Source organism: Strix aluco, chromosome 19 (assembly GCF_031877795.1).
Source record: "Strix aluco isolate bStrAlu1 chromosome 19, bStrAlu1.hap1, whole genome shotgun sequence".
Classification (NCBI taxonomy): domain Eukaryota; kingdom Metazoa; phylum Chordata; class Aves; order Strigiformes; family Strigidae; genus Strix; species Strix aluco.
This window is the reverse complement of record NC_133949.1, coordinates 10334083-10592490: the sequence shown is the minus strand read 5'-3', so window position 1 is coordinate 10592490 and position 258408 is coordinate 10334083. Positions and strand designations below refer to the sequence as shown.

Sequence of the window (258408 nt, the reverse complement as noted above, 5' to 3'; positions counted from 1 at the left end):
GAGCAACTTCTCGGAATCGGGGCTGTCACCGGCCCCAGCGTTGAAAGTCGCGGACGGCGGCGGCGCCGCCCGAGGGCGGGAGGGGGCGGCGGGGGCGGCCCCGCCACAGGGCCGCGCCCCGCCAGGGGCCCGTCGGGAGGGCCGGGCGCTTTAAGAGCCGCCCTCACCCCCCCCCCCCACCGCCTCCTTCACCCTCTTGAAAATGCCAACTCACAGCACGCGGGGCATGCCGGGAGCGCCGCGCCGCACTACACCTCCCGGCATGCCTCGCGTCGGGGCGGGGCCAGCCGTTTCCTAGGCGACCGCCGGCTGGCCGGGGGAGAGCTTAGCGCTCCCCCCTCGGGGTGGGCGGGGCAGAGCGCTGGTTTAGCCGTCCTATTGGCTGAGAGGCGGGCCGTGCTGGGTCGCCATTGGCTAAAGCGAGTAGCAATCGCGATGGGGGCGGGCGCCGTGAGTACCGCCCGTGCCGGGAGGTGATTGGTCGGGGGTGGGGCCGGTGGGTGGCTGCGTCATGACTCCGCCAGCTGATCCGAGACGGGAGCCGGCGCGCGCGGCGGCGGGGGGAGGCGGCGGCGGCGGTGGCACCGGGCCGGGCCGGGCCGGGCCCGGCCCAGCGGGGCGGTGGCGCTGGGCCGCGCCGCGCAGGTGGGTCCGGTGGGGCCGCGCTGGGGCGGGCGTTAAGGGCAGCCGAGCCCTGCGCGGGGCCGCCGGTGCACCGGGGGTTGAGGGGCCCGGTAGCCCCGCCGCACGCTCTGGAGTCCTGCCGGGGAAGGTCACCTTTCCCCGGGGCAGGGCGGTTGCGGGGGGGCTCGGCTCGACGCGACGCGACCCTCCCAGGGCTCTGCGGGCGCAGCCTGGGCCGGGCGGCCTCGCCCCCGGTGGCGGCGGGGCGGGGTGGAGGGGGGGGGTTGGGACCGGGGCGCGGTCCCCGGTCCGGGGGGTCCCCGGGGGGCGGGCGGGGCCACAGCCGAGGCCGCCCCGCGACGGGCGGGGGCCGCCCCGGGGGTGACCTTCACTCCGGGACCGGGCTGGGCAGACTTTGACCCAAGGCCGCTCCCCGCCGTGGGCACGGACCGGAGCATCCCGGGCAGCGGAGGGGGTGGGAGGTCGGCGGGGTGTCCCGGGGGGAAGTGAAGGGACCAGCTCTATCGTGGAGCGGCGGAGGGGAGCTGTCTCCGTTAGGGGGGGAGGGGGGAGTTGGTTTTACCGAGACGGGAGACGTTGTGGGGGGGGTGTGACTCGGTTAAACCGGGAGGGGGGCACCGGCTGGGGGCACAGCGGGTTTTATTAGCGGGGCGAGCTCCCGCCAGGACCCTTCCCAGTGCCGGTGGGGTCTGTCGGTGCTGAGAAGGGGTGGGGGAGAGCCCTGTTACCGGCAGGCCCCCCCCTCGTCAACCCCCGGTACCGGCAGGGCCCCCGGTGCTGGCGGGGCCAGTGGCTCAGCGGCGGGTGCTGATTCACGGGCCGGCGGGGGTGGAGCAGGGCCGGGACCCGCTCGCTGGAATCCGGACCAGATGTACCCGGCACGCCAGGAATGCTCGGCATCCCCGCCAGGCCCCGCCGCCGCCGCTGCTCCACGGCTGCCGCCACCGGCCCCGCACCGTGAGCCTCCCCGCAGCCCCCCGCCGCGACACCCACCGGGACTCCGGCCTTCCCCCGCCGCCTGCGAAGGCCTGGGGCCAGCCGGGCTCCCGAGTGCCTTTGGGGTGACGCTGGTGGGAGGATGCTGCAGGGAAGCCACTGTGGTGACTGGCTGGGGGGCTTCCTGGGGCCGTCTGTCCCCCCCCAGCAGGGTCGGACGCTTGGGGGGTTTCCCACAACTCAATCCCTGCAGCCAAAACACGGGGTGGTGTGGGAAGGGTTGTTTAGGTTTTTTTTTTCTGGGGTGGAGGGGGAAACAATGGGGTTCCACCCTGGGCCTGGGACTTGGCGTCCTTGTCCTCTGACAAAATGACACAGAAAAAGGCTGCGCTCCCCAAAATTCCTCTGGCGGAGGTTTGGCAGCAGCCGCCTGACAAAGTGTCTTCCCCGGCAGGCGGTGGCTGGCTCCCGGCCAGGTGGGACCCGGCCAGCGCGGATGCCCGAGGTGAGCAGCCGGGGAATGCCATAACCCTGACCTGCGGTAGCCTCCCTGCCACGGCCACTGGTCCCTGCTGGAGCAGGTTGCCTTATCTCTTATTTTCTGGCAGAAACAGCCTCGATTTCCCTGCCTGTCGCTCGTGTTTCGGGGCTGGCTGCAGGTGCCGGAGCCGATGCACCACCTGCTTTGGGAGAGGGGAGGGATGGGAAGAGTCGAGGTCGGAGTTACTTCTGGATCCTCTGTGACAGGGGAGCGATCCTGTGGGATCTCAGCCGTGTGGAGCTTCCTGGGGTGGATCAGGGCTTGGTGCTGGGGTGGGGGAGAGGAGCAGCTCTGCCGCCTCAGGTGGCTGCTCTGGGTGACGTCTCAGCTCAGCGCGGTTCAATCCTGGCTCTGACGTGTGCGTTCCCTTCCCAGGTGCTGCCCCGCCGCCCCGCTCCTGGCTAACCAGCACCAGTTCTTCAGTGGCAAGCTTTATGTCCTTTTCTAGTAGCTAAAGCTGCCAGTTGAAGAACTGTTGAATGTAGCCACTCTCTTCTCATCACCGGGACCTTGGACGTCAGCCAGACCTGTGCCTCGAGCAACCAGGATGAGCCAGTCTGCGAATTTGAGGGCTGAGGATGAGCCCGACCAGGATGAAGAAGTCTCCTCGCAGCCTCCAGACAGAGCTCGGCTGGGGGATTGCTGGGCAGCCCTGCCAGCGGGGCTGTCGAACGGAGTCCCACCGTTGGGGTGCCACTGAGCTGAGAGATGACTAGAGAAGACTAAAAGAGGCATTAAACTTTCTGTTTTGCTCAACAGTTCAGTTTTAGGAACTTTGTTGCCTGTGGGGTGCCCGGACCTGCCTGGTGGGAGGGTGGTGGGGGCTGTGATCCCCTCGGGGTGCTGGGGGGGTGCGTAGCACCGGAGCTCAGTCCCCAGCCAATGCTGCATTGGGGTCCACAGCTGGAGGCTTGGTTGTTCAGGTCTGTCCCGAGCAAAAGAGGTGACCCAAGGCTGGGTGCAGCTTGCAGGAATGACCTGCTGCTGAGCTCAGGAGCAGGATTAATCCTGCAACAGGCCGGGCAGTGGGATGGAGCCAGAGGAGAAGGGCCGGCTCCACACCCACGCTGCCCTGGTGTGGGTCAGGGCCGGGCGCGGTGGGGCTGGGCTGCCGGGAGCGGGTGACTCAGGGCCGAGTCACGCGTGGCCCCAGACGTCTGTTCTGGGAATCACCATCTCAGGCTGGGCAGCCCTGTCTGTGGCTGGCCCTGGGGCAGCACCAGGATTCCAGGTATTTGGAGCCAGCGGCGCTGAGAGGGGCCTGGGTGAACCTTGCTGGGCTCCTCATGGTCCAGGCTCTGCCTTGGTGGTGGACAGAAGCAGAAGACAGCCACGGAGGGGACTTGGAAGTGGCTCTCCAGAGATGGAGATCCCCCCCTTGCCTGGCAAGAGGGGAGCTGTATATCTCTCCTGTGGCTCAGTGCGGGGTGGAATATCTCTGTGTGGACCCAGCAAGGGTTCCTTGGTGCCTGTCCCATCAGACAGCCAGTTCCACCACCACCTTCCAGGCTGCCTTGGTGGCTGGGAAGCAGAGGAGCCTCTGGGTGCTGCTGCTCAGGGCCTGCCAGGAAGAGCACGACTCATCTCAGCTCTGAGGGTGGGCAGGGAGGTTTCATTCAGCACGCCGGTCACGCTGACCTTCTACTTTGCACAGGCTCCAGCTGCCCAAGGCAGGGCTGCTACCAAATTTTGGCACCCAGCGATGCGCAGGAAGTGGCCTGATGTCCGTGAAGTGGTAGAAGTGAAGCAAATCTGTTGTCCTGGGGTTTTTCCTTATATAAAGCTGCTCTGCTTGGTGTGTGCTTGCCGATGGCTCTAAGAAGCCAAGTTTCTTTGGAGTCACTGTCACCTCGGATTGCTCTCTGAGCAGAAAGGACAATGGATGAACACCTCCAGCTTGAGACAGAGTTGGCCTCTTCCACCACAGCTGCCCTGCTGCAAGTCCGTACAAAATAGCTGGTACCTGCTCAGTGCTCAACAAATCCTGGAGTGCGCTGAGGGGGCAAAAAGTCATGGTGGGGGGGGGGATGTGCAGGATGCCTGAGGGCAAGGAGGAGCAGCTCCGGGGCTGTGCTCCCCCTCCCACACATCACAGCACAGTGCTGTCGATGCTTGATACACGGAGGGGAGCTGTGTGCTCCGACCACCAGCATCTCTGCCCTTGTGTGCCTCGGCGTACAGGTAACGCTGAGATTTGCTGCTTCCTCCTGTCGTCACAAAGGACTGACCTCCTCTGCTGAAAACCGGCTCTTTTCCTGGTAAGATGTGGCTGTTTCAGAGCAGAGAGTTGTCCTGAGGAGCAGCACCAAGCCCCTAGGGCCAGGAAATGTAAAATAAATTTTAAAAAGTCATATTTCAGGTCAAATTGATAAGTGAGAAGGTGGCAGAGTGCAAGTTTGTGCGTTTAACACCAAACCAGCGTTGCAGTATCTTGCCTGCTGAGTGAACAGGCTCGGCCTCTGGCTAGCCTGCGTTTAATGTAAAACCAGAGCTGTTTTAGGCTGACAAAGTGCGTGTCCCTGCGGGAACTTGCCCAGCTCTCGAGGTTTACCCTTCCTCCTGCAAAGCCCCATGTGACCGGTGAGTAAGTGCAGTGTTTCCTGTAGAAAGCACAGCCTTGCTTGCTGTTGCCCTGCAGAAATCTAGTACCTCTTTCCTCAAGCATCGAGGCTGTGTTTCCTGCAGCATCTGGCCACCTCCTCAAAGCATCCAGCCTGCAGGGACATGGCAGGAGAGGAGACACCGACTGGGGCATGCAATATTTGGATGGCTGTGGCGATGCTGGCAGGTGCTGCTCGCTCAGAGGTCGGATGGCAGCCCTCTGTCCTTAGGGATAGGGTATTTGGTGCGAGTTCCTGCACACAGACCATCTAGTTCCCAGCTGGGAGAGCAGCTTGCCTTGGTCATAGCTACCCTCGCTGGGAAAATGTGCTTTTGCAAAGTAGAAGGTCAGCGTGACCGGCGTGCTGAATGAAACCTCCCTGCCAACAGCCAGCGAGAAGAGCAGGAGCGGTTGGTGGATCTGTGAATGTGTGGCTGCTTCTGCCTGCTCAGACCCTCAGCCGAGCTCCAGGACGTGGACATCCACCTCTTGCCCAACAGATTCCCAGTTTGGAAGAGAGGGGAAAGCTCTGCTTCGCTTTGCCCAAGCACACAAGCGAGCAGCCAAGGGCTGTCTGCAAAGGCAAAATGCAGGTGCTGGATTCGGCTTTGCTCATGATTTTATTTCTTTTGTGCTGGGATGGGAGGATGAGGAGCTGTTAATACTTAGTTGACTCCGTGCCCCTCGCAGCAGGACATGTACCGAGCTTCGTTTCTGCCAGCGAGGGTGTGTTGCAGATGTCGCAGGCCCTGCAAACAAGAGGTACGTTGGGGATTTGCAGTAACTCATCGTGACTTTGTGTGTCTCAGTGGCCTCTGCTGCCATGGGGACACAGCACAGAGCCACCCACCAGCTCGGTCAGGGTGTCACTTACTCTGCCTCTTCTTTAGAGATTTGTTTCCCTGAGTATAAAACTTCTGCGATCAGAGACACCATGGGGTCACAGTTCAGGCTGGCAGCTGCAGTCACGAAGCCGTCCCTGAAAGGGAAAGCGGAAGAATGTGGCTCTCTTCAGTGTACATAACTCAGCACGGCAGCATCCCTGTGGCACCCTGGCTGGAGGCCAGCTGTATTTTGGAGGGCTCGGGGCAGGGTGGCTGGCACCGCAGGCTGCACGGGGACTTGTGGCAGATTGCCTGGCGCTGCTGGGAGCTGGGCACCGAGCCTGGGAGCAGTGGGGCAGAGGGAGAGGAGATGTGTCCCCGGCTCCCTGCCCAGCTGGTGTCTTCATCAAAGCTCATTCTCTTCTCCTTCCCTCCTCTGCTTTGGTTTTCTCTGAAACCATCTCACCGCTGGTTCAACGGCCAGCAGCTGCCTGTGGTGCGCAGCCGTGGGAGGTGATGTGGAGCCTCTGCGGGAGCTCTGTGGGCCGCAAGGGAGAGGACTGGGCCCTGTTCCCAGGGTGCTGCCATGTCAGGGCACAGACTGGCCACAAATTCACTCACCTGATGTAAAAGACCAGGAATTTCTGTTCCTCCAAACTGCCCTTCACAACAGTGTCCGTGTAGCCCTTCCCACAGCCTGTGAGAGAGAGCATTGCAGCCTGCTCAGGGAGCCCGGGTAGAGCGGCTGCCACCCATCCCACCACAGCACCATCGCAGCAGGGGCAGAGGGGACAGCGACTGGCTGAAGAGCAGGCATGAAGGCCCTGGACAAGCAGAACTGACCCAGAGGTGCAAGACTGCGTCATGACCCTAAGCCTCTCCTTGGCTTGGAGAGGAAAGTTCTTCCTCCTTTGTGACCGCTAAGCCACTGGAGATCAGCAAAGAACAAGAGCTCTGGGTAACCTTCAAGCCCAGAGCTCAGAAACAGGGTTCACAAACTCGCCATGGCAGCCAGTCCAAAAGTTGAGCTGCTTCACGTAAACTCTGCGACCGCTGCGTGTTTACAAGGCCCAGACCCATCTGGTGGATGAGCAGATGGGTAGGAAGCAGTTCGGCTGTTCCCACTTCTCTGCCCCCTCCTACCTGTGTAGCGAATGCTTTTTCCAAACATCATGGTCCAGAAGAAGGGAACAGTGTGCAACTCCTTTTCCTTCTTCAGCATGTTTAAGGCAGCAATGTGACCTGTGATAAGCCAGCAGAGGAAATATTTTTCTTACAGGTCTTCAAAGAAGTTCCCCCCTGCCTCTTGCTATCCCGCTGTCCCCTCTGCCCCATTCCCTCCGTGCCCAGTTCCAAGGGGAGCTGGAAAACGAGGTGGCTGCACTGTCTCACCGTGGGCCTCAGCCACCTGTTGGTGATGGATGCTGGTCCGGGCCCCGCTGAGCAGCGCTACAGGAAAGGAGACCACATCCCCCGCAGCAAAGACATTTGGGATGTTGGTTTGCATGCGCTGATGGGACAAAAACCAATTAGTGGAACGATGAGAGGGAAGGGATTGGGTGTGGACCGGGGTTACTCAGCTGGCACTTACCAGATCAACGAGGATGGCACCGCTGTCATCTCTGGCGATGGAGGTGCCCTTCAGAAATGCTGAGTTGGGGAACACCCCTGCAGGGAGAGGAGCAAGGACAAATGCAGCAAAGCTCTGCAAAGACAGGGAGGAAACTTGGCCTCAGCCCTACAGCAAGCACGTGCCCGTGGTGCCTGTTCAGCCTGCTTGGAGCAGAGCAGCCCGCAGCAGTGACTGGTGCTTGGGCTGGTGCTGAGCTAATCCAGGGGCAATAAAACCAGGGCCCAGAACAAGGCATGCTCTGATAACGCAGCAGTGACCTACGGAGCTCAGCAAGCGTGCCAAAGTCATACTGAGAGCATAAGTAGCTCCTTTCCTCCTGCCAAGCATTCACTCATGGGCTGCTGAATTTCTCCAGGTCTTTGGGGCCAAGAGGAAGGGCTGGATGATAACAGAGTGGGAAAGAGACTGCAGGGAATGGTGTTCTGGGAAGGAACAGTGATGATCTGGGCTTGCTGGCTGTTCTCCCCACTCCCAACGCTGCCTCCCTCTCCCAACTGAGATCTCTTACCTATTCCCACCACTACCACATCTGCAGGTAGCTTCTCTCCACTGTCAAGAACAGCCTCTGCAACCTAGGAAGGAAGCAAGAATCGTTAACAAAGGGTTAAAAACTCTGTCCTAATTCCTGCAGCCTCCCTGCTGCCTCATTCTTTGCTGTCTTTTTTCTTCCCCAGGTTCAGATCACCTTGTCCAACTAATGTGTGTTGCCAGCAACTTAAGAGAAAATTACACTGTTGTCCCTCAGATACAAACACATACTGGTGCCCTTTGAGCCTGGAGTTGTGCTCAATGAAAAGAAACGTGAGGGTCTAGACATGGGAGAGGAAAGTCTCGATGTAGGCACTGGGTTATACTTCAGTTTGGGGTTTTCCCCCCTAAAATTAGCAGTTCAGGGATCATAATGGCATGACTGACCTTTCCATCCTTTCCTTTCAGCTCACAGAGTTCTGTTTTCATGTAAAACTTCACCCCTTTATTTTGCAGCATCTGAAAAGGAAGAGGAAGCTGGTTTGAGTATTCACTAGGAAATTCCAGGCTGTACTGCTGCAAAAACAGCTGTACCCAGCCAAAACCCAGGCAGGGAGCTCAGCTGCTGTTCCAGGCTGCAGAGAGGTTTCATTTGTGTCCCTGGCTGGTGCAGGGTGCCTGGAAGACTGGCTTTGCTCTGCTGTCCTGGTCAAATCTGGTGCGTGAGGTGGGTCTAGGATGAAGCAGGGCCTGGGGATGAAGCTGAGCTGGGGACCGTGACGTGTGTGTGAGGGAGGTTGGGACCAGCCGTGTGTGCAGAGCTCCTTCAGGGAGCTGTATGTGAGAAAGGTGGCTGGGCTCGCGGGGTTATGACTCAGCGCAGGGGCTGGATTTCCTGGGCTGTCGCAGATCACGGGGCTGCTTGGATAGCATGTGTCTGTCCTCTGTCCTAGAAACGAGCAGCGGTTTTTTCTGACCTTCATGGCGACACCTCCAACCTGAGGACCCAGCGCATTCTGGAAAGGGAATTCCTTTTTTTCGACCACTGAGATGGCACCAGCCTTGTCTGAGAGGAAGGCAGCTACCTCCATTCCTGCAAGGGAAAGGCATGCCCAAGGTAAGCCTGCTGCAAGCATGGACCTGCACCCTCCTCCTTGGAAATCTTTTCCACTTCCAGATGGGGAGAACAGATCTGATGTATTGCCATGCTTAACTGCTCTTCTATGCGTTTCTGGGCTGAGGTGTTTAGCTTCCCCCATTCTTTGTTCTGATGCACTACAGACCTGGATATTAGGAAATACAAAGAGCAGCTCCTGGTTGTGTACAAAATAGCTCCCTTTCTGTGCCTTACCCCCTCACTTTCCCAATGCTTCTGTGAAATCCAGCTCCTCTGAAGGACAGTGACCTTTTAATAAGGCACATTTCTCTCTGTCCGTGTCCAGGAACTGTTTATAGCTCTCAAAGTTTCTGGCTATCAGGGGAAAGAGTGAGTGCGTGCTGTGTAACGCACACCCCCACCAGCTATAGGGCTGCTGGGGGAACCCAGCCAGGTAGTGAATGAACATCCCTTCCCTGAGGGCCTCAGGTTAATCTGCACACACAACAGAAGTGGGCTTCAAGGCTGTCACTGGTGACTTAATACCCACTCCCGCTTGGTACCTACGAATGAAGCTCCTACGATCACCAGGTTCTTCCCAGTTGCCAGCTCTAAGATCTTGCTGGAGTATTCTGGGGTTTGGAGAATGCACACATTCTGCAGGTCTGCGCCTGGGACTTTGAGGAGGCTGGAGCTGAAAGAGAGAATTGAGATACATCTCATGATCAGAAATGAAACAGAAGGAATGAGGGGGAGCACAAACCCATGCAATCTCTTGGCTATGTCATCCCATCCCCTCCCTTTATCTCATCTCCTACCACCTCCCTCACACGCCTCTGGGAGACTTCCACATCCCAGTGTTGACCCATCTTGTCCTGCCTAAAACTTTGTATGTGTCAACTGCTTTGTGCACTCACTGGCTGCCTGTTGCAATGAGCAGCTGATTGTACTTCTGAGAGGACCCGTCCATAAAGCGGACCTTCTGCTTCTGGAAATCCACTGACACTGCCTGGAGGAGAAAGGAGGCAAAGATCATATGGGTACCTCTGGTCCACTGGTGTCCTGCCACATCGATCCATTCCACTTGCCTGTGACTGCACACCCTATTTCTGGACACTCAGGTGAGATGAGGAATGCTGGGGTCCTCTCTCTCACTTCCTACAGGTCTTAGGCTTTAGGAGCGCTAGGTATGATGGCACCAAGTCTAGGTTCCTCTACGGGGCGTGCAGAGGACTAGTTTCAGGGGTCACCCTCTTCACATGTGAGAGGCACATCTGTCCTTGGGTAGCACAGATCAGTGTTACACCCAAGGCATGCACACCGTCCCTAGCACTGGCCTTGGAATGCTGTCCCAGAATATAATGCATGTACTTAGGCAGAGCCCTAATTTCTATAACTGCAGCGCTTTGCCTGCAGGTGTGGGCATCCCCTCCCCATGGCAGGAACAGGACTACCCAACTAGGACTGAGCTCAGCTGCTCTTGTACCTCTTTCTCTGTCCAGACCTCTATGTCACGAGCATCGAGGAATTCAGGTTTCCTCAGGTAGATGTCCTCAGCTTTTAAGTCCATTTCCTGAAAACAAAACAGAAATATGAAATAAAGCACTTCTTACAGACAGCAATACTCTCGCAGTGTTTACAGGGAAGTGAGTTTGCAGGAGGTAAATTTTGCATTAGTAAATCACAGCTCCCCACACTGCCCCATCTCTATCATCTTCTTGTCCCCCCCTTAGAAAAACCCATCAATTCAAACTCTAGTGGGAAGAACTCCGTGAAAGGGGATAAAACCATTAGCTTATAGTGGACTCTGAACAAAGACTTTCTAGGAGGAAGAAGAGAGATGTCAGCTGGAAATTATACTCCTTTTTCCTCTGGGTGCCTCAGCCCTCCTTCTGCTTTGCCAGAAGGGCTCACTTAATTGCTCAGTCTGGTCCTGAGCGTGGGCCATGCCCCTAATTCACACGTGGTACCCAGGCACAGTCCCGCCCTTCTCACATACGAACCTTGCTCAGTTTGGACTTGTCATATGGAACATGTTTCTCTTTGGTGGCCATGATGATCCTGCCAGTAAAGCCCTCTTGGCGAAGTGTCTCTGCACATGCCAGGGCAGCCACACCTACAAGAGATGCTCATCTCAGTCCTCTTACACATCACTGAGGAGTAGGAGGAAGGCAGCAAGTCCTCCCCGGAGAAGAGTGGCAGCTCACAGCATATGTGGGGAGGGTACAGTACAGACCACTTTACTGACCTCCCCCCAGGAGCAGCATCGTGTCCCGGTTGAGAAGGCATCGCTTGCTTGCATCCTTCACCCTCAAGCTGCTTTCAAGATCCTAGAAGAAAATGAGAAATGCCAAAATCATACCTAGCTCAAGGTGCTGCTTGTGCTTAGTGACAGCAGGTGAGGTCAGTACCTTCTTTTTTGCAGTAACAAACACCTTTCCGTCTTCCACCGTTACCTAAAGGGGTGAAAGGAGAGTGCATTCAAGTGCTGCATTCATGAGGTTGTGGTAGGAGCTTTCCTGGGAGGTTCTGGTCCACTGGGCCATCTGTCTCTGACACACCGAGAGTGACTTGTAGGGATCTTGGATGTCAAATCATGCTGAGAAGCTCATGAGCTTTTCTCCTCATCCCAAGAGCACTCAGGAAATGGTGTAAATCCTTTTTTCTTTCCAAAAGAGCTGTGTTGGCTGTGAGGGATACCAGGATGTATGGGATTACCTTTGGTTGAAAGGAGCTTTAGGACAGGGAGTTACACGAGCCCAAGAAACCATCCCATGTGACCTGGACCATGGACCTGTGGCCAGGGCAAGGTGTTTTCAGATGGTGTCAGGGACATAGGGCTTGTGAGAGTGAATGAATGTGAGTGATATGGAGGACATGGCCCAAGCTGGGAGGAGGAAGACACAAGAAGTCACCTTAAAGCAGGGAAGACAGTCCAGAGCAGGGTATTCCTCGATGTCTCCAGTTTTGATGTTAAAGCAGGCACCATGCCAGGGGCAGCGCAGCCTCTGCCCTTTCAAGACTCCTACAATAGAAAAGCCCCCCACAACTGAGTGGTGAGAGCTGACCTCCCTGACATGGCTTCTCCCCGCTGCCCAGAGCCTGCGTTACCTTTGCTGAGCGGGGCACCATAGTGGGGGCACCTGCTGCCCAGGGCACTGAACTCCTTCCTGTTCCTCACCAGCAGCACTGGGTAACCAGCCACCATCACCTCACAGAGCCTGCGGGAGAGGTGGAGAGGTGGGCACCCTGGGGAGACAAGGCTCGGCCCCTTGCAGCCAATATGCCGCTCCTTCAACCAGCAACATGGCGGCCGCCAACATGGCAGCTGTTGCCATGGCGATGCCACCCCTGCTGCCTGCAGGACTCATGGCAGCAGGCCAGGCCCTGGGCTCCCTCCCTGCTGGGTACTCACTCTCCATCCCCAATGTCATCCTCCTTGCAGACCTCAGCGGTGACGGTGTCATCGTAATCCATGCCGGTGGCTGCGGGAGAGCAGAGGGCAGGGTCAGCTGCTATGGATGCTGTTGTCTGTAGGCACTGTCTTTTGCGCCTTTGCACACCTTTGTGCCGTTGCTGCAAAATCCCACCCCAAAATACAGGGCCACCACCACCCCATCTGGGAGCAGGTCAGCACTGTGCACTCAAGGGGTCCCAAACACAGAGTACAGCAGGAAAAAAACCTCAACTGGAGGAAAAAACACATTTCCCCCACTTTTTTAACTTTATGTCCAAACCTAAAGTTCATTCCTCTTCCCTTTTCTCCTCCAACTTAACCCACTTTTTGTTTTCAGCCTCGTGTCCCATTAAACTCAACTGCAGCACAGGGTGAGTGAGCAAATATGATTAATGACCATTGTAAATAAATACAATTATTTATGGTGAGGTGCTGCTACCATATCCTACAGCTCCCCCAAACTGGGGTCTGAAGAGCTGCTTCAGCCTCACCAAAACATCTCTAACATTTATGCAGAGATGTTATTCATGCTAATTGCCATGAAAACGTTGAAGATTAAACATTTAGAACAATGTAGCAATATTATGCTTCCGTCAAGAAAGATGTTCCTTGTCTATGTTAAAGCCAAAGCCATCCCCAATCAGAACAAGAAGTAGATAGTTTTCCTTGAGCAAGGACAGCCTGGAGCAATTAGACCTTGAAGAGGGCACATCACCAACTTGGCAAGCAAACTCAAGGTCCATGTATCCTTAGCTGAACTATATTATAATACTAAATGAGCTGAACTATATTATAATACTAATGAGTTGAACTCATTATAATACTAAAAATCATGCCTATAGGTCAGGAAGACCCTTGCCCAGGTGAAGACCCTTCCCCTGAGCATCCGTAGTAGTAGAAGTATCAGCAGTATTATAATTGAATGTAAATTACTAACCAATCATCATAGAGAAGATGGATTTAGAAAATTATTAACTCTGCAAGTTTTGTGTATAAATATAGCATGAAAAGTCCCACTGGTGTGCTTGATTTGTGGGAAAACACTGAGCACCTAGGCTTGTGCATCCCTAAAATAAATAAGCAGTGTCTCTCCTGAGTGTGATTATTGACCTGTTGCACACCAGGAGATGAATCTGCTTTTCAGACAACAAAAGCAGTAATCCCTGCCCAAAATGCCTCCTGGGCTAGAAAAGAGCCAAAAACCTTGATCCTTAGAACTGTCCCTGCCTTAGCAATCAACGGAGAGGCTGATCAGAACTCTCCCTCTCTGTTTTGGAGAAAAAAAAGTAGGGAATGGAGCAGAGGAGGGTTGTTCAAGGCAGGTTTCAGTGCAGAATGCTGACTTGCTCCTGCAAATCCCCTCTGTGCTGCTGACCCACTGCTGGGTCCCTCAGGAGAAGCATCGGTGGGTACTCACCCTGTCCTGCCGTGGGGGGCTCCAGTGACTATCTCCTGGGTCGGAAAGCCACCACCGCCGCCGTCTGCGAGCTTCTCCTCCGCCGAGGTGACACCCTCGCATCTTATCACAAGCGCCCTCCCCACCGCCAGCCCACATCTGGGTGATGCTCTCCCCGAGTTGCACAACGTCCCCATCCGTCAGGAGACACATCTCCTGGAAGCAGCTGCCTGCCAGCAAGTCTTATCTGATTTCTGCAACTGGTCTGCACCTAGTTAAGTGTATTTTGCTCCGGTTTAGAATTGCAAAAGAATTAAGGGCAGTTAGGAATTACGGCGCAGGTGTGGCCTAAAGACCAGGTGCGTTGTGTGCAATGTGAACAGAAACTGAGCGGATGCAGGGATACCCTGCTGCGGCTTCCCCTTGTCCCTTTTCTCGATGGAAAGCACTCTAGCTCAGTGCAATGTATTTTTGCAGAACTTTGGAATGATATTACTACTTTTTTTGTATTTCAATAACATTTAAAATTATTTAATTTGATTTTTTGGTAAGACCTCCATCGATTTTAAGGAACAGGAAGGGTTCAGCACCTCTGCCCGTGCCTTATGTCCCAGCTCTGCTTCTGGTTCAGTCCGCTGATGTCCAGACACGTGGTCCCATCATCATTTGGTCCCTGAAGGATGGCACAGAGCAGCGTGCTCCTTGCTGTACTATTTTTACAACAGAGTGGGAGTTGCAAAAAAACCGGGTGTAACGCCCACGCTGTTTGTGTCTACTCCAGTTCTTATCTCTATTTCAGAGTCAATATGTTTCACAACCTTAAAATATGCCTCAGAATTTAGGGGGGAAAGTTACTAGCAGTGTGCTTCCATCATCTACCTTGCAGGACTGCAGCTTTGCAGGGACTGGCTTTCTGCCACGCAGCACATTCCCAAATCCAGCTGGGGGGACACACAAAAATCCTTTGGTGGGCATGGCCTGGAGAAGAAGGCATGCACAGGGATGCTCGGTAAGTGCAAGCTGGCTAATTTTTGAAGCAGGTCTCTTCGCTGGACCCGCCAAGCAGTGAGCACACCGTCTTTCAGCACCCAGTGCCGGGGCGCTGCCGTGTAAGGAGTGATCTTAGCCCACGGGAGATGCACGCCCATGATGGGCGCAGGTGTGAGGTATTTTCTCACAGCGCCAACGAGCAGCTTTTGGGTTCTGCCTTCCTGGCCAGGAGCCTGAATGTGAAGCAATTTGGCTGCAAACATCTCTGTTTAAACTCTCTGTAATTATTCCCCAGAAGCGCGTTCCCACGTGGAGAAGCAGCAGCCCTCACAGAGGCGTTCTCTGACTCAGCAGAAATCGCTGGAAAACGTTTGCTTACGGATGAAAGCTGCAGCGCACCAGCAAAGCGGCAGGTACAAGGGAGTGCAGCTGTGGGACAAGCCAGGTGGAGCTCGGTCCTGTGTGGTGGCACTCACATTGCAGGGCTGAGCAGCTGATTCGGCTGCTGGATGCCGATGGATGCTGCTGGATGCAGCCGAGCAGCTGGGGAAGGGCTTTTGTAAAATGCAAAGGGATAAAGGCAAAACAAAACACCCATCTCTGATGGGGGCAAAGATGATGGCAAAGGATAGAAAGTTGAAAAGGGTATTAGACAGAAGAGGGAAGGTTTGGGTTAGCTGCAGGGATGCTGCGTTACTGCGTCTCTGAGAGCCAGCACCTAGAAACACACAATATGCCCTCGAGGGATTCGGGCAATAGGATGGTGTTGGAGGCAGATTTTTCGGAAAATGCTATGTAAGCATCTTTTGGCCCTTTGTTAGGTAACCCAAAGGTCGTTACTCAGAGTGATTAAGACCTTTGCTTGTAACACACAGCAGAATTAAACATAGGAAGGAAGAGAACAAAAGGAAGCAGTGCCCTCAAACTCGAACAGAGCCCAGGTAGGCATCGGAAATCTCTGACCAGACCTGCTGCCCACATTGGTGCTGACTCACACGAGCTGCTGAGCTGACCTCGTATTTTATTAGCTATCTTCATTTTTGCTGTGTCTCTCCAGTGTCGTCAGCACTCTGGAAAATTCAAGTTTAGTGGTGAAGATTTGAGGGGGGGTAGCTCTCCTCCCCTCAGTCCCTCCTCCCGTCCGCTGGTGTAGCCCATTTTTTCATGCTGTAATGCAGCCGTGGCCGTGTGGACGCACACTTGTCCCACCTTTGCTTGTCCCCAGCTTGCTCAGGTCAGGGACCTTCCCTGCCCTAGCAGACCTGCTGATTTTAACTGAGCATTACCCACAGAGTCGAATGTTACTGAAGACTGTTCAGGCGCAGGAAGAGGAAGCGAGGTGAAAACTGCAGCAGAGCTAACATGATTAATGGGACACCGCTCTCAGAACAGCTTGGTTTGTGATATTAATAACGAGAGAATTCAGGAGGGAACCTAACCTGTTCCAAGTTGCAGAGCCGGCAACAGCAGGAGACGCAGTTAGGAAGCTCCTGCACTTATATTTAACGCAGGAGGAATCAAGTGGGCTCAGCAACATGTGATGCTGCACAGAGGGGGTGTAGGGGCTGAGACATGCTTCCACCTTGCAGGCTCATTCTGAACCTGTCTGAATTGCACAAAAAAAAGCATGCGGTCATAAGTACATCATGATGTAACCAGAAAGCACATAGATACCCATCAAAAATTACTTAAGCTTGAGCATGGTGAACTTAACAGGGGAAAAAGTGTTTATCCCACAAGGGAAGAAGACATGGAAAAGGAAATATTTAGTGGGAATGAATTTGCTTATAGGGTAAGAATAATTATACGTGCTTCTTCGTAAGCATTCGTGTCTGGCGATGGTGAGAGATGGGATACAGGCTGGGCAGACACCTGGCCCCATGCTTCACTGCTCCCCATAAGGAAAGAAGGAACATGAAACCTTACTAATAGCAGCAGATAAATAATTCAGGAAGTAGACAAATTTGGGGCATGTCAGCTACTGAAAGGAGAGGAGAAATATAAGGAACTGCCCATGTTGCTGTGCTTGAAGGGGTTTTGCCAGTCAATGTGTCTGTCAGTGGAATTTTTTTTTATCCTGTGGCATACCTGTGCAACTGGAGTGAGAAGGAGAGAGCGCATCCCTTGCACAACCAAATCACGGCAGCTGATGAGCCCTTGAGAGACATCTGAGCCTGCAGCATCCTCAGGGACATTGTACTGTTGTCACAGGTTTCTCCTACAGGTCCCTTGTGCCAAATCCTGAGAAAAAAAAAAAAAAAGACTTCCAGTCCTAGGAAAAAGGAAGAAAGCCAAAATCAAGAGCATCCAGAGCAACCTGCCATGGAGTTGTTTATCACGTGGGCAAAGCTCTGCCTGGGTGGCTCTGGCTCTCGGGTAAGGGGGGCATTCCCGCAAGCAGAAGGCAGCGTGCTGTGCTGGCAGCTGGCCCCAGAGCATCCCGGTGCTGGGAAGCTCCCAGGAGACATCGCATTATTCAAGGAATGATCTCAGGAAGGACGGCCAACCTGGGCAGCAGAACACCTGCAGGGCTGGTCAGAACACTGGGGCAGGGAAGGGAAGAGTCTTTCCCGCAGGAGGCCGAGGTTGCAGGCTGGAGCAGGGTGAATGGAGGGGCTGCAGTGCAAAGCCAGATGATCTCCTCTGCCGGACAAGATGAAGTCCTGAGGTCAGTGGTTAAGTGACACACACTTTGGCATTTCTTTCGTTAAATCCTGGACCTGTGTGTGTGTTAAACGGAGCTAAGGGCTGGGGCAAAAGGCAGTAAAAACGCTCTGCGCTGCCTATGCCAGCAGAAACCCTTCTGCTCACCACCCTCGCAGAGACTGATGTGCCTTTCTCCTCTGGCTATGGTGAGTATATCCCCAGTTCCACCTGGAGAATATCCAGCTTCCACATCAGGAAGCTATTTCTGGCTGGAAGGGGTGGACACTCGAGTTTGCACTGATTTCAGCTCTCTTCACAGCTGCCTCTGCAATGCCTGGGCATGCTCTGCCACACATGGCGTGCATTTTGCACAGTAGATCCTTTAATTAGTGCGGAGTTACAGACTTTCTGAATGAAAATGTGGATATATAGAGTAAAGCACGCCTATATCATCTTACTCCCTATGGCCTCGCAGATAGAGCGGGGACACACTTTAGAGAGAGATGAAGACGACGGCTAATTAAAGTTTGGAAGCCAAGCTGATTTGTTTGAGAACTTGGAGTCCTCAAATGATTTTAGGTGTGAGCCAAGTCTGGCATTGGATGAGCAGATGGGCTTCATGCCTCCCTGGCTGGAGAGAGGGAGATTAAGAGAGCAAGGCTTTCCAAAAACAGGAGCATGATTTTTGCTAGAAGGACTTTGCCATGTCAGAAGCTCCCACATCTGTTGGCTATGGGGAGCCCTGGGTGGTGCTCGGGAGCAGAGTGGTCTCCTCCTTGTGTAAGGGATGGAGGAGCTGTGAAAGGACACCCAAACCCTCATCCAGGAGTAGTGGGGAGCATCTAGGGGAGGACATAATTTATCTGACAGAATTCATATGGGGGATTGTCAACAAACTGCCAGCTCTTTATTGTGGAAAATGGGTTATCTCTCGCAGGTGTGCTCAGAGGAACTCCAACCAGTGAGGGGGAGAAAAGAGCCAGTGTCCAGCTATTGACAAAAGTGCTCTACCCTCAGTTTACACCCGGGCTGCTGCTGTAAAGCCCCTGCTATGGGATTAGCTGTGGTCCCCACGGCGTTATGGGGTGGACCTAGTTATGTCCTTGCTGACATCTAGAAGGAGTCCCCTCCCTTGCTGGGAGCAGGCACCGGCAGCGACCCGTCACCAGGCTGAGCTGCCTCCCTGCAGAAAATGAGGCCGTTTGGGGCCTGTTGGAAAACTTCTCGAAATTTGGGTGAAAAAGGCAATATCTCCAAATAAGGTGTGAACGAAGAGTCCCATCAGCTCGGGCTGCTCTCTCCAGCGAGCGTGCAGGGACCTCTTGTGGCAGCTGTGCCCGAGAGCTCCTGTCCCCGCTCTTCTGTGTCCCAGGCTGCTTCTGGGACAAGTCTGGCCTCCCAGCCTGGGGGACGTGAGTATTTGGCCCGATGTGGTGTCAAGGGACCTGTTTGTAACTGGGCGTGGAAGTCTCCAGCTCTGAAACCAACCCCATCGCTGCAGAGGAAGGGAAAAAAGGAGAAAAGGCTGGAAAAAGAGCTTGTAAGAAGCCACTGCTTGATGGCAAATCCTGGTAAAATTAAGTAAAATCTGGTCTGAAAGTATCCAAAAAGTAGTATCTATATAGCTGTTGCTAGTGCTCAAGCAGTGGGATCAAAACCCCTGAACTGGAGGCTCAGTTAATCACAGCTTAAATTCCTCTGATGCGGAAGTGGTAGGTAAAAGCTCTCCAGTGTCCAGAAATATTTTAACTATTCCTGTCCCTGACCCAAGCCTGGCCAAATGTTCATCTTTAGAAGAATAAAACCACAAATGAAGGAGTCCCTGGGACAAATAGGGCCAGGCTTGCAGATGGTTCATGGTCTGGGACTTTACCTGCAGGCAGGTGAAGGGCAGGGCTGTCCCCGTGGAAAGGGGCAGCTGAGATTTCTGAGGCTAAAACACTGCAGACTCCTCATTGGGAATCATCTCTCTGCAATTTTATACTGCCATTAAATGATTTTTGTCCTCAGTGCTCTGAGCAGCCCGGCATGTCTCCAAGGCATCTCTCCCTTTCCTCAGCATATCTTATGCTAAACAGAAATGTCTGCATTTGGCCTTCTCAGTAGCAGATTAGCCGGTGTGATCCTTCAAGTCCTAATACATGAGATTATTTAAAATCCCTTGAGCGGTCAAGTCTGCCAATTACTTCAGGCAGCGTCTCCCTGCTACTTAACCGCTATGAAATTACATTGTCTTGTCCGGCTTTTAAGCAAATTTCTGCAGCACGAACAGATGCTTCTCATTCTGTTGGGACTATCTCACCCCTCTCCTTCAGATCTGACTTAATTGCTCTCCTCCTCAGTGTCCCTTCCATCAGCATATTACTTGTTGATGTTTTGGTGTCCATCACCCCAGCCAGGGCAGCAACTGAGAGCTCAGGCTCCACATGTTTCTGTTTCAGCAAAGGGAAAGTAGAATATTTCATCCAAAATTAATACCTCAGAGGAAAGGCAGAGTTTGACATTAATCAGTGCGTACACAGCGACTCATCCCATCTGCAGAAGAGAAGCGAGGTCTGAGCAGCAGCCACGTTTCTGGTGGAGACATCAAAAAGCAACAGGGGAGCGATCAAATTACGTGAAGCTGGAAAAGCAGCGTAGTTGTAGGATGGAACTAAAGAAGTCGTGGGTATGGGATCCTGAATTCCCACAAACCCAGGACAGCAGAGCTGGGGTATCCCAGACATCGGGGAGCTCCTCTCAGGACCAGACAGGGGACAGGGGATGGAGGACAACTGTTCTGTGGGCAAAGAATTTTTTTTGGCAGGGTAACTGGACCTTTTTGCTTGCTTGATGTGCAATCTGAGCCGGTGGTGAGTGTCTGTGTGGGTCCTTACCCAGGGTGGGGGGCGGCTCTTCAGCACAGTGCAACAGTGCAAGACCCTCACTGGCATCACATGCCGGGGATGCTTTGGGGGGAAGGACCACTGACCGCAGCACCTCACGGGTGAGGTGTTCAGCCACCCGGTGCTACCAAGGCGGAGGAGGAACCTCAGGGGAAGGAGGAAGATGTCCCCAGCTCCAGCACAGCAATGGGACACCCAGGCCTGCGCTCCGTGGCACGCTTACAGCTGGCTTTTGGGCTGGCCATTGTTTCTGCCGTGCAATGCACACCCGGGGTGCCCATTTCCCATTCCCCCCCTCTCCCTGAGTCACACGCTCGCAGGGAAGCACTGCCCCTGGGTGTCTGCATCTCTGCGTGGGGGCATGCGGGAAGTGCCAGTGCCAGCAGCGGGGCGGCTCCCGCAGCCCCCCTGGCCCTTCCCTGCGGGACGATGCTTGCTGTTCCCCAGCCCCGGGGGCCAGTGGATGCCCATGGCTTTCAGGGCCAGGGGTTGCTGTTGGTGGCCGGTTCTTTCGCCGCCTTCCGCCTGCTAAACCGGGGACTGGAGCGACTGGTGCCGCCGCCGCCCTCAGCCTGGCGCAACCGCTGGAAGTGGCGCAACATCTGGACATCGCTGGCACACAGCGTGCTCAGCGGCGGCGGGGCGCTGGCCGGGTGAGTGGCCCCGGGCACCGCGGAGCCCTGGAGGGCATCTGGGTCTGGGGGGAAGGAGACGGGGACACTGGACTGCTGGGGGGGGGGAATGGTGGCACTAGAAAGGAATGGGGGTGTCGAGGGACCCCGAAGGGAACCTGCAGTCAGGGGGGCACTGAGGGAGACTGAGTCCAGCCAGTGGGTAATGGGGGTGTTGGGGGACCCTGAGGAGCACTGAGAAGGGTGTGGACCTGGAAACTGGGGGGCACTGAGGGATGGAAGGGGGATCAAGGGGCACAGGGGGACCGAGGGACAGGGAGGCACTAAGGCAGCAGGGGATAGGGAGACTCTGGGGGAAATAGGAGGACAGGGGTGGGTGGTCATGGTGGGATCAGAGGGACGGGAGGGGTCCAGGAGGGGTCAGCAGCACCAGGTGGGCACCAAGGGCACTGGAAGGGAATTGGGGGACCAAAGGCACTGCTCAGCACTCACAAGCCCTCTCCCTGCAGGTTCTGCCTCCACCCTGGACTGTCTGAGGACCTGGTGGGCACGCACCCACCCGGGGCACACAGCCTGGTCGCTGTATCTGTAGGTGAGGGGGAGGAGTGGGCTGCCCCCTGTTCTGTCCCCCAGGGTGTCCCCAGGGGCTCATCGGTGCCTGACACCAGCCCCTTGAGCCATGTCGTGGGCAGCGACATCTCCAGCACCCCAGACAATCGCCCTATTCTTGGCAAAGGACAGTGACTCCTTTCTGTCCCACGCCACCCACAGCCAGGAGGTACTGGGCACCAGGCTCCCCACCACTGTCCTCATGGGGCAGCCAGGGCTTGGGGCACCCCAAACATGCCCATGATATGGGGTTCATGCAGGTCCCCCTCAAAGCCTTGAGCTAAACCTACCACTGTGGAGGCCAGGAGCTTTGAGTCCTCTGGCTATGTGAAGCTTTTCCCCGCCCCCCCCCCCCCCCACCTTGTCACCCTCTTGCAGATCTGTCACCAGCCCTGCGGTCAGTGCTAACCAGCTTCCTGGCATGGCTACAGCTCAGCAAGGAGGTTTGAGTATCTAAAATGCCAGCATGGGGTTGGTTTGGTGGCAGCGAATCCTGCAGCTCTTAAGGGCTCCAGGCTGAACAGGATCTGATTCTGGGAGGGTAACAAGGATGAGGGTCAGTGTGCTGCCTTCACTCTCACCCTTCTCTGGGAACAGATCCAAGTGATCAGTTAGTGCCTCTCCCTAGGAGCACATCTGACAGAGTGATTGCAGGAGGGACCCAAAACACACCAATTTCTTTCTCCTGCCATGTGTGATCCTACTCCCTGCGTGACTCACCACCCACACAGGGTTTGGGCTGAGCTGTGGCCATCATTCCCCCGGAGGGGCTGCCCAGGCACCAGTCAGGTGCAGAGACTGCTGGGGAGGTGGGGGGTGTCCCTTGGCACAGCCCTTCCCGGTCCCCTTCTTTGCTCATGTCCTCTCTGATCCCAGGTTATTTCCTTGAAGACTTTGTGGACATGTTGTGCCATCAGAAACTTCACCAGTCCTGGGAGCTGCTCTTCCATCACTCCGTGGTGAGTCCACCAGCCGCTCTCCGAGGGACAGACCCTGGCACTCGTACTGCCAGGGAGGCTGGGGGACAGGAGCAGGGCTCCTGCTGTTGCTGGTGTGTGTGTTTGCTGCCTGTTACAAAATCACTCTGATTTTTCTGCCTGGGGAGAGGAGCCCAGATGGCAGGGCCTGGAACTCCTCTTGGCCCAGCTCCTCTTCAAGGGCCTGCAGAAAGGCACCCAAAGATGAGGTAGGAAACAAAACATGTGGACAGAGTAGGGAGGAAGAGGGCTGGGGGGCTGATCCATAGTAGTGGCGTGGACAGGCAGTGACTCAGCTGTCCCCGCAGGCACGGGTGAGCAGCTCAGCTCCTGCTGGCTCTCAGTCACTTGAGCATCTCCCAGGAAGGGCTGCACGTCGCCTCCTTCCACCTCCTGCTCCCTGGGGTGCTCTCCTCTCATTCGGGTCAGAGCCATGGCCATGGGGCTGGTGTGGCTGGAGCAGCTGTGGTGCAGGAGCCCCACACCAGTGCCAGATGTTGGCTGTGCCCAGCGTGGGTTTCTCTTTGATTGCCTCCAATGTCTGGATGCAGGAGTGTTGAGGATGCTACAGGGCAGGGGGGTGGCACCGCCTGGAGCTGAGCAGCAGAGACGCTGCGGGGTACAGGGGAGGCACATGGGTCTGCAGGGCCTGGGGGTGGGGGGCAGGGACAGCACTGGGACCTACCTGGAATGAGACAGGGGAGGCGATGGTCAGACCTGCTGTCTCACAGACCCAGTGAGCCCTGTGGCTCTGCTGGCTGTGGCTTGTGAGTCAAAAGGTCATCTCCACAAGAGAGCTAATTTAGGCCAAGACAGTGACTTAATGAGCAGGGAGCAGATAATCTCATTAAAGAGCCAATACAGAGAACAGCATTAATGGTATAAACTGAAGGACGGAGTGTGCTAAAGCGTGGGCAGACAGAGCCTGTCCCCCCGCACAGCAGGGAGGGTGCAGGGCAGAATCGTGCCCACGCTGCCCCCAACAGCCCTGTCCTCTGCTACAGCATCCCACAGCCCCAGGGTGCTTCAACCCAGGCTCGGGGCATCCCGAGGGGCTCTCTGATGCACCAAAATCGCTTAATCCCTGCAGCGTGCCTGTTCTGGGGAGAATCCCTGAGCCAGCAGCAACCATAGCCCTCAGCTACACATCGCCCCTCCTGCCCCCTTCACTGTGTGCAGAAAACCTGCTGGGCCACAACCAACTGCATTCCCCAGGTCACAAAAGCAGGGTTAGGTCTGGCTGCTCTGTCTCCTCTGCCAACCTGGAGTTTATAGAAGTGTTTCCCTCTCCTCCCACTGGGAAAAAAACCCAGTTCAGGTTTCATGCAACAGTGGGGAGGCTTTATCTCATGCCTGAGGCTGCAATGCTGCAGAGGTATGTGTGGGGTGATGACCAGTGGTTTGGCACTGGCGTGATAACTATTTCCACCTCTGCTCCATGCTGTGCCCAAGCGTGGAGGGCTCCGGCTTGCAGCAGCTGAGAGCAACCAGGTCCCAGGCTCAGCCTCCCTTCTTTCTCCTTCCCAGGTGATTGTCTGCTTTGGTATCGCAGTGCTGCTCCATCAATATGTTGGGTTTGCCCTCGTGGCTTTACTGGTGGAGATTAACTCCATCTTCCTCCACCTGCGGCAGATCCTGCTCATGGCCAACCTGATGCACACCACCTGCTACCGCCTCAACAGCATCGTCAACCTGGGCACCTACGTGGTGTTTCGCATCGCCACGCTGGCCTGGATGACTCACTGGCTTTTCCTCAATCGGGAGAATGTGCCCCCGGCAACGTATGCTGTAGGCACAGTGGGCATGGCAATCATGACGCCCATGAACCTCATCCTCTTCTACCGCCTGCTGCGTAGTGACTTCTTCAAGTCCTGCCAGGACGTGCAGCGGGAGAAGGAGGAGTAGCCCCCTTCCCCGCAGGGTCACGAGGATGAGCAGCCCGTGGAGGAGGACAGCAAAGTTGGTGGAGAGTGAACGTGGCTGTTCCAGTACCTTGTGTGGAAGGTCCACGCTAACAGAGCTTTTGGGCCTTTCTTGTGGCTGCAGATCCTGGGCCCTGCGCAGCAGAGAAGGTGCTCACGGACCAGGCACTGGGGCTCTGCTCCCCCTGCACCTTTGGATGACGCGGTCAGATGAGCAGGAGCTGCTCAGAGAAGCCTCGACAGCTCTCGCAGCTCCCCGAGGCACCGCTGACATGAGGAGGGAGCAGAAGAGCACTGTTTCCCCTCTGCTCTTCTGGACATCCAAACACCACAGCAGTTCCAGCTGCTTCCTCGTGATTTCCCTCTCCATCTCCAGCTTTTGTGCAGGTGTGATGTTTCCAAGGTGGTGCTCTGGAATGACCTCCTGCAGTGTCCTGCCAATGCATCAATGTAACAAGACTTGTGTTCCTCTCAGCTCCAGTGCTGATATTTTACCTGTTTGTCTCAGCTTCAGCACTAATACTTAACACATCCCTTGCGATAAACAACTTCGTCTTTTCCATATGCTCTTTCAGTGGTCTGGATCTTTCTTCCCTCTGTGTTGTGTCTATGGTAACAATGGACGTCTCTGTGGCTTCAACCTTTACAATAAAATAAATCGGAATTAAAAAACCCAAACCCTCACTTCTAAGCCAGTTGACTGATTAATTGTCTAGATAGTAATTGCTCAATTTCAGTTTAATCTATATTGCTTTAGCTAAGAAAAAAAAAGACCAGCTATTTATTTTTCCATTGACTGTTTTGTGTAGTTCTCTTGTGAATATTGCTTGCATTGTATTATGAAAACACATGCATGTATTTTTTTCCATTTCAGACATTCACTTCATAATTTTTTTCCCCCTGTGTTTCTCCCTTTCCCTTTCTGAGGTGTTATCTGCCAATTGTTACAGTAAATGAGGCCTTTTTATGTAGGTTTTTAAGGGTCACTTTTCATTTTTGAGAATTAGTATTCATAATTGTATGTCTGCTGTGCATTTGGATGATCAAATCAGCTGGCAAAACGAAGCTGTGTTAATTGGTAAACTGACACAGCTTGGCAGACCAGCTGAGCTCCAGGACATAGAAACTGTTACGCTACTTTGGATGAAAAATACCAAATCACCGGAGTGCTGCAGCAAGAGAAAAGTGTGGAAATGCCCCGTGAGGCTCAGGACATGAACACAGACCAGCTTCCGTACTTCAGCATCGCAAGTCTTCTGTTCTTCTTCCATTACCCTGGACTGATTGCATTTCAGGCAGCTTGCTTTTAAATATTGTGAGAGCCCACCAAGTTCCCAAAGAAAGTGGATGCAGAATAGTGTTGAAGTTGCCTGCCTGCAGCTTTGGATGAACTTTGGACATACTGAATTATCTGAAATACTTCTTACTTTCCTTTAATCTCTAAAGGACAGTCAACACTGTAAGAGAACACACCAATGGGCCTTGCATGTGTGGCACTCTGTGAATTCTCTTCCCCACTCTTCAATGAAAATCAAGACGCGATTGGCAGATTTACTGAGAAACTTGCAGGGTACACATCCAAGCTAAAATAAGGCTGACATCCTATACAATTTAAGCTTGTGTTTTCAGTCAAGTCACCTCCTTTTTGCAAAATGTTACCATGCAAACATTTACATATGATTTCAGAATGCGTGCAGCTTTGTTCTATCTTTTTGAAAGCATGGGATACTGGGAAAAATGTTTTTATATGCTTTTGAACAATACATCTGTCACACTTTTATTCTAGGAAACAATATTCCATTGTGATGATTGGGTCCTGTTCTTTGATGTAGTAAGTTGTTATATGGAAAAAAAACCAAAACACAACAACCTGAAGTGGAATAATCTCTTTGCTGTTCTAAATTATGTCTACTTGTGTGTGGAAAAATTGCACCAAGTATGTTTAACTACAGAAATGCCTTCTAGCGTGATCTCATTCACATAAAGCAGTAACTCCTTGGGTTTTTAAGCAGTTGAAGTCTGTGAGAAAATGATGCTTCCCATATTCTCTCATTGTGAACTGCTGTAGCCCAGCCCATTTCTGTCAGTAAGTACCGTTCATTCTCTAAGGCTGAGTGCTGCCTCTTGCATTTCTCTGATGACAGCATGTCCTTCTCTAACCTAAAACCCTACAGCTATGACAGACCTGTCTCAGCAGCAGTGAAGACCACATCCCACTGACTGCCTTGCCCTTGCTGGCTGTTTCATCCCCTCAGTACCAGGATGCCATTGCCATGGTGATCAGTAAAGCCAATCAAGTTTACAAAGAATTTCTCAAATCTACAGATGGGGCTGATTTTAATGGACAGGTAGGACTACTTTCTCTTACATCAAAGTAAAATTCCTTCGGAGCAAGGCTATTTCTTTTTAAGCCATTGTGCTGAGGGTTTTGAGTTATGAGCATGGGACAATGCTGCCAATACGACCAATGAACGTTAGCATGGGATTAGCTGTGCAAAATGCCTTCTCAGTGCCCAGCATGAGAAAGGCACTTCTGAAATCCTGTACAGTATCTAACCTGGACTTGGTACTAAACCTTCTCCCACAAGCATTTTGACCCCTGAGCTCTTACTAAGTATTGCTACAAACTCTGGTAATGTGTAAGAGCCTTAGCTGTGCTGTAAGTGTGATATGCTAAGCAGTGAACAAACACACCAGCCCGAGACAAATGATAATCCATGTTACTGAGTTCCTCACACACCTGCTATAGCTGATAGAAAAGTTGGGACATCTCTGACTAAGACCATAAGGAATCCAACATTTAACTATTGCTATTTCCTTTTTGCCTCCATCACAGTAGTAATAAAACAATCAACAGTAAAGAAACTTAGAAGACAAATACTCAGTTGCCAGCACTGTAGCAGATTTCCTGTGAAATTGGGAAAGCCATGTAATTTTTCTAGTGTGACTCACTCCTCACAGCAGATTCCAGCAGATGTGTCACAGTTACTGTTCCTGCTTCTCCACCTTTAGACTACAAAACCCAGTACTTTGCTGCTTCACATAGAATAAATATGATACTGTTACACTGTGTGAGTTAGTGAAAATATTTTGTGATGGGGCCCTCTATGTAGCTAGAAACATGCACTCCCTTAAAGTACAGTGACCTCTAGACTTCAGAAAAAGAAAAAAAAAAAAAAAAAGACAGTATAGAATACAGTGTAATCCTTGAAGGAAAGCATGTGTCTTATTACACAAACAAATTCTTTTCCATAGCAGTAATAAGAGTATGCTGTGGCATATCAGTATTTTTAGACTAAAATTTGGTTTGGAGCCAGTTTTAATATCCATAGTAAACTGTTCTTGCTTGAAGCATAAAAACAGCCCAGCTGCAGTGACAGAACATTATGAAAGGTGAGATTATGTAAAGAAGAATTATATCAGTTACAGAAATAATGGTGAAAACAATTGTCTCAACAGAAATTGAGTGTTACAGGTTTTTTTCTTTGACAAAGCTACAAAGAAGTTTCCTTGGTGTGTTTTACAAATGATATATTTAACATTTCATGTGAAAAACTCTGCATGACCTCCGTATACTCCACAGAATTTTCACCATCAACAATTACCAGTACTGTTAAAATGGAAGTGACTTCTCTATGCTGTCCACAGTGCTTTGCTTTGGTCCTTAGATAGAAATCTCAGCTCTACCTCCGAATAAGTCCTGTACTTCTAAAATAACCTAAAATAACTCTTCATATAACCTGACCTCCACCTTGTGTGTACCTTTTCTTTCATATTTCATTCTCTTCTATCCATTTATACTGCAAGTTCATTAGATCAGAGATTGCCTTTTTGGTTTTATACAGTATCTGGAACAAGTTAATTCCATTACCTTAATGCCAGTAATAATGAGGATTAGAAATGGAATGGTAAATTGAAGGAGATACTATTAATCCCCCACAGAACGTGCTGTTAATTTTGTTAAGGTTACCTGTGTCATATAATTTTCAGTTCTTTGTGGACATCATTGTGTGGCGTAGGAATTTGAAAATCAGAGAGTCAATCAGCATGCTGTTCAATTCTATACAACTTTAGAACCAGAAATCTCTCAGGATAGATGTTACCTTAATGTACTTTGATTTGTTTGTTTGTTTGTTTCTATCCCAATAAATGCACTCAATTAAGAGAGTGTGACGTGGAAATGCACTAAGAGAAGTTTGAGGTTTTTCCCTATCTGCATCTTGAAGCACTTGCTTTTCCTAACATTTCTCCATTTTGAAAAAATTGCTAACATTTCTTCATTTTGAAGAAATTGTGCACATCCTGTTATCCAAAACTTGTAGTTTAGCATTGTAGCCAAGCTAAATTAAGGCTAGAAGCAAGTTAAGCTTTGTAAGGAGAGGTAATGTCTTCTGTTAAACTATCTGGAGTTGGGAACAGCAGACTAGATATTTGCTTCCGTTTGAGAATTGCAGAGAAAGTGTTGCTGGAACCCGTGGAACTGTGGGGTTGTTATCAAGGAGAAAGGTGATACAGCTATTATCATTCTCAGACACAGGCAGGGGGACAGGGAGAAAGAATCATCTGCCATGAGATGGGGAGGTGTTCAGTGGAATTGGCTTGTGAGGTAGATTCTAGTGGGCCATAAAATTACTCCAACTATTGAATTCCCAATTTTAGTACTCTATGTATTTTAATTCCCAGGTCCATACTTTGAAGGTAGTTTGTACGTTTATATTAAATGCGAAGCAAGAGTGAATCTCTCTGCTTAACACCTCATTTAAAAGTTCCATTCCCTTGTCCTGACAGGGGAATGCCAATCTGGTTTTAATCTGTTGAGATCCTCTTCCCTGCATGACTCTGAAGGAAATGTTAAGTGGCTTGAAATCTTTCTGAGACTGGATGCCTGGTGATCCAGACTTTTCAAGCTGGAATCTGGCTGCAAGCAACTAGAAGAATTATGGCCCATTTGGCAGAACTCCCAGGTGGTCAAAAAAAGTCCCTGAGACAGATATTTTTGGCATAGGTCATATCTCTGGAGATAAAAGGATGCGGCAGAAAGCGGCTGCGCATCTTCAGCTGCAATAGGAACCAAGGTGTAAAAAACCAGGAATGAGGGTATGGAGTAAGACAGCAACTCCTTTGCAGTGCTGTGATGCTTTTTCCTTCTTTTAAAACACTTGCTACAACTCCCCCAAACATATCTTTATTTCCTCAGGTGTGTCTCACTGCTGACTGCATTGGAAGAATTTTGGGCTTTGATGCCATCTGCTATAATTCTAAATACAGCTGACGAGAGTCGGAACAACAGCAAGAGAGGAAGCACCAGCAGCATCCAGGCGAAGAGAAAAAGATCCACACAGCTGAAACCCTCTACATTCATTCCCTGGGGGAAATCAGCTCCATGTAAACCAGAGAAAATTTAAGGATTTGGTACAGTGCCATGATAGCCCGGAACTTTGCTCATATATCCAAAAACTGCTGTTTGAAAATTAAGTCTGCAGCTTTCAGTTTTATGACGTACAGAAATCACTAGTGAAGGTTTTAGCTGTAAATCTTGTGGTTAAATGTGTGAATCTATGGGACTGGACTCTGTTGGGTTGGGACCTGCGGGCATACAAATGGCTGCCCCGCAGCGCCCCCTACAGGCAGCGCGGGCTGATCTGTGCCACACGCTGCCAATCAGAGCCGGCGCCGAGCTGTCAACGTTGCCTCTCTCAGCCAATCGAAAGCAGCGAAGGGCGGGACCGGAGAAAGCCGGCCTCCCACCGGAAGTGATTCTAGGCACAACTTCCTTTTCTCTTCCGTCCCTGGTCCCGCCTCTTTCCCCTCCTCCGCGTTCTGATGGGCTGCGCCTGCTGTCTGCAGGACTGCCCGAAAGCTGATTGGTCAGCCCTCCCGGCGGTGCGTCCTGCCCACATCCGGGCCTCTGAGGCGCGGTGGCGACGGCGCTGGGCCGCCATTGTGGTGGGGAAGCGCGGGGCGTCGCGGCAGCCGGTGAGGGCGGGCGGGGGGCGATGGGGACCCGGGGGTGGGCGGAGGGTGCTGGTGGGAATGGCGGGGGAGAGGCCGGGGGTGGCCCCGTCCCCGTCCCCGTCCTGAGCCCCTCTCGACCCCCGCAGGTGCGTCGCCATGGCCGCCGTCTTCCCGTACCGCGGCGGCTGCGCCCCGGTGCCCAGTCCGCTGGCGCCGCTGCCCGACTACATGTCTGAGGAGAAGCTGCAGGAGAAAGGTGGGTAGGACCGGCCCCTGCACCCCCCTCCTCCCAGGCGGGACCGGGCCTGACCTCGCTGCCTCTCCCTCCCTCCCCGCAGCCCGCAAGTGGCAGCAGCTGCAGGCCAAGCGCTATGCCGAGAAGAGGAAATTCGGCTTCGTGGACGCTCAGAAGGAGGACATGCCCCCCGAGCACGTCCGGAAGATCATCCGCGACCACGGCGACATGACCAACAGGAAGTTCCGTCACGACAAGCGCGTCTACCTGGGGTAAGGGAGCCCCCCGCTGTGTGACATGCTGGGAGGCGAGCTGAGCCCTCTGCTGCTGCCGTGTCACACCTCCTCGTCGATCGTTAAATAGGGAGCTCCTTCTCCAAAGGGCTTCCTGTGTCAGTTGTTCATAGAAGGTGGCATAGTAGCTCAAGGAGGATGGGATAATCAGTTGCACGAAGGCAGCAGTGCAGAAGAGATAAGTGAAGGAAGTTATTGCTTTGAATTTATGAGAAAAACATCACTCTGGATAACACATTGCTTAAAAGAAGTTAGGGGAGAGTGTGAAGTAGCCAGCGTATGTTTTTTGCAAGATTAAAAAAGCATTGTGAGTGCTTCTGTAACGTTTGGGTTCAGAGAGCCATCTCATGCACATCATGATCCGTTGCACAAACTTCCCATTGCCCATAAAAACTGCAGAAACATTTGAAATTTTCACCTGTAACATTCTTAACGTGTAACGATCTGTTGGAAGCCAAACCAGTAGAATACAATTTGGTAGTGTGATGTTTGAAGCACAAGGATAGAACAGGAAGTTTGTGGGTTTATTGCTGGAGGCCTTTATGAATGGGTTAGCTGAGCAGTTTTCAGGAGTAAAAGGTGTAGAGGTAATTGGGTTGTGTCTTTTGAGATCCCTTCCCACCCTGATTTTCCTTGATTTCTGTCTGCAGTGCTCTGAAGTACATGCCTCATGCAGTTCTGAAGCTCTTGGAGAACATGCCGATGCCCTGGGAGCAAATCAGAGATGTTCCAGTCTTGTACCATATCACAGGTGCCATCTCTTTTGTGAATGAGATTCCCTGGGTCATAGAGCCAGTGTACATTGCTCAGTGGGGGTAAGTGCCTTCTTCCTTCACCCTGGGTGGAAACTTGTGAGCAAACACTCGTGTGTCCACAATAAAAGCAACATTTAATGGTCTCTGGGTTTCTGTCAGGTCGATGTGGATTATGATGAGGCGAGAGAAGAGGGATAGGCGTCACTTCAAGAGGATGAGATTCCCCCCATTTGATGATGAAGAACCCCCTCTGGATTATGCTGATAACATCCTGGATGTGGAGCCCCTGGAAGCGATTCAGCTCGAGCTGGATCCAGAGGAGGATGCCCCTGTGCTGGACTGGTTCTATGACCACCAGCCGCTGAAAGACAACAGGAAGTATGTGCTCCTCTGGTAGCACAATTCACTGGGAGCGGGGAAAAACAAATGCACTACCTATAGATAGCAGTATATAACCTTCAGTTGAGTCATGCTGGGCTACATGTGATGTTGGTGGGGAGAGAAAAACCTTCCCTTGAGGATGGGAGGGAGAACCTGATTGTTGTAAAGCTATACCTCTTGTCTTCAGCATCCTGCGAGGGCAAACGGCTGCTCTGTCCAGGAGGGCTGCTGCCCAGTTAGCTGCTAAAACTCTGGTGTTTGTTATGCCATAAATGTGACAACCTGGATTGTCTGTTTGGAATTTGATATTTGCTAAAAGTGCACAGATGTTGTTTATCAGTTTGGATTCAGAGGAGGAGAGGAACTGGAGAAGTCAATATATTTTAGGCAGATGTAGTCCATAGTGGTCTTCAGCAGTCCTGCAGTCTTTCTTTCCATCTGGAGGGGCCCACGTGTTGGCTGTCTTTGATATTCTCTGCAGATGATGGGCAGTGACGGGTGTTTAATTATTTCTGGTCCTTTGGTAAAGGCCCAGTTGTCTTCTGGCTGTGTACTGAGTGTCTGTGCATTGTTCTTCTGCAGGTATGTAAATGGTTCAACGTACCAACGCTGGCAGTTCACTCTCCCCATGATGTCCACGCTGTACCGCCTGGCCAACCAGCTGCTCACCGACCTTGTGGATGACAACTACTTTTATTTGTTTGACCTGAAAGCGTTCTTTACCTCCAAGGCGCTGAACATGGCTATTCCTGGAGGTCCCAAGTTTGAGCCTCTTGTTAGAGACATCAATCTTCAGTAAGTGTTGGGTTTAGGAGGAAGGATAAGTGGTTATCTGGGAAAAGGGCTGGGAAGATTAATGTGTTATCGGGTGTCTTGCCTTGGGTGAGCTGTTGCTGGGTGTTTGCTCTCTTTACCATTAAGTCTGTGATCTGCTTGCTGCTTTGGAAACTGTGTGGTTGTTAGTGAAAGAGAAGTCTGAAGGAAAAGTGCTGATACCATGTCTTCAGTCAAAAATGTTTGCCTTTCTGTTCCCCTGAATGCTCATATAACAAATATTTTTTGTCTCATTTGAGGGATGAAGACTGGAATGAATTTAATGACATCAACAAAATTATCATCAGGCAGCCTATCAGGACAGAGTACAAAATTGCTTTCCCGTACCTGTACAATAACCTGCCACACCACGTCCACCTGACCTGGTAAGTGCGGCAACCTCAGGAGCAGAGAGAGGAGGGGAAAGCTGTCAGAGTGCTCTAATGCATGTTGTCTTTTGCAGGTATCATACTCCAAACGTTGTTTTCATTAAAACAGAAGATCCTGATCTCCCAGCCTTTTACTTCGATCCACTGATCAACCCCATTTCACACAGACATTCTGTCAAGGTGAGTCACTGTCCGAGAGAGCTTGTGATAAACCCTGCATGTGGAGGTGGTGGGGCTTTAGCATCTTGCTTGTAACCTTGCTTCTGATGCACACATAGATGTTTCAGGAGAAAGCAATAGCCCTTTCACAAAAAAAAACAGTTTTCATTTATAGTCTTTTTCTACTTCTGGAGTTGCACAAAGCTGTCTCCTTTGGTCTCTGTGGGATAAAGCTCGATGTGTAATTAACAGTGTTATTTTAGAGTCTTCTGGTAGGTTATTATCTTTTTGGTTGCCCTTGGTTTGTTCACAAAGCTGACATCTCCCTTAAGTTTCCACCATAACACCTACCTCGGGGTCTAGTAGCTAACATTAGTTCTCAGGCCCCCTGGGGCATTGTAGAGTGCTTTTTGCTTCTCTGATACTCAGCACTGTGACACCTCTACCATGAGAGCAAAGAAATGGTTTTTACTTGGTTAACTCTGAAAACTGAGCTAAAGCAACCAGGAGACAGACGTTGTGTGGTGTTTCTGCATTTCAGAGTCAGGAACCATTGCCTGATGATGATGAAGAGTTTGAGTTGCCAGAGTTTGTGGAACCTTTCCTGAAAGATACCCCGCTCTACACAGATAACACAGCCAACGGCATTGCCCTGCTTTGGGCCCCACGGCCCTTCAACTTGAGGTCTGGGAGGACTCGGAGAGCTCTTGATATCCCACTGGTCAAGAACTGGTGAGTTCTTTCCTCAGGGAAGGGGTGTTCTAGTGATTGTGACATTATTATCTTGTTACAACAAAAATAAAGACATCCTGTGGTGACTGGTTTCTGGAGATTTTAGAGGAGAGTTTCTGGAGACTTGTTCTCTAAGGAATGTGAGTTACCTGAAAATTTGAAATATGGTTTATCCCTAGGTACCGTGAGCACTGCCCAGCAGGCCAGCCAGTGAAAGTGCGAGTCTCCTATCAGAAGCTACTGAAATACTATGTTCTGAATGCGCTCAAGCACAGACCTCCCAAAGCCCAGAAGAAGAGGTAAGTGGGGTCTGCTCAGTGGGGAACTGCTGATCTCTGATGAGGATTCAGCTGATTACAGTCTTTGCTCTCTCCAGGTACCTGTTCCGCTCCTTCAAGGCTACAAAGTTTTTCCAGTCGACAAAGCTGGACTGGGTGGAAGTAGGCCTGCAGGTGTGTCGCCAGGGCTACAATATGCTGAACTTGCTGATCCACAGAAAGAACCTGAACTACCTTCACTTGGATTACAACTTCAACCTGAAGCCTGTGAAGACCCTCACCACTAAGGTAACGGTCCATGTGCTATTTTACTTGAGTAAAGTTCACCTGAAGATTGTTAAGTAGCTAGTGCAGTAAGACAGGCCACAGTGCCTCAGCTGTTCAGTTGTTGTACAGACTGACCACATTTGAGCTGTTTCACTCTTACATAACATTGTTACATAAATCCTAGATTTTTGTCTCTTCCAGGAAAGGAAAAAATCTCGTTTTGGTAATGCTTTCCATCTGTGCCGAGAGGTTCTACGGCTGACTAAGCTGGTGGTGGACAGCCACGTCCAGTACAGACTTGGAAATGTGGATGCGTTTCAGGTAGGCTCAATTTTTTTTTTTTTAAAGGTGAGGAGGAGAAGCGAGAGGAGAAGCAGAATATCTGGGCAGGCTTATATAGTATGCACAAAATGAATGTTGCCCTGTTGTTGGAGAAGAGGGGGAACAACAAAAGCATGCAACATTGCATGAAATTTTGCTTTTACCCTAGTTTATAAGAATCAGTCGTTGCATGAGTCAGTGTTAGGAGCTTTATATGCCCTAATACACTCTGCTCCTGGCTATAAAATAAACCTGGCTTCTTGAGGCCATGTGTGTGGTGTTTATTGTTGTCTCTGCTCCCCGTGTTTCAGCTGGCAGACGGCTTGCAGTACATCTTTGCCCACGTGGGTCAGCTGACAGGAATGTACCGGTACAAATACAAACTGATGAGGCAGATTCGTATGTGCAAGGACCTGAAACATCTCATCTACTACCGGTTTAACACAGTGAGTTCCACTTTTCCACATGATGGTGACCCCACATAAACTGAGCAGGGGGGGAGGGATTTGGGAGTGTCAGTAAGTGACCTGCTGTTACCATGTCTCTGTTCTTCCAGGGGCCTGTGGGCAAAGGTCCTGGCTGTGGTTTCTGGGCCCCAGGCTGGAGAGTATGGCTGTTCTTCATGAGGGGGATCACGCCGCTGCTGGAACGCTGGCTGGGGAATCTGCTGGCCAGGCAGTTTGAAGGTCAGTGCACTGCAAATCTTGGATGGGGGAGCAGTGTGTGGTAAAGATTAATGCTATTTACTTGCCAGCTGGAAATGCAGTTTTCTGTCCCATGTGGTGGTCTGTATCCATGCTCCGTGCCAATCCCAAGAGCTATTGACTGGTTTAGAGCTCTTAAGAGATCAGTGCTCCCAGCATAGATCCCAAATGGAAGTGGCATTCCCTGCTCCATAGCACTATGGGGTCCACAGCTTCCTTTCTAATCACCTACTTCAAACTCATCAGTGATGTTGTGGCAGTGTAATTTCTTCAGACATCTGTACCTCTGTGTATTAGGAGGAAGAGGAGCACTGCCCAGTAATGTCAGCACTGCTGAAGTACTTTGCTTTTTCCAGGCCGTCACTCCAAGGGTGTAGCAAAGACCGTCACGAAGCAGCGTGTGGAGTCTCACTTTGACCTGGAGCTGAGGGCGGCTGTTATGCATGACATTCTGGACATGATGCCAGAAGGAATCAAACAGAACAAAGCCAGAACCATCCTGCAGCATCTGAGCGAGGCTTGGCGGTGCTGGAAGGCCAATATCCCCTGGAAGGTAAGTCTTTCGCTTGGCCTTTTGGTTCAATTTTAACATCTCCCAGGCGGAACTGCTCTTGTGAAGGTTCCCACTCCTGCTTCCCTCAAGTTCCTGTCCCTCCCCAGGTGCCAGGGCTGCCAACTCCTATTGAGAACATGATCCTGAGGTATGTGAAGGCAAAAGCTGACTGGTGGACAAACACAGCTCACTACAACAGGGAGCGGATCCGTCGGGGCGCCACCGTAGACAAAACTGTCTGTAAGAAGAATCTGGGCCGGCTGACCAGACTCTACTTAAAAGCTGAGCAGGAACGGCAGCATAATTACTTGAAGGTACTTCTGTCCTGCCTAAGGTTGCCCAGATTGGTGCCATTTTCATGGGGAAGCTTTCGCTGACTAATGCTGGTGGTGTGGTTCTGCAGGATGGGCCGTACATCACTGCTGAAGAGGCTGTTGCTGTGTACACAACCACAGTGCACTGGCTGGAAAGCAGAAGGTTCTCACCCATTCCTTTCCCCCCACTGTCCTACAAGCATGACACCAAGTTGCTGATATTAGCCTTGGAGAGGCTGAAGGAAGCTTACAGGTAAGCAGTGGGAAGTGATTGTATTCTGCAGGCACAGGCATCTGCACTGGGAGAGGCGTCTGAAGCTATTTTGTTACCTGTTATTCCTGGAATTGAGTATGTTGTAAAATTTACCCTGGTGGACTGGTAAAAGCTGTAGGTTGTGGTACTGCCAGGGGTGACAGGGGGTTCTTCGTGGCCTCTGCTGCTTGGGGCAAAAACAATGCCATGCTTCTCAGACTGGGGATATGGATTGTGAAGAGCTACAGATCTTGTCCTGATCTGCTTGGCTGAACAGTATTTCATCAGTTTGATGTGGTGGACATTAGCTTGTTCATGCTTAGGTGCATGAGCTGTTCTTTCTCACTTTCAGTGTGAAATCTCGCCTGAATCAGTCGCAGAGAGAGGAGTTGGGTTTGATTGAACAGGCTTATGATAATCCTCATGAAGCTCTCTCCAGAATCAAACGACACCTTTTAACTCAGAGAGCCTTCAAGGAGGTAAGTGTCCTGGTGAAGGCCAGACCATACTAAAAATTAAGCTGCATTCAGGACCTGAACGGTGCTAAGACTTAATGTTATCTGTCAACTCTAAGGCTCGGTTTTGCCTCTTCTTTTTTAGGTGGGTATTGAGTTCATGGATCTCTACAGCCACTTAGTTCCTGTTTATGATGTTGAACCCTTGGAGAAAATCACAGACGCGTATCTGGATCAGTACTTATGGTATGAGGCCGATAAGCGAAGACTCTTCCCTCCATGGATCAAACCTGCTGACACTGAACCTCCTCCACTGTTGGTGTACAAGTGGTGCCAAGGTTAGCAGGGTCTTGTATTCCATACAAAAATGAGTTTTCTTACTGGGAGCTTGCTTCCTACAAAGTCCCCTTGGGAGCTGAGTTTTCATATTTGCAGCTTGCAGTCAATAGTCATTACAATCGGAGACTATATTTTATAGGTTCTCCTGAAGGAGGAGAACTTCCATAGCATTTTTGGTTGATTAGAAATTTCTGTTCCCATTTCTGGATAGATTGGAAGGACCAGAGGCTGAAAAATCACACATGACAGGAAATACATTGACTTCCTGTGCCCAGAAGTGTGCTGCGCTATTGTGTCAGATAACAGATGAGCTTGTTTGTCTCCTCAGGCATTAATAACCTGCAAGATGTTTGGGAAACAAGTGAAGGTGAATGCAACGTGATGCTGGAATCTCGATTTGAGAAGATGTATGAGAAGATTGACCTGACGTTGCTCAACAGGCTGTTGCGTCTTATTGTTGATCACAACATTGCTGACTACATGACAGCCAAGAACAACGTGGTGATCAACTACAAGGTGATGATTGCTATCAGGAAAGGGAGTATGTGGACTGGGAAATGGAGAGGTTTTGGACCCATGGGGGAGGAGGGGACACAAGACTTGCCAGAGAAAGAAGTGATAAGGAGTAAGAAAACCCTTCTGGGTCCTGCTAAAGAGCAACTGCTCAGCTAAAGGTCTGTGATGTATTGTGACAGGTTCTCACAATTCTCCTTCGTTTCCTCAGGACATGAATCACACAAACTCCTATGGGATTATTCGTGGGCTGCAGTTTGCTTCCTTTATTGTCCAGTATTATGGGCTTGTGATGGACCTGCTGGTGCTGGGTCTGCACCGTGCCAGTGAAATGGCTGGGCCTCCCCAGATGCCAAATGACTTCCTCAGCTTCCAGGACATCGCCACGGAGGTGGCCCATCCCATTCGCCTCTTCTGCAGATACATTGACCGTATTCACATCTTCTTCAGGTGAGACCTTCGGGCCCTGCTTTCCTCAGGTGAACTTCTGTTCTGGCATCTTGCAGCAGATGCTGTGGAAGTGAGAATTAGTACGCTCCTACTCCAGGCTTTACCCTTTGCTAAGAAAGGTCAGGAATATTTGAATTGACAGACTTCCCAGAAAAACTGTCCACATACCTCCTCTTGCTTTCTCAGTTCGCTTTTCTACAGCTTCACTGGATCTCTAGAAAAGCAAGAATATCAAAAGTTCAACTGTTACAGATTTTCCACTGGTAAAAGAAGCCTTTTCTGGCTTCCCAGCAAGTGGACATAAAATCTGATGTCTGTTCATGGAAAGATAACCCAAACAGTCATGGGTTGCTCTGTGCTAATGAAACAAGCCCCCTTCTTCAGCACGAGGATACAGAAATTGGATCGTTACCTTCAGACATGCTATGGGAAATAGCTGTGCATAAGCAAGTCCTTCTCTGTCGGGGCAGACTGGTGTTCTGAGAAGCTGGTCATCTAACTCCAGATCCTATTCTGTGTATTTCCAGGTTTACAGCAGATGAGGCAAGAGACTTGATTCAGCGGTACCTGACAGAGCATCCAGACCCCAACAATGAGAACATTGTAGGCTACAACAATAAGAAGTGCTGGCCCCGGGATGCTCGGATGCGCCTCATGAAACATGATGTGAACCTGTAAGGACTGCAACCTGGAAAAAAAAAGTGGTGGGAGAGTGGGCAAGTTAGTTGTAATAAATAGCTGTTGGAGACTGATAGGCAGGTGCTCAGGAAGAAAAGTAAGAAGAGGTGAGGGGTGTGTGCTGCGATTCTGGCAATGAATGATGGGTGTGAGAGACAGTGCTAGGAAAGCGTTGAAAACTTGCCCAGTTTCTATTTTGCTTCAGTAACAACCTGTCACTGTGAACATCTTGTTTTTCAGTGGCCGTGCTGTATTCTGGGATATCAAGAACCGTTTGCCTCGATCAGTCACCACAGTGCAGTGGGAGAACAGCTTCGTCTCTGTTTACAGCAAGGATAACCCCAACTTGCTGTTTAACATGTGTGGGTTCGAGTGCCGCATCTTGCCCAAGTGCCGCACCAGCTATGAGGAGTTCACCCACAAGGATGGTGTCTGGAACCTGCAGAACGAGGTAGGGAGAGGCTCTGACAGGGGGCAGAGCAGGCCCTGCTTGGCCCCTACCTGACACCAGAGCAGGGTTTGTACCTGCCGGGAGGACGTGCCCGACAGCGTCAGTTTGCCAGCTCTGTAACTGGGACCACTAGCAAGTAGAGTTACAGTGAACTGGGTATGAACTTTCCTTCCTGGGAGGGATGAGTGGGGCTCTGAAGCTGTAGAGCTGCTGTTCAGCCTCTTCCCTCCCCGTATTGCACAGATGCCTGATGGCAAGAGCTCACCTTATGGTCTGGACTGGAGAAAGGGGGCTCCCGGGAGGGAACTGATGTCCCTGTGCTCTTGTAGGTCACCAAGGAGCGCACGGCTCAGTGCTTCCTACGTGTGGATGATGAGTCTATGCAGAGATTTCACAACAGAGTGAGGCAGATCCTCATGGCATCTGGCTCCACAACCTTCACTAAGGTGAGGTGGGAGGAAGATATGGGGCAGAGCTTTCTGCAGGTGCTTGGGGAGCGGGCTGAGAACTGATCCTTGCTTTCCTTTCTAGATTGTCAATAAATGGAATACAGCTCTGATTGGCTTGATGACATATTTCCGGGAAGCTGTTGTAAATACTCAGGAGTTGCTTGATTTGCTGGTGAAGTGTGAGAATAAAATCCAGACTCGAATCAAAATTGGTCTGAATTCCAAAATGCCCAGCCGTTTTCCGCCGGTGGTGTTCTACACCCCTAAAGAGCTGGGGGGGCTGGGCATGCTCTCCATGGGCCACGTCCTCATCCCGCAGTCTGACCTGAGGTGAGTTGTGCTGCTTTAATGCTTGCGTGGCTTGAGTGTTCTGTTAGATGCTCTTTCCTATAAAAATATCTGAGAATGCCAAACTGTTCTATGTTAGAGATACGTTGCCTTTACAGTAGGTCATGGCAGTGTGACCTGTGAAGTCCTCTGTCACTCTGACCTCACTCTTGTGCCTCTCTGCTCCAGGTGGTCCAAGCAGACAGATGTTGGCATCACTCACTTCCGCTCAGGCATGAGTCACGAGGAGGACCAGCTCATCCCAAATTTGTATCGTTACATCCAGCCATGGGAAAGTGAATTCATCGACTCCCAGAGGGTATGGGCAGAGTATGCCCTTAAGCGACAAGAGGCTATAGCCCAAAACAGGTGCGTTTCTGTGTCTGTGTGAGGACAGGCAGTGTGTGAAGTCTCGCACTGTCTCAGGGTTCTGGAGGCGTTGCTGACCCCATGGTACGTGCTGCAGGCTGCTGCAGCGCTGCTGCCTCACCTCTGGTGGAGGTGTGAACTCTGCAAGCAGAAAGTGGGCCCTTGGCACAGGTTAAGGGAAATGATATGGCAAGTAAAAGCTGACATCAGACCCATTTATGCACTTAAAAGGGCAGGTGTTTTCTTTTGGCTGTTTGACATGAGCGTATTCATGACCGTTATAGACACTTTGAGCCTCTGAGTGCTTGGCATTTTAGAATGTCTCCTGCCAGAGCCCCAGGGTCTGTATTACTTCTGTGATTTCCTCATTTGAAATATTCATTAATGCTTTGCTGTAAAATTGAGACGTAACAAAGTGTGGGGATTTTTTTCTTCAGGCGTCTGACACTAGAGGATCTGGAGGACTCATGGGACAGGGGAATTCCTCGTATTAACACCCTTTTCCAGAAGGACCGGCATACCCTCGCTTATGATAAAGGATGGAGAGTCAGGACTGATTTCAAACAGTATCAGGTATTGACTGGGAATTTCTCTAGCTGGGTGTGAGGTTCAGATACCTGTTCCAGACAATGTCCTTTCACCTCGCGTTATTGCAGGTGCACTTCCTTGCCATGTGTTGGGACTGGTAGAGGTTGTTGAGAACCAAATGCTCCAAAACCTGTAGGTAGCCACTTCTGAAGCATTTGGATAGATTGCAGTGTCTTGGGGAACACCACACTTAGCACAATTGAATATTAAGAAATCAGTTCTGGGTAGGGGGAAAAAAGGTCCCAAAACGAACATTCCAAAACCTTAAGTTTTAATAACAGTGGAAAAATTTATTATTTAAAGCCTCTAATGGTAGCTCTGTAGAAGGTCAGTCTCTGAGAGATAAAAACACCATCTTAAATTCTACCCAGCCTGAATTGCATAGTGACACTGACTGAACTGTGTAGATGGGCTGTGTCCTCCAGAACTGAGGGCACGAGGCTTTTGTTCGCTGAGATCATCGTCATCATCTTGGTTCCTACAGTTGGTGCAGCCAGGTTCAATGACATGAATTGAAAGCTGCTCACTAGTGCACTGCTGTTTCCAGGTCCTGAAACAGAACCCGTTCTGGTGGACACATCAGCGCCACGATGGCAAACTGTGGAACCTGAACAACTACCGCACAGATATGATCCAGGCGCTTGGTGGAGTGGAGGGAATCCTGGAGCACACTCTCTTCAAGGGCACTTACTTCCCCACATGGGAGGGTCTCTTCTGGTAAGAGAAACCTTGATGAAGCCTCGTCTTGCAAACTGGAGCTTAGTGGTGCGCCAGGAGGAGTCCTCAGCTCAAGCTGTACTGATTCTGTTGAGCCATCTCTGTTTTTCAGTCATCCCTTGAGCACACTGTATAGTTCAGTTGTGAGGGCCCCTGGGACTGGGCTATAGCCAAGCTTCATGCAAATCCATAGAAATTTCTTTGCATGAAACAATCTTTCCCCACTCCCAGCGTGTGTTCCCTGCCTCTGTTCCATATGGCAGCCAGCAGAGCTGAGAGACATCTTATGCAATTGTCTGCCCTTTCTAGGGAGAAGGCCAGTGGCTTTGAGGAGTCCATGAAGTGGAAGAAGCTGACAAACGCCCAGAGATCGGGTTTGAACCAAATTCCAAACAGAAGATTCACCCTGTGGTGGTCTCCTACCATTAACAGAGCCAATGTAAGTACCTGGAGTTTGTACCTGAGTTCCACTGAAATGAGAGCAGTTAATCCATCTAACTAATTCTTCGGAACATCTCTTACAGATGAACTAATTCTCCTTATGAGTAGCTGTTCTGTTTTCTAAGCTCCATCAGTTGTGCTGTTGCACGTTCTCACAGCTGCTCTTCCTCTGCAGGTATATGTCGGGTTTCAGGTGCAGCTGGATTTGACAGGTATCTTTATGCACGGCAAGATCCCCACGCTGAAGATTTCTCTCATTCAGATTTTCCGAGCTCACTTGTGGCAAAAGATCCATGAGAGCATTGTAATGGATTTGTGTCAGGTGAGCAGTATGTTAAATTGATTTGTTTCTGTGCAGTGCACGCTCCTTGTGTACCAACAGCCTCCTGCCAGCAACAGAGATTGTCCCAGGGATTGTGGCAGGGCTAGCCCGTCCTTCTTCAGCAATTTGACAGCGAAGGGGAGGAAATGGGATTTTCCTGGGTGCCTGTTTTAGCTCTGTGTGGAGAATAGATTCTTTAACTAGGTTGCTTGAACACAACTCATCCTTGACTGCCTTTTCCCCAAGGTATTTGATCAAGAGCTGGATGCTCTGGAGATTGAGACAGTGCAGAAGGAGACAATCCATCCCAGGAAGTCATACAAGATGAATTCCTCATGTGCAGATATCCTTCTCTTTGCTTCCTATAAGTGGAATGTGTCACGTCCATCATTGCTCGCAGATTCCAAGTGAGTGTTTTCCCTCTCGGTCTTGCTGCAGAGCAGAGCTGCTGATGCTGCCGTCCCAAGCCAAAGCCTCTATCTCTTGGGCATTTAGGATTGGTTTTCTTTGGGGACACAGGAGGACACAGTCATGCCTGGCAGAGCACTGAACTAGTTTGGGTAGATGGTTGCTGCATCTGCTAGCGCTGCCTTCTGCAAAACACAAAGACTGTCGTTACTCCTGTTCTCTCCTCTAGTTGATCTTCCCCCAGAGCCAGAGCTCAGGAGGTTCTTCAGGAAACCCCCCCAAAGCTGTGCTACCCTAGGACTGCAATCTGGAGGGAACTGGACATTGTCTGCACCCGTGCTGTGTTCAGTTTGACTGAACCCTCACTGGACATTCTGTGGGGGACATGACCCTCATGACAACACAGTAGAGGGGTAACTCTGCTGCTTTATTTAAACCTGCAGCTGAACCCCTTAGGCTGAGGGTTTCTATTAACAGCTTCTGCATTCAGCTGCTGTGTGAAGAGAGCAGTAGAGTCCCTTTTCAGGGTGGTACGCAGACAGTAGCTGGCTTCAGTGATCGTGTTTGGTGGCAGTTACTCTCTGTCAAAGACGGGCAGCAACTACAGGAGAGTTTTGTGCAAGATTAAATTGTTCTGGCCTGCTTTCTCCTCAGAGATGTGATGGACAGCACCACCACTCAGAAGTACTGGATAGATATCCAGCTGCGCTGGGGAGATTACGATTCCCATGATATCGAGCGCTACGCAAGAGCCAAGTTCCTGGACTACACTACAGACAACATGAGTATCTATCCATCTCCCACCGGTGTGCTCATTGCCATTGATCTGGCCTATAACTTGCACAGGTGAGATCTGCACCTTCTGTATTTTAACTGTAATTGGTAGTTCCTGGCTGTGTCCTAGTGCCTCTCCAAACTGGCTTGTGTTCTGGGCGGGGGGATGAGGGGAGAAGGCAGAAGCTGGGGTGTGCAGTCAATGGCATCAAGCATCTAGGCAGTTCTTCCAGGTTGCCCGATTTGTGCTTAGTCAATGATTCAGTTCTCCCAGCTCACTAATAATTTGGGGTTTTTAGGAGATTTCTGTCAGACTCTTCTAAAGGAACAGGCTTTGTTTAAAGCCCCCCTGTAAGTGGGGCCAACTGTTCCTCACTGGAGAACTAGGGGGAAAATCCCAGCAAGCAGCTCTCTGCTCCAGTGTGCTTGTTAAAGAAGACGCAGCTTTTCTGGGAGTGCGGCATGTGTGTGCTGTGGCTTCCCACTGAGAGGAGGTGTAGGGAAGAGCTGTAGGTGAACAGCTCCCCAGAACATCGTGAGAGAAATCGTGCAGTGGTGTTCAGCAGGCAGAAAAGTGCCTGGCTGCTGCATGGAAAGGCTTGTGCGTAGCTGTTGTCCCTTTGTCTCGGAGCTGATGGCAACAACTCGCTCTTCTGTTTTTCTTCATCAGTGCTTATGGGAACTGGTTCCCTGGGAGCAAACCTCTGATCCAGCAAGCTATGGCCAAAATTATGAAAGCAAATCCTGCGCTGTATGTGTTGAGAGAACGAATCCGCAAGGGGTTGCAGCTGTACTCCTCGGAGCCCACGGAGCCGTACCTTTCCTCCCAGAACTATGGAGAGCTCTTCTCCAACCAGATCATCTGGTTTGTGGATGACACCAATGTGTACAGAGTGACCATTCACAAGGTGAGGCCAGAGGCGTATCTCGGGGGAAGGGACAGGGACTGTGAGGGTCCTGTGCTCAGGGTGGCTGTGGAGGCACACGTGACGGAAAACGAGGAATCAATGTGGTCCCAAATTTTGGCAGTGTGCACAGAGCAGCTCTTGCATTTCCCCTACAGTTCCTGCTCACAGCAGTTGGCTGTTCTGTAAAGGTGTGGACAGGCAGCATTTATCTCCATTTGCACTTTCGCTTGTTTTCTCAGACTTTTGAAGGGAATTTGACCACAAAACCCATCAATGGAGCGATTTTCATCTTCAACCCCAGAACTGGACAGCTCTTCCTGAAGATCATCCATACCTCTGTGTGGGCAGGACAGAAGCGTTTAGGACAGGTAGGGCCTGGCTGCCTATCATGCCTCGGGCTGCGAGCTGGGGGTGGGCTCTGCTTGGGGCGCTTGCTTGAGCAGAAAACATCGTGAGGGTCTTCATCTTCCTGCCTCTCAACAAGTCTGGAGCTCTGATTTCCAGTGTGTAACCTATGCTGAGGCAAGTGTCAGCACGGGATGGAAAAGTGAAAGAATGCAGGTGTTGATGTTGCAAGTTTTTTGTGGCTCTGACGTGTGAAGAGCTGACATCTTCAAGTAGGGCTTGAGAAACAGCGCGGTGCTCACGGCTACAGCAGATCACGTGCACTTGGCTGTACATCCAGTGCAGTGAGAAGCTTCTCAGGTGGCAAAGCCGATGAGCTGTTGTTTCTGAGCCAGTCAGGAGTAACTGAACTCCAGGAATGGGAACTGCTCTCTGATCAGTAAGAAGGAAATGCTGGGCCTTGTCACTGATCTGGAACAAGCCATAAATTCCAGTCGTATTTTTAGAATTTGGTTTGAGTCTCTCTAATTTCCAGAGACATGGAGACGCTGCTGTTGGCAGAGAGAGATTTCTCTAACCCTGCTGTCTTTCTGTAGCTGGCCAAGTGGAAGACTGCTGAAGAAGTGGCTGCCTTGATTCGGTCACTTCCTGTGGAGGAGCAGCCTAAGCAGATCATCGTGACTCGGAAGGGCATGTTGGACCCACTTGAGGTAACAATGCACATACTGCTCTGAGGACATAACAAAATCTTTGGGAGATTGCAGAACAGTCCTGCATTCCTGTGAAGGACTTGATCTGTTCTGCAGTAGTTGTGAGCTAATTCCTCTTCTCGATTAAACTCCAGGTACACTTGCTGGATTTCCCCAATATTGTGATCAAAGGCTCAGAGTTGCAGCTGCCCTTCCAGGCCTGTCTGAAAGTGGAAAAGTTTGGTGATCTCATCCTGAAGGCTACTGAACCCCAGATGGTTCTCTTCAATCTCTATGATGACTGGCTGAAAACCATCTCTTCCTACACGGTAAGCACAGCATGCCTAGTCTGCATTTTGCTTTGCCATCGGTAAATTAAGCAGGAGCCAAGAACGGCTCAGAAATCCATCCCAGTTCATTGCTTGGGAGCACATGGCTCTGGGTCTGCCTGAATTTTCCTTCAGGCTGATTTCAGTGGCACTCATGTGGAATATTGGTGTGCCCAGAGGAGTGCTGTACTAGGGCCTTATCTATTTGGTTTCCTTTTTCTGACTAGCTGTGTCTTTTTTTTTCTTCTCCAAGGCATTCTCTCGTCTGATCCTGATTCTCCGGGCGCTACATGTGAATAATGACCGAGCCAAAGTTATCCTGAAACCAGACAAGACAACCATAACGGAGCCTCACCACATCTGGCCAACCCTGACAGATGAGGAGTGGATCAAGGTGGAGGTGCAGCTGAAGGATCTCATCCTTGCTGACTATGGCAAGAAGAACAAGTAAGCCACTGTCCAGCTGCAGTCACCCTTCCTGCTCTGGCAGTGTGGCCAGAGTGCTCTTTGTGGAGAGTAGGAGATTTTTAAGGGCCTTTGGCAATGAACTGTCAGCTTTGTAAGGAAACTGGTTATTATTATTAATTGCTTTTAGTAAGGCAGATAAAAATGTCTGCACCAAGCCTTTCTGATCTGCACATCATGTGATTTGGTCCCTCCTCTTGTCTAAAAAGTTCTTTCATTTTTTCATAGCACCCCGCAAGTGGATGTTCTGAGCTTGTGCCTTGGGGAGAAGAGTCCAGAATGTATTTTGAAATGCCTGACTTGGGTGGATTTTCTCTTTCAGTGTGAACGTTGCGTCCCTCACACAGTCAGAGATCCGAGACATTATCCTGGGCATGGAGATCTCTGCCCCATCTCAGCAGAGACAGCAGATTGCAGAAATTGAGAAGCAAACCAAGGAGCAGTCCCAGCTGACAGCCACACAGACCCGCACTGTTAACAAACACGGGGATGAAATCATCACCTCCACAACCAGCAACTATGAAACCCAGACTTTCTCCTCCAAGACTGAGTGGCGAGTCAGGTAGGGAAGCCAGCAGGGCTGTGGCATGGTGGAAAAGGTCAGAGTGCTCGGGAAGGGATCTGTGCACCCTCTAATAATCGTCTCCTCTTCACAGAGCAATTTCTGCTGCCAACCTCCACCTGCGAACAAACCACATTTACGTTTCATCAGACGATATAAAGGAAACAGGCTACACCTACATTCTGCCCAAGAATGTGTTGAAGAAATTCATCTGCATTTCGGATCTGCGGGCCCAGGTGAGCGTGTGACGAGCCTGTGGCAGTTGTAGCCCGCTGCTGGGGCATGTGCCATGTGTCCAGTCTTGGGCACCTCAATACGAGAGAGATCTCGAGATGCTGGAGCGAGTGCAGAGGAGGGGAACGAAACTGGGCAAGGGCCTGGAGAATAAATCCAGTGAGGAGCGATTGAAGGAGCTGGGACTGTTGAGTGTGAGGAGGAGAAGGCTGAGGGGAGACCTCATCACTCTCTACAGCTCCCTGAAAGGACGTTGTAGAGAGGTTGGTGCTGGTCTCTTCTCACAGGTGATTAGTGACAGAACAAGAGGGAACAGCTTTAAACTGCAACAGGGGAGGTTCAGACTGGACATTAGGAAAAAAATTTTCACAGCAAGAGTGGTCAGACAGTGGAATAGGCTGCCCGGGGAGGGGGTGGAGTCATCATCCCTGGGTGTGTTTAAGGGTCGTTTAGATGAGATGTTGGAGGATGTGGTGTAGGGGAGAACTTTGTAGAGGGGGGCTGAGGGTTGGACTCGATGATCCCAAGGGTCTTTTCCAACCTGAATGATTCTGTGATTCTGTGACCATGTGGCGGAGGGCTGGGAGCTCGCCCCTGTCCCTGCAAAGCCCTCTGTGCTCCAGACAGACACTGGCACTACGGCTGAGCACACAAGTTCTAGCCAGGTCCTGATGGCTCCTTGTAGCCCAGACCTGGCAGAGGGAAACTCAGCGCTGAACAAAACTACACTGTTCTCCTCTAGTGAGAACCTGCTGGCTGAGAGCTACTCTCCTTACACACCCAGGGCAGGGCCCACCCACCCTCACACGGTTACAGGGAGGTTTCTTCGAGGCTTCTGAGGCAGGTGTTTGTGTTCCTAGATTGCAGGTTACCTGTATGGTGTGAGCCCTCCCGATAACCCCCAAGTGAAGGAGATCCGGTGCATTGTGATGGTGCCCCAGTGGGGAACACACCAGACTGTGCATCTCCCAGGGCAGCTGCCCCAGCACGAGTATCTTAAGGTGAGTTGCGCGTCTGCCCCCGCTGTGGGTGCAAGATCACTGCCTCCCGTAACAGGGACCTGAGGTGGTGGGGTGGCTTCTGTGGCCTGTTGCAGATGTGAGGCTTTTGAAGGGCTCAGCCTGATCTGGGATCAAGTGAAGGGGAAGACTTTGGTCCCTGTCTGCTTTTTGCCGTGTGCGAAACAATTCGGTTTTAAACGCCTTTTGTTTCTCTCTGAAACTTTTTGTCAGGAAATGGAACCTCTGGGGTGGATTCACACCCAACCAAACGAGTCCCCTCAGCTCTCGCCGCAGGATGTCACCACCCATGCCAAGGTCATGGCTGACAACCCCTCCTGGGACGGGGAGAAGACCATCATCATCACCTGCAGGTGCGAGGCAGGGAGGCTTCTGCCGTGGGAGGCCTGGGGGTGCAGTGCTTGGGAACACATTGAGGTCTCAAAACTAAAAATCTGGCAGAAAGGGAGCGTTTGCTCATTTCTGGTTTCCCTCCTTCACTCCAGACAATTATTATTTACCCCTCTCTCTGCTCTCCTTTCCCTCAGTTTTACACCAGGCTCCTGCACACTGACCGCCTACAAGCTGACCCCGAGCGGCTACGAGTGGGGCAGGCAGAACACGGACAAAGGGAACAACCCCAAGGGCTACCTGCCCTCCCATTACGAGCGGGTGCAGATGCTGCTCTCGGATCGTTTCCTCGGCTTCTTCATGGTCCCGGCGCAAGGGTCCTGGAACTACAACTTCATGGGTGAGCTGCCCCGGGCAGGGGCCGGGAGGGGAGGCAGTGTGAGTAGGGTGGGGAGGAGGAGGAAACAGCTCCTCGAGGACGTGTTCCTTACCCGTTTCGCAGTGGCTGGCAGGGCTACCAGCATTATGGTGTCCCCTTTCCGTGGTACCAGCACTAGGATGTCAGTTCTTGATGATTTTTCAGTGGCAAGAGAGCAAACTCTGATAGAGGGGAGAAATAGTCGTCTTTGTGGGTTGTAGTGGCTGGTCTATTGCTGCTGAATAATTAATCCCTGTCAGGCAGCAGAGGTGATAATGGAAAATGCAAGAGAAAAGCTGTGCTGGTACGATGAACCACAGACAGCGGCAGAAGGGATCAGGAATGGAGGAGAGGGGCAGACAGAACCCTTGGCTGGCTGAGCAGGACTGGGGGGATGTTGTTCTGTAAATCTTTAGGGGCAGGAACTCAAAGGGTGATGAATTTATGCCTTTAGAATTCTCTCGTTTTTGCTTAAAAATTACCTTGTGAGGGTAGAGGGCTCCTGAGGAGGGCTGGAGGCAGGGGGGGTGCAGGGGGGTGATGGCTTCTCTCTTCCAGGTGTTCGCCACGACCCCAACATGAAGTACGAGCTGCAGCTCGCCAACCCCAAGGAGTTCTACCACGAGGTCCATCGCCCTTCTCACTTCCTCAACTTTGCCCTGCTGCAGGAGGGGGAGGTTTACTCCGCCGACCGGGAGGATCTCTACGCTTAGTCCTCGCCCTCGCCGCCCCCCTCTTAGTGTTGTTGATATTCAACAGCGTGTGTGTGTCCCCCGCTGCCCCTCGCCCCCTTTTCCCCCCCGTGTTCTTGTACCGTATCCAAGTGGCTCAATAAATTTTTTACGAACGGGAGCGCTGCTGCTGAGGTCCCGCCTCGGGACGGGGGGGCGGCCCCGGACGGGGCGGGCGGAGCCTGAGCGGGGCTGCGGCGGCGGATGGCGGGGCCGTGGCGGGGAGCGGAGCCGCCGTGGCGGGGAGCGGAGCCGCTGTGGCGGACCCCCCCGGCCCGCCTGGCCCCGCCGCACGTTTACCGCATGGCGGGGGCGCTGGGGGCCGAGCTGCGCCGCCTCTCCGGCCGCTTCGGGCCCGAGGCCGTGGCCGGGCTGGTGCCGCCCGTCGTGCGGCTGCTGGAGCTGCTGGAGGCGCTGGTGGCCCCGGCGGGCGCCGAGGGGGAGGCGCCGGCACCGGCGGGCGGGCGGCAGGACACGGAGGTGAGCGGGTGGGCGGGGGGGCTCGTGCGACCCTTCTGCCTTCGGGGGTCCCCTCCGCGGTGGCTCTGACCCGGCTGTTCCCGTCCCCCTTGGGATGGCTCTGACCCAGCTGTCCCTACCGCCTGAGGTGGCTCTGACCCGGCTGTCCCTATCCGTGGGGGTGGCTCTGACCCGGCTGTCCCCATCCCCTGCGATGGCTCTGACCCGGCTGTCCCCATCCCCGGGGGTAGCTCTGGCCCAGCTGTCCCCATCCCCCCTGCGATGGCTGTGACCCGGCTGTCCCTGTTGGCCCGGGGGTGGCTGTGACCCGGCTGTCCCTGTTGCCCCGGGGGTGGCTGTGACCCGGCTGTCCCCATTCCCCAGGACCCGGAGCAGAGGCTGTGGGAGGCCGAGCGCCGGGAGCGAGCCCTGCATGGCCGCCTGGCCCGCCTGGAGGAGCAGAACCGGCAGCTCCTGGGGCAGCTTGCGGAGAGTCAGTCCCAGGAAGGTGGGTGTCCCGGTGGGTTTGGGGTCCCCTGCCACCCTGGGGTGTTCTCGTGAGGGATGGCAGGCTGGGTGCAGGTCTGAACCTGCTCTCTGTGCTGCCCAGCCCTGGAGTCTTACTGGGGAGCACAAACGCTCTTGTTCTGCAAACCACAGGAACCCCAAACCCCCGGAGCACCCCGCGAGCCCCCAGGAGTGTGGTGGGGGCACAAGGGTGCGTCAGGCACAGCCTAAAGCTCTCAGCTTCCCTCGTTCCACTGTTCCTACTCTGCCATCTGCCAGGAGCGATGCTAGAATGATGCTTTGCAGAAGCATCAAGAAACCCCGTAGTGTTGTGGGGTCGGGGGTGTCCTTGGGTCCCGGGGGCCGCTCACGCCTGTCCCCCCCCGTGTCTGGGCTCAGATAGCACAGCACGGAAGGAGCGGGAGGTGATGCTGCGGCTGAAGGAGGTGGTGGACAAGCAGAGGGATGAGCTCCGTGCCCAGGCCCACGAGATCGTCTGCAAGAGTCGAGACACGGAGGCGGTGAGGGTGTGGGAGCTGCTGGGTGTGGTGTGTGAAGGGCCTGGGGACCTGCTTTCATGTCGCTTCCCCTTGGGGCTGTCGTCGGGGCTGGTGAGCCTGCTGGGGCAGGTGCCTTTCCCGGGGCTCTCTACGCGCCGGTGATGGCCCTGGGTCGGCCAGGAGCAGCCGCTGTGCCTCACTCTCCTGCCCCGGCCCTCCAGCTGCAGGAGCAACTGCATCGCTTCATGGCCATGAACGAGGACCTGCGTCACAAGGTGGCCGTGGTGCAGGCGCAGCTCAAGAGCGCGCTGGAGAAGAAGTCGGACCTGGAGGCCGCAATGCTGCAAACCCAGAGGGAAACGAGCAGGAGGAACAGGACCACCTCTGAGATCCAGCGGCCAAAGCCCAGCCTGGTGAGTCCCAGTCCGTGGTCCCGCTGCTGCAGGGCATCGCTGACACCCACCCGGCCTTCCCGGCCCTGCGTGGGGCTTCTGGCACGCTCGGACCCGCCGGCTGCCAGCAGGATACAGCTGCTCGAGTGAGCCCCACTGCTGAATTTTTGAACAATTGAAACAATTTTGAACAATTTGAACAGTGCAGTGTCTGAGATGCAGGTAATGCCTTGTCTGTAAAAACCGATAGAGGTGGAGACAGGAGTGAGCGAGGCGAGGTGCTGGGAGGAAAAGCCAGGCGGGTCTCAGAGGATGAGGAGGGTTTGTCACGTGTAGCAATGGATGGGAGGTGCTGGCTGAGCTGGGAAACCACCATGGTCTGTGGTCTGCAGCGACTCCAGACAAGCAAACTCATTCCTGAGACTTTTCTATCTCTGCCTGCACGTGGCACCCAGCCTTTGGGTGGGGGCTTCAGGGTCTCCGCTTGCCTGCTGACTGTCCTTCCCTCCCCCCAGGAAGGAGCACCGTCACCCACGGAGGAGCCGCAGCGTCAGGATGTGGGCAGGAGCACGGCTCACTGCTGCTTCTCCAAGGAAGAGCTGCAGCAGATCCTGCAGGAGCGGAACGAGCTCAAGACCAACCTGTTCCTGGTGCAGGAGGAACTGGCCTATTACCAGCGGTGAGTCCTGCCGCGGCGGCGTGGGGCAGCCAGCCAGGTCCCTCCTGTCCCTGCAGCCGCCCATCAGAGGCTGCTGCTGGTGCATTCGGGGTGGATTTCTTTGCCAGGCTCTTGGTTAACCAGCTGGCTGCTTTTTGCCAGGGAGCTGCTGAATGAAGAGAGAGTTCCCAGCTTCTTCTTGGATGCGATGAAGTCGACTATCAAAAGACAGAGAAAAAAAATCAGAGCCAAAATGCTGGGAACGGTGGAGGAATCGGCGAGCAGGTGAGTCCTCCTCACCGGGAGGACAGACTGGGAGCCTCCCGTGCAGGGTGGATGCCAGCCAGCGGGCTCTGGTGTTTCCATGTGACGCTCTGGAAGGGATTTACCCCAGGCCAAGAGCTGCCTCCTCCCTGCCTCCCTCCAGAGATCAAAGGTTTAATGTCTGCAGTTGATGTCTTGCTCTGGCTTAGCCCTGGGAGCGCCACAGGGGCTGGGCTCTTCGCTGCAACTCGTATGTCCCTGTCACCAGTCACACGTGGCCTGGCCAGATGCCACTTGTCCCCGCGTGGATGTGGGAAGGGGAGGCAAGGTGGTGGCCCTGAGACCACTGGACACAGCAGGCTGGTCCCTGTGCTGTACGGTTGGAGGCTGTCCAGTGGAGAGCCTTTGAAGGTGACAGTAGAGATGGTCCCTGGAGGCTCTGCAAGATGTTGGTGGGCAGCACTGGCTCCAAGAGACGTCTCACGATGGGGAGGGGAGGATGCTGCCGGGCACCAGCCCCAGCTCTGTCTGTCTGCTGATGGCAGGGAGCAAAGCCTGTGCTAAAGCTGCTGTATGGCATGGGGGAAGCTGGATCTCACTGGTTTTTAGGGGCTTTAATAAAGGTCTGAAGGAGGCTTGAGCTCTTGTGATACTGAGACCTGCTGCTTGCTTGTGTTGGGGGCTCTGCTGGCAGCAGGGAGGTCTGGGGTGTTGACTCCTGCCTGCTCACCTCCCTGACTGGCAAGGAGACCCACTGCCACAAGAATGCTGCCCTGCAGTCACCTCTCATGTGCTCCCCGCTTCCCTGCGAGGCCTGGCTGTCACTAGCCTTGGTGTCAGGATGTCACCCGTCTTGGCCCAGAGCCGTGGCCGGTGGTGCCGATTGTCGGGCTGTTCCCCCACAGTACCATGTACTTGCCATGTGGGGTGAGATGCCTAAAGACTTTACAGCAGGTTGTGGCTTCTGCTGTTGTGGCAAGCGGGGACACACCATCCGCTGACCAAGCGCTGGGGGTTTGAAGCCGATGTCTGGAGAGCCTTGTGGCTCAAGATCACCGAGTCAGGGCTGGGCTTGCCATGAAACACAGCTGTATCTGGGACACCAGCATCGCTGTGGCCTTGTGGCACGTCACAGCCCGCCGGTGCTTCAGGGAACAGTGGCTCCAGTCCCCACGTCCCTGGCTCTGCGGCCACCTCTGCACATGTGGCTCTGTGGGGGACACTGCTCAGCTCAGGATGGAGCCCCAGGGTGGCTCTGACACGCTGCTGTGGTGAGCCTGTGACTCAGCGCAGGTTTTTCCCCCACTTCTTTGTGCTGCAGCGATGAAGATGAGGGCTCCTGGCTCCCAGCTCACGGCACAGACTCTGTGGATGCTCAGCCTCCCGAATCCAAAATTAGGAGTTTGTAAGTTTGCTCCCGTGCTCGGGTGTTGGTGGGAACGGGCGGCTCTGCCAGCAGAGAGGTTTGGGGCTTTGCTGTGGACCCAGCGCCTGCTGAGCTTGGTGCCTGCCCTGCAGGGTGTGACGGGGACGGAGGTGGACTGCCCAGTGCGGGGCTGGCTGGGATGCTGCCAAAGGGGGGGCCACTTGGTTCAGGGGGGATCTGCCTCGTCCTGGGCAGGGGCAGGTACAGGGCAAGCCTTGCTGCTGCCCCTGGGGTGCCACACGCTCGCAGGGGATTGCAGCCGGGCTGCGTCCCGCTGCCACCACCAAACACAGAGGGAGGTTGGGATCCGGCTGCTTCCCTGGGAAAGCTCTTCTCCCCCACGGCCGTTATCTGCTCTCTGTGCAGTTTTGGGCTGTGGTATCAGGGCAGCAGCAAAGACCCCCCCACATCCAGCTGCTCCGGAGCCTGGGAAATCATCGACTCACTGGACACGCAGCTGGAGCCGAAGGGAGAGAGCGAGCCGGCAGCCAGCTCCCCCGACAGAGCCACGCCAGCCCTCTGACCCCACCTGAACGGAGCTGGATCTGGCCTCACAGCAGCACTTCCCAGCTCCTCTTCTTCCAGACGGCAGCTCTGGCCACTTCCCCGTCCAGTGACGGCGAAGCTGCAGCATGGGCAGCCTTCCTCCACACCCCCCCGGGACGCTTCGGCTGCAGGGTGTTGGCCTGGCACAGGCCAGCTCGGCACCTCCAGGCATCTCTGCCCGTTGGCCACCCTTTTGTTATGCCCATGGGCTTAACTACAGGGGTCCTGCACAGCTGTGGCCCCGCTCCCCACCTCCCCGTGCCGCTCAGCGTGGTGGGGGTCTGCACCATCTTCACGCTGCTGCACCCCAAAGGGCTTTTCCCGTCTGCTGGTGACTCTTTCCGCCAAGCACCTCTGCTCACAGCCCGGGATCCCATCACCCAATCCTGCCCTGTGGGGGTATTTTGCTTCACCTCTTTCTGTTCATACCTCCCCCCATCCCTGCAATGTGAAGGTCAAATTGGGGTGCCTGGGCTGGGTGGCTGGGTGCTGTCCCGGGGTCACCGCATGGCTGGGAGGGGCTGAGCACACTGCACCGGGTGTCCAGGCGCTCCCGTGTCTGGGAGCAGTCGGGATCAGCACCACGAGTGCCACTTCTGCACTCTTCAGGCATGGGGTGAATTGTTTTTGTACTGGAACCTCTTCCTTCTAATACTGGGAACTGGAAGACTGGAATAATCCTCGTGTTCTCGGGGGCAAGTTGGGCCCCTTGGTCAGGTACTTTCTAGCTCTAGAAGTGGAGTTGGAAATAAACCAATCTCTCGTTTCTCCTCCAAGGTATCCACTAGAGCCTCCGCTTTCTCCTTGCTTGAGAAGGGCTGAGTGATGCTGCCGGGCTTTGGTCACACTTCTCCAGCCTAGCCATTGCTTTTTGTGTGCCGATGTGATGGGCTCTGGCCAACTGCGCTGTGTGACGGACCCCGGAACCCCTTTCAGGGCTCAGCTATGATGGGGAGTGGGGCTGTAGGGGCTGCAGCGCTGGGCGCGATGGAGTTAAGTCCTGCATGGTCGGGGGAGCAGCGTGCTTCCAGCCCAGGGCCCCCCCAGCTGAGCCAGCCTTGGGTAGGAAAAAGGTGTTTCCTGTGCATCTGCTGACACAAAGCTCCTGGGGAGACTGCGAGGTGGGACGGCAGCCAGCAGCGCTTCAAAGGCCAGCCTGGGGCAGGCCGTGTCCCCATGGGGAGCGTGGGGACCCCATCTCTCAGCCCCTGCCAGGGGTTGGCAGTGCCGTGGGGTGGCTCACGGGGGTTAGGGCAGTGGGAGGCAGCAGATGCCTCATGTGGGTTGGGGGGATATTGGCTAAAACAGCTTTGGGGGTGCTGGAGGGTGGCACAGGGGGAGCGGGACGACCGCAGGTGAGATGTTCAGGCAGGCACCAGCCCCTGCGTGGCTGGGCCGAGCCCCTGGATGCCCGTTTCTGCTGCTAGGGTGGCAGCAAGGGCCAAAACTAGCCTGTGCGGTGGCATTCCCTGCCTTCCCCTCCCCACCGCACCCCTGACGTCTGAATCGGGGCGCCTCCTCCCGCGTTTCCTCAGGAAGAAACCCAAGGCTGGTGGGAGGAAGAGGCCGCACTGCGGGAGGGACGGGACAGACGGGAGACGCCGGCGCAGGGCTGGGGAGCCGCTGAGACTTGGGCCCTTGCGCCCCGCCGGGATGGGGAGCGCCCGGCCCATCCTCTGCCTCCAGCTGTGGCTGTGGGTGCAGAGCTCTGCCCAGGAGCTCGACTCCAACGGCAGGAACGTCTGCAGGTAGGTGCCATGGGGGTCCCCACTCGTGCCCCATCTCCTGAGGCCTCTCAGCAGCCCCAGGGGGTCATCGCCCGTTTGTCCTTCCACGGACAGAGCTCTGCAGCCTGGCGTTGTGGGGGTGCAGAGACTGGGGTGATGCTGGGGACCGTGGCTGGGGCACGTATGGGCATGTCAGGCACCCAGACCCTTTCTCCAGGAGTTATTTCTGACGCACCCCCAACACGCAGGACAACGGGGGGATGTGGGAGCATTGGCAAAACTTTCATCATGCACCAGGTGGGAAAGAAAGGTGTCGCAAAACCCAAAGGGCTTTTGGAGCTGATGTCCCCTCCACTTTGCTGCTACGTTGCTGCTTCTGTTGGCCTCGCCATGGATGGCTACGCCTTTCGTTGCCTTCACTTTGATGCCTTTGTGCTGGGTCACTGGCAAAACTTTTGAGCCACTCCCGGAGCATCAGGGACCCGGTTTGGGCTCCGTAGCGGCTGAGCGGAGCAGGCCTGCCCCAGCACCCAGCCCCGCTGCCCGCTCGGGCTGCAGCCTCTTAAATTTCCTTCTATTTTGCTGGTTTCCTTCCGGAGCGATGCCCCCGGGGCCGCACCGCCTCCTGCCCGCTGGGCCCAGCCAGGGCAAGTGTTTGCTTCGCCTTAGCCGAAGCTGTGAAGCCACATGTGAACCCACGCCGGTCCCAGCACCCCCTGTCCAGGCTGATGGCCCCCGGGTCTCTCCCACAGGCTCCCTACCGGCCCGGAGTGCTGCCCTGGCTGGAAGCAGGAAGGGCGGGAGTGCACGGCCGGTGAGTGATGGATGGTGACAAAGCTTGGTCCTCACGCTCGGCCGGGTGGCTCCTCCGTGGCACTGGGTGTTGGGGGGAAGCCCTACAGCTCTCCTCAAGCGGTGGTGTTGGGGTGCTGCACCGTGGGGACCCCCAAACACCCACTGAGTGAGGTGCTAATGGTGCTGCAGCTCGGCCAGAGGGATGGAGCGGGAGGTGGGATAGTGGTTTTCCTGGGAATTCTGCCTCGGCGGGAGGTGGTAGGGCAGAGGGGTGCGAGCCCGGGGGGTGCCATCGTGTGCTGATGTGCCTGCCCTGCTGCCAACAGCACTGTGCGAGGGGGAGGATGCCTGCGGGGTGGACGAGGTGTGCGTGAAACCTGGGGTTTGCCTCTGCAAACCTGGCTTCTTCGGAGCAGACTGCAGTTCCCGTGAGTGCTTCCACAGGGCTCAGCCCTCGCTATCCCCTTTGCCAGCCTGGATGCTCAGGGGGGCAGTTGGGTGACCCCATCACCCCCCATCCTTGCTATCTCCTTCCCTCCGCAGGCTGCCCCGAGCAGTACTGGGGCCCCGATTGCAAGCGGAGCTGCCCGTGCCACCCCAACGGGCGCTGCGACCCGGCAAGCGGGCGCTGCACCTGCGACCAAAACCACTGGGGAGATCATTGCCAGTTCCCCTGCCCATGTGGCCCCCATGGCCGCTGCGACCCCCTCACTGGCACCTGCCACTGCGAGCCGGGCTGGTGGGCACCCACCTGCAAGAAGCAATGTCAGTGCAACCCCGCCAGCTCCCGCTGCGACCCCCTCACCGGCCACTGCCGCTGCCTGCCGGGCTGGTGGGGCAGGAGGTGCAGCTTCAAATGCTCCTGCAACCTCTCGCCCTGCGCCCAGGAGACGGGCAAGTGCGAATGCAAAGCTGGGTTCTGGGGGCCAGCATGCCAGCGGCGCTGCGACTGCTTGCACGGCTCCTGCAGCCCCCTCAGTGGGCATTGCAGCTGCAGCCCCGGCTACCAGGGCAGGAGCTGCCGGGACCCCTGTCCGGTGGGGAAATATGGGTCTCAGTGCGTGCACAGGTGAGCTGGGGGCAGCGGGGGGATCCAGAGGGTATCCAGGGGCTGCAGCCAGTCATCACGGTTGTGTCTGTCCCTTTGGCTGGGCAGGGAGACCCATCCTGGGGGGTTTGAGCATCTCTGGTTGGATGCAGCATCAGTGTTGCCCCAAAAGTATTGTTCAGTGTTTAAAGGGTGGCTGCAAAGAAGTTGGAGACTCTCTTTTTACAATGAGTCACACGGAAAAGACGAGGGGTAGCGGGTACAAGTTGCTCCTGGGGAGATTCTGATTGGACACAAGAGGAAAATTTTTCAAAGTGAGAACAATTGGAATAATCTCCCCAGGAAAGTGGTGGATTCCCCAGCATTGGACAGTTTTAAAATTCAGCTGGACAGGGGGCTGGGCCATGTTGTCTAGATTGTGTTCTTGTGAAGGAAGGTTGGACCAGATGATCCTTGAGGTCCCTTCCCACCTGGTCTTCTATGATTCTCTGAAAAGAAACATCTCACTAACACCAGCAGAAAGCACCGGTGTCATCCTAAAATCTGGTCGTCCTTGGTCCTGCTCCCCAAGGGTGATAAAGCAGCATCTCTCCCTGCTTGCCTCCTGCTCTCTTGCTACTACAGGGCATTAGGCACTATGGGGTATCTCCCCGTGGTCCAAACCGATGTTCAGTGCTGGTGTGGGATGAAAACTGTGTTTTGGAGGGGCCAGGGGTGGGTGTTGAGGCCTCATTGCCCCTCTGCCCACGCAGCTGTGGGAGCTGCAAGCGCAGCCAGCCCTGCTCACCCGTGGACGGCTTCTGCCTGGCCTGCCAGCCCGGCTGGAATGGGACCCTCTGCAAGGAACCCTGCGCACCCGGCTTCCACGGCGAGGGCTGCCTCCAGCCATGTCCCCGCTGCCGGCGTGGGGAGGCCTGTGACCCAGAGACCGGGTCCTGTCTGCACTGTGATCCCGGCTGGATGGGACCCAGGTACGCCCAGGATCGCGCCACCAGTGCTCGTAGTGGGGGTCCCTGCTCCGGGGTGCCGTGGGCTGATGCTTTGCTCTCTGTCTGGGCAGCTGCAACAGCTCCTGCCCTGTGGGCACCTTCGGAGATGGATGCCAGCTCCTCTGCCCAGAGTGTGTTTCGGGGAGCTGCGACCCCGTGTCGGGAGCTTGCATCTGCCAGGCGGGCTACTGGGGAGCCAGGTAACACCAGGAGCAGGGCAGGGCCGGGACCCCGCTCTCCCCGGGAGCATTTCCCTCCTTTTTTTCTCTCTTCCAGCTGCAACGATACCTGTCTAGAGGGGTATTTTGGAGTGAACTGTTCCTCACCCTGCCAGTGCTCCCGGGGGACCTGCCACCCTGTGCGGGGTGACTGTGTGTTGAGTAAGAGCAACCTCAAATTTACTCCTCGGCACTAGGCAAGGGACTGGAACATCCCTGCTGGGGAAGGTGCCGGGAGGCTGCAATGCAGCCCGGTGCCACCCGGTGCCTCCTGGCCCCACCACCAGTTGCCAGCTCCTGCGCTCTCCTTGCGGGGCAGCTCTATGGGTTTGGCAGCCACAAGACATGCCAGACTCAACCCATCCTCTCCGCACAGGTTTTAAGGACCACGGGGCCCTTGCGGCTGCCATCCTCGTCCCTCTCCTGCTGCTGCTGCTCTGTGTTGCCTGCTGTTGCTGCGGAGCTGGTCCTGCAGATGCTAGAGACAGGTATTTTTTTATATTTTGCAAGCTTCAATGCAAACCCCCCTCTTCCATGTCCCTTGACATTCATCTCCCCTGTGCAGGGCGGCTGTGCCGGACGATGACGTGCTGGCCAGGATGAAGCACCACGTGCGGGGGGTGCTGGCAAACCTCAGTGCTATGATGCCTTGCTTTTCCCTTGGTGGCTACAAACTTCCCAAAGTCACAGGTGAAAAAAGCAGAGCTGCCAACAGGCCTTCCAGGGTGTCACCCCCACCCCACGCTCTCTGCATCATCACCATTTTGGGGGGGAGCCTGCAGCCCCCCTCGCCCCACTGCATAGCTCAGGGCAGGTGTTGCTGTCTCACCTCAGCCCAGAGCACCCCAGGGTGCCCCAACTCAGCTGAGTGTTTTCTCCTCCCCAGTTTCCCACCACGACACGGAAATCCCCTTCAACCCCAGCTTCATCGAGCCACCGTCGGCTGCGTGGGTTTCAGACAGCTCCTTCTCCTCCTCCTTCGAGACCGACAATGAGGGACCCGAGTACTCCGTCCCTCCCAGAGAAGGTGAGATCCATGACTGCTCCTCCTCTCCCTGGCCACCCACAGCCTTTCTGGGCTGCCCAGGGTCAATCCTGCCCTGTGACCGACCTTGGGCATCTCAGGGACGGGTGCTGGGCACAGGCAGCGTTTATTTTCATACCGTCATTTTTCAGTCTGCAAGGACACACCGGGGCCGTGCTTGGCCTTGTGTGATAGGACATGCCCAGTGTGGGCAGCCCCATTTCACAACCTCCTCCTGGGGAAACACTCCCAGGGACAATCCTATTGCATCAGCCCCTGTCCCGATGTCCCTGAGTGCGTCCCTGGACAGAGGGGTAGCTCTGGCAGCCCTCACTCTCTTCCTCTTCTCCCACAGGCATCCCACTGCTGGGGGGGGCTGAGCTACAGGATGGGGCATCCCCCCCTGCAGAGGCACTCCTGGACCCATCCGCCTTCGACTCCGAGGATGTCTCGCAGCCCTTTGCCATCCCTCGCACCTCCAGCATCGCCAAAGCCAAGCGGCCCTCTGTATCCTTTGCTGAGGGAACAAAATTTGGGGCGGCAGAGACCCCCAGCCCTGGCCGGAAGCCCAAGACCCCGTGGGTCCCATCCAAGCTGTCCTCAGCACCAGGGGACACAGCAGCTGAGCCCCCCACTGAACGACCAGCCAGCGATTGCTACGAGAGCCCCGAGCCCCTCAGCAAGGGGGAGGAAAGCCACCGGCCATCGCCCCGGGCCACCCCGGGGGGACGCCGGCGGGTGGTCTCCAGCACCAGGCACGTGGCCCAGAGAGTGGAGGCGCTTGAAGCGGCTGCAAAATCTGGCAGCTGGGAGGCAAAGGGGAAGGAGACCAATGTCACCACCATCTACATGATGGTGGGAACGGCTGGGCAGGACCCCAAGGCGGAGGGGGGTGGCGAGGGACCAGTCCAGGCCGTGCTCAAGCGGCTGGGCAGCTTGCAGAAGGGCAAGTGGGCTGCAAAGGAGGAGCCCAAGGTGAGGAGGAGCGTCGAGGCCATCCAGAAACCACCACGCCGGGCCTTGGCGCAGTGCAGAGACTCGGTGAATAGCTGCAAGCAGAGGGAGAGTGTCCCAGGGGCTCCCGCTGAGCCATCCCCTGGCAAACATCTCCCTGGGAAGAGACTGTCCTTCCTTCTTGCATCTCCCTCGCCGAAAAGCACCGAGGCCCAGGATGGAGCCAGTGATGCTGCAGGTGCCACGGAGAGGGGCAAAAGCCCAGAGTTAGTCCTCAGCCTTGAAATGAAGGGACAGGCTACCCCGGAGGAAGAGCCACAATATGAAAACGTGATCAGCAGCAGTGCTGATTCGCCCCCCAGCCCAGCCAAGGAGCTGCCGGCCGCCCCTGCGGCCACCTGAGCCACCACCGCCTGGGCTGGGGCAGCGGGAGCCCAGGAGACCCCCCCTGACCCCAGCGTGGGGGGAACGGAGGTCCCCCGCTGAGCTGTGAACTGGAGAAGCATCAAGACTTCCCGTTGACCCCTGTTCCTCCGTGCCACGTTGCCATCACTGTGGCCGGCACAGACAGGTGATGCTGAGAGCCGCAGCGGTGGCAGCCCTATGGGGGTGTGGTGCATCAGGGCTGTTTTCTGCTCCCCCCTGCCCTATGTGCCCCATTTTGTGTCTGCCACAACCCGGAGGGACAGCGACGCTCTGGACACAGCGGTGGCACCTTCTGGTCCCTGTCAGCACTAGGTCTGGGGACACGCGTCCTCCTTGTAAAAGGGACTGGGGCTGCTGGGAGCTCTGCTGGGAAACGCACGGGAAAAAAACAGTTTCATCCCATCAGCTTTTACCTTTCCCTGCTCCAACTCCAGTAATGCTGCTCGGAGCCTCTTGCTGTAAAGGTGCTTCTCTCTGTAGGGGATTATTTTGTGGAGCTGGGCTGGGGAGAGATGATGGGCTGTCACAAGCAGCTTCAGCAAAAATTAATTTTAGCCGCTTAACTCGCAGGGTATCTGGGTCTGCAGGGGTTTATCTGTGTGGCTCTGGCTTTCATGGCAGGCTCTGGCTGCCTTCGTTTCTGTGTACACATGTAGCACATGAAAAGGCTCATGGCACAGCGTGGCGTTTATCGACGGCCTTTTAAAGTCCACATAATACCAAGCTGCAATTGTGCAAGAGCAAACGTGGCAGCGGGGCCGTGACCATCAACCTGTGTACCTGGCGCCGTGCTGGCCCTGATAAGGACAAAAGGTGTGTGGAAAATGGCATTTCCACGGGCACCCTAAGCTCCTGCCATCTCCCACATGTCATTCCTGCTGCAGCGACATGTCACTATGGGTGGCTGAGATGTGATGAAGGTGCTGCAGCATGTCCAGCACAGCCGAAGGACCTCGGGCAGCCCGGGCGAGATGGGCACGAGGGCTCTGCTGCTCGTGCAAGGCGGTCGAGACACCAAAGAGGATTTGCAGCGTGAACTGGTTTTAGATGTATCGAAGTGGTAGAAGTTTCTTGTATACTTTTCTGTTATTTTGCGTGGCATGAAAGCCTCTGAATGAAAATTAAATGTTACCAAAGCCCTTTGGGAGCTGGGTTTTCCAGCCACCCTCTGAATCAAAGACACGGCCAGAAATACTCTCCGAAGTGTGGAAACTGTCAGCAGCCTTAGGCTTTCAGGTTTTCTTTTTTTTCATTTTCTGGTTCTGTCAAATTCTGAACTCTCACTTACGGAGCTGAGCCCAGAGCAGTGCTAGAGACCAGAGGGCAGAGGGAACGCGAGTGGGCCGTGAGTGTCCAGAGCACCTACACTGCAGGCTGCGTCTCACGCATCGTGTGTGGAGCTCTGTGTGAATCCTCCTTCTGGTCTGGCACTGCTGAGTTGGGGTTCAGGGTTCAGGGTGTTTTGGAAAACAGAGTGGGTTTTGCTTTTTCCATTTTGTTTTTTGTGGGTGCTTTTCTGCAGCACAAAGCACTGAATCTCCACGGTCCCAGGTGGGTGAGGCTGCCAGTTTTGCAGACAGCATGCAGCACTCTTTCCTGCAGTGGTATCACCCACTGCCGTGATTATAACACCAAATATTCTGGTACAGAAATAAAAAAGCTCATCCTGGCAAGACTTGAGCAGCAGCCTGGCCAGACCTCTGTTCTGCACAGGCTTGTTTTTGTTTTGACACTATTTTATTACAGTGACAGGAACAGTCCCACATTTTATTTATAAGCAGCCATTTTTTCCTAATCATTTGGATATTTTCAGCCTGTGAGCTGAGCAGTGTTGTGCCAGAAGTGAACGTCACGTGAGTCAGTTCGCCCTGGGTACAGCATGTAAATAGCTGACAACAACCTGACAGCCCTTCCTGACGTTGAAACATGCATCCAGCTTTGAGAAAACGCTGCTGCTGCGAGAACCTTTCATGTTCATGGGCTGAATGCGAGGCAGGATGTTTCCCCTGCTTGAAGACAAAGCATCTTCACCCTGTCTGGGCAGTGCAAGAAAAACAAGCGGTGGATTTTCAGTGCCTGCAGCGTGGTCACGCTGGTGTCTTCTTGCTAGGGATGCTTCGGTCCGGCTTTGCCGTGGTTTTAATTCTGGATGTGGGAGGTCTGCAGAGCTGTTGGGTGAGGGAGGGGTTAATGTCTTCCCGTGCTGGATCTCTGACTTTCCAAAGCCGGCTGCAGTGGTTTGAAGCCAGCCTGTGGGAAGCTGTTCCAGTGTGCTGGTCCTGTCTGTAAGCAAAGAGGCATCCGTGCTCTCTGCTGGGGCAGCTCTTGGCCTCACGGAGGTAGGAACAGCGGCTCGAACCATCCCCCATGGCCACAGGGGTCTGTCCCCTGTCACTTCAGCTTTATCATCTCCTTTCCCAAACTGCCCGAGCTCTGCCTTTGAAGAGGACCACGTCGTTTACCCAGTGGCTCTGTCCAAGCCTGCTGAGGACCTCCCTGCGTGGCCAGGCAGGAGCTGTCCCCTCCCTTCCAGCCTAAACTCATGTCTGGCCAGTTCTATAAATGTGTCTTTGTGCCAGTGCTGTTCTTCAGCTTCACTTTATTTTTTTTCTCCCCATGATGTTTACTCAGTCCCTGGGGTGTATTTATAGATGGCAGCGGATCACCTGATAGCTTCTTTTCTCCCTCTAGGATAGGAAAACCGAGCCCCTGCCATGCTCTTGCTGTAGCGAAGGGTTCCTGTGTCCCCAGACAGCCTCCGAGTCCTCCTTGTGCTCCTTCTCGTCACAGTTCATGTTTCTTGGACACAGCGACCAGGTCTGGGTGCTGAGGTCTCCCGGGGCCTCGTGCTGTCTCAGCCTTCCTCTACCTCTGCTAAAAACACAGCACAGATCCAGGCTGCCTTATTTTCTTTGGGCTTTTGGGTTTGTTTGCTTTGGCTTAAATCCACTTTCCAGCTGTTGCAATGTTTGACCCTTATCCCACAGCCAAGGCCAGAGTTTCCTCTCCCCACCCGCCGCAGCCTGCCCCTTTCTCAGGGGTGCAGCGGTGGGTGCATGTCCGTCTGTCCAGGCCTGCAGCTGCCGCTGAGCAAATCAGAGATGTTTACCTGGCCACAAGCACTGTTTCCATCTCCTTCAGCCAAGAAAAAAAAACCCTGTTGTGATTTCCAGGGGCATACAGACACCTTCTCTGGCCCAGGACCTTGCTGATGAGTGATGGCTTTATGGCAGGACTAGAAATGCCGCAGAGGAATCGTCTGAAAAATAATTTAATATAACAAGAGGGCAGAGCTCTGGCCAGCTCGGATGCAAAGCCGCTCTTGTGCCTTGCAACGATTTTACTTTTATTTCCTGAAACAGCTGACCGTGCTCGTGGGCCAGGGGGTCTCGGGGGCTCGTTGCCCCCATCCCGTCGTGCCGTGAGGGTGCTCAGCCCCGGCGGCCGGTCCCCAAAAGGGCCTTTAAACGGGGAGCGGGGGGCAGCTTCTCCGCTCCCTCCTCGGGCGGGGCGGGTGGGTTTCTCAGGAGTGATCCGATGCCCGTAACGGCGGCGGAGGAGGAGCGATAACGCGGGTGCTGTTACCGACACGATGCGGCTCCCCCGGCTGCCGCCCGGGGCCGGCGCAGACCGGCAGCAGCCGGTACCAAACCCCGCAGAGAATTTCCCGCTGGCCCTGCGGGGCCGCCCCGTACCGGGGGGTGGAGCGGGCGGGCGCCTCATCCCGCTCCGCCGCCGTCCCGTTTTCCTCCCTTTTCCCTATTTTTTTTTTTTTTTTTTTCCCCTGAAAGACGGCGACTGCCCATCACCGGAGGGGGGGGGAGCGCAGGGGGGGGTACCGGGGGGGGGGGGGTGGGCGCGCGGCCCGGCACGTGCCCCGGCGGCGGCGGCGCGCGCGGTCATTGGCTGAGGCGGCGGCCAATCAGCGGCGGCGGCTGTTTGCCTCGGAGGACGGATAAAAACCCCGGGTGGGCGCGCGGCGGCGGCGGCGGCGCGCGGCGGCGGGTGAGCCCGGGGGGGGGGAATTGTGTGGGGAGCGAGGTGCACGGAGGGGTTTTGTGGGGGGGAAGAGCGGGGTGGGGTTGGCATCGGGGAGGGGTGGCAGGGTGCGTGATGGGGCTTGCGGGGGGAGAACGGGGTGTGTTGGGGGGTCAGGGGGAGAGGAGGGTGCACGGGGAGGGGTTCGCGCGTTTGGAGGAAGAAGAGGGGTTGGTGAGGAAGAGCCGGGTGCAGGGGAGGGATGTGTGGGTAGGGAGTGGGGTGCGCGGGGGACTGGTGGGGGAAGAGGAGGGCGGCTCGGGGAGAGCTGGGTGCGCGGGGGATTCATGAGGGGAGCGCAGCACGCGTGGGGGGGTTGTGGGTAGGGAGCGGGGTGTGCTGGGCTAGAATGGGGTGTATGGGAGGGGAAGGAGCTGGCTGCACCGCTTGCCACACAGAGGATCTCTGTGCTAAGGGCGTGTGGGACTGGGGAGGGGGTGTGGGTGCAGGGCTGAGGAAGAGGAGGCGGCGGAGGAAATGGGGGAGTGTGGTGGGTGGGTGTGCGTGGAGGGGCACGGCTGCAGGCTGGCTTCCTGGGGCAGGGGTCTCTGCATCAGCTTCTGTGGCTGGAGGGTGGCCCTGTCCTCCTGGCAGCCTTGCAGGGAGCTGGGCCAGACCCCTACCCCTCCCCCAAAGCAGCCCAGGGCTGACGCTTCTGCCCTGTAGAAAGCCCTGAGAAACTGTCTTGGGCTGTGGTGTGTAGCCAGCTGATTTCCCCAGAGTGCCTGGGCGTGCTCTGGGCTTGGGAAAGGCTCAGCTTGTCTAAAATGGCCACCTGCCTTATGACCCACCTCTGGGCTGCCCAGAGCAGCCCCTTGGCCAGCCAGGTCCGCTCCCAAACCCACTGCTCACTCTTGTGAGCCCCAGGGACTGGGACAGTGGAACTGGAGACAGTTAATGTGGCTGTAGCATCTGTGGGGCAGCTCGGGGATGTCAGTGTGCTGAGGTGGAGCAGCGTGGGCCAGGCTGTCTGCACAGCTAGGATGGGGCAGGATGCGGCCCGCCTTGTCTCTCAGCTGAGTGGTCCGGCAGTTAGCAAAGTGCTCCTCGATGAGTCTTCTGTGGTATAAACTACTTATATAGGACCCATGCTCACCTTCCAGAGCAGATCTGTGCTCCTGCGTGGGGCAGAGCAGAGCTGGTGGGTCACTAAAGTCAAGATTAGGGCTGTAGGGCTGCCTTCCCTTGTCCCAGCCTCTGCCTGCAAGCAGCCGGGAGATTGGGGTGCTGGCTGAAGCCCCCTGCTTTGGTACATGTTTCCTCGCTGCCTTACAAATGGGCCGCCTGCCCCGTACAGGTGATGGAGGAGTGGGCTCCGGGCAGTTGATATTTGCTGCATTTTCATACCTGTTGCTCGAGAAGTGGAACGGAGTCCTTGAACGCTCCTCTGTCGCATGGTGTGTGCACTGGAGGGGCTGCTCCAAGGGCACCTGTGCTCCCCCATCCCTCCAGGTAACTTGGCAAGCTGGTACCTGCAAAGACGAGTTTTACACCTGGGTGCCTTACATTCAGCAGGCAGGTTTGCTTGCGTTCCAATAAACAGATCTCTTAAACCATGCTTTTTTGCGCTCTTTGAGCAGCGTATGCTGTGTCTGTGGACTCACTGGACGTTGTTCTGGTCCCTGCAGGTTGAGACTCTGAACGAGGCCACCTTCCCACACAGCAATGGCACCCACACTTGCTACTGCCCATCGCCGGCGCTGGTGGATGGCATTCACAGCCATCATTGAGAACCTGCTCTTCTCTGCTGTCCTGCTGGGCTGGGGGTCCCTCCTCATCATGCTGAAAGCAGAAGGGTTTTATTCCTACCTGTGCCATGAGACAGGTAAGAATGCTCTGGAGACTTGCGTGAATAAGTTGCTGCTGAGGTTTGATGGTGTGGTTCCCTGTCCTAGGGTGGCGTGGAACTGGCTAGAGTAGGGCTGAGCTTCAGGTCAGTCCTGGGGTAGAAGAAAGGGATGTGTGCTCTGTTCCAAAGCTGATGGCATCCTTCTGATGGTGTAATGTGTCTGTAGTTGCTGTTGCTTTGCAGAGCGATTGGAAAAGAAGCCTTAAAGATTACATAAAGCTTTTCTGGACAGTCTTTTCCACTTGGCCGTGAGTGGAAAACTTTTGCATGGTGGCCCGGCTGATGTCTGCAAGGGAAGGTCTGATGGGTTCTGGAAGGTGATGATTTGTGGGGATGGTGTCCTGAGTTTGTAGGAGGAAACTGTAGGCACTCGTTCCTTAGTGGTAGGAAAGAAGAGAGTGTGGTTGACAACAGGATTAGGGGAGTCCAGTGCTGCTGTTGAAGAGAAGTTGCAGAAGTAAATGCTCCTGATGTTTTCCTCCTCTGACACCCAGGATGTGCTCAAACCAGTCTGTGTTCTATGGGGGCTTGAGATCCACCTTCTGGCCCAGCCAGAGGAAGCGGTTGTCCATGTTGCAGATACAGCCTTGCAGGGAAGGAGGCAATTTTGTGGTGTGGGAAGAATAACCCTGGGAAAAACAACATGTAGGTGGATGTATAACCCCACTTGGGCACAGAGAGAATTGTGGTCTGGGGAATCCCACAGCGTGGTAGGGTGGACAGCGGGGTTAAAAGGCACCTGAGGGTAAAGGTGTGGTATGGATTTGGAAAGCTGCTTTAGTGACAAGGTTTGCATGTGCTCAGAGAAGGGAATAACAGAGTGAGGAGAGGTAGGAGCTAGGTGTTTGGGCTCTGTGATGGTGGATGAGATGAGAAGGTGGATCAGCCCGTTCAGGGCTGGTGAGTATCAGGATGGAGGAGGAAGCAGTAGGGGAAGAAAAGGAGTTGGAAACAAGTGCATGGACCCTCAGTGGGTAATGGTAGGGAATAGTGGGGGAAATCTGAGATGTGGGGAAACAAAGTCCAAGCAAAAAGTCACTGTGAACAGTTGTGATGATACTTTGGGTTTTTTCCTCATCCATTGACTGCTTGTTACAGTCTTCCGTTTTGTGTGCCTGTGAACAGCTGCCTCAGTCTTGTAGAGCCTGGGTTGGTGCACTGGCAAACGTGCACATGTTTTGAGTCTTCTACCAGCCCTAGCTTAGTTGCTTAATCTCCATCCTATGCTCTGCTCATAGTGTGATGCTTCCAAGTGTGTCCATGTCACCTGAGTCTCCAGTAGTGCTCCAGATGGCGTGAGGGAGAGTCCTCAGTGGCTGGAGGCAATTTAGGATTTCTGTTCAAGGCTGCTCTGTTCTTGCCAAGCCATGGTGACTTTGTCACAGCCATGTGTAAGAGATCTCGTTAAACCTATCAGGTGGGGCTTTCTGCCACTGAGATAAAACTCATGAGAGTTAACAGGCAAATGCTGACTGTCTCTGAAAGCAGCCATTTTCCTATCTGCTTCCTGAGATGTGCCCTGCTGACAAGAGCCCTGCTTCACTTGGAGCCCACCTCCTACTCTTTGCTTTGATTGCTTTCAATTCATCTGCCTTTGCCCTAAATCAGCGAGATTCTCCTTGGCTTCCCACCCATGTTTGCCAATCTGTGGTTTGTCTGGCTCTCCCCGTGGGAGTGCCCATGCCACAGACCTCGGGGAAGATACAAATGTTTGGACAGTGGTGAAATTGCTGTCCTGAGGGTAAATTCTTCCTCCCAGTGACCAACCTGTGCCCTGAGGCAGCGAACTTAATCCCTGAAAATAAATTTATGTAGTCAAATGGTCTCATTGTCCTCAAATATCTGGCTATCACTGCTGAACTCAGTGATTGCTTGTGATGAGCATCAAGGACCAGTTACTCCGGTTTCCTTGTTCATCCATGCTTACTCATTTTCCTTTTTCTGTTTTTGTCCTCACTGTAATAATCTCAGCCATTTGGTGGGGAAGAGCCCTAGCTCCAAGTGTGGGGAGAGCAGACTCCCTTGCAGCTGCCCTGCAGCGGTCACTGAGTGACTGGTACTGAGCTGAGTTTGACCTCTGCTGGCATTAGGATGGCCCAGTGGTTGCCTTTCTCAGCATAACCTATTGAATCTTACAGCCTGAGTGGATACTTGGCTGGAAGGTTGGTGCAAACAAATTGTAACTAATAGCCTTTGGGCACTTGTTGTTCCTAATGCTGCTGTGTGCATGTAAGTATTGCGAAAAAAAAAAAAAGACTTTTCCTAATGAGCCAAAGGTTCTTTGCAGGGCTTTGCATTTGTCAGCAAAAGCTCTTGCACTTTGTGATGCCTTCCAACAAAAGAGAAAACTAGACCTTGGCCCTTCTGCAGGATCTTCTCTGAAGGTAGCAGCAGCTGCCCAGAAAATGACTGCAATTCGTGAAGTGTTCCTTGTCTTCCTGTTGAATCCCTCCTCCTTCCCTGCCTGCCCTTGGCTTCTGGTATTGGATTTTACTCTGCCACCATGCAAACACATGAGGTCTGCCAGACTCTGAACTCAGTTGTGTGACAGTGGATGGACACCTAGGAAAAAAATCCACATAAAAATAACAAATATTTTTAAAGCAGTTGTGCAACAGGGTTTGAGTGGGGGGTTGTACCCGTTCTGGGCAGCAGGTTTGGCCACATCCTGAGAGGTATGTTTGAAATTTGCTGACAAGGAGTCTGGTAGTGGCACTTTGTTCCCATTTTAATTTTACTACACTACTACTTGGCCTTTAACCAACTGAAGCAGCATCTTTTATTTGGTGCAAATGCTGATTTTGCATTTTTTATCAGGATTTGGGCCTTATCAGCTGTTGGGGAACTTGATCTGTTCAGGGTCTTGTGTTGCTGCAATGTTACTGGGATTGGGAAGCTCAAGGCTTGGGTCTGAGACGTTCAAAAAAAAAAAATAGATCTTGAACTTGGTAATCTGTTCACAAAGAGCAGAGTTAAGGAGGCAGTTGGACAGAGGGCCTTCCTCTAGAACAGGGCTGCAGAAAACCAAATAGACGATAAGCTAATTCTCTTAGGGCAGGTTAACATGCCTTAACACGGGCATAGGAGGAAGGTGCTGTCTTACAGCTCTTTGCTCTAATTTATTTGGGGTCTGTGGTGGGAAACTTGCAGTCTGAAGGTCCCTTCTAAAGCTGGTAAGATGTGACGATGGCTTGTGGAAGGGCTGCACACGTGACCCTGTAAACAGGAAAAGAGTAAATGTGGTAAATGTTCATTTTCTACAGGAAACATGCTGTGTTGGTTAGCAGCTGTCAGTGGTATCGGAGAGCTGCATTGGGAAGGTGCCGGCCCTGGGTGAGAATTGCTGCAAAATGGAACTGCAGCTGGGGGGAGAATGGAAGTTTAACTGGAGCCTGTGCCTCAGTTAGATGAGGCTTTCAGCTGGGTGCCTAGAGGGGAGGTCTGAAGTGCAAGTGGATGGACAGGCAGGGAGGGAAACCCGAATAAATTGCATTTGCAGTGGTATAAAGCAAGAACATCTCCTCCCAGTTCCCAGAAGTATGACACCATCCTGAAAGGAGAAAACATGTTCTTATGTGGGCAGACTGCAGAGATCAGTTGTTTGCACATGTCTTTCACTGTGATTTTTTTTTTTTTTCCACAATGCTCACAGACTCTTTGGCCCTGATTTCTCTGTCTTTTTTTTTTCTGCCCCCCTCTTCTTTTTTTTAAAAAAAAGAAAAAGGAAGGTGAGGCTGTGCAGTCTGTCCCACAGAGCTATCACCAGGGTGGCTGGGGGTGTCTTGCCTGCTTGGCTCAGTCTGATCCATGAAACAAGATGAAAGGAAACCTCCTCTCTGCTGTCTGAGATGGCAGCCACTCTTGAAAAAGCCAGACTCATTCCTCTGGTAATGTGGTGTGTGCCTGGGATTTGAAGAGGTCAGCAAAGAGTAGTTAATGATTGACCCTCTCATGAAACCTACAGCACTTAATTTGGGAGAAAGGATGACTTTAAATGTTCCAGTAACAGCCTGAACAAATCCCAGCGATGAGCTTGACATAAATGATTACCAAGGCAGCCTTCCTCTCACCTAAGCTGTCATTCTTTAAATAGTAACTTGAACTACTAATTGGGCAGTAGAAATCCTGCTGCTTGTAGGGGAAGTGCTGTAAAAATAGGCAGTATGTTCTTGTAATTGCTGATAAAGACTTGCAGCTTCTAGTTTGACAGCGAGGCAGCGGTGAGCGTACATGGGCTGAGCCTGTGCTCCTGGCTTACGCGGGTGGCACTCCTGCGTGTCAGACCTGGCATGCTTGCATGCAGGTGGACTTGGCAGGAGAATTTGGGGAGGGCACCACTGTCGACACAGAGACAGCCCTTCCCCAAAGCACTGTTGTAGATAGAGCCAGGCACGTAGGAGACTTTCCTCAGCAGTGTGGCGTGTACTGATCTGGAACAGGATCTGAGCTGTGATTGAGGGAAACTGGTGTTTGCTGTAACCAGGTGCATTAGGTAGGTGAGTTGTTAGGCAGGTTCTCTGCCCATTAATCTCCTCCTAGCTGCATGTCATATGCTGCCACTCGCTCTCCCGTGCTGGTGACCTGCTGGCACGTGAATCTGTGCTCCCCAGTGAGACAGCTCTTGGCTGGACCTTGTGCATGCTGCACGCACCTGCAGCCCCTCCAAAATGTTCTATTTATGGAGGTGACTCAAAGGATCAGAGGATGTCAGGGGCTGCTTGAATCATTTCCATTATGCCTCAGTGGATCTTCTCTTGTTGCTCAGGGGCTGCTTCTATTTTCACAAGCAATTTGTATTTCTACATAGTGCTGTTGCCTGGCCCCTCCTTGGAGCTGGTGATGAGCTGCTGTAAACAAGGTGGCTGGTACAAGCAGGGACTGAAGTTTGGTGCCCTGTTCCCAGCCTTCCTTCAGAGAGGGACAAGTTTCTTTGATGTTTGAGCTGTGTCCTCATCACCTCCTGGTGTTGTTGCTCATCGTGCGTGCCATCGGAGGGTCTGCTAGCAGGCCTATGCTGTGGGAGCTCCTTGGGGTCATGCTGCAAATGTACATGTCTATATTAACAGTAATTTGTCTACTCTGGCTTTAAATGTTGAATATATCTGTTTTGAGATCTTTGTGGGGAGGGTTGACAGGCTCTTTACCACGTGCAGCCAGAAGTTACAAGGTCACTGCACTGTCCACATCCCTCCACCCTTCCACTCCCCAGCTGAGCTATCTCTGTAGAGTGCTGACACAGCTAAACTGCTACTACTTTGTCACACTTTTTTTTTTTTTTCACACCTCCCCCCCCCCCCTCCTTTGTTTTCCCAAGTTTAACCTCTCCCCCACATCTGTTTCCTATGAATTTATCTTTGTGGAGAGCCCAAAAAGCCTTGATGCTGTGGGTGAAGCTGTGTGCCTGTGCCTGCCTCATGGAGATGCTGTCAGTGTTTAAGATCCTGGGCTACACCGAGAGGAGATTGTGGGAAAGATGGATGAAAAAGATTGAGATGTAGTGTGAAAACTGCAGAGAGCCTCCCAAGTTTGTCCAGGACTGATTTCTAAGGATGTGACTTGGGACCCTCAGGCTGGAGTGCTGTCCTCCCTGCAGAAGGGATGCTGATGGGACGTGTGGCCTTTTGGGGATATCTCTTGTTGTTTACTCTGGCTATCCATGACTAGCAGGGCAAGAGAAGGGACAGATTAAGTTATCAATCAGGAGCACATGTCAAAGGGAAGGAACAAATAGTCATCACTCTCCACAGACAGTTTGAGACCATCTTAAAGGTGTTGGTGAGAGCAATGTAAATGGAGAGAAATACCGTGGGCCTTCCCTGGAGTGCTGGGTGGGGACAGAAGACAGTTTGTGGGCAGCTCATAAACCTCAGATATCAGCACCTGAATTCCTGCTAATCCCCAATGTCTGGAAGGTGGAGCATGATTTGTTTGCAATGGACACAAAGCTGGGAGGGTGGTTTTGGCCAGCTAGGAGAACCAGGGTGAAACCAGTAACTGTAATGGTGCTGAGGCTTGGGTAGAAGGGAAGGAGTTGCAGTATGCAGCAGCGTGATCTCTGGTGACACAGGGAGGGTGAGATCAGCCAAGGGGATCTCCTCCATGAGTCGCACCAAGCAGTGAATGTGAAGTCACTTGTACGTGAGGGATTCCTGCAAATTAACTAACTAACCAGGGCTCGCTGGGAATCTCTAGTCTTGCTTCATGCGGATGGTTATGTAGGTGACTTCTCTCTATTCCTCCTTTAATATTGAACTCTGTCAGATCAATTATTAAATATGGAGGAGAGGGTTTTATGTCACTGGCTTGCGGCAGCAGTTAGAAAGCAAGTGCTTTGTCATACCAGCAAAGGTTACTTAGTCAGATAAGCATTGGGAGGAGAGGTGGAGTGCACTAGAGCTCTGGGTTAATGAAAGTCTAAAGGCACACATGCTTGCTTGAGGAGCTGTAAACCTTGGGATGGGCTTGTCACAGGAGCAGAGTTGACATGAGGCAGAAAACTGCTGCTGCAAAGAAAAGGGAACTTCTTTACTTTTTTTTTTTCCCGAACTGTCCTGTTTCTCTCTTACACAACGTGGGTTCTGTTCAGCATGGGAGTTCACATGCAGAGTTCCTCATGTAAGGGCAAGAACAGAAAGCTGGAGATAGAATTGATCTGTATGGCCTGAGCCCACTTGGAGAGAATAGAAAATGCTAATTATGGGGCAGAAGTTAAAGATGCAATCAATCCTTCAACAAATGGAGAAGGCAGATGAGCTGCCAGCCCTCCTAGGAACAAGGTAGTTAAATCCAGGATGGATTTTTCAGAGCCAGGGCAGTCAGGAAGCAGGGTGGCTACTGCAAAGCCATTCCTCATCCCGATGCTCACAGTGAGGGTAGGAAGCTTTTTAAGTAGGCTGTTGCTCTGTGCCAGGCTTTGTCAGCTCAGTGTCTGAACCCAAAATAACTGATTTGGCTGTAGTTATTGCTTCCAGTTTAGGGAAGAGATCTGTGAGAACCTGCCAGTTGTAGTTTAGGAGGATCTTATTTTTGTATTAGGCCCTTCAGGTTCTTCTGGGTTTAGTCCCCTGTAATTGCCAGGGCCTTGCTGTATGGTTGTTTTCATAAATTAATGAATCTCTGTCCTTAGGTTGTAACCATGCTGCTGCTTGGGATACTTGCCCCCTGGGTGCCTGCGCATCCTCTTCCAGCTCCCAGCTGAGCTCATCAGGTTTCCCTTGTCCTTCTGCTGCTCTTCTTTCCTTTCTCCATTCCTCATGGATTATAATAAAAAATGGAGTGTGGAGGGCGTGTGCCCAGTGCGTTGTGGCACCCTGCGTGCAGGGCTTTTCTCTTCCCTCCTTCCTGCAACGCTGCAAGCCTCATCCTAACACACTGCAATGATGATCCTCTATCATCCTGTGTAGGAAACGCCACCAGCAGCCCTGAACACGAGAACAGCACAGCTTCAGAGGACAAATGGCCTTCTTGCAATGCCCAGGATGAAATGCTGAACTTGGCCTTCACCATTGGGTCCTTCTTGCTCAGTGCGATCACACTCCCCCTGGGAATTGTTATGGACAAGTACGGTCCCCGCAAGCTGCGGCTGCTTGGCAGGTTGGTGTCCTGGGCTCTCCATGTGGGCTGAGGGGTGAATTCATGCATTGTCTGGGGCAGATGGGTGCTGTGTGGGTGCTGTGCCTGTTGCGGAGTCCCTGCAGCCTTGAGAACTGTCTGAGAGATGGGGCTGAGAGCTGCTGGCCATGCACAGGGCTCACCGGAGCAGCTCTGGGATGATTTCAGCCAGCACAATGAATTCTTCCGTAAGAGAAGGGCCTGGGACTCCATGTCCGCACATTTCAGCTCTCCAGTGTTGATCTGCTCCCTGGCCAGATGGAGCCTGGAGGAAGAGCGGAGTCATTTATGAGTCACGGAGGGTAGCTTTTTCCTTGAGCTGGGAGCTATGTCCTGAGAGGCACAAACCCAAAATGTTACATCATCGTTTGCAAGCTGGGGAGTTAACTTGGGAATAAACACATCCTGCCTGCCTTTTCTAGGGCCCTTCTCTGCCATGTGGTGTGTTGCTTTCTGCCTCAAATAGCAAGGTCGCTAGCTGCTTCCATCATGGCATGTAGGGATTAGTGACTTGTTGGGCACAGTGGACCCCAGCACTGCTGAATTTTAATGCACCGAACAATACCAGAAACCAAACTGGCCTGTAGGCAGAGTGGGAAAAACAGGGCAAGTCTCTGACTCAGACCCTACCAGAGAGGAGCAGGTAAAGACTGTGAGTGATGTGACCACAACTGGGTCTTGGAACGAAGGCTGCTGCTGTCTTTGGTCACCTCGAGGTACGGGTTGGCAAAGCTCTGTGCTGCAAAACCAGAAGGGAAGTTGAATCCAGCAAGAGCTGCGTCAGTACTGGGAGGAAAGGTTGTTGCCTCAGGCCTTGTGCAAGGCTTGTCTGTAATATTTGGGTATTTCCCTGGATTTTCTTTTTCCAAATCACTAGCTTCCCTCCCTCTTACAGAAATTATACTGTGCTTGCTTAACAAAGTGCTGAGGAGGTAGAAACATCTGTAATTTACTGTGTGTAAGTGCGTCTGTAAGAAACTTGTGGTTTTGGTTCCCTTTCAGCGCCTGCTTTGCTGTGTCCTGTGTGCTGATCGCGTATGGTGCCAGTAACCCAGACTGTAAGTAGGCATTTCTCTGCTGAGCTGGGAGGGCTTTGGGGCTGTGGCTTGCGTTTTTTTGGGGAAGCAGGCAAGCATGCACGGCACTGCGTGCTTTGTCTGTCACACCTCCAGACTGTCGCACGTCCAGTGCTGTGCTGGGGTCTTGCTGAGGACACAAGCCAAGCGTCTGCTGGCCTGTGGGAGCAAAGTGGCTCTGGGGAGAGCTGGTGTTTCACAACTCTAAGTGGAGAGCGTCGCAAGGGCCAAATGTCTGAGATAGTCAGGTCTTTCGGCTTTGCATTTGAGCAGGGCTGGGTCCTGTAAAGAAGCAGTTCCAAACAAGTTCATGGCTTTTTCGGGGTTGGGAAATAGGTAACAGCACACAAGGTGTAATCGGTTTTCTCACCAGGGGTAGAGGGAGCGTGGTCGTCAAGACCAGATAGTGAGATGACACTTTGAATCCAATTCTTTCAAGTAAATCTTTCTGTTAAGGCTCATTCAGACAAGCTGCATCAGCAAGTCAGTTCATTAGAGAAAAGAAACACTTCCATCCTGAACAGAGATGATCCCATCCTGAATTCTGTCTTGGAGGAGAGCCCTGGTCGTCGTCCTCTGTGTGGCTGGGGAGATGGGTGGTGGGTCAGGAACAGCGTGTCATGTCCTGAGGGTGTTGATCCACTGAGGTTTTTAGTGTCAGGACCAAAGCCCTCAGGACTTGGGTCTCCTTTCCTTCTCCACCCCAGTAAAGGCTAAGAGCGTTTTTTTATTGTTGCAGCTTTGTCTGTGCTGATATTCATTGCTCTGGCTCTGAATGGCTTTGGTGGGATGTGCATGACCTTCACATCGCTTACGGTAAGTGAAGAGTTATTACCCGACTCTATTTTATTCCTTACTATGGCCATGAGCTGGGCTAGCAGGAAAGAACAAAGTGGATCTTTTGCTTGTGGCTTGAATAGCACCTGGTTTTTGTTTGGTACAAAGGGTCACTCACGTTTACCTGAAAGGCTGAGTACTAGGTGGTTATTCTAAGGCTTTTTTTCCCCTGGTCCTTTTTTTTTTTACCTGCCCCTTGCACCTCAAGTGAAGGTGGGGGAAAAAAAGGAAGTGTTTTTGTCTAGAACTCAAACTGTCTGTATATGCAGTGCTCAGCTACCTGGCACAGGCTGGACGTGTGTTTGCACTGGATTTAGCATTGACATACTGCGGGAAGAATCAGCAGGGTACAAACCCTTGCAGCTGCATATGACCAACTTTCTGCAAGCGTGGTTTGTATCTCGCCCCAGGAAGACGGCTGTTCTTGAGCACAAGACCTTTTGCTCTCAGAAGGTCCCTTCCATGCGCCCTTAGAAAAGCTGTGCTGTTGAATGTACCCAGCTCCATCTGTGCAGCCCACTTCAATCTGTTTAGTCCGTGGATTGTATTGCAAGCATTTGTCAACAACTGTCAGCTGGATCTCTACATTTTGGGGTTCTTTTTGCCTGGAGACAGAACCAGTATCATTCTCCAAGTAGTTGCTTTATTTTCTACCTCATTACCCTGATCCTTCTCAGTGTGGCTGAAACAGGGCTGGGTGGAAAGTCTCTCAGAAGACAGTCTGGGAAGCAGTGATGTTTCTTGAGCTGTGGTTGAAAACTGCAGATTTGGACTGCGTTAACTTGCTGTTGAAGTAAAACTTTCTGTTAAGGTTACCTCTGATTTAACAAGGCTTAGATGCTGGCTGAACAAGTCGCAGGCACTGGCTGAACTCCTTGAGACCTAAATTTGGCAGAGGCTGGGTTTACAGATCACTGTGTGTACTGTGATGTTGCTGCTGCTGTTGCTTTCATATATTCAAAGCTTTTAGAAGTCTGTGCAGATGTTGGCCTCTCCTTTGTATGTAGTGTTCTTCCCTGGAAGCCTTGGCCATGGTCCCAAAGAACTATGGGGCAAATGTCATCCTGCCACGCTTCAAATAAAAGCAAGGAAGAGAGGAGCACATCAGTGCTGCTGTGGGAGAGGATTCCCATCCTGCTGCTGCCAGCATTGGTTATTGTCTCTCTGGGTGGTTATTAAGGGGTCACAGATTATTTTAGAGCCACTGGTGATGACAGAAGTGAGGGCAAGGATAGGGCAGAAATATATTAGATGTGCTGTACTGTGACTTTTAGCACCAGTAGTAGTAAGCAAAGCCACTTATTAGTGCCCTCATTAGTGAGCCAGTTCCGCAGCACTAAGGAAGTACAGCAGCAGAAAAAGGTCAAGTCTTCCAGGAAGAGATCCAAGCCTTGAGGAGGTCTGAAGCAAGTAGCGATGCTGTGAGTTCACACAGGGAGACCTCAGGTGGAGCCCAGCCCCTCCTGACAGCAGTGTGTTTTGTAAAGAGCTGAGGTGGCTTCAGGCCTGCCTTCTCAAATCCAGATTCAGATGTAGCTGCTCGTGCCTCCCTGCAGAGCCGCACAGAGGCATTTCAGTACCTGAGGCATGAGAATGTGATTAAAAATAATCTGTAGTGGAAGGGAAGCGCTTCTTCACCTGCATCGCAGCGTAGCTGTGGTGGTGACTGTTAAAAGCAGCTGTATTTTGCTCGTTGGTGGCTTACTGTTTTGTGTGGTTCTGCCCGCAAGCTGGGGTGCTCACAGCTGTGTCAGGAGCCATCTTCTGTGGTGACATGGTGATCTCTTGTGGGTCCCTTCCACCTGTGGCCCATGGAGACAGGATGACAGGTCCATGGCTTGCAGGCTCTGGGTGATGTGGCTTGCACGTGCTGCGCTCTGCGTTGTGCCCGGGAGAGGCTGAAGTGAGCGCTGAAAGGGGGGACTCGAAGACCTTTTTAAAGACGTTCATTACGCAGAGGCAGCGAGCACAAATCAACTTGTGGTGCCAAGTAAGCTTGTTCTGGCTGACACAGGCACGGGCTGCCGAGCACGCACGTGCATGCACAAGTCAAAGCAAGGTGACTTCCTTCTGCTGCCAGCTGCAAGTGACCTGAAGCGCTCCAGGAAATGGGTCAGACCCGCTGGTGCATGAGCTGCTCCTCGGTGGGTTACAGTCGCTGCTTTGTAGCAGGGTGGCTGTGAAGGGAGGCCCAGCAGCGTGTGGGGTTGGGATGCTCCCGGGGTGCTGCGGCTTGTGGGGCTTCATTAGGTGTTGGGACACCTGCGTGCGTGGGCATGGTGTGATCTGATGACAGGGCAGGAGATGGGATCCTCAGTGCTTGTGCAAGGGGTAAACCGGATCTCTGAGGATTACAGCCTGGGACAGTATTCCACGCAGCTTTGCCTCTTGGTTTTAAAGCCTTTTTCAGTAACAAGTCCCCAGGGTATCATGAAAGCACATGGCAAGCTGCAGAGCCAAAGCAAGCTGCCGTTGCTGGGTGCCTTGCATGGTGGCTTGGGGAGGAGGGAGAGCGAGCGAGCGGGGCTGTTTCCAGTTCTGGGAACAAGGTCAGACTGTGCCTGTTGTTAAAATGCAGAGGGGAGATTTCTGCCTCGTGACTCGGTCTTGGCCAATATAAGTGAAGATTGGAAATGGAAACAGATCTGTGTTGGTGGCTCTGACAGCAACACAGGAATCTGGCGCTGGTTCTGCTCTGAAGCTATTTCATGCAAAGAAATAAACATGTGTGATAAATTACCACAAAGAGCCTTTTATAGATTGTTTTCTGTCCTGTTTTCCTTTCAAAGAATTACAGCTGTTTTGCTCTTATTTTCTGCTACAAACAGCGTCCTTTAATTGGGGGGAGGGGGGGCATCTCTGTGTAGAGGATCTTCTCTGCTCGGAAATATTAGGAAAACTTGGGGCTCTGTGTTCTTTTGTTTGCTGGAGAATGGGAACAGGAGTTTCCATCTGCTTTGGACAAAGTGGGCAGTTTGAGGCTTTCCTGAAGAACATATTTTTAGTGTCTGTATAACTTCTAAATATACTCCTGATAGGGAAAACAAAGTTTTGCTTGAACAAAAATACCATTCTCCAGTAGCCTAGTTCTCAATCCCTTGACTTTTTGCACTGTTCTTTCAAATGGTCCTTGCGAGAGGAGGGAAGCTGGGTCTGGTAATACTGCTGTGGTACCTTTTGTATATGGATTGTCCCCAGGAAAAGGCTGAAAAAATTATAGAAAATGATTGAAGGCCTTAAGCTTACTATAGGGCAGATGAGAAAGTAATCTGCAAGAGGAAATTTTATCAGTTTAGGATTGCATACCTGTAATAAAGGACTCCAGGAAAAAGTTATGGTACAGCAAAATTAAGTTGGTACCTTTCAGACAGAGCATAAAATTAATAATACATTGAGTATTATTGACCTTTAAACAGAAGGCGTAAGAGTTTCTGTCATTATGTCTTGCGTGATTGGGGCTGTCATACCAGAATGGGCAGAAGTTAGTGGAGGAGTCCCCTCTGGCCAGCAGGGATAAGATCAGAATGAGGAGCAGAGCTTTTTGATGGCAGGAAAATGAAGAGCCCACTTGCTCTGTGGCTGTTGTTTTTCTCTCTATGGTTCATTTTTTCCAATGCTTGCTGCTATAAAGACAGCATGAAAAATGGCTTAGTAAGTATTGTGTGTTATTTTAGTAGCTGGTCTTTAGATGAGACCTGCACAGGCATTGCCAGTGCTGGCACTTGCAGTCTGAGAGGTTTTCTGTCTGGGTATGAATTACTTTTTCCCTGCCTTCCCTCTGCCTCTCCAGGAGTCCCGGATTTATTTTCCTCCCAGGTGCTCAGTGTTAGCAGTTTCTGCTTTGACTGGGTTGGATAAAACCTTAAATCTCCTATGTCCAATTTTTAACCTGGCTGCTTGTTTGGTGCCAAATAGGATTTTAGGAAATCTCTAGCCTTTGTAGGACTTCTGTCCCCATTGCGGCAGAAGCAGACTTGGGTTTTCCTGGATGCAACTGCTTGCTTTCAGGCCTGCTCTATGTCTCCAGTAGCCCTCAAGAGCAGGAGAATCCACCTAGGAGTTGCTTGTCTGCTGTATGAAAAAGGCTTTTTGTGATCTCTGGGGAAAACCAGCCTGAGCCAAGAAGCAGCTGTGTTTGTGGAGCTCTTGCCCTGCTCTGAGCTCCCCAGCAGGAGCAGCTGTTTGCTGTAATTTCTGGAGATTATTTTAGGTTTGGGGTATTTGAGATGAAATCAGTGCCCTGCCTGGTGACAGTGACTAGCCTTTTTGCACCCTGCCGACACTGTATTCTGCAGATGCTGTTTTCTGGGGTGTATATTTAGGCCACTGCTTCCAAGAAGAGATTTTTTTGTGCTTGGTAACAGACCTTTGGATCCTTTGCCGTTTCCTGTCTGCAGCTCCTGAAAGCAGCCTGCTGGCAGCTCTCCCGCATGCAGGGATCTGGGGATGGGTGTGGGGATCCTCGCTGCGGAGGAGCGCAGCGTTTTCTGCCTCTGCCGTGCGTGTCTGCTCGGGGTTCACCAGCAGCATCAGGCCGGGCACACCATCGCCGCAGTTCCTGAGCTGAGGTTATCTGAGGACCTGGAGACCGCACTGCATAGGAAGCTCTGCAGTGAGACAGAGGATGATAAACAGTCAGATGGATCCTAGAGTGTTCCTGCACAGAAATACTTGTGTTGTAAACACGCTGGTCCTGCTGTGACACAAGCCAGGTTTGCTTGCCTTATATGCTACTCCTGGGAAAGATGGATTTGTTTTTCAGCAGTGGAAGGGGAATGTGATGACAGCATTTGCTTGCTCAGGCTCGGTCTAATATTCCCTGAATCATGTTGTTCAGCAACATCTTTAAACAGGTAAAATGCTGGTTATGCTTTCAGTCCTAGAAGGCACCTGCAGTGTCCTGCTTTGAGGCCCTCTGAGGCTGACGTGGTAGTGATGCCCAAGTGAATCTGGGGAGTAAGTGACCCAAAAAAGGAGGTGGGAGGGAAATCTGCCTGCCTGCAGCACAATCTCTGCCTGTTGACCAGCTTCAGGAGATACTGGCTGAGCTCTCTGTAGCCTACAACTTCAAAGCTTCTCCCTGTAATTTCCAGTTTGCAGGCCAGCATTAGTTAGTGACAGAAACTTGCTTATTTCTGGTTGTTTAGAAAAACAGGGAGTTCCTCCTTTCCCAGGAGAGTGGGAAGGTCTCACAGCTCTTTCTGCCTGCACCACTCTGCTTTTGGGTCCTGAGTGGAAGCAGGGGCTGGAGAGCCTGCCTGCAAGTGCTTCTGCTGTTGAGGTGGCAGAAGGGGCTACTGTGAACTGCTTCTAGCTGTCCCTGCTGAGAGCTTTGCTTTCCGAACAGATCCTTGCAGAACCAGCCTGGTCTGCTCTTGGCAATGCCATCACACCTGATAGGAGCCCAAGCGGAGAAGTGGAGTGGGTGGCAGGAATAGCAACGTGAGGTGCTGTTGCCTGCTTCTTGCTGCAGAGTTCAGCAGCTTTATAGCTGCACCAGACAGTAAAGCCGTGGATATCTAGTGTTTGCAATTGCCTTTCTGCACCAAGCTCCAAGCTAGTGTGCTTGGGCATCTGAACCATCCATCCAACTGATGGAGACACGACCAGCTTTAGCCCCCCTGGTAGAGGGAGTCTGCTTTCACAGAAGGAGCCAGGGACAGAGCTAGAAGTGGAAATGCAAACAGCAACACAAGTTTGTTTGTCTCTGTTCTTCTTGTTATAACACGAACTTTCTGCTCTACTGCAAAGATTTGTTTATGCACCCTGGTTCTGCACCCAAACCTGGCAGTTCAAGGTGTTGCAGGGTGTTAAAGACTGTGCAGCTGTCACAACCTGTGTCTAACAACTCTTGACTAAGAAGAGGGTGATATGCAGAGAACTTGGGCACATACTTTTTTGAAGAGGAAAGGAGGTGGTGGCTACAGACTTGGTGTAATGAATTCTTAAAGAAATCACAAGGGCTGGAGCAAGCACTCCCATGCTAAAGGTAACCAATGCAAAGTATGCTGTCAGTCTGGATAGAAGCAGTGTCACTAAGCACATAAATCTTGGACTGTAGATAATCCCTGACACTGGAAACACCAATGCAACCTGCAGAGCAATATCCTAAAGAGCTAAGTTATTCTTAAGTAAAACTGACTGCTTCAGATTCTGGTATCCAGGAGGCTTAATCCTAAAGGTCAATATCTTCTGAAGAAAGCCTCCTTCCCTTTTCTTCCCTTCCCTTGGCAGCAGCCTGTTTCAACCAATTTTTCTTTCCCCAGCTGCCCAACATGTTTGGTGACCTTCGTTCCACGTTCATTGCTCTGATGATTGGCTCCTATGCTTCCTCTGCTGTGACTTTTCCAGGAATCAAGGTGAGGCTGTGGGATCATGACTCATGACTGGTGGTGTTGTGCTGGAGTCTTGCACCATTTAGCAATAATGTGGAAAGAAAGAGGGATTATTTGTTAAATCACTCTTCTAAGGATGTGCCGTTGCAAGACTCAAGTTCCTGTCAAAGACTTTCCAAGTGACTGCCTCAAAAACTCAACAAATATTGCAAAGCAAACAGACTGTTTGCTAATAGACAGTAAAATTTTAAAGGTGTTAAGTAAAAGTGAAGAAGGGAAGAACTTTTTTTATGAAAGGTTGCTTTTTTAAACTTTTAAGGAGAATATATATGTATTTTAATACACATGTATATTTAATGTGTGTGATTGTCACGGGTAGCTGGCTTTGAACACAGTTCAGAGCTAGCAAATGGCACTGAAGGGACAGAAGAGATGGTCACTGGGGCTGCCTTGGTAGATCGCTTAGTGGTTCTGAACCAGAGAGTTTTGTTGCAGAGTTAGCGTAAGGGGGATATAATAAGAATAAGCCAGTCTCAAGTGTGCAGGGAAGTTCCTACTGGCTTTCCAAGGAGAAGGTCCTAGATGAAAACCTTTGACAGTTATCTGCAATACTGCATGCTTTTCCAGCTGGAGGTCCTGTTGTTGTTTCTGTAGCTGCTGTTAAAGATGTATACATCTCTTTCTAAGCCTGGATGTCACAAAACTGCTTTTTGTTACCACTTGAATTAAACCCGTTTTAAACGTAGCATGTTCTTTCTCACAGCTCCCTCTCAGACCTCATTCAAAGGGTGTTGAAGTATCTTGCTGTTCTGATAGCCAAAACCATATTCCCTTGTGATTTCCAGGTTATATATGACTTTGGGGTCTCCTTCATCCTTATTCTGCTTGTCTGGGCAAGCTGTGCAGGACTAGTTTTCCTCAACTGTTTCTTCAACTGGCCACTGGAGCCCTTCCCAGGACCAGAAGACATGGACTATTCGTAAGTGTCCTCTAGTCTGGCCTTGAGGGCTAATCCCATTCTTAATCCTCTAGAAAGTGCTGGCACAACTAGTTTAGAGGAGTGGACAGGAAACTCCCTTGCATGTTGTTTATTGCCACCACTTCTGAAGTTGAGGATTTATGTCTGCCATTAGTGTTATGTCTTGACTGGTGAATATCTGTGGAAAGTGGAACTTTCCAAAGCATAGGAATTATGAAGGAAAAATGATCTGTCAGTAGTCATAAGTATTTCTGTATTGACCTGTGCTAGATTGGCCTGGAGGAAGTACCTCTCTGCGCTCTGGATGCAGACTGTTTGTGGGTTTGTAGATGGAAGCTAGTGCCCTAAATCCACACAAAGCCTTTCTGACTCCTGCAACTTTGCTGCCTCTGATTCCTCACCCTGTGTTGCAGCTCTCTTGCTCTTTACTGCCCAACAGGGTGAAAATAAAGTTCAGCTGGCTGGGATTTGACCACAAAATTACTGGGAAACAGTTTTACAAGCAAGTCACGACTGTGGGGCGCCGTCTCAGTGTGGGGAGCTCCATGAAGGGCCCCAAGGAGCCAGCAGCCTTGCAAGAGAACAACAAGCTCTGTCTGTCTACGGTGGACTTAGAAGTGAAGTGCCAGCCCGACAATGCAGGTGTGGTTCCATGAGTGCCCCAGGGGTGCTTGTGCCGGCACAAGGCTGTCGGCCTCTCTGCTCTGCTCCAGACCTGTTTATAAAACAGGTGATACACGATCCATAGTTGCCAGGGCCACATGCTAGCCACCATTATTTAAATAGAAGTTCAGTTGTATAAGGAATCCTGTCCTTGTATACTTGCCTAAAGACACCATATGGTGTTGCCAGTCGTGGGGACGACATGGGTAACTGGTGGGGCTGCAGAAGGACAGTGCAGTTGGTCACTGCTGTCTCTTAAGTAGACTGTTGCCGTCATGACCAAGCCTTCCTTACTCAGGCAGTGGTATGGCAAAAGCGAACAGTTTAAAGCTTTGTTTTGCTCTTAATCCATAGAATTAGGTGAGTCTTCCTTCCTGCTTCCTTGCCCCAGTTACTGGGAGCCAAACTCCGAGCATCTATAGCTGTTCATTATGGACGTCTGTAAAGCACCAGGTAGTTGTGAACTCCTTGGAGCTGCCGCTGGCACATGGTGTTGGAATGACTAGCTAGGAGAAGACCTGTTAACCTGGAGGCGAAAGCCTCATCTGAAATTTTACGTGTTTATGAAGGTATGTTGCCTTCTTCAGAGACTCTGTTATTCCTTCTGCAGCTTCTCCCTCCTTTATGAAGAGTGTCTTCAGTCCTATCTTGTTGCTCAGCCTTATCACCATGTGCGTCACTCAGCTGCGGCTCATCTTCTACATGGGAGCCATGAATACCATCCTTGAGTTTCTGTCTGGAGATGAAGATCAAGGTAGGGTAACCTGAAGACTTTTATCGGCTTCCTTGGAACTGGGACCTGACCCAGACTTGGTCCTTGCAGCCTGATTACTCAGCAGATACACCGTGTATGGCAATTAGTGGTGTCAGAGTGCAGCTGACAGCTGCTGGTAGGGTCTGGCAGAGGGCTGGAACTAGCCCAGGACAAAGGGGCAGCGAGGTAGACGCTTGAATGTCAAGCTAATTTTAGCCCAGTGTCTGTTAAATACTATTCCATGTTATTTCCCCAGATGGATTGTTGAAAGTAGCTTCTCAGGATGGACTGTGGGTTTTTTTTGTTTTTTTTTTTTAAATTGGAAAACCTATTTCATCAGGTATTTGCTTTGCTTATCCTAAGCAAGCACAAAGTACAGAGCAGCTGACTCATGACTGGTGGTTGGACTAGGTGTCTCAGCCCAGCAACCGGGGGTGGGAGAAGTGAAGTCATAGCTGTTTTGTGCAGCTTGGTGTGTGCCGGGGAGGCTCAGGGGCGCTCGCTGCACTGGACTCGTATTTATAGCTCTGATTCAGTACATGGAGCAAACAGGAAAGAGTACATTAGTTTACTGTTGTTGAAAATACCCAGGATTGCAAAACAAGACTTGGCCTTTTTTTTTTGTCCTTTGTAGTAAGATCCAGTTTGAACTTGTTAAATCTGGATTGCATGAAGCTGATAAATCAAGAGGCACTCCTCTGAAAACAGGAGTGAGCTCTGGGGGAGGGAAGGAAACTCGGGAAACTCCAAGTGCCCTGGCATTCCCTGAATTGCTTTGTTTCTTGAGCCTTTGACAGCCCGCAGCATTCAGCTCCTTATCTCCTGGCTCAAGAGCCAATTTAGACATTAAACAGTAAACAGGACAAACTTCACACTGCCTACCTTTCCCAACACAGCTTAGTTTTCTGCTTACCTTGTAACTCTTTCACATTGATTTTTTTCTTTCTTTCTTTTTACCCTGGCTTGCTCTACTTATCTTTCATTTTTTTCCCTCTCCTCCCCTCCTTGGTATTTTAGAATTAATATTAACTATAATATGCTGCCACTTCTGTTTAGATCAAGCTCCATGTTAAATAAGGGATTGTGCCCGTTGGGTGCATTGCATTTTTTGCTGTGCCACCTTTAAAATTCCTTCCCATTTTCCCCCTCCTCCCCCTGAATGTAGCCTGGGCTCTCAGTGCAGTAGCTGTCTTGGTGTTTCCATGGCATCAGCAAAACAGTGGTATTGTCTAGTCGCAGCAGTGTCAGGCTGCAAGAGTCGTTCCAAGAAGTGTGCAGCTCTCTAGAAATGTAATCTGTGCAGATCACAAGAGGATGGGACACTGCTCCCTTGGACTTCTCATTCTTCTTCCAGTTATTTACTTGAAAGTGGTTTGTTTAGAGAGCTCCTGAGAGCAGTTGCAGGTGGAGGGAGCATTCAGCAAGGGAAGAAGAGAGTTGAGTCAATCCTGCAAGTGTTATGATCAAAGAAAACTTAAATATTCCCTGGACTAGAACAGGAGAGAAGGATGTGGGGAAAATCATTCAAATAGGTAGTAAAGTCCTTAAGTTGCAGTGAGGCAATGTGTCCTTGAAAGTCCTGTTTCCTATGCAGATTACGGTGACTTAGACCTGTCATGAAATCTGGAGGTGGAAAAAGCAGTCAGCCTGTGGCTACTTATCTTCTGCAAAGCCCCCAAAGATGGGGGAGAAGCTAGGGAGTGCAGTAGCTCTGTAAATGACTGTATCATTGTGTTGTAGGAAGTCAGGAGAGAGTAGGCCTGTTGTGTCTAGAACATGAAATTTGGCTGCATCTTTCATAAATTGCCACCTTGTTTTCAAATCTGGTAATACTTGGAGACCTTGGGTAGAATCAGGGTGGGCTGGAAGACTCAGCTGTATGAGGTGCTTGCTCAGGATAGCTTTGAGGGAAAGACGTGTAGAACGGTGGATGTAAAGGGTTGTGCCCATGTGTGTACACTTTGTTTGCTCTATCCAGGCTTCTACTTCTGCCATATCTACTTCTGCTGGTACTTGCTAGGTACTGTTCTCCCCCCCCTCCACAGGAAAGAATGTTTGCCCTATTTTGTAGCAGCTACTGTCTGTCCTTCTCTTGCTGACCCCATAAATTTCATTCCCTGCTTCAAGTTGGCTTCTGCTCTTGGTGTTTAGAGCCCAAGATTAAGTGTTCAGAATAGCATGAAGAGGCAAAACATGACAGCGTGGCTTGCTTCTTACCCTCTATTAAAAAATAACCAGACAACAGCAAATCAGCTCCAGGAGTGTTTGTAGAGGGTGATGCCACCTGTCTCTCTTGGCTACAGCAGTTGCTATAATGAGATGGGATGTGGGGCCACTTCGGGGCTTGCCTTTGCGGAGGTAATGGGGGCATGAATGTGAGGTTGGAGTTGGAAGTTCCTCTTGGTTCCCCTGCCAGCGACTGGAGCCAGGAAAGTATCATCAGGTGCCGTGCCCGGGCACAGCAAGGCAGCCGTGCTGGGGTTTGATACTACTGTATAGGAGAGAAAGGCTTGTTGGAAACTTCTCTCCATTACCAAGTTGATTTTGGTATAAATTCTGGCTGTACTGCTTTGGCTAGATCTCTAGAAATGTGTTGTGAGGGATGAACTAAAATTCTCTTTGGTTGTTTTGCTTACAGTGCTGTAACTTGTAAGTACTCTGTGCTGAAATGGGCAGTTTCAGAATTACATCCTTCTTTCAGAGCTGTGGTACACCATGACTCGCCCTTCTGTGTGATGCCTACAAATCCATCACGTGGGCTGCAGAGAGGAAGTGGAAAAAGTATTGCAGGGTGGAGGAACTGTTCAGTAACAGGAGGGGACAGTTTTTTTTTCTAGCATCAGCTTTCCCTTAGCAAGCCATGTAGACACTTCTCCCATCTTTAACACATGGGGAGTTTTCATCAATTTGAGTTTTTAATGATTGCTCTCAGATGCTGTGCTTTTTGCTGCTCATCTCCACTCCCCCTGTCTCCAAACCTCTCCATTCAGCACAAAATATGTTAGTCCTCACCTTCTCAGCCTGGCTTGTCCTTGCTGGACTTCCTGGCTGGAGAAGATGTAGCTGCAGCTCCTGGGAAGGCAGGAAAAGAGATGACTAAGGCAGGGCTGGCTGTGCAGGACATACTGCTTGTAAGAACTTTCCCTGTTGGTCGTAGCCAGAATAAACCTCACTGACACTAAGCAGTTGCTGGGCCCCATTTCTGGAGCCCTACCTGCAGTTGGGCTGATGCTGCTCAGAGAATAGTAGTGCAGGATCAGAATGGTTGAAGCAAGTGCGCCCAGTATGTCCACCCTGATGTCATCTCTGGGAGGCTAAATGATGAAGCAGGGCTTTGGTGTCCCAGCTCCTTCAGCCCTGCCTGTTAGCCTGTCAGTACCTGGGCTCTCAATGGGGAGGAACAGCTTCTTTTCTCTCATCTTTTTTTTTCTGTTGCTGCTACAGTATCACTTGGACTTAAAACTTTTTAAATTTTTTTTAAAATTTTTTTTGCCCTGCAGTGGCTCTCTACACTTCCATTTTTGGGGTATTGCAACTGCTGTGCTTGCTGACGGCGCCTGTGATCGGGTACATCATGGACTGGCGGCTGAAAGAATGCGATGATGGCTCGGAAGAGAATGAGGAGAGCAACGCTGAGCAGTGCGTAGTGTGCGCCACACGGGACATGCAGCCACGTAGCAGGCCTCCTCTGCTCTGCATAATGTGTTTTGTGATGAAAGACTGAAAAGAATATTGGTTCTTCAGTATAGAAAAGAAAGCCTGAAGGAAGACTTGATAATTGCAGAGGAAAGGACCAAACTATCTTCCATGTCTGCTAAGATCAGTCAAGAAGAGCAAGTCTAAATTGTAGTAGGGGAAGCTCAGACTGCCCTTCTAGCCTAACAGTAAGAGTAACAGCACTGAAATAATTGCCCAGATGTTCCTCAGCTTTCACTGATGGAGACCCTACCACCTCATTAGGCAGACCTCTAGCCAAACTGGTTTAGACAGAGTTGATGTGATATGTGGAGAATCTTGCTGTGAGTTCCAGTAGCTGCTGAAAGTGCTTTTTGTAACATAGGTTTTGCTATCCTTCCAGAAGTGACAAGAAAAAGAAAAAGCGTGATCGTCAGATCCAGAAAATCACCAATGCCACCAATGCCTTTGCATTCACAAACGTCCTGCTGGTTGGATTTGGAATCACCTGTCTTATTCCTAATCTACCGTTGCAGGTGAATAGGTGAAATGGGTGGGTGTCCTGGAGGGGCTGGCAGTGTGGGTCCTGGCAAAATGACGGGCAGGATGGTGCCAGGAGGTCCTGCAGGCCAGCAGAACCAGCTTGTGGCAGGGCGGATTTCTGGCATTGCTGGGAGACTCCTAGACTGCTTTGGGAAGCCCAGTCTTAGATATGAAACAAATAATACTACGCAGCTGACATCTCTTGAGAGAACCTAAAGAAACAGCTACAGTTAAAATATCAAGAGTTGATCTACAATTTATTCACACTTAGAAGTTTCTGCAGCTGAGCTCTGTAACAACAAATGCTTTCTACCAAGATCCTCTCAGCAGTGCCTGTGCATTTAACCTGGGCTCTTTAAGCTGCTGAGGTTCAGAAAATTTGCTGTAAGAAGCATGACACTGATATATACAGGAGGTTATTTCTGCATCAAATGCTATGCACAGTGGTACCTGTGGGATTATAAACCTGTTAAAATATTTATTTTGTGGCACCACCTGTTTTTGGCAGAGGAGTTTAGTGATTTTATGCTATACTTAAACATGCCTTGATGACATAAGCAAACAGATATAGTTTGCTCATACTTGCGTATTGTCTGCAATAACTTGTGGAAAATTAACTAAATTGGCCACAAGTGCAGTAAAAACAGCATTGTGACCCTGGCCACAGGTTGCTGGGGACATGTCCTTGCAGCAGTTCCATCTGCAGATGAGATGGGTCTTGCGTGTGGTTAACCTCAGGGGTCACTACGTGTTAGCTGTTGCAAAGTAAGGGAAAGCAGTGCTTTTAGAGACAAGTACAAATTTCTTCCCTTGTGCTGATCTTTCAGGTTTTGGTTCTGGGTTTTCAAGCCCAGCTGTGTACTGGAAAGGAGAATAGCTTTAGGAATAGTTGTATGTTGGGGTCTGGAATACCTAGGTGGTAACTATGGTGTGACACTTTTCTGCTTCTCTTTCCAGATTCTTTCCTTCATTTTGCACACAATTGTGAGAGGATTCATCCACTCAGCTGTGGGAGGCCTCTATGCAGCTGTGTAAGTCTCTGCTTACCTATAATACATGGCTGGACAAATAAACTGACTTGGGATGATAAGCTCTCCAGGTGAGAGGGAGATCAGGAAGTGAAGTCTTCATGATCAGAGGGGAAAAATGTTGCAACTTGTTTCCGTGGTCACCACTGGATATGACAGTAGCTGGACTGAAGTCCTAGCTGAGACTTTCCTTGTTTAGAAGCAGCTCACCCATTTGGCATAGCTACTGCAATGAGAGGCACAGCTATGAATGGGCCTCAGCTGAGACTAGGCTATTGACACTAAGGTTATATAGTAAGAACTCAAGGCTTTTTTTGTCTTGTAATGAGTAGCTATGTGTATGTGTCCAGGTAAAACATTAACATAATTGAATACATTGCTACTGGTCTGCTCTGAAATTACATTGGTAAAGCATTGCTCAAGATACCATTTGTGATGCCTACTCCCTTTCCCAGGACAGGTCATCCATCCTGTTTCCAACTTACCAAATTATCAATAGCTGAATCTGAATGCTCTTCCTTATTAAGCAACGCTTTTGGTTTTGAAAACAGATCTTCCCCTCTGTCCTGAGCTTGTTGGACAGAGGAACAGAAAGAAGCTGTTATCACTGAGGTGGGAAGGACCTCTTGAGACCATGTAGTCCAACCCTCATGTCAAGCAGGGTCAGCTAGAGCAGGTTGCCTGGGACTCCATCCAGTTGGGTTTTGAATATCTCCACAGATGGAGACTCCACAACTCTACAGACTCCTGTCAAAGGTTTTGGTCCCAGTGTCTGGGGAATCCAGACTAGAAAATCCATCTAAGACTCTACTTCAAAAATGCATAAACTTTTGGTTCCCTGGCATCTCGAAGCAAAAGATTTTTGTCTTAGGCAAGGTAAATACCTATTGCTGTACATATCAGCTTGCTTGTGAACTAATGCTGTTTGACCGTAGCAACTCCTGGAACTTCCTGGAGTTGAGGTATTTTTGCTTTGAATGTGACTTCTTTGAATATTTGAAAGTTTTGATCTCCTATTTTCTTTCCAAGCTTAGTTTAACCTGACCCTTTTTAAACACAGCTCAGTCAGGGTAAGAGAGATGTTAGACTGTTCCTGAAATTTATTTTTTCCATTAGTAGTATCTGATATTCAGCACTTTCCAATCAACAGTATTGAAACAGTTTGACATAGGATCAGACTTGTCCTCTAACAAGGAAAACACATACTAACCTGTTGTGCAGGTTTCACTCACTTCTAAAGGGAGCAAATTGTTATGACCAGATGAAAATGATTGCTCAGCTGCAAATGCTGTCATCTGGATAAAGAGGCCCTGCTTTTAACTTGTAAATACCAACACTTCTCCCTTTGCAATAGGAACAGTAGTTGTATAAGCACTTCCATCTGGCTATGGTACAGCTGCAAAACAAGAGCTGGATCTGATACTTCTTCAGTTTGAGAGCTCAGGATGAGGATAGTTTGGAGAGGAAGGCTCCAGCCTTGTCACCAGCTGCATTCTGCTCTAGAGAGCACTGCGCACACCGTCGGGTATAACTAAATACTCTATAAAAAGAGGTAGTTATACATAAGTCCAGGAGAGAGAAGTTCTTCATAGTGTGCCTGATTGGGACTGTGCTCTGTTGTTAGTCGACTGGGAATGTAATCTGATCTGGGTGACGTGCACCAGTCAAGGTGACACATAATAATGCTGTTGCTTTCTCTGTTGACAGATACCCCTCTACTCAGTTTGGCAGCTTGACAGGGTTGCAGTCGTTGATCAGTGCCCTTTTCGCCCTCCTACAGCAGCCTCTTTTTATGGCATTGACGGGACCTTTGGAAGGAGACCCTCTCTGGGCAAGTTCTTCTCAAATTTAATGTGAAAGCTTGGTGGATAAGATGATTTTGGCTCATTTTGACTCCTGTGCATGGACCAAGGTTAAAAACAGCTGGAATTTTACATGCCCCTTAGTCTGCTGTTACCTTGGTGCTGTCCAGGAGACGCTTTCCCATTCTCTGGGAAGGAAAAACCATTAACCCTTGTGCTGGTGTATGGAAAAGGAGGAAGGGAGATGGCTGCAGGAGTGCTTTCTGCTAAGTTTCTGTGGCGAGTCAAAATCTGTCAGGTAAAAGTGAGTCAATCTATGTGGACCTCAAAATGCAGTAGAAATACTGTTTCCTTGAGAGCTATTAGCTCCAATTACCTGTCAATTTTGGGTTGCTGATGCTACTGTCCAGAAAGCCAAGTGGCTATTGAGGATTGGCCTAATGTGGTGTCTTAATGAGAGTCTGTCTGGGCAGCTCAATAAAATCATGGCATGGGTGGTCTTGGGAAGAGTCCTGGTCTCTGGGCTACATGTGCCCACCTCAGCAGCCTGTTGCTTTACAGTCAGCAAACTTGCTGTAAAAGAATTGTAACTTAAACAGCCCTGCCTGTTCTGTGGAACAAGACTCCTGCAGCCATGATCCAGAGTGACAACCTTGCAGCATTCAGCTTATACATGTGGTGCTCTGGGCACAGGAGTGTAAATATAAATACAGTGGAGGTTGTTGCCAATACACTGAGCAGGGCGTCTCCTGGTTTGCCCACAGCTGAGTGACGTGGGCTGGGTTCTGACTCTTCAGCACGCGTGACTGGGTTGTTATCTTCCTAGCCTGCCTGATTTTTGTTTTGTCGTTCTTCCTCCAGGTGAACGTTGGCTTGCTTGGTGTGAGCTTACTGGGTTTCTGCCTTCCAATCTACCTGGTCTGCTACAGACGCAGGCTAGAGAGAGAAAAGAAACAGAAGATGGATGATGCCAAACTTTTCTTCAAAATCAATGGCACTCCCAATGAGGAAGCCTTTGTTTAAACTGGTGCTTCTCAAGTACAGCCTCCCCTGTACAGGTTCCTACCACATCCGTGGGTTCTACCTGTGGTGTAAGCCAGGCTTTTTCTCTCCTGGCTCTGCCAGTCTTTGCTCATCACTGGAGTGAGGGCCGGACATCATGACTGAGCTTTCCTCAGATACGTGGCAGGAGGAGACTTCCCACTCCTTACTCCAGAACACGGGACACTTTTCCTTTTTATAAAGGCCATGCAGATACTGTGTCTTAAATTATCCCCTGATCACACTCTCCAGTGGCAGTCTCTGCATAGGAAACTGGGGGGAGAGAAGGAATAAAGGGATGGGGGAAGAGGGAAGAAAGACCATAATTTGAGTTTGCAAATGTAGCACACCGAAGTCTGCTTTCTCCCCTTCTTCCCCCAACCTTGGCTGACATTGTCTCAGATGTGAGCTGCACTCTCTTCCCTCCCTCCCTGAGGTTTCATAATGGTCTTTCTGCTTGATATGTAGCTGGACCCAGTGGTTTTAATGTCTATCCAGACATACCCCAGACTGTTTCTGCGGCAGGGAAGGGGATTTTATTCCTATGTGTATGAGCACAGCTTCAGTGTACTGCTAAATGTTGGCTGCTAGCACTGACAGCTCCCAAACCTTTTATTACTGCAAATGACACAGACTGAGCAATGGATCTGCCTTCCACACCGAAATGAAGAGCCTAGTGGACTGCTTGGTCCTAGACCAAGCCTTCAAAGGCCTGGAATTCCTCTTCTTCCCGGCCTGCAAACCACCTGTACGTGTTTTTAAACTGTCTGCAGTCCTGGAACCTTTGAGCTAGGAATTGGATCTTGTTTACCGATGAAGTGCTTTGAGACTTGTTGCCTTTTGCTGCCTCTTCCCGCCAACATGACCCTGGGAGGGGAGCAGCAGTGCGTAAAGTGGAGAAGCTTCTTGAAGCTGAGTTCTGGGGCTCCCAAATAACTTGGTGTTCACGTGTCGTGAACTGACTTTCTGTTGAAACGAATTGTGCAGAACACTCCTTTGTGTCTGGTAACTGGATCCTGTGGACATATGGCAGGGTGATGTGGTGATGTAATTCTTCCTCTAGCCATAGCTTATTTACATTGTCATGATAATAGCCCCCAAGCTGCTGAACACCAGGTTACTGTGACTGACCAAAAAGCTGCCGGTTTGGCTGTATTAAGAGCCTTCTGCAACGTTGATGCTCTGTCTGGACAGAGTATGTGGTGATTGTATGGTGACACTGACTTACAGAGCAATAGATGTGCGTAAAGGTGCCCCAGGCCTGTTCACCATGGAGGGAATACAAAGGGAATTCTTAACCTGCTTATTTTTATAGAGGTTTTCCTAAGTCTTGTTTAAAGTCAACTTTTCAGCCCTTAACCTTGTTGAGGTCGGTAGCTCAGCCTCTGTAGCTGTGTGACTAAACCACTGCACTGTGTGGACCTGCTGGGAGCAGGAACTGCGCAGCGTTGAGGATGAACGTACAGGCTGGGCTGGGCTGAGCTAGTGGCTGCAGGAAGGTTGGGGGCAGAAATAAAACAGTTATGAAGATGGTAGTGGTGGTGCTTTCTGAACCGCCAACTCCTGCATTACTGTGAAGCCTGGCAGGGGGTGAGTCATTCAACTTCTTTATGTCTGGTCGGAAAAGTGCAAGACTCAGTCACTGCCCTGTTAGCTCTAAGCTGGGGATTAGAAACAACAGTGCACACAGATCTTCCTTTGAGAAATTACCTGGAAACTGGGCGTCAGCTCCCTTGCTGATGGTTTGAAGCGTGCAGACGCCCAGCCCTGCCAGGCCTTCACCTTCCCAGAAAAGCCAGCTCGGTGACCTGTTGCGTGGCCTGGGCAGGAGGAGTCCGGGCAGGAGGGGCTAGCAGCCCGCGGGTCCCTGGCTGGTGGCCGCGCCAGCACCGGGCAGCTCTGTGGGACAGCAGCGCCATCTCGAGTCGCCGCCTGCGGCGGGCAGTTCAGATGCCACTCCGCTCCACGGTACCTTCTAGTCTTCAGACACTCGTTTGGAAATGACTTGCCACTTGAGTATTTTACACATTGTGGATTTTTTTTTAATGTGTTGCCTTTATTAAATGTGTTTGTTCCAAGACAGCCTTATCGCCTGCTGTCAACACTTTATTCTTCTAGAATTTTTTATCTTTTGTTGGCTTCTAGCTTTGGTGATGATTTCATGACCTTCCCAGGTTTTCTTTCTTTTGTGTCGAGCAATAATTAAGGGGGCAGAGTTTTGATTTACTTTTGTGTTCACCTGGCATTGTCTCAAGTACATGTTCAGAGACCCACCAGCAGTAGTAGAGCTTGCCTAGGTTTCCAGAGGGCTTTCTGCAGGATTCTGCATTTTGTATTACTATACTTGCTCCTAAATATTTTAAGAAGATTCCTACTCTTGCTCTGAGATATTTGTGACATGACAATGACAGATTAAGTATCTTTTTTTAGTAAGAGCTCAGACAGGTGAGTGTCTGAGCCACAGTCCTCAGGCTCAGTGTCTTTAAAAATAGAGACAGCTGTTGGAAGGTGTCAGTGTGCTAACTCAGCATTGCTTCCACCTCAGTTTCAGAATACTGCATGTGATAGCTTCCACTCTTATGTCGCTCAAATTCCTGATATAAATGGCTTTGCAAAATGGTGGAATACAGAGTGGCAGATTTTCATGAAGTCGTCGCAGTGGAGGTGATGCTGCCTTTGCAGTATGTGCAGCTAAATTAAAGAACACCCTTTCATTCCTGCCATCTACCTACTGCAGTTCCCCGTTCCTGCCCTTTATTAGGAATATCCTCTAACCCAGTTTCATCTGATAAAACGGTGAATATATGTGGTCAGTGTCTCTGCTGATGTGCCATGGTGTTTAGAAGCTGCTGGTCAGCTGTGGGGAATAGAGCTCATGCCTTCGATTCAGCTTCAAGCTCTGCAGACTGAGAATAAAGTGTGCCTTTGGCTTGCAGGCACCAGGACTAGGGGGTACACAACAGTTTTAGATGTTCAGAGTTGAACAGACAAACGGGAATGCTTTCTCGTGCAGTGCAAAGTCAAAGTGGAATTCACTGCTGCAGAACCTAGTGGGGAACAGAAGTGTAACTGTTTTTAAAAAGGGGCTGGTTAAACAATGGTCTGATGCATCCGCTAACTCAGGGAGATTTTAAGTTGCTGTAAATAAGAAAGTTATGCCAAGGAAAGATTACTGTTCTACATGCTCTGTCTCTTAAGAATTGGTCAAAGATGGGAGAAAATACATGCTGGGCTAGGCAAAACACTGCACTGATGTTGTGGGGTTTAATTTACTCTGACAGTTGTAAACCAAATTATTTTCAAAAGCAGTCTCAAATTTATCTAGCAAAAAAACTGCATCTGCGTGCAAGATGTGCAAATACTCTACTGATTGTGGCATAACTGCTTAAATACCGCACCTCCTGCAGGGGTGAGCCCCCGGGAGGACAGGCTGTTCGGGCTTCAGCCTCTTCTAAATGTTGTCTTGCATGGTGCAAAAACAAACACTTGGGATGGTCCTGTTAGGTGTGATTGTTCATGGGCTGTTTGCCTCGATGCTTTGGGGATGTAAGTGTGGATTAGTTATGTTTGGAGTGGGAAAACAGCATTGCTGCTTTCTAGCCAAGGGATGCAGGACCAAGGAGATTCCTCATGCGCTCTTCTGTGTGCATGAGCCACCTTGTGGAAAAAATCAACGGGCTACCAAAGACCAAAGAGACACATCGATTTAAATCAATAATGCATTTACCTGTATAGCTCAAATATAGGTCAGTGTGTTTAACTTACTTTTGTAATTCTTAAATGCTAGAATTTGTAGGGGTGTGTTTTATGCCTGTTGTACCGCCTTACCCTCATCCATGTGAGAAGTACAAGGAGGCTGGTCATGGGAGAGACCTCATCTCCACAGAAGCATCCCCAGCTGAATGTCATGAAGCAGAAACCCGATCTGTGAGTACTTGCTGTTTGGAGGAGCCCTCAGTCAAGGATGTTGCTATGTAGAGGTGATTGCACCTTCTGGAAACACTGCTGCTGGCTTCTACTGACTCTTGCATGCATTTAATGTGCATCCATGTTTTTTAAAAAATTATAAAAAAAATAGTGGGGAAGGGAAGGATGACAGCTTCTTTCTTTTCACTAATCTGTCAGTACCTAAGCCTCATCAATACAATCTTTATATCACCAATGCAATGATGCTATCGAGTAGCATAGAAAATCTGTGCTGTTTTGCTTAACAGGACACTTACAACTTTATTCAGTTACTGTTATAGAGCATCTGGATCCTTGAGATGAAACTGGACATGGATGCCTGGAAAAAAAAAAAAAGAGTAAATCTTGCTGAGACTCCAACTTAACTGCAATGCTGCTACAGCAATCAAAATGTTCAACTCCCACAACAAAGCCTGGCCTCTTCATGCTATGCCTACAGTGGAAAATTGTAGGATAATGAGATTTTAACTAAGTAAATCACTAAAATGTTTTAAAGTAGGGGATTTCCCTCTTGACAAGCCAAGGAATTTGGAAAATATGCCACAAAATATAAAGCAAATACTGCAGGGTAAAGGATGAAATAATAATGGAAACTAATATTACAGTAGGATTCCTGATGAGAATGGACTGTTGGTTTGTTTTTTTTTTTTTTAAAGCTATGTCTGATTTGTATTTCACACTGTTATCTTCTCTGAAATAGCTCTGGAACAATGATGTGTTATGTAGATGCATTCTTACATGTTAATTATAAACCCTCCAGGTCCTTGTTTCTCTACCAGTGCTGCCCAGCCTGTCTCTGCGCAATCTGTTTTTATCAAGTGTCCTATGCTCCGCGTTGTCATCGTTCCTACTGCTGCTTGTCACTTCCTTGTGCCTGACCCTGTCACTTGCTTTTTACTCCGGGGACAATCCCCTTTTTCAGAAAGCCCCCTCTTCTTACTCTGACAGCATTAGGGGGTCCTGTTCACAACATTTTTTGTAGTGTTTGTCAAAGTTGAATCGTAAGCTCCTTGCGCCAGGCCTGTGTCATCTTTTCTGTGTTTGTAAGGTGATGTGTGTTCTTGCAGTACTATCTAAAAATAAATGTGGTATTAAGTTAATCATTAGTTTTCCTTTTGAGGCTGAACGTAATAAAGGTATTGCTTGGTTCCTAATGAGGCTATGTAAGCATGAATGCTGTACATGGTGTCATCTGCCAAATTGCTTGGCTGCACGTTGACTGTTTCCTTGCCTCTTTCATCTCTAGGCTAGGAGCAAACAGATTTTAATGGATCTCTATCTGAGAAAATTTTGATCTGTTGTTTTTTCTAATGTAGACAGCAGGCTAAGAGATCAAGGTGAATTATACAAAGTGAACAGGTATCAAATAATGAAAGATGAACAACTCTGGCCTTAACTGGGAATGCTAGAGAAGAGGTACAGGGTGTCAGTAGGAAAGCTGCACATTTTGGTTATCCATGCTTGAGCTTGGTGACGCTAAATGTATGGCATTTCATTTTACCCATCTAATAAAGACAGTCCTTGATCTGTGATTCCAGTGACCAAGTAGTAAAACTAGTGCTTTTAGCTGTTTTTTTAATGAGTAGGTGTTCCATAAAAGGGCTTTTTGCAACTGTCTTCTGACAACTATCTGGGGCTACTCTCAGTTCGGGGGGCCGCTGCTCAGTAGTATTGAAAAAGGACTTGCAAACGCTGTAAACCGTGACCTGCTGTCGAGGTGGAGCCCCAGCCCCCCTCACCCTGACAGCCGCCCCGACCTCCCCGCTCGCTCTCCCCGTCGTTTGCCAGCCCTCCTCCTCCTCCTCCCCAAGCGTGTCCCAGACCCCGTGGAGCGGGGGCGGTGGTGGGTGTCCCTCAGGCCGGGCTGGGTGGCGGGGGAAGGGGGAGTCGCGCTGAGGGAAACGCTCGTTCCCGCCGCCGCGGAGGGCGGGAAGGTCTCGCGCCCCCTTTCCCCCCCGGCCTCACCCCGCGGCCGCCGTGCGCGCGCGCGCCGCTGAGGGCAGGACGCCTGCGTGGCGCCGTGACGCAGCCGTTGCCGCAGAAACGCCCCGCCCCTGTTCCCGCCGCCTCGGCTCCCCCCCCCCCCCCCCTTTCCCCCGCCCGCCCCGTCCCGGTGCGGTGCGGTCCAGCGGAGCGGCCGGGAGGCGCCTGTCACCTTCAGCGGGGCCGGCCCGGGCGGGAGGCGCCGCCATGGTGCTCATCAAGGAATAGTGAGTGCGGGGAGCTTCCTCCCCACCCCTCGGTCCCCTTCACCCCTCCGGCTGTGCCCCGGTCACCCCCCCCCGGCGGCGCTCGCCCGGGCCTGGCGCCGTAACCGGCCGGGGGCGGGGGGGCGGCCCGGGCCGGCCTTGCCCTGCACTGCGGCCGGCGTCGGGCCGCGGTGAGGGAGCGGGAGGAGGGGGGGTGAAGCGCTGTGTGAGGGCCGCGGCGCCGGTGGGGGCGGGAGTGAAGGTCACGGTGGCGGCGGCGGCGGCGGCGGGGTGGGGGCGCCCCGGGAGCCGGCGGCTGCCAGCGGCACCCTCCGCTTGGGCAACCGGCGGGCACCGGCCTCCCGCTGCCCCCTCCGCGCACCGCCGCTGCGGCTCTCCGCTGCCTAGCCGGGCGGCTTGGGGAACCCTACGGCGATGCCCCCCCCCCCCCCTCCGCGGCCTCCGCGGCCACTTGTCCTCGCCGCCGGCTCCGCACTGGTGGGGGGGCGGGGAGGGATGTTCCCGGTGGCCCGGGGAGGGACTGATGGCGCCAAGGGCCCTGCCGGAGCGGGGAGCTGGGCTCGCACCCCGGCCGGGAGCCGCCGGGGCAAGGCACAGGGGTTTCTGTGCGGGGCAGTGGCTTTTCGGCCCCTTCTCGTTGTAATAGGGCTAATGGCGAGCCTGGTTTTGCCCCCCCCTCCTCTCCTTCAGCTGGGTCATTTCTAACTAGAGACTCCCAACAAGACTGAATGTGCCAGATATAAGATAGCTCCAAAATATTTTTTTGATGTGGAAACCTCACCTTGGAGTTCCTCGCCATCCCTGAGGCAGCTGCGGTTGTTGTGCCCCGTGATGGGAAAGAAGGGGTGGAAAACAGGCTGGACGATCTGTCGCGAGTGTGTGGAACTATTAGTCACGTCGCTTTTTGAGGTCTTGCGTTCACCTGCTTTGTGCTTGCTGCCGTGGTCTGCTCGTTTGCACTTTGGCTAGGTGTTTTCGAGCTCTTCATACTACTGCACGTATTTGCTGAATTCTTAAGGTAGACTTGAGTCCATTCTTAAGTGCATTCTATTCTTTTACACTTCATTTGACTGATGGAAGAGGCTTTTTTTTTTTCCCCCTTATAGAAGATTGCTGTGATCCCAATGATAAAGTGGGTTTTCAGGTCTTCTCTTAGACACGTTTACCTGGGTGATGGTGGCCTCTTTATAGCAATTACTTTGCCGGATCATGGACGATGGTGTGGATTTAAATATTAAAACTGTGTTGAGGGTTGTACTGATCCTTGTAGTTGTCTTTAAACTTGATTAACTTTTTTTTTTTTCCCACCAATCCTTAAACTCTTGCTATTTTTATCCAACAATAGGGGTGCAGAGTGTAAGAGCAGCAGAGCTGGTCTTTGTCACATAGAGACACCGTTACCTTCTGTGGTGTTAAACTGGGTAGCAGACAGAAACCTGGACTAAGTGCTTAGTTTCAGGTGCATGAAGAGATAATTAACTGCTTCCTCTATAACATCTGTTTCATTGATTTTTTTCCTATGAATTTAGTTGGTTAGTGTACTTTTCCTCTTATAGCACCAGCCTGGTTTATTTCTATTGGCATTCATGTATCTTTTTCATGCTTCTGCTTACAATCTCATCCCCTGTACTGCAGTAGAGCTCACTTGCCAGTGAGCTATGTTACCCACAGGGCATCTCGTAGGTAGGAACATAGGTACTTGGAATTTTCAGATTTCTGAGAGTATGAAAAGTTCATTTTGATGAGCATCACTTCCAAAAGTCATTTCACTTGATATTGTCATTTACCTCACCAAATCAACATATCTACCAGTCTTTCACACAGCCTGTTTCAGAAACAAATGTGAAGTGTAAATGTTAAGACTAAAGGTTAAAAGACCAGAATTACGAAATTTGTTTCTTTTTAGAGGCTTCCATTTCTATTTTCAGAAGGGTCACTAAGCTTTTTAATTCTTGTCATTAGCTATATTGTCCTGTTTCTTTTCTTCCCTTCTTTGTGTCTTTGTTAAGACATAGGTGGCTCTAAGGACAGTCAAGGTTGCTACTGTACTTTAGAAATGAGCATTTTCTTTTGACTTCTTGGGATTCCCAACTAGCTCTAACAGTTGCACTCTGTGAGTTGTGTCACTCTACTAGTTCTGGTATAAATGTTCCTTGATGTTGTATGTGGAAGTTGCCAATTTTACATGCTATTTGAGATGGTTTTTGACTAAATCTCATGTTCCAGGAAGCAGTTGTTTAAGGCATATAGAAACTATTTGTTTTGGATACTTTGCTGTTATTGTTTGATTAATTCTGGTTGCCCCAACAATGCATACAGGTACCTTACTGCCTACCTAGTGTAGGTGATAAAATATAAGTGAGCTGTAACTGCATGTCATCTGAGCAGATTATTCTTTCATCTTTGTGACCTCTTGTCACATCCTCCCTACTAAATCAAATGGGTATTCCTATATGCTCCATAGGTATTTTAGGAGATGTTATAGTAATAGAACAATATTACAAAAACTTGATGTCACATCTTTTATTGTCAGACAGTCAATCTTTTCTGTACAGGTTCTTGTACTGATGGTTATGCAGCGATAGCTTTAATGTTTTCATATGATGTCCTATCAGTCTTTCAGACTTAGCTTTCATTTCTACCTATCCATCCTACAGATAAGCTGCATGGGTTTTGTTCATTTGTTTGATTGGGGTTTTTTTGGTTTCAGGGTTTGTAAATGCTGGTTCAGGTCTTGCTTGCTCTCCTTATTTTGATTTAAACTGCATCGGAAGACCTTGAGGAGAATCAGAGTGTAGAGACTCACTTCCCTTTCCTGTGAAGTGACGATGATGACACTGACCTTCTCTGCAGCTGTACTTCCCTTTGCTGTCATTTGAGGCAAATTTTGATCTAGGAGGGATCTTAAATGTGTTCATCATTTCAGGCCTTTGATATGGCAGGCAACCGCATCATATAATTTCTCATAAGTTGATCAAGTTCTGTCCCAAAGTTAGGAGTCTTTGTTTCTGTTGCTGTTCCTGCAAAGCTTTTCCTCTGGATCCTCCCGAGTAGTCTTCCCTCTTCCTTTACCACTTGACTACCTGTAAGTGTTAGTCATCCCCCTCATTCTTGGTTTGCTAGGCTAAACGAATTGTAAACTATTTAGCCTTGTGTTTCTGTTTCTCCATTCATAAACAGTGAACTCTTAAGATAATATTCAGATCTAGTGTCCTCCAGTTTTCTAAATGGAATTTCATTAGCTTACATCAATCTTTTTACACCAGGTTTTCTAAAGAAAAATATTTGAACTCTTCCAAAGACGTTGTTTCTTCCCTGTTTCTTAGTCTTTTCCTTTACTTACCATCCTGTCCCTCTTTTCATTCTTACTGCAGTTTTGTCCAGTTAATTAACCTAATGTCATGCTTGATGGCATGGTCTACCTGTGGAAATCCTTTTTTTTTTTTTTCCTCTCCCTTATGTAAGAAATAACATATTGAGCTGGACCAAAGGTCCTCTTCCATCTTGCCTTCTAGCAGATATCTTTAGGAAGCAATATATAGTGAGCAGAATGATTGTTGTTCAGTATATCCTACCAGTAAGTGGCATATGGACTTCCATGAATTGATCAAATCCCATTTTAAAATTGCTTATACTTCTTGTGTTTGGCAAGGAATCCCATAACTTCAGTATGTATGATGTAAAGAAGTACACTCAATTGGTCTTAAATTTGTTGCCTAGTGATTTCTATTATTTCCTGAGTTGTTCTCTCTAAGACATAGTCATTGTTCCTTCTCCATTCACTTTTTCACACCATTCATGACTCTCTAATTCTCTACCATATCTTAACCCTTTAAGTGTTCTTTCTTCCAAGCTGAAAAACCTAGTCTAACTACTTTCTTCTCCCTCAGAAGCTTTTTCCCATCTCCAATCATCTTTTCTGCCTTCCTTCACTTGTTCTGTATCCTCTTTGAGATGAGGTGACCAGAATTATATGCATTATATTCAAGATGTTGAAGCATGAGAGATTATAGTGGCATAACTGCCTTTTCTTGCGTGTATGTATGATGTTCCAGTTTCTGGTGTTGTGTCTACTTTTGAACTGCCACTGAGCTGTTTCCAGATGCTTTGCCATAAGGACACCAAGATATTTGTTGTCGATAGCTAATGTGGGGCTCATTAACCCCATGTGTTTGGGGAAAACGAGTGCCTATAGCACATTATTCTTCTTATTGACAGTGAACTTCATCTGCAGTTCTCAGTAGCTCTTTCTGCACTACTTTGCAGCCAGCATAAAGCATTGCTGTCATAAGTAATCTTGCATAATCTCAAAACTTTTGCCCCTCTTACTTCTTGTGGTGTTTTGCTGGTAACGTTCCTCTAGCGTAGAAAAAAATTTGATTTTTGCCAGTATTGCTTTTCAAAAATCAGTTTATGAATAAACATGACTTTTTCCTGATCCCATTATACCTTCATTTCTTTGACACTAATTCCCAAAGATATGGGAATTCTTCCACCATAGCCGTATCCATTTCATATCTGTATCTTACTTTGGTTCCTTGTTTCAACATCATCCTTACTGAAAGCAGAGGTCAACTACAAATCTAGCTTTGGAGATAGATATAATATTTTTAAAGGCCCTAACATGCACGCATTTTTATCAGCTTTAAATTTAGTTTTATTCTTGTCTTTTTCAAAAAATCTCAGTGTGACTTCTGGCAGTTTTTGCTTTGTAGTCCAGTCAGTTGATTCTAAGAGGCATTCAGGAAACCGCAACGGGAAAAAAAGTGACTCATGAATAGAAATGGCAACACCTTGCTTTGCAGTCAGCTCTGAGACAGCCTTCCATATAGTTCTCTATTTAGTGGTCTTTCCTGCTGGATAGAACATACAAGCAAGTCGTGTAATGGCTTGTGACTATCACAGATCTCTGCAAAATTGTTGAAGCACATAGCAACGCTCTACAACAACTTGATGAGAAATAAGATGTGACTATTGAAAGGCTGTAGCGAGAAGGAACGTGCAACTGTTCTGATGCTGTGTCGATGTGTAGGCTGGTAAGGCATTACCAGTAAGGGTCTGTGAGAATTATATGGTTCTAGTGTAGGACTGCAATTATGCTCTACCATGTATTGATTCTCTTTGAGGCTATTATATAACTAGTCCTGGGACTAAAGATAAGCGCTCGGGATGCTCGCACTAGGTGGATGCTGGAATACTGGGGGGAGAGGAGAGCTGTGTGGCTGTTGTTGGGAGGAATGTGTCACGTAAGTTTTGCAGCTGCAGGGATGTTTGTTAACTTTCTGTTTCTGTATTCCCTTTCAGCCGCGTTATCCTGCCTGTGTCTGTGGAGGAGGTAAGTCTTTTTCTTCTTGCTTCCTTTCTTTAGGACTGTAAATAAACTTGATCAAAGCAGTTTGTATGAACAAAAACTGGAAAATGCAGGAGGATATAGCTGTCTTCAGGACCTCTGTGAGCTGTTACTCATTCACCATCATTCTGACCGATTAATTGAGTTTCTTTAAGCCTGAGGGTACTGATTATCTCTCCTATAAAGTACTTTCAGATGTGTTGATTACAAATCTTAACTTGTCAGACTGTTCTGAAGTGCAGTTTCCTTTTGATTAATACTATTGTTCTTTTTTTGTATTTATTTAACGTGAAGAGGAAGCTTCAGTACAAATTTAAATTACCCTTTAAACTGTGTTTTGCTGGAACTCTTTTGTTTTGAACTCTTAGACAAACTATTTCTTCTGATTTGTGAGGCTGGTATGGCAAAAGAAAGATTGTGTGTATCTTTCCAAGGACTCTTTAAGACCTGTCTTCTCTAGCTCTTACAGAAAGAAAGCTTTATTTTTAGTTTAGGTAAAGCTCTAATTGAGAGAAGAAATGTAGTTTTTAATGGACATGGTGATTTTGATCACCAAACTGGCTGTGAAATAGCTGTGCAGAATCTGAGGCTGATTCCCTGCTGTTTTCTCTGAGAGTTGCAGCTTGCCTTTCCTTCCTCCCTTCTGCTTTGAACACCACTCTTGCAGAGAATCTGAACATATAAATGTTTTCAATTTTTTAATGTTCATACTACCAAGGTAGGTGAGAAATTGAAATGACTGAGTCACCAAGTCTATAGCACTTCTGCAGTAGATTCCTTATTCCGGATGTATTTTTTTTTCTTGTGATCCTTGGCTGTAAGCCTTAAGTTTGTGAGCTCTGATCGAGAGCTTGTTCTGACTCTTAGGGAGAGCTGTGATAACAGCACTCTTGTTCATTTTTCTTTCCCCTGAATATAGCAGCTACCGTGACAGAGACAGTGGTGAGCTGGATCATGGTGGCACTGTTCTAAGCATATCCCTTTTATAAGTCTCTACTCTTTTGACAGAACACAGTTTAGAACTTGATGTAGTGTATTCCTGCAGCCAGGAGGCTGGCTAGTGAAAGAAAAGCAATGGCTAAGCCGAGTTCCTTGTTCCTATGGATCAGTCTGCTGTGACAGGCATCACATACTGACGGAAAGCCCAGACCTCTGATCAGAGTGGTTATAGGTTTGTGTTGTATGTTGGTGCAAGAATGAGGCTGTTCATGCCAAAAGTCTGTCTGTTGCTTACTCCTTACCTGTAGCTTATGTGCTTTCTGCATGAATCTGTTTCAAGCAGTTTCAGCAGAAGTCCAACTGAAGTATTAGAGTAGCTATGTCTGGATCTTTTATTGTGCCTGAGTGCTACTTGTGTGGAGAACTCCTTGTCAAAGAAAGGACTAACATGATAAGCTTTATCAAGTAAGCAAAGGATGCAAACTTGCAAGTTAGAGAAAGGTATGGGTAGATGGTAAGGTACTCCAGAGCTTAATAAACAGAACACTTTAGCCTGAATAACAGGAGCCCTGCCTCATAATGGCATGCCTGCTAGGTATCAAGCTGTGTGAAGAGAAAGTCAAAGCATCCGTATACAGATTGTTTCTTTGAGGGGGTTAGACTGGATGGAACTCAGCACAGGGTTTTTCTGAGTTCTCTGATACTAGGATTAACCTTCATCCAATTAAAGCGAGTCCCTCGCTATGCTCTTTTCCCTCCCTGGCTGGCTGTTCAGTGCCAGGCATGTTTGAGCCTTGTGTGTAGGCTGCCTGTGTGGAAAATTGAGGTTTCAGGCAGTATGTAAATCTGTTGGTCTCTAGCAGCCTCCTTGTCTGAGGATGCCTTGGGGTCATCTGTTTCAGAAGATGTATTCCTCTCCTGGATCAGAGGAGTTCCAGAGAGTTGAGTAACCTCCTGAAAAGTCTATAAAGTGAAGCGAAATAAACATCATTAGAAGAGAAGGGATAAAAATACTAGAGAGAACACCTTAATGTGCTTGGATTGTGGATAGACTGCCAACTCGACCAAACTTAATTCTCCCCAAACTTGGATATTGCCACCGTGTCCCCTGAGTGATACCCCTTTTTCAAGGTCTGGTGGTTCTCATGTGATAGGCCAAATTTCAGGAACCAGTTCCCTAAGCAGAAGGAGTTCTAAAGTTTTCTTAGCTTTGCATATGTACTTATGTGATATGTAGTTTTAAAGGTATGCTTAAGAAGAAGGGTCATTTCCCGTATTGACTCAAAGGATGACTTTGGGTTTGTGTATTGCTTCATCCCCCTTCCTGTGTGGAAAGATGCTGACACATCTGTGCATCACTTGGTCACTACACTGCTGTATTGCAAAGCAGCTGTTAAAACTTCATTGCTTTCAAGGATTTCCTTGTGCACAAAACTCTGAAATAGGGCTCTGGAGACATGTTGTGGCTCTTGACTGTGTAGCTGCTCATTAAGCATCTCTGGCTAGCAAGAGAATTTCTGATTTCACTTTAATGCGGGCTATTTCTGCTCAAAAGATCTAAGAGTTAATGCCTTCTGCATGCATATTGTTGCCAGACACGTCTGATGCCAATGTGTAAGATGGGGAATGAAATTAATTATGACCTTGAGTCATTGTAATAGGGCTAAGGGAGTCTTCTGTGTCATTCTGTGGTATGCCAAGGATTCTGTGTTCAGTCCCCTCACCCCTAGCAAATGGAGTTTAACCAATAGTAAAGAACTCAAGTGAAAACTAGTTCTCAGGAAGGCATTGGGAAGATGTGGCTTAATGAATAAAGGGATCAATGCTGAATAATTAGCCAAGTGACTGCTAAGGTGGGAACAAAACGGTGGAAGAGAAGCCCTGGTGATGACTAAAACTTGAAGGCTGGGATGTAGGAGTTAGACTGTAGCAGACCGTCTTCTACTAGGAAACTCTGCCAAGATGTGGTCCTGCTTAAGTGCAGGCTGCGAGCTGCACTCCGGTGTTGTTTTATACACTGTCACGCTGCAGGGAGCAAAAAGAAAAAAAACCTTGTTGTATCTTAGGTGCTAACCTTTATGCTTGTACTCTGACCAACATCACATTGCACGGTGCCAACTTTGAGAGCGTGGACTTGAGCGGCTGTGTGGGTGTCTTGCCAGCTGCCACTTTGAAATGCTGGTATGGATTAGAGCTGTGTGTACACATTCTGTGCTGCCTCTTTGTTCCTCTCACATGGGAAGGAGCTTGCCAAACACAAAGGACTCATTAATTGTGTTCAAAGCTGCTTTCAGGAAAATAACTGTTCTTGAAGATGGCTACACTGAGATCAGACCTTCTGAAAGAAATTTGGTGTAATGAAGATCTGTTGTCAGCTGCATAAGAGGTGTTGTGACACAGATCAAGAGGGATGACTTCTTGCAGAAGAGAGGGAGGGTTTTTTGGAGCTCTCAGGTCTGCAAGGATAGGTCTGTCTGACACTTTGGGCTTCATGGAGCCAGAATCTGTTGTTCTGTTAACTTTTGCAGGCAGATGCTGTGGGATTTGTTCATTGGGACAGTTTTATTTGGGCCTTTTCCTCTTTTATCAATGCGATTAAAGGATCAGAAATAACAGGGAAGATTAAATGGTGAAGATGCCAAACCAAAGGGCTTATCCTCTTAGTGTCTGAACTTTGACCCACGTATTTAAAACGGAGAAGAAATGAATGAGAGACTGTTAGTAAGAGGAATTAGTTTGTGGAGACCTGTCCTGAGACTTGCTGCAAAGTGGTCAAAGCCATTCAGTCCTCCCCTCTAATGCTCCAGTTGCCAAACTCACGATAAGTTCTCTTCTCTATGAGTGTACCTGTGCCTCTTTACTAAATCAACTTGCTCCTGAGGTTTCACAACTCTCATGTTTTGCTCTTCTGGAGGGAGGTGAGTATTCTGTTTTGTTTGGGTCATCTGCAGGGAGTCATGAGGAAAGCAGTGTAGTGTATGAAATGTCAGAAGGCAGAGAGTTGTATTGCAGCCCAAAATCCAGACTGAAACCCAATCTGCTGGTGACGGTGCAGGAACTGTCCAGCCAAGTGAGGGGTGTTTGTGTAACCTGGGCCAGCACCTTCTGGAGAGATATAGCAGAGCTCTTGCTCTTAGCTCAAAAGCGGTCTGTAGAATGCTTTTCTTAGAGATTACTTTTACTGGATGGCTGTTTGTTTTGTTATATTTTCAGGGATAGTCTAACAGGTACTCAGACTTACAACACATCAGCACATGAAGTATTTGAGACTGTCTAGAACACTTGTCTAAATCCTTTGGTATGCTTTTTGCCCTGCCCCAGGTTAACTGAGCCCAGGACATCTAGCCTTACTCTTTGGTTTACCATCTACTACTCTTCCAGTAAGAACAGATGTTTTCTTGGTCTTTGTTCGCACCAGATGGTACAAAACACCGTAGAGCTTGAGTACTGAAATTTAACCACTGTAGAAATCTTCCTTCGTTGCTGAGGATGTACTAGCCCAGCGAAGTATTTCTGGGTTGTCAGCTCAGAGCAGTATTCCACTTCTCCAGCCCAGGTTTCAGTGTAGGGAGTGGTAAGTGCTACTCCTGATTCTGATGCACAGCCCTATGCTGGGGAAAAGGAAGAAGACCTAATCAGTGTTCCATTGCTTTGTAGTTACGTTTTGGAGTTTTTTGGTTTGTTTGGGGTTTTTTTTTTTGTTTTGTTTGTTTAATCATTGCACTTCTGATGCCTAAGACTTTGTTGGATTACCCTTTCAGACTGCCTCTCTCTACTGCCTTTGGCAACAGTAGCTGTTTGGCTTGCTTGCAGTTCTGAAAACTTAACTCTGTTAAGTTTGAACACTTCCTTTTGAACTTAGTGCTTTAGCTTCTTCATCCTCAAACCTTGACTGCTCATCTAACTTCACCTCAGAGACCTGCCTGAATTTTCTTCATTTGATCATGTTTCTTTTGAGCTCTGCATCCCCTTTTTTAGCTACCAGAGGCAAGAGTGTATTAGTCTTTACATCTTCTGCAGACAAGAATGTTCTCTTTTGCTCATATTCTTGATTTTTCCTCTGCTCTTCCCTGTGAAACATTTGGGCATGCTTCTTATCAAAGAGGTTGTATAGTATCAAGTAGTTTGAGGGATTCTTGGGAAATAACACTGCCAAGTGAGTGTCTGTAAGAGACTAAAAAAATGATCTTAAGAATTTTACTGTATGTTGAAATTCTGTGCTCTCCCTGTTAATGGTTTAGTGCTCGTGGCTAAGAGGAAGTGTGATACAGAAAAAAACCCAACCCAAAACAAAGATAATAGGAAAAATAGTAGGGGGAGCAGTGACAGCATGGATCAACCAGTCATACTGGATGTTAGTGGGTTCAGTTATTTCATTAGATAAAGTTTTCGGAATGGATTTAGTTACATGGAAGTAAAACATCATTTGAGGTTGGATTAAGACAGTTGAGAAGGAAGGAAAAGGATTGGTTGTAGAGAGCCTGACAGAACGGAGTTTGAAGTAGGTTCAGAAGGGAAATGGTGTTCACTGAAGAGAATGACCTGATCTGATCATAGTGTCAGTTTTGGCAAGAGAGATTTAAGCATGTTAGTATGTTAGTAGGCCTTGTCGTAAAGGCCCAGAAGGGGGATGCTCATCTTTGACTCTAATGGGCTCCTAAGCTGTGCGCATCTAACAAGTGTGTTTCTCAGACCACTTAAATTAGGTGGTGCAAGTACCTGTTATCTTCTGTCTCCCTTCTGCAGTTCTTCCCTCCCTTCCCTCCTACCCCCCATTTTGTCAAAAAACTTCATGTGAAGTTCTTTGGGACTCTTCTGGATAAAGTACTGTATGCCTATTAATTTAGGACTGGCAGTGTGTTGTTATCCATTTGACCTGAACAATTGCAACACCTGTGTGCCAAAAACTGAAAACCAGTGGATTTTGCTACAGTATACCTGAAGTCACCTGCATGTTTTTTTAAATGTTGACCTGATGCTCCTTTAATCTGTTTTACTTTCTCCTGAATTTGTGTTGGTTTGGAGCTTGAGATTTAAGGGTTAAAGGTAACCATCCTATTGGCAGCAATTTCCTCATAACTACCACTCAAGCTTTATATCAAAATGAAATTAAATGAGCTGCTTATCTGGACACACAAGTGGATGTCCTTTTCTCTGCCTTCTCCCCAGATAATACATTTATCCTTGACTTCTTCTGGTAAAGTTATTACTTCTGCTAAATTATAGCTATCACAATAATGTGTCTTTAACTTCTTTAGTATCAAGTGGGACAGCTGTATTCTGTGGCAGAAGCCAGTAAAAATGAAACTGGTGGAGGTGAAGGAGTGGAGGTCCTGGTGAACGAACCCTACGAGAGAGATGGAGAGCGTGGGCAGTACACACACAAGATCTACCATTTACAGAGGTATGTGAAACATTTTATTTCTAGAGTTGGGCAAGGTTCTTCGGGCAAGAGGAACTGGTAGAAGGTGCAGTAGGGTTGCAGGAACTGTGTAAATCAGATTATGTAAAGATAGGGAGGGAAGATAGGAGCGTAATGGCAGCTGGGACGTGGTACTGCTGGAAGCAAGCATCACTGGTACACCTATCCACCCCCAAGAAAATCTGGCTCTCAGCTTTTCAAAGCAAATATGATCCTGTTACCCAGTATTTTCATACTTGAATTTGGCTAAAGAGCAAAATGCCTCCTAGATTTCAACCTGTTTTCAGCCTCCTTTTTTTTCCCTCCCTTCTTTTTTTCTTTCCTTTCATTATCTAAAGAAGGTTTAGATTAACCTGTCCAATTCAGCAGTCTCTGGAAATCATCGTACTGTGGGTGGGGAGAACCCCACCAGTTCCACCGATGCGCACATGTGCGAGTCTCTAGCGTCTGCGTTTCAGGTGATGTTCTGCCTGTCTCAGTGTCTGGGCCATAGCTCTTGTTACACGTAGTTCTGATCAATGCCTTTCTACCTATTTCCAAATTCTGCAGCAAAGTGCCAACATTTGTGAGAATGCTGGCCCCTGAAGGAGCTCTCAATATACATGAAAAAGCATGGAATGCCTATCCCTACTGCAGAACTGGTGAGTGCGTGGGGAAGGACTGTGGATTGCTGGCTTTTTGGTTTCCTGGGGAGGGGTTAGGAGGGGATAAGGAAGGAGACAACCAGTAGGGAAGCTGTTTCAGCTCTTAAATCTTAGATTTTTTTTTTTCTCTGAGCCCTTTCTGTGGTCAGGAGAAGCAAAATATAGTGCTGTGGAGTTACAAGAAATGCCCTTGTCTGATGTGCTGCTCATGAATGACAGTGGGGAAAAAAGATGAAGAAATGGACATTAGTCCTACTAAAGGAACAGATGTGCAACACCAGTGAAATGAATATATGAGGGATGATTTTATGTACTCAAGTGCAGCAGAGCATGGTGGGAAAAACAGTGCAAGATGCAGGAAGGGAACAGGGAAGATTTTGGTTGGGGTGAGCTCTGGAAGCTGTGGGAAGTGGTGGAATAACGTCAAACTCATTTTCTACAGGAGTGTTTATTATTTTATTTACTCATTGAAGTTATCAGCCACAATATTTAACCACTACTGGTTTTGTGGTCTTTGTTGCTGTAGGAGCTGCAAATTTGACTTTGCCTCCAAACTTACGTAATATTTTTGGCTGTGTTTTATGCTGTTTGTATCCTTGAAGGATACATTTTATGGTATTTGGTAGTTGTACAGTTGCTATGGGAACTGTAAACTTAAAAATTCCAGCTGTTCTCAAAACTCAATGCAGAAAAATTTATTTTTCAACTATTTCCTTAAGAGAATTTAAAATGAAGTGTTTTAAAAGAAGGAAAAAGCTTTGCAGTGGGGGAGGATAATGTTAATTCAGTATGTGAAATCGCATGCAGCAGTGTAGTGGAATGGATGTTTCAAATACAAAATTCAGATAGTGTCATCATCAACTGCAGAATAAGTTTCTAATACGTCACATAATACAAGATGCTGAAACAAAGTTATTTACAACTTACGTTTCTCATTTTTATGCAGTTTTCTTGCTGCGTATTACTTAAATTAGCAAGTAAATGTCTAGTTTATTTCCATGTTAAGTACACTGAACTGGTTTAAACACAAAGAGTTCTTTCATTAATTCTTTAAATTGTGGAAACAAATCTAAGCTGACTCCAGTAGATTTTGTTAGACATAATGCCTTGCTATATCCTCCTCCTCCTCTTTTTCTTCTCCACCAATTTCTGAGACAAAGGTATGGAGTTAGCTTGTTTTGTCGCTCTTAGCTGCTTATCCTTCAATTACACTCTGCTAGAACTCTACTTAAGTGGCAAAAATGTGATACTAAAATCAAGTACAAGACTTTCCAACAGAGTCGAAGAAATTTCAGACTTTGGTATGCTAGAAATGATAACGTAACAAAAAAAAAATCCTCAACTGTAATAAACATCAATATAATATGAGATAGAAAGTGCTTTGTTGTGGGGGTTGGAGCAGAAGGCAGTTTTTATGCGGAGGCTGACAAATCTGTTTAGAGAATCTGCCAGCCTGACGTGACTCAAGAAAAGCTCAGAAAAGTTGCTGAAACCTTCACTTGCTAGTATTGGGCAGGAGGGAAGAACCCATGTATGTGGTGTAGGCTGCCTCGTGCGTTACCGTTTTACTTTGGGACGCGGTGGGGTATTTTGGTCGTGCGTGAGAAGACTTGGATGGCCTCACATGAATCTTTGCGCAACATAGAATGCCGTGCTGGCTTACGGCTTTCAGCCCTCTCACTAGAGTTTGAAATTCAAGAGCCAGGGACAGCGTAAGAACTAAACCTGGTTTGACTGTGTAGGAGTTAGTGGTACTTCTGCCTGTGCCCTCCTGTACCAAGGTGATACTACCGTGCTGCTCCGGAGCAATGCTTACTTGCACAGCAGGTATTACATAGAGCCTTTTAAATTTGAATAAAGCTGTACTTTTAGTTAATTGTGCCTCCTGGTATTTTCTTTAATTACACGAGATCATCCTTCTTACATTTCCCTGTATCTCCTCTGAAAAGCTCAATTATTACTTTAATATGCATATTATATACCATTATCAAAGTAGTACTCCAGACTGAGGGAATTTAAATGCCTAGCTTATAACTTCCTGCAATTCTGCACACTCGTTTGTGCTGTAATATGTTGGTTTTATGTACTTCAAATGGAAGCCTTGCTTTGCGCCTTTGAGAGTATGAACTGTAAATGAGATTGTCGTTGTATGTATTTACCACTTCTACAGTAAAAATGAAGTGAGGATTGCCTAATAGTTATAACTGTGGGCTGGTGCCAAGGAGAACAGTGTTCTTGGTTCTCTTCTGCAGTCTGACTTAAATATGAATGCTGCTTGAATGTTTTTAGAACAGCAGTTTGATGTGTGTTCCACTCTTCTGAGTGTCAGCATGGCCTGTGGCCAAATGTCAAGAAATTGAGAAGTTATAACTGCAGCTGAAATGTGTAGGAGTTGCTGCTGTAACACCTCAAGTGCAGGCCCTAATTTGTAGCAAGCTGAGCATCTGAGTTTTAATGGACATTTCTAAAGAGATTAATTTGTTTACTTTACAAATGAGGAATCTTCCCCACAGAGAAGAAATTAGGAAGGTGAAGAAACCTGTTTTAAGGCAGCTGCATAGTTATGGCGCATAGTCATGGGGAGGTGGGAAGACTCTGGTTTATAATTACTGCTGGTTTATTCAGTATTTTGTTTGGACTAGCAGGGAAAAAAAAAATCTTCTTGCAAAAATAATGAAATGTTCTTTGAGATGAAGTTCACCCTTTTAAAAATTAGCCTCAGCTCTGCTTGCTTGTTCTCTCCCTCTGCTCCAACATGTCGGTCTAAATAATTAGCCTTCTGTAAATTGCTGTTTTTCAGATTGTTAGGGGTTTAGCACAGTCCAAGGCCCAGCAGTAGGCAATTAAGGTAGCTGGATGTGCCTGATAGGTGATACGGGACAGTACTGTCTATAGAACGTTGGGAAACTCGCAAATTGTAATAGTACCTTTAAAATAAAATTGCTTCTTAGTAAAGCCCTCATGTTAAACTTCAGAACAAACCAGCAAAGTTCAACTCTAGCTTCAGACATCCTTATTCTTGAGTAGAATTGCTAACGTACTCTGGCTCAGGTGGAGCAGATGCTGACTGTTACAGGATCTTTAATCGCTTTTCTGTGTTGAATAATTGAGCCTTACTATCCAGGGAGTTTAGTTACCACGAGCAGTAGAGATGCAGAGGGTCTGGTTACTGCGTGCAGGAGCGATGAGGTCTGCACTGGCCTGAAATCCAGCATGTGTTTGCTTCAGAACTATGGAGAGGTTTCTTATCTGCAAGCTGAGAAAGGATTGGTAAAATGCCGTCAGCTGAACATACTTATTCCATCTTCTCATCCAGCTGGCTGGAGTCCAGAGAGCAGAAGTGACAGTACATAATTAATTGCTGCTACTCTGGGTTTCTCCAAGTCTGAGAATTTCCAGAGGAGAAGGGGGTGAAGTTAGCTGGTTTTTATCGACTTCTAGGGTGTTTTCCTCAGTAGTATCAGCAGCCCCCTGGAAAGCTGAAGCTGTCCCTGTTTTGCTGATAGTGGGAGGGGGGCGATGGTTGTGGTACATTCTTTTTTCACTAAAGTACTATATCTCTTTCTTTTCATGTGTTGATTTCTTGGACCAGTTATTACAGTAAGTATTGTTTTTACTGATGATCTATGGAAGCATGTGTAATGTCTGAAATGAAGTGTTCTGGGTAGAAGAAGCTCTTTAGCTTGAACTAAAGGCACTTCAGCTTTTGTCATTTTAAGATCATGTAGATTAAACCCCCTTGCCAACTGTGGCATGTCCAAACAGTGTAACTAGGGACAGGGATCTTTCTTTACTGCAGCAATGCTCAGTTTTACGAATGGGAATGTACCATTGCTTAGAGAAACTGATTAAAAGAAAGTTAGCTCGTACCATTATGTCCCTTTGAATCATCTGTCTTCTGAATTTGATATTTCCTTTTTACATGCTGAGTGTTTCACTGGCTTGTGCTTTTGTTTCTACTCCCTTGAGGGAGGATAGGGTTACCTTTGGAAGTCCTTTTCTACTCACAGTAATAATGAGAAATGGAAAGTTTTTTGCTTAGTTGGCAGAACTGTGCTGCTCGTCCCTTCCCTTTCCCGTGTCAAAAGCTCTCAACACAATCAGTTAAATATTATTGTTCACTTGGAAGAGTTGCATCCAAATATGGACTCAGTGCTAGATCAATAATCTCTTTGAAAAAGCCAATTTCTGCCTAATTAACTTACGTTACCCCTTCTAAACTCTAAATAGAGTCTCAGATATTGTCCTTTAAAGAAAAAGTTATTTGTAAACTCAAAATGTCTCACTGAAACAATGGAACTTTTGTTTTTTCAGTGAACAACTTATAGTTTATTTGATCTTACGTATTTAGTGATCAAACAATTTTGCTAAAAGCAGTGATGTGTCTACAGATAATTCTGAAGTTCCCTAAGTCAAACCCCAATCAAGTTATAACTCTTTGAGTTGAGTTTCCTAATGCTTATCTAGCTAATAAGAAGACAAGTTAGATATCCAAAGAATAACAAGAAGCTTTATTTTGATGACAGAATGAGTATATGAAGGATGACTTCCTGATCAAAATTGAAACCTGGCATAAATCAGATCTTGGAACACAAGAGAATGTAAGTACTTGTGTCATATATTTTATTCATCTCTTTAATGTCACAATGCTGCTTTCCGTGCTAGATTAGAGAATTGCTGTGTGGAACTGTCTATTTGCCATGTTCCTGGATTTGAAATGCTCATCGCACTAACAAGGCAGAGACTTCCTCCTGTTGGCCTCTCATATATGCTGAATAAAATTGTCCCCCAAACATCTGTTCTGTGTGAGCACCTTTGCTTCTTTCGAAGATCTCACATTGTGTGTTTACCACGGTGTCCTCTCTGTGTGTGGAAGGGGAACACTGGTGTCTGTATCTCCATCTGTATTTTTATGATTTTAGAATGGGAGTGTTCTGTGGCTGAATCAGTTACATCAGTCTTGTACTTTCACTGCAGGTTCATAAACTGGAGCCAGATGTATGGAAGAACGTAGAAGCTATTTATATAGACATTGCTGATCGGAGTCAAGTACTTCCCAAGGTATGGTAGGTGGGTAAGAGCTCCCTAGTGTGGGAGGCCTTGTGCTAAAAGAGGGATAATGTACAAACTGTGTTCCAAGGGATGGCCACAGGTAACAGGACAGTTGAGAGGAGGAAAAACATTCCTTAGAAGTGTTTAAGCAAGCTAGAGGAAGAGTTCTTTTAAAAGCTCTGTCAATACTGTCTGTAAAATGTGTTGCTTAGCCTTACAGTGCATGTAACAGGGTATATATGTAGTTTTACAACATTGCAGCTGATTATAATGGTTAAATAGCAAGAAATGGCACTGCCCTTTCTATACAGGATCTTTTTTTAAACTACCCATGGCTTCACAAGTGTATTTTGAAATCATGTAGCTGATACTTTGTTCTAACAACCACTACAGTTACTGTAAGGAACTCTCAGGGATGTTCCTGTACTGTACTGGGAAAAAAAAACAACTATACAAAACTGGAATATTGTTTGAGTTTTCCCACCTAGTATTTCTGATACCATTCAAATATGACTAATTTACCTGTTCTCAAACTTGGCCTTGGGTATTAAACCAGAACTAGTACTCATTTTAGCTTTTCTTTCCAATAAAGATGAACTGGTAGAACATGAGTAGTACCTGATTCTGATAGGTTAGGCAGGTACTAAGCTGTTTCTGCACATACAAACTACTCTGAATTAAATGCTCTCAGAGAGCAAGGCGAAGTCACCTGTAGCAGAAGACTCGTGAAGAAGATTTATCCAATTTATCACTCTTAGCACTAAACTGCTGATGATTTGAGTTTGTTTTCATTTTAATTGAATTGGGGGTAGGAATAGAGTACACTCCTCAGTCTTAATCTGAGATGCACAAGGGGAATGTTGCAAATTATTTCCTGTACAATAGGGGGCAAAACTGATGCCTCTTTCTTTTTGGTGGTACTGTGAGTTTGACTGTACTTGTTTTCTAGTGTGCAGTGTGTGAGCATCATCCTGATACAGTGCTGTGAAAAATACTCGATACCGCAGCTCCAGAGAACACAGCTATTTTCTGCAGCAACAGTGTTTAGCTCCCAAAGAACGAGTGGTTACAGGAAACCTGACCTGAGGGTTTGCAGATCTTCTTCATAGTCTTACCCCAAAGGAGTGCTTGCAAAGGTCATACAGTTTGTTACCACTTCTTCACATAGGTCTAGAACACAGCACAGGGCGGGGAAATAGTTTTCTTGAAGAGTGCCTGACCTAATGTTGAAGTCTGAAAACAGTAGCTCTTGAGAAGGCAGTTAGAGGTTAGTCTTTGCCCACCAGAAAAATAAATCCTTTGTGACAGTGAGCAGCTGGATAACAGTAGGATAATTTGTGTTTAATCTTGTGTATTTGTCCAATAGGATTACAAGGCAGAAGAAGATCCAGCAAAATTTAAATCTGTCAAGACTGGACGTGGACCTCTGGGTCCCAACTGGAAGGTATGTAATGCATGAGTTCAGGAACTGTATCAGCTTGCATGACTGAAGTATAGATACTGGGACTTGGAGCCAAAGATATATATGTAAAACATTGGATTCACACATTGGGTCCTGTAGAAGGAAATGCAGAACTCAGCTGGGGATCTGTTCTGAAGGTAAAGGAAATGGAAGAGTTTGGTACAAATAGATAGAATGAGTTCCAGGAAATCGCCAGAGCTGTCTGGTGTTCAGCTCAAGGGTTCACCCAAGAGAATTCAAGGATGAAATAGCTGAATTTTCAGCAGCAGTGTTTAACCTTTCACTTAAATCCTTGGAATATGAAGACTGTGGAAGTGCAAATATGATACCAGTCTTTAAAAGAGACCCTGAATGGGATCTGGGGAGCTACAGGTGTGCAAGTCTGATCTCTAGCAGGAAAACTTAGTAGATGCTGAGGTTGATATGAAAAGTGGCTATGACTCCTGTAAAAGGAAGTAGGAAAGTCTGCCTTACAAACCTTGTGGAGTTTTCTTTAAGGCTTGATAATTATGTGGATGACTTGGATGATATAATCTATTTCCAAAGTATTTTAGATAGGAACTTTGTCAAAAGACTTTTAAGGAAAGTAAGTAGCCATGTGTCTTGTTCCACTCAGACGAGGGAGACAAGTGACTCTAGATTTGTAAATCCTCAACAGAGTGAACAGCGGTGAGACAAGTCTCAAAGTCCAGGCACGGACATTTATTAACTTCCCACAATGTACTAACTGGATACACAGTAACTGGCTAAGTACGTAACGAGTTACTGCGAGCGATATAGTATGCCTCGGTTACCTAAAGATAATAAGGAAAAATGGGAAAAAATAAGAGAGAGAGAGAGAATAGAGAAATAGGGATCACTGGTCCAGGTTCCTGTGTTGGTCCTGTCTGAGTTCATCAGGGATTCATCCGTCTTCTTCACACCTTCTTTTTTCTTTCTTTCTTTCACTCCTTGCCCCACCGCAATTTATACACACTCTCCTTGGGTCCCTCCTCTGGGTCGACCCACGTACCTGCGTATCCCATGGATGGGAGGGGTGAGGTGCTTCACAGGATGATGTAATTAGCATGACCTTGTTAATCTTCATTAGCATATGCAGGGTGTCAACTTTAATATGCATTTCACGGATAACGAAGCAAAGGTCATTCACCAGAACAAGCTGCCCCAGAGCAGAACCATCCTGCTCTCCACAGGGCTCCCCCCTGCAGCCCCTCCTGTGCTGTCCAGGCAGCCTGATCAGCGCCAAAGGCCACACGATCACCCCGTGACCATCGATTCGTTACTCGTGAGTCTTGGAGACATTCCTCGGCTCGCAGGGCCTCTGCTCCCCCCATCCCTGATCTCTCGCAGGCCTGTTCCTCTCAGGGCCTGTTTCGGGGAGTTACAAGTTGTCTCTCACACCGTGGCATAACAGTGAAGATACTGAAAAGCATAAATTTAATGGAAGAAAAAATGGAGAGCAGAGGAGAGGAAGGAGTGCTCTATTCTCAAAATGGTGGGAAGGCCAGCTGTGGAGGAAACTAGAGTTTATTTTCATCATGCTCTTAAATACCCTGGGAAAGGGATGAGCAAAGATGTGACAAAACTTTTCCATGGAAGAAAGGCAAGGTGTAAGGATGCAAGATGATTGTGACGAATTGTGGAAAGACTTCATAGTTATGACTGAAGGAGCTGCTTTTCTGGAGACATTTGACCTGAATCCTGATGTGAATATCTTTGTGTCTTTGCAGAAGGAGCTGGGGAAGCAGACAGATTGTCCATACATGTGTGCTTACAAACTGGTAACAGTCAAGTTCAAGTGGTGGGGTCTGCAAAATAAAGTTGAGAACTTTATACAGAAGGTAAGTGAGCTCTCTGATGGAGAGAAATGTGGAAATGAGGTGTGTTTCATCTCCCATCTGCTTTAGCACCTCAGCTTCTAATAGTGTATTCTGCCTGGAGATACTAACTTGAAGCCCAGTCATGTCGCCTCAGGCAATACAGTCAAGGCCTCTGCCTGATACACTGCAGTTGGTTAAAGTTGAATTCAATTTGCTGCTAATCCAAGGGCAGGGCTGGCTGGTTGTTCTGCGAATTGGCTGTTGAACCACTCTAATGTATGAAGGTAAACTGGCTGTTTTGTTGTTTAATAGATCAGCCTGAGAATTGCGGTCATTTGGTAGTTGATTTGTGAATGATGAGATCATGCATGTATACTAGAGTTATTTTGGTCAGGGGCGAGACATATTTTTGTGGGGAGATAGTTAGAGCTTCAGTTATCTGATCCTAATCAGCTGAGGATGTTTCTGGCAAGACATAGAGCTCTAGTCATGTTTTCCTCTCCTAGTCTGCTGCTTGAACAACCCATGTTAAAAAATAAGCAGATGGTGGGAAACTTCATTAACTTAAAACATGAATAATTGCTATCCTGAAAAGAGCTTTTTCTGTGGCAGAGTTCATAACCTGTGAACTGCAGCAGGATGCTAGACTTGGGAGTCAGTACGTGCAATTTTCCAAGCAATGCTGTGTTCATAAAATGCCTGTGACTTCAGATCATGGAGACTTCTCAGTGGTTAATATTGATAAACTACAGTGCTGCTTCTGCAAAAGCAATTCTCTGGTGATATAATCTAAAGAGAACTCTAAGGGGGAATGACCATGCTGCTGCAGGATTTAAAATTCCTGTAACAAAAGCCCTGAACAAAGCAGTGTCTTGAATCCCTTTCTCTTTATGAGTGTCTCTTCAGCTACATGTTTGCATCAAAGTAGTCAAGCTGCTTTTGATGAGAGCAGGTTATCAGATGTGAAACCATAATTGGTAAAACTGAAGTGTCCTTTCCTAATGAGAACTTTCCAAGAGGCATTGTATACCCCTGTCTAATGATTTTGTCTACCTTATCTCCTATAAAATAGAAGTAAATTGCTCCTAACTTGAAGTAGCTGGTGCACATTAGTTACCCCCACTGAAAGGTTTTCAGCTGTGGAAAACAAGTTTAGGCGTTTTTTAGGTCACTGCAAAAGAAAAAAGCAAGATACGTGCATGTCAACCCTTTACACTTGCTAACCTCCAGTTTTTAGCAAGTCAAGGATTATCTTAAAAATACTTTTATCGTGTTTTTCCTTTATTCTGCACCTTCAGGCCAACTGTCATGCTCTAAGTAAACCCACTGGAGCACTTCAGGCAGAACAATACTGTCAAATGAAAGGAAATTACTAAAGCATTCACTAATTCTTTCAATGCACTGTGCAGACTGCTGTCTAGGCTTGAAACAAAATGCATTTCTCAGGGGATTCAAGGTTCTAGATATTCTGTTAAAAGAATAAAAACTAGCTTGCTCCAGTTTCCAGTTGTGGTAGCTGTATAGAAAGGTGGGCGAGGGAGCTGGTTGTTCAGTGTACACATCTCTGAAAATTGTTATGATCCGGTTAGATCTGTATTAATTGCCCTATGAGTAAGCTCACTTGTATGTTTTATTCCTCCTCCTTTTGCAGCAAGAAAAGCGTCTCTTCACAAATTTCCATCGGCAGCTCTTTTGCTGGCTTGATAAGTGGGTTGATCTGACTATGGAGGACATTCGTAGGATGGAGGAGGAGACCAAGAGACAGCTGGATGAGGTCAGTGGAAAAGCAAGGCAGTTGTGGGTTGTGTGAGAAACTGTTTCTATCCAGTACCGTAGAGAGAGGAAAGACTGCTGCACTGTCATAGCATAGTGTGTGTTGTCTTCCTGCTATTTAGGTCATGCTGCTTTGAGTGATTGGCTATGACTGCTGTGCTGGCATCCCCTTCTAATCATTATGGACTTCTCCTTCTGTGTGTTGTTGAGCCAATAAATGTATTGAGCTGCAGGTAATGAGGGTATGAGTGGCAATGATTCATTTACTGCTTTAATATCTGCTATTAGCTTTTACCCAAAGGTCATTTTTGTCTTCGTTGTTTTCAAAAAAACAGTTCAATAAAAGTATTTCTAGCTGTGAGTATTATAAGCAGGTAGTGGGGGTATGTAACAGGGTTCTTACTATGAGAAACACAAATTTGGTAATAATGGTACATTGTTCTGTGATTTGTGTCCTGCACTGCACCCTTCTCTTCCTTCATGCCTCAGGATATTTCATTATAGTTTCATGTCCACTCTGCCCTTTGGCTAATGGTTCCAGATCCTTAGCAGACCTTGCAGCTTAACCAGAAATGGTGCCTGCATGTGCATATTCACAAACACTGATTTGGGATGCTCAGATATAATCAGAGTCTTGCATAGAGGAGGTAGCTTAGTGTGTTCCATACCAATACATTTGCAGATATTGTGTGAGAATCGGTACTTGAATAATGTTTCCTCTTTCAGATGAGAGAAAAAGATCCAGTGAAAGGAATGACGGCTGCAGATGACTAACATGACTTCTTCCTTGTGCACTGTAGGTATCGAGAGAGTTTGACAAAACTCTGTATTGCTCTATTTAGGAGAAAAAATACGTTTGGGTAAGAAATGATCCTGTTCGTAGCTTCTGGCAGGCAAATCTGTGGTATTGTTTTTATAGTGAACCTGTTTCACTGACAGGTTGATGAGCGAGTTTACTGTCTTGTTTCAGAATTATTTGAAAGAAATGTCTGAGTGAAAAGTGTAAGAAAAATATGTTGGAACATTTTGTAGACTTTACTGCTGTTCTTCTGTAATGCCTATGACACTGTCCATGACTTGCAGAGAAACTTTTGTCAGTTCTGGAAGAGCAAGTTGGACCTGCAAATACTCAGAATACATTGGAAATTGAAAATTCCTTGCAAATATGCTTGGGATGTATTTCTCGCATTGTTTGCTAACAGTATTTACTAATAAGCCAAGGCCTGAAGCAACACTTGCACGTTGCAGGAGAAGCAGCAATGACAACTTTAAAGCTTTTGACTTGTTTTTCATCTATTTCACTATGAGTATGCTAACTTGGCGGGGGAGGGACTATCATACTGGAGAGCGTATGTGAATTTGCCTTTGTTGGCCAAATCCCTAGGCTGTATTCTAGACAGCATGCTGGATGATAGATGACGTGTAAGCAGCGCTGACAATGTTGAACCTTATTCTGTTAAACTGTGTAATCAGTTTGGGGTTTGGTGGTGGGGAATTTTTCTTAGACATTTACAAAAATGTAGTAAGTATTAGGGAAGTGAGAAGGAAGACATTGTCCATTTATTAATTAGAGAAGTCCAAGTTACTAGCCACAACTTTTCTAGGGCAGTAAGACGCTGTCCTAGTTATCCTTGGCCAGAATGGTGTGGGGCAGAACCACAGCCCTACCAAGGGCTGACTGTTTACCTCTGCTTGTCCTCTGTTACCTGCTGGTTGTTTGGTGGTAAGTGGGGAACACAAGGTGAAGGAGTGACAGAAGGGATGTCTTCTGATAGATACAGACTAATTTTTTAATGTAACTTAAACCTTTTTAGTTTCCTCTTCGTTCACATGTACTCTAGTTTGTAGAGAAGTGAGTTGGTGGTCTTGTAGCCTCTGGATGTGTTAGATTGTTTAAATTGCAATTTCTCTTTGCCATTTTTTGGCTATATTGGAAGTTCTGCTCTGGATTAGTGCTGTAATGTAGTGATGCAGCGGTGTATTGCCACTGTCTGCACTGGTGACAGTGTGTCTCCCATTTCCTTCCCGAAGGTTCAGTCTGACACTTCTTTTGGCACACTGCTCTGCCAAAGTGGTTCTAAAATGTCTTCCTGTTGTCTCTTTATTTTAGTTTGCAAGACAGTCGTCAGGAAGGCCCGGGGAATCCACACTCTTGACTGACGGACCATCTCTGGATTAAGCCTTTCTATATCCAATCGGCAGGCGATTTTAAATCTCCCATAGCTAATTCTAGATGCCCCTTAATATTGTGAGCAAATAGACCGTCTGGTACTAAGCACTCCAATGTTAGCACGTATACGAAGGAGGTAGCTCCTTGGAGACGTGTGACTTAGAGATCGCTGTATTTACAACTCCTCCCTCCTTTTTTTTTTTTTTTCATTGTGTTCAGACCAATTTCCATGTGGCCCTGTTTGATTTCCAAGTGACATTTTTAGCTAAAATAGTCTTGTGATGTGGTGACTTAGGTTTTTTTTTTTCTTGTTTTTTTTTCCAAGTGGGATAAACTGCCACCTTTGTTCCTGCCCAGCCCTTCACCATTCTTTGAATGTCTATTTGGAGAGGGAAACTGTCAGTATTTTAGAGTGCAAAACTATTCCACAAAATGCTGTGCTCTGACCTTTGCTCCCAGGGTAAGAAATTTAGTGGCATGTAATCCAAATACATAAACTGGAGTAGCCAGATAGAGTTCTTGGTCTGTGATGAACCATATACGTGGCTTCTGCACAGCATTACTTTGTTCTGTCTCAGCACGCATCAGTTAAAGACTGCACAGAAGCTGCATTCGGCGTCCCTGCACTAGGGCCTTCAGCACATAACTGTTGAGTTTCAATTTAGTTGTACGTGGTCCCTTTGGCCCGTGTAGCTATATTGTCCTTCAGCTGTGTGTGTCAGCCTTACAAAATCATTATGAAAAGTTGCTTGACATAGGTCGTAACTTCCTGGTTCTTTATTTACTAAGACTTCCCATAACTTACAAAGCTAAAATGATTTTGACTACTAATAATGTGATTCTCCCTGGACAAATTGGGGTGTAGCAAAAGCTGGTGTACAAGTAAAGTCTTGGTATCTGATTTCATCCAGGTGCCTGGGTTGGTGGTTCTGCTCAGCAATAATATTCTTCCCTTTGCAAGACTGACTAAAATATCTCCTTTCAAGCTATAAAAAAGCAACTTACAAAAACCTGCAGTTGTTTTTTAGGATATCTGTCAGTTGTTATAAATCACAAAGGATACTGTTAAACAATGTAAAGAGCGCTGGGTATTTTATGAATTCAAATACTTACTGTAACTATCCTTATGTTGATATCAGCTTTAGACAATCAAATAAGCAGAACAGAATCAAAGAAATGCTGCTTTATTAAATACGTATGAGAAAAAACCCAATTTCTTTGCTTATGCCTAAGGCCCAATGTTTGATTTTTTATTTTTTTTTCCTAGTAGTAATCACTTTATTTTCCACTTCTGTATTTGGCAGCACTAACATGAAATACTGAATGCCAAACACAGTCGTGGGTGTATCACCACTTTTGAGGAGTCTTCTTGGCATTCTGTAATACATCCGACTCCTTCAGCCCTTCACATTCCTGCAAGCAGGAGATCCTGAAATGATCCTGTGCCATGCTGAGCAAGCGTGTGCTGGGATCTGAACTGTTTTCAGTGTGAGGGAAGATGAGGCATGCTCTGGAGGGAGAGGATGGCGCTTGGTTTCTGGGGAGGGGGCAGTTTATCCCTTTATTTTTAGTTTGTTATTTTGCCTTACTCATGTCTAAGTGCAATAAGCTCTGAATTGTACCAGTAACTCTGGCAGGCTCTTCTCAGTGACCTCAGACGGTTTTGCGGGGTGGGGGTGGGGTTTGAGGGATTTTTAGCAATCTCACCAGGCAGAAGTAAAACAAATTTATTGTAAAATAGGTGAAGAAACTAAATTTTAATCTGTGAGGCTATTTGGGACCAGGATGTTTTGTGGCATCTTCTGTAGCTGTTCAAGAAGTATTCTAGGAGTGTAGGCCCCAGTTATAGTTCTTTCAGTTTAAAGTATTTTTAACTGAGAATTTATGCACTGACTTCTGTTGATGTTTGTCGGTTATGTTTTGAGGGATTCTTACACTTGAGGACAACCTGAGAATACACGTAGCAGACTTGTTCTTTCAATTTGTGTTATCCAAGAGGCTTTCTATCCGATGACACTAATCGCTATGGAAGCAGATTGTAACATTCCACCATGCAATCCTCTTTTGATCCTCTGATTTCAGAGTAAGAGCTTTTACACAAAGCTTTCCTGATTAGTGGAAAAACTGGGGGGGGGGGGGAAATGCAGGAACTCCAGCCTGAGTACTTCCCCCCTCCTGCCCCTTGTTTGCTTTCCTTCCACTTTATAATCCAAAGTGAAAGCATCCCTCAGCCTTGGGATGGACGAATCCTGTAAAGACCTTTCAGTCTCGATGCTTGGTTCCTGCTAGTGAGCGTAGCGAAGATCACGCAGCATTGCCGTGCTGTTTTCTTTCATCAGCTTTGGCAAGAACCCCTCAACCCGCCAGCTCCCGGAGGGGTTATCGCTGGGCTGTGGGTCTGTCGTAGGGCGATGGTCGTGCCGTGACCCTCTCTCCGACCCACGCTGTGGGGGTTTGGGGGTGCAGAGGCAGGTACCTCACCGCAGCCTGGGTCAGGCCGGTTTGCTGGCGGGGCCGCTTGCCCCCCGTCCCCCCCGCGCTGCACCTCTCTGGGTTCCTCCCCGCTGGGCCTCCCCGACACGTTCAGATGGGTTCATCGTGCTCTTTCCTTTGGCAAAACACACACTTTGTAGGATGGGTTAGATTATCTCGTTGTTTCTTTAAATGTGAGTTTGTGCCTTTTTTGTCTCCTAAATCTTCCAATACAGGCATATTGGAAACGAAATCTAATAAAATACTAGACAGAGCTTCACGCCTCCGCCTCCTTTGTTTTGGGGGCTGCGAAGGGGTGGGGGCGGGTGGCAAAGGTGCTGCGCCTGCACGCGCCGCCGCGGTCCTCCCGCCCGCCTGGGGGCGCCCTCGCGCGCCGCCCTCCTCCCTCAGCCCTTCCCGCCCCCGACCCGCCGGCCAATGGGGCGGGGCGCTGCCGGCGCGTCGCGGCTGAGGGGAGCGAAGAGGCCGCGGGCCGCGCCGGGTGAGGCCAGGCAAGGCCGGGCGAGTCGGGGCCGGGCCGGGGCCTCTGCTGTCCCCCTGCTGTCCCCTTCGCAGCGCTTCCCGACTAGAACCCTGGGGATGGAGCCGGCGGGCCCGGCGCACCGCGGCGCCGTGAGGGAGCTGAGGTGAGCGGTTGGGGGTGGAGGGGCGGCTCGGCGTGAGGCGCGGGTCTGAGGGCGGCTTTGCCGAGGACGGGAGAAAAGTGGCTCAGTCGTTACGTAATTAACTCAGAATTAGCGAAACTTGTGTTTCTGCTTATTAACAGGGAGTTACACTAATTGGCGATGTTACGTAGTCATAGGAAATAGAGAAGAAAAGCTGATTTTCTGATTTGGAAGCGTCGCTACTGAAGTCGTTTCAGGGAGGCTTATTGAGTATTGTTCGGGTCCTTAGGACTTTCCCGAGACCTACTTACATTTAACGAGGGCAAGATTTACCGCGCTTGCTATTAATATATCTAGTCTCTCAAATTTGTTGCTTTTTGTGGAGGAGGGAACTTGAATGAGTCTTTGGTTTCTGCTTTTACAGGGTTTTCGCGATGTGTCTTCTGTGGTGATAAGTTGCGGTGTCTTGCACTGTGGGCTTGGTTCACTAGAGAAATCTACTGAAAGGGTGGTTAAGTAGCTGTCTATAACAGGAAAATTTTAAAAAACCCAATCCAACGAACACTTAACACTTGCTCAAAGATCTTAAAAATCATGGCAGTGTTATAAATACTACGTCCCTAAAAAATTCTCAGTTATTGAATCATTTCAGGAGTTAGTGATGCTAAATGATGTCTTCAGTAGTTTGCTTGTATTTAGGACTGTTTGTAGGAGGAGTACTTGAGACTGTACTCTAGTGGTACTGAAAGCTTCCAGAATAGTTTGAGCAGTGTCCTCCTCCCTTTGGTAAAGGCTGTCTTTGTGGCATCAGATGAAAATTGGTGTCACTCTAGTTTTCCCTGCTTGCTGTGGGCAGTATTTGTACGGCCTTGTGAAGTAGTCGGAGCATCAGCAGACCTTCGGGACTGCATAATGCTGTAGGTTATTTGCTTTGCAGATGCACGTACATTCCTCACTTTTAAGTTTTTCCTGCAGACGTGGTCATAACCTGCAGTGAAACTGAATTGTTGAGGATGTTCTTGAAATTTTTACAAGTATTATTTCCTTTGGTGTAAATGCTAGCACTGCAGTCTTTCCTGTGTTCTTATCAGTAGTGTGGATACTGGGCACTTTGAGGAATTTAATTTCTGTCAGTCATGACTGATGACTTCAATATTATTTCAGTTTTGTTTAATCAGATAATTGTCTTAAGAATTAGTAACTGGAGAGTGTTCCCAAGTGATACATCTCTGATGCCAGAATTAGATCTGCAGCATACATACCCTTTTCTCTTTTTTTTTTTAATAGCTTTTGGCTGACTTCAGTGTAGTCTTACAGAGAGAAACTATTGGTGAGAGAAATTATGGATCATTTTAGTCTGGTATGCAAGGTCACTTTCCAGCTCTTTCATATACATTGTGTGTCACCTTCAGCAGGCAGTTGATTGGGGATAAAAATACGGCCCTAACAATGGGTGTACTGGTGGGATTCACTATTTAACTGTCAGTGTTTATAAGGTCCTTATAGGACCCTAAAATGAATGGAAAATTAACAGCCTGTTATTTTTTAAGTCTGTCTGACCTGTAACGAGACTGACAGTAAAATAAATCCCTTTTTAGAAGCTCTGATATTGAAATTACCGTCTTGCAAAGAAACAATAGGCAAGTCCTATGACATGTAACTGTTTCTGACAGTGCTCGAGAGGAGCAGCAGCTTTGCTTAGTTTTGGTCAAAATGGTGTATTTGTGTGTTTGGGAGCTGGAGATTATGTTCCTACTAGCCTACAGATAGAGGCACATGATTGATTCAAATCAACAATAAATTCTTTTAAATCTTGAGCTTATAGAATTAACCACATTAAATCTATTATGAAGAAACAATTCACTGTGTGAGGTAGGATGGGATTGCAGCTTTTGTAACAACCCAGTGAATGTGGTGGTAACGCTACAGGTTTTTTCAGCGTTTCTGCATCTACATTTGTCCTTTTGTGTTGCTGAAGCAATGCTGAATTTCCAACAAGTGAAAATTTGATCTGGAAGACCCTTAGCCATCTGTTTCTTTTATACTTAGGATTTTAATGGGCTAGTCCTTCAGAGTGTAGTTATTCTTGTCTTTTGAGCAAATGGCATCCTTCAGTAGTGAAGATGCATTTCAAGATTCATCAGCCCTCTCCCTAAACGATGTGGAAAGCCTGCACAGCTTCCGCAGCCGGTCTGCAAGTTTCAGCAGCACGGGGTCCAGTGGCCGCTTGCAGCTCCGTCAGCGAGTAGCCCAGCTTATGGCTTGTGTAGAGGACATCAGCTCGGATGATGAAATTCATGAAGAAGTGTCTCGCACGCTAGATGAAGCTTTCCGTATCTGGGGGAAAAAGCTGAAGGATAAGTGGCAAGAACTCAGGTTTTGTTCCCTCTAATTGATTGGTTTTGTGGTGGTGGTGGGGTTTCTTTTTAATGCTAGCTAATAAATAGATTTCTGATTGATGAAAAGTGACAGAAAATTTTTGTTTTCTCTAGACAGAAATTCTGTGGGGAAATTAGATGCTCTTAAGGTTGGTTACCTGTTGACGTTTCAATTTTAGCATTGGTTTTGTGTGACTTTTGTTTGTTTGTAGACTACACTTAGTTACCTGGAATGTGGGCACAGCTTCTCCACCTCCTGATGTCACTAGTTTACTTCAGCTCAATTCACTGGGCCCAACTGTGGATATGTATGTTATAGGGTACGTATCTATTAACGAACTTGCTTTGTAAGTTTATTGCAAAACTGCGAAGTCTCAACAGCTTACTGTCTGTTTTGGGAGGACTGTGCCATGTGAATCACTGCCTAGGAGATGGTTTAACATTATTGCTAACAGAAGGTGAAGACTAGAGTTAGTGACTTAGAACAGAGATGATTTCTAGCAAGAGAATCTTCTTTCTGCTGTTGTTTTGTGACAAAATACAGAATATCTTTTTGCTAAACATACAAAAAGTTGTTGGCTGCCGTTTTCTTTGTTGACGCATAGAGGCATATTCATTTTGATATGAAAGTTATCCAAAATTCAGCATGTTTTAAAGAAGTTAGTGCAAGCTTATTAGGCACAATCTGACATCATGTTTTCCAAACTTTCTAGAAATTTTAAAGACCTGATAATAGGTTATTTGTCATAACATATCTTGAGTCTAGCATTGTCTTAAGCTCTGTCTTCAGGTTTATATAAGCTCCTTTAACTTTGCTTTTCTCAGTGTTAGATGTTAGACCTGTGGATGGGTTAAATTGCTTGTAAATGAGAAACTGAACAGCAAGAAATTTCTGACTTAACGCTGAGAGAGGTCTGTTAGGATGTTGTGGTCTGTATTCTGCAAAGGTTATATGAATTCTGACAAAACCAAGTGATACAGTGTGAGTAATCTTGATCTATTCAGCTTACAGGAGGTGAACTCAAGAATCACAAATTTTCTGTCCGACTTGGCATTTGATGATCCATGGAGCATTTTTTTCATGACTGTATTGTCCCCATTGGGATATATCAAGGTAATTGTTTACATCTCTTAAGTGTCACAGCAGTGAAGGAAAATGTCTTCCTCAGCTCCATTCAGATTTTTTTTTTCCCCTCAAACTCTCCATAAAAGATAAGTTGATGCTGTTTTTTGCATGTGTCAGTCACTTCCGTAGGTATACATATGTTAAAGTGATTCTTCATCACACTTGCGTTTTGCTGGTTTGTTGATAAAGGCAATTTTATTTTTTCTCTATTAATAATAATGTCCTTAATTTTAGCAGTAAAAATTGAACATATGTTTTTTCATTTCTCATTTGGAGTAGCTGGGCAGTTCTGATGCTTTTGCAGCTCAGATGACAAACAGCAAGAAGTTGTTCAGATATACTGGCAGTGTCCCGTGTAAGTGCTGCAGAACCGGGTAATGAATAAAAAAATACTCCTGTTGTAGTAAGAGTACATTCTCAAGGAACAGAGTAATGAAGATTATTTAAAATTAAATGTAATGTAAGCTTGTACTCGACAGCATATTTCTTGTGGCCACAATATCTCTATCTTGTTTGTAGAAAATTTTTTTGCTCTGTGCAATACTGGGGAACTGTATTGTGATGCTTCTAATGTAGTCTGCTTAAGTACTTGCTTTCACTGTAAATATCCCAAGCAATGGCTGTGATTTTGGTTAAGATTGGTAAGGTTTGTTTCTTTTTTTTTTTTTTCCAACTTGTTTGCAGGTGAAAATAAATTGTATATATGTAAAACAGTATTTTAGTGGGTATATATCTTTTTCTGAGGACTTTATTTTTGTTTGAAGACTTAGAACGTTGTATGGTAGTTTTAAGTGACAAGATTTTTTTGTAATATCTGGGCCATAAGATCAGCTAAAGTACTAGCTCTTTTAATAATGCAAGCAATAAACGTAGGATGTCCTGAATTTCTCTAATAAAGAGATGCTAAAAGCCTTTTGAATGTTGCATTGGTTTTCTAAACCAAGCATTATTTCAGGGTGATTTTGCTGAGATGATTGTGTTATGTGCATGCTAATCAGACTCAGTAGTTGTGCCATTCTTTTAACCATAGCTAAACAAAACAAAGGACCCATTGGGAACTACAAAAAGGAAGAAAAAACATTGTTCATTCTAGTGTAAGTCATTGCTGATGAACGTTCAAAATTTGTCTGTGGGCTGACATTCAGGCCCTGTATACAGACAGTTAAAAAGAATTCTGAGTGGTATGCATGGTTGCTTTTGAGTTCTAATTTATAAATGTGGCACTTTGGACACACTAATGAATGGATGCTGCCACCTAATGGTTTTCAGCAGGACTTGATTAGCTCTAATAATAAGATGGGACTGTCAGGCCACGTCAAAATCAAAACAGGCAGTGAGGAGAGCTTCTGCTGGGAATTTGGCTGAGAAGGGGAGGAACAATTACCCCTTCTTTGCTGACCTGTGACAAGGTTGGGTGTGGAGGGGTAGTTGTCATCCTTGGGGCATTCTGTCCCTTCCCTAACAGGGTCCAGTTTCAGAGTGTTAAGTTGGTTGGGGTCAGTCAGTTCTTTCACCATAAACAGAATCATGTCCCCTCTATGAAGGGTTTTTGCTTGATTTGGCAGTATGTATTGGTGGGACGTGGATGCACAGGAGGCATCCACTGTGTTTTGGTGTTCCAAGACCTACAGAGAGAAGAGGTTTCATACAGATCTTGAGAAGCATCTGGGGACTGGCCCACAGCGGCATGAAATGTAGCAAATAATAAAGGGACTGAAAGATCTTGGTATCTCATGACATAATTATGGAAAGGAGAATAGTGGTTACACAGAATGTCTGATCAGATACAAATATTTATGCATCATCTAGATATGAATATTTACGCATCAGCTTTAAACTGACAGAGGGCAGATTTAGATTAGATGTAAGGAAGAAATTCTTCCCTGTGAGGGTGGTGAGGCCCTGGCACAGGTTGCCCAGAGAAGCTGTGGCTGCCCCCTCCCTGGAAGGGTTCAAGGCCAGGTTGGACGGGGCTTTGGGCAACCTGGGCTAGTGGAAGGTGTCTCTGCCCATGGTGGGGTGGTTGGGACTAGATGATCTTTAAGGTCCCTTTCAACCCAAACCATCCTGTGATTCTGTCTGGTAATTGAGATCCATCATTTCAGTATAATGCTTAGTATTTTGTTGGGTTCAAGAATGTTAACGTATATTCTGAAATCATTCAATTGTGTAGATGTGGAGGCAAAGAAAGGAGCAATTCTGTTTTAAATTTTGGGCTGGCATGTACTTCCTCAGCAGTTGTACAGTCAGTGTTATTCTTAGTATCAGATTTTATTCTTAGGATTTAGATTTTATTCTAATGTTGTCTTTCTCTAAGTTCGTCCAGCATAAAATTGAACTATAGTTAGTATATTTCAATGTCTGTATTTTAAATTGAAACATTATCATTAAAACAAACACAAGGAATTTTGTGTTTCATGCCAGGAACACTGTAAAGTTCGTAAATTTTTAATGAAGAACATCTTCATTAGACTACTTCCACACATACACAAAAAGCAAACCACAAAAAAAGTCCAGTATCTTAAAGCTTAAACAGTGTCTTACCTGCTCCCTAAGTATCTTTGGAAGTGTTTGATAAATCAGCTTTTACAGGCTTGCGGGCAAGAGTTACTGCTGTTAGCAGCTCATTGTTTTTGCAAATGCCTAGGAGTAACTGCTGTGCTTTTTAGGCATTTTAATGGCATCTAGAATGATTAGTTATGTGCTAAAGGATGTTGCAGTTTGAAAAACTTGCTCCTGTTGGCGGACTTGTAGGTGTGCACTGTTAAGAATATAAGTGAAAAATCAAGGGTTTGGTTCTTCATGAATAAGATGCTTAAAGGTAGAAACAAGAGACTGGTGAGGCAGAAGAAATGTCTTTAAAGATGTTTGGGCAAATACACATGTTTTGAGGTCAACTTCAGATTTGTAACGTTACAACTAATCTTAATTACTTGAGAGATTCATCAAAATTGTTTATAAGCAAGTCTACCGTAAGAATGCGTTCTTTACAGCCCTGAAATGCGTCTGCGTTTACTGTGTCACAGTATTGAAGCCAGGCTTGGCAAGGGACTTGCATGACTTCAGCTATTTGTTCTTCACCTAAAAGCTCCTATAAACTAGACCCCAGGAATTCCAGATACCTCCCTGGAAATGACCGTGGCCCCTCTCGTATCTCTTCCAGCTCTCCTCCGTTCGCATGCAGGGGTTACTGCTTCTGCTCTTTGTGAAGCACGTCCACCTGCCTTTCATACGGGACATTCATACCCACTACACACGCACGGGCCTGTATGGATACTGGGTAAGGAAGGCCTGGTTGCCTTGGTTACGCTTACGGTGGGGTGTGCCTCTAAGTGGTTTCATGGTGGGAGAGAGGATATATGGTTTACCTAAAAATTAATAAACTGACAAGCAGTGAGACCTCCCTCGTTTGAACCTTGTATGCACAGGCCATAACTTTACCAGTTTATTAGCTGATACGCAACAACTTATGTAGGAAGAAATTGTATTAGTTTAAATAGCAAGATTTAGAACTGTATAGGTGGTGGTAACAGTTATGTTTGCAGGTGTTGACTGCAGTTTCAGAGAATGTTGTGCATCTTCCGTACCAGGGGAACAAAGGAGGAGTCACCGTTCGCATGTCCCTCTATGGTCATACAGTTTGTTTCATGAACTGCCACTTGCCAGCTCACATGGAGAATACAGAGCAGCGACTGGATGACTTTGAGAAAATTCTGGAAATGCAGTTTGAAGGAGAGAATATTCCAAGTACCTTGGATCACGAGTGAGTTGGTCAGACCCTATTCTCTCTGTATTCTTTTTATCTGTTGCATGGTAAATTCATGCACTGAAGAGTTTGGGTTTTGGAGTTTTCATCCATCATTTTTATTTCAAATGTGTTTTCAGCCTTGACCCTGGATCCCGGGAGGAAAAGCTAACCTGAAAGATGGAGGTCTATTTTGCAAGACTGTTCTCTTCCAGTCTTGAATTACATTAAATTTGTTAGCGTATGTATTGCACATGTGATGTGCTGGAGAGCTTTAGAAGCTAAAGCCCGTTTATACCAAAAATCCTTTAGATTGCTATTAAATGTTTATCTTCCTTGATTTTTTGAGGAGATTTGTGTTATGTTTTGGGCTGGTTTTATTCCTGTTGAAATTTTAGAATCTGGCTAAGGGCTTCTCAGCCTTTAAAACCTTGATCGATGATTTCTCTAGCTATATGAATTACACTCCCCTCAGGTGTCTCACAAAAAAAAAAAAACAAAACACCAAAACCTAATTTGGGCCACTAATTGAGCTCTTGTTCCTTAATTCTGCAGGAATTATTTCTATGTTCCATTGTTTCCATGTGCTGGAGTCTAAAGATGGTAGTAGAACCATTTAAAACAGGGTTGAGAAAAACATTTTAGTTTGGTAATTTATTTTTTTTATATATACCTGTAGAACTGCCAGGATAGATAAATCTGGAATAGATATGTAATATCACTTTAATTGTTAATGAATTCATTAAAATTAGGTAAAAATGTAGGACACATGAATTTCAAAATTATTACTTTTCTTGCCTTAGTATAAGTGTTTGATATTTCAATTTTATGTTTTTCATTTTCTCGATTACGTGCATGAGCATGTACCAAATCACTTGCTGTCATCTTCTAAGAAGAAATTACAAATGGCATTAGAAGAAAAGTTTTGTTTCCCTAAGATCAAGTTTGGAGTATCCGCCCCTGAACAAAACCTTGAAAGTAGGGATTTTCAAAGAGAAGTTAATTTACTTAAAAACTGGCTTTCCTGTTGTTTAAAACATTGCTGATGATGCACTCCAGTGCTTCGTAACATAACTTTCTTTGCTAATAACTATAGAACACCTGGTATGTATCCCTGCTTTCCCAAGGCACCAAACCAGAGCTCTGAGTTAGTGGATTAACATAACCAGCTGGTGTATAGGTCATTAATTTTGTGAATTATTTTACCTACTGTTAAAATTTAATTCTAAATGTGTCTCTAATAGAGATGTAAGTCATTAGGAGACTCAGGAGAAGTTAATACCCAGGCAATAATGAGCAAGTGGCAAGAATGCAACAGACTTCATTTACTATTTCAATTTCTTTACATTTTTTGTTTAGCAGCAGGTTATCCCTGTGTAATCTTATCTGCAACTACTTAATGTCTGTGTTTAAACTGTTCAGATTAAGTAATATAAGTGATTAGAACACCTCATTAGTGTAATGCTTTATATTCTATTGAATTCTTCCCTTGTGTTAATGGATTCCTATAAATCTTCCTTGTTTTTTTGCCTCCCCCCCCCTTCTTTTTTTTTTTAAGCCTTCTCTTCTGTTTTGGAGATCTAAACTTCCGGATAGCAGATTATGGCATACATTTTGTCCGAGAATCAATAAATAACAAGCGTTACAATCTGCTGTGGGAAAAGGACCAGGTATGTTGTCTTACTCTGTTTGGAGAGTTTGGTTGGTTGGTTTGTTTTTAATGCATACAAACACAACACGGTAGTTAACATTACCTCTTGAGTTTCTAATTACTATTAAAGAGCACAAATTCAGAGTAGTCATGAGGTGGGACAGATCTAGCTGTTCACTCTCTCACTTCGCAGTCAGAAGCCCCAATGAATTGTGAACTTTTTCTGCTTTTGTTTACTTTCTTACTCATTTACAGTGCTCATGTTTGAAGCTTTCTTTGAACTTCACGGCTTGTGAATTGTTCCTCACCTTCATTTCTCTTCCTTTTTTCCTCCCCTAAGAATTATATTTGAGAGAAGCTTATTCTGGAATTTGTTTTGAGTAGAACTGCTGCAAAACTTTTAAAGAGATCGTGTCAAGAGTTCTGGCGGTAACCAAGAGGCACTCCTGAATTTACCTTTCCAAATATGTTGTGCTGACTGAGAAGTTGAATTCTTCTTGGAAGACGCTTTCTCATCTCCATTTCCAGTTGCCCTTTAAGCTCTGATTTTTAAACATAATCTTTAAAAGTTACTTTTTAATTCTGCAGTTAAATATGGCAAAAAAGAAGGAAGCATTTCTTCAGGAATTCATAGAGGGTCCTCTGCAGTTTAAACCCACCTACAAGTTTGACCTTTATTCGGATGTATATGATACAAGGTAAAAGCATAATAAGATGAGTTTAGACATGGAATATTAGAGTGAATGTGGTGTTGGACTAAATATCACTTTCATAAGCAAACTTGAGTTTCCTGAATGTACTGGTTAACTGGGGCTATTGAGCTATTCTGTTAGACTCATTCAGTGTATTCACATTTATTCACTGAATAAAAGAGTATTTCTGGCTGAAGAAGCCTGAGTCTGCTGATTGTGTGAGGGAAGTAGTGAAGCAACCCAACTTTCTTTGTGCAAAGACTAGATTAACAGAATAAATTGGCGCTTGTTTAAGCCACTTCTTTTTAGTTCTTTAATACTAAAAGTGTCTATTGGTTGTCAGAAATGAGCAAAAGGAAAAGAGTAATTGTCTGCAATTTTTGTTTTCCTTCTCTGCTTAAGCATTTCATTAGATATTGCTGGTATTTGAAAATAAATGTAATAAACGTGTCTTTATAAATTATTTTAAGTTGAAAATGGAGTAGCTTAAGTTTCCAGTGTTTTTCTCTGACACTTTTTTCCTCTGTTTGTTGTTAAGTATTAGTCTTATGTTTCAACAGAAGGATAAGTTCTTGTCCAAACAGGGGTTTTGTACTGATATTTTTCTTTACTTCCAGAGAGCAGAAGTCCCTGTTTTGGTTTAAGTAAGAAGAGAACTTTTTGGATTTCATAGATTTGTAAATATTTCAGAATCAAAACAATGCTCCTTCCTGAGCTTTTGATTTGATTTTTGTGAAATATTTGAAAATCAGATAACAGCTGATTTTCTTCAGGGATTTTCTGAACCTGTCTGAAAGCTGTAGTGTTATCTACTCTGCTGTGCACTTAATATTGGAAGTTTATTCATTTGGCTCCAAAGACATTTTTGCTCCCTACTTGAGTGTGAAGAGACATAATGGGAAATCCAGTGAACAAAAAATACTTACAATAATCCAAGCCTAGACATTGTAAGAATGATTCACAGCCTAATAGTCTGTACTGGCTCATGTAAAGAACAAAAAGTATGCTTGCTCATACTGTGTGCGTTCTGCTGTTGTTAGAGCTAGCAGAGGTATTTTGGTCACATGGAGGGTGATCAGTAGACCTCAAGGCAAGCCCCCTTGAAAAGTGTGCTTTATGTGAAGCGCATAGTATTTTGTTATCTTTGATACTTTTTCAGTGTGGATTTTGAGGTTTTGTTTCCTATCTAATATGCCATTTTCTGTAAAATAGTGAGTGTATTAAGCTGGTCTTTCGGTATTTTCTTGCACAGCAGAGCAGACCTATGGCAGCTCATAAAGATTTCTGTCGGTTTATATAATTACTGAAGTAAGTGGGATATGGCTCCTTAGTCATTTAAAATCTTTCCACCTTATTAAAGGTGAGTCAGACTTGTATATGGGAAGGGGTAAAACAACAGTATGTTGAATATTGAACTAAATGGCATTTCCAGTTTCTGATGATTTTGATATTCAAAGTTATTAAACTGACAGTTTTCCTTGCACATCCTGCTCATTAACTTTTATAATCCAATCCAGTCCATTCTAATTCCCCTTCCATAGGGTATGATCTTTTCTCCATTTCAATTTGAAGTGATACATCCATACAGAGAGTTGCTGTTAAGTCTTCCTCCACACCTCCACCCTTCTTCTCCACAGAGAGAACCACGAAAGGCTCATGTCTTCTGTTGTTACTGATATGGTATAAAAGGAAACTCTGATTTACAATTACAGTTTAATCTATAGCACAGTTGCAGGTTGCAGACACAACTTTCTTGATTATGGAATTTTTAAAGCCTTTTGTTATGAGACAGCAATAGCTTGCAAACTTGAAATGCAGGCTAGTACAATTTAGAGGAACTTTAAATAAAGCATTACTGTGTCACCTGTGAGTAGTATAAGCTACCTAAGTTTGTCCGTTTTTTGTTGTAAGTAAAAAGAAACTTGTTCTCAAATGTTTTGAATAATTTCAAACATCATTCAGACTCTTCCTACATCTTCCTTAAGTTTATATGCCCCATTTCTCAGAATAACTGTGCATTTGAAGCTTGGGGAAGTTGCTGTATTATCTCAATGTTATTGCATGTTTTTATGGAGTATTTTAGGAGAAAGTATCATTTCCTGTATGAAGCCAACTAACCCACTGAAATGCCCTTCTCCCCTTCATTTTACTCCTCTTTCAGAAACCTATGAAATTTACCTGTGGTAAATGGCATTGAGTTCAAACGAAGGAAACCTGGCTTGTAAAGCGTATTGAACAGAGCTGTAAAATGAAGCTTGTATGTGATTGCCTTCTTTTATTAATGTGTGTCTGACAGTCTTTGAACTTTGAGTAGATTTTGCACGGTATTATTAGCTTTTGGCAACTGTTTCTCTTCGCATTTCACTTTTATCTTACACTTTTGCAGTGAGAAGAAAAGAAAGCCAGCATGGACTGATAGAATTCTTTGGAGAGTGAAAAATCTCTGCCAGCATGCATCAAAAGAAGACAAATTCACTGAAGAGGAACAGACAATTTCTGTTACTTTGAATAACTATATCAGTCACATGAGCTATGGCATCAGCGATCACAAACCTGTTACAGGAACTTTTGGGCTTGAGGTGCTGTCCCAGTTATGTTGTTAAGAATAACTTTGTTTTACTAAGTGTTGCCTTACAGAAGCTGGTTTTCTAAACTTTGTAAGTCATAATCTCTGTTTTGTTCTGATTGTAGTAAAGGCAGAAAATTGCTTTCAGGTTATTTCCATTCAGTTAAGAGTCCCACAGCAGGTGTGGCAGAGAATCACTTGAAAAGAATAACTGAAAGAATGACAGACTTGACTGACTTTAAATTCTGTTCTTTTGTCTAGTTGAAGCCTCTTCTATCACATCCTCTGGTCACGCTGAATCCTGAGGGTGAGTGGAGCGCGGAACATGATGTTCTAATCAGCTACTCTGCAGTGCCTGAGCTCCCAAGCAGTGCTTGGGACTGGATTGGACTCTTCAAGGTAATGTTAGTGCATCATGGCTCTTTAATGAAGATGGTGAGTATGACTGGAGGAGGTAGTTGATAGTCTTTTGTGATAGGACATTGTGATTCTTGCTAGTGCAAAACTCTTTGAAATAGTGGTGTATTCTTGATTGCCATCAGTTTCAGTATGCTGACAGTTCAGTTGCATAGCATGTGAGCTCTTTCGCACCCTTGAAATTCTCTGCAAAGATAATGTGGTGATTTATTTAAGTAAAATGGTGCAGAAGCTGTGAAGAGGAATTGTCCTCCCCCAATGCCTGCACTTCAGAAGATTTATACAGCAAAGAGAACAAAAATAAAAGTCAGTGGAAGGATGAGAGAACAGAGCACTTGCACCCTCTCAGAAACAAAAGATTTGTGCAAAATGTTTTGATCCTAAAAGTGAAATGTTTTAATTACTTCAGTGAAGTAGTAAACATCTCTCATAACTTTGAGTTTTCCATGTAGTGTCTTTTTTGCTCCTTTCAGGAGGCTGATGGTTTGCATCTTTCTTTGCAGGTGGCTTTCAGGCATGTGAATGACTATGTTACTTACGCTTGGGTAGAAGATGATGAAATTTCTTCTAACAAAGACAGTAAACAAGTAAGCCAGTTGTATTTCTTTCTAATGTAGTTTCCCATAGAGTAGCATTCAAGGTCTATTTGTTCCATATCCCCTTCCTCTTATGGGGGGGTATCCTCTTTCCCAATGAAAGCTAATTGGGAGCGATATTATTGTTTAAAATCCTTCTTGCTAATTCTTACTAATTTTCAGGAAGTCTAGCGTACTGTCTTAGGTGTGACCATATTGCTTAAGGGAATTGCTGAAAAAGCAATTTATTCCTGTAGTGACTTTTGATTGTACTAAAAACTACTGTCATTTTATATTTTTGTCCCATTCCTGCCACTGAAATAAGTGGCCATTTTTTAATGTGATTGTCATAAAGTTATTGTGTGATTTTTTTTCACTACAGTTGTAAGTACCTAATGTTACTAACACAGTTCCAGGTATCTAACACAGCTACAGATGAGGGTTTCTTAGACTTTTCTTCATTTTGGCTATTGAGTATTTTGGTCCCTGTTTAAAAACTGCTGTCTGTTACATAGCTTCCTAATAGTGATTACCTGAAGTGTTTTCAAATGAACAAACCAACCTTATTTTGAGTACAAATGATCTGTTTCCAGAGGTATTTGTCTGAACAAACAGAAATTCAAATATAATTTTGGAGACACAGTGAGTGCAAGGATGGATGAGATTTTCCAGGCAACAATGGAAAGCAGTTATTTCTTGATAAAGATTTTGTAAGTTAGCATCAAGTTTGCAGCAAGAGCCCAAATTGTATCAATATTCTGAATATCAAAATTTCTCTGATACCATGGTTTCCTATCACTGAGCTTAGAAATCTAAGCACTATGAACGTTGTTTTAGCAGGATACTGTGGGCTGCAGCTTAGGAACCATTGGGTCTTTAGGTTGGTACAGACCTGAGGTGGTGGGTTTGCTCTGCTGTTTTGTGGAACAGCTTATTGCAGTTCATCTCCCTCCCTGCTGTTTGTGTGGCCTTGCCCCTTCCCTTACAACTCCAGGTTTCTTCTCACTTCTTGCTGAACCAAGTCAGCTTGCACACAAGGTGAAAGATATTAACTTTTCCTCCCTGAGTTAGTTTCCAGATAGTTTCATGAGTTATTTCTGTCCTGATCCTTTTTAGTTTATGCTTTACAACTTGCTTATAAATAGTAAATACTGATTTACTGTCCTGAATGGCAGAGACTGCTGTTTTGTAAGCTTCTTTCTCTGTGGAAATTGCCCATTGCCTATTCTTATTCTTGTTGACAGGTTTACATGAGTGCTGCAGAAATACCTGATATGGGAGGAGAATTTTTGCTTTGTTATTATAGCAATAATTTGCAGTCAATAGTTGGTATCAGCCAGCCTTTTCAGGTAATATATTTGGAAGCTTTATTTAATGTCGATGTGATTTTTATGTCTTTTGCTTTCATATGTGTCTGAACGTAGGTGTGTGCAGCTGTGTTAATCCTGGGGGAAGTGGCAGCAGAAGTAATTGCAAAAAGGATATGTGCTGGCTAACATCCCATAAAAAAATTTGCTGATATGTTAAAAGACTCTGAGTAGCTATTATGGCAACATATTGTTGTAATGAAATAAGACAGGTTTCTTTCGGCTTTCATTTTTGGAACTCCAGGCTCTGTCACTTAGGTCTTTAGTTTCTGTAAAGATGAGAACTCAAATAAACTTAAATGCTGCCAAGTTTCTGACAGATTGTAAGTGAACTCTTCGTGTTCCATTCTGTGGTAGATTTGCACAGAAGTGCTTCCTGTATATTTAGTCACTTGAATTTGGGAAAGACAAGGAGCTGGAACTCAAGTTATTTAACAGGCTGCTTTGTTTAATTTCTGAAAGGATGACTTACCCTGCACAGACTAGATGAAGTGACTGAGCGTTGCTTCTTCTACACAAGCATTTTTTGCCAAAATCATTATGTTTGTGCATAATTTTCCATGCTGTAATGGCTGTTCTAATGTGTTGTAGAATAGTTAAAATGGAAGTTCTCCATTGTTGTTGAATGAAGGGGTTTTAGAAGACTGTGAAACTCTATTGTCTTAGGGGATACACTAATGAAAGTTGCTGGGCTGGCTGGTATATCTCACTGATACTGTTCATAATTTTCTTTCTATGTTGGTGAGAAATATTGCAGAGTCTAGTATTCCACTTGTCTCTTGAGTGTAAGATCTACCACAGACTCTGCAGGATAATTATCAGTTGTATGTGGATACAACACGCCATATGCCTTTCTTTTTGCATGACACTTAATGCTTTGGTATCAGTCTAGTGGGTTTTTTACTAGATTTTTTTTTTTTTTTTTTAATTCATAATTGCTGCATAGATGCATCACTTTCAGTGTTCTCAGTTCCTATCAAGTATGTAAGACATCTTTTTATAATGGTGTATTGATAGTATAGAGCAACACGGTGTTTCTGAATGTGTTAATTTATTAACTGCTGTCTGTCTTCTAGATTCAGCCTAACAGAACGTTAATAGGAAAGGATCTGACACAGGAAGAGAACAGTTGGATGCAGAAACCTGACAATCTGGAATCGCATGATGAGTTCTGAAGGCAGAAAGGGCATTTAGTGGTCCTGGTTCAGGAGTTAGATGATTCTTTATGTCTTAGTGATTATAAGCTTTTACTCTTAGAAGATGGAGTAAGACAGTGCAAGTAAGACAGGTAGGATTGTTCAGAAATTTTGTAAGCTCACAGAAGATAATTTATTGTGGAAACATATTTTTATTGTTACAGGGAGAGTAACTCTCTTGCACTGGATGAGAACTGTAAAAATAGCACCTAATGAATGCTGTATGTTTTAAGGTGATAGACATTTCTAATATAATGATTTAACCTAAGTAAATCGCGATCTGTAATAAATTTTTAGGCTTTCTCCTTTTTTGTAGAGGATATTTTATTTACAATATTTACTATGCTGTAACCACTTAATCATTGATTTTCAGATTTTGAGTTTAAATGAAGTTATTTAAAAAATTATTTATTAGATACAGCTAGTTAGCTTGTTTTAAAATTTTATTTGACTTTCAAATGTAAGCTAATTACCTTTTGGGAAACAGATGTGGCAACAAGTCACATGAAAACAAAATCTTTGGAGCGTGTAAATTCTCCTTTGGTAGTACATCACTCTTTTTCATGCCTTACTGATAACTGTTTGTAGGAGTTTCCATTTCTAGTTTTTCCAGATGCAGATGCATTTATCAAAACACACTTTTTCTGATTTTTTTTTTTAATTCTTCTTTTATAAAATGATTTATCAATTTGCCTATGCATTTCTCCCTCTGATTTAAAAAAGTAAAATAAAACTGCTTTTATGCTAGTCCCTGGCTGAGAGTTAACCAGGATCCCACGATTTCTGAAAGAAATTGCTTAAGTTGAGAAATGCTTTATCATAGGTGAGCAGACCAATAGCACTTGAAGCACTTGTTAGCAAAGAGCTAATGGTCATGTTCCTAACCCCGATTGTTTTTTGCTCATTGAGTTTAGAAAGCTAAATCCATATTTAAGTACTTCCCTGATACCATCTTGCCACGTAGTTGCTACACTTACTACAGAGACGATGGGAATTATAAATGGGGAATTTCAGTGGAACAAGTTTTTTCTTATGGCATAATCTCTGCTACCAAAATTGTAAATCTCTTCAATTTAAACCAATTGGTCTGCAAAATTTCTGTTTTCTAGAGGTGCTTAGACCTACCTTAATGTATCCTGTACACTTGAGGATGGAGATGGAATAAGAAAGATCATGTACCTTTAAAAACCTCAAAGGTAGTTAGCTTCAGAAATGGTTTTGTTTCTTGATGAGGAAATGGAGATGTTTGGAAAGGTTTGGAAGAGGCACCAACATTCCACAGAATCTCAGACTGCGGTGCTGGAAAAGAGCACTCGTGAGTCTCCCATGTTCTAGATACCCAGCTTCGAGCTGCCTACTGTGTACGGTAAGTAGAGTTAGTTACTAATCACTGTCATGCTGGCTGTGGATGGAAAAGAGAAAATTTGGTTCAAGTGAAAGAGCAAAGCAAAGGATGTTGGTGTGTTTATGTTGGAGTATTGCTTCAGAACAGAGTGAATTCCTTTTTGCTCTTTTTCTCAAAGCTTTAGCTTTCTCAAGATTCTTTTGAGATAAAAGGTTAAGACCTTGGTATGACATTTGTTTTGCAATTACTTGCTTATATCATTCACTGTATAAAGTCTGCGGTCCGGGTGTCTCTGTATACTGTGGAAACTATAACGTAGGTTAACTGGTTAGGTAGTTGCAGTGTGGGGTTTAAGAACACTTAGCTTCTGTAAATTTTAGTTAGTAGTACCTCAGCTTAATGCTTGGTGTTGGGAACTGTTTCCAGTTGTAAGTGGTGAGGGCAGGTTCAGAGGATACTGTGTTCATTGCACGGATTAAAACTGCCTTGAGGTTTACAGTTTGTACATTCCTGTTAGACTTTGGAACAAGAATAGAAACCGTTTTCACATTTGTACGTGTCTTACAAGAATTTGTTTTGCACTAAATCTTTCAGATATGTGACTTTTCATGGCAATTAGGGCATCAGACAAATCCCTACCGAATTGCAAAGAACTTTTGCAGTTCTTGAGTTGTGCTCTGTTTCTGATTTTACTTGTGGAACTGTATTACTGTACTCCATGCAAGGAGATTCTGTGGAGAGCTCAAGGAACAGTGGTCTTTGAATTCCAGACCACAGCTGGCGATTTGTTGTGGACCAAGATCCAGTTTCTTCTGATCAGGGTGCATCTGCTGTTCGTGAGCAGCTCAGAGGGGGAGCTATACAGCCGCTTTACATGGGCAAGAAACTCAAGATCCCTAATGTTGTATGAGAGCTGATAACCCTCTCGATCACTGGACACAGAAGCTGCATTTTGTAAACTAATCCTTTGAACCACAGGACTTCACTGAAAATGCCCACAGCAGCTGTGATTGAATCTGCTTGTGTGTTAGTAGGATGCTGCACAGAACTCTATACTTCTTTCTTGAGTATTATGCACACAGTGGCACTTTTGTATACTACTGTTACCTATGGTAGCTTTTCAAACTATTCCATGACCTGTAATGATGCAATTTCTGATGAAATTTATCTTTGATAAAGCACCTTTATTGGATGTTATAATCACTGGAAATGTTTTTATATTCAAGCGTTTTCATGTACCACTAAAATAAATCCTGGCAGTGAAGTGTCTACATGGCCTGTATTAATTTGAGAATGAACACGTTGGTTCAGGTGGGGAGGATTAATTTGTGCATGATAACCTTTCTCCAAGAAACTTTGCTCTTGTTTAATGCACTGATAGAACTATTTTAGAATGGAAGTATGTCAGTAATAACATACGCAGTAGGGCTTTGGACTGCAAAAGAATGGCGAGGACAAATGCTGTTTTTTCTTTTGGGCAAAGCACATTAATTTTTTTTTTTCTATTTAAATGAATCCAGTATTAAATAGACTTCTGCTTTGGATTCTCTATTCCCTCTTCCCTGTTGAGGGAGGTTTTGATATTTTCCTTGTAAAAATGCTCGAGCCACTTCACATTGCTTTCTTAATTTTTAAGAACAGGTTCTTCTAATTTCACTTTTTCAGTGAATTTTTCAGTGTGATTTGAGATGTCTTTTCTGTCTTTGTGAAAAATCTGCTGTTTTACTTCGTATTTTAAATTTTGTATGTTTTAATATAAATTTCCTATCAAGTAATTTCCATCTAAGGGTAACTTTTTGTAATTCCCTGCTGTTAGAGAATTTATTTTAAAATAGGAAATATGTCTTACCAAGGAACGTTGTCCAGTGTAGCCTTATTTAACTTCCATATATTTCTGATTCCTAGCTAACCTCAGGATGTGCAGTGTATCATTGCACACAGATAGTACAGCTCTGTGTAAACAGGAAATATTTCTAAGATGTCTTGCGTGTTTGTTAGACCCTAAAAATACGTTCTGATAAAGACTATTGTTTCTACTACCACTACTTCCTTCTCTGCTCTTGGACACTAACTGACACTCAGATGAACTTGTCTTAATTAATATACTGCAGTGGAAAGGCCAGCTGAACAATGCTTGAATTAGGTTTTCCTTGAGAGAGGAAACGATGCCTTTTTTGAGAACTCTGCATTACTAGCAGGAGTATTTCCGATGGCCCTATCTGTCCTTGGATATAGGGAGTCGCTATTTGAAAGTGATTGAAATGAGGCAGTTTCTTTTGTGATAACAAGATACAGAGATCACAGAAAGTTCCTCATACTCATCACTGCATGAATACCAAAGTTAATTAACTTTGTAACTCATGCATTAAGGAGATAATACCCTAGTTTCCTTATACGTGTTTTTTCTTTATACCAGCCGTGAAAGAGAATGGAGAAAGGGGTTTTGTGTAAAGATGGAAGTGTTTGAGGCCAGTTGTCTATGTGCACAGCTTGCTTTCCTTTATCTTTAGCTCTCTTTCGTCAGGCGCGCGCCCAAACACCAGAGCGCTGTGTATACCCAGTAGTGCACAGTGTAAGCTGTTCTTTGTGTGCCTGCTTTGTTCAGCCAAGGCAGTGGCACTCGCCACCCGATGAATCTGTGCAGAACACTCTGAGTTACTCTGGAATCTGATCTGCTCGGGAGCTGTGCTGAACGTGTCTGCTCAATCGCTTCAACTTAAGAAGAGTCGTGTATCTGTGCGTGCGCATCCCACCTCCCTCTATTACAGTGGAACTGTCATCTTCCCCTTACAAGGTCTCTGCAATTAAGAGTAAGAGCATCTCATATGTGCAGTCTAGAAAGTAGCAAGAGAACCTGTGTGGGAGCTTTTGAAGCACGGGTTGGAAGAATCATTGAAGGAAAAACAGTGAAGTCGGGGCAAGTATGAGATCTGAGAATACAAACTGCTGAGAGGAAGTGCAGAGGTGTGTGAAAAATTCAGAAAATAAGAATTTGCTAGCACCACAAAAAGAAGAATAATGTAGTAGCAAACATTTTAACTTGTTAACCGTAGTTTGTCAGTTATCAAATACAGGCATCAGCCCTAGTCGGGAATGTTTCAGCATTGCTTAAAAAGTACAAGCTTTACTGTAACTGTGGTTTTAAAGTGTACTGCTTGGTCTCAGCAGAGACCACACTATGTTCCTCTCTTCTCTCATCCATTTTGTTCTCTCTTTTATATATTTTTTTTCTTCAGCCTCTTTCTACTATCTTTATCCTTTTCTTTTTTCCTCTTATTCTCACTTGTAGCCCATTTTCAGAAGTTTTTTTGCACATAATTCTGGTATCTACATCACAGAAATCATTCCAGTTAAACAGCCCTTGTGTTCTAGACTATTAATCTTTGTAATTTCTCTATATAGGAAGAGGAGATAAGATAGGCTGGGTATTGCTCCATATTACTGAGTAGGGCGGTTTTGTTTGGGGAAGTGACAGTAATGTTTGGGGTTTTTTTTCAAATGTGATAAAATCTCTTTTTCAGTAGAACCCTATATTGGGAAGTAAGTGGTCAAGGAAACAATTGTTGGACTGAGACAATCTTGTATATAACAGCTAAGGGAAGTGTAACAATAATTCCAGATATGAAACATAGAACAGTGACAGGCCATTTCTTTTTTCAATTACTGAACGGAATGGTGTTCTCTGTATTTGCTCTTCAATGGGCAGGTGCTTGTTAATCTTAACTACTAAGTAATTTTTTTGACAAGCAGTATCATCTGGAATTGGTTTGTAGTAGAGTTGAAAGTTCAAATTCGGCTTTTCCAAGAAGATTGAAGGAATTGTCCCCTAACAGCAAGTCTTAAAATACCTGATACTTAGATTGATCTTTTTCCTCCCCAGTCACAGCCAGGATATTTGCATCTGTTGGGGGTGTATGGGGGGGTCATAGGTCTAGTACTGCATTAGTGGATGACATGGCTGTAGTAAAGCTCTGTAGTTGCCCTTAAACCAGTGTTCACCAAATTATTTTTCTCATATTCATAGTAGGAATTTTTGGGCAGTAATGTGCAAGTTAATTTCCCTTGTCATGATTAGTTAGTTACTCAAAGCTTCAATTAATAATGATTTCGTTCTGCAGCAGTTTGAAGAAATTCCTGCAGTTACCATGGGAGCAATCAGTATTTTCTATTGCTCTATCTCTAAACCAAGTATCTTGGAGACAAAGATGAAGAATCTTTTCTATATAAAATCTCTCAGTAGATTTGTTAAAGGCTACTGCAGGATTGTTTCGTGCTAATACCTATGAAACAGCATCCGCAGTGACTTCTCGAAGTCCACTGAGACTAAAATGGAACAGCAACAAAGTTTGCGGCAATAAACATGAACATAAATTTAGGCTTCTTGGAACTGTCTTGACACATTGTAACTAGTGGAAACTAGTCTTGAACTTAATTGTTGTTTCAGCTCACACCTACACTTAGTATAAATACAGAGGTTCATCTCTTCCTCTCACAACAGGGCTCTGAACCAAAGATTGCAGTTAGTCAAGGTCTTCTCCCAGACTACTTGGAGTGTTCTGCTGCTGTGCATTGAAATCAGAACTATCCATAAAGAATAGAAAGATTAACTGACTTACCTTGGAAAAATGGAACTGCAAATTGAATGTGTTCCTACAGGAGAAATCATCCGCGTGGTTAGCCGCAATGGAGAACACAAGACTGTAAGCCTGCTTTTTATTGTTCTTTTTTCCCTTCTTATGTTTGTTACATGATAACCATCTTAGTCACCGTTGTTCTGAACTGTGAAATGCTAGTGCAAAAATACGAGGCTTCTGCAAGACTGGGTGGTCTTTGGAGTGACTGTAGCTGTGTTGTGAACAGTTTTCTCTCACTAGAATGAAATTAGTAGCAGTGAATGTTAACATTAAGTGACTGGGAGTTTAGCAAATTATCAGAGTGTATTTTCTGGAGAAGTACTTCAGTGTACCACGGTTGGTGTGAGTTGCAGTTGGTGTATTGGCCTGGCTGTATTCATTCGATCAGAATTCTGGAAGCACTTTCAAACAACAAAGGAAAGGGAAAGAGCTTTGAAGAGAGTATTTTGATCCTCTTCAATATTGATTGTCTGTATCTCCCCTGGATTTGTGCCCTGAATGCTATGGGAAGGTTCACAGATCAGAAGTTCAGTGGTAGAGGACCATATTAACGGACTGTGATTAATGTCTCGAGGAACTGAGTATTCTGCTAACTTGTGACTTTTATTGAGCTGGGTTCAGGGTTTGTATGTAAGCAAATGGAAAATCCATGAGCTAATTATTTCTGGTTTGACATGTTAGATGTAAACAGTTAAAAAGACACAGAACTTCTCTAAGAATAATTTCAGTTTTCAGTACTTGGAATGAATGGCCAATCTGTGTGTTTTGCTTCAGAATGATTTCTAACTGGATTTGTATACTTGCTAATTAAGAGTCTAAAGAGAAGGAACTGTGTAAAAACTGTCTTAATTCCTCCTTATGTTTAAATGTACCTAAATGCAACTGTGAATTTATAGCTCTCTGTCATAGGTAGTTATAAACTATTGAACAGATCTTCAGCTCTGGTAGCAGATTGCCCTGGGCAGAGCCATCTTGTGCTGAGGTACATCTGTGCATGCTGCTCCAGTTTCCTCACATAGTCTTTCTAGTAAGTAATCTGAAACTCGATCTGAAAATTAGCTAAAACACTTACTGTGTGGGTTACACAACTGTTTGGAGGAGTCATTCTACTTCAGAAAAACCTGAGAGCTCTGCCTTGTCGGGAGATGAGAGGGTGGCAATTCTGGTATTCTTTGGTTTCCAATAAATGGTCCAGGAATGTTACTGACTTATTTGTAGTGACAGTAGAGGACACTGGCGGGACTGAATTGTCTTTCCCAGAGGGATCTGTTCCTTTAAACCTTACCCCGAATAGCATGTGCCAGGACCCTGGGGGAGACATCAGAGAGAGAAAAGCTATTAGTTCAGCTTTCTAAAAAGTTTTAAATACTCATTAACGGTCCATAAAACTGCAATTTGCTACTTTGAGAACAGCAGTCTGTGTTTGTCAAGTACTGTCGGTGCTGCAAGAACAGCCAGAGAAAAGCAGTTTCCGATGTGCTGTGCTTGAACAGAAGCTCAGGGTTGGAGAGACCAGGGTTGGTTAAACCGCCGCAGGAATGGAAAGGCAGAGCTTTACTGTTTCAGCTCCGTGCGCCTCGGTCTGTTAACGTTAAATCGTAAGCAGAATTTCCTCCGGATCCAGACAGGTGCGGCTGCAACTGTCAGCACACGGGACGCGAACCGGTTCGGTCAAGCCGCTTCTTACCGCGGCGGGGGGTCCCGGGGCTGCGGGGCCCAGCGCTCCCCGCTCCTCCGGAGGCGGGTGGGGGGGAGCTCCCGGGCTGCGCGGCCGCGGCCCGCCCCGCGGAGCTGGCGGCAGGTGAGGGCGGAGGCAGGGCCGCGGCCTCCCCGCCCGCACCCCGCATGCCCGGCGCTCGGACATGCGCGGCGCGGGCTCCGCGGGCGGGAGGCGCCGGCGGAGCCGCCGCAGGGCCCCGAGCAGCGCGTCCCGGGAGGAGGAGGAGGAGGTGGGGGGGGGAGAGAGCAGGTGAGCGGGGCGGTGGGGGGGGGGGGGGGAGGGGGGGGAGCGGCGTGCCCGTGGTGGGGAGGGGGGGTGGGCAGGGCCGGGGACCGCGGCCGCCCCCCGCCGAAAGGCGCCGGGAGCTCGGCCGCATGGCCGCGGGCTGCCGGGAGCATGCTGCCGGCTCGGGAGGTGCCGGGGGGGGGGCACCGGGGGCGGCACCGGACGGCGCCCCGGGGAGGGCGGGCAGCCGCGCCTCGGCCGTTCCCCGAAGTCAGCGACCTTCCCGGAAACTCTTAAAATGACCCTTTCACAGGAGCCGGCGTGTCTCCGGCAACCCGGGAGGGGTCCCCGTGTCGTGTGTCCCCCCCCCGTCTCCCCCCCCCCCCCCCCCCCCCACTCCATAACGTTACCGAATGCGCTCCGGTAACGTTTCCCTGACCGTACCCCCCCATGCAGCGGGCTCCCCGCCAGGCTCCGGCCTGGGACGGGGCGAATCCCGCCGAGGCTGGCGGGGGGGGGACGGGCTGCTCGGAGCTGAAACGCGGCCGGTGTGCCGGGGAGGTCCCGCCTTCCCCCCCCAGAACGACACACACCGAACTTGTTCTGTACGTCCCTGTGCTGGCGGGTGCTTTACTGGGGGTACGTCCTGCTTGCGTTTATACTGGAATAATTCTTCCGTGTTTGCCGGTGCTTGCACAGGTGCCGAAAAGCACTTCGTGAAGAAATCTCGGTATTTTTAGTCCTCCCTTACAGGTGGAGATGTTGTCAAACACCTGCAACTTCTCCAGCGTAGACCACAGGTCTACACCCCCACTAAGGCTCAAGGGCCCTCATCTCTTGTGCTGCTTTCTATGCCAGTTTTTCGCTTTTCTGAGATACCTGGAGTTAATTGCTTTAAGTGGCAGTGATTTATGGAAGGAATCTGAATGTGCTGAATGAATGTCTTATTCTAGTAATTTGAACTTTCCGAGCAAGCTGGCTTGATCTGCATCCTCACGTTTGGGAGGACTACAGAGGAAAAATGATTCTGAGATACAATACAGAGATTATTCTGGTATTTGTTCGTTCTGTGACACTTGCTTGAGGTGGAAGGCTTCTCTGGAACTACTTGGAGATGGCAGCTGCCTGGTTTTAGAAAGTGACAAAGGAGAAAATTTGCTTGGTTGGTGGGACAAGCCATGAAAGCAGAACCACATCTTAGAGTTACTGGGAAAAAAGACGGTTTTCTTTCATCTCCTTTTGGAACAACAGACAATTACCAGTTGTCAGCACCTTTTCAAAACTTTCAGAAACTGCCTAAGGCTTACAGAACTGACGGGTTCTTAACTTTTACGGTAGGCCCTGATATGGCAACCACTGTCATAACACTTAAGTATTTTCAGTTTTGATACTGGATGTAATCCTGTGTTTTAGGGAGGGACTGTGTAAATATAAATCTTGTAGTCTGTTTTGCCTGGCAGAGACCAATGGAGTGCTAGACTGTATGCATGCTATCCTAATTTATCATGACATAAAGCATAGATTATTTTTTTTAAAGAAGAAAAAAAAGTCTGAATCATAATATACTGAGTGAGAGATCCCATGTGACTCAGGATGCAGAGTGTGTAATTTCTATTCTCTTTTGCATAACTAGTAAAGAAACTTGTAGTTTATGATGCATATACAGAATTTATAATGTCTGTAAGAGAAATTATAGAGAACCTGACAAAATTATTCAAGCTAGGTAGAAGACTTCTTTTTTTTTAATTTGATCAAAGCCCACTGAAGGAAGGACAGTAAAAAACTGGGGGCCAAGAATGCTTAATAACAGGTTAAATATGGTGTTGTTTCTTAAGAATATGCTCAAATTCTGTGGATGCCTTCATGCAAAGGTAAGATAGTTTTAGTCCTGTTCCAGTAGTATTCAGACATCTGGGATTTTTCTGTTTGTAGTGTCGTGTTGCTTGTAGGACCGAGCTTTACTGTGTTGGGAACTGCATGCTTTCTAGGAACGGTGCAAATTCCTCTGCCCCTGTCAAAATGGACAGTCTGCACCAAATGCAGGAGAAGCAAACCGCAGCAGCTGGCCGCAGTCACAGAGCAACGTATAAACTATAGCTCCTGTGTGTTTCAGCCCGTTGCGCCCCTCCCTTGCCCTGACAGTTTTGAATAGTTCCAGCATGCAAGATGTTGAGGATCACTGGGCACTTTGCCTCCCAGTTTGATGGAGTAACAGGTGAGGGCTGTTCACAGGTGCTTTCAAATAACTAATGCCTTCTGTAGGACAAATTTATATTTGGGAAAATGCAAGGTGAGAAAAGCAGGTGGACAGGACTTAAAGTACAGTGAATTTTCCTGACGATGGTGTGTCCTGCTGCCCTTTGTAAGTGATGCAAATGTAACTACATCACTTGTCCTTTCATACAAGCTAAAGAACAGTTTATAAAGATGTATTTATACATTTCTAAAATGTTGCTGTGGGGAAAACCATTTGCATTGTGCTTTGGTTTACCTGTATCAGTGACAGTCAAATGTGGTGAACTTTTCAGAACTGATCCAAGTTAAAACTTCAGTGGGCAAAACAAACATAATTTGTCTGAAGCAGTTTCCCAGCTCCCGTCGTGTGAGCACATGAACATCTCACCTGCACAAAGAATACGATGGTGCAGGAAGAAATGGCTGGGATCGGGTGGGGCCTGCTCCATTGGTAGCAGCAATGCTTTGTACTGGCATAAAGTGACTGCAATTATAGTGTGTGTTTGTCTTCCGTCAGGGGTTTTACTGTGGTACACACTGCTGTACTGCTTTATAACCAATTCGTGAGTGATGTGGTTGGCTTTGACTAGGATTACTATCCCCGACGTCGACGGAAACCATACATCTAACCTTCTATCAGCTTTTCTAGCGGATGAGGTTTGCATGGGTTGTCTTTCTGTGAGATTGTAACAGTTATTTTTCTGCCTGAAGGGAGCCGCTTTTACTGTGCCTCTGTCTGGATTGAATGATCTCTCTGCTGGAAAATATCCTGCTATGTATTTTGTGCCCTCCTCTGCATACTTTACTCCTTGCTGACGCATTAGTGGGGTAGGTGGCCAGCTCTTGCCAGAAAACATTAATAAAGATGTAAGCAAGCCATATAAGTAAATGTGAAAGGCTTAAAAAGTTTGTTATGGCACAAGGTTCTGAGTGGACAAATCTGAAGTAATTTGTTGCAACTGAGTCATATTCTGTGGGGGTGGAAGGTCTAGTATTCCTTAAAGCCCTGCCCTGCACTATCTAAATAGTCTTCAGTACAATAAGGAGCAGCAGGGCCAGTACCTTTTCTGTTTAATATATACTTTCAGTATAGTCTGTCCTATATTAAATCCCTGTACGGGAAGGCGATAAAGGTTGGTATTTAGAACTCCTGTGACGTTCATGCATGCATGGTTAGCTCTCCCTGGCTGCTTTTTTCTTTAGGAAAGCACTTGGCCACATGTGAATGACCAGCTAGCTGTTCTTCATTGGGACACTTGCAGCCCTTTAACCGGTACGTTGACCTTGGTCCAGTTTGGCCACCGCCCTTCCTGTAATTCAGTTCAGCAGCTGATATAAATGGACATAATTTTTAGCATTTGGCAGTACCTTTGGAATGCTACAGTGTTTGCCTTCTAGGCAGTAAGGTCCTGGAGCTGGAAGATATGGCAGCCTGCAGTTATTGGGAAGTTTTGTACCAACTGGGCAGTGTCATTGTTGGTGGCAAAGAATGTTATGTCAAAATGTGTTCTGATTTTTGCCAGGAAATGGATAGTCTATGAATGACAGAAAAAAAAAAATCATCCACGCTGTCCTAACAGATGATTTTTTTCTTTCCCAGTAAAAGAGCTTTCTAAAATCACTGCTTCAGTAATTTCTTTTGGAGGCACTTTACTACAAAAAGTTTACCATGGATATTTGACTCTGTATTTCCTTGCAGTGTTCTTATATCTGACCGGAGATTTCACCCTTACAAAAGGTAAAATAGAGATGTGGTTCTAATGTTTGAGACAGTGCATACTCATAGCTGGAGAGCCTTTGTGGTGGTTTTAAGGCATCAGGGAAACCTTTGTGTCTTAGCAGCTGAGGCTGCATTTCATTAGTTAGTGAGCTGTGATGCCTTATGCCAGCTGACAATCACCAGGTGTATTTGACCGTTTTACTAACGAAGAGGAGGATTATTGAAGGAGCTGTAATTCAACTAGAGATGAATGTTTCCCAGAGGATTTTGGTGAGCTTACAGTTGCTTTTTTTCTTCATTACCATATACTTAATATTTTATGGTTGTCTCCATGTCTGTTTTCATTACCACCTGTTGCGTGCTCTAGATGGGATATTCCTGTCCAAGAAAGAATCATCTTTACTTCAGAGTCGTAATGACAAACAGAACAGTAAAGAGGGTAAACTCATCTCTCTCGCTGTGCTCATTGTTCGTGGCTGAAGGGTCCAGTTGAGCCAATGTCCAGTTATATAATAAGGAGATAGTGATCTGTTTAGCTTTTTAGAAAATAAAATTCCACTGAAACACTCTAACTGGAACCATAGAAGTAGGAGGAAAACTATTTTCCATTCTGAAGTATGTCTTTGTATAGTGCTGTGAGTTGGGTTTTTTAACAGTAACTAATAACTTCTACATTATACAGTCCACACTGAGTCATTGTTTACTCAGGGAAATGACTTTCAACAGCCAGACTTGTTTGCTAGCTTTAATAACTAAAATATGCAGTTCCACACTTTACAAGACAGCACACTATAATCAACATTTTTAAAAAACAAAAACTGATACATATTTGCAACACTACACAACGTTGCATTGTAAGTAGTATTTCTGCAATTCAGGTTTTGATCTACAGCAAAGGCTGATGTGTCCAATGGTGCAGTTTTGAGAAGAGGGAAGATTCTTGCGCAAAATTATTGGGGTTTTTCTAGAGTTTTATTGAACCTTCCAAATTAGAGACCAGAGCGCCATGTTCTTTGTCCACACATGTTGTTGTTTCAAGTAACAGGTTGTCTTAAACTCTTAGGATTTTTGGAGTCTGTTCAGAATTGCCTCTTCTGCATCTTGGGAGGGAAAGCCACACCTCTGCACCAGGAAGCCAGAAATTCTCTCTCGGACAGGATTGGAACTTAGACAGCAAAAGAGATGTTTCTTTTGCCTTATTTTATGTGAGCACTGGAGTTCAGTTGCAAGCAGTTTTCCACCTTTTCTTGACTGTTTATCTGCTGTTTTGTGTTAGTACATTATTTTCTCACAGATGTTACAGGTAGCTTTCCTACCCACCCATTACATCTTATTAAGATTATAATAACAACAAGGGTTTGTATACCTGGTGGTTTTTTGGTGTACTGAACAAACAAGGCCAAGTGCACACAATGCAATATAACAGGGTTTCTCCCTTGGTTTGTCCATGTGGGAATGAAGTGGGGGCAGCTAAGCGTGCCTGACTCACGTGTGAAGGGACAGTGTGGGAAGAATGTTTGGACTGTTAAAATGTAACTTTTGAAGGTGTTTTCAGATCTTCCTTTTGAGTTTATGCATTTCTGAATTTTGTGGTCAGTTCTCTTCCTTTTTCCTTTAGAGCTACTAAGCGTACTACATCATTAAAAAAACATTGCAGCTTGGAAGAGAAGATTCAGAGCAATATGATTACTGGAAAAGCATAGTAATGTATAATGAAGACCTGCTTTTATATCTGTTGCACCTTTCCAAAAACAACAGACAAAAGTACCTATCACATTTCTCAAATAAACCCAACACTGCATTTTGAATAGCGTATTCAAAATGTATGTTTTTGATTTCTCCTAAAGTCACAAGGTTTTTTGGCCACAATTTTGATTAAGAATAGAAAGAAAAGCTTAAGGTCTCATGAAAATGAGCGCAAATACAAAAGATGTGACTTCCAAAATCCCTGTTTTATTTGTGCATGGATTTGTTGCTCTTAAAGTTGGGAGATGGGGTCAAAAGCAAGTTCTGCAGAGAAGTACAGAGTGTGTTTTTGTGTGCCTGATCATAGCACTCTGTTGGAATGCAGATGATTTTTAACTTCAATCTTGCTGATCTTCTGTCTGGAAATCTATTATTTGCTTAAACAAGCATGGTGGTGGTTTGCATCACCCCTAAACCTTAGAAAACATTGCTCTGAAACTGATTTTTGCCACCTTAGAATTTCTCATGTTTTACTTCTGTATCTCCATTAACACAATTAACTGTACAGTGCTATGAGAGCCTAGCAGGATTTGGAGTTACAGAGAGCGCCAGCATGTTTCCTTGGGCATAAAATCATGCTGTTGTGACTGCAGGATATCTGGGAGGAAGCTAGCTTGTTCCTGGTCAGTTAGGGTGTAGAAGGAGAAGTCAAAGTATGGATGCACATACCAAGGTTGGATGGTGGATTTACATATTCATAACCTCAAGGGGATTTGAATATTTTATGCTGGCTGAAGGGGTGGGAGTCTGAAAGAAAACTAGAGGCCAAAAGCATGTGGGAGGCCAGAAAGAAAAGTGGAGGCTGGAAAGGGGCGGGAAGCCAGAAAGAACAGTAGAGGCTGAAAAGGGGTGGAAGACCAGTAAGAAAAGCAGAGACCAAAAAAGAGTGGGAGGCCAAAGTGGTGTGGGAGGTCAGCTGGAAAAGTTTGAGGAGGATAAAAAGGTGTGGGAGGCAGAAAAGGTTGGGAGGCCAAAATAAGCCTGTATCATAGATCCAGCCAATCTTACTTCACTCTCCTTTTTGTATCTGCAGCCTCCTGAAGTAGTGGATCCACAGACTATTTAGCAGAGCTGCAGAAAATTAAAGCTCAGCCTCATGCAGTAACTTAGGGACAAATGCCTGTATTTTGGCTCTCTTATTATTTCAGTTGGTGCTGACAGTTTTGGTTTCCAGCAGGAAGCATTTCTTTAAATTGTTTGAAATCTTGGTTGTTACAGAAGTACAGATGAGCAGTAGCACTGTCTGTCAGTTAGATGTCAGCTGCCTTAAAATACTGTTCTTTAAGATCACTAAGAAGATGACTCCTCAATTCATAGAAGGAACAGTGCTCTCATGACTGCTTGTGCAGGGATTGGAGAAAGCTAGAAGCATTTTGGGATAATAGAAGGGATAATTTATGCATTTTTATGAGGTATTTCTAAAACAAGTGTGTTAGAGTCCCTAGAACATTTAAGAAAAACATGATGACAAAATGATACGAACACAGTATCTTTTCTTTTTGCCTGATATAATTAAAGACTACATGGATTAATGGTTATGGGCCATTTATATATTTGGGTAAAGCTTTCAGACGTTATTTATCTGAAGTATAAACTAATCTGATTTGACATAATTGTGTCCTGATACAAGGAAGAAGTATAAAGGAGAGCAAAACAAAAAAAGAAAAAAAGAGTCAAAGATGAGCTGCTGTTCCTGGAGATTGCTGTAGACAGTGACCACCTTGAAACCTTCCTCTGCTGCATCAGCAAGAGCTACCAGAGCAGGGGGTGTCTGGTGCCAAGAGCCTGGTGGGTGTTGGGAGTGAAGGTTTCTGTGCTGCTCTGGCAGCCTGGCCATGAGGGCACCATGTGAAGAGGAAACGTTGCAAGAGACGTGGAGCTCTGTATGCAAAAAACTTGCAGAGCGGAAGGGGGTGTTTGATCTCTCCCTCTTTAAACTGAAACCTGGCCGGTTGCCAGGTGTCTGTTTGTTCTGTGGTGATTCCGTATCTGGGTGGGGACATGGGGAGTTCCTTCCAACCTTAAGCCTTGAATTACCTGGCAACTTCTGCGATCCAAACCACTTTCTCAGCTCAGCTTGCAATGGGAGGAAAATTCCTCAAAGTGGCTCTGTGTAGGATGAGAATGTGGACTATGTCCGGGCTGAAGTCCATGGAACTCAAAAGTTGCACTCACGTAACTGTTTACTTTTTTCTAGAGGCTTCAGTTAAGTCGGCTGTTTGTCATCAAATGCATTTTTGACTGAAATACTAATTGTCTGCCATCAGAATTAGGTAGCCTCTGTGAAAAGAATTGCTGCCTGAGTGGAAATGGGAAGTGGAAGAAAATCGGTGTTGCTGCAGGTGGAGTGCATGTGTCTGGAAAGAAATCTTTTCAGTGCATTGTACAAGCAAACTATTGCTTTCTGAGGAAAAGTTTTGTTGTGACAAATCTTGCTCTTTATTTTGGATAGGCTAGAAAGGTAAATTCTGGTATAAAGTACTAAAAGGAGCTGTCAGCTTGGTACCTGGCCTTCCGTTTTTAGCAGTGAATTTCTCTGGTTAATCTCTAGCATTGTGCTGAACTCTCTGAAGTGCTTTTCAGGTCATACTTTCACTGGCCTCAAACCAAATTATCTTAATTGCAAACCACTTATCTGAACTGATGGTTAGTCAACACAAATGTGACACAGTGCTCATTAGAGTAGAAAATCAATCAGTGTTTAGTGTGGGCTGGATTGAGATTTGCGGATTGATAGGGAATGGGAAGGTTCATTTGGGTCAGTAACTGGCACAGTGATGAGTGTGTGAAGTGAGCTTCCCCCTCCTGCCTTCCTGTGTGCTTGCAATCAGAGTCCAGCAGCACCAGCTCTCATTTCTAAGGCACCTGCCAAAAAATGTCAATTGTTCCCAATCTTGCTGTATAGCAGACCAGTGTATTATTCATTTTTCTGCTGGCAAATCTGGTGTGACATATATACCCACATGTGTCAGGCCAATTTCCTGATCATGGAACACTACAGCTGACAGTCTGCAGCCTCTAGTGTCTTCCTGGGCTTGTCCTGGAGGGTGCTGGTGGTGATAATACGTGTGCATTGCTTCTCAAGGCTTTAAACATTGGAGGTACGTGTATGTGTAAAGGATAGGGGATGAAGAAAGCATCCAGAGAGTCTTAGAGCTTCATCCACATCACTCTAAATGAAATGCTCTTTCTTAATTGTCTGCTGGGAGGATGTATTCCCCCAGTATCCAAGATAAGCTTATAGTGACATGAAGTTCTACTTAAATTGGTTTTGTTGTAGTTCTCCACTCCCTGCCTTGTACTTGCACTAGCATCCATTTGACCTTTTGGTGAATCAATTGAAACAAAGTTTGGAGAACAATGATGAAGAAAAAACAAACAAACAAAACGAAAGAAAGGTTCTGTTTGTTTAGTTCCCTGAACTGTCTCATCACAGAGCTGAGCACATCTGAGTCCCAGTACAGAGGAGGGAAAGGGCCAGGACAAGCACAGCTGGGGACAGAGGATGGGCTGCATAACAGTAATGTCAGCTGTCTAGGTCAACTTACAGCAGCCTGGGGCTGCACTCTGGCACCTTGGAATACACTTTCTGTGCTCTTTTCTCCATGGAGAAATGTCTGTAATGTAATGCTGTGAGAATGATGGCTTGTGTAACCGTTCTCTTCTTATGCTCCTGGTTTTTGATCCTTGAAGTCAGTGGTAATGAGGAGAAGCTTGAGTTTGCTAGAAGGTTCTGCAGTCATACTGGGGGACTTCTGTGCCCTGGTGTGTGGGCTGATTGGCACTAAAGCCTCCCAGTCTGTGGATGTGGAGCTAGGCCAGCTGTTTGGAACATAAATGGTAATTAGTTGTCTCCTAAATGTTCACTCTATTAAGATTTACAAAGAGAACACACTATCTCCACTCCACTTCTCATAATGGGGACTCCAAAGCTGTAATACCTCTTATAGCTCCTAAGCAGTACAGTAACCATCTGCCCATGGAGTGCCTGCATTGCTGTTGCCCATTAACATGGTATCAGGTCAGGAACAGAGAGGCACTGATACATCCCGGCGCAGACAGCCAGGATAGACGTGCTGAGACACCGAGCCAAGAGAGGCTGGTGTCTGTTCTGCTTGTTGCCTAAGCAGCACGCAGAGCGGCCGGGCTTCAAAGCGGGAAGTGTAGCCCAAGTCAGAGGGGTCCAGTTGGGCACTGATGTCTGGGGTGTTTTGCTCTCTCTGGCGCAGATACACCTCTGCCGCTTCCCAGAGCGTTGCCGTTGTGTAAGGGGGTTGGGAGAGCCAGCGCAATGGGGGCCTGGAGGGAGGACACCCTGCCCAGCCGAGGATGCAGGGATGCCCACTTTTGCACTGCTCTTAAACAGGTCTAAAGGTTTAAAGGACTTTTGGGCCCTGTGGGACTCTTTAGCAAGGTATATGTGTGAGGTAGTAGGACAGGGTTACTGTGTTGTGATATCTGAGCATCTCGTTGTGATCGACACAGGCAGGAAGGGCAAGAGAGAAGGAATTAACTTTGCTGCCAAAACCTTTCGTGCAAGAGGTTGGATTTGGACATGTGCCCTTTCTGGGCACACATGCAGGTTCCTGCAATTTGTAGCTGCTATTGCTGTCACCACCAGTAGTGGCACCCAAGTAAACAAAATTTAGGAATGTCATCCTGCAGTAGAAACTTCAAGAGACTATTTCTAGATGGAATTGAAGCTCCATGTGATTTAGTGGACTGTAGCCTCATTGTGAGGGTAGAAGGCAACCAAAAGTGGTTTGAACTGGAATTCTTTAGAGTATTGTTGCTAACACTGTAGTGGGCAGCTGGATTAAACTATTTTGGAGCTTTACTCCTTTTTGATACCATACTAGCACTCTTGTTAGAGAGGCTTCATAACAAGCTAAAAAAGCTTGACAGTTGCTAGTGCAAGCCCATATTTTTAGATGTTCTATTGATGTATTTTTTTCCCCCCAGAAAAGAGATATTCTGGCAAAAGACAATTAAAGAAACAACTTTAAAATGTGTATACTAAACACAAAGGTTATGACCCAGCAGGTAAGCTGGAGCAGCAGAGGCAGTAATGGGTTTAGCGCTTGGATTAGTGAATTTTGGAATAGTGGGGTTCAGCTTTGCAGGGAAGGGCAGTACCTGCATGTAGCTACTCCTGTGTCTTGTCAGCTGTTCCCGTAATTCTCCAGAATGTGGAATTTGTCAGCTCACCAGACAAGTGTGTGCTGCCTTTGTGCGGCCTGTCACGGACACCAGGAATACCAGGAATCCCAAGAATGTGAAGGACTCTCAAATTCCAGTTCTGCATGCTCGCCCTTCCCCTCCTCCTCCAGGCCCTAGTGGAAGCAGGAAAGGAGGTCAGGCTTGAAATACAGAGTCAAAGAAGAGGAATTTGTGAATATATAGCAGATAACGCCCATCACTCACTGTACTTTGCCACTCCCCCACCCCCCCCATTGTGGAAAGTATGATTAAAGTCAGCCACTCCGCCCTGACTGTCTGAACCATACATACATGCACAAATGCCAGATTCTCTTCATTCCAGGCTGCTGACTTCAAGAAGGACTTGCTCTGACAAGCTGGAAATGAGGGCTGGCAGCTTCGTCTGCAACTCAAAGGCTTTATCTCTCTTAGACACTCTTCGTAACATTTCCCACAAATACTGTTCTGCTGGTAGGAGCTGTTGTATGCACAGGACGCCATCAGGCACTTATGAGTAGAGCCTTATGTTGTGTAACTCTCCTTAGAACAGGCAAGGAAAACTTCATAGAGCGATTGGCATCAGGCCCATAGGAGAGCTTGCTCTCCTTGCGCTTCAGCATCATTATTTAGGGAGCGTCAGCTCAGCCTTTTGATTCTTTTAACCCCCTACCAAGATCTGGTGTTCTTTCCTTCACAAAACTTCTCCTGTCCAGCCTTCATCTTCCTCTTTGACTACTTCCATCAGCTGATGATATGTTCATCTCCAGCTTCCACAGCGTATTCCTGCAGTTCATCACCTTGGCCTCTCTTTCCTCTCTGAACTGAACTCCCATCCTTCACTTCTTGCCACTTCACCATGGCAAGCACAAGTTGTTTGACTTCTAAGATCGTTCTGGCTTCACCAGCAACTTCTGTTTCTCTGATCTTGCCTCCTAGCATTGTGCTTCACTGCTGCTTCTGCTTAGTGAAGGATGCAAACTGTGTCCACCTGTTAGGGTTTTTTTGCATGTGCTTTTAAGCTGTTTGCCTATGCTACATATGCAGCCTTTCATTTACAGTATTTGTACTCCCTGACCTATCTTAATCAGTTGATGAACTCAGTCTTCAGTAAATGCTTTCCTGGAATGAAACCTGTTTGAGAGATGTAACAATGGTTCTAGAGAGTATCTGTGCCAGTAATTGCAAGACGGCCAAGGTCTTCTTTGGATGTTGTTTTTATTTCAAAATGAGTATTGGAGCAAGTATATTTTTACATTCATATAATATTTAACATGTTGAAATTGAGATAACTTTAAGCTTGATGCGGTAAGGCATGCAGCCTGATATAAAAATTTATCATAAATCAAATTTGAGTAGTCATTATGGTTGTGTCATGATTTCTGCTTAAAAGGGTATCTTTGATGTCATCATCATATTGCTTCAGAAGCAGCTTGCCAGTGTTATTTCAGGTTGTGGAGGGTGTGTACATGTATGTATTATTCTAAAAACCATAAGACCTACAAGTATCAAATGTCTGCCCAGTACTTCACAGATTTCACAACTGACTGTTAGTAGACAAAGCTTTTGGGGGGGTGGGGGGGGATCTGGCTTTTGAGGGAGGGCTGTTTTCACAGCGGCTGTGGCCTTGACTTATGGCCATATAACTAATCCTGTTGAGCAGCGAAGGGATCCCACTAGTCTCAGTTCCAAATCTTCTCTCCTGACCACAGGACTGCGCTTTCTGGACATTGTGTGAAAAAGATTGGTGAAACAAATACTCTGTTCTCCTTATCTCTCTCAAGTGGTGATATAAGAGAATTAGAATCAGTGTTGTAGTAAGGATTTTGAAGAAGAAGCTGGCATAAAGAAGTACCCACAGCATTTAACCTCTTGTGTTTTATTCATCCTGGAGCAAGTGTAATTTAAAGTGACACCTCTATAATTGATGAAGTATCTTTTTACCATTTGTTTAATTACCAGTTTCAATGTCTAGAAAGCAGTGGATCAATAATTTACAGTGATGAGCTTCCCTGTGTTCCTCTGTTTTTCCAGTTCAGCCATACAAACAATAACTACTGAAACAAACCCTCAAGTTTTGATGCTTTTCTTTTTCTTTAGGTAATTTAAAAGAGCTTAACCTTTTTTCCTGCCACGGGTGTATTCCCAACACAACTGAAGCTGATGGCAGAGCTCCCACTGGCAGCAGTGAAGCAGGATAAATCTAGGGCTTGCTGTGTACAGTGTCAGCTCTTACCTTTTTGCAGTCTCCTTGTATTGTAGAGTGGCTCTGGCCGGGCTCATGTTGCTACAATAGCAAATGATGCTGCCCTGGCAGTATCTGAGAGCTGTTAGAACAGAAAATTTAAGCAAAGGAACCAAAGCTGCTGCCTGCATTTTGTATGTATTTCTTACATTATAGTCATTGATAACATGTACTGATTTGCTATGGGAGATACCTATTCTTGACGCTCCTGGACCCTTCTTTCAGGTTAGAGCTCAGATTCCCTTGTGGCCTTGGATCTCTCACTTTCCCCAAGGCGACCTAGAGAAGCTATGCCTGTCAAATCAGAAGAAAGTAAGTGTTTACCTCCCAGTGGGATGAGCCTTCTGACAGTTTGTGTCATCATCCTGGCTGCCATGGACAGTAGGGTTTGCTCAGACAGCGTCAGAACGAAAGCGATCTGACTTCCATGAGATCTCCAAATCCGTGCACTTCTAGCAGGATTTGGCCTTATGTGCAAAGGGCTCCTATCTACACACTGGTGGCCTCAAGGCAGAAGGTTACCTTTCATTTTTTTGAGGATGTGCTCATTATCTGCATCAGCACAAGTGGATGATTCCCCTTTCCTGTCTCTTATTCTTAGGGGTGCTGGTCCTCATCTGATGGAGGACAGAATGCTGTGGGACAGTTGATATTTCTGGTAATGTCATAACTATTATACCCAAGTAACAGGAGCTGTAGGAATTCCTTCAGGATCTCTCATTTGAATTGGCCATCACAGCCCAGAAGAAGTTTTTGTTTATGTGGTAGATGTAAAGGGTCAGTAGGAAGATTGCCGGGCCTGCATGTGACTACCTATTTTGTCTGCCTCAGCAGGATTTATGCAGTTTTTCAACCACCCAGTGTAGGACTATAAGTAAATTGGAGAGAGAGAAAGGATTTGGACCTAGCCACAGCTGGGGAATGAATGTTTCCATTCACTGCATAGGCCCATGTTTATCCAGATGTGGAACATGCATTCCTGAGAACCACAAAGGAATGGGCTCCTCGATTATTCTTTAGTGTGTATTTTGTCTTTGTTTTTGATTAAATCTATGTCCCTGATATTGCAGGAAATCTTGCAAATGCTGTGAGCAGGACAGTGTAGTTCTCCTGAGTGGGCAGGGACTTGAAACCATGTCTTGGAGACAAGATATTCCTTACACTTCAAAGGGTGATTACTAAGTTGCAAGCCAATGAATTTTTTTTTACCTTTTTTTTTCAGCATCAATGTGATTACTACTGCTTTTACTTTAAAAAAACCTTGATTTAATGTAGTCTTGATTCAGTAGGAGTATCAATTTTTAAAATGTTAGAAAACAATATTCTGTATCATGTGATGAGTGCAAGCTAACGCCAGTGGATGTGGGATGTCCTTTTGAAATGTCTGTATTTTCCAGGCATCCTGGAATACTTTTGCCAGCATGATGGCAACTCATTATTCCCTGTTTACTGTTAACTGAGGATGTATCTCTTTTAGGGTAAAAATGTTTGCAATTCACAAAAACATTAAAGACTTTGTTCACTGTGGAATCTTTGGGGTGCTGTCAGACTGGTCAGAAGGAGATTACCTCAGACAATACCCTTCATCTGGTGGCTTTTACCCTCCTTTTCAGAAGCAACAGATTAGGCAGGGTAAAGGGAAGCAGTTCAGACATAAGCCAGCTGCAATATCATCTGCCCACGTGCTCCTCTTGGTTGCCAGGCCTCAAGTCTGACACCCTGCCAGATAGCCAGTCTGCACTGTGTGTCTACTTTTCTTTCATCTGCTTTTGGAAACTGCTTAGGCCATTTCTTTTAGCATAATCTGGAATTTCTACAGATCATTGGATATTCTTATTTTGGGTTCATGATCTAGTTTTACTCCAGACTGTTGTTGAAACTCTTTCCTTAAACTTTTCATAGGGAACTTATGCCATCACAATAAATGTAAAATGCTCTTTGTTCCCTTACAAAGAAGGGTTTGAAAGAACTTCAGTACCATATGTGTTCCTAACAAGTTTTATTAGAACTTATTTATAACTTTTCACTGTCTCAAAATAACTGCCTGCCTTAGGCCAGCAAAGTCAGTTTGGGACAGAACTAAAAAAAGTGGTGGAGGTACAAATTGTGCCTGTAAACTCTATGCTTATAAATCATCAAATTAAAAACTACTCCACTTGTTTGAATGTCTAAAGCATTGAATGTGCCCTTTTTCTGGGCTCACAGAACTTGGCTCCACTTGGTAGTTTGTAGCTTGCTTACAGCATTGCTAACTTTGCATTAAAAGAGAGTCACACCCAGAAGGAAAATAAGGAAAGAACTCGTTTCTCCCAGGTATCACCCGCTTCTGGCATCAGAATGAAATGTCGCAAGAATACTTGCAGATTGGCTTGTTGGGTTTTTTTTCCTTAAGGAACCTAGAGACATTACTTGGAACAAACCTGTGACAGATGCCATTGTACCAATATGAAATGTTGCTCATAGCAGCATTTCCCTAAATTTGGGGTACAAATTACACTGATGTATACATCTTTATGCTACTCTAAAATTTCCATACTGGGCATTTTGTTATTACCCTAACAGGAGTGGGCAGTAGTAATAGTTGTTGGGGCATCACTCATGTATGAGTTATTTTATAAAAAGCCCCCAGAATTTCAGGAAATATATTCCATATGTGATCCTCTCTCCTGTGCTTTTCAGGAAAGTTTTAACCATTTGGCCTTTATTTTTCTGACATTGGAAGCTTGAATATACTAATACAATCTGGATATTACCTGTGCTCCAATCCGCTCCGTAGCGGGAAAGTTCATGGTTTTGACAGCAAACTGGGAGTTCAACAATAGCTTTATTCAGACTTTATGAAAAGGAAAAGCTTTACATTAACTAAAAGAAATGATTTGGCTATTTTGGAGGGAGGTATTTCCTTTTTAAACTGTTTTTCACAATACCAAATGGTCTGAGTTTGGCTGTGGTTTATTTTAATGCAAAATTGAATTGATGAAAGTTGTCAATTAAAAGAAAAAAGACCATAGGACAAGGCAGTCAAGTTTAGTTGTTTCTTATAAAGCAGTCTCATATAGTAGCTAAATCTGTTACTTGGGTTTTCATAAAATGATATGTGTTGACACAATTAAGAATAATGTAATTCTGATAGCCTTCCCTAGGTTTCAGATTTAACCCGCTAAAGAAGATAAAGTAGCTTAAACTTACTGTTTTGGTGTCAGCAGTTCTGAACAGAAAATTCCTGTATTTAGAGAAGAATTTTATGGTCATCACTGGTGGCATGGTGGAAACTTGAGATCCTATCAGTATAACATTAGTAGGGATGGTTGATCTCTGCTTCCAGACTCCTAGTCTCATACCTGTGACTCGTCTCACTTTTTAGAGCCAAGACAAATACCTTATTTCTCCTGGAACAGACTTTTTGAAACTGAACAAACAACTTACTGCATCCTTTGACTTGGCATGAAAAATAACTAGAGAAGACAAACAGTGTTAGGGTCCAGGCTTAAAGTTGAAACTTCATACTGACTTAAATGCACAGGGAGCTAGTTCCCAAAACATTGTTTTTTTGCAAAATTAGTTACCTTTCAGATATCACCGAGCACAAGCAATATCAGCACAGGCTGTCTTTCTGAATTGCTTTATAATTGTTATGGAGCTGTTATTACATGAGAAAAGAGGCATAAAGGTATTTAACATAAATGCTTTCTTGTAGTTGGTTTTCTGTTTCTTATGTTTCTTATGCTTGCTGGTTCTGAAAAAAACTCTGCCTGTTGCCTGCACTTGTTTTCCCCTTTGCTGTGCAGGTGAGAATGTGAAGTATTTAACTGGACAAAAATGTCAGTTTAAAAACCTTCAGAAATCAAGATGTCCCTAAAGATAAGTCAAATATGAAACATCCTCTTGGGACAGAACTGCTGTATGCCCTGGAAAGCTTAACACACCCTTGAGTGCACACCCTTTTCTGGCTAGGTAGTATGGGGACAAGGGCACGGTACGAGCAACTGGTGAAGAACATACCTGAGAGCCTGGTTACACTGGAGCAATCCTCTGGAACAGTACAGGGACCTGTAAACGTCAGCCGTGTTCTCATCGGGACGGTGAAGCTCCTGATGCTGTGCTGTAGAGGAGTGCTTCTGCTGTCAAAACTCTGCCTGTCTCATCAATGAGTCTTTCATAAGGGCAGCCTAGCTTGCTTTTTTTAAGGCTCTCAGCCTAACTTCGCTGTGGCAAACTGACCATTTTCAGCTCAAGGAGGTCTTACCAGCTAACGCGTTAGAAAATCTTGGCTGGGATGTGGCCTCAAGTTCCACTAGAAGCTGTGCAGCCCTGCAGGGGCTGTATTTGTAGACAGGAGGGAGATGGGATGTAGCAGGCTACAGATACAAAATTATTTGTACATTTTGTCACAAACATCTATTGCTGTCAGGAAAAAACTCTGGGTGATAAACCTGACTAGGAATTTATATTTCCGTGGCAGCTGTGGGACTGTGTCAGACTGTGTTTGCTCAGCAAGCGTCTCTGCCCTGGGAGCTGAGAGCTTCTGGCTTTATCCAAAGAGAAAGCAGAGATGGAAAGATACCCTTCAATGGGGATCACAGGGAAATGTTCCAGGTATATCACTTTATCCAGACAAGGTCTTTGTGAGCATTGTTGTAGGAACTTCCCTTTCATTTGTATAAGAAGGAGGAAAATTTGTCTTTAAAGGGCTTGCAGGTCTTGTGTCTGCTGAAGTGACAGTGAAGTGTGCGTTGGAGCTACAGTTACAGCTCCAGACAGAAGTCAGTCTGACAGTTTTCCTGAGACATACACAGCTTGTTGTAGCTACATGCACCCGTTTGCTGCCGAAACTGTTGTCGTGTGAGACATTAAGGCATACAGTTACGTGGGAACACTGAAAATTAAGTTAAATGGCTTTTTCCATGGGTGCCCAGCATCTTTACAGTTTAAAATAAAGTGAGTAAGAGAGCGCTGTCCAGTTCACAAAACGCAGCAGCAAGCTGTTGTGCTCCATGGATCTACTGCCTGGGAAGGGCTGGAAGGGGAGCGGTCAGCCTTCCTTCTGCATTAGCACTGGCCACGTCATGCTTTAGGACGTGGCTGTGTCTTTTCCTGCCCTTTCCGTATCAGAGATGTGCTCAGCCTCGCTTTGCAGGCGCTGTTTTGTCAATTTAGAAGTCTGTTCTGTGTTTTTCCTGCTGTGAAGAAAAGCAAGGGCATGATAGAAAAAGGAACGCAGCAGCTCTAATTTGTACATTTAGTTTTCTGTTTTGGGCTGTGGAAGAGGCCTCCCTCTGCTTAGGAGAGAAGAGTCACGGGTTAAATAGTGTCCATCTCTGGGAGGGAACCTTAGGTTACTGCATGCTGCCTTCCGGGGAATACTTATGTGTGAAAAGCCCTGCTCTGCCAGTTGTGTCCCTCCTCAGTACTCTTGTGTGTTCTTCTTTTCCAGACTGCAAACAGTTTAGTGCTGATCTGGCCTTATATAGTCATTTCCTATTATTAGAAACATTTCCTTGGGATCTTGCTCAGGGAGTAGCAGAGGGAAATCCTGTTTCCTTCATCTAACATGCAGGCAAAGCACCAGTGTTCACTCTTTCCTTATCTAGTGTCGATAGAACAAGAAGTTTTTGTTATGATATGCTTTCCAGTCTTAATCCCTTTCTAACACTAAGCCTCTTTTCAGAAATGCAGGAAAAGAAATTTGAAGGAGTAGGAACTATCAGCCACCAATGTGAGCTGTAAGGCATTGTCTACAACCTGTAAATTCTACCTGTTCTTTCTCAACCATGTTTTTATCTCTCAGATTTAGTCATCCTAATGCTTTGGAAAACCAATTCACTTTTTCATGTTGGCTTGTGTGAAAAATAGTATGATAGATAGGAGGTTTCACCCAAGTCTGCCAGGGTATTGATATAAAACTAATGGCTGTGTCAAAAAGTAAGAACAAATTTATATTAAGGAGGGAGAAGTTTCTGTTTTGCGTGCAATGAGAACGTGTTTTTGAAGGAGAGCTTGGTCACTGAAAGCACTGAGATACGCGCAGGCTTTGAACACTTAATTTTTCCTGTGAAAACATTTTTTCCCCTTAAAAGGAAGATGTAGGTCCTGCCACTGGGAGTGACTGTTTAGAAAGTCAGTTGGGAGGAATGCACATCAGCTGAACTGAGTCAGGCTGTTTGTGTTAACAGTTCTGTCAAAACGGCTCTTCTTGTTCTTGCCACGGACTCTGCAGGGGAGCTGCTTAAAACGATTGTATCAAAGTAAAGGCAAAGCAATCAAACTGAATTAACTGTTGTTTTTAAACTCTTTGCCATTGAAGTTAGTTCAACAATGACTGCTGGATTCAGAATGGGTGCAGTGTGTTTGTAAAATCAGCTGAAGAGGCGACTGTCTTGCCGTCCTGTAAAACAACCAACAGAGCTGTAACACAGGGCAGCGTGCGGGTGGGATGGAGTGAGAGTGGCCACATGCATGAGACAAACCGGCATCATATTAAGGGCATCTGGTAGTTATAAAGTGGGACTTTGTTCTGATGGTCACTGTCAAAGCCAGTCATCCATTTCTGTTTCACTGGTTCAACAGAGAGCAACAACAAGGAAAATTTATCTTAATTTGTTAGATTAACCCAGTTTCGGTTTTCACTCACGTCATAGACCCAGAATTATTGTGTGTGTGCGGGAGCCATAACTAAATACGAGCGCTGCATATGTGCTTTTTAATCTGCCATCTCTCAAACACATCTATCATCAGAGGTATCAAGACAGTGAATAGCACTTACAGAGAAACCGTAGGAGTCCGAGGGGAGGTGTGCATCTCCATTTTTTTGTAATATTCTCGTTTATTTGTGAAAGACTGAGCTTGGGAAGAAGACATGTTTAGTGTTCTCACTGAAGCTTCCTTGAAACAAACAAAACCAGTATTGACAGTTTTAGGCATTACAAAGCATAAATTAGAATCCAAAATAACAATTTAAATATTCTTTGTCTTCTGGTTTTTGAACCCTTTTGGCCACACCTATCATGTTTTTAGGCTTTTGTCTATAATTGTGCAAACACATTCACACAGAATCGGAGAATTTGGAGAACTCATGATGTCATGAAGTCTGCAGTAAAATTAAGGAACTTTACCATCTTGAGACGCCTTTTGAGTGAGTATAACGGGCTTTTGATTTAACCTTTGTAGGTCTGTGGTTTCATAATTGATCAGGAATGTTGTGTCTCCAGGGACCAATGTCCTGTGTCCAGGCTTCTCTTGCTAACTACTTGTTTGGGGAACAGCTGGCTACCCTCTGCACAGGGAAAGAGGAGATGCATTAGTACAAACAAAAAGAGGGTAGAAACCAGACAATTCTTAGCAGAGCTAATGCTATGGGGAAGAGGTTCTGCCTTGTTATCAAGCCTGTTACAGTATTTAATGTTGCTTCTTTGGCAGGGCATTCATTTATCCAGTTATCATGCAGTCAGATGTTATCCTCTGCTGGAACAGGGCTTTTTTCCTAATCAATGGGCCAAATGTCCATCAGAACCTCCAGTTTCTGCTATAGGGTGTCTTAGGAATGCGAGGCATTTTAATCAGTTTTAGATCAGTATAGTCTGGGCAGCAGGACACGTGATAGGTTAAAGAAATTTCTATTTTTTAAAACGTTCCTCTGACCTGCAAGAGGAAGGGATTTCAAATTCCTGGCCTGTTTAGGGTGGTTTGTTTCCCATGGTGTCTTTGCCAAGTGCTTTCTAATTATGGAATGTGTGTTATTCTGTAGTTCTTTTGCAAGGCAGAAATAATGAATATTATAAAAATCCAGAAAAAAGATATGCATTGATAGATGAACTTGATATCATTTGCTTTTGGAATAATGTAGATGTGATCCACATTGATTTTTGAATAGCATAAACCCAAGCCAGCACCTCTTACCTCTGTGTTTATGTTGTGCGGTGGAATCTGCGCAGCAGAGGGGAAGACTGTTTGCTGATGCCGGTTTCATGGGCCCAAACTCCAAATTTGTTGGTGGTTTTTTTCAGTAAAGCCACTGCTTGCAGGTGTAGCTTAGCAAGTCACGCACTACTCTGTGAGCCTGTCGGAGCAGGGCTGACAGGAAAGGTTTCCAGTCCCCTTGCTTTGAATGTGAAATTGTATGCAGGGAGTCAGCTGCTTATCAGCAACGAACAGAGCAATCCCAGTGCTCTAATCCAGGGTTTATATGAGTCACTTCTAACTGGTGAGGCCTGGAAAACTTGATTCATACCTCTGCCTGTAGTTGCCTGTAGTAGTGATACAGACCTAGCCAGCCATCCTCAGCAGAAATCACAGACAAAAGCTGGGCTCTGTTGCTGGAAAGGAACAGCCTGGTTTGATCACCTTCATAGTCCGGGATCAGGATCTTTTAAATCAAAATTTTGTTGGTTATCTCTGCTTTCCAACTATTTTTTTTTCCCTCCCAATTTTAGCTAACCCACACGCAGGAGGGTTTTCCTTGCCAGCAAGAGCAGGGCAGTAGTTTGACTACAGGAAAAAAAACATTTTGAGTGAAGGTCTTACCACTTAAAAAGTAAATAAAAGGGTTCTTCTGCATAAAAAAGCCAAGGGAAATGTGTGAAAAAAAATGTACTTCTGAATATTGGGCTCTTGGATATTCTCCTCTTACAAGGCATTTTCAGTGATGTATTCTGAGGAGTGTTAGGAGGTGTAAACTAGGGGAAAGGTGAAGCTGTTAAGATAACTCGGTGCTAATACATAACTTAAAATTGTAACATGAGTGTTATTGACTCTGTTGTTTGACTACAACTAGACTGACTTGAGAAATTATGATGGAGGCCTGACATTCTCCTCCTGAAGGATCAGAGCTGCCAGGCTACAGCCCCAATTATACTTGGAAAACTCCTGGCTCAGGGCTTGCTGTTGTGATTCAGTAATGGCTAATGCGGCTCAGTTTGGGAAATGTAGTTTAGATTGCCTTTGATCTTACCTGTGCTCCTGCACCGAGCAGGGCTTTGGAGTGTTCTCTATTTCTTTCAGTGCTCTGAAACAGACCAGTGCTAAACCCACCTCTGAAATGTGTCCTGAGGCTGCCTCCGTTAATAATTCGCCTAGCTCCTCAGTTGGTTCACGATAAGAAGTGAATAAAAATCATGCCAAGTAGTTGTGCAAGAATTGAGAAGTACTACGAATCATTTTCAAAATGGAATCTAATGAGGGCAGAAGAGCTGGTGGCACCACAGCTCTCTTCAGAAGCGTTATCCAAGCTTCACCACAACTCCTTGTAACCGCTGGCACCTTCCTGCTGTGACGAATGACATCCACCACAGCGCAGGATCTCTGGGATCAGTGCCGTGGGTCTGAGCTAATTAGAGAGGAGTGCTGCACTGAACCACTGACAACATCTGCTACATTTCTTGGGTTTTAAATAGCCTCCTATCTGAGTAGTGGCCATGCACAGCCTTGTTTTACTTTAAAAAGCTTTCAAGTAAAGCAAGTAGCTTTTTGATTTAAATCTTTTTGTTTTAAAGCTTGACTTTACCCTTTCTGTAATAGAATTTGAAAAGTATGCATTTTGATAAGAAAAAAACAAAACACAACAACCCTCTTTAAGTAGAGCTGACTCCAGATAGTGCCAGTCATGAAATACCAGCTGTGAAGCTTGGGAACGATTTCATGGCTCTGCGTGTTCAATGGTTAGAGAACCTGCCTTTTGGCACTGCACAACTTGGTTGATGACTGCCACGAGGGACCACTTTAAATGGATTCCAACAATTGAGATGCTTTTAAATGTTGGTTCTGGGCAGATATGTAGAGTAGGGCTTACTCAGTAGTGCTGCATGCTGCCTGGGGTGTTACAGTCATATCTGATCTGAGACTAATACATTTAAAAAGGCTCTTTGGCCCTTAGAGAAAGAGAATTGGTTTGGTTTTTGCCTTCTTCTCTTACCCTATGGTCACGATAAAAGCCTTTCCCACTTAAGAAAAGAAAAATAATATCCTCCAAGAGTTTTATGATGACAAAAGGGTAATATTCAGTTTGCCACCTCTGTTTACCTGTGTGTGGTAGTGAACTGGTGGTGACAGGTGATATACAGTATGATTACCTAAATTTCAGAAGTATTTGAACAGATACAAGAGAGTCTACATCAGTCTCTTTTCAGAAGATGATGCACAGCTGGAAAGATACGTTCCTGTTAATGTTGATAAGGTTCTTGTGGAAAATTAGGTGGTGGTTGGCTCAGGCTGATGTTTGCTCAGTGCAGATGTGGCTGCATGCGTTTAGAGCGAACGACCTCTGAAAATTCAGCTGGTGAGTTCGTAGTGTTAGATCAAGTTTGAGACCTCCTAACTGCAACTGCAGGTGCAAGTTAGGTGTTTTGCCTTATGTGGGTGGGCAGGGCCTTGTACGCTGTGGATAAACCTCCAGTTTCTAGCCATTTGCCGTGCTCTCGGCGAATTGTGGAGTCCCATATCGGAGATCACTTGGAGAGGTCCGTTAGGAGGGTGGCATAAAGGAGAAATGGGTGGCGACATGCTTTGTGCAGATTGCTGTCATCGGTGTTGGGAGACTTGCAGACAGAGCCCATCATCTTCATTAACTGCTGTGAGTCAGATCAAATGGCTGACTAATTTTTTAGTCATTGTTGCTTGGAAATGGAAGGTTCTCCAGTTCAGGGCAGAACTCATCTCCTTCAGGGCTCTGCCTGGCCTCCTGGGCACCCGCCAGGCAGCAGCTTTGTATGCTCATAGTGTGAACAACTTGGGACCTGGAACACTTGAAGGGTGGTATACTTTGACCGGGCCTTGTGCCAGGGCAGTGTGCTATCTGTAACAGATCTGTAGCTTTATTTGCTATACCTGTAATTCATTTTAGGATGGACACATAGCTTAGACCATTGAGGAGCAAAATAATTAGTAGAATCACAGAGTAGTTTTAGGTTGGAAGGGACCTGTGGAGATCTCTGGTCCAACCCTGCTTCCAGGCAGGGCCAATTTAGATCAGGTTGCTCAGGCATCGTCTGGTTGAGTCTTGAATAACTGCAAGGATGGAGTTTCACAATTTGGGGCCCCTGTTCCAGTATTTGACAGTACTCATTGTGAAAAAAATTTCCTTAATGTCTCATTGGAATTTCCCTTCCAGCTTGTGTCCATTGCCTCTTGTCCTTTCACTTTCCACCTAATGCTAGTGAAGGCTGCATATACATTGTGATTTTGGTCAGAACGCCCCTATCTCTGAGGGGTGGTGGTTTTTCACACTCTTGGTGTAGCTATGGCCATTAAATTCTTCGTGTGAGGCCAAACCCATATGGCCCCAGAGATGACTAAACATGCTACTTCTGTTTGCAAGGGCTGGAGACTAAGGGCAACAGTGGCTTGACTGTGTCCCACTAGGAAGAGTCTTACTTGGTAGGGCAGGTTATTTTGTGATAAGGACCTCGGGGACCTCCATACAGAGTGGGTGTTTTCAGGGTGGGTGTCTCAAAATGTTTCTGGAATAAAATACTGCTGAACCAATATGCTGAGTCCTTGCAAGGGCAGACAGGGCAAACTACATCTTACCCCTGGGCTCTTCGTGGTCCTTTGATTTGCTGAGAGTGGGATTACAAGTGTAATTGTAAAAAAATTTTGCTGTGGTTGGGGTGAGTTGGGAGTGGGTTTGGGGAGCCCTCTTGATGCTGCTGCAGCTGTTTCAGTACAAAACTTGCCATAATGGAGCGTATTGCTTCCTGTCCTGTTTGCTGTGGTTTTGCGTGTTGGGCTCTGCACCAGGTTTTCCAGTGCCTGTGATGACTTTTCTTTCCGTTTTTCCCTGTCATTGGGCAGCAGGGCTGGCTGCAGGCAGAGGACAGCTGACTTGTTTTCTCATGCACTACCTCTCATGATGTGTGCGCGGCTCTGGGAGGGGAGGAGAGTTCCTCTCCCTCTCCTCGGAAAACGCCCTCTCCAGGATGCTCCAGTAGGAGCTGGTGGGAGGGAGGGAGTTCTGACTGCACCGAAAATGTCGTGGAAAAAAAAAAAAAAGAGCAACTGACAGAAGAGAGAACTTGTCCTCAGATTCCTGCTTTTTGCAGCAGCGTAAACTAAGTCTCTGCAAGTGCTGCGGGAGCTGGCAGGAGGCAGAAATGAAGTTCAGAGGCGCGGTAAGATTTATTCAACTGTTTGGGTGGTTTTGCAGCTTTCAGATGTGTATCTAAGTCTGAGAAGAAGGGAGGTGAATTGTCAAGGTTTCAGCGGGAAGGTGAAATGCTTCAGCCTGCTTGGCGTAAGACCCCTTCATTGGAAAGTTACGTGAAAGGGGTTGAAATAGGATTAAAAAAACCCAGGAAATACATGTTTTGAGGAGGGAGCCAAGGTGGGAGTTGAGGAGGTGGGAAGAGAGAGGGGAAAGCCGTGCTCTGCCTTAGGGGAGAAGGAAAGGTGGAGCTTTTGCTTGGGTGGAAGGGTCGTAAGGATGTGAAGCGTACTGGTGCTGGGCTCTGCTTGTGTCCTTCCTAGGGACATGGGCTGCTTCCCCTGTGACTGCCACCCCGGGCAACAGCAGGAAATACCTGCTTGAGGACTCGGCCACTCAGTTTCTCCAGGGTGTATTTACTTCAGCAAAACTTTGTCCGTGTTTTAGCAGCAACCAGAAAGCCTGGGACTGTGTACTGCATTGCGGGACAACTACCGAGAGCTTAGAAAAATGAGTATGTGGCAAAAAGATTGAGAAGACTAGGATTGTTACCTGGAAAAAGATGAGTAAGAGAGGAGGAAAAAAACCCAAACAGTAGTGCCACAGAGAAGGCAGATCGTGAGCTCCCTTTTTCTGTGTTGTAACACGGGAAGAGGGACATTCAGCTAAATTAAAAGTTGCTAAAGAGATGCAAAGATTATTTTCATACAATATGTAATTGGGGCTGTGGAATTCACTGACACTGGAAGATGTGGAGGTCAAGAATTGAGGGAATGTTATAAAAAAGTGTATGTGGGCTTTTGACTGGATAAGAATGTTCAAGGCTTTAATTGGTAAACTTACCAAATTTAGGAAGAGGAGGATTGAAAACGTCATGTCTGTAGATTTAAGCAGTTCTCTGACTGTTGAAGATTTAGCATGAGGCTGGAGTATCCCATACCTGCTCAATCTAGAGATCCTTGCATGTTTTCCTGAATAGTCTAGTGTTTTCCACTGTCTGAGAAAGGGTCTTAGTGATGAAGGGAGGCACAGAGCTTCTGGAGGACCTGTCTAGTCCCTCCCTGCGGCAGCACATTTGAAGGTAGAGGAGATAGTGCTCGAGAGGCTTATGCTTGGATTTCTATTGGCACGGAGGACTGTAGAAGCCCACAAACCTCTGTACAGCAGTGGATGTAGAGAAAGGGTTTTGAATGTGATACATGTGAGCATGATAAGCAGTGATGTTGTCTAGGGTGGTGCTTGATATTCTCCAAGAGAACATGTGGGTGTGGAAGTGCCCTTCACATGCCCTGAGAATGCACTGGGGTGCTTGTTCTGTTTGGAAAGTTTTACTATCTTTGAAAGACCTAATGCTCTGAAATGGTTGTGTGGGGCGTGTGGAATGCAGCGGAGAAGGTGGGAAGGTATGGTGTGGGGAAGGGCAGGGTGCTGCAAGAGTAACAGTGCGAGACCCGCCGTAGAGGCGAAGGGATGTGTACATTTAGAGGGGAACACTGCAGCCCTTACCAGAGCAGTGAACAAGGGCGCAGGGTCAGCGCCCCGCTGCTGCACGCGGGGAGGGCGACTCCGTGACGTGGTTCTTAGCTGTAGGGCAGTGTTTTAGTTTCTGCTCCCCTCTCACCTGCTCGGTCTGATATGGAAGTCAATGGCAAAACTTCCTTGGAAGGGCAGTGATCTGGGTTTTTGCTTTCCATGCCATCTGTTTGTCTTCTGAAGCTACTGTGGGATGCCCAGGGCTGTGACCTGAGGTCACAGGTAGTATTGCTATGTGTGCTGTGATCAGCAACATCTTTTAATGAGCAACAGCTTGTCTCATCTGCTCAGGAGCAAAAATGTCAGCTCACTAAATATAGAAATTCAGTGTATTTACTTTTCCAGCCTTGGTGATCTTTCTGGTTTGCTTAGTTCATTTTTCTTACTGCTATTTTATATTTAGCTTGGTGATTGAAGTATCAGCATCCCCTCTTTGGTCTAAACATTTTTCTTCTCCTTCAAATCAGTTCTTATAATTACTTTTTTCTTTTCACTAGTAATTGCTTCTTTTTTTTTTTTTCCTAATCCCCCCCCCAAAAAGAAGTCTAGAAAATATAATGATGTTATAAACATTGAACAAATTATATTGCCTGCTTGCTATGCAAATCTCTATGCCTTTCTCTGGTTTCTGGTCCATTGTAATTTGCATTTCTAATTTACATTTGAGCTCCTCTAGATACTGATTCTTACTGTTCTAAATGTTGCAAGTGTCAAATGTCATTGATTAATATACTGAGAGTCGCAATTAATTGCAGCAACATCCACACCCTGCATTATTGTTTTTCAAAAGATTAAATTTTTGCTTTCACAGTTCTAACTCCCCACGACCTACATGCATTAATAGATACTTAAAATAATGCACACAGTGTGATACATTGCTCATATTTCCCATTCTGCTTTGCATTTTAGGGTGGGAGATTAAATGGTTCTGTAGCTTGAAAAGTGAGGGAGGCAGTGCTTTTAACTTCTAGGCAGTTTGCTAGTGGGACATAGCAAATCTTTTTGAGAGCAGAATAAGCGTGGTTACCCTGTATTTCTGATTATTTTATGTTTTAAAAGGTATTCTGGTTTGTCCCTACTTAAAATATGGAAGACTTCAAAATAAATTGTTTACAGACATTAGTCAAGGAAGAGGCAATTCTCTCTCCTTAATATCATTTATTGAATAGTGTATAGTTAAAACCATTCAACATAGTTTTAGGACTGGGAGGGAAGTATCAGAGAGGGAGAACCAGTTTCTGAGCATGGACAAGCGCTCCCTGACTCCAGACATTCCTTTGTTGGCAATGTATTGCTCGAAAAGAAGCAAGAATAAAAACTGATTCTGCTATAAATGGTCCTTGAGTGGCAGCTGCTAACATGGTAACTTTATTTGCAAGTTGAAGTTGCTCCCTTTAACTCTACTAGTCTGTGTCATCAGAGTTGTTAACTGGTTTTGATCCCATTTGATCTGAGAGTTCTGATTTTTCTCAAGTTGTCAGTTTAGAACAGCTTAGCACCTTGTGGGAAATACTGCAGTCTTCATTGGGCTTACATAATTAGAAGCAGAATAAAAGTTACTACATTTTTTCATTAAACAAGTCCAATACATGAGATTTGGGCCATATAAATTATTGTCTGAGCTCAGATGGCTTCAGAAAGTGCAAATAAATCCATGTGGTTAGTTGCAGAGGATTTTTATGTGAGATACGGAGCTGCCTCTCAGGAAACCCTCTTTCCAACCCAGCTGTGAACAGAGTTTTCTGTCTCCAAAATGTGCAGCTAACTTCCAGTGTGGCTAAAGGGAGGAGGATCCCAAGTGCTGCACTTCAGTCTGTCAGGGATTCGCTGGCAGGCGGCAAGTGCTTGACTAAGATCCCTTGGTCCAGGTCCACCTCAGTTGTTTTCATTATTGCTTTCTCTGTGTAAAAGGAAAGAAGAGCTATCCCATTCCGCACCTCAGGAATTGAGGCTCTGGATAAAATTGTTGATTTTTGTCTGCTCTGCTGTCTAGCCCATGCTGTGTCCAAACCCTCTCTCAGGCTGTAGAGTGGAGTAGAAATCAGAGGATTTTTTTTTTTTTTTTTTTTTCCTTCCTGCAGCTTTGGCATGGCAGTGAAGCATGTCATACTATCCAGGAGACAAATGTGCTTTAACTGCCGCCTCCCCACAAGAAGTTCGTTCTTGGTTCAGACTTCTTATTGTCTTCCAGAATCTAATCTGAATTCCCCTTCCCACTCACATTTGGTTCTTGCCTGTTCTTCCGTTCCCGGCTTTGTAACTATTTCTGGAAGCCCCAGATCAATCATCTTTTACTTGATACTGAGATAAAGATGCCTGCCTCTTTCCATACAGCACCCGCTTCCTGCGGTCGTTTTACTGCATGTCTCCTGGTCTATGGAATGGACACTAGCTAATTTGTAAAAATGCGTTGTCAGTGGAAAATATTAAAACAGACATTTTTAGATGTAGGAGCAGAAATCTTGTTTACATTGTGTGACTCTTCTTTCTAAATCAGATGGTTATAAAGCTTCCCTGAGCTGTATGATACCATTCACTTTGAGAGCTCCTGGTGCTTCCATGTGCATCACTCATGGATGCTCCAGGAAGGAGGGAGTTGCCTGAGCTGCCAGGTGCTGCCTGTTCTCTCAGCAGTTGGCAGTGCTTGTGTGTCTGGAATTGCTGTGCCAACCCTGACTGCTCAGGTGTACCCTGCTGGGAAAATCAAGGCTGGGACATTTTGGTGTAAAAGACTCCTTCCTACACACCTGTTGGGCTGCTGGGTATTGCACAGCCGTAGACCAGCCGATGGACAAAGCACTTGACAGGAGTTTCTTGCTCAGTTCACATCAGCCCTGAACTCCTGTGCTCATGTTAGAGTTGCCCTCCGCCGTCCATCACAAAAGAAAATTTCCCCGATGTGCTCAGACTGAGTCTCTCAAGTACTTCAGATTTTGTTGTGCAGAGTAAAAGGTCTTGGCTTTCATTTCTGAGGTGTATTAGATCTCCAGGTCCTAAATAGAGGAAGGTCTTTATCATACTTTGGCATTTAGCATTGTTTAAAAGAAAAAGATTTGTTTACACCTTCACAATGACATGTGAGAGACTTACTAGTTCAGTTTAGGAAACTCTTTGGTATAGTCTTGAGTGCTTTTGTACTCCCAGGAGCTGTTTGTGAAAGGGTATTTTCTGGTGGTGTTGACTCTGTTGTATGAATACAAAGGACGGCTGGAACCTCCGCCAAGGTAAACCTGGCTCTGCTGGCTGCATTCAGCAGCACCGATTTACACCAGCTGAAAGTCTTTCCCAAAATTTAATCACACAGAAGAAAAAGGCATGTGGAAGTAGTACTGCTTTGGTAATTGCACTGGCTTGGTCCCCGCCATTCAGGAGTGACGGCTTTTCCTTCCCTGGCAGTGAGCCACTGTTGTGCTGACAGCTCTGGAGAAGAGATTAAAAGCAAGGAGTGGGTTAAAATAGTGTGGGAATGAGTCCCCTGGAACTGTACCTCGGGGTGGGTTTGAGAAACGCAGTGGCAAAAGTCAGCTTGTATTTTCTAAAGCAGGAGTGACCATTGGGACAGTGATTTTAGTATGGGATGAAAGGCCAGTTTGAGAGAAGAGATGGGCACTCCGGAGCCCACAGAGCACCAAGATCAGATGGAGATTGCTCAGATTTTTGTAATTCCCTGTTTGCAGCCTGTGCTGGGTATGGTGTTAGCATGGTATATCCTATAAAGGTTGGGATCCTTAGCCTGGTCCTCCTTTTGATTCCTGCAGGCAGTGTTGCACGTGGCTGAGCTAACCTAACTACCTGGTACTGTCAGAAGGGCACCTGTGCTCCCCTTCCTCCTTGCCCTGCATCTGACACCCACCTTGATCCCATGGGAAGGTGATTCAGATCACTATGTTGACAGGAAAATAACCAGCTGCTTTTTTTCCTGGTGATTGTTTTGCTGCCTTAGTGAGTTGCATCAGTTCAGCTCAGAAACAGGTAATTGCTTGCATTAACACGTGTCAGGGAGGTGAAGTCCAATGTGTTTGGTTTTCGCACAGGGCTTTCAGAGGTGGCCAAGATGATCTCTGGCATAGCACAGAGCAGAGGATGCTGTAAATGAACCATACATCAGCTGGAGGCGTTTTGGCAGAGATAAATCTGTCCACTGCAAAGACGCTGTGGGAGCCAGTCCTGTCCGTAGGCAACCTGCTTTAATGGTTAATTAGCTTCACTGTAATATATTTAACCCCCAGACTGGGTCTTCTAGAATTAATTTACACCACCAGATTTGATGTCTGCCTGCTAACACAAAATAACTAACATTTTAGTTAATTTATTCAGTGCCTTACTGTCACACTCATCATTCAGTAGGAACATATGGTCATCGTTGTGATTATTTTTTTTCTAAACAGTGTCTTCTTTCCCCACTTTCTTCCCTTCTGCATTACTGCTCTATTTCCATTTTGCAAAAAGGATTTCTTTTCACCTTCTTTTACATTGCATCTGTTGAAGTTATTGGCAGTCAAATAGTTAACGTTGACATTTTAAGTTGGTGGTAGACTTGGACATAAGCAATAAAGCAATGAGGGAATGCTGGCACAGAGAAGTGCGTATTGCTCGGCTGTGGTTTATGACTGATGTTTATATTTGCATTGAACTTGCGCTTGGGAGGGTACAACACAGTTTATATTCTGGAGAATCTGACTGCATCATGTCGATTAGGTAACCTGGTCACATTTAATTATTGATGAAAACTTGCTTTTAGGGTTGTTTGGTTTTTTTTTTTTAAACTGACTGAAAATTTCAGGTAGTTATTTTGTCCTCACGGAGGGACGGTGGAGATGAATGAGAAGAAAAAAGTGTGGAGGAAACTGAAAGCTACTTAGCCTTAACTGTCTGTCCCAGAGGAGGCAGCTGAAGTGCAATTTTCTGTGTTGTAAGTAGGATAGATTGCTGCTTCCTTATGCTGGATGTGTACAGCTGGGATCGGTTTGTCCTGAGGGAGGGAGTGGCTGATGAAAGAGCTGCTGAAACTGCTAAGTGCCATTTTCTGTGAAAGTCTTTAGGATTATATAAACTTGAATTAACTGTGCAAGGGTGGAAGTTTCTCCTCAGTCATTTTTGAGGCAGCTGTGTTTTAAAACTGTATTCATAAACTTACCCATTTGAAAACTAGTTATTTTCTTTTGATTTTGCCTTTGTTCCCATTACCTTGTCCAAAACCTGCTCCAGGATTGCACTGCTCTGATAGAAAGATTCTAATTTCTAGGCAGTGTTTGTTTGTATGTGATTTATCTCTATTTCTTTTGCCAGTGTTGTCCTTTATATCACACCTTCCTTCTCCAGGGCTTATCCCGTTCCTCTTCACCTTGGTAAAAGAGGGTGGAAGAAGACAACAAAGCTCTTTGCTGAAGGTGTGGAGGAATTGGCTTGGAAATTTTTGGGCATTTTGAGAAGATTACTTAATGACCGTATCTGTAGAATTTCTCCCAAACTGGATCTTTCCAAGCTTAGAAATCAGGCCTTCCAGACCATGAGACTAATGGCAAAAAATAAAAAGGGAAATTAAAATGATGTTTCTTTGTGGTGTTTGAGCCATTAGAGTGGATCTGGATTTGAGATTTCCAGGAGGCACTAATTTTTCTTTCTGAAAGTTGCTAGTTTCATGCAGTTGCTTTGGACTTTCAGGAAGGAAGCCAGTTATAACTTGCAGAAATAGGCAAAACTGCATTTGTAAATGATTGGTAAGTCTAAACAACTGCAGACTGAGGGAATTTGTACCTGTTTGGGCCCAAATTTATACTTCAGTGGGTCTTGCCTTTATTACTACTTAACAAAACTTAAGGTAAATTTTCTTCTGACCAAGGTTGTTTTTATCTTTTTTTCCTTGCACGCCATCAGTCCCTGTGCTCTGACCACTATTATATCTTGAGAAGGAGCAGAAAGGAACTACCTGACAACGTGAGTCAGCAAAAATCATCTACATCATTGTGCAGGCTTTTGGGGCTGGACGACAGCGTTGCAGCAGGGGTCCGGCATTCCCACTTTGTAACACTGCTACAGGAGAGGGTGCCTGGGTATTGCTGTTAGTACGTGAGCTTAGGAACAAGCACCAGTGGTGGTGGTGCCAGTGATGGCAACATCCCAGAATATAGCAACAGATTCTCTGAAATGCATTAGTGCTTTAGGGAAATGATTTAGGAGAAGGGTGCTTGCTGTGAGGAGTTTGAAATGTAAGAAGGGTTTAAGAATATGACAAGGAAATGCAGACAGATGAGGCAAATGGTTTAATATGTTGCATCTTCTGTCTCTAATTTCTGTAGTGTCTCTGGTCTTCTGTGCCTTGTACATTGTCTGTCTGTTGTGTAAAAATTTTCCCTGCAAGTAGCGACTGAGTCACTTAGTGCACATTTCCTCTCCCTGTTTTAGTACGTGAGGCTGAGTGAAGTAAGAAGTCAGCAGACCAGTGTTTTCCAAAGTGTCTGAACCACATCACATTGAAAATGTAACCTTTAAAAAAGGGTTAGGGAATAGAAGTTCCTTGATGCACGGGGTAGATGTTAGTGTCATCGTCTAAATTCAGTGGCCTGGGATGCAGAAGTGCCCATTTCTCATTAGTTCTGAGTTTTCCCATTGGGTATCTTGTGAAAGCCTATACATTGGTCAGCAGTGTGAAGCTGTTTGCTCATGAGATGAATCATCATTAGTCATAAGAGGTTCCTTACCTTGGAATGACTTCCTGCGGTGAAATGAGAGAGGAAAGGAGAGAGAACACATTTTGGTCTCACCCCTGCTAAAGGATGCCTGGGAAAGGAAATCCAAGTTTTATTGTCTTTATGAAATGCTTGTTTCAGTGATTGATTTAAAGTTATTGGAAGTTTAGCAATAACTTTTCCCTAATGCGGGCTTGTCTTCCATCAAAGCGATTAGTACAAACCAATCGATAAAAGTGTTAGTATACATTGACCAGAGTTTTCAGTAGTAGTAGTGGGGTTTTTCTAATATCATCTCCTGTTTGTAGGTTGTCCGTGGGTAATTGTGCTTGATGGTTCTTGTGGACTCAGCGAGCTGTGTACAAAACCACAGATCTCCTAACCTTCCTCTGCTTTTGGTTGCAGGGAGCGGGGGCTAACGGTATTCGTCTGACCATGGAGAGCGCTCTGACAGCCCGCGACCGTGTCGGGGTGCAGGATTTTGTCCTGCTTGAGAACTTCACCAGCGAAGCAGCATTTATTGAAAATCTGCGCAAGCGTTTCAAGGAGAATCTGATCTATGTGAGTAGCAGAGTGACAGACACCAATGTGTTCATCAGTGACCTGAACTTGAGTGTTTGCTGCAGAAGACGTACCGTAGCTTTGCTCTGCAGTTGAATTTGGAGATGGTGGTATCAACTTTAATAGACCGTGGCTGCTTGTGTCACAACTAGTCTGGGGTACTGTCGTGTTAACAGAGGTGGGGGCTCACTGCAGTGCTCCAGTTGAGGTTGTCTGGCATTTACAGGTCTTGCCAGCGCTGAAAATCCAACTCACACCACATTCTTCCATGTCATGAATCTACCCTGTGGTGGGCTTTCAGCAACCCCAGGCTTGAACTTGATCCTAAACAGTGTATCAGAAATAACCCAGTATTCTGGCTTGTTAGAAGCGTTAAGACCATTTGCAGGTGCTGTTTATCCAGCAAGGATAACGTGTCTAGCATAACTCCTGCAGTGTCATTCTCGCTGCACCCTCGGCCTCTTCGGAAGCCCTCAGCAGCATCCCCAGTGCACCGGGGCAGGAGATACACGGCCTTCGGAGCAGCCTGGGCTCTCGCAGAATCCGCTGCCAGACCTTCTGTAACCTCTCTGCTCTGTGTTCTCTGTTTCAGACATACATTGGCTCAGTTCTGGTGTCTGTTAATCCGTACAAGGAACTGGAAATCTACAGCAAACAGAACATGGAGCGATACCGTGGTGTCAGCTTCTATGAAGTTTCTCCTCACCTGTGAGTGGCCTGTGGGTAAACAGTGCAGTTTGTGCCGTTCCCACGCAGGCGTGTGCGGTAACGACACGTGAAAACAAGCAAATACGGCTTTTCCTTGTCCCAGATGCAGCACTAAAAATCATGGGGATAGAAAGGATCCTTGGGAGGGTGTGGTGTACAGCTCTTTCTATTCCTGTTCCTCTCTCCAAAGAGGATGAGTTGCCTTTGCAAGAGCAGTATTTGGAAAGGGAGTTGGTTCCTTCCTGGCTGGAGGAACAGAGCTGGTAACCAGCCCTGGCAGGACAGGAGTTCATTGTTCCAGGGTTACTTGGGGTCCGTGTGTCCACGCCGTGCGTTTCCCCTGCTGCTCCATCGCTCACTCGGCGGCAGGCTAACCTGGGGCGAGAGTGTGTCTGGATGTGTGGTGGTTTCTTTCCTACCTCTGCTGTTACTGCCTGACCAATATTTATCTGGTATTTCCCTTGTTGCTAAGACACCGTCAGCCTGTTGGAACAAGGAATGTATTTATTTACATGGTCTGGCCTGGTGAGCATTCCCAATTTCCCATTTAAAAAAAAAGTTTGAGGTTTAAAGTTATTTTTGAAAGCATTTAGATTTTTTTGTCAGACTGAAAGATGACGGAGAGCTGAGGACATTTGGCTCCAAAATGTTTTCTTTCAGGACCAAGGGCCAAATTCTGAGCACCTCTTGGAGGTTTTTTTTGTGGTGGTGGGTGTTTTTTTTTTTTTTAAAGAGGTCTTGGAAGAGTAAATGATATTATTTTTGAGCGAACTATTTGGATTGTTTATTACTGGCACATAGCCCGGGAGAGTAAGCAAAACAGAATGCGCTGCAAGCGCAGAGAGGGAAAGAAGCACCAGCACTTAGGAAAGTCTGCACACTTGAAGTTGTATTTGTTATGATAAAAATGTGATCTTTCAGCTTCTTGTGTGGACTTACACGGGGGGACAATTAAACCTGAAAAAACCTGCATTCAAACCTGCAAAGTTCTCCCCTTGACCCAGACGTGTCGGTACGTCGTGTCTGTGTGCAGGTGTCCGGCAGCTCGGACTTGCAGATCCCCGTTGCTGTGCGTAGGTTGCCCTCAGTCCTGCCCTCCAGGCAGAGACCTGGCCTAGAGGCAGCCACTTCTGGCTGTGATCAGGCCACTCTTAAGGGCTTTTTTTGTCCTTCGATGAGAATTCTGTGACTCTCTGGAAAATCATTGGGACTGTGGCTGCCTTTTTATTTGTCTGCAGTAGGTACAGGACTGAGCGTGATGGCAATGCTCACGTATAAGATGAAGTGCTAAGCAGAATTTAATTCCTGTATGTGCTACATAAAGTGACTGAAATCACAAAGTAGCTGATTATTCATTAGGCTGTTCTCTTTCTTGTTTTAACTGGTCCAGTAAGAAATTGTAAAATGTGCAGCTCATAAGTAAACCCTTGAGGACTGCAGTACCAAATACCACTGCTGCTCCAGCTGGGAAAACAGTATTTTTTGTTAACTGTTTTTATTGTTCCGTTAAAAAACATTACATTATTTGATTCTTTTTGCATTTAAAAGTATTCTGAGGAGCACTGAAATGCTCTGTAGTGTAGTACTCTGCGCTTCTCCTTTTACAGTATTCCAGGTGTCTTTTTTCCTCCTCTTCTTATTCTAAACTGATTCTAGAAAGCCAAAATACTTAAAAGATTGCTATGCCAGTGTCAAAATAATTTCAGGCTAGGCCTGAGCGCGGGGGTCTCTGGGAAGTGCGTCACACGTAGACATTCAAAGGAGCAAAGTTACATCCCTATGGGCTTGAACACAGCATACTTCCCAGACTGATCTGTCACATCCTGTCCTATTTATAACCTGCCAGGGGCTTCAGAGGTGGTGACTACAAATGGGACCATAAACATCTTTAAGTGATTCTGTATGTGGTATGCATGACTGCTAGCTTTCTGCTTGAACTTGTGGTCCTATAAAATCACCCAATAAAGGCCATGAAGTCTAGAGGCAGCTCTTAAAATTTGAATTAAATTTACATTCATTCAGCTGTTTTCAAAATACTCCAGAGACAGAATTTGGATGGGAAGAGAAGGACTTGATGACTTCAGTGGGGTAAATGTGCAGTTGTGTTGCTAGGTAGCTCATTGGTGTTGCCTTAGCACCAAGTATTAATAGACTTCAGAAGGCCACGGCTGTTATTTTGGTGTGATTATTTCTAATTAATTTCACAGCATGAGAGTTGGGTTGTTTTTGTTTCTTTTTTTTAAAAAAAAGGCAAAGCTACTAAAAGGTTGTCAAGCATAGGAAGATGGGATATCTGCTTGATTACCACATGTAAGACAACTGAAAATGCTGTTACAGAGGTTGTCTTGCATGAGTGCATTGTGAAGGGCTAATGCTCCTCTTGTCTCTTACCCTCTTCCGCTGCATCTGTCTGGTCCTTCTCCTCTCCCTCTGAGCAGTTGCCACCATTGTCAGACTCATCCTCCTGTCTCTGGTGGTGTAAAAGCGTGTGTGATTCTTGATATAAGATCCTGTCTGGTCTGTCACGGGGAGGAGAAGAGAAGAAAAAGCAGCAAAGGAAGGCGCAGGGCTCCAGGGCCAGCAGCAGCAAACCCTGGCTGTACGCAGGCAGGAGGAACCATCTGGTATTTTAGGTACCTTTTGTGCCTAAGGTACCTTAGGTACCCGTTTGGCCTAAGTTGGGTGTAGCTTATCTAGGCTGCAGGATGCTTATCAGTCTGTGCTGGCTTATCCAATTCTTCCTACCACCCAAGAGAAGCTGTGAGAGGTTGGGCTATTCTGGAGCCACCCAGATAGCAAAGTGCAGCTGTGACCCTCTGAGTGTGTCATCGCTTAAAAGATAAGCCAGAATAAAGATCGATGGTTTCCTGAATGTAAAGCTTTTTTGTCCTGTGGGACCAATGTTGAGAGGCCGTATATATTTAGAAAAGCAAGTTTACCTGCACCATTTAGTCATCTTCTACAGAAAATCTTCTCAGAGAGAGTCAAAAGAAATTTTTAAAGGAATTTGATAGATTTGTGCTCAGTGGTTAAGGTGTGTATAGAGATGTCGGCAATCTGGTGTGTCATCCCCAGAAGCAGCGCGCGTTTTCCCAGCCCCTGCACACCCACTTCTTTTGAGGTGTCTCTGCTGGGAGCTTGCACTGTGGGATCATCTTAGCTGAGGCGCCTCTGCCCTTCGCTTGTGGAAACAAAACTAATGCCCGGTTATCGCTGTCTCTCAGCTACGCTATTGCAGACAATTCCTACCGCTCCCTGCGCACGGAGAGGAAGGATCAGTGCATTCTGATCTCTGGGGAGAGCGGGGCCGGCAAGACAGAGGCCACCAAGAAGATCCTGCAGTACTACGCCGTGACCTGTCCAGCCAGTCAGCAGGTCGAGACCGTGAAGGACCGCCTGTTACAATCCAATCCCGTCCTGGAGGTAACTCTAGAGCCCGCGGCACGGAAACTTGACATTGAGTCATAGCAGCAGCGCTCACATTTTCCAGCTGAGGGGGTGGGGGCAGCTGGACCCCACTGGGCATGAGCGAGTGTTCTGCACTGGGAACGCTGGTTCACGGCGTGTGGGCAGACGCACACAGGGGAATCCCAGTCAGCTTCCAAGCCAAAGAAATGGCTGTTTGCTACTGAACTCTCTTGGCCCTTTCCAGTCCACCAGGAGCAGTTCTGGAGTGGCCGGGCTGCAGGGAGAGGCCGGCATTTGGCGTGGGCAGAGTTCTGGTGTGCTGCATAAGTTTGCCAAGCCAGAAGCGGAGGCATCCACCGTGGGCAGCGTTGCCCTCTGATAAATGCATTTGTGGGTGCATTTCCCAGTGCTGTGGTGTCCTCTAGTGTCCAGTCCCGAGCTGTCTTTGTAGTTCCCTTTGATATTTCCGCTCTGTTCTCCAAGGGAAAGGTGTGCTCCCGGTGAGAGGGGAAAGCCTGGCGGGCCCAGGCCTGTTGGGTGGTGCCTGCTGCGAGCGGAGCTGCGGGTGGCTGTGAGCAAATAGCTGTGATGAAAGAGGAAGCTTTGCGAAGACTGTCAGACATGACATATGTTGTCAGCAGTGAACTGGCATTAAAATAAGCTTGCTAGGAGGGATGGAAATGTTTTCAGAGGCATGTTCCATCTGCGATGCTTGCATTGGGTATAAAGATCAGCATTAGAATTTGGGTAGCAATCTGTTTCCTTCTTGGTTTCCCTTGCAAAAAGGAAAAATCTAGGCTTTAATGGCTGTAAATGAACAACTGGCAGCTTTACCAAAGTGTTTATAAATAATCGTATTTGATGTTTATTATTTTTTCTCTGATCATTTTAATTTCAGGCCTTTGGAAACGCAAAAACCCTTCGGAATGACAACTCCAGCCGATTTGGGAAGTATATGGATGTGCAGTTTGATTACAGGGTAACATAAAAACTGTTCTATACTTCAGAACTGGTTCTGGTCATAGCAGGTCTCTGTTCCCTGTGCTGTCTTGTACGGGCGTGTATGTGGAGCAGTTGTTTTTCATTCCCTCCACGACAGTGGAAGCAGAGCCTGTGGTAGCAAAGTTTGGTTCCAGAGGGTTTTATAGAATCCGCTTTCCTTTCTTTTTTCCCTCATTTGTCTATATAGAGAAACAGATTAAATCCTCTTACTTCTAGGGTGTACATGCACCATGCAAATGGATACTCCCAAACTAAATCCACGTGAGCCAGCTGTGATCTGAAGATAATCTCTGTCCCGTGTAACTTTGCCTCGTGTTTGTTTCAATTCTGATCCAAATTTCCCCACACCGTGTAGATGAACATAGTGCAAGAACAGAGTAGCTTGGCGTACTGCAGTCGTTTAAACGTCTCAATACGAATCCCTCCCCACTCACAGTTTTGCTGCTTTTCCTTTGTGTTCAGTTCCTTCTGAGAAGGAGTTTTACACAAGTCAGGATCCCATTCACTATGTGCTGTAGCCACGATCTGTAAAACAGCATCTTATTTTCACTCAGTAGTTCATTTTGCATACACTTCAAAACTGAAGTCACCACTCTGTTTTAGCTGAAATAGATTGGGATACAAAATGACAGATACTTTTCTGTCTTTTTGTAGGCTATCCTTTTGTATCCTGTTTGTCTTTGAATAGGCCACCAAGAACGAGAAATATTTCCCTCTGTGTTGATGAACTATTTCAATGTATCTGGTTTGATTTAGGGAGCTCCTGTTGGGGGCCACATCTTGAACTACCTCCTGGAGAAGTCCCGAGTTGTGCACCAGAATCACGGAGAGAGGAACTTCCACATTTTCTACCAGCTGCTAGAAGGAGGGGAGGAGGACTTACTGCGAAGGCTGGGCCTTGAGAAGAGCCCACAACAGTATCACTATTTAGTAAAGGTGTGCATTAATTAGTAATTCTTACAATATTGTTATAGTATAGGACCAATATATTCTCAGTTGCCTTTGTAGTTTCCTTTCCTCACTTAAAAAATAACACTGAGATGACTGCTATGAAAGGAAACATGGCAGAAGTGCACTGAGCCTGAGTTAATATATCTTTGACAATTATTTACTTATTTATATCAAACTGTGTCTTTTTAGGGTCACTGTGCAAGGGTCAGTTCCATAAATGATAAAAATGATTGGAAGATTGTACGAAGAGCCCTGTCCATTATAAGCTTCAATGACAACGAGGTGGAGGTAAGGCGTGTTTAACAGCACAGCTGATTTTTCTACTCTTAAGGAATTTTTCTGCTTTGATTTGTTATTTCTGACCAAAGGCAGCCTTCAGAATGAATGTATTATCTGCAAAAATCCTGGGAAAAAACCCCCAAAACGTTCTCATAAAATCTTCATTAACACAGAAATCCCCCTGCCTTTTCTTGCTGTGTGTTCCTTTCGTCATCCTGGTTTCTGACTGTCGCTTCCATTCCAGGATTTGCTGAGCATTGTGGCTAGTGTCCTGCATCTGGGGAACGTGCAGTTCGCTGCTGATGAGCAAGGAAATGCTCAAGTCACTACAGAGAACCAGATTAAATACCTGGCTAGGGTGAGTGTCACCAGTTAGAGATCTGTTACATTAAAGATGAATTGCAGTTTTCCTTCTTTTGAACTTGGTACCATCGTATCATTTTAGAATACAATTTAGAAGTTTACTTTTATTTGACCTAAATAAAATGCAAATATTAACATCAAAGCCCTTTAATTGACAACTTCTCTATTTACCACTTGATCCACCACTGACTTGAGGTTTTCACCTTCAGGCAGTGGGACAGGAATTAGACCTACTCTGGTATTTAGACCTACTTCTGAGTTTTAAAGAAAGAACAACCCCGGTGGCTTTGCTTAGTCAGTTCTCTGTGCCAGAACAATCAAGCCTGTTTATTTGCTAGGTCATATCACTGCCCGAGAGGAGGTGGTGTGCGGGCGGGGAGGGGGGAGGATTGACGTTGTGAGAGGTCTTGCAGTGTGGATGGGAAAATAAAGGGTTGTTCTGCTGGACTGTGCTTTTGAGGACAGCCTTTCTCATCTCTTCAAATTATCAGTAATAGTTTCAACGTACTGCTTCATAAATTAATTTCATATTCTACCACTTTGCAGCTTCTAGCAGTTGAGGGCTCTGTTCTTCGAGATGCCTTGATCCACAAGAAGATCATAGCAAAAGGGGAAGAGGTAAGAACATGAGCTGGGGATCGGGGAGGCCGATGGAATTAAATCAAGCTAGCGGTACACTGTCAGCTCTCTTCCCAGAAGTAAACAGTTCACTCCTCGCTTGTCGAGGGAGGTTGTCGATGCAGGAGGCCCACAGCCTAATGGTGACTTGCAGCCTGTACGGCTGGGAGATGCTGATGTGAGCTGAGCTGACAGGATGCCGCTGGGTGGCTGTTTATTAACAGTGAACTAGGGAAATTTCAGCCCTCGGTGGAACGGCTGTTGAGCGGCTTTGTTCTCCTGCACACAGCTCATCAGTCCCCTGAACCTGGAGCAGGCAGCCTACGCAAGGGACGCGCTTGCTAAGGCGATCTACGGACGCACTTTCTCCTGGCTGGTGAACAAGGTTAACAAGTCTCTTGCTTACAAGGTAACTAAACCTGCTGGTTGTTGATATCCAACCCAAGCGTGAAAGGAAGTTTTAAATCTTGTAGCTGCAAAGCAGAGAAGTGATAAGCTCCACGCTGTACAGTGATTTCTAAATGAATTTGTTTTCCATTAAGAAGAGGGTAAGGAGTAAATGCTGTAACTAAATTAGTAAGACGAAGTGATGGATCGTAGCTGTGAGTACATATCAACATTTCTTTTTTGCCCTATTGCAGGAAGGAGAGTTTCCAGGCTGGAGAAGTACAACAGTCCTAGGATTGCTTGATATCTACGGATTTGAGGTTTTCCAGCACAACAGGTTTGTTTCAATCAATGTCTCTGAGTTTGGAGTAAATTCCGCATGACTTCCTTCATTATAGTGTTTTCTCTCCATTATGAAATAAGATGTTATTCCGTCTCTGGTGCTCTTATTAAGAGAGAAAGAGATGATGTTTCAACTTTAGGAAATCAGTTGAATAACTGATAATCACAGGGCTTCTAACGCTTGGGGCATCCAGCTAGTATTTAGCATTTACAGCTGTTAATGTTCCTGGTATTTTAAAGAGATATATTCTTGCTGCTGCCCACTGATTGTAGCTTCTTTTACTTGTGCTACAGTGTTAGTGATTATTTTTCTGATTTTTGTTTGCAGCTTTGAGCAATTTTGTATTAATTATTGTAATGAAAAATTGCAGCAGCTCTTCATAGAGCTCACGTTAAAGTCAGAACAAGAGGAATACGAGTCAGAAGGCATAGCGGTAAGAGCCAATATCATCGCTTCCACTATCTCCTTTGTAGCACCTCCTGCAGGCCAGAGGACAGGTGATTAGAAAAGGAGCTGCTACTAATGGTCTCCAAAGTAAATGAATTGAAGAGCTTTCCTTCTTCCTTTCTCTTTGAAACACTTTGGTAACTCATGTGTGATACAGCTAGAAGTGAGTAATGCCATTCCAATCTTTTACTGTGATATCAAAGAAACACCTTTTAAAGGGAATGTTAGGAAAACAAATTTGATGAGTGAAAAAGCTTTTTTTCAAATTTGACAGAAAGATTATTTAAATAAGGTGCTGTCTGAAATGTTCTGAAATTTTCAAGATTTTTCCGGTCTAGAATTGTTTTCACCTGAGTGTGATTTCTTGTCTTTGTAGTGGGAACCAGTTCAGTATTTCAATAACAAAATAATTTGTGATTTGGTGGAGGAGAAATTCAAAGGCATCATTTCTATTCTGGTGAGTTGACAACACCTTTTTAAATGAAAAATTTGGGGCAGTGTAGTAGAAAACAAGGGAAAGAACACGGGGGAAGAAGAAGGTCTAAGCTTTTATTAGGATTATTTGGGCAGGTGGGAAGAGCTACGATACGCTGAACAGTGGCACCATTAAAAGTTGTATTGTATCACCTCCATCTGCTCTCGGGAAAGAAGCTTCCAATCCAGGCAGTCTGGAAGGAGGAAAGTGTTTTCTTTTCAGCTCCACAATTCATTTGTTGAACTAAGAGCTGACCTACCTGTTAAAAGGCCAAAGGGTCAAACTGGGGTGGTGTCTCTGAGACAGAATTAGAGCTGGCCTGTGCACGGACAAGCACAGCAAGAAATCAATACTAGAACACGTGTGCTTGTAGGATGAAGAGTGTCTCAGACCGGGGGATGCCACAGATACAACATTCTTGGAGAAACTGGAGGAAACTGTGAAGAACCACCCTCATTTTCTCACGTGAGTGTTCACATAGCTGAGGGCAGTGACAGTAGCAGGATCCAAGTGTGTGATATTGCCTAGAGCTTGAAGTATTCCTCGATAACATGGTAACTCATTGTGTGTGTGGCAGCAGCATCCTCAGTGTACGGGGTCCCGCATAAAAGATGATCATGTTTTCCTTTGCAAAGAGATTAGATTATGAGTCAAGATAATACAGAGTAAATTGTCAACACTAACTGCCTTGCTCTTCTCAAGACTATGCTTCAGAATACGACAGGAGCACCAAAACTCTTGTTACTGACTTGCCTTTTCGCCAATCCCTCCCTGGCATCCTATTGCTAATATGTCCGAGGGATTTGCAGGCTTGCAGCTCCTTGGCTCTTCAGATGTGACAAACTCTGGTTTGGAGTTTTAGCCTAGATCATTCCCCAGCACTGATGACTCAAGTCAGGCCTAGGAATAACTAGAACATAGAGCAGAATTTTATGGGTAAAAAGAGCGTTTAGAGGTGTATATGCATTAAAATGATTTACATGGTGTTGGTGCTTTTGAAATTGAGAAGTTTCTGTTGCACTACATCTGCTTCCCAGACAATCCTGATATCCTCCTTTGACTTTGGTAACCTATCCCTATTGCTGCCACTCTTGCTTAATGGCTGTGAATTCCATGTTTCACCTTTCAGATGGTTTACTTCAGTTTTGGAGCTCCAAATGGCTTTTTATTCTTACTGAATGAAATTTATGCTCAGATCAGGATCTGTACGGCATCTCATGAGTATGCCAGCTTGCTGCCTCTGATTTCATGTGCACACAGAACCACTCTGCAACCTCAGCAGGAAGCTGAAAGTTCATCCACTTAAAATAAACTTAAATGCATTTTCTGACATTTTTATGATTTTCTAGTTGATAACTCTTTATTTACTTTCGGTCTCGACAATCAGCAAGTCAGATTTATTCCCTGTGCCCCTTCTCTGTTCACATAGTCCCACCCTGGGATCAAATGCCATAGTGCTTTTTGAAGTGAACCCCGCCATGAAACAAATGGTTGTTTCTCAGGAAACTTCTTTGCTTTCACACCAGGCACAAGCTCGCTGACCAGAAGACTCGCAAGTCACTGGGGCGGGAGGAGTTTCGGCTGTCACACTATGCTGGGGAGGTCACCTACAGCGTCGCAGGTAAGTGTGTGCATCACCCCCGCCGTCTCTCGCTCTTCCTCCTCCTCCCGTCCTCTGCCCTTTGAATTAAAACAGCTTCACTATATAGTAAAGAAAAATCCGGGCATAGAATATGTCTACACATCATTTCATTACCCAGATCAATTTCCCCATCTCAAATTCCTGCCTTGTTGTGAAGTTCGGTGGAACAGCGGTGGCAGCCTGAGCGCTTTCTCTTTCTTCCAGGTTTTCTAGATAAAAACAATGACCTTCTCTTTCGGAACCTGAAGGAGGTGAGTATGGATAGAGGATGTTTCCAATACTCAGCAGAACGAGGAGTTGAGTTTAAAATGGGGTGGCACCTGAGGGAAAAGATTCTTCTAGACTCCTCCTGGAGAATGCACGTCCGTAGGGCTGCACTATGAAAAGTCAAATTGAGGTGCCCAAAGTTCATTTTATTATTAAAAAGCAAAACAAAACAAAACACCCCAAGCAAACAGTCTTGTCCCATGTTTCTTTGATAGTTCTCTGAAGAATACTCTGTACTTTATCTCTGAAAACGTCTCTCTCTGCAGACCATGTGCAACTCTGAGAATCCTATTATAAATCAGTGTTTTGACAGGACAGAGCTGACAGACAAAAAGAGACCTGAAACGGTAAGAACACCAGAGCTGGATGGAAGTGGGACTATTTCCCCTTTTTAAAAGACATGTCCTGTCTAACGTGCTAATCTAAATGCAAGCCTCTTACATTTAAAGCTGGGAGGCTGACATTTGTTCTGCAGTCACAAGTACTAGCTCTACATCATCGCTTCACACATCGTTTTCTTTCTTTTCTCCTAGGCAGCAACTCAGTTTAAAAACAGCCTCTCCAAGCTCATGGAGATTCTGATGTCCAAAGAACCCTCCTACATTCGTTGCATTAAACCTAACGATGCTAAACAGGCTGGTATGACCCTGGTGACTTTTTTTTTCCCTGACAGCTGTATACAGACCGCTAGATCGCAGTCAGTGCGGCATAGAACAGAGATCAAATGAAGAAGTCCCGCAAGATTTTTTTCATTTTGGGTCTGTCCCAGAGCTTTTTGTAGGGATGTGGTGACAGTACCAGCAGCCAGGAATCAGAATGGGATCACTGGTCTTGGGTGGAGTAGGGTCCTGTTTAAAGTGAAGCATTATTAACCTATGTAACTTCCTTTTAATGACCTTTGTTCTCACTCATTTATTCCTCCTGTATGCATAGAACATCCTAAAGGAGAACTTCTTTTTGGAACTAAATATCAATGTATATTAAAAAGGGAGAGGGGGGGAAAGACAGGAGACACAAAGTGAGTTTTGTGGGACTTGCCCTGTGAGAATGGGTTAGAGGTTAAAGATAACTGTGTAAGACAGAACCAAGAACTGAGCATTCCCCTTCTCCAGACGAAGGGACAGCTACATATTAAACATGTTTCTCTATTTTCATGCTCGCTCAAGATCGATTTGATGAAGTTCTAATCCGACATCAAGTGAAATACCTCGGGTTGATGGAGAACCTCAGAGTGCGCAGAGCTGGGTTTGCATATCGAAGAAAATATGAAGTTTTCCTGCAGAGGTAGGATTACCTTGTACTCCCCTCTCCCTGCTGCCCCCTCCCCCTGGTCTTGGTCTCAGAGATGTTGAGGCTGTGGAGCTGTTCCGAACAGCGAAGAGGCAGCCCTTACACCTAAAAGACTTATTTTCTTGAGGGAGTGAGAAGCAAGGCCTCTCTCCCTTCCCAGTGACCTGTCTGGACTGGATTTCTCTCCCTGAGCTTGCTTCTGCTGTCAATGTACAGGTACAAATCCCTTTGTCCAGAAACGTGGCCCACGTGGGACGGACGGCCCCACGATGGGGTGGCTGTGCTGGTGAAACATCTTGGCTACAAACAGGAAGAATACAAAATGGGACGGTTAGTTCTTCTGTTTTCTTAATTTGGGATGATGAATCATTGGACGTCCGTGTCATTGCTTTTAAATAAGGCTTCTCTATTTAATGGGGGAGGAAGAGATTAGAGATCCCAAAGGAGATGCTAAGGGCAGGAAGCAAACTTCTCCAGCACGTTAAACTTAATTCTGCATTTCTATTTCTAGAACAAAGATTTTTATCCGCTTTCCCAAGACCTTGTTTGCAACGGAAGATGCTCTGGAAGTGAGGAAGCAGAGTCTGGGTGAGTCACACACGCTGCAGTAGCTTCAGGGACAGTGAGCTGTCTGTTTTCTGATTTATTCTATTTTTGTTTAAAAAGATTACCCTTTTTCTACCAAAATCTGCTTGGTCACAATTTCAAATTGCTATTTTTCTTGTAATTTCAGCAACAAAAATGCAGGCCACATGGAGAGGTTTCTACCGTCGAAAGAAATTCCTACACATGAAACACTCAGGTACGAGAGCGAGCGAGAGGAGACGGCAGTGCTGGGGGACTGCATGGTTTGAGTGCCCACAACAATATGATACAGTTATGCATTGTATCATATCGTTAGGAACTTAAATTATGTTCTTTCCCATATGCCATGCTGAAGGCTGTTTATTTCCAGACCGGGCTTTCCTGAGCACTTTTTGTTGCCAGTTTTGTATGGAGTTAATATTGGTATGAAGGAGCTCACTTAGTGCAAAATCTTTGTATTATTTTTAGCAATAGCCATCCAGTCCTGGTGGCGGGGAACCTTGGGACGCCGAAAAGCTGCCAAGAAGAAGTGGGCAGTAGAGACTATCAGAAGGTGTGTAAAGAATAACCCAAGCCATCAAATGGGTACTTCTTAACAATAAGGTGATAAGAATAAACTCTCATCACTACAGTATCAGAGATTTTTTAAAATAAACTACAACTATTAAGTAAATCCCAGAAAATGGTTTGGTTGGGAGAGCCCTCTAAATATCTCTAGCTTTGATCACTTTTCTAATTTTGTAATAAAATGTTGTTCTTCCTCAGGTTCATTAAAGGTTTTATTTACCGGAACCACCCTCGCTGCCCAGAGAATGAGTATTTCCTTGATTACATCCGCTTCTCCTTCCTGATGAACCTCAAGCGTAATTTACCAAAAAGCGTTTTGGACAAATCGTGGCCAACTCCCCCCCCATCACTGTGTGAGGTAGGCACAGCCCCACGCCGATGTCACGGGGGGTGGATTGTATTGGAGACCAGGGGCCACCAGAGGCCTGAGGGGACCCTCCTGCCAGGTTCTCACTCAAGTTCCACGTTGCATTAGCATCTCCACTAGTAGAATTAATCCACACGTCATCACATGGGTGTAATTAGCATATCTATAAAATTCTTAGAGCTGTTGTATTGAAGGTTCTTGAGAGTGTGCTGCTGTTGCAACACCATTTTCTACTGCTTTTCTCATCCATTTCTGAAACTTTCTTCCCTTTTTCTCAGAACAAATTAAGTTCCCTCTGGACAGTTAAATTGGCTGCAATGACAGTGCGGTTGCCTGTGAAGAACATATTAAACTTCCTCTATTGCCATTATTATTCTGCATCTGGCAGAATTGGGTTTTTATCTGATCAAAACAAAATATTGCAGAAAGTCCCAGTTATCCAAAGGCCCTTGTTTGGTTGGGTGGGACAGCTGGAAAGTGCAGTGCTGCTGGTATTCACTCTCCATTCTAAAGCAGCTGGAGAATGTTGGGGGGCAACTGTGAGAAAGGTCAAAAATAAACTTCCTATTATTTAATTTTAAAAGTAACTCTGTAATGAAAGTGTTTTATATTGGTTTGTCAGTAATTTTGAGCTACTTTCATTTACTGTGAGATTTCTTCTTCAGGCATCCCAGCTCCTGCGACAGCTCTGTATGCAGAACATGGTCTGGACCTACTGCAAGAGAATCAGCCCAGAGTGGAAGCAGCAGGTACGAGACAACTTTACGTTATTTCACAAACTACACTGATGTTACTGGGAACAGGAGGGGGTTCTCAGCATTATTTATTATAAGAAATGAAGGAGGGGAGCAGCTGGATGGAGGGACAAGGGTGCTGCTACAGAGGGAGCCACCAAAGCAGCAGGGAGGTGGAGGAACTCTTGAATCACTGCATTCTTCAGCGGCTGGTTAACAGTTCCACAAGAACACTGTGATTCTTTTTAGGTTAGAGACAAAAAAACTAAATGCTACAATGTGCATGAAATAAAAGAAAAACCATTATATACATATTTCAATACATACTATTTAAACAGTGTTGTATATCTATGCTCCTGTATAATTTCTATACTGAAAAGCCCTGTTATTCTTCCCATGGAAGATAAAAATATAAGAAGCTGCATTATTCTGGTTGTACCGTATCAAGTAGAGAGTAAGAATTCTGCAGACACAAACCCAGTCATTTTGCAAACAGAGAAGTTATATGAACAGTTACAGCTGCTGTTCTAGCTAAAAAGACTGAAAATTATACTGATTATTTGATTCATCTTAGTCATGGAAAGGTAGAGAGGGAATTTTTTTAATGTTAAAAAAAGGCTCAGTAGAAGGACATAATAGGAAGTTTATACATTAAACAATTTAGATGTAACTGTTGGGAGACGATAGTCAGAGGTGCCATCGAGCCTTTTCTTGATTGCATGGTATATCATACTGCTTAGGAAGGCCTGCCAAGTATTAAGCACATGTAATGAAATGCTGTAGATTAGTTGGTGGCTGAGCCTGTGATTAAGGACACAGGATTAATACCAGCCATCACTGAGCTGGAGGTGGGAACTCAGCAGAACACTTTCTTTTCCCCAGCAAACCAGACTCACTAATCATGGATATCTTTTATCCACATTTTACCTGTAAATCATCTCAGGTACATTATACTGTGCAAGAGCACCCGTAACATCCATTTGCCCTAAATAAAGCAAAGGGGCTTTCCTGTTTCCTCATTCACTGGTTTTGTTCTTATTCTGAAAAAACACAAGTCAGGAGCTAAGAGCACAGGTCATGTTTGCTGTGTGGGGTGACTGTATCCTGGAATACTGCCCCTGTGAAAGGGACCAAAGGTTTATGGTGACTAATCATGTCAGCAGGAACTCCCAGGGCAGTACGGTAGCGGATTGAACTGTACTGTTTGGCAGAGGATAAGGTGGAGAATATTGAGGGAGTAGATGAGAGCTGTAATGAATGTGTTACACAGGTGCTAGTAATGACATAACTTTTCTGTCAGTACTTAAAGTAAAAATGTTGACTAGCTGAAAGGCTTCGGGCAGGGGAAAAAAATCTGAAACATGAAAAAAGCCATATGAGGTAGAACAGGAGAACAAACTTTAGCTTAAGGAGGAAGAATTTAAGAGAAGCAGTGCAGTGGGAGAATTCTGAGCCTTTTTAAACATGGGCATTATCAAAATCCAGAGCCTCGATGCCATGTCCAGATCAATTCCAACCAGAAATATGATGCATACTTTTGAGATTAAAGAAAAAAAAACAAACAACAGAAATTTCCTACCTTAATGATAGGGTAACTGTTGAAGATGTGAGGGATGTATGGAATATTTTGGGTAATTTTGTGACTAGTATGATTCAGGAGGTCAGACTTAGATGATGACTGCTAAAAAATAACAAAAAGGGAACATCACTTAAGACATTTATCTTTTTATCAAGGAGAAATTTTATACTAAACAAGAATACACCTTTTGTCCTTGCAGTTGGAACAAAAAGTAATTGCCAGTGAAATTTTTAAGGGTAAAAAAGACAATTACCCTCAGAGTGTTCCTAGACTCTTCATCAACACTCGACTTGGTGAGTAGGTGTTGTAAAGTTTAACGGGAATAAGGAAGAGGGGGATTAATCCACTGTTTTCTTGCTAGAAATTTCTTTCTAACCCCCACCTCTTTGGTTTTACTACAGGTAATGAAGAGATAAATGCTAAAGTCCTTCAGGCTTTAGAAAATGAGGCCATTAAGGTGAGATGCATGTCCTAATATTTTTGTCAAGCTTCTAGAGTTATTCAGCAGAATATCAGAAGATTAGATTTCTGAAGAAAATACAGCAAGAATTTTACATTATATTAAGCTTATTATACCTTAGAAGATAGTCTGTGGGAAGAGCTGATGGCTCAGAAACATGATTTGGAGATTTGAGCAAGTTTAATTATGTCAGTTAAGAATTAAAAGGGTTGCAGCTGGTGTGTCTGGAGAGGAAAGGAGAAACCTGCACAGACTGAAACTAAACCTGGATTTTTGAAGCCCACAGCCAGCTGTAGTCATCAAGTTAGTGTTCAGAACTCCACTAGGTCAACAAGGAAGTCTGTGGCAGAACTGAGAATAGGACTCAGAAGTGGTCTCCCATTCCCAGTTTACCAGCCACTGGTCAGTAACTCCTGCACACTCTCTAGGCTAGAGGGAAGGTAGCTGACAGTTAAACAAGTTGCAGTTCTAGCACTGTTAACACTTATTTCAGTATGCAGTTCCTGTGATCAAGTATGACCGGAAAGGATACAAAGCAAGAGCACGGCAGCTGCTTCTTACCCAAAATGCTGTTGTCATAGTTGAAGAATCCAAAATCAAACAACGGATTGACTATGCCAATCTGACAGGTAAGAATGGCAACGTGGATGGGCTCTGGCTCACTGGGCTGAAGTCAGCCTTCACCTTGGCTACAGTTAAGTAATAACACAATATAACCAGTTTGTCTTTGTCCTGGACAAGAATGGAATTATCTGATACTGACAAGCATTTCAAGTCTGTAATATCTTGAAACTGAGTTTTTCTAAAATTAAACTCTGTAACATGTCACAAAAATTACTCAATTCATCTCCCCCAAGCCCCCTCCTAAGTTATTTCCCAATTGCACATCTCTACCGCAGGGGAATTGCACCATTATTACATGGCAGCTGCTTGGGACACTGCTACAGCTTTCAACCTTCTAAATATTTGACATGGACTTGATACTTTTAGAGGGGGGAACTTGTCAAAGAGAGAAAACTGCCGAGTGTCTGGTGCATTGTACTTCATTACTTGGCTTTGTCTGAAACCTCTCACTTCAGAGCCTCAGCTCCAGCTCAGCTGCAGTTCCTCTTCACAGCCAATTTTGGTGCTAATCATTTCAGTGTTAGTTGCATGAGGCTATCTGCTGCATTTGTAACTCACCATTCAAAGTGGTTTCCAAGGACAACCATGATTTGGGGTTCTGTGACTCCTGTGAGATGCTGTTATGGCAGAGAGGTATGTTCATCACTGCTAGGGGTGGGCTAGCTCCATTTAAATAGCTAATCCAGTTTGTATCTAGTGTCACAATACTAAACAAAGTCCAAAAATAAACTGTGAAGAAACAGACACTCCTGAGACACAGCACAGTGCTCCTTAACTAATCCCTACCCACCTACCCCAGGGAGAGGATTTTTTTTCATTTAGCAAACATGAGCAATGCCTGGCAGAGGCTCAGCCTCTTGCTGACTGCATGGTCAGAAGGCACTGCTGGCTGGCTGGGCAAGTAGAAATGCTGAACTCAGAGCCCAAGTTGGTGTCAGTGCACCATAACAGGACCCACAAGGACCAGTATGGTGGGTGTGGGTTCAGCAGGGCAAGGAATTCACAGAAATGGCAACTTGCTGGGGCTCCTACAGCACCTCTGGCCTTTCTTATTGCATGTTGACAGTGCCACGGGGGGGGACAACAGTGACCACGTTGTTGCAGTTGCCCCTTAGTACCCCAGTAATTACAGCACTCACCCACCTGCTGGGCTGAAGTAGCTGTCCAGTGGGTGCTGAGAAGTAAAATTTTGGCCATAGGTCCCTTAACTGGCCAAAAGTATCCCTTTGTCAAGTCCATGACAGTTTGTAAACAGGCATTTGGACAGAGGCACCTGGAAGTTTCTTTCCCATCATAAAAAGGAGTTGAAGCTGATTGCCTGTCACCTTGCAGCCTCTTCAGCTCCTCTGCTGACATGTTAGTGCAGTGCTTCTGTGCAGCTTCTCAGCTGTCAGGTTTCTTGGTGTGGGAACAACAGTTGCTGCGTTCCTGGGAGAGGTTGTGAAACGCGCAAGAATCCGAGCGGTGATGTGCGGGGTGTCAGATGGCCATTTTCTATTGCAGGCATCTCCGTCAGCAGCCTGAGCGACAACTTGTTTGTGCTGCACGTGCACTGCGAGGATAACAAACAGAAGGTAGTGGGACTCATCCATCAGTTCTCCAACCACCTCTAGAAAAAGTTTTAAAGGCACAAAAAGCAGAAGATCCAGCTGGGGAGGGGGGAAAGGGCACACGTGGTGACATGCATGGAACTAACTTTGTGCCAGCTCCAAGCAGCATTTCGCTTTATTTACTTGTGCTCACAGATGGGGTTCACCAGTGACTTGTTTGCCAACAGGACTGGTGCTGTCCCTTGTGCCCATTACTGAGACCTTATAAATAAATCAACTGCCAACAGTGCAGTGTGACCTGCAACAGAGGCCCCAGAGATCTCCACCAAGCCTGGGTCACCTGGAGAAGCAGTTTTCCATGCTAACCTATGGCAAAGTTCTGTCCCTGTTAATTACAGCACAATCACTCTGCCCTACTGACACTAAACCATTGTCTCTCTCCTCCCAGGGAGATGTTGTACTTCAAAGTGACCACGTGATCGAGACGCTAACAAAAACCGCCATGCAGGCAGACAAAGTCAACAATGTCAACATCAACCAGGGCAGGTGAGTGAAGCCAAACACCTCTCGGGAGCTGCCTTGGGTTTCTTGTGTTCTGAAGGGAGCTCTGCTTTAGCATTAAAGGGCTTCAGAAACGTCCCTCTACAACATCAAAACATACCAAATACATCTTACTGAAGGCTCCATTTCTGTGAATGAGCAGATCTATCACAGCTAAGCATTGATACAAAGCAGTCACACAGGAGAAGGGTAAAACTAAGCTAGTGGAGAGGTCACAAATAGTCATCAAATTTGTTCTTACCTCTTCACAGCATAAAATTTACAGTTGGGCAAGGCAAAGAAGGCATAATTGACTTCATATCGGGATCAGAACTGCTTATAGCCAAAGCCAAGAATGGCCATCTAACAGTGGTGAGTACAGGCCGAGGGTGGTAAGAAAGGGTGGGTGGTTCACTTCAGTGGATCCAAACCCAGATTCTGGCATTAAACCGTATTTGCAGCAGATGGACATGTGCCACATGAGTTGCTGAAGGTGCTGCCCTGGTCTACCAGCCCTTTCCCCAGCTGGAGCTGTGCATTGTACTGTTCCTGCAGGCTACAGACTGCCAGGCTCATGCAAACTCATCAAGTGATTGTCCTATCACTCATTTTTTTTTTTCTCCCCAAGATTCAGGCTTTAATGCTATACTCCATTGCAAATCAAATTTTAGAAAGAGGATTTAAAAACACAGGAAGAAAAAAAAAATCCTCTTTCCTTCTCAGATTGTTTGTAGCCTTTCCTGCTAGTCAGATACAGTCATGTAACTGAATTATGAATTGTCAGATTAAAGGTTATTCAGAAATGAATCCAGAACACATTCAGACTGCTCTCACTCCTGTCCTCCTGCAGGCCGACTGGCCTCAGAGCAGCCATCGCCAACGTTGGCGCTTTGCTCTTCACTAGACAGTCCGTCCTATAAAAGGCCACAAACGTAGCACTGCCACAGGCTTTCCTTGCTCTGTGAACACCTAGGGATTGTACATGGGAAGAGATTAGATTTGTATAAGCGTGCTCAGATGAGGATCACGCTTCTTTATTTGCCATCAGTAGCAGCAAGCCAAGTAACTACTTAAGACTATGAAGAAATACATCCTGTAATTTTTTCCCCAGCCTTTTCAAACCATCCCTAGCAACATTTTTCCAGTTCTGCCCCTCCCTCCTTGGCAAAGCAAAGCCTTGTGCTGCTAGCTGAGGGAGAAGTTTGCAATATATCCCCAGGCACTGTGGGCTCCTCTGACTTACAGAATTGCCAAGATCCGCTTTTGTTTCCTGCTGAGACCGCGGCTTCAGTACTTCACAGTAGAGCAAACTATGTACTGTGGCATCGACAGTGGAGTTCTATAAGCCAGTCTTTGGGGCACTGTAAAGATGTTTAGGAGCTAAAACTGTTGCAGCATCTTTGTTTCTAGCACACTTTCTAGCTTGTCCTTCTTCTCCTGCAGGTTGCTCCTCGTTTGAATTCTCGATGATAAAACGTGCCACCACAACAGGACCTTTCCCTCCATCCGTCTGACTGCACCCTACAGAATTGGATGGACATTGTGCCCAGCAAAATCCCCCCTCCTTCCTCGCTTTGCTCATTTTGTTTATTGTTACCAAAGACCTGCACTTTCAGAAATACATCTTGCTTTCTTAATATGAGTTCCAAAAGAAAGGCCTTCTCTTCCTTACCTTAGTGGCAAACACGTGGGTCCAAGACAATGTCTGTGAAACCGTGGCTCATGAAACATATTCAGCTGGGCTTTGAGGGAGAGGGAGCTCTGACTCTTATTAAGAGTTTAGACCCTGATGGAAACGACCAAACTTTTGTGCTTGTTGTCATCAAAAAGCACAATCAGAAAACAAGTAACTGCTGCTTTGTCAGCCAACTCGATGAAATGCCAAACTTTATATTCAGAAAGAATGTTTTATGAAGAATTTTGCTCTGAGACATTTTGATGCTTTGTGTTAAAGCCATATTGTGTAAATGAGTAAAACCCTGTAAATACTTTATAGCTGAGTATGAGAGATGCACTACAAGAAATGGAATTGATGTGGAAACTTTTATGTTTTAGATTTGAAATAATTTTTGGTTTTAGTTTATGATTATATGGTATTAACCTAAGAAACCCATCATGTAACTTCTTCAGTGATCTGGATCCAGAGACTCTTACCTTTTTTTTTTTTCCAAAGTCACCTGTCCCATTTCTTGCTCTATGATGATATTTTTATACTGTAGTAACTTTTTCATATCCACACATCCAACAAAATGTAATACAAACCACAGAGGTTACTACTCTGTGCTGCTCTAGGCTGGAAATGAAACCTGTAGTCCTTGGCCACAGGATGTGCACAGGGGCTTCCCCTCCCACCTTGTACCTGTCTGGAGTCACCACTGCCCCTTTCCTCACACAGCTCATCAGGCTCAGAGCAGCACCTGCAGAAAAAAAAAATTGCTTTTCCTCCTGTGTTAGCGATAACTGGAAGTTTGAGTTCCCACAGTAAAAGCTCCACAATGTTGCTATAAATGCCTCTCAGTACTGCCTTAAAGAGGAAGAGAGGGCTGGTTCAGCACTGCTGGCGTTACTGACCAACAGCTCCTTTGCCTGGAAGCACCTTCCTAAGCAAGCAGCGTCACTTCAGTGCTAACCCAAAGCTAGGAGGGGTACGTGTTCCCAGTGCTCACCGGTCTCAGGCTGCAACAGAGGTCAATACTAAGCACCTGCATTTAACCAAGAACCCAAATGGCCACAGGGTGGACAGCTCTGTGTCAAGTACCTGCTGACTGCACATCACAGCTCCAGCTTCCATTTCCATGTTCCAGACCTCAAACAGTGCATTCTGCACTCTACTTGCCTTACACTTCCTTCACGTTCCACCTCTAGCCTGATGCAGTAGCAACAACAGTTATAGTAAGCCCTAAATAAAATATAACCAAACATGTTGCCACTCACATACGATCGGCTCGGTCTCCTTTTTGGTTTCTGACATTATGCAGTTATCAAACACTGCCCCAGGCCTGGAATGCTGTATACACTGTAGTACATATACACCATACCACTGTATATGCTAGAGTGTATATGCTATACAATGCTGTATACGCTATTATATAACCTCTTCAAGACTACGCTCAATAAATTTTTACAAAAAAACCACACCTTGTCTTTGTTGTACAAACAGTTTCATCACATTATTTTTTGAGAGGGAGGGTATGATTTTTTTGCCTCTCATTTGTCACAGGGCTTCAGGCCCAATCTGTCTACGCAGAGGGTAACCCTGATGCTGACTACTACAAGGAACAGATTATTCCTAGAAAGAGATTTCTAGGACATCAGCTAAGCAGGGTGGACATTAAGGTAACATGGTTCCCTTCCCTCCATCCACACAGCTGGACTGGAGGAGGAATCTCTAAGGGCAAGTTGAGGGGAATGCACCAACCAGATGGTGGGTTTTTGTGCGTTCAGGTAGGGAAAGACTGAATAAATGGTTTGGAAGAGCTGCTGACTACTCCTGATGAAGCAGGCTGCTCTCACAGCTGTACTACTTACACATAAGACTGGGATCTTTCTTACTTTATCTCATGTCTGAAGAACAATGCTGTCACTTCTCTCTCCCCCTCCACATGTTCCTATTACAAGCAACAAAGCAAAGTTACTCTTGCTGAAATAACTCAAATAGAAAAAGAAACTCATAATAATATTTGGCATTTTTAATTTAGGTTTGTTTTATTTAAGTTTAATGTTAATTCCATGCTGTGTTTCAGTAAGAACAATACAGATTCTGTATCTGTGGCTCCAGTCAGATATCCAGTAGTACAAATTAGCTTCAAGTTACACATACTGAACAAAAGAGGTTGAGCGAGCGAAGGGAGATGGGGAAAGGGGAGGGAGAAAGAAAAAATATTGAACACGCATGCAGGCTTATCAATGCCACCTTCAATGCTAACCTGCTTTGAGGAAAAGTAAAGAATAGGCAAGAATGAGCAGCCACGGATTGTTGAACTGTTACCAGCACCATCATTTTCAGCAACATTTCAGCAGTTTGGAAACTTCTGTTTTTATACAGTAAAACCACTATAATATATGTCCCAATGCAGCCTTGTAACTTCAAGCTAAACACCCAATTAAGTTTAAACATTGGTATAAAATTCAGTTTAAACAGTTATAAAAAAAGAAAAATGCCACCACATGCGCACTACCTCGCCATAACAAATCTCTCCCCTACAAGTCTAGCGGCCTTCAGGTGTAACATCCACTTCTAATGGCAATCTCGCCACGTCGGGCAGGAGACAATACAGTAATGCTGAAAAAGCCTTTACGCAGTCCTGTTAGTGTCTTAAAAGAACCTAAAAGCTGGCACCAGTAAAATCCACAGAAATTCACTCTTGCCTTTAAGAACTTTTAAACTGTGTAAAAAAAATAAAAATAAAGAAACCCAACAGGGCAGGAACCTAAATTCTGAGACCCAATGTAAAAGTCAGATTTGGTGGTTCTCAGAGTGACACTGAGGGTTTTTGTGGGGAAGGGGAAGGGTGGTCAGAGATGGGTTCTCTTGTTGGCCTTTGTGTCTCACTGGTTTTCATCTTCCACATCCTGCAGCGCTTCTTTATTCTGTTCTTCACCTATGGAAGTGTTTAAAAGTAAGGGAGACATTAACTTTTAAAAATGAGACCTGCAGAATGGCTTAACAAGCCTCTAGAGATTAATAGTTTCATGCAAGTACACACGCTCACTCGCACACTTGCGTAAATGACACACACACACACACTCATAACACAGCCAGTTCTGGAGTGAAGCGTTTCCATGGAAATTAAGCCTTATAATCACCCCGTCACATTTCATACAGAACCGCAGCTCAGGCTATTAGAAGATGCACTCTGTCATAAGGACAAACAACAAACCACCATTTCTGAAAACTGAGACTGTGCATGGGATCAGTCCTGTTGATCAGGAGATGAACAGCCAAGACAAAAGTGATCAGAATGGCTGTAGATCAACATCCTTACATCAGAAAATACCTTCCCAAAACCTCATCTCTACTCCAGAGCACACTAAGGACATCAAGCTATGGAAATGAGACCAAAACAGGTTTTAGAAATTAAACTCTTCTCTGCCCAAGTCCACTCAAGTCTCGACAACAGCAAAGTACTGCAGTAAGTTTTATAAAATAACACTCATGGCATTTATTATTAAAGGTACCAAAAGCAGTATGGAAAAACATCCCTATTTTCAAGTCCAACATGACAACAAACCCTAGGCTTGAGGTTATTAAAGGAAAACATCTCGTGGAAATTACTTTCTCTTGAAAAATGGCCAGTTTGGACCTATTCAACCAGGCTGCGACATGCAGTGGAACCGAAGTCTGTCCATCAAGAAGACACCTGCAGCAAGTGTTTGGTTATACTGCAGCCACCCCGGGTGAGACACACGCAGAGCCTTCTGCATGTCTTTGCCTGATTTCTACTGCAACAGGAAGAAGTTTAACGTACTTCAGCTAGTGCCATAGCACATGCACGATTAAGTTAATTGATAAGAGAAACTTGGAAGTGTTTTCTTTACAATTATGCTTAACCATGTGAGATGGTACTCTCTTAAGGGCAATAAACAATAACTACCCATTCAAAAGATTAATTTGTAATAAAATCCAATCAAATGAGACTAATGACTTTCAGCATATAATCAGAATGCCTGCTCAGAGCATGTCCAGATGCAGAATTATCACCAGGTACAATACAAAGTAGATTTTGGAAGAGGTGGCCTAGGAACACAAGACATCTGACATTCAACAACAATAAAATTTACATTTAAAATTACACATCATTTAAGAGAGGAAAGCAGAGGCCCTAACCCAGGAAGATGATTAAAACGAGATCTGAGCATGCTCTAGCCAACACGCTTAAGCGATTATTCCCGTAACAGGCGACTGTGAAAGTACTTTTCATGCCCAAATATTCTTAATATCCATCCAGGTATGCAGCTCAATTCCCAAACATGTAAGTGACTGGATCTTAGTCAAGCGTATTGGACCTGGGCTGGGGTAACAGGTCACAAATTGGTAGAACATGGCTTAGCCCTGGAATGGAGCCAAAGATACAAGCAATTTATCAGCAGCAAGAGAGTGAGAGAGGCAAGCACGATTAGTGATCGGAAGAAAACTGACGCTGAAAAGTTCATTCAGCCATGACAAAGACTTACAAAGTAGAGTTTTTAGGAAATGAACAGTTGGACTTTCCTTTAGGAATCTATACAGCAGGAAAGAAGGGGAAAACAGGAATCATGAAGACGACATTACAAGCATGAAAATAAACTAAACAGCTCATCTATGACATGGTTAAAAGATACAGTAAATGAGATGAAAAAGTATAGCCAGCTGAGTAACACCTGATCTTGGTCATTCCCTACAACCTACACAACTGAAACCAAACCAGGCAAAAGCTTAATGCAGAACAAGCCTTTTTCAAGTCTGCCCTACCCCTTAGGAAACTGGTAATTGTGACGATGTTTTTGAGTGCCACTGCTAACTTTTACCAATCTTCAAAGGCTCTACCCATTTTGGAAATACGGAGTTCTGGAAGCAATAGTTTTAAGTGCATCAGCATATTAGTCAGCATATTAGCACGGTATGAGGAAATGCAAAAAACTTAACTTCACACCTATGTCTAAACATTATGCATGAACACCGTATTTTTTTTGTGGACCTGAAGAACTGCACCATGATTTTACATAGTTCTGCAGTATTTTAAATTTTGTAATCATTATCTTTCAGGCATGCATCATAAACTGTAACTTGGATAATCTGAAATACTTCAGGAGGAACAAAAGTATTTTCTTTGCTATGGAGCTAATTATGAAACAAGAAATTTGAATCTAGATTATGCCAAAAATAAATAGAAATACCCTCTGTAAATAATCTTGTTGGAACTTCTACGATATACAAGATACATGAGACACATTAGTCAGCTTGCATGCAAATAAAGATAGCTTTTGGAAGATGTTCTAATGCTACTATCTTCAATAGCAATCCAGCCTTGTTACTTCACCAAAATGGCTTCCAGTGTTCCCAGAGCACCAGGATATTTGGCTCCATTAAAAAAAAAAAAAAAAGTCGTATCTTAACTGTGGGAATTGGGAACAAATTTCTTTTTCCAATGGCAACGAAGGATTCCAATAATACCTGCAGTATTTAGAGCAGAGTCTGTACAGATCCATCCAGGATACACACACATGCTTCTGCACCATTAGATAATCTTACACCTCTGAAATCAAGGTGTGTCCCTTGCAAGAGACTCAAGCACTAGGAGGTAGGGTAACCCCACACATATAGCTTTCCCAGTTCTGTCAGAAGCCAGAATAAACAGGAGCAAAATATGACCTGCAACATTCAATACTCATTATCTGTGCAAACAGCTAGAAGCTATCAAGTAACAATACTTCTTTAAAACAAACCCATGAATCCACAAAACTAGGTAGTCAGTAGAAAGTTAAGGGATTCTACAATTGCTTTCAAATGGACACTACACCAATAAAGTACTCCAAAGTAATGCTATATGGCAACTGCCATGCTTCAAGTAACGTCTTACAATAAAATTTACAACACTCATTTATTTGCAGTTAAGCAGCAATGTTGCTTCCAACCTCTGTGCATTTCTAAAAACCTCACATATTTTAGAAACAGGACTGACTTCCCCCCCCCTTCAAGTTAAAAGTAAAGTCAGCTCTTTCCACTTGTCTCTCCAGGGCATAATTGTAGAAGACGACATGAGTTTAATCTTTCTAGATAGAAATTATGTTTGATTCACTACCAATAATCAGTGAAACAGAAGGCATAACTCAAAAAAATGAAACAAGTAAATTCATACTTAGCATTGTATGTGAAAGTGTAACAGGAAGAAGTCCATTCAGTATGCCAAAACACTACTTAAAAATTTAAATAACTATCAGATGTTAGTAAACAGAAGCAAGCAATGTCCCACCCTCTGGTGCTGCCAGGGGATATATTCTGTATTTGCTCTGGCAAGAGCCCACTTCAGGAGCCACAACCTAGCATTTTTGGGAGTACTAAAAGTACTGCAGACATCTCAAAATAGCAAATTAGATTTCCCCAAGCTTTTTTTTTTTTTCCTTCTGGTAATAAAGTATTTTACAAAATCCCTTTTCCTTTTTCCTCTTCTCTTTGTACTCAATTCTTCATAAGAAAAGTAAAAGATACGGAAAGTGCTGTAAGGTGAAGTGATTAGCATGATAGTAGTAATCTTCCACTAAAATGCCAACAGAAATACTGAGTGACCTGAAAAAAAAGGGAACTAGATCATTTGCAATACCCCCTCCTGCACTGGAAATTCACATCTGGTTGTAAGGACAACTGTTGATAAACACGATAAGCCGTAAAAAGAAAAGCTAAATTAAATTAAGTCACCACTTTTAAAATAACCATAGATGCCTAAACAGGCAGGTGGGGAGAAAAAAAAAGTTGTTACTAATTCCACACCTCCTTCCTTCAAGTGAGAACTGAAAAGCTTCTCAAAAGAAACTAGTATCACCTCATCAATTTATCCAGTGTTAAGAAAGGATAAGAGTTCAGGATGATCAATTAATTAGGAAAGACAGGAGTAAAACACCAAACCAATCTACATTTCCACGCTCTGTTTTCTGGGCAGAGATCAGGGGACAGCAACATTTTAGAGCAGTTTACTTACCATCACCCTGCATGTCTGAAGTCCATAGTGTCAGATTATCACGTAACAACTGCATGATAAGTGTAGAGTCCTTATAGCTTTCTTCACTCAGTGTATCCAGTTCTGCAATAGCATCATCGAAAGCTGCTTTTGCCAACCTATAAGCACAGAATAAATCAGATTTAACATATGCTGCTAAACAAAATCAGAAGCACACAAGTTAAACCTCTGCCTCAGAACACCTATCTTCTAGTTTAGCTACATGACATCCATAGCTTCTGTAACAAATTTCTGTATTATTTAACAGTGTTTAGATGTTCATCCAAGTATCTCCCATCTTCAAAACCAGTCACACCGTGTACTTAAGAATCTTTTTACCCAAGAACACTGGTTTTATCAAACATTTCTACATCTTGCGGTACAACTGATCAAGGTCTGCTAAAAGCTTAAAAGGAAGTTTATTACATAACCTGCAATGACAGGAATAGAAGAGGCATTTGCTTTGATCATCATTTTTTGCTCATATGAGATGAACCCCTACAGATAGATGAGCTATTGTCATTCTATACATGCTCAGAGCTCACAGAAAATTAGTAACGTGATCCCTATTACCTTGTATAATAGCCAACAGCAAGAGAAGCAAGTTAAATCACCTCACACTTTTTGCAGGATAAGGGCATGCACAGAGTGAACATGGCAAGTTGTTAAACTGCTATGAGTTATCAATGCAAGGTTATCACTATTCTGCTTCTCATACATGATCTATTCCCAGATAAACAAATGAATCTGGACTCAAAAGAAAATGACAAAGGTGAAAACCTTTCCAATTGATTGACCTCAAATGGAGCAAGTCATTAACTACAGCAGGAAGAAAACCAGTCCAGTGTTCCCGCTGAGGAAAAGCAGTTACCCAAGTAGCAACCATTTCTGGCTTGTCTGGTATTCACATAAGATCTCCCCATCTTCTCAGTCACTACCTACCTGCAGGCACGATCAGGAGAATTAAGAATTTCATAGTAGAATACAGAGAAGTTGAGCGCAAGTCCTAGGCGGATAGGATGTGTTGGAGGGAGTTCTGTCATTGCAATATCACTAGCAGCTTTATAAGCCACCAAGCTATTCTCTGCAGCCTCCTTCCTGTCATTTCCTGTGGCAAACTCAGCCAGATACCTATGGTAGTCCCCCTTCCTGAAAACAGAAACAGTACAAAGTCAGTAGTCCTTATTTCCCCACCAGCCACCAAATCAATAGCTTAGTTCTGAAACTGATGTTTATATATTCACACACAAAGGACACTGCTGCTGAATTACTGTCAGTGAATTTTAAACCATCAGGCAAGAAAAGGTTTCAGATCGCTTATTTTCTTGCATTAATACATGAAGTACAGCCTCCATTACCAAACTGCGTCTCTGTACAACTGCATCTCATCTGAACTAGACAAGTTTTTGATCTGAAGGACAGAGATAATTCAACTACAGGCTCAAACACTCTCTGATCATTTCAAGATCTGAACTATGCATCAGAAGTACAAAATATGCATCAAACTAGAGACGACAGCAACATACTCCAAGGCCAAGTTTCATTTCATAATGCAATTTTGAAGCTGACACTAGGTGACCGTTATCTGTCTACATCATCTTCTCTTTGTGAGGAATGTACGGCTCATTCAAGAAAACACTGAAGCAGGGATGTGATTTCTACATTATTAGCTCAATTAAAGAAAATGGTTGTTTCTTAAATAGAAGAGCTGCATAACAGCTTATGTTAAGTTCTCATGACCTTATTCCAAACAACTCTATCTGCAACCACATGATCAGGACACTAATACAAAGGCAGCCAAAAAGGGATATTGGTTAGACATGACTGAACTGCCCTCTTTCTAGAAGAAGCTACTGTGGTTGAATAGGCAGAAGACACATGTATAGCTACTTTATTTCTTTCTCTAGTTCAGATACAGTAAGATGTCCCTGCCTCATGAGAAGATACTTACATTTTGTAATAGAAAACCTTGGACTCGCCAGTGTTAGCTGCTGGAATGAGGTGTTTGTCCAGTACATCCAGAATGTCACAACAGATTAACTTCAGTTCAGTCTCAACCTATTAAAAAAACAAACCCAAAATGAAAAGAGGAGGCGAGGTTAGCATGTAAGACTAAGAGCTATTTCAAAAATATCCCAGTATCAAATAGACAACCTCATAAAAATCCAAAGAGAAGGACAGAAGGAAAAAAAAGATTCAGCTGCTCCACAGGTGCATTAAGCATAACAGCTCTGCATGGCACACAAAATAGGCAAGGCGTGATGTATGATGAAATGCGTAACTGTATAATGGAATTATGAATTCCCTAGAAGACACCTTGCTAGACAGTTGCACTATGTTTTACTCGGGATGTAATTTCTTACTGCAAGGCTTACACAACTCCTAATTCCTTACATTTTTGATCCTGGAAAGCTGCCCTAAAACTGGCAATGGTTAAGGGGACAATCTGACTGCAACTAATACAAATCAGCTGAACTCCATTACACCCCAGAGTTAAATGGCACCTTCAGAACACGTTTATAGTGACTACCTGGGAGGCAAAGCTCTAACAGAAGAGCCGCAAGACAAAAATCAGAGTATCAGAAGAGAATAAAGATGTGCCACACAAACAAAAAGGTCAGATACAAGAGGAAAACAAACTCCAGAAGGTACAGACTTCAGAAGCGGGTGAAAAAGGCAAAGTGCAGCAACTCAAGAGAAAAAGCAGAAATCATCAATACTAAGTGACATCTGTGGCCAAAGAAAAACAATATATAAAGCCTCATTTAAAAACAGATAATGGACTTTAATTGCCAAAGTTGAACACATGGTCACATCACCTTCTTTTTTTTAAATTCAGAATAGAAAGCAAGGTCTATGAGGTTAGGTTTTACCACAAAGTTTCACACCTGAAAGCAAAGAAACTAAGCATATCCAAAAAAGCTAAAAACCATCTTTTGACACCACCATTGCCAAAACCAGACTTGCTCTGAGCATCCCATGTCATTCACAGTAGGAGTGGTTGGTTAAGTGCAGCTGGTAACCTACTGCTCTTTCATGATTTCGCAGTAACTTTCACAGCTCCAGCTGAAGACAACTCTGGCTCAAGCAACTTTTATGTACTATAAAGTCGAGGTTTTCAAGCAGAGGCATCAATATCAGTTACAAGAAACTACCAGAAACTGCATGTCTTGGATCACAAGAGCAGCCCCACTTAGTCCACTATCCCTTCCTATCCGCCCACCCATGCAGTTTTCTTTCCTTCTTTCTTTAAGCATTTTTCTTGCCACGTAGTATTTTTATCACCATGTAGCTTCCAAACTATCAGGGTCTGTAACGACAACATCTGTCCTCAAAAGCTGTTGAAATTATAGATCCAAAATAAATGTTGAACTGGCACATACATACACATACCAATTTGTACAAAATGACTTAACAGATTTGCAAGACTTCCTTTAGAGAAAATAATCTACATCAAATTTCATGTACAAACAATGTCAGAATGCCCTAACATTCAGAGGAAGAGTTAGATGCTGTACTTAAAGTTATGTGACAAATGCTTAAGGAAGTTGCTGAAATATGGTCACTTGAGAAGAATCTACTTTATATTCTTGGGCTACAAAAGCTATAAAACCTTTGGCCAGCAGTCAGTTCCTGCAAACTTCTTTCCTCTTGATCCTCTTTTTCAATGACTTCTTTTGCAGAGAGATCTTCAGCAAAACTGCAAAGAATTAAATCAGTTTCTAATGCTCTTTTGTTAAATAACCATACACGTACAAACTTCTATTTTATCTCAGACAGACCTTTTTCAGCTTTGCTTAAAGGATCAGTCACACAAGTTATCACAGATCAGCTGCCGTCCAGGGCAATGTAAATGTCCTGACCAAGCTTAGTTTAAAAAGATTTAATACAAATCAAGTTGATTAAGAACAAAACAAAAAATGCACAATAAAACCCTAAAAGCTCTTTGTCTAGAACAGATCCCTTTCATAAAAGTGGCTCAATGAGCTCTGCAAAGCAGCAAACCAGCACAAGAGCCCACACTAAGCCTGTTCAGAGCACTCAGAAAGGCAGGTTTAGGGTCTATCACCATTCCAGCTCCAAATATGACATATGGTACTACAGGCTCTGCCCAGCACGGAAAGACTGCTCAACCCAATGGGTGCACAGAAGCCCCCACAATCCACCCTGCCTCTGTTTTATTTGAGTGGTAGTGCTGGCTTAATCAGATTCCAGACTGTGTTCTTAGCTCTGCAGATACAAAAGCTTGTAAACCACCTGGTGATCTAAATAAAGAAACTTATTAGAAGCAATGAGGGGAAGGGTAGCCTGTACTAGTTCTTTGACCTGTTTTAATATGTAGCCCCCAAAATAGCTGCACCTCACAACTGAGATGCAACATGAAACTAGAACAGTAGGAAACAGTTGCTAAAGCCTGTAACCTCCCTCCCTCCCACCCCTGCCAAAACAAACACACAGACCACCCACATTTATGCCAATTCATAGCCTAACCTTTCTAAGAAGATGGGAAGGAGAAGAGAGCCTTGTAGCTGCCCCAGAATACAACCCAGGCTGTAAGAGCACTTAGAAACACACATTCTCATATGCTACAAACACATACCAGTCAGAGGAAGGTGAATACTTGTCCTATGCTATTAGGGAAGGGATTTGGTTTTACCACAAGGAAGTGAACTGCATTATGTGCAGACATACACCACTTCATCCTCTCAAGGACGAAGACAACAAGTCTCAGTGCATTCTCATCTACAGAGATGCAGTCAGATGAGAAAGCCTGGGGCTCTACTTCTGTGTATCCAAATGGCCACAGGGCCCAGAAAAGCAGCAAAGTCTACAAAGGAAGCAAGTAAGTAGCATTTTTCCCCATGGCTATGTATGCGTTTTGCTACATTTACCTTAAGTAGTTTGGGTAAAGGCACAGCATGGTGTCTTCCATCATCTCTCAGTATTGCCTAGCATGTGCCTCAGACAAAACCAGCCCGGCCCTACTCTGACACCACCATCATCCCTTGATTTCTGCCCCAAGTCACACTGGCTTGTAGCTCGAACTCCAAACATTTTTAAGAGCCATATGTTAAATTATAATCATTACTGATGTAGACCAAAACCATCAAATAATTGCTTTCACACAAACTACACCTTCTACTTCAACTCCAGCATTACTCTATGGCTGAGCAAGGTCACACCTGGTTCTGGTGGTGAAAGGGATTTGTTTTTCTAGAGATGCTGGTTCTTTCAACTCCCCAGTGCTTTAAACTTGGCCTGTCAGTCCCCAGACAAGTGTTTTGGTTTTAGTTTTTTCTTCAGAGCCTTTCAAGCCTAGGAAGGGTCTCCCAACACCACTGAATTTACTCTGAAAAATGCCACAACAGTGGGTATTTGTTGACAAGGTAAGTGTAATAACCATAACTCTGCTGAACCTGCACTGGACCTTCTCTCTTCAAAGAAGCCCTGACCATGACAACAGAGCAGCTGTTCCAGCAGCGACAATGACCACTGTCATTCAAGCCTTTGCAATATGTTCTTCAGGCTCTTACTGCTCCCATGCCATCTCGCCAAACCCCTTAACACTCTCCTTACAGCAGATGCTAACTCATTGTAAGTCTCCCGGTGGCTACAAAGAGGGTCTGGTCTTCAGCAACAAATGATACATAGAAGCCTCTTGGAAAACGTGGGCTAGAGTTGAGGGGATGCAGCTAGTCTTTCTTCAGTACACAACTACATCACAGTTCTCCACAGTGCTCTTCCACCTGAAGCAAGTGATAGCTATTTAAGGATTTAACAGCTGAAGATACTGTTGGCATGGCACCACTTCACACAGCCCCTCTCTCGATAGATACTTCAAGGACTACACACATGTAATTCTTGCACACCAGTCTGTTCTGCATGGTACTTGCTCTCTTTACAAAGAGAGATGCAGACCAATGCCTTTTTTACACTCCCTTCAAAAACAAGAAAAAAGCCTTTTGACTATTAAAGGATCTTTGGCAGAAGATAGTAACCACCCACAAAACGTTGTGCAAAAAACCCTAGAAGCACACAGTGTAAGACAAATTTAAACAACCATCAGATAGCTATTGTCCTATTTTATATGTTCTGTTAGAATCATCAAGAAATGGTATTTGGGACTATATGTAACTGGCAGAGCCTCATCCCATCAGCATGCCAGCATAAAATTAGAAACTCACAACTTTAACAATTCCATGGAGCAACAGAAACCCTGTGAGTCAACAGAAAGCAGTCCAGAGGCATTCCTGAGAAAAGATTTCCAAGCCAACATCATTTCCATTGGTGGTGTATGAATCAGTGCCAGGTGATAGAATAGACTACACTGTTTCTCTTGAAGTGAAGATCTGAACCATGTGGAGGCACTTGTCGTCAAATAATGGAGATTAAGTCTCTACAGAAATGTGTGGGATTTAAATAGTATGGGAGCATGCCTGCTCCGTGCTAAACCATCACTTAAGGAAGGGGAGGAGGGGGAAAACAACAACTCACTGTTCTAACAGCTGAAGGTTTCATTAGCCCTTACAGATGAAAGTCACAGCTTGCTCCAAGTTCTCCATTTTAGGTAAAGTTGCACAGACCAACTAGACTCAGCATGAAGTTATGTGGATCAATTTCTCCCTCTCTCAAGAGAGAGAACATAGCAAGGCCCCAGAGGTTATTGCACATGCAGATTTCACAGCTGAGATGACCATGACATCTTAGCATCCCCCAGAACATGGAGTGCTTTATCTTAAATTGATTGCTTTAACTGCTATCAGTATAACTGACCAGCTTAGGAACAAACAAAAAAAAATTTTAAATCTACATTTTTAAGAACTAGATGCTGTCAGAGAAGCCATACTATCACAGCACTCATTTAAACATGGGCATAGCTGTCTGAGCTAATAATAGGCCTGCCGGTTCAATTGTACAAGACTAACCAGGCAACTATTTTTCACTGTCACCCAACCGCTAAGCACTTAGTTTACAGCAACTCCTGCCAAGTTCTCATCTGGGGGAAGAAGTACAAAACAAGGCCAATTTACACAAAATGCAACTATCAGTGATAAAAGACAAGGTAAAGGAGTCAAAGAAAGTGGCCATTTGGCTTCAGACTGCCTGACTTTATGCCAAAAACAACACTGATGATCCTTCCCCACTGGCATTTCAAGTAACAGTGTATTTTGAACTCCGTAGGACGGAGTACTGCAATAGCACCAAGTGTCAAAATCTGTATGATGCAAAGCAACTTTTATAAGAAGTAGAAGCTTAACAGCCAAGCACCTCCTTTGACATAGTTAATTTAAAAAAAAAAAGTTGCTTGGGCTAAGTCAGGTTGGAGGGAAAGAATAAGGCCTCCTGAGCACATGCAGCCTCACTCTTGAGAAAGTAGGGAAGAAACAAAGTGCCAGCACAGTTCAAATACTTAGCAGTTATACAGATGCACTGAAGGAAAGGCCCTCCCCTTCTCCTTTGAGGCTACTGCCCTTTTAAATGCCTACACAAAAACACTCAACCTCTCCTCTTCACCAAGTATTTTTATTCTCCAGACAAGAAGAAGACTTCATCTTTTCAAGACCATCACCTTATTACAGGTCACCACACTGCAGACAATCCAGACTACCAGAGCAATTTATGGCAAGGGGAACAAAACTAGACCTTAACTAAATGGCATTATGCCATAACACCAACTACATCTTACCATTTGCCGATATTCCCGAATCATTTTTAATTTATCTTCTCCACCTTTGTTTTCTTCTTTCTGTTCAATGCTGCTGATTATTCTCCAAGAAGCTCTTCTGGCTCCAATCACATTTTTATATGCAACAGAAAGCAGGTTTCTCTCTTCCACTGTCAACTCCACATCCATTCCAGCCACTTTCTTCATTGATTCAACCATTTCTAGAAGAAAAAGGTCAGGCCATTATTCTCATAGTTAAAGCATCTTTCCAACCATTCAACAGAAGTTGTACATTAATGATAGCTTATCAAAATAGGCTCCTTCCTCCTTTCATACACAGTTATTCCTCACTTTTATACTGGAGTGTTCCAAACAAATCAATGAGCATCTATACAAAGGAAGTATCTGATGTTCTTTTAAATGCTTTTGACAAGGCTTCCAAAAAAATTCTTTAAAGATATGGTTTTCTGGGTTCTGAGACAAACAAAAATGATTTAGCATTAGCAGCAAGCACATTTTTCACAGTGGATAATAGTTATCAGTACAATCCTACAGTAATGCACGTTCTTCAAAGTGCTTCAGAAAAAGCAGCAATTAAGTGAGAAAAGCATGGGCAAATGTAAGCTGGCTTTCAGCACAGATAAACTGAAAAATTACAGAACGCTCCACTGATTTGTCAACTGGAATACAGTGTAACATGGTAATTAACCAAAAAACAAAATCCAGATTTGAATAGATGTAGAGAAATATGATCACTGTTATCAGGAAAACAAGACAAAGTTCCAAAAGGAAACCACCAAAAGAAAAATTAGGTGCTTAGAGAAGTTACAAAAAAAGTCATCCTGAAGATACCCAGAGCAACCATATCTACCCATGCCAAGCAGCTATTTACGCTGAAAAGTAACACACAAAACCTAAGTTAATTGGTATCTGCAGTTTAAACCTTTTGAAAAGGACTTTTAAACCAGAGGTTAAAATAATTATTACCAAATATAGTTTTCCTATACTCAAGTGGAAGCAAAAGCTTGAACTACTTAAGGAATGTTATAATCCTTTCATTACCTAACCACATTATGATTGCTTGTGACATATTAGAAAAATAAAAACCAAAAATGTTAAATATACACTAATTGAGAACCTAGCATGCAACTTTCAGGAATCACAGGTTTTGTCCTGCCACACTGTGCCTCAGTTCATTCACCATTTACCATTCAGCTTCTAGAAGTGGTAGGAATCCCACAGACAGAAAACAAGACCAAATGAGATTAAGCCCCAACTATCCCATCTACTCAACAGGACAACTGTTTCATAGCTATCTGCCAGGTAGAGGGACACTAGAATGACATATTTAGCTTCTGCCAAAAGCACAATGATGTGATTAGGCTATGCTTCCCCTAATATGATGCTTTACTGTTCTGTGGCCTATTTACCTTGGCCACTCATCATCCCTCCCCCATCATTTTACCTCCTTATGTTCTGCTGTGTCATGGCAGCACATGCAATGGGAAACTAATGAAGCTTAATGTCAATTTTTTCCTCAGGTGCCAAAACTCACAGTTTTAACAGGCATAAGCTATTTCAGCAGTGGAAACTGTAGGCTCAATCTTTTTCCCTGGCAGGAACAATGTTATCAGTCTCCAACACATCTCCACATGTATAAGACAAAATTTTATAGTGGCTCTATTCTTACTAGAAGAGGAAAAAAAAAATCCCTACCTGTAGATCTTACTTCTCCAAATCACAGAAAGTAATAAAAAAAACTACAAAGGATTTGATAAAACTTTTACAAAACATCACCCTACTATTGCAGAATGGTGAACTGTTTTTCCTGAAGACTTCAAGAGTTGTCCTAACACTCCACATACATAGTTAGATAAGAGTAGTAATTGAAACCACATGACATCTGCAGTTTAAGAAATTAACCAGCATTTGTGAACATGCAGCTCTCCCTTCAACCATTAGTTGTAGAAGTTCATGAGCTGAAGAGATATCCTCTATGTAAATACAAATAATTTAGTGTAGAAAAAGGGGGGGGTAGTCATACCATACTTCATCTATGATGCTCCTTCCCAGGCATCCACCATCACTCTGAAGATCTCTGGTCTGACCCAGTATGACCATTACGCTTTAATCAAACCCACATGGTTTTAGATGTGTGGCAAGCTTAACTAACCAAGACCACAACAACTCTGTCCCATTAGATCTTCTCTGAAGTTATGAAAGCCAGAGGAAAATGAGTAACACTAATACCTTCTCTGGAAATGGCAGGTTTCTGTAGTACACATTTTTTTCAATTACACTTGCAACCTTGTGCATCCTACTGGTAGTCTGTCACACAGCAACATACAGATTAAAGAAGATTTAGCTTTTCTTTAAAACAGGTATTTATATTCTTCTTAACTACAGAGCACTTCAGTCATACTATGGGATGTACTACAACATTTCTATAGAAAATTTGCTTCTTGATGAAGTAAAAAAAACCCACCTATCCACACCCATCTCATATAATAAACAATGATACACACGTAATAATTTCTCCAGAAACGTGGAGGTGAGAAACATGTACAGTAACAGTCTTCAAGATCTTCTGGCCTGTATCAGGAAATTGCAACAACTGGGAAAAAAAACGGGGAAGTTTTATCAACTGTACTACACGCTTCCTTCACAATCTCTGCCCTAGAAGCAGAATTGTCTAACATGGAAATTTAAAAGAAAAAACTATACTCATTTACAGAGACAGCAAGTCTTGTGTATCTGATTCTCAGAACACACTCAAACATATCATTACAAATTTAATCATTTGCTTCACTTCTGCAGGATTTTATCCATTGCCAGCCTAAATGTCTACAAGCCCTTGAAACAGGAGTCCAACAAAGTGACTGGAGGACAAATTAAATTAAAGCTGAGCAATAGCTTTTGCAGCCACGTACCTAAGACCCAGCCCTATCAAGAAGCACAGCCTCTGTCAGTACACTTTAGCCCTGTTGCATCTCTTCAGTCTTCAGCAAAGGTCATTAACTATCACCTTGTAGAACCATAACCACACAAACAATGGTGCCAAAAGAAAACAGTCAACTGCTCAGAACTACTACCAGAAAACAGGCCTTGCCACCTCAAGATTTTTATGACCATGCGTTGTCAATAAGCCAAACAGACTTTTTGCCAAGTGACAGTCATCAAGGATAGGATGCTGGGGGTGGGGGACAGCACCTGAGGCTTTCTTCATTTGTGCTGAAGCACAAAACCCTCAAGCTTCACCAACTCTTCATACCACGTACATAGACTCTCTTAATACACTGATGAAGAGAACTAACTGAAGGGTCTTCTCTTCAAAATCTTAATCCTGTTACTAGTTAAATACAAAACCACAGATTAAAATCCCACCCATAAACAAGCATTTTACCCAAAGAAAAGACTTATCAGCCTACTCACAAACCTGTTGGAAAAAAAGGTTTTTAGTCTAGTCCAGAGCCCAATTTTATGATACAAAAATCTGGACCAGTATTTCAACAAAACAAAATATTATGCATATACCTTGGTCTTCCATGGTAAAGCCATAATCCAGCCCTGAAAATTTAAGCCTGATGAATAATCTTAAGAGCTCAGCAATACAAAAGCAAGATGACAGCGTATCTGTATCTTCTCCAATAAAAAACTAATTCTATACATAAAGTCATATATGCCTGTCAACAGAACGAGTATTTTATATTCTAAGTGCAGCTTTACCTATCTAAGATTCCACAAGGAGGTGAAAAGCTTAGAGACCATTCAAGACAAAATACAAGTCTGGGATTACATTTCAGTAATAAGGATTACTACAGTAATGACAACTCACTGCATACACAATCCGGAGATGCTTACACCACATTATGGAAAAAGTACCATTATGCAGATTCACAAAGACAGAGATTGTAGTTTAAGTGGTTAAATTCCAGCCTTTCAGTTGATTGTGGCTGTCACCATATTATGCTACTGTCAGATCATGCCACCATCAGAGCAGGAAATCCCAGAAGTGTAAAATGTGGAAGGATAGAGGAATATTTTGGAGAATGACATGCTTGTCCTAGATTTATATCCTTCCCCAGGCATTTGCTGTTGGTTGTTATAAGAACTATCACAATAAACAGACATTTGGTCTGATCAGGTTTGTATATTCTTACAAGAAAAAGGCATTTAACTGAAAATTGCCTAAGATACTACAAAACTGTAATAATGCCCACGCCATTTTTTAAGTTCCTACATTCTCCCACTATGATTAAGATGCTTGGCTCCTCATTTGAAACATTGCTGACTCACCTCCAGCCACCACAGAGTAACAGTAAGGACACACATGTACAGACTTTATAAAGCACGAAGGGTTTGGACAGTGGTTGCCACTACGCTGAGTGCTACCTACAAAGGATTTTTAAAGCAGCCTGGTATGGGGATTGGGATTTTTTTTTTAATATGAAAGACAAAAATTATGCCTTACTCTAAGTTAAAAAAGTAATAGGGAAGTTTACAAGTGTTGAGAAGCATATGTTTGACAACCCTCTACTAGAGGCCAACCCACAGAATTCATACAAAAGGCACAGTTGATAAGGAAACTTACTGTGTCACAAAATAATGAATGCCTCTTTACCAGATAAAGATGAGAAACTTAAAAGTATTTGCTGCTTCTCAAACTCTAGAAATCCAAGCAACTCAGGGGAACTGGAATGCCCTCATGTAAGAAAATATGGCAACAGGCTATGTAAAGCAGATTTGGTAGAAAGACTAAAAACCTTCCCAATATAGGATTCCAGACTTAAGAAACAGTAGACCATACCAAAGGAGTAGCCAGTATCTGACAGTTCTATCGAAGTTTGTGCTTGTAACAGAAACCACGTGACCTAAACAACAGCTGATGCACTAAAGAGAACCTGGTGGGGCAAAACTACAGTATTTGCAACCTCTAGTGCAGGTATCACAGTCTGTCACTAACCATGATGCTACAGTGTCTGATTTTTTTTTTTTAATGAAGCATCTAGTTATATAGCATACAACAGGGCACTTCTAACCAGATTTTCAACAATACGCAGAATCTACTTCAACCTTACTGCTGAAGTAACTATCCCTTGCCACCACACGCACAGGTTCAACATCGCTGCAGGAAAAACAAGAGCTAGAAAAAAATCTGATAGTGGTGTGCTCAACTTCCAAAAGAGGAACTACTTAAGTGAGAAAGCTTGTTAAAATAAGAACAGTAAAAGAGTTTGTTCAGTAAAGGTGGGATGGAGATGACTTGATGGTCATCATGATGAAGGCTCAAATCAAAACGAACCTTAGCAAAACCCATTCTTAAATACTATGAAGTTAATAGTAGCAGAAGCACAGCACTTCAGAAAACGGAAGTTGTGTTTTAAGTTTAATCCTTTCTATTCCCCTAATCTAAGAGGAATAAAGCAGACCAAAATCTTCAAGCTTCTAAGCTGCTTCTCCGTATCTATTTCAGCACTTCAGGAGCTAAAAGCTGCAAATAAGCATCTAGTGTGATGTGATGATGTGAAGAATACAGCAGAAAAAGCAAGTCTTCTCACATATGTGTACCATTGAAGACTGTGCACCATAACCAGTATTCAGAGAAGACTCAGTACTAGTCTTATACTTGCTTATTCTTGCAATAAACAAAAAATGATCAGTAGCAAGTCACAAGAACTCAAAGTATCTGATCCTAAACTGCTATGCATAATCTCTCAGTTAAGACTTTAGTAGCAGCAGCAACACCAACTATGTCAATTTTCAAGAAGTGTTCCAGCAGACACTCAAGAGGAACTACAGAACCATTAACCTAACACTCAAAAGGGGTCAAGTTGACAGGAATTGCAGAAAAAAAAATGAATGAGTGGATATGTGCATTAACATTATATTGTAGAGCATGGCCTTCTGTAAACGCAAGTAATGCCTCACAAATCTACTGTGATGCTTTGAATGAGTCAAGCATATGGACAAGGAAGACATGATTTGATATAGTCTACCTGAATTTCCCAAAGGCATTTGACAAGGTCCCTCACCCAAGGTTCTTTAAGGAACTCAACTGCCATGGGATAGGAAGGAAAGTCCTCACATGGATAAACACTTGGCTGAAAGACAGGAAACAGGGTATGAATGTAAGACTCAAGTGTTCAGAATGGAGAAAGATCACCAGTGGAATCACACAGTGCTGCACCGGGACAGTGCTGCACTGGGAAGCATGATCCAGAAAAATGGAAGCAAATAGTAAGTACTAACTTAGCAGTAGCAGCAAACTGCTAAGAACAAAGACAAAGAAGAGCTCAAGAAACAGGGGCAAGCACATTTCCTCCATTAAGCAATGAGTGTAACTGTGAAGATTAATGCCCACAGATTGCATTTTCCCCTAGAACTGCAGGCCTCCACCTGGCATCAGTGGGCACGATACCATTCACCACAATGATTAGCTCCAAATTCAAGCCAAGAGAAGGTAGGGCTCATCTTTTCATCCATTAGGAACTCTTCCTCTGAACACACTATTACATTGCCTGCTTTAGGTTTTTCTGCATTTGGCCAGTAAGACTTAAGAGATGGCTAAACCACTCCAGCAGCTTGCAGGGAGGTGGGTGGCTTTCCCCTTGATCCCTATCAATTCTGTCATGCCAGTTCAACACTTCTTTGACCTCTCAACTGGCTGATTCAGGTCGCCAGCACAGAAAACAACTCCTCGGGAAAAAAAAAAAAAAATAAATTCTTGCTTATAATTTAGATAACCAAACTGGCTCTAAGGGTCAGACTAGAACCCAAGTAAAACAGGAGGAATAGCCAGGGAAGAGAGGACATCCCTCTTTCAACAACCAGTTGTCAGATTAGCTCACCCCACTCTGCAGTGCTGCACCTTTACAGTTTAGTTTGTAAAAGCATAAAAGGAACACAACATTTACCCTTACACACTACACAAGATTCTGCAATTTTTCTTCAAGGTCTTCATGTGCTTGAAGCACCCCCAAGTAGATTACGACAACTAATTAAAAGCAGGGTACAACTACTGCAGTACTAAAAATTGATAATCCTACCTTAAGCTCCCCATCTAGAGCATGCCACACTTACCACAGTGTACAAGTTCTATACAAACAAGCATGAAAGAACCTAACAACTATATTCCCAGAAGTTAAGACAACCAACAGGTGGGGGGCGGAACGAAGAATATAAGAATATCCATCCTGCACAGTGGCTTAGACTACAATTTTGTGAAGAAAGCATCAGGTTATACTGCTATTCCTTGTATAAGGTTTTTAACAGCTGGTGCAGCCAAGACACCTCCATCGTTTGTTTGCATGACTCTGCAATATACACTTCTACAAAGCATACTTGTACCTTTATGCACTCAGAGAAGCAGATAGGTTAGAGCCAAATTATCCAAGCGACAGTGGGATTTTCTGCATAATCAATACTATGGGCTATTACAAGTCTTTCTTGCAACAAGAAAATGATTTCTAAGTCATCACTATCATCTCTTCAAGCTGTGAACACAAGCTTTTCTAAATAGAAGAGGGTTTCTCCAAACAAAAAATTTCGTTACAAATACTGAAAGCAAACATATGCAAATCTGAAAACTGAGTCTTATCATACATTTCTCTGCTTGACTGAGATCTGCTACTAAGTTATCTTCTAATTCAAGTAACTTAATGGACACCAACTCAGCTTCTGGACTCCTTGCAGAGAACCAAACCATCTAATTGTAGTGGTTTGTCTCCTTTGGTTGCTCCTGGTAGCCCAGGAGATTCAAGAAGGCCATTATAGAAAAAGGCCCTCTCTCACACAACTCCTCATGATCAGAAGTCAATTTTTATGGCCCGGTATGTAAACAATTATCACTTAAAAAAAAAATTAGCAATCTAATTCCTTCAACATTGTCTTGGCCACACTCTACCTCAGATTCCTGCATTTCTTATGGATATGTTGAGGTTTTTCCACCTTTTAGCACTTTCACATCTACCCAATTCAGAGACAAAGAGAGCAGTCCTACCCCATGTCACTAGAACACCAAGACCTTTGACAGACAGGTGTAAGTACTAACCATTAATGTGAGGGGACAAAAAAAAAAAAGAACCCCCAAAAAAACTTAAGTGTGCTTAGCATTTGCTTGAAAGAGACAGGTCCTCTGGAAATTGAAATTAATATGCAATCTAAATTCTAATTTGTGACTTAAATGATTGATTCATTAAGCTGTAAGTTCAAGACCTGTTACTATATCACACTTCTTTTCTAGAACAGGTTCAAATCTTGAATTGAGTCCACTGATGCACACCTTAGTGCCTTCATAATAAAGACACATTTCCCTGATAGACAAGTTATAAAGTCACAGGAGTCAGCTGTTACCTTGCTGTACTGGGAGTCAGGAGAGCTGTCAAATAGGATTGTTTTTTTTTTTTTTTCTTCTTACCTGTACCTTGACCTATTATCTGGGTTTTGGGGAAAAAAAACAAACACGCACCTATTTCATCTCACCTAAGTTACACCATATGGAAATGTGATGTCATATACTTCAAGACCTGTAGTACAAAACTGCTGTTTATAGTTTAAGTATCTATTTACAGTCTACCTTGTGTCATAACATGTCTCTCACCTGATTAAATGATAGATGTTACCTAGATTCCACAGCGAAGAACTGGCTTCAACATTCAGCAGCAGACTACAGGAATCCAGACACACATACTCTTGATATAAAGAACTCAAACATTAGTAATTTCACAAACCAACACAATGTTACCTACTCCAATTGTTTTCTTAAAAAAAGACAATATATAACTATATATTATTCTATTAATAATAGTCTTTGAAGAAACAGCAGAAAGTGAGATTTCTCACAAAGCTTCCTGTATAAGTAAGCTTCCTGGCATTTTGTGATTTGTCATGACATGCCTAAGCACATCTATGGAGACAGTCAGACACCTAAATCTCTTAATATCTCTCGAGATCAGGGCTTAAGTGCTACTTACACTGCAGAAGTACCTAGAAAGTTGTCCCCCTAATCTGGGCCAATATACTGAGGACAGTACAGATACAGGACTGTATTTCCAACAACGTACAAATACAGCTTCCAAAACTGCATAAATTCCTTAAGTGGGACAGGTAAGCAACAACAAAGAACCTACAATTAGATGCCTGTCATTAAGTGCTGCTATAAACGCCATGAACCACACATAAAAAGCAACCCATCACACACCACTCTTAGAAAGAAGATGGGACAGAACTTAATTGACAAAAAAAATTGTCATTCCACATTCATATTCCGTTACACAAGAGATTTGTATTCCAACATATTTGTAGACAGTACTTACCATCACACCATTTTACATGTGCCAATTAATAACTGTGCTCTTATGCTCGTGCATCTCAGAGATCAAACTGAAGAGCAAAATTAAGAATAACTTAGACTTTCATCATACGGCTTCCCAAACAATTTTCTTCACAGAATTATTTAGCAGTCTCAGCTATGATCTTGGCAGAACCGCAGTATTTCATATAAACAAGAGCAAATTATGCCAATAATTTTTAATTGTTTCAGCTGAACTAGAATACAGAATTAAATGCTATTAAATCCATAGTACATACTCTTCCAGGCCATGGACATGATATACACAAAGATACACTTACAACAGCCAGCAGAATTAGAGGGTGCACCTTAAATCTGCTTACCCAACTCGATTTCAACAAACTTTGAAGTCTAAAAACCACATCATTGATTTCAACACAACTTTAAGTTTAGTGCTCCCTCCTAAATGTAACAGTCTCATGCTATATCGCTTCTGAATGGTAATAAGAAGCCCTTTACATTTTGATCTAGCCAGCTTGTTTTGCAAACATCCATGATGCTGGATGGTAGAAAGTCCATCGAGGGAAATGCTGCACCAAGGCAATCCCTACTAATCAATTTTTATTAGTTGACAGGAAGTCTGACTGTTTTGCATTGCAGGTCTCTACAATGGGGTAGAGTCTGATTATTTGCTAAAGAACTGATTTACCAATGACTTAAGAAAACACCAGAAAGACAGTCATGCCTCAAAAGCTCCCAAAGATGATGAATCCTTCAGGACATTGGCCAAGCATTCAACTTGGGTTTCCACTCAAACCAAAGCCAACACTTTCAGTTGCACTGACTCATCCATACCAGGTGGAGAACCCTTTCCTCCCTGTTCACCAAACCAACTCCAGGAATGCTGCTGGAATTGGGACTGGGGGTCAATGGGAAGGAAATGCATCTTCCCATCTCACATCCTTTAGGGTAGGCAGTAAGATACTGCAAAAACCCAAAACCCCCAGCAGAAGTTGCACACTTACTGGGGAATATGGAATTGCATGCTGCCCTTTGTCCAAGTCAGTTAAGCTGTAACCCCAACATCCAGTTTTCAGGGGGGCATTTTAGTCTGTAAGCCCTTACAGTTATTTAGTGGAATTCTTAATTCTACCTTATTTCCCTACCGGAACTGTCACAAAAGAGAGTCTTATATAGGCCTTCCTTTTTTGTTGTAGTGTCTATTCTCCTCCCCAAAACATGCGTTTTTCAACAGTGCTGTCAGAAGCTTTCTAAGCACAGCTCAGTAAAAATGTGTCATTTGGTGAGAACTTGGTCATGTTGTCTACGAAAATTACGAACAGAAAGTATGTGGAGTGTCTTCCTACCCCTAAATGAAGTGTAACTGAATTCACACTTTTTACATACAAGGGTATTTATTTCACTTTAAACGAATAAACATAAGGTCTTAGGGCAAAAGTAACAGTCCCAGGAGAGTAACATCAACGAGAAAATTAAAGGCCCTTTCTATTATATGCAAGGGAAACGTTTAAAGGAACAGTTGCAAGACAGGCATTTTTGGGGCAAGAGACACCATCCAAGGTTGCCAGTTCCTCCTCCTACCACTTTTTCCCCAGATAAGAAATGATCAGGCATAGCACACAAGCTTACAGAGGAAAAAGAATGAAAAAACAACGGTGGTAAAGCAAGATGATCTGTAATAATTTCTACCACGTAATGAAAGCATATATATTTTCTTCAGGCAACGAAGTATCATGTACTCAATCCCTCCAGGGTGAGAGCTCACTCTCTCTGGGTTTGCCAGGGGCAGCAGTATCTCCAACCGAAGGCAAAGGAGGAGAAAGAAAAGCGCTAGCCCCCTCCCCCGGGACTCAATACGGCGAACAAGCCTCTCCCCAGCATCGCCTCCCGAGGGGCCGAGAGCCGGGCACCCACCTTCCGGAGAGCACGGCACTGGGCGTTGTCTGCGGCGAGCCGACCTCAGCCCCACACCGCCGAGCTCCGCGGGGCCCGGCCCAAAGGTAAGCAAGGCCCGGGCCGATCAGAACCGCCTCAAGCCTCGCCAGTCAGCGGCACAACGTGGGGTAATGGGGTCTCTTTGTCGGACCCCCCGAGGCGGGGGCGGCTCCCCTGCCCCCCCCGGGACTCGCCCTTCGCGGCCGCCATTTTATTCCCGGCTTCTGCCGCCACCGCCCCCCGAACCGGGCCCCGCCCAGGCCCAAGCCACCCACTCGTTCAGGCCCCCCATCCCCAGCTCCACCAGCCCCTTGGGGCGCTCCCAGTCGCCATTTTGTCTGTGCCCCCCTCCTCCGCCCCTGCCCCCCCTCCCCCGCCCAGCCGCCATTTTGTGGCCGCTCCCTCCCTCCCTCTCCCCTTGGCCTTGCACGGCCTTCCTAGCCAGCGCTCACCATCGTAGCGCTCAGCCTGCTCAGCCAACTTGGCCTGATAGACGAGGTCCTCCCGATCGTCCATGTCCTGCAGGCGGGGCGGCGTCGGGGACTGCACGGGGCGGATGGAAGCCGATGGGTCTGGGGGGCTCAGGAGCTACCAGCTCGCTGCTCTCCGGGCAAATATGGCGGCAGCACCTCCTCCCGCTGCATCCGGGCACTTCCGCAAGTGCGCGCATGCGCCCTACGGCCTCCCATGGCAACGGCGGCACCTTGGCAACGGGCGGGAGGCGGGGGCCGGAGTCGCGGCGGCGGGAGGCGGCAGCCCGGGGGTGGCGGAGGCTGCGGCCGCCCGCTCCCCCGCCCGGTTGTGTCGGGGCCGCAACGGAGAGGGCGCCGTTGTTCTAGGAGACGGAGGAGCGAAGTGTGGGGCCGCTGGTGGCGGGGTGGGGCCGGGTCCCCGCGGGGCTGCTGGCAGAGGGCCCTGCCTCGCGTGAGGGCGGGCCGCCAGCCAGGCCCCGCGCCAAGGGCTGGGGGTGCTCGGGGAGAATGGCATTTCCCTCAATGCATCTCTTTCTCTCAGGAACGTGTTTCTGCTGCCCTCAAACGCTGACAATACTATTTGAATACCTCTCTGTGTATTTTTGTACAAATGGCCGGGTATGCTCCGTACATCATGGTGAATCTAGAAATGACTGAAAGGCAGAAGGTCCGATTTAGCAGGTTTCTGCAATCTCTCCAGGGTGTTTACTCAAGCAAAGTATCACCTCCAATGCTATGCCTGCCGTAGGATATGATAATTTCACAGTTTTAAGAGGCTAGAAGAACTAGAACTTAAAACTGAATGTTTCACAAGTTCCTTCCAGAGTACTCTGAAAAAATAAGAGCGTACACTTAAATAATTAACGCCTTAATTTCCAAAATCAGAATGGTTTGAGAAAACTAAAAGGGATTATGCTTGCCTGGCATAAATTTAATCTTCAAAGATTTGCTCAGGGTAGCTGTGAATGAAGTCTCGTATCTCTCCTTTTCCAGTGTCTCCTAGGATGAGAGGGCTAAAGACTCCCAGCCTTCCTGAGGTGTACAAGTACTACACAAAGACCTCTGCAGTTTTTGATACACAACAGAGACTGAGCAGGCCCTGGCACCTCATGGACAGTGTCAGGTATCCTTCTATTTACTGCTTTGTATTGTGCCTACTGAAATGGGCTCCTGATGTGTGTCTGAGGGCACACACCTAAAGCACCATTTGAAGTGCATTTAAAGCACCATTTTTCTTTAATAGTTTATTGTTTCCTGATTCATTTTAACACGTTATTTCAGTTGGTGAACAAGAGCTTTAGGGTATGTAAAATTAACATAACCGTATAGTTTTCTTACCAATAAATCTAAAAATAGAATGATTTTTATATCACTGTTTGCCTACACAGAAAATCAATTGTCTGTTTCCATGGTATATCTTCAGCCCCAACACTTTTTTAAATCTCAGGATTATCTAATCAGAATTCCATATAACAAAAACCAGACATTAGCACGTCTTGGCTAAGGTGAAAATTAGGTGTCAAGTCCAGAAAAAAATTGCTATTTTCAATTTAGTCAAAACATGATCAGAAAATGCTGATTTTGTTGAAATTGGGAATCTGGGAATCATTATCTACCTTTATCTCTGAATTGTTTGTAAATACAGGGCACCATTACCAAGGCAGTTGTGATAGGCACCCAAAAGATCCCAGCAGTAAACAGGAACCATATATTTGTGTAAATATACTAAAACTCATTGTGAGACTTGCACATCACCTCTGCACTTCATAAATTTTGACCATAAAAGTCTATTTTTCAGCAGCTGAGGCTTAGTTTCATACGGGAGCTGTGCACAATAAATTAGATTTGCATCAATTTAGGAATTTTTCTGTGATCCTCACATTCAGCAGGTACTCAAGTTGTAGAGAGCTCAACAATATAAATAAACCAGGCCACTTTAAGCGTACTTATTTGCCAAAAGTGAGGTGCATGCTTGATATGCTTGCTCAATTATAGAGTATTGTCTAAATACTTCAAATATTTTTGAATGCACTTGTTACAGATGGCATGCAAATATTTGGAAATTGGCTGGGGATTTGGCAAAGCGTGAGGAATAAACATTCTAACGCAGGGAAATACTCAAAGCCTAATTTGCTGATGCAATCCTTGCTTGTCCCTCGCACCCTCAACTTTTACATGAGTCAATTCAACCACTACTGCAGCCAAAAACCATTGTTGGAAGGAGGGGGAAAGGAAAGGAGGGGCAATAGGTTTCTGCTCGAGTCCTGTGTGACGTCAGCTCACAGAGAAGTTCTGCAAATACCAGTCCAAGGTTAAGTAGCAGGAGGGCATGGCTGTCAGGGCAGTGTGGAAAGGCGTGTAGAACCTCTTCGTTTTGGCTGTAGGGAGCTCTTAAATTTTATCTCAGGTAATTTCATTAAAAGACACAATTGGATTGCAGCTCTGCTGCAGCCAAGTTGTATGAACACTGGAGCAAAGCTGGGGCAGTACTTTTACCTATTAGAATTTATTTTTTCCATCTGAATCTGATAGAATAATCTTTATTGTGTGGGGACCTAACAGGAAAACTTAGCTGGCATCTCAGCATGCTTAAATGCAAAGTCACTCATTTAACAAGCAACAGCCCACTTGAAGACTCTGTGACCATTGACCGAGAAAGTTATCTGTAGCTACCAGCCACCTGAATACGTATCAACTAAAATATGAGGAGCCATCACTGTACTGGAATGATTAAGAAAACCAATGTTGTCCTTACCCTTACCAGCAAGGAAAATGATTACAGCAGTACTCACATTATCAAGACTGGTTCTTGTATACTTTTAGAAACAATGGACAGTGAAGCAAGTAGGATTTTAATGGGGAACATAGAACATGGCCTTTTCCATGCAGCAAGAGCCTGTGGAACTAGGGAGCATCTCTAGAAAGCCCAATGCTTTCAGGGATTTTGAATGCCTCAAGGTTTTGGTCCATGATTCACTATGGCACATGCCGCTTAGCTAAGGAACCCACTGCTGTGAAGCTAGAACAGTCCTTTGGTGTACACCCCAAATTAAACTGTCTGGCTTTAGGTACGTATTGCCATCATGATTGTTACCCTTAGGAGCCTAGAGACCACCGTCCCCTTGCAGTTTTTAAGGATTGTAATGGCAAAAGTAGGTCTAATGCAGATTTGTGTTACAAATGGTCTCCTGCATGGGCTATAGGCATTGTGGTCCTCATTTTCTGTGCTTCGCCCCTTGACGGCACACTGCACATCTTAACCCTTCACTGAAATAGTGCTCTCCCACCACCACACTTACAAATGAGTCCTTCTGAACCAACAGTAGACGCTTGTATGAGATTCTTGCTGGTATTAATTTGTATGCATGTTTTTACTGACAATTCTAAGAATGAATAAACAGCTTATCCTTCCAGACACGCACCATCCAAAGAATCCCCAAACTATTTCCTGATACACCTGTGTAGGTAGAAGTGAGACTAATAGCTGAAGTCTCATCTTAACATTCCTCAGGAGTCCTCTTTTGCAGTGAGAATTTCCCCTCACCCCCGTAACTCAAGCAACTCATCTGATTACTGAAAGTCACCTTATTTCAAAAAAAGCCATATTTTACTGGCTGATAACTTATTTTAGTTACGTTGGTGTGTCTTTCTTCTACAGGTGTTGTTTAATTGTATTCATATGAGTATGGCCAATTAAAAGTGGCCATATCCACAGCTCTATTTTTAGATTATTAAATGCAAGTATTCCAACAATAGCTGATTGAGAATGACACCAAGTCAAAGTTTTGGCTATACTTTTATTTACTTCACGTACTATGAACATATACATTACATGCTACAAAAAAATAAAAAAAGACTTTAACTGTCAAGAAAGTGGATAGTGTTATAATACAATGGCACATGTTCATATTTTTCTTCAAACTGGTTTGGTTAGAATCCTTCCCCAAAACCATTAACAAAAATGAAGTGTTTTAAGATGATTAGAAATATTTGCATTATTAACAAATACAATTCAAACAGATTAACAAGATTTAACCAGGTCAAATATTAGTAAAAAGGCTGGGGTTTACCAAAATGAAATATATATTAAAAAACCATAGCAGCCAGTTGTACTTTTTAGTGTGATATAATGTGTAAATGCACCAGAAGAACACAGTGTAATTGAGCATTCTGCTTTCACGGTGTATTTCTAGAAATGATTATTCTAGTTCTAACACCTGCCTATGCACAAGAGACCAAAAACACAGCCAAGTAGAGACAAAAGATTGTGACCAACATTCTTAGCAATGATTTTTTTTGCACGCATCGGGGAGAAGGGAGGGAACAAATAGAAGAGGATAAAACAAAGGCCACAAAAGGATTTAATCTACATGTTCATGAACATGTTCTACCTACTTTAAGAGCTCGGTAAGTTGAAATGTCTATTTTGTCCAAATGCAAACATACTCATTTCTATCACCTAGGAAACAAAATCACATTTCGGCTTAAAACTGAATAGTGGAAAACAGTTGCATTAATGTATCAGTTGACTAAGAAAAACTGCTTGACAAGAACTTAGGATTCTAGTGCAACAGCAGCTATTAAGACCCCTCTAGTTTCTTTTTTTTTTTCCTCTTTCAAAGTGTACAAATATTCGCAATTTACACAGTCTTAACAAAAACACATCTACCAAGTTTGCAGGGTATTTGCTAGTTAATTTCTGTCTTTCATATTAAAAAGGCAAGATTTGCATAATAAAACTCCTTTCAGAAAAATGTTCCTTTTGGTATCTTAAAATAATTGCTGATTGGAAAGGTATAAACATATGGGCTTTCATTAACTGCAATTGGAAAAAAAATACAACAAACTGTGTTACTCTAAGAACAAACAGTTCATTATGTTTCTTTTGCAATACCTGAAGAAAAATATAAGCATATATGGGCAACTGATATACTCAGTATTAAGTCTGTTATTTACAGTGCAGCTATTGAAAAAAAAAAAAATCAGTCATGGTAAATATCAAGGTCTAAGGAAAATGCAAATTAGCCTTCAAAAATCCAATGTGTTACAGAACCTAGTTGCTCAATTTTTTTCCTCCAGGTAAGTTTTGTACTAAGCTAGAAGAGATCCCACAATCACTGGCATATCACCCTAACCAGAATAGCAATCCAAGCTAGAATAGTACTGCAATTCCTTTTTAACCATTCTTCTTACACCACTGCCACAACTGTCAGTTTCTAATAATCTTCAGTAGCGCTTATGAGATTGGTGATGGAAAAGTATGATTAATGTACATTGGCGTTAGGCTACAGAATTAACGAGTGCCCATTACCTGAAAATTAGTCAGACTTGCTGATGGATTAGTTTTGAAGTAAAACAACTAGTACTTAAATATTACAGAAATATAATTTCCAGCATGTTACACAGTTCTGAGGTAAAGTGTTACCAGTATTCTGTTGTACGGGTCGGTGCCTTGCAGCAATAGCCTTTGCAGTGGGAACTCCCTTGCAGCATTTACAACCCATGAGCCATTCTAGTCACATAGTTTGTATCAACCAAAATAACATTTTCTGTTTGATCCTATTTAGAAAAACTGTTCTGTATGGATTACACTGTGGTCAAAGTTATAAAATTTGCTTAAGTTTGGTCACTAGAGTGCTGTGCTTGGAAAACAATCCAGGGTACAGGCAAGGGATAGTTACTTCAGTGTTTAATTTCAGTTTACAAAACTTACTGAATCCATTCTGATTTATGTTAGAGAAAACCAGATAATTAGAACAGACTAAAAAAAAAACCCAACAAAACCAAGCAGTGCATAATACCACCTATTCAATGCACTGATTTTCATTATGAACTAGGAAGCCATATTATGCCTTTTGAGAATCAATCCAGAAGCACACAAGTATTTTCCATTAGTTTATTAAAAATAAAATCCTCATGAATTCACTATCAAATATTTTACAGATGGGAATTAAAACAGAGGACGCCCAGAGTAACTTTAAAATAAAATTAATATTTGGTTTGTCAGTTCACCATGTTTGACACTGACTTGTACTATAAGAGTATTGTACAATAGGAGTATTGAAGAATTCTAGAAAAATTAAAACTGGCCCTACATAATTTAATTTTACTGGAAAGCAGTGTCAGTATTTTAGTATATTTAGTGAATCAAACACTGCTTTAAAGCTATGCATTAAAGTGCTATGCACATATTTTTCAGCACTGACATGGATGTTTATGCTTCCACAAGCCTTGTATTTGTGGATAAAAAGATACTGGTGTGTTAATAGAAATTTTAATTTAAAATCAGCTGCTATGTTTGAAGCATCAACAGTACTGAAGAAATCAATCTAGTGTCCACAAACTTCTAGAATTCTGAGGTTGATTTGACCTGTCATTTACCATTAAAATGGTAAGCATCTGTAAATCATAAGGCTGTCCCCAGTGGGCTCTACATAAATCTGTACTGTGCATAGTTAACTGACCATGCAAAGTACTATACAGCCTTTCTAGGACAGAGAACTCTGGATGGGAAAAAAAAAAATATGGAGAAAGCTCCAGGATAAATTTGTGAAATTTCTATCTATATACTGAATTGTCTAAGGTTGATGTTCATTGCCTGAGGAAGAAGCAACATAAGCAATAGGACCGGAGAGAGCTATAAATGTTATCGTAACATCTACTTTACTGCTTTCTCCAACTGCTGCTGCTGGCAAGGTCCAGTCTGCTGTGCACATGGACATAAGCAGGCATTACAACCTATAATCACGTACTAGTTCTGCCACTTGACACACAAGTTATCTACTGTCGTACCCTGAATTACATGACCCTTGATTAAGGAATGGTGGTGTTCAGTCCCAGGGGTTTGCAGGTTATCAGAATGCTTATACAAGCAATACCGCTTTCAAGATCTGTCGGAACATAGTCTTGATGGCATCTGCAATAAAAACAAGTTGAGATTGTTCCCATCTGTAAGCGCAACTGTTGAGCCACACTCAGCTGAAGTCCTCGTCAGGATTCTGTTGATCCAGCAGGCGGACATGTGTGAATGGAAAGTGGCCACGTCTGCCATTACATTCTCCTTCCCACTGACCACTCACATTAATCTTTGTGACCTTTACCAGCTCACCGACCTGCAGGGCAAGAAATAAGGAAGTGTTACAATTCATAAAAACACACAGGATGAGCTGCTGCCCCTCCCCTTTAGTGTCATATCACCCAAGTGATCTTTTTTCCATAAAAAGTAGTTTTAGTCTTGATCATTTTGGATACACCAGCCTACCACCCAACCTGAAGAAAGCAGAGAGAGAAAGAAATGTACCTAGATTCGTGAGAGCTACCTAAAGTGAAGAGCCTGCAATCCAACACCAATCTTTCAGAGTACTCTTGGGACTTGACATCAGCTGCTATCACAATAAATGCACCTTGCTGAATTGACAGAGGCTTGCGCTCTGCTTGTACTCCATCAACAATCTCATGCAGGGAGGGAAGGCTTGCAGGTGTACAAAGCACACACTAATCTGCAAGCTAAACAGCTCCTTAATGTTGAAATTCCACTAAGTGCTTTTCAGGTAGTATTGAAAAAGTTCTGGATAAGTGGAGACTCTATCTCTCCACAGATTATAAAACACTGAGAGAATACATGGAGGAGTAAGAAGTAGTGCCGTAAGGCTACTCTGTTCTTACTCTGAGCATCCACAACTAGGCACTACCAGAGGGGCAAGGCCAGATGATATTTCAGTCTTGCCCACCATGGATTTCTCATGTAAATAAATCCCATGGGTAAAGACAACTGATGCCCTCTCCCCTCTTAAACCCAAATTGTTTGGCTAGAAAAATAAAAGAATGGTTACTACAGACCGATGAAACAATATCCTCTATTTAAGAGTATCCACTTCTAATGTACTTACTACACTAAATAAAAGCACAGTAATATATCTCATATTCTAATCTCCAACCCAATATTCACATAACCAATTCTAAAGGTATTGTCTCCCTTTGACAAAGGTGGAAAACTGCACAGCAGTCACTTTCCCAGGGCTGTGCAGTCAGGTAGTTCAAGTTGGGGCCACAAGTCTACGTCTAATCAGCGCCCAACTCTGTTGAATCTTGAAGGGTACTGTAATTAATAACACACCACCTAAGAAAGCACAATTTACATTGTAAAATGTAATTGTAAAATGTAAATTGTAACTGGAGTTAAAATTCTAACTGGAGAGTTAATAAAGCAATATTGAAGAGCTATCTACCTATTTCTACCCCTCCGTAGAATTTTACCAATAATCTTATTTAAAAGTAACATACAGAAGTTTTCAGAATTCTTCCCGGGTCACAGATGGAGAATGCTTTTGGGACAGATATACTCTATTTTCTTTCACTAATACTGTAAATAAACTCCCAAGGCATGGCCACAAGCCTTACTGTGTTTCATCCTGAAATTCACTGAATATACTAGTTTACACAGATGCTCATCACTCTGTTCCAAATTCATCCAAAACAGGATCTCCTTTTTCTCACTTTCCAGGCAGTGAATGAAGAACAGGGAAAACAATTTGATGCTACCAACCTCCATTAACTTTACAGGTTTTAATCACTTGCAATCTTTTGCCAGAACAGTTTTTAACAGTTCATAAATTCAAACCACTACATGGACATTTAATTAAGCCTCCCATATCTCTGATGATTACTTATCTGGTAATGAGAGGCACACTTGGGACACTTGCTGTAGCTTTATTTTTTCCTATTGTAGTCATTAATATAGACATTTTAATGAATCATATTTTGAAGAAAATCCTCTTATGTATTTGCTACAGGCAAAAAGGAAACCTTCCTCGACTCCTGAATGTTAGTTTCAGCTCTTTAGTAATTTAATCATGCAGTATGTATAATTTTGCTCCTGCTAATAATCACTCGGGAGTTGTACCAATAAAAATACTCTATTGACCAAAACAATACATCAGCTATAATTTAACAAGGGTAAGATTAAATATGACAATACTAGAAGCAGAAAATCTTATTTCCTGATCACAACCATTACAAGAATGCTATCCTAGGTCACTTTAAATTGCTTCAGACCTGGATGTAATATACGTATCGGCCTTCAACAGAAAGTATATAACCTCCAGCCCACTAGGAAAGAAAAAGCATGAATTGCACTTCAGCTTGTTCTCTGTAAGATATTTTCCTTAGACTGCTGGTCTCTGCTCTTATTGAATATCACACACTATTTTACATTCATATAGAGTTTATCTTGGATACCTTATAGCAAACTCACCTGCAAAAGGTGGGTTCAACAGTGCAAGATAGTGAATTAGAATATGGGATGCTTGTGACTGACACTCCCTCACTCCCAGAAGCATCCTCTAGCTGTTTGTTTGATTTTCCAGGGTGGTTTAGGGTCGTTGTGGCAAAGGGACACCCATTTATTAATGCTCCTTACTATAAGAAGCTACACTTGAAATCTGCATTCAGTAATTGTTAAAAGAGGAAAGACCTCTGAGATTAAACATTCGTTTTTTACCATTACAGTCATTTCATTTAGCAACCACTCTCCCTCTGATACAATCTTTCATTCACATTTTTATATACATATATATAAGCAAGCATGGATCATTTCACAAATGCCAGCTTAATAAAACAGCTTCATTGGTACCTTAATAACTTACAGATCTTTCTAGATCTGCTTTGAAACTCTGGGTGTTAATCTATAGTTCAAATGCTCTCCTGAAGACAATACAGAGAACCTTTCAAAAACATGCCTCATTATTACAAGTGCTGGAATTTTAAGACATTTAGACTAGAAGTGGATGCTCTCTCTGAATTCTCCTCACTTTTAATGTTGACATATGGTACCATTAGTCTATTGTGCATCATCCCACCAAGCACAGCACCTCAAGAACAACACTGTACCCTGCTATAAAGCCAGATTTGTCTCAGTCTTCATCAGAAGCTTTAAAACTAAATATATCCCATATGCTTCAAAGCAAAACTGAAGGTTCATGTGAAGACTTCTGTATGCTGTGGTTTTATTCCAAGTACTCCTCTCTGGTAAGGTCAAGATGGCAGAGTTCTGCTACTGTTACAAAGAAAAAAAATAAATCGATCGATCTCAGAGCCATTCACCACACAGATCTTCCCTTCTCCTCTCTTTTCTCTTAATTAATATAGACTGACAACTTCTTGAATAGGTCCGGTTACAAGCAAAATAAAAGTTATCTTCTCCTGCTGAATCTTTTTTCCATAATACAGCACAGCCTTTATTAGAACATCATTTGTTCTGATCCTCTTTCCTTGAGCTCTTCAAAACCATGTCAGTTTTAAAATAATAGAACAGTACAGATATTCTTTTTGCAGTTTGGGCCAAAAATGTTTGATGTTAAGAATCTATTTTCCTAAGAGAAACAGTGGGATCCACCCCCACCCGTGAATACTGCCAGATTTAAGGATAAGAGTTTTCATTTGGAAAGAATCCCACTTTCTATATTTATAGTTATTAAGAGGTCTGGGCAAAAACAGATTGATAAGATTTACATAATGCTTTCTACTAAGTTATCTAAGAAAGAGATCTCTAAATAAACAGAGAAGGAACACCATGAAGTGAAAGGGAATGTGAAAAAGGAGACAACAAGAAACAGTACTTTGATAGACAGGATGAAGAAAAACTTGGACAAAGTGAAGTGCATATTGCTATTTTTTCCTGTACAGACATTGAAAGCAACTCAGTAACATTGCGATTTGAAATGATAAAAGCTGCAAAGAAGCTAGGAAGGCCTACTAGAAGCAGTGATAAATGGCTCACATTTTAAAACTGAAGTTTTCCAATATTATACACAGAATAAAGAACCACCACTATTACTGCATTTCTTAAATGTAAAGCTGTAGCAAGGCAGGAATACATCATCCTAACCAGGAGGTTCAACATGTCAACCAGTAAGTATTTAAATAAGTTTACAAGGCCTAGAAAGTCCATTGTTCTAGTATAAAGGTCGAAAGACCTTAAATCATACATCCTCACGCAGGCGAGCTGAGCCTACACACTTCTCAAGTTTCCACCTCCCAAACACTTCAGCTATCTAGCCTACTATTGTGAATTAGTAAAAGACACTAGTGGTGCAAGCTAGCTCAGAAGAGAGATCCTCCACGAAACTACACTTTCTAAAGCACAGCATACTTGACAGATCATGTGACTTTTAGTGAAGAGGACTTCACTAATGTAAGGTCAGCCATGGCACTCACAAGCTGTTCTTCAGCGTGTAAAGGATTTTCCTTTCTCTCAAAGTTGCTTATGATGGCCTGGATTGTCAGTATTTTCCCACTCTCTCTATTTCACTCCATGCTACCATATTATAAGTTCACAGTGTTGTGGGGTTCTGCTTTAAGTGAAATAAAATGTAAAGTTAAGCTTAAGAGAACACTAGTGGCATACTAATAAAAGCTTGAAAACAAAATCCAGAAGGAAAACCAAAAGGTTTTGATAAATATGCCACAACATAATACCCAGTGGCTCAAAGAAAATCTAACATCTGGTAATTGCAACAGTGCACAAGGACATTCAGGAATATTTCCAAGATCCAAGAGGTGGCTGGGTGAAGAGGGAGAAAAAGAGGGAAAGAGACAGCATTTTAGGCTGTATGAAAGTCTGAAGGTTAAAATCTTTGCATATTTCCCCAGAATATGGCGAGTTGGCATACATTTCTATACATGCTTCTCAACTCAAAAATTTATTTTCTGTATCCTGGCTCTCTTTTGATTCAGAAATATAACAGAACATATAGTAAATCTAGAGTATATTTACACTGCTTCCCTAGATAAATTTTTACCTACAACAGGGAAAAATTTCACATCTCCTAGGTTGTACATCAATTATCAGATCTGTAGAATGTGCCGCATTTGCCAGTTCTGTACTAAAGCACATACTTATAACACATCACTGAGTTACTGAAGTGCCTTTTGTGTTCTGAATGATTAAATGAAGTGTTTGAGAGTGAAGAGGAGATGCTCTGACTCAGCACAGAAACTGTTTTTTTCCCAAGTACTTGAAATGTTATATAAACAGGAAGTCAATTAGGTATCAGGAAATTCCAGAGCCTTTAGCTCAAAGAAAGCCTAGATTAAAGGATACAATTTACATATCATCCTAAGGCAAAGGTCTGCCACTGAGAATACCTTAGTCTCAATTTCCTCAAATGTAACTTGGGGGATAACTATCTGATGTGTAGAGATAGAGCACTTCAGTCTCCTTTTTAAGAGGAAAAAAAAATTCCAAAAGGGCTTGTACAAGTACTTGATCATATCAGGAAGTGAATCAACCTTAAGGAAACTCACTGCTTTATTACAAATCATACTCCATCAATCACTGCTTTACACGAGACCTCCCTAATGAACTGTCATGTATGTTCCTGCTTCACAAACTAAAAACCAAAGTAATCTGCTTGAGGTCAAGATGGTACAATAAAACCCTGTGTGCGACCATCATCGTCTCAGTCTATGTAATTTTAAAGTGACTATCAATGTTTCCACTGATTGCTTCTAAACTGCTGACAGATTGATGGAAAAAACCCCACAAAACAAACAACCCAACACACCTTTTAAAGACTGGGGTGAGGCAAGCCACAGCGAACATGGGTTCAGACACACAACTTATGAACTGCTCCCTCTCCCTCCCCCCTAAAATAAAGACTTCAGAAGTGAAAACATGGATGGGGAAACACTTATGTTAGTGATGTTTGACAAAAGACATGATATTGGTTCAGTAACCTAAACATGCTATAATAATCAAACTCTAGTCTACAAGTGACTCTAGTCACTTAGCATTAAAAAAAAAAAAGCCTTTATCCATAATTTTTAATCATGATGTAAAACCAGTATTACAATGCTTTTCCCTTTCTTATTCCTACAAAACTATAATGTGATCGAAAGGGAAATCCCTTGAACAGATCTCTTCTTTCTAAGTTTTGCCCATTATGTACCTCCAAAGCCAAGGCTGTCTTGTCGTAGGCATTAGGGACTCGCTTCTGGATAACCCGGGCATAAATAGGGCCATTCTGAAGGTTAGGGAGCGGAGTGTTGATGCTGGGCTGGGCATAGGGCCCTGGCTCCGGCCCACCCAGTGGTTGTGGGTGGGAACTATCCTGGTTACCTCCAATCGGAGTAGATACTGAAGCAGAGGAAGGTCTATACTTCTCGACGTAAGGAACAGGTATCATTCCCCTCTTTCCTTCGCTGTCTTCTGCATTCCACCATTGCTCTTCAGGTTTATCCCGGATTTTCAGTATGTCTCCTTTCTTAAATGGAAGATCTTCTTCATCATTTCCATTAAAGTCAAAGAGAGCTCGCACATATTCTGCTTCCTCCTGCCTGAGGATAACGCCACTATTCTGCCTGGACCGGGAAACTGGTTCTATCAAGGTTGTAGTGTCCAAATAGTGTATTTTGTAGAATTCCAGTAAAGATGGCAAAGAATCAAACTCTTGGTCACCTATTCGAAATCTGGTGGGATTCAACCCTGAAAGAAGAAGGTAATATGTCAAAGAGAGCATACAACAGTTAAAACTGTAAATTAAGCATTTGAGAAGACGAATATGTTTACAGATAAATAATTTGATATTGAATTTGGTCATCTTTAGATCAACAGTCATCACGTTCAGCTTTTCTGTGTATTTCTAATCAAAGTCAGCACTATGAGGATAAATTTTTAAAGATTTTGTCAAAGAAAAAAATTGTTTGGCACCGCCAAACTTCACAAATTAGGGTAAAAATATCATGTTTCTCTGAATGTTATACAGACCCAATAGATAAAAATGTTCAGTACATCTGAGTTGCTTAGAAGCCTATACAACTTTCAGTAACAATTCCCCTTTTCCTGTTTTATATTCTAAATCTAGGAAGCAAATGACATTTTGGTACAATTTCAAGGAAGTGATTTTTTTTTTTAAACTCTATTTTGCAGTTCAAAGTTATTTCAAAAGGACAACACTGCAATAACGGTTATTTACCTGTTGCAATGTATCTCGGGTTAAAGGAGTGGACACTACAGAAAACTGCTTAGCACAGCAGCAAACAATTTGTGTGAATGAGCAAATGAAGTTATTTTTCATTTTGATAAAAGGTACCATTAGAGAAGATTATGTATATTTTATGCAATGCAAAGCAACAACATATGTTTTCATAATGGGTATAATTCTGTCTTTTAATCTTAAATCCTGTAGTTTCTTTGCCGTATTTGTCAGATGGAGCCTAAGCTATAAATCTGAACCTCAAATACATTAAAATATAGATGATGCTCATATTCAAGCCATTAGAGGTACCAAAGTGCAGATACCCATTTCAGTTTTCAGTGTGTGTGCTGCACTTTTTTTTCCATTTTATGTTCTTCAGGCTCAGATGGGGAAAAACATACGCATGATGTTCTATTTCCACCATGTACATACACTGTGTAATCAGTTATGGGAAGAACTGTGGAAGACTGGGGGAGGGTAGTAGAGAGGAAAAGATTTATGCTCTAATGAGTAACTCTTTTAGCAAGAAAGAGATGCTTACTTTGCAAGTCTGTTTCTCTGCAGGGAATATCTAACAGTTCCGAGACTTAGCTCTCGAGTACAAAGCTAGCAGAATTCTTCAAGCTGTCCCTGATCCAAACCCCCTTCAAAGTAGCACTGTCAGCATGGAAAGCTAACATTACAAGAAGTTCTTTCAAGAGAGCGAAAAGGGGTTCTAATAGAGAAAAGGGCAGATTCAATGAGATCAACATAGACAAACACCCCATAAATAAGTTTTGAAGTATCCTGAAGAAACATAAACATTAGGGAAGCTGGTTACAGGAAATTCAAAGAAGCAGAACTAAGTCATTGGAAAATGCACATTTGCATGCATTAACAGCCTTGAAAGACTTTCAAAAGAAATGAGCACAAATGCAATAAGCCAAAACCCAAAAGCAATATCCTCAAAAATTTACAGAAAACAAAACACAAACTGGCATCACCAAGAGATAAGGAGGCTAATGTAAATATCAGTGAGAAATATGAACCCAGCATGGGAAGAGAAGTAAGATTCCACCTTATTCTCCCAAAACATAATGCTGAAAAGATGCAAAACCCCCTCAGCTTTTGTTGATGAGATGTAACTTACAGCTCCAGACTTAACAAGAACTCTGGAATTTCATCTCAGTGGCAGTTTTTAGCTGTGTGATCTCACAGGAGATGACTTCTGGCTGGACAGGCAACATCCCTACACCACTTCAAAACAGCTTAAGTTCACTACACAAGCATATAATATGATCTGGGAACGCTGCACTTCCACTAGCATTGGAAGTGCAAAACCATGCTTTGTAACAAGTGGTATAGACATCAAGTTTCAGACAAACCTGGTCACAGAAACATGAGCATGGATCTATCTGCTACTATTTTACAGATGAACCTTTAAGGATCAAAGCTTATGTAGACACTTATGTCAAAAGAAAAAGTCACAGAAACTTTAAGAGGACCTGAGCAGCAAAGATCTTTGAAGTCATATGGAAAAGACTGAATCTCAGGTGAGTTCACTGACATGGAACTTATTTCACATGACAGAAATCTAGAGCCTGAAACCCTAATTTACCTCTGTAAAACCTGCTACAAAAACCTGCTGATTTACCTCTGTAAAAACCTGCTGACTCAGGATGCTGAGATCTCTGTCTCCAGCAAAGCGTACACAGAAAAATCTTAAAATGCACAGGAAATGAGCAGTTCATCAGTAACATTTATCAGCTTTGTCAGCATCAAAATCATCACTATGATAAACAAGGTTTTTTGAGGTGTCTTTTTTTTTTTCCTTCCTTTTTTTCTTTTGAACAGGTTCACCCTCTTGAATTAATGCGTAACAGCCTGAAATAGCTGCCAAATGTACCTGAATAAAACCAAAGTTGGACTCTAAGAGGAAAGTCCACTGAACCTTATGTATGGGGAAGGAATGACTGAAATCAGTGTACCGTATCCTGGAAAAACACATTCTAAGAGACATTTTGCACAATTGAAGAAGAGTGAGAGAACACAGACCCTCCAAATACATTCTAGGATCTGAAAGATCAATGCAATCCTTGAAGGGATAAACAGAGAAGCAGTAGAAAGGAGAGACATTATCTTCACTATGAGAACACTCCCAGAATACCACACACATTTCTGATGCTTTTGTTTTAAAAAAAACCCATAAGGCAGCTACAAAAATCTGAGGTCTGAAAAACCTCTTTGCCACAAGAAATCCACAAGCTTAATCCAAATTAATTACCAAAGAACATCAAGGCAGCAACCTGGTCACTGTCTGGAGAATTTAAATAGAAGACTTCTTAGTTCAGCTAAAATAGGCATAAAAAGGACAAAATAGTTGAAAGTCACAGTTGGAATAACGCAGGTTGGAAATAAAATACAACTACACCTTACCAAGCAAATGGTAAACTTCCCATCAGTTTAAGTCCTTTGTGTATACTTTCATTCAGCTAAAAGCTGAATGATGCTCACTTACGTAGCAGGGAAATAATCCTATTCACTACAGGCTTCGAAGTTTTGTCACTCCCTGGTATAATGAAATTCAAAGATTAACAGATTTCAGGCTCAGAGGAATTCTTCAGCTTCTTGTTTGAACTGCAACACTTCTGATACCTGTAGGCCAATGGAAAAATTAAGGCAAGATCTACCACAAGAAAAAGTGACAGACAAGGAAAATGTTTTTTTGAGAAGTAGAGCTGCTTTCCTTCATGATTCTGGGACAGTTTTCTTGAAGGCACAAGTTTGAGCAGCACATTGTTCGCATCTTCTGAGACCTCTCAGGAAGAGGAGAAGGCGTGTAAAGGTAAATCTAGCTACTGGAGGAACTTTAGTCACTTCCTATTAAAGTTGGACAACCGCCGTACTAGAAATTATCTTCCCTTCTCCCCAGCTCTGCACAGCCAGAGGAAGAATAGCTGTTCAGCTTGCACCTCTACCAGCAGCACTACTCAGCTCTGTAAGATGACTCCTTTGAATGAGAAGCACACAAAGGGTTGAGTATCATCTTTCTTACTCCATCCCAGCTCTATCTGTGCTAGGACTTCACCTGATTCCACCCATTTCAGCATGTCAGAACAGCTAGCGAAACCTCTGCTCTCAGGAAGGTGAGAAAAGAGTTAAAGTCCAAAAAGTCCCAGAATTAAAGAAAGTTTCAAATCTGGACCCTGTCAGTTCTATGTTTATCACGCACAGTGCCTCTGGACAAAACACTTCCACACTGTGTTGGCTTCATGCAGTCCGGAAAAGATTGCTTATATATGTTTTAAATACAGATACTGTACAAGTAGAGGTATAAAACACTTAATATTCTAATTCTTGAGGGTGCAGACAGGTGGCCTAACCACAAAGCAACATCTCACTTTCTCAGACACCTCAGGGGTTTCACATTTCTCTCTTCACTCCAATTGTTTTAGTGCCACTAGGCAGTTTTCCCTTTACTCCTAAACACTGGTAAGCCTTCCTTTTCAGGGCAGGGAAGACCTCACAAAAATACAGGTTTTCATTTTTGTTTCTAGACCTAGTCTGTAAGGACATCCTCCTCCTCTCCCCCAACTTATAAAGCATGTTTTGGGCAAGAAAAGCTGTCCTCATGCAGGGTACTGAGGCACAAGGCTCTCATTTCAAAGGAAGACATCACAGTGATGTAAGCCAGTTTCCTCCTGGAGCGTATGGGAACTCTGCTATGAAGGCATCCCACTCCAGCCTGTGTGCTTCTCCCACCCCCATGGGGACACCTTTTTCTCTTGTTCTTAAGTACCTCCCTACTCATGCCTGAGCAAAACAAATAAGTACCCACGAATGCTCTCTAAAAACAGTAAAACCCCATTCCCTGGCTCCTGAGAAGAGCTCTAAGCACACCAGGAGAATATTCTTACAGAAGTCACATTTAGTCATTTCTGCAGATAATCAGAGGATGAGAGAAAAGTAGATGTCTAATGCATACACCTCCCAAGCTTCTAATAGTTTGCATTGTAAGACCTCAATATAAAAAAACAAACAAAAACAAGCAAAAAAACCCCCCACCCCCCAAAAAACCCAAGTGTCAGAGTTAAATCATACTGCTCACACACATCTAAAGCCATTTCATATAGAGCTGAGTACGGATATCATTATGTAGAGATTACATGATTCCAGGAAGTACAGTCTGATTTTTTTTAAATCACAATGGAAGTGATTCAGAAGGGTAAGTTAAGCAGCATGTCCTTAAAATGCATACTTAGTGAAAACACCACCTTCTACACTGTATCTGTCATACTTTCCTAATTTAGAGACACAAATTTTACAACACTAAGGTTTCTGGCTTTATTACACTGTACTTTCAATAGAAAGCATACCTTTCTTTAGATATTTTAGGCATTTTGTTTTAGGGCATATCGTATGTTTTTACCCCAGACTCATATCAAATTGCAAACATGCTATGTATTTAAATATTTTCTCAATTGTCCATTATCATGCTAATGCCTGCATGGAGTACTTTGTCTTGTTTAGGATTTCTTTAACCCGTGACCATGATATTTCAGCACAAATGACACCCTAATTCCAATTCAGTTGTTAATCTCCATCTCCACTAGAAACAGAGTGGTGTTCTTTCCCATAATTCCGTGATTTATCTTTTAACAGCCTTAAAACACTTCAGGAAGACCATTCTCACTATTTTGAGAAGTTCTGTTAAATTCTTTTTTCCTTATGCTGAAAAATCACCGCAAGAAGTTAGAAACTGCAGCATATCAGGCAAAAGGTGAATTTAACGAAAAGTTAGCAAGTTGGTTTTATACTTTAGAAATGGAAGAAGTATCATGTTTATGTAACGCTATACAGCTTTTTATATTAGGGAAGCCAAAGCTCCTCACCTCATTCATTTGATATTGAAGCTGGGTTCCTAGTATCCCCTGCACACAGCAGTGCTAAAGCGGTCATGAATTGCACACACTTACTGAGACTAACAAAAATCAACCCAAGAACCTGATCTGGCATATTCAGATTTCCCAGTGAGACTTGTGTATTTGCCAAACAATCAATTGCTAAAAAAACTATACCATACAATTAACATAGCGAACTTGTTCTTCCTAATGGTTTAGCTTGACCACAATAAATACACATGACAATTTGCAAATATTTACCTCATTTTACTGCATTAGTTTCCCTATCCAAATGTTAAACCATCTTCAATCTTCTACCAATCTCTCTCCCATTGCAGAGCATCCCCCCACTTACTTTTTCTGAAAGAAAAACTTAATTACATTTTTAAGTGTAACTTAATATACAACCCTCCCCCGCACCTTCTTTGGTTTGTGTGTGAAAAGTGAGCAGTATCAACACATACGCATGATTTATTTAAAACTACTAAAATCTCAGCATAGGAGTATCTGTGGTGCAGGAGTGATGCACCACCTATACACATAACATCCACGAGAGAAAAAAAAAAAAGAGACCAACCCAAACATAACTACTTTTTAACATATATTAAAAGGCTGTGTGCCAACAGCCTACACAGCTACAACAGCAGCTGCTCTTCTAAAACACATAAACATTTCAAACAGAAAAGAACTACCTAATGGGCATTTAGTGACTTTTAAAAAGGAACACCAGAACTCCAGAATGTTTTAATATAACATCAGCCAGCCCACAGAACACCACAAATGTTACTGAGCTTAAAGAATGTAACGCAGTAAAAAAGTTAGGATGGCTACGTACTGAAGTGATACCACACTAACATGAAAAACACTTTTTCCAGGGATGAGTTGCTCTCCAGAAAAAAATTGTCTGAAAACGACAGGCACACATACTCCAGCGACTTTTATCACTACTAGCTTTAAAATCTTATTAGGCTGGATTCCACAACAAACCATCCTGTTAACTTATTCTGCTCTACGTAACCCCAGTCATGCATTTCAACAATTCGCACACCAAGCCTCTGCAAGCCTACAGCACAGAAGTGAAACAATGGAGAATCCACATCTTGTAGCAAAACATTTCACTACCCACGGCAGTAATGACTTCCACTTCCAGTTGAATTCAGCCACCTTTAGCTTCTACCTTGTCAAATTTTTTGTGACTTGAGTGCACTCTGCAGCTGTAGTAGGTTCCTGGGATAAACACGGTGACTTCAGGCTCTCCCAAGTTTGCCAGTTTGAAATGTTCCCCTGAGCAGTGGAAATTACTATATATTAGTGCAAACCTACTGGCAACAGTTTTGTTTTTTCTTAGATTATCTCCTTCTCAGTCAACCACAATCTGTGCAGAGACTGAAAAATCCTTTCCATAACAAGTACTGCTGCATCTTCCCAACATAGGTCTCTTATTCCAACCATAGATCTACATCAGAAAATAACTGTCTCTGTAGCAATTGTTTACCTTCTGCCAAATAAGTTCACCAAATCACTTCTTACATAGGTTTACTACACTTCAAAATTATCTAGTGGTTCCTGAGATGCTAGCAATACACCCACTTCATTCTGCAAGCATTAATATCCAAACTTGAGCAGTTCTGCTACCAACTTCAGCAATGCCCCCAGCAGGGATACTGCTGCCTTTGTATTACACGTTCTTACACATTAAGGACAGTGCATCGTTGAGGGCTCTTGTTCATTTAGTTACATTTAAACTTGCAGAAATGCTGCTTCTCATGGTACAGTTTTTCCTCTGACACAATCAGTATCTTCTGCTCTGTGTTACACCTAAACACACTGTTTTCATATTAGATGTTAGGTTGATGAGGAATAGTATCAAACCTTTCCTTTCTGCACACAGGGGAAAAAAATTGCTTTTATATTTCTGAAGAGTTCCCACTACTTAAACTACCCACATAATACTTTGATTCATGTCTTGAAATTTAGTCTCACAGTCTCCATTCTAATGCAAAACTATCTTGTCAGAATTCAGACTTTTAGATGACACTTCCACAGAACCAGCCTCCGGCAGAGGTGACATGCAAAAATCTATAAAACTGTAACTACAGTTAACGGGTTTATGAAAACAAAAGAACGCGTGAGCGCTCCAGCTGTAGGATCCTTCAGGAGGGGTTGCAATAAGCACTCAACTCCAGTACATGTTTAAGTATATTAGGTCGTTGGAAGGCAGGTGCAGACAGGCGGCTCAGCGCGGTCAGCAGCCCCAGCTGCAAAACACGACTTAATTCTACTACAAAGCGCTTCACGACTTGAAACACCGCCCGGGAGGAGAGTGGAGCCGCTCCTGGAGAGGCGCACACCGGGGCTCGGCGGCCCCAGCTGCCCTCCCCGGGGCTGCAGGGGCTGGGGGGGCACCACCAGCCCTGGGGGTCACTCACCCGGGGCCCCGGGGCCCTCGCCGCCGGCCCGCCGGCCTCCCGCCGGCCCCAGGCTGTTGACGATGTAGTGCGAGACGCGGGAGCTCTCGGACACCGAGAGCACGAAGTCGCCGGGGATGGTGCCGGAGTCGCGCACCAGGAAGGTCCCGTGGCGCTGCCCCTGCAGCAGCGTCACCGCCTCGGCCCGGCTCAGCCGCCCCCAGTACCAGCTCGCCCGGTCCTCGGAGTCGAACTGCCCGGCCATGGGGGCCGCCCGCCCGCAGGCCGCACTCGCTCCCCCCCCACCGCGGGCCGCCGCCGCCCGCGGTGCCCCGCTCCGCGCCCAGCCCTACCACCCAAAATGGCGGCCCCTGCCCTGACCTCACCTACCGGATGTGATCGCACGCGGGGAAGGGGCGGCGTCATCTCCCCGCGCCGCCCGATCGCGGGGATGGGCGGGGGGCGGGTGCCGGCTGGCGCGCTGCGCATGCGCTCTGAGGGGGTGGGCGGGTGCGCGCGCAGGGCGGGCTGAGGGGGAGGCGGGAACGCGGCGCTGAGGGGAGCGGCGCTGCTGTGGGGGTCTTTGTTCACTCAGTGGGCGCTGGTGCGGGTTGTCTGCGACCGGGACGGTCCACTCTGGGTACCTGGGAGCTGCAGTGGCTGTCTTCGGGGCTGGTGTCTCTTCACTCCTTGCCGGTGCTCTCACATCGGTTTCTCTGTCACGGGCCGGTGGGAGGAGGGTTCAGAGGCGCCCGTGTTCCCGGCCCCCAACCCAGGAGGGCTGCCGGGACTTTTCTCTGCAGTGGGTTACATCCCGTTAGGAGGGCTGCAGGCTAGGCCCCTGAGTGTCCCAGTTCCCGATGGCTTCCCAGCTTCTGCAGCTCGCTGTGGTAGTTTGTCTGAAGCCAGGTTTGTCTGCACATTAGGGTGCAGCTCGCTGTGCTTTCTCCTCCAGAGCTGTACCAGCAGTTCCTGCCCTCATCTTCCCTGCCAGCTGCACATTCCCACCCCACGGTTGTGCCAGCACAGCTGTTTTTTGTGGGACTGCGTACTGAATTAGGCCAATGAGCTGTTCCGGGTTAAAAATAACCCTGCAAAAGAAAAAGTTTATTTTTATGCAGGACAGTTCACTGACTGTGTTACCACAGGGGCCTGCAAATAGGGAAGAGCTTAAGTTCTACTCATGCCATGGAGGAATATGTGTGTGTGTACAAGTACAAATAGTGATGTCTGTAAGAATGGAGCAATATTTATCACTTTTAGATTGTTCTCAGATCTCTAAAAATCCATAGTAATGCCTGTAGAGCCTGGATAAATGTGTATTGAATTCTATTCCAGCTCTGCTGAATTCTGTGAGCTTTTTCCAGAAAGGAATGTGCTTTTTCAACTGTGTGGTCTCCATGTGGCAGCACTTGCATAAACATAATGTTAGAGCACAGCTGTCCTTAACTGTGAGGGTGCCGTGTTCTCTCTACTTTCTTGTAGAGCACTTTGGGGCCCTGTAACTGTGCCATGGATGGGACTTTGGCAGTGTGTCAGGTAACTAGGGATATATTAACCTTCACAACATCCCAGTGAGAAAATACTCTGTTTTACAGGTGGGAGCCCATGGTTCATCAAATATATAAGAAAACACCAGGTGCTTGATTTCAGCTTATCCAGTGGTTTAACAAATGAACATCCTTCCTCTGCTGATCCTGTTCTCTCTCCAGATGGACTGTAGGTAGGAGCCAGTCGTAATCTATTTGGAAGCTAGAGTCCCAGTTTCTCTGGTGATGTGTGGAGTTTGCAGAAATAGCATACTTCCATGCTTAGTTTTTCAACAGATTAAAAAAGCTGCAGATCCTTGCTGAGAGCCCAGGACACTAGGAGAGTTAAATCACAGCAGCAAGAAAAGAATTCCATTCTGTTCAGTCATTCATAGACTACAAACAAACAAACCAGGACTTTCTTGCAATGGCAAAATTCACCATTTTTCTGACTCCTGCCAGACCACTGTAAAAAAGTCTCCTTTTGACTGAGGGCCCCCAGACTGCTCTTTTTTCCCCTTCCTTCTCAGTCCCCACCCTTGTAACTCATCTCCCCCTGTTTTCAGATGAACCACAAAGCTACAGGAGTTTTGTGGTGGTGGAGTTCTCATCAGGTTTGGTTTTCTCTGCTACAAGCAGTTGGAAATTTTGTTGCAAGAGTTCCCTCTGGTGGTCAGGGATGGGGAAATAAGTAACACTTCCCTGCCATAAGACGCTCCTTTCGCTACTTTTTATGCTGGACTGATCTCTTAGTCACTCTCTGGCCTTCGTTATTTATAACAGTCTTTTCTTACTTAGGAATTCTCCAGATAATGACTAATAACCTTTTCCAAATTACTTTTTCCTCCCACATTTTAACCCCTGCACTCCTCAGTAATTTACTCCTCTTGACCTATCCTTTCTGCACAAAGGCTACCACAAAGGTGGAGCCCTTCTGCCCAAACCTGCTTCCAACACTGGTCTTTCACAGGCAGAGGGATTGCAGCCTGAGATGAGTGTGAAGGAAAAACAAAGCTCTTGGCCACAGTCTCAGAAGAATAAATCAGCTTGTAATTGTGAAGAATTCGCTGTTAATAACAAGATTCTGAAAGAAGTTGTAAAATATCGAGAAAATATTCCATTCTTCTACCTGCAAGCCTTACTGGCACCCAGAACTGTTTTTCCTCCCTCACAGCCTGGTTTTCCTCTCCTGATTTTATTGTCCCTACCAGTTGGCCTAGAGATTTTTTTTTTCCTAAGGAGCTCTAAAACTTTGGCAACCGATCTAAAGCTCCAGTTAATCAGTAGAAAGTTTCTTGCTGAGTTCAGTGAGCGAGTCTTGAAATTGTGCCAGGCGGAGAGCGCTGTAGTATAGCAATGTTCTGTCCTAGGCAACAGTTGAGGATGTTAAAGCAAAATAAGGAAACATCTGGGTTAACCAAAGGCTTTGTCTGCTCTTGCAAGGCAACCTGCTGTCACACAATCCTGCCTAACCGTCGCTTTGAAGGGTTCAGCTTTGTAAATCTGGTCTAAATCACATACATCAATACTGTATCCCACTTATAAAATTAAAACTAAAGGAGGAAAAGGTGCATCTTTTGGATTCTTTCCCCCGTGACCTCAAGAAATAGTGTTTCTGCCACAGAAATATGTTTCCTCTTGCAATTATTTTGGAATCTGCTCCTCTCAGGAGGTGTCTATGTCCTGTTTACTACTCCTGTGTTCACGTTCTGTGTGCGTGGCCTCTGCCATAACCATTCACACCCGCCTTGGAAGTGTCGCCTGTGTCAGAGGTTCCTGCCAGATGCTGGCTATGTGATGTCACCACCAAATATAGCACTTTTGGTGAATTCATGTGACATTAGCTGTTGTGTAAAGAGCTCTGCGCAGAGACTGTTAAAAATAAATAAGCCTGGAGTGTGTGATGGGTAGCAAGAAGATCTATTAGTCCCGCTGGATTATGTGTAAGGGGAGGAGCATCTATGTTGCCAGCTGCAAAATTTCTTCGTGATAAAGTCAAAATTTGCTACTGAATTTTGCTGGGATGTACCGTCAATTTGGAGGAAAAGTGACGTATTGCAGGGTAGGGGCTGTAAGGTTTTTGTTTGAAGAATGCGCAGAACTGAGGAATGGAGCAGCCTGAGCGAGTCCTGCAGCCGGAGAAATATTAAGAATTCTTAATTAAATTGTCTGGGTGTGACAGAACGGTAATTCACGGTGACGAGATGTGACTGTGGAGCCTGTCAGTTGTGGTGTTATGCCACGGATGGGGAAATAACGATGGCAAGACGGGAGCAAGCCCTCAGCTAGAGCACGGTCGTGTGCGAGGCGGGACAGCTAAACCCCGTGTGGTGTGTTTAGGCCCAGGGGAGAGAGGCCTCTGAACAGCCTGAACACCTTGGTGGGAAAACAATTCTTGACAAAGAGAATAACTGAGTCCAAGAACAATAGGATACAGGCTCACTGCAGAGAACTTTAACCTCAGAATTAGCTTTATTTTATCAGAGATGTAAAATTCCAGAGGGATCTTCCTACTGTATGTAAGAGAAAACATTTTAAGAATTCAAATCACTTTTATAATTATCGTCGTAGGAAGCAGAGCCTGCTATAGCAAGGTCCGGACCTTACAACCCCCC

At 45.6% G+C, this 258408-nt stretch overlaps 11 protein-coding genes and 2 long non-coding RNA genes across 34 annotated transcripts; 8 read left to right on the top strand and 5 right to left on the bottom strand.

The window, feature by feature from the left end:
* Nucleotides 1-5325: 5325 nt before the first annotated feature.
* Nucleotides 5326-12222, bottom strand: LOC141932034 (apoptosis-inducing factor 3-like). The gene is made up of 18 exons (XM_074844983.1): nucleotides 12161-12222; nucleotides 11857-11966; nucleotides 11661-11770; nucleotides 11157-11201; nucleotides 10994-11075; nucleotides 10749-10861; nucleotides 10232-10318; nucleotides 9663-9754; nucleotides 9309-9439; nucleotides 8627-8742; nucleotides 8097-8168; nucleotides 7690-7753; nucleotides 7140-7216; nucleotides 6941-7058; nucleotides 6692-6790; nucleotides 6170-6245; nucleotides 5599-5703; nucleotides 5326-5473 (listed from the first exon to the last, which is right to left on the bottom strand). The coding sequence occupies exons 1-18, from the start codon at nucleotides 12220-12222 to the stop codon at nucleotides 5383-5385; spliced, it is 1650 nt and encodes a 549-aa protein (XP_074701084.1). The 3' UTR covers nucleotides 5326-5382.
* A 4249-nt stretch (nucleotides 12223-16471) lies between these two features.
* Nucleotides 16472-25874, top strand: TLCD2 (TLC domain containing 2). Of its 3 annotated transcripts, none has more exons than XM_074844986.1 (5): nucleotides 16472-17256; nucleotides 20115-20772; nucleotides 21261-21343; nucleotides 22237-22319; nucleotides 23865-25874. In XM_074844986.1, exons 2-5 carry the CDS (start codon nucleotides 20306-20308, stop codon nucleotides 24240-24242), a joined length of 1011 nt encoding a protein of 336 aa, XP_074701087.1. In that variant the 5' UTR covers nucleotides 16472-17256; nucleotides 20115-20305; the 3' UTR covers nucleotides 24243-25874. The 3 variants fall into 3 exon arrangements, with proteins under 3 accessions (XP_074701087.1, XP_074701086.1, XP_074701085.1); XM_074844985.1 differs by having other exon boundaries at nucleotides 16472-17440; XM_074844984.1 differs by having other exon boundaries at nucleotides 16472-20772.
* A 4276-nt stretch (nucleotides 25875-30150) lies between these two features.
* PRPF8 (pre-mRNA processing factor 8) lies at nucleotides 30151-50093 on the top strand. Its single transcript, XM_074845491.1, has 43 exons — nucleotides 30151-30235; nucleotides 30361-30470; nucleotides 30553-30721; nucleotides 31393-31557; nucleotides 31657-31875; nucleotides 32461-32673; nucleotides 32952-33077; nucleotides 33155-33260; nucleotides 33781-33971; nucleotides 34151-34270; nucleotides 34348-34537; nucleotides 34718-34837; nucleotides 35149-35283; nucleotides 35394-35523; nucleotides 35898-36094; nucleotides 36202-36408; nucleotides 36498-36661; nucleotides 37014-37140; nucleotides 37262-37454; nucleotides 37784-37971; nucleotides 38180-38418; nucleotides 38946-39092; nucleotides 39337-39547; nucleotides 39877-39993; nucleotides 40079-40326; nucleotides 40513-40692; nucleotides 41130-41265; nucleotides 41828-41997; nucleotides 42307-42436; nucleotides 42614-42760; nucleotides 43007-43167; nucleotides 43823-44014; nucleotides 44613-44850; nucleotides 45090-45218; nucleotides 45792-45905; nucleotides 46040-46213; nucleotides 46467-46660; nucleotides 47001-47240; nucleotides 47335-47476; nucleotides 48335-48475; nucleotides 48707-48846; nucleotides 49021-49223; nucleotides 49800-50093. Exons 2-43 carry the CDS (start codon nucleotides 30371-30373, stop codon nucleotides 49952-49954), a joined length of 7008 nt encoding a protein of 2335 aa, XP_074701592.1. The 5' UTR covers nucleotides 30151-30235; nucleotides 30361-30370; the 3' UTR covers nucleotides 49955-50093.
* Nucleotides 50094-50130: 37 nt separating this feature from the next.
* On the top strand, nucleotides 50131-55508 carry RILP (Rab interacting lysosomal protein). The gene is made up of 8 exons (XM_074845494.1): nucleotides 50131-50452; nucleotides 50816-50939; nucleotides 51338-51459; nucleotides 51660-51851; nucleotides 52346-52509; nucleotides 52651-52773; nucleotides 54074-54157; nucleotides 54545-55508. The coding sequence occupies exons 1-8, from the start codon at nucleotides 50177-50179 to the stop codon at nucleotides 54699-54701; spliced, it is 1242 nt and encodes a 413-aa protein (XP_074701595.1). The 5' UTR covers nucleotides 50131-50176; the 3' UTR covers nucleotides 54702-55508.
* Nucleotides 55509-55624: 116 nt separating this feature from the next.
* On the top strand, nucleotides 55625-63083 carry SCARF1 (scavenger receptor class F member 1). 2 transcript variants are annotated; one of them, XM_074845492.1, is made up of 11 exons: nucleotides 55625-56472; nucleotides 57204-57265; nucleotides 57573-57674; nucleotides 57790-58315; nucleotides 59047-59265; nucleotides 59355-59483; nucleotides 59560-59663; nucleotides 59878-59989; nucleotides 60067-60191; nucleotides 60388-60528; nucleotides 60881-63083. In XM_074845492.1, exons 1-11 carry the CDS (start codon nucleotides 56132-56134, stop codon nucleotides 61879-61881), a joined length of 2862 nt encoding a protein of 953 aa, XP_074701593.1. In that variant the 5' UTR covers nucleotides 55625-56131; the 3' UTR covers nucleotides 61882-63083. The 2 variants fall into 2 exon arrangements, with proteins under 2 accessions (XP_074701593.1, XP_074701594.1); XM_074845493.1 differs by lacking the exon at nucleotides 57790-58315 and having other exon boundaries at nucleotides 59355-59663.
* Nucleotides 63084-65768: 2685 nt separating this feature from the next.
* On the top strand, nucleotides 65769-99256 carry SLC43A2 (solute carrier family 43 member 2). The gene is made up of 14 exons (XM_074844969.1): nucleotides 65769-65910; nucleotides 67572-67768; nucleotides 75196-75385; nucleotides 76406-76461; nucleotides 77219-77295; nucleotides 83583-83675; nucleotides 84497-84630; nucleotides 85070-85272; nucleotides 85904-86047; nucleotides 89548-89686; nucleotides 90126-90258; nucleotides 91223-91296; nucleotides 93001-93124; nucleotides 93957-99256. The coding sequence occupies exons 2-14, from the start codon at nucleotides 67609-67611 to the stop codon at nucleotides 94116-94118; spliced, it is 1689 nt and encodes a 562-aa protein (XP_074701070.1). The 5' UTR covers nucleotides 65769-65910; nucleotides 67572-67608; the 3' UTR covers nucleotides 94119-99256.
* Nucleotides 99257-100209: 953 nt separating this feature from the next.
* On the top strand, nucleotides 100210-127691 carry PITPNA (phosphatidylinositol transfer protein alpha). Of its 2 annotated transcripts, XM_074844798.1 has the most exons (11): nucleotides 100210-100312; nucleotides 105617-105647; nucleotides 111860-112005; nucleotides 112573-112672; nucleotides 117194-117268; nucleotides 117645-117728; nucleotides 119086-119163; nucleotides 120912-121022; nucleotides 122653-122775; nucleotides 123501-123570; nucleotides 124885-127691. In XM_074844798.1, exons 1-10 carry the CDS (start codon nucleotides 100293-100295, stop codon nucleotides 123546-123548), a joined length of 816 nt encoding a protein of 271 aa, XP_074700899.1. In that variant the 5' UTR covers nucleotides 100210-100292; the 3' UTR covers nucleotides 123549-123570; nucleotides 124885-127691. The 2 variants fall into 2 exon arrangements, with proteins under 2 accessions (XP_074700899.1, XP_074700900.1); XM_074844799.1 differs by lacking the exons at nucleotides 120912-121022; nucleotides 122653-122775; nucleotides 123501-123570; nucleotides 124885-127691 and adding an exon at nucleotides 120309-120869.
* A 164-nt stretch (nucleotides 127692-127855) lies between these two features.
* INPP5K (inositol polyphosphate-5-phosphatase K) lies at nucleotides 127856-146369 on the top strand. Of its 5 annotated transcripts, none has more exons than XM_074844907.1 (13): nucleotides 127856-128063; nucleotides 130633-130740; nucleotides 131426-131534; nucleotides 134710-134826; nucleotides 135137-135309; nucleotides 136850-136961; nucleotides 137531-137640; nucleotides 138252-138278; nucleotides 140021-140213; nucleotides 140462-140599; nucleotides 141121-141204; nucleotides 142437-142541; nucleotides 143636-146369. In XM_074844907.1, the coding sequence occupies exons 1-13, from the start codon at nucleotides 128017-128019 to the stop codon at nucleotides 143732-143734; spliced, it is 1422 nt and encodes a 473-aa protein (XP_074701008.1). In that variant the 5' UTR covers nucleotides 127856-128016; the 3' UTR covers nucleotides 143735-146369. The 5 variants fall into 5 exon arrangements, with proteins under 5 accessions (XP_074701008.1, XP_074701009.1, XP_074701005.1 ...); XM_074844905.1 differs by lacking the exon at nucleotides 127856-128063 and adding an exon at nucleotides 128081-130418; XM_074844908.1 differs by lacking the exon at nucleotides 138252-138278.
* Nucleotides 146370-149613: 3244 nt separating this feature from the next.
* MYO1C (myosin IC) lies at nucleotides 149614-208060 on the top strand. Of its 6 annotated transcripts, XM_074844897.1 has the most exons (33): nucleotides 176758-176922; nucleotides 184365-184424; nucleotides 185582-185737; nucleotides 186330-186445; nucleotides 189670-189868; nucleotides 190752-190832; nucleotides 191612-191791; nucleotides 191996-192094; nucleotides 192330-192443; nucleotides 192995-193066; nucleotides 193356-193475; nucleotides 193708-193790; nucleotides 194124-194229; nucleotides 194620-194700; nucleotides 195092-195183; nucleotides 196245-196339; nucleotides 196565-196611; nucleotides 196894-196974; nucleotides 197161-197266; nucleotides 197794-197911; nucleotides 198134-198247; nucleotides 198429-198505; nucleotides 198651-198719; nucleotides 198971-199055; nucleotides 199268-199427; nucleotides 200102-200185; nucleotides 201949-202042; nucleotides 202151-202206; nucleotides 202703-202838; nucleotides 204337-204407; nucleotides 204832-204929; nucleotides 205196-205295; nucleotides 206367-208060. In XM_074844897.1, exons 1-33 carry the CDS (start codon nucleotides 176905-176907, stop codon nucleotides 206391-206393), a joined length of 3195 nt encoding a protein of 1064 aa, XP_074700998.1. In that variant the 5' UTR covers nucleotides 176758-176904; the 3' UTR covers nucleotides 206394-208060. The 6 variants fall into 6 exon arrangements, with proteins under 6 accessions (XP_074700999.1, XP_074701002.1, XP_074701003.1 ...); XM_074844898.1 differs by lacking the exons at nucleotides 176758-176922; nucleotides 184365-184424 and adding an exon at nucleotides 149614-149800; XM_074844901.1 differs by lacking the exons at nucleotides 176758-176922; nucleotides 184365-184424 and adding an exon at nucleotides 151654-151703.
* On the bottom strand, nucleotides 156366-162906 carry LOC141932195 (uncharacterized). The gene is made up of 2 exons (XR_012625760.1): nucleotides 162517-162906; nucleotides 156366-161202 (listed from the first exon to the last, which is right to left on the bottom strand). It is a non-coding gene; the product is annotated as an uncharacterized LOC141932195 (long non-coding RNA).
* Nucleotides 200196-206360, bottom strand: LOC141932001 (uncharacterized). The gene is made up of 3 exons (XR_012625727.1): nucleotides 206167-206360; nucleotides 202771-204385; nucleotides 200196-201851 (listed from the first exon to the last, which is right to left on the bottom strand). It is a non-coding gene; the product is annotated as an uncharacterized LOC141932001 (long non-coding RNA).
* Nucleotides 208061-208602: 542 nt separating the features above from the next.
* Nucleotides 208603-233178, bottom strand: YWHAE (tyrosine 3-monooxygenase/tryptophan 5-monooxygenase activation protein epsilon). Of its 2 annotated transcripts, XM_074844911.1 has the most exons (7): nucleotides 232980-233178; nucleotides 221304-221503; nucleotides 215568-215674; nucleotides 214559-214765; nucleotides 213599-213735; nucleotides 211098-211144; nucleotides 208603-209524 (listed from the first exon to the last, which is right to left on the bottom strand). In XM_074844911.1, exons 1-6 carry the CDS (start codon nucleotides 233041-233043, stop codon nucleotides 211137-211139), a joined length of 723 nt encoding a protein of 240 aa, XP_074701012.1. In that variant the 5' UTR covers nucleotides 233044-233178; the 3' UTR covers nucleotides 208603-209524; nucleotides 211098-211136. The 2 variants fall into 2 exon arrangements, with proteins under 2 accessions (XP_074701012.1, XP_074701010.1); XM_074844909.1 differs by lacking the exon at nucleotides 211098-211144.
* A 3599-nt stretch (nucleotides 233179-236777) lies between these two features.
* CRK (CRK proto-oncogene, adaptor protein) lies at nucleotides 236778-254608 on the bottom strand. Of its 8 annotated transcripts, none has more exons than XM_074844968.1 (4): nucleotides 254286-254608; nucleotides 245948-246483; nucleotides 242938-243051; nucleotides 236778-240112 (listed from the first exon to the last, which is right to left on the bottom strand). In XM_074844968.1, exons 1-4 carry the CDS (start codon nucleotides 254527-254529, stop codon nucleotides 239975-239977), a joined length of 1032 nt encoding a protein of 343 aa, XP_074701069.1. In that variant the 5' UTR covers nucleotides 254530-254608; the 3' UTR covers nucleotides 236778-239974. The 8 variants fall into 8 exon arrangements, with proteins under 8 accessions (XP_074701069.1, XP_074701068.1, XP_074701063.1 ...); XM_074844961.1 differs by having other exon boundaries at nucleotides 239975-240112; nucleotides 242889-243051; XM_074844967.1 differs by lacking the exon at nucleotides 242938-243051 and having other exon boundaries at nucleotides 246118-246483.
* Between the last annotated feature and the right edge of the window lie 3800 nt (nucleotides 254609-258408).

Excerpts from the sequence above, each read along its gene's own strand:
- CRK (XM_074844968.1), bottom strand. The coding sequence starts at position 254,529 with ATGGCCGGGCAGTTCGACTCCGAGGACCGGGCGAGCTGGTACTGGGGG. Across the intron at positions 246,484-254,285 it reads CGAGGGCCCCGGGGCCCCGG|GGTTGAATCCCACCAGATTT; the intron begins GTGAGTGACCCC and ends TTCTTCTTTCAG. Across the intron at positions 240,113-242,937 it reads AAGCATATGGGATATATTTA|GTCGGTGAGCTGGTAAAGGT; the intron begins GTTTTAAAGCTT and ends CTTGCCCTGCAG.
- INPP5K (XM_074844904.1), top strand. The coding sequence starts at position 130,144 with ATGGCATCCTTCAGTAGTGAAGATGCATTTCAAGATTCATCAGCCCTC. Across the intron at positions 130,419-130,632 it reads GATAAGTGGCAAGAACTCAG|ACTACACTTAGTTACCTGGA; the intron begins GTTTTGTTCCCT and ends GTTTGTTTGTAG. Across the intron at positions 130,741-131,425 it reads GTGGATATGTATGTTATAGG|CTTACAGGAGGTGAACTCAA; the intron begins GTACGTATCTAT and ends TGATCTATTCAG.
- RILP (XM_074845494.1), top strand. The coding sequence starts at position 50,177 with ATGGCGGGGCCGTGGCGGGGAGCGGAGCCGCCGTGGCGGGGAGCGGAG. Across the intron at positions 52,510-52,650 it reads GAACTGGCCTATTACCAGCG|GGAGCTGCTGAATGAAGAGA; the intron begins GTGAGTCCTGCC and ends GCTTTTTGCCAG. Across the intron at positions 54,158-54,544 it reads GAATCCAAAATTAGGAGTTT|TTTTGGGCTGTGGTATCAGG; the intron begins GTAAGTTTGCTC and ends CTCTCTGTGCAG.
- SLC43A2 (XM_074844969.1), top strand. The coding sequence starts at position 67,609 with ATGGCACCCACACTTGCTACTGCCCATCGCCGGCGCTGGTGGATGGCA. Across the intron at positions 75,386-76,405 it reads AAGCTGCGGCTGCTTGGCAG|CGCCTGCTTTGCTGTGTCCT; the intron begins GTTGGTGTCCTG and ends GTTCCCTTTCAG. Across the intron at positions 76,462-77,218 it reads TGGTGCCAGTAACCCAGACT|CTTTGTCTGTGCTGATATTC; the intron begins GTAAGTAGGCAT and ends TTATTGTTGCAG.
- TLCD2 (XM_074844986.1), top strand. The coding sequence starts at position 20,306 with ATGGGACACCCAGGCCTGCGCTCCGTGGCACGCTTACAGCTGGCTTTT. Across the intron at positions 20,773-21,260 it reads GGCGGCGGGGCGCTGGCCGG|GTTCTGCCTCCACCCTGGAC; the intron begins GTGAGTGGCCCC and ends CTCTCCCTGCAG. Across the intron at positions 22,320-23,864 it reads TGCTCTTCCATCACTCCGTG|GTGATTGTCTGCTTTGGTAT; the intron begins GTGAGTCCACCA and ends TCTCCTTCCCAG.
- MYO1C (XM_074844897.1), top strand. Across the intron at positions 196,612-196,893 it reads TCTTTCGGAACCTGAAGGAG|ACCATGTGCAACTCTGAGAA; the intron begins GTGAGTATGGAT and ends CTCTCTCTGCAG. Across the intron at positions 200,186-201,948 it reads GCCCAGAGTGGAAGCAGCAG|TTGGAACAAAAAGTAATTGC; the intron begins GTACGAGACAAC and ends TTGTCCTTGCAG.
- PRPF8 (XM_074845491.1), top strand. The coding sequence starts at position 30,371 with ATGGCCGCCGTCTTCCCGTACCGCGGCGGCTGCGCCCCGGTGCCCAGT. Across the intron at positions 38,419-38,945 it reads CGTATTCACATCTTCTTCAG|GTTTACAGCAGATGAGGCAA; the intron begins GTGAGACCTTCG and ends GTGTATTTCCAG. Across the intron at positions 46,661-47,000 it reads GACTATGGCAAGAAGAACAA|TGTGAACGTTGCGTCCCTCA; the intron begins GTAAGCCACTGT and ends TTTCTCTTTCAG.
- SCARF1 (XM_074845492.1), top strand. The coding sequence starts at position 56,132 with ATGCCCGTTTCTGCTGCTAGGGTGGCAGCAAGGGCCAAAACTAGCCTG. Across the intron at positions 59,990-60,066 it reads CCTGCAGATGCTAGAGACAG|GGCGGCTGTGCCGGACGATG; the intron begins GTATTTTTTTAT and ends TCCCCTGTGCAG. Across the intron at positions 60,192-60,387 it reads CAAACTTCCCAAAGTCACAG|TTTCCCACCACGACACGGAA; the intron begins GTGAAAAAAGCA and ends TCTCCTCCCCAG.
- LOC141932034 (XM_074844983.1), bottom strand. The coding sequence starts at position 12,222 with ATGGATTACGATGACACCGTCACCGCTGAGGTCTGCAAGGAGGATGAC. Across the intron at positions 8,743-9,308 it reads CGTAGGAGCTTCATTCGTAG|GAATGGAGGTAGCTGCCTTC; the intron begins GTACCAAGCGGG and ends TTTCCCTTGCAG. Across the intron at positions 7,059-7,139 it reads GTGCCATCCTCGTTGATCTG|CGCATGCAAACCAACATCCC; the intron begins GTAAGTGCCAGC and ends TTGTCCCATCAG.
- PITPNA (XM_074844798.1), top strand. The coding sequence starts at position 100,293 with ATGGTGCTCATCAAGGAATA. Across the intron at positions 100,313-105,616 it reads ATGGTGCTCATCAAGGAATA|CCGCGTTATCCTGCCTGTGT; the intron begins GTGAGTGCGGGG and ends ATTCCCTTTCAG. Across the intron at positions 117,729-119,085 it reads GGAGTCAAGTACTTCCCAAG|GATTACAAGGCAGAAGAAGA; the intron begins GTATGGTAGGTG and ends TTTGTCCAATAG.
- YWHAE (XM_074844909.1), bottom strand. The coding sequence starts at position 233,043 with ATGGACGATCGGGAGGACCTCGTCTATCAGGCCAAGTTGGCTGAGCAG. Across the intron at positions 214,766-215,567 it reads AAGGTTTTCTATTACAAAAT|GAAGGGGGACTACCATAGGT; the intron begins GTAAGTATCTTC and ends TTCTGTTTTCAG. Across the intron at positions 213,736-214,558 it reads TCTCCTGATCGTGCCTGCAG|GTTGGCAAAAGCAGCTTTCG; the intron begins GTAGGTAGTGAC and ends CTGTGCTTATAG.